Source organism: Thermobia domestica, chromosome 9, assembly GCF_964235325.1.
Source record: "Thermobia domestica chromosome 9, izTheDome1.hap1.1, whole genome shotgun sequence".
NCBI lineage: Eukaryota > Metazoa > Arthropoda > Insecta > Zygentoma > Lepismatidae > Thermobia > Thermobia domestica.
Genome location: NC_137462.1, coordinates 116,731,812 through 117,010,262, shown reverse-complemented (window position 1 = coordinate 117,010,262; position 278,451 = coordinate 116,731,812). Strand labels below are relative to the sequence as shown.

Sequence of the window (278,451 nt, the reverse complement as noted above, 5' to 3'; positions counted from 1 at the left end):
ATGAATAAATGTATGGATATGTATTCATTGTAACCTATTAGTTCAAATGTAAATTCACTCAATACTTAAAGAAATTGAATATTTAACACATACACTAAAATATTGCAAATAATGTGAATAAAATGAAAAAACACTTCAAGCAATGAATTAATTTCAACCTTTAGAAACACTTTCACCTTTGCAATTAATTGAACATAAAAAGAAAAATGAATATTGAAATAAATATAGATATATTTTCCAGTTCGAATAACAACACTTCACTGTTCATTTATAACACACTGTTTATACTTTTACAATCTGCATACGTTACACTGTCCAAATTGTCCACTATTCACAATCTACACCATGTTCCAGAACAATGTCCAGTCCATAGGCCATCCTCTTCGTTCATTCTCTTCCATTGAATGAACACTCGACGATTAAATCTTCTGCTCCTATCCTCTTCCCATTGGATAGGGCTAGGTCCATCGGTGGAAGTTCTAGAAGGTCTCTGCAGGCTATAGTCCCATTTATTTATTTATACAGGACTATTTACCAAAATTCAGCGCCAATATGAAGATGCGTGGAATATTGTAACTTATTGCGTATAAACTTACTAGCAGCGTTCACCCCGCTTCGCTGGGGTCACCCCGGAACGCAATAAACCTTGTTAATTAGATAATTTTTACTTTTTCGCTTTCAAGTGATATGATAAAAACCATAGTAGATTGCAGTAAATGTTAACATTATATCGCCTGTCATTTATGTTAACCCGCCGAGTGACACGGTCATGCGGGTTGCATATAAATACGTTTATTTTTACCTATGATGAACTAACAAAGGATTTGTACGTTATGGACACTTGAATGGTCAATTATCTCAAGACACTGGTAATTGAAAATTAAAGTGATATGATAAAAAACATCTAGGGTCCAAATCCTAATAACCCCCCAAAAATGAAAGAAATTGGTTCAGCCGTATTAGCGTGATGAGGGAACAAAGGATTTGTGCGTTCTCTTTTATATATAAGATTAACGTATAATTTGCATCTTCCTTTCTTCCCTTTTTTCTTTCTTTCTTTCTTTTTTTTTAACTTAAAATGTGCTGCATTTGCTACTGCTGCATTCGTATTAAATGGAAGTGAATAGAATGTGTGTTCTTCTTATTGTTTGGACCTACGTGTGTTCTTCCTTCTGTTGTATTCTTCGTGTATGGATATCAAGTGTATGTTTTTACGTGTTACATGTAATTACTATAATAAGGTTAAAATAACATAATTATGGTTAAAAGGAAGTTGACTTGGGATGGGTTAACAAAAGAAATGTAAGTATTTCTTCTTTCATTCTCTCTTTTTTTTTCTTCCAAATCACTTCACGAGTACAAACTACGACAAGCACGCCTCAATCCTCAACGCCTTCGTGCAACTTCATCAAATAAGTACATGGTACATGATAAATTAATATTGAAATATACCTATATAGGACATGATGCTGAATAAAATATATAGATACTATAATAAGCCTACAGATATAACCTTAATGATGACTGTTACATGAATACTATAATGAAGAGAGAAATAAACCAATATAAGCTCGAATGATGGAGAATTATATTGGGGCAATGTCAGATGTCTACAGATGCCAACCTGTATCCATCTTAGGGATGGTCTGACGACTAAATGAAGAAGAGCCAACCCACAAAAACCATATAAACCTACCCACTGTAAATACGACCACGAAGACACACAGAGATGTGGTTACAAACAAGTTATACTAAGGAAACCCCATAGAGTTTTATAGAAGACAAAAAGAAAACGATGCACATGAAATTCATGGCAAAATGTGGTCGTAGGTCTTAAGGTAAAACTTCAATGTTGTTCCAATAACAACAAAAGGAATACTGTAATAAACGTGTATATTACTCTAATATCTCCTGACATATCTCTAAATTCAAACTGACTTCTTCGAAGTACTAATGGTAATATTTCTCTAATAAATTCAACAACTTTCGCTCATCTAAATAACCATGTCGTACATACCACAAGACATTTTCGTCGACGAAACTAGAATGCACTCTCACTTCTCGATCTTCATTATTGATACTACACAATTGATCTTCTTTACTTTCCTCTTCTTCTTCCGTCATGTAATCTCCGTTGGCTTCCTTTTCGGCTCTCTCTAAAATGTCACTGAACTGCTCTTCATCCACATGCTTCTTCAGAATTTCTAGCCATTTTTTCCTAGTAGCTGGTGTTGGTCTCCACAGCTTCATTCTAGAAACATTCTGAAATCCGATATATTTGCCACTTTGCGGATCCAATACTTCAAACACATTTTCACCAACTTGTTTCCACAGTAAGTAAGGTCCACGGTACACTTCACACAGTTTGGCTATACGTTTGTCTACCAAGCTACTAATATTATACTGACGTAAGAAAACTAAGTCACCTTCACACAAAGTTCTTCGAGCTCTCTGATGAACGTTCAACTTTTCGTTACGTTGCTGAATGATTTTCTTTCGCCGTAAGTCAGCCATTATTAATTTTCCATTCCAATCTATACCTTCTTGCTCATCGATTATTTCGTTGCTTTTCACAATTCCAAAATGTGACAATGTAAATTCTTCTGGTTTGATGTTAAGATGCAACTCTGCGGGCGCTATTCCCAAACTGGCGCTAATAGTATAGTTCAACAATAAACAAGCTTGCACAATATATTCTGGCCATGAGGAATGAGAATCGCGGCACAACACACGCAAAATTCTCTCTAAATCAGCATGGAATCTTTCGATGACATTTCCTTGTGCGTGATAAGGCGTAGTATAATGTATTTTGATGTTATATGCTTCCATAGCTTGTACGAATTCCTTGCCAATAAACTGTGGTCCATTATCTACTAAGATATTCATGAAAATACCAAGATGAAGCATGTATGACTCAGTAAGACATTTTGCGACACTTGCACTTGTTGCACGACGAAGTGGATATGCTACTAAATAACGTGAGTATACATCACACACTGTTAACAGGTAAGTTTCGCCATGTCTACCTCGAGGTAGAGGACCAACTAAATCTGCCGAAACCAAATAGCGTATGTTTTTCGCTGGCACTGACTACGTTAAACATTTCACTGGGTGATGGTCTACCTTCGTCCTCATGCAGACCTCACAATATAGTATGTACGATTTAATGTCACTACGCATGGTTTTCCAATAAAACATACGGGAAATGATATTAAACACTTTCATAAATCCAAAGTGACCGTAATGATCATGGTAGCCAATTAAAATATTTCACTAAACATGGAGGTACACACAATTTTAATCTGTCTGGGAAGTGAAAATCTCTCACCATCAAAATACCATTTTCCAAAGTGTAATTTTGTTTCCAATTTCGAGCACTACTACGAAAAGAATTCTTATTTGCACTGCTTTCACTTTCACTTATATTACCTTGTAAATAACTAATAATAGGACGGTACTCGTCACATTCCCATTGTAATTTCGCAATTGTAGACGGATCTAAATCGAACACTTCTGATTGAACAGCCTGTATAGGGTTCACATTCACCATTAGATCTTCCTGTGTTGGTAACATACGAGATAAACAATCACTTAGTGTGTTAGTCTTGCCTTTGATGAATTCTATTTCATAATCGTAAGATTGAAGTTCAAGAGACCACCTCATCAGTCTTGCATTCCAATTACGCATACGTTTTAACTGCACCAAGCTTTTATGATCTGTTCGTATGTATATTTTCGCTCCTTTGAGCCAAACATGCCACTTACGAATACACCACACAAATGCAAGACACTCAAGCTCAATTATGGCATAGTTCTGTTCATGTTTATTAAGAGTACGGCTTGCATATTCTAATACACACTTCTCACCGTCAATAATTTGATAACACACACAAGCCAACCCGAGTTTGCTTGCATCACTTTCGAGATAAAACGGCTTATCGAACTGTGGATGGTGTAATTTCACATCTTTTGCTAATTCAGCCTTTAATGATTCAAATGCCTTTTGGTGTTCTTCTTCCCACTTCCATTTCTTTTTCTTCCCTAAAAGTTCGTAAAGGGGTTTAGCAATAACAGCATGACCTTTGATTGTTCGCGAATGCCACTGCACAGCACCAAGAAATGAGCGTAACATTTTTAAATTTTTAGGCACTGGTAACTTCTCGATTGCTTCAGCTGATTTCGGATCCTTTCGTATGCCTTCTGAAGATACGTAATAGCCTAAATAATTAATTTCACTTACACCAAAAATGCACTTCGATAAATTTAGCGTCATGTTCGCATCACTTAACAAACTAAGCACTTCATCTAACTGCTCTAAGAATTCTGGTACGCTTGTACAACCAAGAGCTACATCGTCCATATACCCATGGGCGGCGATTAGGGGGGGCAAGAGGGGGCAGTTGCCCCCCCCCCCACTTTTTTGAAGAGACGCCCTAATTTATATAATTTCATTTGGAAGTGTAAACAGGGTGTCTACACAATTTGGAGAAAGGATCTTTGACTTTTCCCTGACTTTCCATGACGAAAGTTCCAGATTTCCCTGACCCCTAAATAACTTAAAACTATAGAAAAAAAAAGAAAGAAACTCAAGCCTCCACACTCCCCATAGTTGGCCTTGTTCTCTTCCGCTTCTGTTTCTTTCTTTTTTTCAATTTCTTTCCAAAGGAATGTAAATTTACAAACATATGCATTAGGCCGATATTGATTAGGCCTAAATATTACACAAAATGTAAAGTTACAAACGAAAGTGTGCAGTATACAGAGTACTTAAGATATGAAAAAATACACATTATATGCTTACACATTATAATGCCAATTACACAGCATTATAATATTGCCTATAGTAATAAACAGTTCATATATGATTTTACTGATTATTAAAAAAATGCACACAGACACATATACTTTTGCTGAGACAGCTGTTAAATGCAACACATTTAGAAATTTGTTTTCATCCTTCCTAGCATAGTTTTCTTCTCATTGATCTGAATATCCTTCTTGATGTCTCCGCAGTTTAATTTTATTTTCTTCTTCCTCCAGCTCCTTTAGTTGTTGCTGAATTTTCCGTTTCTCTCTCCTCTTCTCGTCTCCAGCATTTATTTCTCTTTTCTTTTCCAGATACACATGGTATTGTCTCATTGAACTTCTCACTGAATTTATCATACCTCTTGTAATTATTAATCCCGATGATCCAGCTATTCTCATCACATATGACCCGTTGAGCCACCAGAGATTCTTCTTGTAAGTTGTCAACAATGAGAATTTTATTTATTGTGAAACCACTTTCAAAAAATGCGTTTCCGTGAAAGAAGATAAAACACAATTTCATAACTGCCCGTAAGTCAACGAAGTTCTTCCCATTTCCTAAGACTAAGTAAAAAACTCATCAAGTCTAATACAATCTCTATCATTGGCTATGAATTCATTCGAGTGTTCTTTAAATTCTTCATTCTGAGCTTTTACTGTGAGCTGGAGATAATATTTCTTCGCGTTCTCAGCCACTTGTTCAGATATCCTCTTGGCACCATGCAATTCTTCTAGAAAAGCGTCTACTCTTTTGAGCAAATATGCCAGGATGCAGTTAGATATATGTTTTTCGCAGAAAATTAGTTTCAACAACTATATCAGAGAACAATACATTTTGCATCCAGTAACAGTAAAGAAGTCAACCCTATTTCATAAATTCAGTAATTGAACATCGGACCTAAATCGATTTTTCCCTGACTTTCCTTGACCAATCTGCCATTTCCCTGACTTCACCTGACACATTTTACTTTTCTGACCTTTCACTGACTTCCACTTATTTACAAGAATGTGAACACCCTGGTAAAGGTTTTGTATGTGTTATTGGTTCATACAAAAAAATAAATAAATAAATAAAAAATAAAAAAAATAAAAAAAATGGTGCCATATGATATTTGCCGTTGTGTGAGTACGTATTGGATATTTGTCTTCCCGTGGAGTTAAGAAAGCTACAGGAATTGTGTTTTAATTGCAATTCAAAGCAGTTAATATTGCAATTGCATATTTCCTTAAATGTCATAGCATATGCTTGCAGTACTTACTGTATTTCATTTTCTAAGAGTAAAAACATTCATTTAATGGCATGTGTGGAATTAAAAGCATAAGTAGTTCATTAATTGTCAGTTTTAATATAATTTCTGCAAAACAAGCATCATTATTCATTACTATGATTAATATTATCCTTTCTATTTATTTGTTTTGCAAATTTGTTATTAAATAATCTGATCACACAATTTTCAAGACAGAATTGTAAGATATTCATGAGCAAGGAATCAAATCTCTTCTTGTACTTTCGTTGTTTAAGAGTATAAAGGGCTAGGTACCTACCTGTATTGCTCTTACGAATTTACTTAATAAAACAGAAATACGATATACGGCATTTTAAGTGAAAAAGATAGTATCCTATTAGTTATGCAACCTTTCATCAACCATTGTTAGAAACAACCAGGAAATCTAACACTGATATACAAGTGTTAAGATCATGTCTTGCCCCCCCACTTTTAACGTCCAACCGCCGCCACTGCATATACCTGATTAATTTCTCTTGTAGCGGTAAAGGGAACACTTTATTCAAGCACAACTGCAGTACAGACGATCCATTTTTCACACCGAACACCATGCGTGTGTACTCATATAACGTTCCTTCAAACAAGAAGGCTAAGTATGGCATAGAATCTTCTGTAATTCCACATTGTTGATACGAACTAGTAAAATCAAGAGTACCTAGCACACGTTTTCCACTAAATTTAGCAAAGAGGTCGGACAACTTTTCTACACGCAGAGCTGGATTCTTAATGTGCACATTCAATGCTCTACAATCTGTTACTATTCTCAACGCTCCACTCTTTTTCAATACTACGTGCAACGGTAATAGATGACATGAAGAACTAGGTCTAATTACACCCCACTTTAACAATTTTCGGATCTCTTCACGCACTCCTTCCTTATATTTGTGCGGGATATCGTAAGGACGAGCAACAATAGGTTCATCTGTATCCACTTCTAATCGGTACTGAAATTTGTTACACAGGCCAGGAAAACGGGCGAACACTTTCCTATGTTTCATTAACAACTGAAATAATTCCTCTTTCTCGTTTTCACTAAACAGCGTAGTGCGTGTAACTGCATCTCTTATTTCATCTACTGTGAAATATAGATCCGGTGGGAAGTCCTCCACTAAGTCACTAGCTTCAATTTTCTCTAAAGGCTCGGCGCACCCACTGCGGAACACATTCACCGTTCTCGCATAAAAATCATTAAGGTCCCTTATCTCGGACAACACAACAATAGGGGCTACCTTGCACTTAATTTCACTTACATTAGCTACAATGACATTTTCACTATTTCTCTGTATTAAAGGCACTTCACCACTAATTCCTTGAAATTCAACACGCAAGTTACTTCGCTTAAAATCGATGACACTGTTTAATTTCTCGAGAAAGTTTGCACCGAGTATTACGTCTTCGTGCAGTTCTGGTAACACAAGAAACTCAACTGGCACTTCCACATTTTCAATTCGTACCGGTAAGATAACCCTTCCTTTCACGTTCTTTTTCTTTCTTCCTAGAAAATCGCACAAAACGATATGCTCTCCTTTTTGCAAATGCACGTTTGCTACACACTTTGTTACTTCTCGAAAAATATTGTACCGTAATAGGCATAGTTCTGATCCACTATCTAACAGACAGATTTTGGGTTGATCGTTTAACAAAATTTTTACTCTCATTGTATTATGACCTAATTCACATTTGATTACTTCTTCTTCATTATCATTACTTATGTCATCTTCTGCTTGTAAATCATCTTCGTTGCACATATGTGGAAAAGTAATCCGGTTTACACTACTGAAATCCCTCCCCTTTTCAGCGGCCAAGTGGGAGGGCGCTACTAGTTTAAAGGCACAGAACTCTGCGGGTAAAAACCACTTTGTTGGTATGGATTAGTGCTGTCGAAATCGGTTTTTGAAAAAACCGAAAACCGGTTTTTGAAAAAAGTGAAATTTCATAAAACCGAAATGTCGGTTTTGAAAACCGCTTTTGCGGTTTCGGTTTTGAAAACCGCTTTTGCGGTTTCGGTTTTGAAAACCGCATTTGCGGTTTCGGTTTTGAAAACCGCATTTGCGGTTTCGGTTTCGAAAACCGCTTTTGCGGTTTCGGTTTCGAAAACCGCTTTTGCGGTTTCGGTTTTGAAAACCGCATTTGCGGTTTCGGTTTTGAAAACCGCATTTGCGGTTTCGGTTTTGAAAACCGCTTTTGCGGTTTCGGTTTTGAAAACCGCTTTTGCGGTTTCGGTTTTGAAAACCGCAAATGTCAAAATTTCTACAGCACTAATATCAAGTAACGACGAGAAAACAGCAAAGAATCTTTCCCCACACCGGCTCTCAGTTGCCAGATGGAGGGAAATTTCCCTCGGCGGTTTAGGGAAAAATGATCAAAATTTGCAGAAGGAAAAGAAGGTATTTTTTCTTAAAATGTCCTAAAGTGTAGGGAAATTCTATACTTTTACAATTGGCAGAATAATAATAATAAAAAAAAAAAAGTTGCAATTTCTCAAAGAGGCACGGCTATCGTTATTGGGAAGTAAAAAGATACAGAATAAAATATGATCGGTGTTTCCGTCTAGTATAAACTATTGCAGGTGTCTGGGACTTGCGATAAGAAGCCAGTCGACACATGCAAAACCACAACATTCACATTTATCGGAGTGGCAATAAATCAACAATAAAATTGTGTATTGCGATAGAGATTTTCTTTCTTTCTTTTCTCTTTCTTTATATGAAGAAAGGGAGGTGGTGCCTTTTTGTTAACAAAAGAAAGAGTGGCAGTACTATTTTTAAAAATATGGGGAGAGACAATCTCAATCGCGATTGAGTTAAATTTGGACTCGCGCTCAGGCTCAAGCTCTGGGCTATCTGAGCAGTGCGCGTGTGCAGAATCATTTGCTAATAAGAGATCTGCTCTAATGCACAATGGTTTTCTTTGTATAGTTCATGTGTTTTCTATGTAATGTATTGGAGGTTCTATACGAATGAGTATTCGTTTGTAGATGTTGTAACAAACATATTTGAATTATTCATACCTTCACAAGCTACAAGAATGCCGAACGACAATTTCAAGTGTAACTTTAAAGACTCTTATAGAAGCGAATTTACGTTTCTTAGCCAGGGCAGAACTCAGTTTGAAGCAAAATGTACACTCTGGAAAACTGTTTCGTTTGAAAAGTAGGATGCAAGGAAGCAAATTGGACCTCCCCTGATTTTTATATATTTTGTAAACTAGATCACGAGGAACACGAATCTGAAGGCGTTTTGACATTCCGACCTCCGGAACTCGAGATATTAAAACTTAAAGTTTAATATAGACGTTATATGAAAAAAACACAATATTCTTTATACGAAACATATTATGTCCTGAGAGATATATAAAGGTAACCAAGAAAGTTCTGTCGCTTTTTGTGGAATTTTGTGTAAAATTGACCCTCATACCGTGAGTTTAATGCGAATGGAGATAAGGCGAAGGTCAGTTGTTGGTGTGGGTATATCCGACATTCTACCTGGTTGTGGAAGTTCAGTTACAACGTAAACGTATGTAAGGACGGAGTGAATATGGAACCTCCACAGAGCATCATAGGGGCGTGTATGCTGTACGAGTTCCAACTTGGATCAAACGCCACTGTAGCGGGGCGGAAGATACCTCAGGGCTTTGGTGAGGGTGTCGTGATTACGCAGACAGTGCAAGGGTGGTTTAGCAAGTTTAAGGACGGCGACGGAACACTCACGAAAGACGCACCACACGTGCCGGAAGACCAACACATGTACAAAATGAGGATCTTCAGGTAGAAATTGAGCCGAACAGACATGTGAGGAACTGGTGCTAACATTCAATGTTAGTCGAGAAACCATTCGCCAGCACCTCCATCAATTTGGGAAGCACTACAAGTTGGGTCTATGTGTCCCAGATGATTTGTTTCCGGTTCCAGAAAGTCCTCCTGTGTGTTTGGTGGACTGCTCACGACATCGTGCATCGGGAACTGCTACCGGGCGGTCAGAGAAGAACATCAATGCAACTGTCTACTGTCAGCAGTTGAGCCGTGTTCAAGAAAAACTCAAAACCCTGAAGCCAACACTTCTCAATCGCTAAGGGGTTCCCCCATTACGGGACAACGCTATGCCCCACATAGCTAGAATGAGCCGGAACACCATCCTACACCTTGAATGGGAAACACTATTGCATCCGCCATACTGTCCGGACATTATACCGTCCGGTTATCACCTGTTCCTTTCCTTGGACACTCACTTTAGAGGACTCCAGTTCAACTCCGTAGTAGAGGTGCTAAATGCACTTGATACCTTCTTCGCTTCACGGCAAACCAAGTTCTACCGCGAAGGAATCCATGCCCATCCCGAACGTTGGCAGAAGGTCATTGATACTGATGGGTACTATTTTTGATCTTCCAGGTACGTCTTTGGTGAAATATCTATGCTCTAAGTGATAGGTCAAAAAGCGACAGAACTTTCTTCGTTACTTTTATACATATTACATAAAACTACTGTATAAGTTCTAGTATCTCGAGATCGGGAAATCGGAATGTCAAAATTCGTTCAGATAATTGCTAATTTTGGTCCAGTTTACAAAATATATAAAAATCAAATAGTGTCCTTTTTGCTTCCTGGTTACTTTATGTTCGAATATCTCGAGTTCCGAAATTCGGAATGTCAAAATTCCTTCAGATTCGTGTTTCTCGTGGTTTAGTTTACAAAATATATAAAAATCAGTTGGAGTCTAGTTTGCTTCCGTTTTCACTTGATGTTCGAATATCTCGAGTTCCGAAATTCGGAATGTCAAAATTCCTTCAGATACGTGTTCCTAGTGGTCTACTTTACAAAATATATAAAAATCAGGTGGGGTCCAGTTTGCTTCAATGGTCAATTTATGTTCGAATATCTCGAGTTCCGACATTCGAAATGTCAAAATTCCTTCAGATTCGTGTTCCTGGTGGTCTAATTTACAACATATATGAAAATCAGGTGGGGTCCACCGGGTTTGCTTCCCTGCAGCCGAAAGGTACATTGAAAGTGTCGTCAAAGAAATAACTAAAAAAAAAAAAAAAAGCTAAGGATCGAACGTCATTATTTGTCACCCTAATTTAGCTGTGACTTGTACAACCATCGAATTATCCCTTTCGCACTGTGCTGCACATATTACCATAATAGTCTTGGAGCAAATAAAAAAAGTTAAAACACACATATAAATCAATACATTTGTCTCGATCGATAGATGCTTTCACAATTGTTAAAAGGTGTAATTAAAAACAGCAAACATTGTTTCTGCTTTGAAAAGGACAATCCCTTATAAAACCGCAAACACGGTTTCGGGCGGCTTTTGCTTTCGAAAAGAGCTTTTTTGGTTTCAGTTTGGAAAACCGCATTTGCGGTTTCGGTTTTGAAAACCGCATCTGCGGTTTCGGTTTTGAAAACCGCATCTGCGGTTTCGGTTTCGAAAACCGCTTTTGCGGTTTCGGTTTCGAAAACCGCTTTTGTGGTTTCGGTTTTGAAAACCGCATCTGCGGTTTCGGTTTCGAAAACCGCTTTTGCGGTTTCGGTTTCGAAAACCGCTTTTGTGGTTTCGGTTTCGAAAACCGTATCTGCGGTTTCGGTTTCGAAAACCGTATCTGCGGTTTCGGTTTTGAAAACCGCTTTTGCGGTTTCGGTTTTGAAAACCGCATCTGCGGTTTCGGTTTTGAAAACCGCTTTTGCGGTTTCGGTTTTGAAAACCGCATTTGCGGTTTTCGGTTTTCAGAAAATCGGTTTTCTCAAAAACCGAAAACCGCAAATGTCACAAAAATTCAACAGCACTAGTATGGATATTGACGTTGCTGATTGTTACCGTTATTTACACCAGGACCTCTATTAAATGTCGGAAACCAATTAGTATTTTGATTCGGACTACCTTGGGAAGTCGACGCACTACTTTGATTTTCGTTTGCCCTTGCACCTTGCGTTTCGTTTCGATTTTCATTTGCACTTGTATTTTGTCGGCCATTGCCTTGCGACTGATTACCACCGCTCGTGTTGTTATTATTTCTGTTAAAATTACTTCGCCGTCCACGTCTATGAAATTTCCTTTTCCATCCCTGTTTGAAATTCGGACGCGCACTATTATCACTGCTCACCTCACTACCGTGTCCTACTTTTACATTATTCACGCTAACACCGGCACCACCTTGCTGTTTCTGCTTATTACGCTGATTATCGTACATATTAGTAATTCCTGACAATCCTTCGATGGACTGCACACTCGCAAGGAACTGATTTATGTTATCAGGCATAGAACCCATCATAGCTAATTGGTACTGCTTGGGCAGGAGAGTGATGATGTGTGACAACGTAATGGTTGGATTTTCGTATTCTTCCAGAGCTTGAATTTGACTAAAACGCTCTGTCACAAAATCAACAACACTACTATATCGTTTTGGGTCAAACGGAATAGAACGCAAGTTACGCAAACGCGTGGCTTTCACTAAGGGACTCTCAAATGCATTCTGAAACTCTATCACAAATTCTTGAAAAGTTTGACACTTCTTACCGTGTAAATCGTACCACTTAAGTGCACTGTCCTTAAGAATCAATGGCATGATCGTCAAATATTCACTTTGAGGCACTCCGGCGAACGACATTTCTCTACCAAAATTTTCTAAAAATGCACTTGCACTTTCCTTCATCATATCACCTGAAAATGTAGAGAGTTGCTTAATGTCTGCTAATCGCAATGAACAACGCCTTGCATTCACTTCACTATTTCTTGCACGTTTAATACGCGGACTTTCTTTTTCGGTTTTGATTCTTGGCACGGTTCTTCTTATTACGTCACTTTCCTCCTCTGTATCAGACACCGTTTGAGACTCACTGCTCGATTTCCTCTCGCGCTTCACACTGTGCACGGAACCTGTGTTTCTTTGTGACATATTACTTCCAGTATCATGGCGCTCATTTGCTAATTCTATACGCTGCACACGTGCTGATAGTCGTTCCACATCTTGCTTGGTTTGTTCACTTAATTCACTGGCGCGGAGACACGTTTCAAAACACTGCTGGTTAAATTTACTCTGCTCGTGGCACACTTGAATACACTCTTGCACTGCTATACCGTATTCACTTTGTTTGGTCTCGCACTTCTGAATTCTACTTTCACGGTACTTGTCGAGACTTTCGACCAAACGCAACCTTTTCTCGTAATCATCAACTTTATTGCAACATTCACTTAATTGACGTTGTTGGTCGTTTACTTGGCGCGTATTTTCTTCAACTGTGCCCCGTACATCGTGCACTGCATCTGCTAATTCACGTACACTTCTACGTATGTCTTCACTCGTATTAAAACACTTTAATTCCACTGCTTCAATTCGTTCTATCAATTCATGCCGCACTGCACTAATACACTTATTCACATTGTTAATTTCACCTGACAAATCATCTTTACATTGGGATATGTTTTCACGACACTCGCTACGTAATTCATTGATATCGTCTTGCATTTTCTGTTGGTTTACATTTATCGCCTCAACGCTTTCACTCACACGCTTTTGATTATCACTCAATTCATTTTGACTTTCATTCAACTTATTCTGATTTTCTTTAATTTCGTTAATTGATGCGCTCAGTTCTCTTTGCATTGCGAGGAGAATTGTTCTAAGATCACCCTCAGCCATGATGTTGCAAATATAATAAACTCGCTAACACAAATAATTGACTAATTTCTGCAAAAATCTAAGAATGCAAATAATAAAAATATTCTAATTTAGACAGGATTTAGGCTTCAATATAGAAGGATGAATGCACTGGACAAGGATACAATGACACGAATTTCATGTACTATTAACTCTCTGAGATGGCGGCAAAATTACGCAGCAAGTTTTGAACATCAGAAATACCTAGGCCTATGTTCGTAAACACAAAAACTGAACATTTATACAAAAAGAAAGGTTTCTGCTTCGACACATTTATCCCGGCACCATTTTATAATGTTTACTCCATAGGATGGCGATCCAGATAGAGCAAGCATTATATTTGATAGTCGTAAATAGGACGTTTGCTCGAGCGTTGACGATGAAACAAGTTATCCGAAGAAAGCTCCTTTCAACGCCAGACACACATAAGCAAAAATTCTACGTACAACTTTTAGAGACACAAAAGATTCAGCATCATAATTTCGAAAATTAACAAATTACACAAATAAATTAACAGTAAATTTTGCACCATGTACTCAATAGACAGCCACGAGGCGTGGGAGATAACATGCACAATCGCAGAAAATACTCGTCAATCGATTTGAAAATTTTAATTATATTGATACTTACATTGCTTCAAACAAGGAAATAACGATTAAGAGAATAATAATACTGGATGTGTCTTAAAATGGGAAAAATAACTCGATTTGACTAAGTGTAAAAGATGATTACATAATGTCTTGTTGCAGCAGGGTAGTAGAAGCTGTTGTACGTTCTTGTCTTCCGGCGCCGAGTAGTTTGCCTCCCGCTAAATCTCTTCGTCTCTCGCTGTACGCGTGGGTTTCAAGCGTTAAATGACGTAAGAGAGGACAGGGCTGTGATTGGCTGAAGAAGTGCTGATCAAGGTCACAACGCCCACATGCATTCGCTGCGTGAGAGAACACACACACATAGTAACATCGTCTGCTAGGATGTGCTAGTCCTTTTAAATTAAAAAGAGAATTAAACTGCTTGAACTGCATATTGCCAAAATGATGCATAAATGAGTTTATGACAATGGTTTCTCAGTTCACAGTATTTTTCTCACAAAAAACTTGAAAAATCAGTTTTTCATAGTTTATAAAGGTGCTCGGGTACCCTATGTGAGAGCATCTCCATAAAGTAAGCTCATAATTGTAATTTGTGTAATCACTAAAACACCACGTTAAATTTAAGTTACAAATATGCATAATTGCAATTATTATGAATATTTATTGAAAGTAGTTTACCTAAAGCATAGAAGAGACTTACTAAAAAATAGGTACAAAGTTGAATAACACAAATAAGCCATTACTAATACAAGTATACATTTTCTATAACTCGTAATTTTCCACCTTAAAACAAATCTGAAATCGGGTTTATTTCCTGTTGGTAACTTTTTCGTGGTAAATCATCCGCAGCGGAATGATGTCCATCGTTCAGCCAAGAAATAACTAACTCGTCTACTTTGCGATGGTCTAGCGGTGGGCCATTAACATTGATGAACAACAAGTTAGACAATGTTTGAGCACTTATTCTATTTCTAATATCAGTCATCTGTAAATTCATAAGGGGAAATCCCCGTTCACACTCTGTTGTGGAAATTAATAATACTTCTACCCGATATGTGCAACTCCTCATCGACAATCTGCTTGTTAGATTTAAGTCTGATAACGATTTTTCTTAGTCAGTTTTGAAATACTCGGCAAGAAGTATAATCTCTGCTCTCTATCACCATATAACATCTTTTCCATATCGACCATGTCAGTTGGCAAATGTCGACTCATGGAGAATAGAAACGTCATCTACCACGCCTTCGATAGGGAATCTTGTGAATAAATTTATCAATTAAAGCCTGATAAACTGATGATTTCTTATTTGTTTATAAATTTAATTTTTGCAATTACACATGAAGGTTTGATGCCATTTCCAAGTTCCCTCCTCCGTCTAGAAAGCGAAAGGGAACGAAGTTCCTGGAATGTTCAGAAGTGAATGGGAATTTCCCTCCTTCTTCCAATTCAATTACCACACTGCTGCTTGCCATGTGCCAAATTACGATGAATTTCAATTAAATTATCATAGTATAATTATTTCCTTGTTGAATTATCAATACTTTTCAGTGGAAAAAAGGATGAAATTTCAAAGTTCCAAATCAAGGTAAGTAGACCAACGTAAAGTGAAAAAAGTGTAAAATTTTCCATATAATTATGCGTACAATCCAAACTTAAAATTTCCGTATAATTAACCTTACAGTACAAATTTTATGCCTATTTTAGTCACAAGTTTTTGGGTTGATTGCCCTGTGCTGAAAGCGCTCCATATAATAAACATAAGCTTCAGCAATTATTATAGTAGAAAGCAATGGATATATGAAGCCAAGCACTGTATTTTTTGTTTCTGATTTTTTTTTTCTTAAATAACATCGATCGTTTTCGATCATTTTTACAAACCAACTCACTACCAATTTTCCATATATAGAAAGTGCCCCCTCCCTCCACACACATAAAGGAGAATTTTAAAAAATGCTAGGACACATTCTGTTTATTTTCAATAAAGAGTTAATACACTGAATTCCAGCTCCGTAAGTTTAACGGCTTGCGAGATACTCATTTTTTTTTCGCAAAAATTCGGATCCTCTCTATCTCCTTAGGATATTATGCATTATAATAAAAGCAATATAACACCCCAGTTTGGATTAAGGTCTAACTATATACCAAAAGTAATTTCATTTGACTTTTCAATTTGACCGTGATGATCAGGCACACATAGTTACATTCAATTTTTTATATAAAAATTTATATATTACAGTGATTCAAAAATGTATTTTTTCCAGTAGTTAGCTCCTCTAAAAACTCTCAGATCTCGAAAGCCAAGTAGTAGTAGAAGTCCTATTGCTATTATTATAATTAAAAATATCAATATCCAAAAGTCCTGTAGTTCTTTTTTCACTTGGTTAGATATGCTCACCTCAGGTAAGTAGACAGAAACAAGTGGAAAAGGAAAGGAAATGAAGGCCTTGAAAGTAAAACGAAGACAAATTTACCAGTCTTCAGAAGATACTGTCTACAATGCAGTGAGCAGTGGGGGTCAGTAGATCATACTATGTCGGTGGGTCGCAGTGGGTCATGGTGGGTGGTGGGTCGCAGTGGGTCATGGTGGGTGGTGGGTCACAGTGGGTCACGGTGGGTAGTGGGTCACAGTTGGTCACGGTGGGTGGTGGGTTACAGTGGGTCACATGCTGTTGACCCACGACCCACTGACCCACTCAGAAAACTTGACCCACCGACCCACTTCATCTCTGTACCCTACCAAAGAAACTAGCGGAAAGTCCGGGTGTTTCATTGACAACTCTACCACTATTGTATTTTTCGATTTGGCGAGAGTGACAAGTAGTAATGAGGTGATTGCGACGTTTTCTCTCTCTCTCTCTCTCTCTCTCTGGATGTGTGTTTATATTACACTGTATTATGAAATCCCTAACGTTCAATACTTCAAAAATTTCTATGAAGTTTGGAATCCCTTTTCAGCAACTAGTTTATAGACCTATAAAACGGAGCTACAGATTAAGGTGGAGTTTTAACCACCGTAATGCGTTGGAATTTTCAACGCTCTCCGAATGAGAATCGAACCAGGAACTATGTGTATTAATGGCCCACGTACTAGCCACTATACTAGGGGGAATAGCTGTTTCGAAACTGTTAGTTAACAGCTCATTTAAAGAAATTATTCTCACTATTGTGCGCAAGGCACTGAATGCATTTTAATAGCCTATAATAAATTCAATTTCAGCGAACTTTGATGCTTGCGATCGAGATTCTTTTCCCCTTAATTGCCTCCACATCAAAGCAAGCTGAAATAGTGTTTGAAATTAACCTTATGTTTTAGTTTTACTTCGCTATACCGCTGCAGAAAGTTATCGCTTGTGTAAAGCAGTTCAGAAAATAGAATTTGAATTTTACAACTCTATTAATTTACCTACAAGTATATCATAGGATAAATTGAAGGACAACGGGACTCACTAATACATTGAATATAGGCCTATACATCGATGGAGGGCAATGGCGGATTGCGGTCCTTCTGTGTTAAGCGACCCTAGAGAGTTTGCCTAGTCAGGGGATTCTGCATATTGACTTATTAATATTTGGTTCACAAATTACTGTAGAAGAAATTTTCATTATCTATATAAGCTAAGAATTAACTTGTAAATGCGGGTCTACTTTCATTTGATTTCTGCTCTACTATATATTTTTTTTTTTATTTTGTAATTCTGCTACCACTTTTTTTAATTGTCATTATATTGATTTGCTTCAGTATAAGTACCGTAATATAAAAATATGAATGCATAAAAACAAATTGCATTTGTTAACTGCTAGTGAAATAAAATTTAGAAATCTTATTTAGCGCGAAAAACCTTCTCGTTCACTGGAAACCGTGCTGTGTTGCAGAAGCACTGCAACGACCATACCCTTTAACTTCTGAGATAGGGGAAAGGAGACTTAACATTTGCTCCAATTCCCGCGCTGAAGTTATCTGGTCGTTGCATGCTCGCTGCAACACAATATAAATTAGAGACTCTGTGACGGATTATTTTTCGCTTTTTAAAACGGATTAACGAAACGGACAGTTAGAGAAGTAAAAAAAATATGTTATTTAAAGTATATATGGAGTATTAGAAAGTATTTTTTCTGTTCTTTACTACTATTGATAATATTTTTTTCTTGAAATACTTTGGTTGTTGCGCAACGCTGCAACACTAACATTAGCCGCCACTGTCTAAGATATCTCTTTCAGTTAGTGGCTGATGAAGATAACGTTACGTTGTTGAAACTGTTACACTGGAATTTAGTTTTTAATAAACAAGTGTATATACTCTGGTCAGAAGTGTTTATTATTTCTTTAGTGAGTTCCAGAGTCGTGATGGATAGAGTTGCATGTGAGATTCCTCTGAATCTGAAAAAGAGGATAGATAGGTGGAAGGACAGGAGAAGGAAAGAGATATCAAAGGAGTAGCAGATAGTGTTCTTAAGAAAGTGTCTACAGGAGAACACAACACCCAAAGGATTGAGATTGAACAAGAAAGGTGTGCATTGTGATTCAGTAAAATACAAGAAACTGGTTAAAAAGTTAGAAAAAGAGTTGGTGTGGGACGTGATAAGAAAAAGGACCAAAGAAAGTAAAGAGAGTGACAAAGTAACCAAGAGAATGTCGTCCGAGATAGTGGATAGACTATCAGTGTTTGTAAGAGAGTGTAGTAAAGAATTTGGAAAAATGGGAAAATAGTTTTAGGGAAAAGGAGGGACTAAGATTAAGGAGGAAAGGAGAAATATTAGGATGGGAGAAACAGGATAAGACAATTGGTAAAGAGAACAGAGTGGTAGTTATAGGAAATGTGGATCTAACGGAAGAAGAAAGAAAGTTCCTAAAACTGGGACACAAATTTAAAGTGAAAGACGAAAAAGTGGATATCAAAGAAGTAGTGTTTTCAGTAGAAGAAGCTATCATGGATGTGAAAGACAAAGAAGAGAGAGAGAGAATAAGGAGGAGAGCGGTGGCGATAGTGAGACAGAATGCTTACGTTAGAAAGGGGAACCTTAGGAAAGAAGAAAGGAAGGGCTTAAAAAGACTGAGGAAGAGGAAAGACGAGGTTATTGAACAAGCGGACAAAGGAAGTGCAGTGGTAGTGATGCAGAAAGAATGGTATGAAAGAAAATTGGATGAACTTTGTGGTGAAACGTATGAAGTCATAGGAGAGAAGAAGATTAAGGATGAGGTACTCAAGGAAGTGGTTGAGAACGGAAGAAGAAAAGGGTTTAAAAAGTGGGTGAAAGTAGAAGGAAGGATTCCCGAAGATTCACAAGGAAGAGATTAAGCTAAGGCCAGTGTTGAACTGTAGAGGAAACTGTCTAGAACCATTAGAAGAAGAGTTAAGAAAAATAGCAGAAGAGATACGGATAGGTCAAGAGAGTCATCGAGTAAAGAATACGGAGGAAGTGAAAAGAATGTTAGAATGTATAGGAAATAAGAAGGAGAAAACAATTATGTTTAGTATTGACGTTAAAGCAATGTTTCCGACTATAAAGAGGGATTACATAGTGAAAGTCATAGAAGAAGAGATGAAAGGGAAAGAAATAAGAGACTGGAAGAAAGAGAAGATAGTGAAAGCCTTGAGGTACGATAGGGAACAAACTAGTCAAGATCAAGGAAGGACTGAGTATAGGTTCAAGATTAAGTCCAGTGTTGTCAGAACTGGTGAAGAACAGATGGGAGCAGAAAGTGATAGAAGAAGGTGGAAACAACCTAATATTGTTTTGCAGATACGTGGATGACTGTTTGGGAGTATGGAGAGGAACAAAGAGACAACTGGAAAAATTCGTAAAGAAGTTGAAGATGAAGAAAAAGGAAATGGAAGTGGAGAACAACAACATTATAAACTTCCTGGATATGACTATAGAGAGAAAAGATGGACGATTTACAACAAGATGGTATAGGAAAGAATGTGCGCAAGGAGTTTACTGCCACGAAAGAAGTGATGTGGATTACAGCACCAAAAGAAACTTCATAAGGAATATGGAGAGAAGAATAGAAGAATAAATACTGAAGAGGAGAAAAAGAAGGAGGACATAGAGAAGTTCCACAGTTCACTAGAGCAGAACGGGTACAACAGACAAAAGTTAAGGAAGAACAGAATTGAAGAGGAAAGAAGGAAAGGAAGGAGAAAGGAGAGAAAGGAAGAGGAGGAGAACAAATGGCACGGGATAGAGAGCATCGGGGAGAAGACAGAAGTACTAAAGAACTTACTTAGAAGAGGTAGTGTGAAGACGTACAGAAAAGGAGGAAGAAGAATTTTGGAAATGATTTAGAAAGCGAAAAGTAGAACGAAGGAAATATGTGAGAAAGATGGTGTAGTGTATAAAGTGACGTGTAAGGATTGTGATATGATATACATAGGGGAAACAGGGAAAAAATTTAGGGAGATAATGAAACAACATAGGGATGATGTGAGACTTAAGAGAGAAAATAATGCCATATATAAACATGTTAAAGAAACGGGGCATGATATAGATTGGGAAGGTGTAAAGGGGCTAGAAAGGGAGAATAGACCAATAATAAGGAAATGGAAGGAAGCACGAAGGATAAAGAAAGAGAGAAGTGACAAATTAATGAACTGGATTAGTGGACTGTTAATACATGATCTATGGGGTGGCCGAAAGATGACGCCCGGGGAAGTCCGACCCAGGTGGCTTCCCATGCACACAAGGACTTTCACTTTTAGTATAAATAACTGCGCTCTAAGATATCTCTTTCAGTTAGTGTCTGATGAATACAACGTTACGTTGTTGAAGCTGTTACACTGGAATTTAGTTTTTAATAAACAAGTGTATATACTCTGGTCAGAAGTGTTTATTATTTCGTTGCTTTCTAGTTTAAATATATATGTATGAAGAAGACTTCATTTTGGTATAACCATTATTCGTGTATCACCTTCTGGTTCAAAAGTTCTACTATCCCAAACTCCGGGTTGCATTGTATATTGTACACCCTGTAGAAATGACTGACTCATCATCGCCCATAACTAATCGCATGAGGTCTCTGTAAGGGGGAACCAGGGAAATCGTAGTTTTCATAAATTAACACTCTGAATTGGCAACTTTGCTGATGTTTCGGTGCATCAAAGGTGTGTTAAGGATCTGTCTACATTATGCAATTCCTGAAAACAATGAAAAACAAACTTTGAAATTATCATGATAAAACGCTTACTTACATGCACCCGGCAACACTCCTACTATCAGAAATGAGTTACCAGCTCTATAGCGGATGCTGGGAGTGTCCCCTGTTTTGATTTAAACACTGGTTCACACGTTTCATCAGGTTGGCAGCAACTTTACTAAGATTAGAACTGTTAATGTTCTCAATGGCACTGCGAATGTTCGTTTCCAGGTCTTGAATAGTTCGAGAATTGTTCTTGTATGCCGCTTGGTTTAAAATCCCCATATAAATGAATAGCAGTGCTGCCAGGGTCTTTTAAAATAAAAATTTTAAATATAAATTTGTAAATAAAAATTTTACCATGATAATTTCAAAGTTTGTTTTTGATTGTTTTCAAGCATTGCATAATGTAGATAGATCCTTAACAAACCTTTTGATGCACTGAAACATCAGCAGGGTTGATAATTCAGAGTGTTAATTTATGAAAACTACGATTTCCCTAGTTCCCTTTACAGAGGCCTCATCCGATTAGTTATCGGTGGAAATGAAAAATTCTTTCTTCTGATCCATAGTTTCCAAGCTACTCCAACTAAATTAAGGACAGAACATCCATACGTATGAGTTATGAGTCAATTTACATGTTTTGCAAAATAATTGATTTACACCTTCGGTTACATCTGGCAACACTGTGTAATACTACTTCAATCGTTGCTTCCTAGTTTAAAAATATATGCATGAACAAGGCTTCATTTTGGTATAACAATTATTTGTGTATCACTTCAGGTTCAAAAGTTCTACTATCTTAAACTGCGGGTTGCATTGTATACCCTCTATAGATAGATATAAAAAAAATGCCGTAAACCTATGCATGATACGATTTAAAATACGTGACATAAATGTAGTGCGATACACACATATACATTTCATTTTTTAGAAAGCATATTATTAACATTTCATATTTCATCATATTTTATATTTTGGATTTTCATATTTTCGCATGTTTTCATCATATTTTGCCTCTCTTTATTTATACGTATTAAAACGCCTGCTTTCCCAAAATTATCATAATTGTTATTGGTTATTGACGAATTCAGCATGACATTAGAATATTTGAAAGAACCAAGAAAAATGACGCATTTTCTTGGTGTATAGTGCAAAGACATATATCAAAGCATTTTATATTATACATAATGCCAGTAGTGGAAAAATTCCCGATCTGGATCAGTGTCTGACGTTTTTGCGTTTTTTCGCCGTGATCCCTGAGAGCATGTACTCGATTTCGCAGTGTCGCACGATACGCCATGACCCAAGTACCATCCAACCATGGAAAATCGAACAACCCGAAAACTCGTTCTCTGTTATAACCACTTTTTTAAGGGGTGTATTCGTTTCGTTTTATGACCCCATTTTAGGGGTGTACTCGTTCCCTTTTATGACCCCCGATTTTAACATAGCAAAAATTACACAAGACTATGAGCCCATTTTTCAACCCTATTTAACATAGCAAAGGCTACTAGCATAATAAACAATAATGGGTGTTTATTCCTTCTCTTTTATGAACACTTTTTCAACCCCTATTTTAACATAGCAGAAATTACATAAGACTATGATCACATAGACTAGGAACGCATATTTTAGCAGCACTCCTATGTAACATAGCAAAGGCTACTAAGATAACAGACAATAATGGGGTGTATTCGTTCTCTTTTATGATTACTTTTTTCAACCCCTATTTTAACATAACAGAAATTACTTAATACAATGAACACATAATCCAATCAGATATTACACAGAGACTACGAACATAACAGAGCTATGAACATATTTTCCAACACCTATGTAACATAGCAGAACTTACATAAGACTACAAACACGTAGCAAACCTAATAAAAGAGTTTGACTTATTTTTCCACCCCTAGTTTAACATAGCAAAAATTACGTAAGACAATGAACACAGAGACTACGAACGCATATTTTAACAGCACTCCTATGTAATGTAGCAAATATTACTAACATAACAGAGAGTAATGGGGTGTACTCGTTCCCTTTTATCAACCCCTATGTAACATAGCATAGAATACATAACACTGTGAACACAGAGATTGCGAACGCATATTTTAGCAGCACTCCTATGTAACAGAGCAAAGACTATAAACTCATCTACGGCATACCGCAACCCTTATATAATATAGTAAATAATATACAAGAAAGGCCACATAGCATTAGACTATGAGTACATTTTCCAACCCTATTTAAGATAGCAGAGATTTGACCAGGTATAGTAAACTGTTTTTATGACAATTTTAGGGATGTACTCGTTCTCTTTTATGACTACTTTTTTGAACACGTATTTTAACATAGGAGAAATTACACAGAGACTACGAACACCTATTTTTGCAACCCTCTATGTATAAAAGAGTATGACCTATTTTTTTAAAAAAAAAAAAAACACTATTTAACATAGCACAGATTACAACCCCTATTTATTACAGCAGAGAATATGAACAAAAAGCAGGAATATACTCGTTCCCTTCTATCAACACCTATGTAACATAAGCATTCATCTAGTACTGCATGTCCCAAAGGTACTGAACATCGAGGCCAAAGTCAAAAATTTAAACCCGAATAACTCGTAAACAAAGCAACATATTGAGGTGCTGTTTCCACAGTAATAGGTCAACAAATGTCCCAAAAGTACTGACCATGGAGGTCAAAGGTCAAATATTTAAACCCGTATAACTCGTAAACGGAGTCACATATTGAGATGCTGTTTCCACATTTAGTAATAGGTCAACTACTACGTCTCAAAAGTACTGACCATCGAGGTCAAAGGTCAAATATTTAAACACGAATAACTCGTAGTCACATATTGAGGTGGTTTCCAGATTTAGTAATGGATCACCAACTACTGCATGTCGGAAAAGTACTGACCATCGAGGGCAATGGTCAAATATTTAAACCCAAATTACTCGTAAACGGAACAACATATTATTGCTGTTTCCACAATTACAACAGGTTATCAACTACTACATGTCCCAAAAGTACTGACCATCCAGATCAAAGGTCAAATATTTAAACCCGAATAACTCTTTAACGTAGCCACATATTGAGGTGCTGTTTCCACTTCTGTACCAGACAGGAAAAATCAAACAAATGCCATTTTAACTGAGTATTTTATACCATTTTGTGCTATTTAAACAAACGATTGGATAAATTTGAGTGACTTATTTAATTTTTTATCAACCAGAAATGCTATTATAACTAGCACAGAATTTTATATCATTTTGCACTATTCAGATAAACAAAGGAATAAATTTGTACTAACCTAAAAAGGCGAAAAAGGCCCCTTTTAACTAACTCAGACTTTTTATATCATTTTGTACTACTCCAATAAACGAAGGAATAAATTTGATTGAGTATTTAGTTTTGTACCATCTAGAAAAAAGACCGAAGAAGAACCCTTTTAACTAGCTGTGTATTTTATACCGTTTTGTACTATTTAAATAAACAAAAGAATAAATTTGTACCGCCGAGAAAAAGCAAAGAATTTTGTACCTTTTTATGCCATTCAAATAAACGAGGGAATAAATTTGGATAGAGTATTTAGTTTTGTATTAACCAGAAAAAGAAGTGAAGAATGAATAAAACTTTGGTTGACTATTTTCTTTTGTATCAACTAGAAGAGTGAAGAAGAGCCACTTTAACTAGCTTAGAATTTTATATCATTATATACTGTTTAAACAAACGAAAAATGACCATTTTAACTACCTCAGAATTTATGTACCTTTTGTACTAAAATAAACAAAAGAACAAATTTGAATTTTCTGTTGTTTTTTGTATCAACCAGAAAAAACCCAAGAAGGATCATTTTAACAAGATTATAATTTCTGTACCTTTTCGTGCTATTGAAATGAACGAAAGAAATAATTTGGGTGTTCTACTTTTTATACCAACGACAAAAAATGAACATCCAATTTAACTAGCTGAGTATTTTATATCATCTTGTACTTATTAAAATATACGAATGATTAAATTTGAGTGAATTATTCAATTTTGTACCAACGAGAAATGCCATTTTTAACTGGTTCAGAATTTTATACCTTCTGTACTATTTAAACAAACGAAGGGATAAATTTAAGTGGTCTCTTTAGTTTGCACTAACCTTAAAAAGGCGAAGAAGAGCTCTTTTAAATAGCTATTTTATACCATTTTGTACTCCTAAATAAACGAAAGAATAAAATTGTACTAACCAGAAAAAGCGAAAGGGACCATTTTAACTATCTCAGAATTTCTGTATCTTTTCATACTATTTAAACAAACAAAGGGGTAAATTTGAGTGTCCTGTTTCTTGTACTAACCAGAAAAAGCGAAAAAGGCTTTCAATAAACGAAAGAACAAATTTGGATGTTCTACATTTTATATTTGGTCTAGGAATTAATTCGTGCGGGTGGACAAGAGATGGCGCAACGAACGGAGCGTCCCACAGTTCCGTGTATCCACACATGTGTTGCAAACCCCTGTCATCGCGTATCGTTCGTAGTATAGGGCAGTGAATTAAAGCGTCAACAACACCAGTTTGTAGTTAAGTGAACATGGCGCAATTTGTGCCTGATAAAGTGTTTTTGCGGGGTGTCCTGCTGCATTACTTTAACATGCAGAAAAGTGCGACTGAAAGTCATCGTATTTTGGTGGAAGTGTATGGTGACCATGCTCTAGCTGAGCGAACGTGTCAAAAGTGGTTTGCACGGTTTAGAAGTGGTGATTTCGGCTTGGCAGACCAAGAGCGAGCTGGACAGCCAAAAAAATTTCAAGACGAAGAATTGACAGCATTGCTCGAGCAGGATTCGTGTCAAACGCAGGAACAAATTGCAGCAGCATTAGGCGTTGATCAAACAACAGTCTCCAAACGCTTGAAAGCCATGGAAATGATTCAAAAGATGTCACATTGGGTTCCACATGAATTGAAAGACAGAGACGTTGAAAGACGAAAAACCATTTGCGAATTGCTGCTTCAACGACAGAGCAGAAAGGGGTTTCTGCATCGAATTATTACGGGTGATGAGAAGTGGATCCATTACGAGAACCCTAAACGAAAAAAGGCCTGGGTGAAACCAGGTGAACCAGGTCCATCACAACCAAAACGAGATATTCACTGTGCAAAGGTTATGCTGTGCATATGGTGGGATATGAAAGGTGTGGTGTACTATGAGCTGCTGCAACCGGGTGAAACTATGAATGGAGAACGTTATCGACGACAATTAATGCGTTTGAAGCAAGCTCTGGCCAGAACACGACCAGAATGGGAGAACAGACATGATAAACTTATTGTTCAACATGATAACGCTCGCCCACATGTCACAAAACCGGTCAAAACCTATTTAGAAAATGTCGGATGGGAAGTTTTACCCCACCCGCCGTATTCACCAGACGTTGCTCCTTCGGACTACTACTTGTTCGATTGCATGAACAACGATTTGATTGGACAGCGGTTTACTTCTTCAGAAGATATCGAAACATAGGTCTCTGACTGGATCGCTTCCAAGGAAGAGGACTTCTTTCGCCACGGAATCCGTACATTGCCTGACAGATGGGCGAAAGTGGTGGCTAGCGATGGACAATATTTTTCTTAAGGTATTTATGTATTTTGTGTTTGTACTACAGCTTCAATGTGTGCGTACCAACCGCACGAATTAATTCCTAGACCAAATACCAAACAAAGAAGAACCATTTTAACTAGCTGAGTATTATATACCATTTTGTACTACTCAAATAAACGAAAGAATAAAATTGTACTAACCAGAAAAAGCGAAAGGGACCATTTTAACTATCTCAGAATTTCTGTACCTTTTCATACTATTTAAACAAACGAAGGGGTAAATTTGAGTGTCCTGTTTCTTGTACTAACCAGAAAAAGCGAAAAAGGCTTTCAATAAACGAAAGAACAAATTTGGATGTTCTACATTTTATACCAAACAAAGAAGGACCATTTTAACTAGCTGAGTATTTTATACCATTTTGTACTACTCAAATAAACGAAAGAATAAAATTGTACTAACCAGAAAAAGCGAAAGGGACCATATTAACTATCTCAGAATTTCTGTATCTTTTCATACTATTTAAACAAACGAAGGGGTAAATTTGAGTGTCCTGTTTCTTGTACTAACCAGAAAAAGCGAAAAAGGCTTTCAATAAACGAAAGAACAAATTTGGATGTTCTACATTTTATACCAAACAAAGAAGGACCATTTTAACTAGCTGAGTATTATATACCATTTTGTACTACTCAAATAAACGAAAGAATAAAATTGTACTAACCAGAAAAAGCGAAAGGGACCATTTTAACTATCTCAGAATTTCTGTACCTTTTCGTACTATTTAAACAAACGAAGGGGTAAATTTGAGTGTCCTGTTTCCTGTACTAACCAGAAAAAGCGAAAAAGGCTTTCAATAAACGAAAATACAAATTTGAATGTTCTACATTTTATACCAAACAAAGAAGGACCATTTTAACTAGCTGAGTATTATATACCATTTTGTACTACTCAAATAATCTGGCAAAACTAGTGATAAAGTTTAAAAATAAATTTGAGGATAATGGGTATATTCTAGGAGTAGGTGAAAAGATAGCAGGACATTCTTGATTTCAGTTTAGTATGTCTTACTATACAGAAGATGAACCTATTTCGATAAGAATCAATAGTTTTGTGGATAATCTTTAGGAATACTAAGAACTAGAAACCTGCACGGGCCGAATTTTTTCGGCCCGAGCCCAATCCAGCCCGAACGTACCTAGGCCCGGCCCAGCCCGGGCCCGAAAAGTTTTGGAGATTTTCGGCCCAAGCCCGGCCCGGCCCGATAAGTTTTTTAAAATTCTTGGCCCAAGACCGGCCCGGGCCCGAAACATTTTAAAAGTTTTTGGCCCGACCCCGGCCCGATAAATTTAATAAAAATAGCTCGAGCCCCAATCTTTCTCAAAATTTAGTACTAAATTTGATCTAACCTCAGAAACATTTTCTAAACTCTGGTTCACAACCTGACGCTTGCCTCCCGAATGGTACCATTGCCTCCTAGAACTTTGCCTGTCATCGAGAGAGCAAAAACTCCATTCCCTGTAACAAAAATCTAACTTAATTGATTTTTAGCATAAAGTGAAAATGGAAATATTGTTTAGCGACAGGCACACCCCTTCTTGTTATATTGTTATATTTTGAGTTCAGTGAAGGTCAAGGTCAGAGCTCAATTAACCGCATAATGACTGCAATCCCCTATAGCGAAAGTGGAGCTGCTAAGCGACACAAACTGTAAATAGCTATTGCCTTCTTTGTAACATTTTTCACGGACACACTTCTTCAACGTTTGGCTTTATACCAATTATCGTTTAACGAAAGTCAATAATTATTAAAGAATTGAAATTGATCGGCCCCAGCCCAACCCGACCTGAAGAGAAATTAGTGTCGGCCAGCCCAAGCCCAGCCCGGCCCAAAAAAAGAACAGTGTCGGCCCGCCCAAGCCCGACCCGGCCCAAAGAAAGTACAGAGTCGGCCCGCGGGCCGGGTCGGGCTTCGGGCCAGTTCCGGCCCGTGCAGGCCTCTACTAAGAACACTCGTGAGAAAACCCTTGCTAATACACGAAGATTGCGTACTCAGAGTATTCCAGCTATAGTAGAATTTTCGAGATGAGGAAATAAATGAAATATTTGATGTTTCATTCTGGTATTATAATGAAACAATTGGACAAACACACATACACAAATGAACGGTTGAACTGAATGGTAGAAACTCGCTCCGCTCGCTTCAACTACCTTTTTTGTGCCAATTTTGTTTCTTTCCTTAGGTCATATTCAAATTCTTAGAAAAAACTTACACTTAAAGTCATATAGAGTCTATTGTAACCCTACTTCGTTTCGTATTTACCATTCTTGCAGTTTGGTCAGATCAGTTACTTGTTTCCGAAATATAGGCAATAGTAGTGGAAAAATTCCCGATCTGGATCAGTGTCTGACGTTTTTGCGTTTTTTCGCAGTGATCCCTGAGAGCATGTACTCGATTTTGCAGTGTCGCACGATACGCCACAACCCACGTACCATTCAACCATGGAAAATCGAACACCCGAAAACTCGTTCTCTGTTATTACCACTTTTTTAGGTGTGTATTCGTTCTCTTTTTTGACATTTTAGGGGTGTACTCGTCCCGTTTTATGACCCCCGATTTTAACATAGCAGAAATTACAGAAGACTATGAGCCCATTTTCTAACTCTACTTAACATACAAAGGCTACTAGCATAACAGACAATAATAGGGGTGTATTCGTTCTCTTTTATGAGCACTTTTTTCCACCCTTATTTTAACATAGCAGAAATTACATAAGACTATGAGCATATAGACTACGTTCTCTTTTATGATTACTTATTTCAACCCCTATTTTAACATAACAGAAATTACTTATTACAATGAACATAATCCAATCAGCTATTACACAGAGACTACGAACATACTAGAACTATGAACACACTTTCCAACACCTATGTAACATAGCAGAACTTGCATAAGACTACGAACACGTAGCAGACCTAATAAAAGAGTTTGACTTATTTTTCTACCCCTATTTTAACATAGCAAAAATTACGTAAGACAATGAACACAGAGACTACGAACGCATATTTTAATAGCACTCCTATGTAACGTAACAAATACTACTAACATAACAGAGAGTAATGGGGGTGAGAATGCCATTTTAACTAATATTAGCTCAGAGTTTCTGTACCTTATTGTACTATTTAAACAAACGAAGGGATAAATTTAAGTGGTCTATTTAGTTTGCACTAACCTTAAAAAGGCGAAGAAGGGCTCTTTTAAATAGCTATTTTATACCATTTTGTACTCCTAAATAAACGAAAGAATAAAATTGTAATAACCAGAAAAAGCGAAAGGGATCATTTTAACTATCTCAGAATTTCTGTATCTTTTCATACTATTTAAACAAACGAAGGGGTAAATTTGAGTGTCCTGTTTCTTGTACTAACCAGAAAAAGCGAAAAAGGCTTTCAATAAACGAAAGAACAAATTTGGATGTTCTACATTTTTACCAAACAAAGAAGGACCATTTTAACTAGCTGAGTATTTTATACCATTTTGTACTACTCAAATAAACGAAAGAATAAAATTGTACTAACCAGAAAAAGCGAAAGGGACCATTTTAACTATCTCAGAATTTCTGTACCTTTTCATACTATTTAAACAAACGAAGGGGTAAATTTGAGTGTCCTGTTTCCTGTACTAACCAGTAAAAGCGAAAAAGGCTTTCAATAAACGAAAGAACAAATTTGGATGTTCTACATTTTACACCAAACAAAGGACCAATTTAACTAGCTGAGTATTTTATTCCATTTTGTACTACTCAAATAAACGAAAGAATAAAATTGTACTAACCAGAAAAAGCGAAAAGGACCATTTTAACAAGCTCAGAATTTATATACGTTTTGTTTAGGTGTACTATTTTTGTACCAACGAGAATGCCATTTTAACTAGCTCAGAGTTTCTGTACCTAATTGTACTATTTAAAGAAACGAAGGGATAAATTTGAGTGACATATTCAATTTTGTACCAACGAGAAATGCCATTTTAACTAGCTGAGTATTTTAAAACATTTTGTACTATTTAAATAAACAAACGGATGAATTTATACTAACCAGAAAAAGCAAATAAGGACTCAGAATTTATGTATAACTTTTGTACTGATCACATAAACGAAACAATATATTTAGGTGTGAATATGTCATTCAAATTTATCCCTTCGTTTGTTTAAATAGTACAATAAGGTACAGAAACTCTGAGCTAATATTAGTTAAAATGGCATTCTCACCCCCATTACTCTCTGTTATGTTAGTAGTATTTGTTACGTTACATAGGAGTGCTATTAAAATATGCGTTCGTAGTCTCTGTGTTCATTGTCTTACGTAATTTTTGCTATGTTAAAATAGGGGTAGAAAAATAAGTCAAACTCTTTTATTAGGTCTGCTATGTGTTCGTAGTCTTATGCAAGTTCTGCTATGTTACATAGGTGTTGGAAAATTTGTTCATAGTTCTAGTATGTTCGTAGTCTCTGTGTAATATCTGATTGGATTATGTTCATTGTATTAAGTAATTTCTGTTATGTTAAAATGGGGTTGAAATAAGTAATCATAAAAGAGAACGTAGTCTATATGCTCATAGTCTTATGTAATTTCTGCTATGTTAAAATAAGGGTGGAAAAAAGTGCTCATAAAAGAGAACGAATACACCCCTATTATTGTCTGTTATCCTAGTAGCCTTTGGTATGTTAAATAGAGTTGGAAATAGGGGTGTTCGGAATTGAGATTTCAATTCCGGAATTCGGAATGTCGATAATTCCGGAATTTATCGGAATTCCGGTTTTCGGAATCTCGGAATTTTCGGAATCTCGGAATTCCGGAATTTAGTATCGGGTTCTGGATTCCGGAATTCCGATCTTCCGAAATTTCAGATCTTGTTTCGAGATTCCGGAATTTCGAACTTCCGATATTTGCGATGAAGTTCCGGAATTCTGATTTTCCGAAATCAAATCTGTTAGAGGCTTTATATTTTAGTATAGATATGTGGGAAATACCAACTGAAAATGTTCGTTGTGTAACAACAGTAGTGCCAATATTGTAAAGGCCATTGTTGACTTGAGCGATTTCCAACATTTGAGTTGTTTCGGCCATACTTTGAATATTGGAGTAAACAAAGCCCTTGAGCTACAGGGACCTTTGGAAACAGACAAATTATGAGTCAAAGCAGGAAAATGAGACATGCGCTGCAAAAAGAGTAAGATGCATTAGGCCTTCTGCGTAAAATACTTCCGTCATGCACGCCAACAAGATGATTGTTTACTTTCCTTTTGATGCTTGTAGTTTTAACACGCCAAGAAGAAATAGCAAAAGTTCTGTCTCAAACAATATATAAAAATCTTATTCTTCAGAACGAAGAAACAGAATTATTAACTATGATTATTAATTAGAATTATTAACTATTATCGTCTTTACAAATGCTTTGTGACAGTATGTCAGCAGAAACATCTGTTACAGCGTCGGACATATGGCCATCATATGAACAAATTTCAAAAGATTTTCAAGTCGAAGAATCTCAACTGATAGACGATATATCATAACAAGATGAAGCAAATACGCAGGAAACACATCTTTCATTCTCTGACTTTTTGACTGAAGAGGGAGATAGTGAACAAATCTTAGAAGCAGCCTCAAAGAAGATGAAAGAAGCATGAAAATGGAAATTTTGTCTCTTCTGAAATCGCGATTCGAGAAGGATGAAAGAAGCAGAATTCTGTAGAAAATTTGTGCTTTCTTAGATCTCAGGTTTAAATAAGATAATTTGGGTAAAAATATTGAGATAACAAAAGGTAGAGTACTGTATAAGTTGAGACTTATTCCAGCAGGAAATTCTAAAAAAGATAATCGAGGGAATGTTGGTACTAAAAGATTAGACAGTTGCCTAAAACGAAGGACATTTGGTGACAGGATAAAGAAGGCAGTCACATAGAATAATTGAACCTGTACCTAAGCCTTAGGGATGCAGATTTGGAGGAAGAGCCACTACTTTGGTGGAATAATCATTCCCACCATCTTTCAAGATTAACAAAATTAGCGAGAAAATATTTGTGTACACAAATAATCTTACCGCTGAGCATGCTGGGCAGTTAATATTTCTGTCCGTGAACAAAGCTATTGTCCCAAAAACATTTTAAAATACTATTGAATATAAGCTAAATTTTCTCATTGTTTCACATCTCTGACTTAGTATAACAGGGGATTCATAAATCAACACGAAGTACAGAGTAAGACATAATTATTCTAACATAAACATGTTTACTAGATTTATCATTTCTATAGGTATGCAAAGAAAGTAGACAAAATTACAACTGCTACAAAATAAATTTGAGTCTTCTACTAAATATATAAACTCATGAAAAGCATCGGATACTTATTTCCACTACCAGAAAGGATGAAAATAGTTTGTTTACATCTGGATATCAGCATTCAACAGAGAACAGCTAGTAATTAGTTATGTTCCCCTTTCTATGGATTACTACGATAATTTTTTAACATGACTGTACTTTTTTGTGCTGACTGCAGAGTTCATATTTCTCCACTCTGAAGAAGTTCTTTCAGATGGTCCTTACTTCTAATGTGATGTTTCCTAACACGATCTTCGAGCTCGTTCCAGATGTTCTCTGTAGGATTTAAATCTGGTGATTTGGTCGGTATCTTCAAAGTGTGAGGAGTGTTATACACCATCCAAAGCCTCATAATTTCCGCAGTATACTTTGGATCATTGTCCTGATGGAAGTAATAACCATTTCCCAATTCTAGCTTCTGTGCACTCCTCTTAAGATTGTTTTCAAGAATTCTCTTGTATTCAAACTTTTCCATGATTCCATCTATGAGCACCAGTTCCCCAACGCCTGATGAAGCCATACATCCCCATATCATCACACTGTTGCCTCCATGTTTCACTGTAGCTACCATGTTCTTAGCTGTATTTGATAGCCTTCACACTGTAACACGTCCAACACCCTTGTATAAGCAGAATTTGTTTTTATCCGACCAGAGAACGTCATCCCAGAATTCTGTTGGCTTCCCCTATACAGGTTAACAAATTTTAGACTCTTTTTCTGATTCACACAATTGACATATGGTTTCCTTGTAGGAAAACTGGCATTGTAACCGGCACTATGTAAAACCCGTCCAACTGTTCCTGTGTGCATCACAGTGCCAGAATATTGTTCAAGGCTTCCTCTAATCTCAGATGCCGGATTCTGCTTGTTTGGCTCCTGTCTCTAGTAGTAAGTTTAGAAGGAGCGGCGTATCTCGGCTTATTCACAACACTATTAGTCTGTTTGAAGCGCTGAATGATGGAGAACACCATGATTTTGCTTCTGTTGACTGTACTATCAATTTCGGAGAGGGGTTTGTGTTGTTTGTACAGATTAATTACAACATTTCACTCTTCGACTGTTGTCTCCTTACCTTTACACCCCACGTCACTTGTGAATGCTTAGCTTCACACTACAATTGCGAGCTGCTGTTGCGAGGCACAGTATGAAATCAACGACTGTGTGGTGGGGGCATAAAACATGCATCCAGTCATGTGTCTACTCGTTTGGAGACGTTATGTCGTCCTGTAAGTGAGACCGCAGGAGAAATATAGTAGACTCTATATATTGTGTGCTAAATACATGCATTATGAAATTTTAAATATAGTTTCGGAGACACATAATGGTAACGTTTATATGTTTACAAATTCAACACTACTAAGCAAATATGATGTATGTTGTTTATAATTCATACATTCCAGTACTTCTGTCGGTCTCTGTATCTGTTTTTTCTTATTTTCAAAGGTACGGTAAATTTAAGCTATTGAGAAGGGCATAGTTACCAGTGTCATTATCACTGCATAGATGTATCTGTATATTATTCAAATAACATTCCCTTTGATTTCATAATGTTAATACATTATTTCAATATAATATTTAAATTAATATATTTCTTAAGTTTCATAATATTTCGTATTTAAAATGTTGTTTGTACAGCATAACATTTTCTTAGTTTTCTAGTGTTACGTATTAAATATGCGTAATATATATTGTTATTATGTTATTTGTATAACATTTCCTTATGTTTCATCATGATAAGTACTGTTTATTTTAATTTGTAGTTAATGTACATTTCCATTCTGCCTTTTACATATGTCCTAGTAAAACTAACCAGACTGAAAACGCTATGAAAGGATAAAAGAATTTTCAAAAGTAACATTTTGTAGTAGAAATAATTTACAGATACAATCAGGTTTAATGGCATCCATCAAACATATAGGACTAGCAGCGTTCACCCCGCTTCGCTGGGGTCACCCCGGAACGCAATAAACCTTGTTAATTAGATAATTTTTACTTTTTCGCTTTCAAGTGATATGATAAAAACCATAGTAGATTGCAGTAAATGTTAACATTATAGCGCCTGTCATTTATGTTAACCCGCCGAGTGACACGGTCATGCGGGTTGCATATAAATACGTTTATTTTTACCTATGATGAACTAACAAAGGATTTGTACGGTATGGACACTTGAATGGTCAATTATCTCAAGACACTGGTAATTAAAAATTAAAGTGATATGATAAAAACCATCTAGGGTCCAAATCCTAATAACCCCCCAAAAATAAAAGAAATTGGTTCAGCCGTATTAGCGTGATGAGGGAACAAAGGATTTGTACGTTCTCTTTTATAATATAGATATTATTTCTAATTTTTAAAACATTTATTCTTTTGAAAATTGTGGCGAACATAACTATCCTCTCACGAGTCAGGATCGAAGAACTGATTTTATACATCAGAGTCCGACGAAATAAAGGTTGTTCTATAACCGCGCGTACCGTGTTCAGAAAAGTATTAAAATGTTGTACAATGATAGTATTGGATTTGAGGTAATGTGTATTTTTTTAGTTTTTGTAAATTAATTGTAATAATGTATATTCTAATCTATGAAAATTTATACGAAATTTATATTGCATTAACCAACATCTTTAAACATAAGGTATTTTTTATTTGTTTATTTTATTGATCTTATGAACAGGTAGCCTAACTTATAAGAGTAAGAATCCGCTATTATGTAAAGCTCTGATAGAAAAAATTACGGTAGAAACTAAAATTATAGGTTTCCTTTAAATTAAAGAAATTTGAGAGGATTAACATTCTATTGATATGGCATTTCATTATTACTTTATGTTGAAAGCTAGATTGATTGTATATTTTTCCACTGCTTTTACAAATATTAAATACAGTTATTACAAATATATTACATTGTATTTCCAATCTTCCGCAGTTCAGATCTATCATATTTTTATTTCTTCTTTATATTAACGCAAAATACATTTGACATTAAGGAAAGTTTTCATTTTGTGTATTAAAAAAGGTATCATGGTATAATTGAATTAATTTTTGTGCCATGCTATCTACAAAAATTACATAATTATGGTATAGCATTATGCAAAACCTACGTTATGAAAAACTATTTGCTGTCAGCTAGTTACGGGACCGACTACGTGAGCTGCAAACCACATGTTTTCGTTGAAAAGTTGTTTTCCTAATACAAGAAAATAAAAACTAAGACAACTATGAGGGAGAAGAGCTAGATGCTTTGTCTTATAAAAATGGATGTATGTTTGTTCCAGCATAATTCTGGAAAACCTGAAGCAATTTCAACCAAACTTGGTACACATATGACTAAACTAACTAACTAATTCTATGGCCTATGGAACCCGGAGGTTCAATGCCGCGTTCACAAAAGCTCTCCACTGACTTCTATCCTTAGCTAACTGCATCCAGTTTCTACTTTGTATTCCAATCTCTGCGAGATCCACCTTAATATTGTCCTCCCATCTGCGCCTAGGTCTTCCTAATGGTCGTTTTCCGATTGGTCTTCCAGTCAATATTTTGACAGCGTTTCTACTTTCTACCATTCTAGCTACATGACTTGCCCACCTAAGCCTCCTAGACTTGACGACCCTAACAATGTTGGGTAGACCGTATAAATTATGTAGTTCCTCGTTATGAAGTTTCCGCCATTCCCCATTCCCATTCCTCTTGGGTCCGAATATTCGTCTCACGATCTTGTTCTCAAATACTTTCAGTCTATGTTCTTCCCTCAGTGTAAGCGGCCATGTTTCGCAACCATACAGAACAACAGGCATGATTATCGATTTATATATTTTAAGCTTCAAATTCCTCCACAGAATTCGCGAGGACAAGAGATTTTGCGCCGAATAGTAACACGAATTCCCTGCTTTTAGTCGACATTTAATGTCTTCGTGAATATGATTTTCCTCGGTTAATATTGATTCTAGATATTTGAAACTATCCACTTTATCAAAAGTATTATTTAATATTTTAACGCATCCACAATTTTCCGTATTACGGTCCCGACACACTTCCATGTATTTAGTTTTCTCTGCATTTACTTCTAAATCCATGTCCCTGTAAGCGTTTAATAAGATCTCTGCATTTCTTTCTATTGTTCTCCTATCATCCTCTATTAAATTTACATCATCAGCATATGCCATAACCTGGTGAATACCGTTCAACTGTAGGCCCTGGTTGCTATCTTTGATTTTCCTTATTGCGTATTCCAGAACAAAGTTAAATAATAATTTCGACAACGCATCTCCTTGTTTCAGGCCATTTTCGACGTGAAAGCTCTTGGACAAAAATTTTCCTACCCGGACTTTACTTTGGGATTCATTTAAACATATCTTAATTAATCTAATTAGCTTTCTCGGTATTCCAAGTTCTGTAAGAACGTTGTATAATATTTCTCTCCTAACCGAGTCGTATGCCTTTCTAAAATCTAAAATCTCTTCTTGCGCAGAACGAGCATTTCAGCTACGTATCCAGAACCTGGCTTCTAAACATTAAGGAGTACGAGGGTGAATATCGGCTCAAGTGTGGTAAATGAATAAATGTTTATTTGCACTAACTACACAACAACTGAAACACTTACAACTTACTGATATATTGTCTTTTTTTAAGAATTCCGGAGGACCATCTTGTATAGATCTCTTGGTGCTCAACTTGCTGACACTCACACACACAAACTGTTTTCTAAAAAACAAAAGAGAAACGTTATGCAAACATAATGACAATGATACAAACTCACTATAAAAGTCTCTAAGTAAATATATAGGTAATGAATACGAAACTCGCAATCTATGGCTTCACCCTGTTTCTAAGTTTTTCATTTTCTATATGTCATTTTGAAGCCACGCAGGGAAGAAACTGGTCGATACTCTATCCGTATTGCACTAGTGACCCAGCTAGCAACGATGTATAAACATGTTAGAACCTGGCCTTGGATAGAACATTAGAACAAGACAAGAACCAGTAAATGAAGTCTTTACACTTTGTTCAATGAGTCCTTCTGCTCAGCTCTTTTCGTTCTGCAGAAAGACGGAGTATTGCCGTCACTGACAATGAGTAAAAAAGAGTAAGTTTCATCATTACATTGTCTGAGTGTTGATGTCTATCTCATAATCATGTTACTTGAAGATTTCAGATGCTGACATTTCAGCATTCCGAGATTCCGATATGCTGGATCGACGTACCGTTATTGGGAATTTCGAATTTCAAAGATTCAGAAGTGCTGAACCGAAGTCCTCATATTCTGGAATTCATAAATTTCTAGCTGAAGTTTCGAGATTCCGGAATTCCGAGTTTTGGAAATTCCGAAATTTCTGACTGAAGTTTCGGAATTCCGAGATTCCTGAATTCCGATATTTCGAGGTGAACTTTCGGAATTCCGAAATTCCGGAATTTAGAGATTTCGAAATTTCGGAATGAACTTCCTGGATTCCGAAATTCCGAGATTACGGAATTCCGAGATTCCGAAATTACGGAATAACTAAATTTTTAATTCCGATTCCGGAATTAAGATTTTCATTCCGAAGTATTCCGGAATCCGGAACACCCCTAGTTGGAAAATGGGCTCATAGTCTTCTGTAATTTCTGCTATGTTAAAATCGGAGGTCATAAAACGGGACGAGTACACCCCTAAAATGGGGTCAAAAAAGAGAACGAATACACACCTAAAAAAGTGGTAATAACAGAGAACGAGTTTTCGGGTGTTCGATTTTCCATGGTTGAATGGTACGTGGGTCGTGGCATATCGTGCGACACTGCAAAATCGAGTACATGCTCTCAGGGATCAGTGCGAAGAAACGCAAAAACGTCAGACACTGATCCAGATCGGGAATTTTTCCACTACTATTGCCTATGTTTGGGAAACAAGTAACTGATCTGACCAAACTGCAAGAATGGTAAATACGAAACGAAGTAGGGTTACAATAGACTCTATATGATTTTAAGTGTACGTTTTTCTAAGAATTTGAATATGACCTAAGGAAAGAAATAAAATTGGCACAAAAAAAGGTAGTTGAAGCGAGCGGAGCGAGTTTCTACCATTCAGTTCAACCGGCATTTGTGTATGTGTGTTTGTCCAATTGTTTCATTATAATCAGGGATTTATTTGTAGCCAGGGAAGCCTGGGAATTTCCCCCCTTCTAAGTTTTGACTTCACTGTCTCTCGGTTTAATTTAGTCCTCCCATCCTGGGAAGATATTTTCCCCCTTTCTTAGGCTATACAATCTGTTTTGAAGTACGATAATTCAACTTCATGTTTTTTTATATATATAGAATTGCTTCCCGAAGAAAAAATCTTACAGCTAGTACCACTGCTTATTCTTGATTAAAAAAATAAAAATAAAAATAAAGTTTTCAATTATCAGTGAGCAGTCACTGCAGTTGGGGATTGGTAGCTTTTTCGTTGACAAAGACGTTAAAAAGAGCAGAAGGAAAAGGATATTAGATTATATTTTAATAAAAGAAAGTCTCCAGACGATAGAAAGGCAAGTAATTCCGGCACACAGAGTAAGAGGCTTTCGTCTAAAGATAGTGCAGAGTCCGAAACTATATTACAGACATCTCATCAGAAAGATGAGAATGATTCGGGGCCTAGTGTTAATAATGGTGAGGTTATTTCTGTTCCCAGTGGCTTGTTCCCTTCCATATATGATCAAGAACAATTTGCGAGCTGGAAAATTAAACGACCGTGGCTAGATACTAAACAAAATACTGATGACATTAGCGTTGTGTGTGCCATATGTGCTTCCGTTCTGGATTCATACAGAAAGAAGACTAGATGTGCAAAATGTATGGTAATTACAACGGTGTTACTGCAAAAGCAAAGAAACGTCTTGATCAAATCTATGACCACGAAAAATCTATTACACACAATGCACACAATGTTTGCAATATGTGAATAAATGGATAGGGAAGAAATAAAGGTTTCAATGTCAAATGCAGAAGACAGGTGGAAAATTCTGAATGAAATTAGTGTTAAAAAGACGCTGCAATATTTAGAACTGCTTATGTTATTGCCCAAAATCATCTGTCGTTTACCGCGCACCTACATCTTAACTAAATTGCAAGAATAAATGGAATGCACAAGTTCTCTACTCCAATGTTACGTGTGCAAATATTATTGACTTTGTAGCTACAAAAGTGAAGGGAAAACTGGCCGAGTATCTTGCAAATTCCGATGAACCTTTCGCGCTAATGATGGACGAATCCTCCACTGTGTCTAAAAATATTTTCATTGTGTATATGCATAGTGTAGTTAATGAGGTATGTAGCTATATATTTTTAGGTTTATTTGAGTTACAAGCAACAACAGGCAGAGAGATTTGTGATTCCGTGATTAAAATGTGTGAAAGTATGAATCTTTCCAAAACGATATTACGGGAAAGACTTATAACAGTTTGTACTGATGGCGTAAGTAACATGCAACTCGAAATAAATGATCCTGTCTTTTTTCATTTATGTCTTGCTGTCTTCAGATATGGTTCATTTCAAAACCTTATAGAGAGATTATATATTATTTACTGAATGTCCCAAAAGAACAGGCGAGAAATCGAATTAATATCAGAACTAGGTATTCGCTTCTATATTGTTACTAAAGTTTTTGATATTCGGCTCTTCTTACCGTTCAGTAGAAGCATTGTGGAAGTCCTACCCTGCGCTAGTGGAACATTTTCGAGAAGCTTCTAGAAATTTGAAAAAAAAAAAAAAAAAAAAAAAAAAAATTCAGCAGCATGCAATATTTCCGGGCCAGTACGTAAAACTCTCTAAGTGGAATTTTGTTTATGAAACGTCCATGATCCTAGAGGCGCTGGACTTCTACATGTCCTTAGCCTGTTTCTACAAGAGAGGTCAGCATCCCTTGTACAGCCAATAAGCAAAATTGAAACAACTGTATGTGTTCTGGAAGCGTTGAAAGAAAAAGACGGCATGTCCATGGAAGAATTACGACATCAGTTTGAAGAAACTGGTCAGTTTCGTGGGGCTCCACTTGCAAAACCCTGAGACAGTTCTCTTGAAAAGTACCAGTAAATAAGATTGCAATTCTTTCAGAGTCTAGCAGATAACATACGGTCTAGCTTCACTAACGAAACGTTCAGTCTGGTCGAGGTTTTGCTACAATCCAATTGGTCAGAAGAATTACCTGCAAGAATGTTATACGGTGACAAAGAAGTAATGGGAATATATATATATATATATAAATCCTCTGACGATTCAGCCAATAATATTGGGCTAAATCTGCAAACTCTTAACTTGAGAATCAGTGTTCTTCCAGTTTCTTCTGCAGAGTGTGAGAGACTTTTCCAACTTAAACTTACAGCTAGAAACAGTTTATCTGTAGAAACCCTTGACTCTTTTCATAAACGCTAATGGGCCAGACATTACTTCTTTCAATGCAGAAAACTTAGCCATCAGTTGGATAAAAAGTGGACATCATGCTGCTACCAATAAACCAACTGGGAAAAAGACGGTATCCAAAGTAAACCAACATCCTATTGCTTCACTACTCTAAAATCAGGTACAGTGTGAAAGTATTGTTAATTTCTAAATACAGTGTTAGATAACATGCCGTAAGTGGGTAAGTCAGCTTAACCCAAAGTGAACCTATTTATTTGGTCTAGGAATTAATTCGTGCGGGTGGACAAGAGATGGCGCAACGAACGGAGCGTCCCACAGTTCCGTGTATCCACACATGTGTTGCAAACCCCTGTCATCGCGTATCGTTCGTAGTATAGGGCAGTGAATTAAAGCGTCAACAACACCAGTTTGTAGTTAAGTGAACATGGCGCAATTTGTGCCTGATAAAGTGTTTTTGCGGGGTGTCCTGCTGCATTACTTTAACATGCAGAAAAGTGCGACTGAAAGTCATCGTATTTTGGTGGAAGTGTATGGTGACCATGCTCTAGCTGAGCGAACGTGTCAGAAGTGGTTTGCACGGTTTAGAAGTGGTGATTTCGGCTTGGCAGACCAAGAGCGAGCTGGACAGCCAAAAAAATTTCAAGACGAAGAATTGACAGCATTGCTCGAGCAGGATTCGTGTCAAACGCAGGAACAACTTGCAGCAGCATTAGGCGTTGATCAAACAACAGTCTCCAAACGCTTGAAAGCCATGGAAATGATTCAAAAGATGTCACATTGGGTTCCACATGAATTGAAAGACAGAGACGTTGAAAGACGAAAAACCATTTGCGAATTGCTGCTTCAACGACAGAGCAGAAAGGGGTTTCTGCATCGAATTATTACGGGTGATGAGAAGTGGATCCATTACGAGAACCCTAAACGAAAAAAGGCCTGGGTGAAACCAGGTGAACCAGGTCCATCACAACCAAAACGAGATATTCACTGTGCAAAGGTTATGCTGTGCATATGGTGGGATATGAAAGGTGTGGTGTACTATGAGCTGCTGCAACCGGGTGAAACTATGAATGGAGAACGTTATCGACGACAATTAATGCGTTTGAAGCAAGCTCTGGCCAGAACACGACCAGAATGGGAGAACAGACATGATAAACTTATTGTTCAACATGATAACGCTCGCCCACATGTCGCAAAACCGGTCAAAACATATTTAGAAAATGTCGGATGGGAAGTTTTACCCCACCTGCCGTATTCACCAGACGTTGCTCCTTCGGACTACTACTTGTTCGATTGCATGAACAACGATTTGATTGGACAGCGGTTTATTTCTTCAGAAGATATCGAAACATGGGTCTCTGACTGGATCGCTTCCAAGGATGAGGACTTCTTTCGCCACGGAATCCGTACATTGCCTGACAGATGGGCGAAAGTGGTGGCTAGCGATGGACAATATTTTTCTTAAGGTATTTATGTATTTTGTGTTTGTACTACAGCTTCAATGTGTGCGTACCAACCGCACGAATTAATTCCTAGACCAAATAATAAAATTAGGTTCAAGTGTATGTGCACCTATCACTGTTCTGCCCAAAGTAAATTCTTACCTTTTGTTGCATTTATTGTTCAGGCAAGGAATTTCGTCTTCAAAATCCAAATTAGAACTGACTAAAGAATTTCTTCTCATAACAAAACAGTTTTACGTAGGAGTGTGACTCTTGTTGTAACAAGTTGTACAGGTTGCAATATAACTATAGGGATTTTTCTTAATGCTGCACACTTATCCTCAACAGTAGGGCGAAAAGTAGCAAGGTAAGTAACGCATGTAATCTAATCTATTTAACCAAATCTTTTTAAACTTTATACCCGTATTTATAATAAAATTATTTTTAAAAAAGGTGAAAAAATGAAGTTGGGGACCGCCTATCAGACTAGTAACATAATTTCAAAGTAGGTAGGTTTAAAAATAACGTTGTCCCAACCTGCCTTTAAAGTTGTTCTGTTATACGGAACACAATCGTGCATAAATATTGCCCCCTTCTACAAAATCCACAAATAAATCACTGATTATAATACCAGAATGAAACATCAAATATTTCATTTATTTCCTCATCTCGAAAATTCTACTATAGCTGGAATACTCTGAGTACGCAATCTTCGTGTATTAGCAAGGGTTTTCTCACAACTATAGATTCTTATCGAAATAGGTACATCTTCTGTATAGTAAGACATACTAAACTGAAATCAGGAATGTCCTGCTATCTTTTCACCTACTCCTAGAATACATCCATTATCCTCAAATTTATTTTTAAACTTTATCACTAGTTTTGCCAGATTAATGACCTGGATTTTACCCTATCAAATACTCAGGGGCGGCTCTAGTATATTTTATACCCTAGGCGAAAAGCATGTCTGCGCCCCCATAATCTCCTCTCCAAAACCCAAACTGAAGTGACGCCTTGTCATCCCTGACATTTTCAGCACATAATCACGTTTTTAACATTTGTTTAAGTATTAAATAAAATAAAACTTACTCCGAATGCCTCTCTCTATGGTATTAATAAGTAATCTATAAGTAAGTCAATTATTTTTTAAAACATTTTATTACTGTGACATTTGGAATGAAATTTTACAAATATAACCACATGGCAATAGAAAATTAGTTTTATTGTAAACCATGTCGATGCTCCCTGTAAATATAAACAAAAGATGGTTAAGACAAAGCAAAGATGAAGTTTCTTAATTCATTTTGAGTTATTTTGAATTTGTGTAATTATTCTGTGAAAAGTTGAGTAGCTTAAAAAATGCCCACGTCAGTTGTTATCTGATAATATAAATTTGGCGCTCTGTGAAAAAAAAAAAAAGAAAAGGATTTTTGAGTAATCGACAGTCTAGGGCGGGAATGGTGGGTATTTGGAGCTACATGGGTAGGAATGTAAAGGGATAATTTTTGAAATAGAGCTTCAGAACTTAAGTTTCCATTGACTACCTTATGTAGAAGCTTTAGGTCAGTGACATTTCTGCGAGCATCCAGAGTCTGGATATTCAGATAATGCAGGACATCTTTAGCCATAGAATAAACAGTGGGAACACGATAAACTACTATAGTCATATAGACATTCCCCCACTCCATATAGGTGAACAGTAATCGATCTTGGGCAATCCCACTTTTCATTAACTTCCTCTTCCTATAGGTGTGGTGCGCTGGCGCACGTACGTTTTGGCTAATATTGATAAACCACACGTAAAAAAATACATGCTACTCCGCCCCTAAATATTTTCGCCCTAGACAACCGCCTAGGTTACCTATATGGACGAGCCAGCCCTGCAAATACTAAAATCAGTTACGAAAATTTTCGGATTTGAAAAATCTACCCTCTCTCTCTCTCTCTCTCTCTCTCCCTTTCTTTCTACTAATGTCATTTTGATAATTAATAAAAAAATCATCTAAAATTCTTAGCCCAAAATCGATAGACAAAATCGCAAGAATTTTTAAATAAGGGAATTAAACTGTTTTATACTTTTGGCCATATGGTTGATTAGTAAAGGATATCACATGAATTTTTAGTAATAAAACGTGACTTGATGTTTAAAAAAAAAAAAAAAAAAACAGACGAGTTGATGCGTGCAGCGGACTTAAAAATCCATGAAGACAAGCGTTTCATGATTTCCACGTTGTCACTGGAATTTTCACACGTTTCACGGTTGGTGCTGTACACAATCGTTTCTAAAACCTTGAAGTTCCGAAAATTATGAGCGCGATGGTTCTCAGACTTTTTACTGAGAAACACAAAGACGAAACTGGCTTGTGTTTTGACCTTCTTGACCCGATACAATGAGGAAGAAGATCAACTGTTGGACCACATTGTTACAGGTGAAGAAATAGGGTTTCCCACATGGCTCTACCATCGGAGCAGCAATCAATGGAATGGCGACACATGACATCTCTATTCCAAGTAAAAGCCACATAGACAATATCTATTCGCAAGATTATGGCTACTGTATCCTGGGATCTCCATCGTATCCTGTTAGTCGAGTTTATGCCACAAGAAACAATCATCAACTCACCTACGTACTGCGCGACCTAGAAAATGGTTTCACGTGCTATACAGAACAGGCACCGTGGACTACTGTTATCTGGTGTTTCCTTGCTATATGACAATGCATGCCCTCATTCTGCTGCTCAAACTCCAGAGTTAATCAATCTTTTTATGGAAGATCCTGGATCACCCACCGTACAGCCCAGACCTTGCGCCGAACAATTATTATTGTTCCCCTACTTGAAGCAGTTTCTCGCCAGTCAGAGGTTTTACACCGGTGAAGAAGTGAAAGCAATAGGCAAGGTTGGCACAAAAACTTGATGAACGCTTGATAAACGTTTAAACGAACATGGCATTTATATATAAAAATAGTTACCATGTGTGCATACGAAATAACAAAATAAAAACTAACTAACTAACTCTATGGCGTATGGAACCCGGAGGTTCAATGCCGCGTTCACAAAAGCTCTCCACTGACTTCTACCCTTAGCCAATTGGATCCAGTTTCTACTTTGTATTCATATCTCTGCGAGATCCATCTTAATATTATCCTCCCATCTGCGAAATAACAAAATATGTTAAAATAATTTTACCTTACTTTAAAAATAACTCTCGTACATGTATAAAAGAATGAACTTTAAATTGCAATACAAAGCAATACTCATGTTTTATTTCAGTTAAGCATCTTCCTCCACTGGAAATCAGTATTATACACGGTAATTATAATAAGAACGACGGAAATATTTTTTTCTTTCATTTCCACAAAAGTTTTGATTTTGCAATTTGAAAATGTTTAACTAGAAACGAATAAACTACTTTGTTTATTAAGGAGACCTTGCGGATTAGATTATTAATTAGAGTTCCTTTCTTCAGAGAATCTACTTGAGACCTGTAGCCACAACTCAATATGGGATCGAAGGGAGCTCCTACCGAAAATTGAATTCTGGTCTCTCGCGTTTAAGATGATAATAATAGAATAGTAAAAATACTTAATACCTTGTTTACAAACATGTTATTCATATTAACAACTCGTATATTTTTTTTAAAAATCGAACTTGAAAGAAAGAAAATTTCCAAAGGGTTGTCAAAGAAATGTTCTCAGTTTCCGGGTAGGTTACGAGCAAAACGAAAAAAAATTTCTATTCCAGGATTTGAACACATAAGCACATTGTTAATCAACTACTCGCCCAAACCGCTCGACTATTTCATACTCTGTTTGAAATGTAAATTGGTTTTCTGTTCCACTAGGATTTGTTTACAATCGGATACGACTGAGTTTGCGGTGAATAATTAGAAGTTACATTTCTTGCAGTGTTAAATGTACTTTTCGCACAAGTCACATTTTCTTTTTCGTCACATTAACTGATGTAAAACATGTTGAATGTGTGAAATTTTTGGAGTTGGAATGATCGTTAATAATAATGAAACAACAACAGCACTACAATATACCATATAATAAAGAATATTAACTCAACAAATGATTATCTCTTAACACAAGTCTTAGTGGCTCATCTTATGAAAGATTTTTAACTTGCAAATAGTTTCTGTGGAACATTAAGTAAGTAATCGGCGCAGGTATCTGGTTATCGTATTGAATTTCTGTCAAGGTATCCTGGTTTTAAATTCCTGCAGGTCCCAATTTTTTAATATGCTTCAATTTCAATTTTAATCTATACTTAATGTGATAAGTCTCCTGTGGAGAAGGAAAGAAACGTTCGCATGATGGAGAATCGGAGTAGGTCCGTGAATGGAGACAAAGATTTACAAGCTTCTTTCCATTATTTATTCCAGAATTGATATTTTAGTTAATTTAATCATTTTCTAACTCGTGTATGATCAGTGTTTTTCTTTCTTCTCACACGTAGTATGTAGTGAAATAACACATTAAACACACAACGAATTATAATGTCATTGATGTGCAGTACCCATTGGACAAAAACAAATCCAAACGATAGAGATAAATCTTAAAATGGAGAAATTTCTTCGTGCATCAACTCCACAGCAAAAACCCGTTTGTGCTCCACAGTCTTACCAACTGTCGTCTCCTGGTTGAAATGTTAGGCGTAAGTTGGGTTACATTTATCCAGGCGTTTCCAAAAGTACTGGACCCGAGCTAAAGGACTTACAGAGGGAAGATACTTATCGACAGATAATCGAATTTATCATTCTTCACCCGAGAGAATAAACATTTAAGAATGCTACCTTTATACGATCACAGTTGTAGCTCTTCGTGCCATACTTCATGCATTATTGGGAAACTTCAGCTGGGATAAACGATTGAAGATAGCGAAGCGGTGCGAGCTCAACTAGCCCTCCACCCTTTCTTTATTTCTCTTCTATGTGAAATATCAAGAAATTCAGAAACATGTGCTCAGTTATTTTAAATGAAAAGTTTATATATCAAATTTCATTTCTCTAAATCTAAGGGATTCCGGGAAAATCCAATAAAATTTGCATCTTCCATTTCACCCACTTGCATGTCGAATTTCCAATAATGAAATCTCCTTATCCCGAAATCTAATAAGTTTTGAGATATGAAATTTGTTATTTGGACTTTTCATTAAAAATAAGCAAGCACATGTTTCAACACATTTTGGTGTCTAGTCTATATTAGTGAATCACCTCAGCTATTTTTGTTCTCACTACCTTTTCTTCCCTCCTAGGTCAAATACCAAAAACGTTGAAACACATGTTTAACTACTGTAAATGAAAAGACTAAATACCGTATTTCATGTCTCTAAACTTAAGAGACTGAGATACCGATATCTTTTTATAATAAATGCAACTCCACATCCTTTCTTTAGACCTCTTTTCTTCCGTTCTAAGTGAATTATTGAAAACACGCTCATCCCCGTGTTTTATTATTTTAATCGAAAAGACCAAATACAGAATTTCATGTACATAAACCTAAAGGATTCCAATTACCCCTCTTTTTTGTTTTCTTCTAGATCAAATAACATCCCTAAATGCACGTGTCTAATTGTTTCAAATGAAATTACATATATTAATCTTATTCCGAGATATGGACAACTTATTATAATAATTGTAATCACTAACATTTTTTCTCCCTGCCTTTTTTTCTCCTGCTAGATCGATATTAAGAAAAGACGTGCTAAATTACTTTAAATGAAAACCATAATATTACATTTCATGTTTGTAATCTTAAGAGGTTCCGAATATATTGCATAATGAGCAATTTTGTCAATGCTAATTTACTGAAGGTTATCATAAGGTTTCTTGATTATCACTACAAGCCAAAAAACTATTACTGAAACCATCTTGAGTGATAAAAAGCGATATCTAGAACGGTGATACTAATACCAAATAACAATCCCCAGGGAACAGAACCTCTAATAACGGATGTGAACGACTTTCAGAAATAATAATTAAAAATTCATATTGAAAATTGACTTCCCAGAGCGGTATCATAATCAAAACAACAAATTAAACACTAATTAACCAGATATCGTTTCAGATACAAAGACAGGTAAGAAATAAGACCAGGCAAGAGTCGTGTCGTGAATTAACTTTTCGATAGTTTACAACCGTTAGAAAATATAACGGTTGTAAACTATCGGTTGTATTAGTTCACGGGCCTTGTTCTGTATTCCACGTGAAACCTTTTTCTAGATCGCGCAGTACATAGGTGAGTTGATTATTGTTTCTCGTGGCATAAACTCAACTAACAGGATACCATGGAGATCCCAGGATACAGTAGCCATAATCTTGCGAATAGATATTGTCTATGTGGCTTTTACTTGGAATAGAGATGTCATGTGTCGCCATTCCATTGATTGCCGCTCCGATGGTAGAGCCATGTGGGAAACCCTATTTCTTCACCTGTAACAATGTGGTCCAACAGTTGATCTTCTTCCTCATTGTATCGGGTCAAGAAGGTCAAAACACAAGCCAGTCTCGTCTCTTTGTGTTTCTCAGTAAGGAGTCTAAAAACCATCGCGCTCATAATTTTCGGAACTTCAAGGTTTCAGAAACGATTGTGTACAGCACCAACCGCGAAACGTGTGAAAATTCCAGTGACAACGTGGAAATTATGAAACGCTGGTCTTCATGGATTTTTAAGTCCGCTGCACGCATCAACTAGTCTGTAATTTTTAAACTTCAAGTCACGTTTTATTACTAAAAATTCATGTGATATCCTTTACTAATCAACCAATATGACTAAAAGTATAAAACAGTCTAATTCCCTTATTTAAAAATTCTCGCCATTTTGTCTATCAATTTTGGGCTAAGGATTTTAGATGATTTTTTATTAATTATCAAAATGACATTAGGAGAAAGAAAGGGAGAGAGAGCAAAGGTTTTTCAAATCCGAAATTTTTTATAATTGATTTTAGTATTTGATAGTAAAATCCACGCCATTAACCTGGCAGAACTAGTGATAAAGTTTAAAAATAAATTGATAATGGATGTATTCTAGGAGTAGGTGAAAAGATCAGTAACGTCATTTCAGATTTCGCTTGGGGGGAGGGGACGCAAGACTCCTTGATATAAGTAAAATTTCTCATTTTTCACTGACTTACTACTATTCTATTGATAAAATCTATATAAATCTCAAAATCAGGGTGGGCAATTGCCCCTCTCTGCCACCCCATAAATGACGGCCCCTTAAAAGATAGCAGGACATTCTTGATTTCAGTTTAGTGTGTATTACTATACAGAAGGTGTACATATTTTTAAGATAAGGATCTATAGTTTTGTGGATAATCCTTAAGAATACTAAGAACACTCGTGGGAAAATCCTTAATAATGCACGAAGATTGAGTACCCACAGTATTCCAGCTATAGTAGAGTTTTCGCGATGAGGACCCAGACAGAAAATGCAGGTGGTTTACAGGTGCCTGTGAAACATGCATAAACAGGCGTATTTTTACAGGCGCCTGAAAATGGAACACTTTTAAACGCATGAGACAGGTATCAATTTTTTTCACGATCATTACATGTTCATTTCATGGAAACAGGTAGTTTTCATGTTGATAGGGTAGCAACCTTGCAACGTGAAAAATGCGTGTAAACAACATGTAGAGAATTGAAAGACATGTACATAACCGGCATATTCCATGTAGTTGACATATACGTTATCTCATGAGGATCTGACAACTGCTTTTCATTTGATAAAAATGTAATTGACATTTTAAATACATGTGAAATACAGATGTTAGCGAATTAATGGGTGTGCTAGCGGAATATACATGTAAAGTAAATCGCATTAAGTACTATACATGCCTCAGGACTTTGCATATGTGCATGACAAACTGGAGACTTGGTGCCTGAATATTACATGTTTCCTACACCTGTAACATTAATGATTCACTCCAATCAATCTTATTCATTGCATGCACCTGTTTAACCCATTTATTGGCAATCATGATCATTGTATTTTCCGTGTACTTGCACATTGCCTGTACATTGCATATAGGGGGTTCACACTTCGCATGTATACGGAGATGATACAGGCAATGTATTCAGTTGTAATCCCATGTATTATACATGTGTCAGGACCTTGCATAGCGAATGTCGAACTGGAGACTTGTGCCTGAATATTGCATGTCTCCTGTGCCTATAACGTGAAGTTTAGCTCCAATCCACCTTGTTCACCACACGTATCTGTTTAATCCATTTATTGGCAATCATGATCATTGCATGTTCCCGTTCACCTGTACATTACCTATACACTACACGTAGGGGAGTTACACACTTCGCATATACACGAAAATGATAAATGTAAAATAACATATTCTACATCATGCATTTTCCATGCTATACGCTGATACATGGTATTTACATGTAATACGAATGTCACACATGTATATTACATGTTGATAAACAGGCACCTTGTTTGTACTTTTCATTCTTACTGTATTGCGAATGTTATCAGCAATCCATTCAAGGTACTCTACATGCACATATTCCCTCTATTTATTTGCATGTGAGTGACTACGTGTACATTGCATGTTCTCATTTTAATGTACAGGCTCTGTACAACGCTTGTTTCCGTGCAAAATTTCCAACAGAAGTTTAATACTTTTTCGACATGCATATCACCTGAAGACAATGTGCCCGTAATATTTTCTTTACATGTGTTTTCACCGAAACAGGTGCCTGTATAATGCCTGTCAAAATCTGTCAATAATCTATACCCTGATTATTTTAGAAAAATAAACACACTGCTGAACAAGACTGCACTTATTTAATATAAAAACACATTTACACGTGACGTTTCGATCTTCTATCCAAGATCCTCATCAGACGTACACTCTCTGATGAGGATCTTGGATAGAAGATCGAAACGTCACGTGTAAATGTGTTTTTATATTAAATAAGTGCAGTCTTGTTCAGCAGTGTGTTTATTTTTCTGATTTTATTCGCAAGACGTTGACTATGATTGTGTCAGGCTGATTATTTTTTAAACTTTCAACTCAATTTTTCCCCAAAACATATTGTTTGACTTAACATCCTATGTACAAGCACCCAAGAATTATAACAGCAGGAACAAATAAGATATGTTACTATGTAAGGTGCAGATTAACAATAGTGGAGCATTACAACCTTTACGTACTTTTGCTAATCAGTTGTGATGCTGGGTAATCTACTACTCAGTAAGCGCGGTCCGATTTCCATTGGTGAGGTAGATATTTATCAGTGTCGACCTACCATTTTGATGTAATTTTGGTAACTAGTGATAATGTTGGAAATTTTGCTCCCAGACCATACATTACCTACTTGCACGTGTGCCATCTGCCCGGCATGGATTAATTTCGTGGTTGTAGACTCGGGAAATTTCAGTTTAGGGTTTACCGAGATATGCGAAGATCAAATAAAATCGACTAAGGAATGTAAATTTTGAACTTATCTAATATATATTTTCTTCTATCTTATGTAAACTTTTACAATAGGTCCATAGATGAAATTATCCTGATAAAAAAGAAAATACTTTTAAATCTGTAATAAATGTCACAACCTGATTCTCCGTCTTCTCGAAAAAAATGTTCGAACTTTCTCTTCACATAATAAAATAAATAATTAAAACCTTTATGTACTAGCTACTTTCCTTACTATGAAGCTCCCGATTTAGAATTTTCTTCGGCATTCCATGTTTATTTTATTTTTCTATAAGTTGGAATTTATTGTTATGAAACAGTTTATATGTGAGTGATTTATGCAGTGAGTTGGTATTATTGTCAATTACATTTGCATGACGTTCGTCTTTTGTTTATTAGTGTGTGGGTAAGCAAGATGATTGCCATGAAAACGGTTAGTAATGGTCCTCCAGAATTGCACGAAAAATAATTTAATAACAAGTTGTAACGTCTTCAAGTTTTTGTGTGGTTAGTATAAATAAACGTATATCCACTCACCATAATTATTTGTTTTTGTGCATCATTCATTCATCAACATTCCAAAACAGTGGGAGTGGATAAGATTTTACTGTCAACAAACAATTCTTCTGTTTCTTATGTTTTCTACATATTTCCCGTACAATAATGAATTGTCTCCATCAAACTTATAGTTTGTATTGACTGTACGGACATTCTATTTTGTTGTTATAATTCAATGAAGTAAACAAGTTTTTTTCTTTCTTTACTATTTCTTTAATTTTGCATATTAATGCAAAGTACACAACTGTACAAGCATACAACTGTACAAAATATAAACACAGAAATCTAAGCAATAAACAAAGGAGAAAAAATTATCGACTATCTTCATGACGAAATTACTAAACAAATAAAATTTTTAGCTTTTCCTCTAGCTATAATGCACTAATTCAAAGAGTCTTTGGTAATATATTAAGTCTCAATGTCTCAATATACCAAAAATTATCTGAGACAAAAGCAGAGACTTATTAATTAACGAAATATCATCAATGATATTTCTTTTCTTTTTATTCAAAATTACCAATTGAATTATTTATCTATAAAATCAATTTCTTATTTTGAACCACTATTTTTTGCTATCACAACCTGCATCATTCCAACCTAAAAGTAAGAACAAGACTTGTCCAATAAAACAGGAAATCACATCACTGTTGAAATCGTGGCCAACTCTGTTGTTGAGGGAATTATGAAAGAATAAAACTCTTTCCCGTGGTCGCAAAACCTGAAAGAAAAGATAAAGCACGACTTATTGCCGACAAATTGCACTGCTTACAACACCAATTTCGAAACGAATTAACACTTGCATTGTATCAATACCTATTTATAATTGTAATTCGATTACAGAATAGTTTATTATCAGTAAATATTGTGTTTACAATAATAAAAAACGGGCATAAAAAGGAATTTTATATTAAAAGTAATTTTACAAAGGAACAATTACAACGGATTGCGGATGACTATATTTTCTTTTTCATATTTCCACGACTTTCTGTTTTCCCATTTAAAGATTATTATTGTCGTAAGTTACATTTTTTTTTTTTTTTTCATTTATATTTAATTCAATGTAAGTATGAAACTAATATTTGTAATGTTTGTGATATAGATATGGCAGCAGACTCCTGAAAAATCAACTCATAGTACCAGTATCTGGAAAACTTACTTAATACAGAAGTGCATATAATCTGGTAACAGTGATCAATAATCGAATAACTAACTTCTGATAACTCAAATTTACAGAAATTGTTTTCGTGTATTAAGTTAAATGATATTGTGTTTGCGAAACCGATTTAGTCCTAGATCATAGAATGCCTAAACAAAATGTTACTGATAAGCCTCGAAACAACCTGTTATATACCTCTATATGTAAGTTAAAACACGGTATGAAATAATATACGTTAATGTATTACTACAGATGTCTGAGGAATCTTGTCATACGCAAAGCATTTCAGCACCAGGAATGAAATACACTGACACTGTTACGTAAATATACATACGCTAAACCTAAAGTGAACATGTCGTAACTCGACTGACGAGATATTAATTAAATGTTATTCCACTTAATATCTAGTTTATGTCTCTGGCTGTAGAATTAAGACACTGAAAGGACTTATATATCATATGCCAATTCTATGCCCTTTATGAACTGTGAGGTTGCCTATATTAATAGGTCCATTAGAAGAGTGTTTAATCATCCTTAATAGTATTTCTTACATCAGTTATTGAATGCTGCTTAGGTTCAGCTTATTAATATCCACCTTTCATGTGCAGAGCTTCTATTTTTCCAGGAGAAGCAAGAAACGTGCTTTCTCATAATTTACATTATTATCAAATGTCTTTTCTATTTCCTTTTTACAAGAAAACTATTAAGAATTCACACATAGGAATATAAGGAAAGATGAAACACGACTTTCTGTTCGTATTGTAGTATACAACTAATGTTCGACGAAAATATCATATAGCAGTTTCTCAAGGCACAGCGACGATATATAGTACAGTAGAATAAACTGTTAAAGCATACTAACCTTGTGGCTTTTACAAGGTAACTCAAAAAGTTCTTGCTGTCCAATTAATCATGCGCTCACAAAGAAGAAACGAAATGATGCACATGCCTCCCAAGCGTTTCGGGAGTTAGTTCAGTAATACAGTTGCACGTTGCGCACACACAGCAGTCATAACTCGACCAGCGTCAAAGAGAAATGGAGGTATCGAAGCAGTTCTATGATTTTAAATTTTAAAGTGGGCTTCTCAGCTGCCGCATATGCCAGGCACTTGTGGAGAATGCCGTCAACGAACCCACCACCAGGCATTGATTCCAGAAATTCCGTTCGAAAGATGTGAACCTTTCGAATGAACCTCGCAGTGGACGACCACATATGTTAGAAGACGAGGCCCAGAAAGCAGCCATCGAGGAGGACAATAGTCTAACGTGTGATGAACTTGCAAAAAGGTTCTGTTTCCGCTGTGCCTGCACTTGCATGAGATAGGGAATTCATACAAGTTAACCAAGTGGGTACCCTACACATTGTCGGCGACCAACAAGGAACAACTAATGACAGCCTGTTTGTCCTTGCTCAGTCGGCATTGAACACACCCATTTTTGATCGTTTGCTCACTGGTGTAGAAAAGTGGATCCTCTATGACACTGCCAGTCATACCAGATGTTGGTTGTCGCCACGTGACCCTGTTTCTCACACAAAACCACTTCTGCACCCACGAAAGTTTATGTTCTCTGTATGGAGAAATTGTCGGCAAGTGGTGCATTACAAGCTCGTTCCATCTGGTCAGACCATATTGCTGACCTCTACTCTCAGTAGCTGCAAAAGGTACATCGTATATTACAGCAGAAGAAGCTAGCATTGGTTAATCGCAAGGGTGTACACGACAATGCCACGCCACAGGTGGTAAAGAGGACGCGGAAGACCCTTCAGCAACTTGGCTGGGAGACGCTCTGCCATACAACATATTCACCAGACTTTGCGCCAACAGATTACTACCTGTTTCATTTCCTCGACAACTACTTCCGTGGAAGATCCTTCGGAAAATTATCACGAACTTCTTTGCATCCACGATCGTCGAGTTTTATCACCAGGGTATTTTGCAGCAACGTTGGCAAGAAATGTTGAGTGCTGACGGAGATTACTTCGAAACTTTAAAGCACGTACCGTCTACTGTATTGTTCATTGTTTATCACTGCTCTAAAACACCAAGAACTTTTTTGGTTACCTTGTATATAGATATACACAAAAAAATAAACAGAAAATTAAAAAAACAGCAAGGACTTAGAACTCCTAGGAAACAGAATTGATGAAAAGAATAACAAAATGCAATATAAAAAATAAAAAAGACGATTTTTTTCAGTTTAGCGTCCTATGGTTATGTTTTGTAGGCTAAAGGAGGCGAATAATTAATAAAAGTGAATGACTGTGAAATTAATTAACTTTTTTGTGATTTCCTACCAGGAATCGAATCCGGAACCGCATGCACCGAAGGCACATGCGCTAGCCACTAGAAAAGTGGGGAAAGCTTAAAAAAGGGAAATAAAGCGTATCATACAAATATGGTTGCCAGGAAAACAATATCATAGCAAACAAAATAATAATGCGCAAAACATTAGTGCGAAAAGTATTAACATATGGCTCCGAAATGAGGACACTTAACAAGGAAAAGAAGAGATGTTAAGGAAGTTTGAAATAAACATATATGGTTTGGGTAAGGAAATATGGAGAATAAATTACAACGATGAATTGGATAAAGCCATGAAAGAACTAAGAAAGAAACATAAAAATGCACCCATTTGGATGTTTCGGAAATGGGAAAGAATGAAAGACAACGAAATGGCGAAACGAATTCTACATGGAAAAATATATATGTAACGACGAAGAGACGCAGGTCACGAAATAGATGGTTCGGAAACTTAATGCAGATGAGAGTGAAAGAACAGCAACGCATTCAAACAGTGAAGAATGAAGACAACATCACAGGCCAGCTGGGGCTGTAGCGTCAACTGGTGCATGCTCCCTGTGAGCTTAATCCTGGGTCCGGAAGATATTTGCCTCGGATAAAAACTCTACTTCACGTGTAAGTTCTGTCTCATATAGCCTCGGAGCTAAACAAACGTGTTAAATTCCAATCAATCTATTCATGAACTTGCGACCTAAGTAATAATAGTTAAATTTTCCATTTAATTTTCCCAAGCAGACACAAATAATGTTATACAATACGATAGTCTAGCCTGCACTACATAATGACATTTCCATTTCCTTCTTTCTTGACTCTTTTCTATAATGCAAGAAAGATCTATTGATTGAAACAGCTTCAAAGTTCCCTGTATTAAAGTTTTACCATCTGCACACTCTCTCTCTTCAACAAACAAATAAATAAAAACTTTCGTTCTACCACTGTACAAAATACGAAAAGTATGCATAATTTGCAATAATGACTTTTTGCAATGAGAGCGAATGAGTATTTCCTACACTTATATTAAGTGTTATTCCTACACCAGTATTTTATAAATGGTATTCGTGATTTTTATTTCTCCAATAACGTCTGCGATCCTACTAGAATTAGTCCATCTCGAAATTTAGATTTTACTTCCTTCATTGAATGTATATCATCTATTTGAACTATATGCAGGATGCCCAAACGTCCTGAAACACTCTTGGTCTTCCGCTAGCTATCCCGATGTCCTGAGAACAGTTTTTGGGACTTCTAAATGCAGCTTTTTTTTCTAAGCTTTTAAAAATAACTTTGCTCTAGAAGTTTAAATATATCAACGGTATAAGAACCTACACCATTGCATTAACAATATGTAATATGGTACTGTTTCTTTTATGTATTTATGGAACAAATACTCACATCTTAACTCACGAACATGTGCTAGACTGATGCAAAAGATCACCTTAATATGGAAACAATAAAAGCAGTGCTCTTTATTTTCCTCTCTCCTAACTCAAATCAGAATTTTATGATTATCTCAAGAAAAATAAGATCTTATAAATTTATATATATATATATATATATATATATATATTGAAAAAGAAGTTAATTTTTCCGTTGCATTTATATAGAATGATTTAACACCAAAGTAAATAACATCCTGGCTTAATTAAACTAATTTGAAAAAGAAGTTATTTAGCCCAGTTTAATTCTTCAACATCCAGCGCTTACTCCCAATGCGTTCCAACTCTTTTCCAAGTCCTTATCAAAATAGTAACCGCTTGTGAAAAGTTTTGCAACATTTCTAGAATAAGGTACTGTTCTGTTTATATATATATATATATATATATATACTAAATTTATACCATAGCAGGCTCAATTATGACACAAGCTTAAAGTAGCATGTTTGGTTTTCTGTTATTGACTCTCTTTATTGTTTTCAGATGATGAACTACAAAATATTCAACACGCTGGTTAAGATGTATAACATCAATACCGTTTGAGTGAAGAAAAAAATATTTATATAGAAAATTTTGTAAATTCTTAAAGATTTATATTACTATTCATACAAAGTACAATTTTGATTATTTAATTTCATATTAAAATTTCTGATGTGTTTTATCATGATGAAATAAATCATTGAATATTCTAAATTGGTTGTTTATATTGAGAAAGAACAAAAGAAAACAAAAAAAAAAAAAATCGTACTTTTCTGTTCAAAATATCTCATTGTACTAACATATGCAGCTCCTCTATGATATTACAAACTGATCACATCTCTTTATAATTATACGAAACATAACAACAAGAAAATGGCACATAAGTAGAATTATAATTCTCTTTTTATAACAGCATTGTGTTAAATTCTACGACTCTAACATCCAAGCTGTCCTATTAAATGTGTTGGTTTAACGAGCGATACTATCCACCTTTCTGTATCCCACAATTTCACGTTGTCTTTATTTTTGAATTAGAAGAAAACAGTGGCAGATATGAGGCATCGCTCTGTATGGCCATAGTATTGACTTACTTGATTCAGCCACTAAACCACACATGATGAAATTAATGACGTATGAAATATATACAAATGTGCATGCAAAACCTACAAAAAACCTACCAGACAGCACTTTAAAGTCACTTCATTACACATATCAATCGTTATGACGAGAATTACAGAAACGAAAATTCAAAACGAGACGTGTGCCATAAAAAAATATCTATATCTATCTATCTATCTATCTATCTATCTATCTATCTATATATATATATATATCCAGTTGCAAATACTTAAGGGCAGCAAGCTGATGACTCTACAAATGAGGTAGCTATTTGTTGTTTAATGCCATAAGCCAAATTCATTATATAATTAAGTCACGATTTCCATAATAATTTATGTTTAAGGGTTCAGAATTTATCCAATTTATGGATTCCTCATGTTCATAGAAATTTACAGGTTACTTCAAGTTAATAATGCTGTTGAAAGAAAAAAGACATAGAAATGGAAGTTATTCGATGTTACCATCATTGTTCTAGAAAGCTCGGACAGATCTTCGCTTAATTAAACTACTTCAGTGGAGAGACGATCAAAGAATGTTTGAGATGTGGGACGCGGTACAGAATTTTAACCTAACATGTTTATATCCATCACCTTCAACACATACATAAAATATTAAACACAGTCACTCAAGGTTACTTTGATAATGATTCTTATGATTGGTTCTAGAAATTTCGACTTTCTGATCTAAAAATTTAAGAAAATTTTTAGTTACCTGAGTTCTAGTAACTTAAGCACTGCTGATTAGCTCCCGGACTCAACAAAATTTCATTCCCATTTGGATTTGATCTTCGGTCGGATCCCGTCGTTATTAACAGTTCTCCTTGTTCCGTGATGCAATTTCAACTACGGCCGGAACAGATGTTATTCCGTGACAATTATCCACAAGAGGTTAATACAATTTAGAGCAGAGGATTATTCATCACTAAGGCCCGGATTTTTATGTAGCACAAAGTATTGAAATATGTACATAAATGTGTAACAAAAATCAATGAAATATGTAAGAAATATGTTAAAAATATGAAAATATGTAAAAATATTTTTTCGTGTTTATTTTGTCTGTGCTATTTTCTTAGCTAATAAATATACTGTAACATATTTATGTAATAAAAGCTTAACAAGTGCAAATAACTTCCTACAGATACGTACAAATTTTCAGGAGAAACAAATGAAAATATGTATCAAGAAAGTAAAAAATCACATTATTGAACATGTAAACATAAAAAAAATATTTATTTAAACAAAATGCACTTACTTTTGTTACGAACAATGAACTACTAAATAATTTTACGCAACGGAAAAACTTTGTCACTAACTTGCCACTGATACGTTCAAATTTTCACTAAGAACAAATAAAATTGTCTCGTGGAGAAATGAAAATCACATTATTGAATATCAAAAGAGAGAGAAAAAAAAAAAAACATTTAAGAGAAAGAACGCTTACCTTTGGAATTTTCAAATTTATAACTGCGCGTTTGAAAACTTCACTAACTTTCGATAGATACGTTCAAGCTTTAACAAGGAACAAACAGACTTTGTAAACACATTATTAAAAACACATTATTGTATATCAAAATAGAAAAATCTTCAAAACAAAAAGCGCTTACTTTCCACACGAAAAATAAACCACTAAATATTTTATATAATGAACTACGTATTCAAACACTTCGTGTCACTAACTTGACACAAATACGTTCAAATTATATATATATAAAAGAATGAAATTGTCTAGTAGGGAAATGAAAATCACATTATTGAATATCGAGATAAAAAAGAAATATTATTTAAAATAACGAGCGCTTACTTTCGGAGCGCACCATGAATAACTAAGTATTTTATATGATGGTATGCGAAAAATTCACTAACTTGCCACAGATACTTCAAGCTTTCACTAGTACAAATGAAATTCTCTCACAGAAAAATAAAAACCACATTATTGTATATGATGAAAAAAATCTTAGAAAAAAGAGCTTACTTTGCTGATGCACAATGAACCACTACATACTTTTCCAGGTGTTCAGGAGTTAAAGAGAGTCGTTGGTCAGTCAGGATTATTTTATAGGCTGAGAAAGACCTCTCCACGTCGCAGGAAGTGACAGGCGCGAACTTCAACAAATGACATTTTCCAGGGCTGATTTCCTCAGGGGCCTCCGTTTCTTCTCCATCCAATATCCTGCATGCAGTCCTCAATGTTAGGTGTCCTGGATTCCTCTTCAAAACTGACTGGAACTTCCGGGCGATTTTCGCACCTGTTTCTCCTCGCACAATGTTGAGTTTCTTCTCTACATCATCCATTGTTGTCATCGCTTCTTTCAAAGTAAGTCCTGAAGTTTCTAGTTTCTCGATAACGTTTGCAATCCACCCGAAATTACTTGCAATGTACGCTAGTGAACATTGAACAACAGGATTTTTGAACGCACTTTGAGAATCACGCACTGTTGCACTGGACTCTACAGGAAATGTGGTGACAACTGACTTTACAGCATCAAAATTTTCATTGTAGAAGTTAACAGCCTGTATCCAGGTGCCCCACCGTGTCAGTACAGGCTGCGGTGATAGCGACACATTTGGTAGCATATTGTTGTAGCACTGCACACGACCAGGGGCTTTCACAAAAACTTTCTTAGTAGAAGACACAAGCTCATTGACTTCAGGGAAATTGATCCGCATTTCCTCTGCTGCACGATGTAATCCATGGACCAAACAGCACATATGAATGAGGTTTCGGTAGAACACTTTAAGTGCATCGGCAGCTTTTAACAAGTACGCCGCAGCATCAGAACACATCAGAAGCACTTTTTCTGCAGGAACACTTTCTGACCACAACACTCTCAGTCCATCATTTACGAAACGTGCAACTGTGGAATGGTTTGTTTTGTCCAAAACTTTTGAACAGATCAGAAATGGTCGTGATGGAGAATCAGGGTCAAGCTTTCCTACCACCAGATTGGAAACGAAACGTCCTAATACGTCTGTAGTTTCATCTACCGCAAACCATATATGCGAATCAAAAATTTCAGCTCGAATGTGTTTGATAGTATCTTCGTAGCACACATCCAAATAATTCTTGCGGATAGTAGATTCGTTAGGAATGTCTCTCTTGCAATATTTTTCCAAAAAGGACGCGAACTGTGGGACTTGCAATTTGTACCACGGTATGTCCGCTGCTATGAACGCATTGGCAAGGTCTTTGTAAAATTCACTGCTGTTTTCAGATGCTGGTTTTGTTTGGGTTAAAAGTTTTTGCTTTGCGGCACGCTGTAACACCTTGTTTTTCATATGAATAGCTGATCCAATCGCGACTTCATTGAACAGCCCACTTTCTTATCGCATACTTGACAAAAAACAATTTTACCGTCTGTGGTATAAGCGTCATCCATAGCTATCCACGATTTCAATTTTGACGCTAAAGAAGAAGCCATCATTGAAAACAAGAAACTGACTCGGTCACAAGCGTGCACACTAACAAACCGGTCGCGAAACTGAATCCTTTTCCCTTTTGTTTGAAGGAAGAAGTGGCGGAGTAGCCATCGAGTCATACAAAAGCGATTTTTTATTCGATTTAAGAAACAAGTGATAAAGCCTAGCCGCTTCAATCACCTCCCTCTCACCACCACCCCCACCTCCACCCGTAGAGGTTGCACATAAAAAAAAAAATGGAGAGAAAGCCAGCCAACTGTCTGCGTTTTAGTTTGTTTTGTCGGCACACATCCGAGTGGTGTCTGCTTGCAAAGGCGATAAGCACGAAAATCCTTATATTGTTTTCTTTCTTTATATATATATATATATATATATATATATATATATATATAAAACATTTTTTTTCAGGATTGGAAGCGATAACTGACGACGTTTCTTTGCATGTTGTAGAGTGTACGATTTGTTTTAACCCAGCTTTCCCGCAATGCAAATCGGTTGAACAAAGTAAGAGAAAAAGAATACAGATAATTAAATAAAGTACTTTTTGAGTTATTGTTCCATATATAGGCCTATTTTTATTTGCGTATTATTTAAAGAAAATTAGCGAAAAGGAGCAAATTTATGTAAAAATATGTACAGTAGACGGAAAATATGTAATAGACTCCAAAATGTGTAAAAATATGTAATGTGATTTTGGTTTATATGGCTCCTTACTTCGTAATTTGCGAACATTTCATATTTTCACCAGAGTACATACAAAGGAAAAAATATGTAAAAACATAAAAATCCGGGCCTTATTCATCACCAAAAACGTAGTATAGGTTATTTCTAAATACAATTTTTCCACAGGTTAGCCTAAAGAAGCGATTAAGATAGATAATTTCTAAATTCCAATCACTCTGCTTCGTCACGGTAGGTTTAAGTAGACTGGTTGCTTCTTTTTCTTTACGTGTACACTTGACATGCTTACTCGCACATCACGCATAATTTATCCCATTATTAATAATAATAAATATAAACATCATTACCGGCTCAGATTTAAAAACTAATATTATTATTATTAAATATGTATATGAATCCTACAAATTTAACTTTCTGGGTCGTACAAAAATTATTTGTTTATTCTCGCTTAATCTCGTCAGGCAACTCAATTCCATCGTCATCTCGAAACAAAAGAATAGCGTAATACCTGCAATATTAAAAACAAAGACACAACGAAAAAAAAAAAAAACTGACAGTTACAGCAATGTTTTCATCGAGAGTTCAGCAGGACTCACATAATATAAAATTTCAGTTGCATCATACAATAAATTTAAAAGTATTATCCATCGCGAAGCCAAATTAACAATTGACCTGAAATAATGAAATTTTAAAATAACTACATGTAAGTGTACGTTTCGTGTAGCGGGATAACTCGTATTCATATGCACGCACATGGTGCCATGTTATGAAACTAGCATATCATGCATGCTGAGAAGACGGTCCGACTCTGAACGTTTAATTAAGTTAGGTTCTCAGTATAATTCACATACTGGTTATCTACCGGTTTTACTCTGCGCTAACAACATGGTCGGCAGATATAGAATATACGGGCCAACGAAGATAACATGTATATTGTAACTAGACAATTGTAGGGCAAAATATCTATCATGTATCATTACCGAATTGACTTAAATGAAGGCCTACCAATGTTTAATGTTTACCTAGCTTATTCGAGATTTTGAATCACAAAGTCAGCGTCGGTCATATGTATCCCTATGCGTATGGCACAGATAAAAATATGAATATTATAACAATACAACCGTAACATTATTGAATATTAAATAGAAGGGTTATCAATGATAAGTTCATACGGAACTCAATAATAAATTGAACGCAACCTAACACAAATTCAAACCACATTCAAATTAAACCTACGATGTATCGTTACCGATAGAATCGGTACGTTACAATATATACCGGGTGCACCATTTATAATGTCCCACCTTTATAACAGAGGAACTAAGAGAGTGAGAGAAGCGAAACTTTGCACAAAGCAACTATAGGAAGGGGGACATCTATCCATGTATTGGGTAACATCACTCGGTGAACAGTGTTGCCAACCCAATATAAAGTTATGATTTTTTAAATGGAATGACCTAAATTTAATACCATAATTCGAATCAGCAATGAAAACAAAGACGAAAGAGATGACACTCGCAGATCAGTGTTGCATACTTTTTGAGAAATATTGTACAACATATGTCAAATTTAAAAGCCTTTAACACACACAAGGAATGAAGTAGTAACTATTTGTGCACATTAAATAAAATACTGGAAAGAACTCTTTAAAATGACTCCAAGTTTAGAAGGATCAGTTAAACAGTGTTGCCACAACAGAAGAGAGAAAAACTGAGTTTGGAAATAGTGCAATAACTTCGAAAAGGTCCCTAGTACAGTATGGGTTTAAATGCATAGAGGAAATCAGTATGTCATAAGGAGCATTGTCACGTTTATTTGAGATCGATAAGTCAAGTACTTACTAAGATATTCAGTACTCTGTAAAAGCTGAGAATTTTGTACTGTACAAGATGGTAACGCTGTTTCAAAATTCCCTTTTTTCCCTCTGCCTTGGAGAAATATTAAAGTACTAATCTGTGACACAAGTTATATTCTGTGACATGCTGAATTAAAAAGCAAAATATTTAAAATAAGGAAACTATATTTTTTCTGTTTCATGAATTTTGTAATGTATGTTACAAATAATTGTTTCTTGATCATCATAAACATATATTTCTTTAATTTAATTTCTTTCTCCTGAATATAAGTTAGAAAAGACAATAAAACGTAGATATTAATAGTCGTAAAATTTGAATAGAAAATACATAGGCTATGTTCTGTTAAATGGTAGCAAATTTTTTAAGATCATCCAATATTTATACGTACTGACCAATTTTAGGGGACCATACACAACTTATTTTGTATTTCATTCACCACGAAATTAACTACAAATAATGTATAAATTGTTTTTAAGAAGTGAGTTGCATTTATGGATTCATAGGTGCCGACACCCTTATGAGGACCCAAACGTTACGAGTAAAAGTACAGCACGTAGAAATATGCAATAAAAGCTATAACGGAACAAATACCAAACAACCCCTTTTAGATGTCCATTAAAAACAGGAAATGTATCTGATCGGAAACGGAGAACCTGGTGGATCCATGAACGATTGGATCCGTAGTGAGTTGATGAGTAAACGAATAGAGTGTAAAAAAATCAAATCTATGCTGGATGGCTACAAAAAACAAGAAAGTATTTAACCAAGTCAGGGCTGGGCCAAAGTAGTGGAAAATCAAGGTGTCTATAGGGACCAGGCGCGTTAGCAAAGGTGGGTATGCTTGTAAACAAAATAGTGTAAACATACTGTGTAAAGAATATTACATAGTTCTTCTGCAAATTATATACGACATCGTATTACTTAGCGCAGCGTAACTTTCTGTATAATGTCCCACGTTTATGCCATTTAGGCTAAGGGAGACAATGATTAAGGCAAGTGACTGATGATAGAAGAATTAATGGGATGAGAATGTGAGAGAAAGCAAGATTACCCGACAACCCCAAGGACATGATGTTATCCACCGCAAACTTACTGCATCGGAAATCGTATCAGGGACCCCATGCACCAGAGGTAAGTGCTCTACCACTGAGCAACCGTGCCCTCACAGTTTAACTTTAAGAAGGCTTAACCACAGTATTTTCCTATTATAATTCAATCAAAATTTTTGTTTTTTGTACAATGGTTCACAATAATTGAATACAGAATTATGATATACTGCAAAATGATATGTCTGAAAAGCGGGAAAATACGTGCAAACCCATGCATGGTGGTCACTAGAAACTATCATTTCATCTATTTGAACTGAACGAAGTTGCAAACTCACACGGGCTTTTGTCCGTATGGAGGAGGCATTTCAGCGACAGTGTATATGCGCATGATGATAAGCGTTCCTATATCAACATCGAAACGCTATGTGGAAAGAATTCAACTGAAATTTACAATGTTTTGCTGGAGGTTTGTCGAAATAGTGTAGTGGATCATAGCACTGTATTTCGGTGCTCAGCTCGTTTCCGTGAAGGTCGTGTAATCATTGCGGACACCTCTAGATGTGAAAGACCATCAACTGCAACAGACTACACCCCTGAGATTATTGTGAATAACATTTTGAGAGAGGGTCGACGAAAATATGTAAGAAAATTGCATATGAGACCAAAATATCTGTCACTTCACTTTACAAAATTATTATTGAAAAGCTGAAAATGAAGACGAGATGGGTTCCGCATGATCTGAGTAAAGAGCAGAAAGCATGTTGCAAAAGAATCGCAGAAAAATTGCTTCAACGTTATCAAACAGAAGGAGATCAGCTTTTCAAACGACTGTTGCAATTGATGAAACCTGGATACGAGAGTTTGAACCAGAACTGAAGTTTCAGTCGTCACATTAAAACAGTTCATACTCTTCACGCCCGAAGAAATTCTGCTAGCAACAATCAAATGTTTTACTCACGATGATCTTAGCTTATGATACGAATGGAGAGATGGCTACAATAGAGTGACATAGGGGACGTCTATACTAGGCGTATATTACAAGCTGTTTCTGCAAAATGTTTTGCGTCCGAAAAGTATTGAAAAAAATCCCGACATTCTTGCAGCTGGTGTATTCTGAACGATAATGGAAGTCCGCATACTACTCTACAAATAAGAGTGACACTTAACAAGTATGGATGGGAAATACTTTCCTTCCCAATATAGTCCTGATTTGAGCCCACCAGACTTTGAATTGTTTCCCAAATTAAAAGAACCACTCTGTGGAAAACGTTTTGATTCGATTGATGAAGCTTTCAGTGAGGTGACCCGAGTGATCAGACACCTCAACAATGAAGGTGCCCTATCCAGAATACAGAATTTGCCAAATGTTGGGAAGTTGTCATAAACAAGTATGAAGATTGTATTGAACGCCTGTAAAGATATTTTGTACAATAAATTATTAGCTTGCATAACATCTTTCAGTGTGCAGAACTTTCGAAGTGACAGTCGTACAATATATTGCAAAAAATTTTCCGAACAGTTGCTAGGACATAATGTTGTACGTAGCGGTACATCTAAATACTAATTGCAAACATTAGAAGCTATTGGTACCATAACAAATAACAGGCTATGTGCCACGCTAAATAACAGTATATGAGTCTAATTTCGTAATAATGTTCGCAAAATTTGCGAATCGCAAACGAACGCAGAAATGATGCAATAATTATTATTATTGCATACCGATAATCGAAAAAAAGCCATATTTTAAATTTCGTTAACACAATTCACTGCAGAATGATGCCGTATAAAACATTTTAAGACATTCAGTAATTACGACCTAGCAATTGTGTATTTAAGAGAAAACTTGAACCAATGATTTTTGTGATATTAATGCAAAATTCACAAATTTTTACGTTTGCTGCAGTATCATAGAAGAAGTTTACTAAATGTATACTAAACTAAGCTAACCAAAGCCAACCTACGTATCCTAACTCATATTTTATGTTCAAGGACAAAAAGAAAGAAAAAAACACCTAAGTAAAATTTTAGTGAACCCCATCAACACTATATTACAAACATATCACGCATTGTTGTGCGTGAGCCAGTGTATAGTACATTACGTCAGTCTTACTACTTGCTAGTACTTGCATTTTGGTCAATTTATTTACCTTTGAATTTATAGTAAATATGATGCTTTTTTAACTTTTGGCGCAACAAATTTTGAAAGATTTACAGGTAAAAGTCCGTATTTTGCATGAAAAGACATAAAGAACAATTTTCTGCAAGCAATAGAGTTAAATACAAAGTAATACACCTGTATTTTATGTTTACAAGTGTAGATTACTATAGTTCGCGTCCCTCGAATTGACGTGTGGCATCAGCCAACAAGATAGTAGTGCGCTGTTACTATACCTTCAGGGAGGAACCTATTCATTCATAGAGCTCCTCCGTGGGTAAGCGGTTAGCGTACGCGCCTTTGGCGCGGGAGACCCGGGTTCGATTCCCGGCGGGAGCTCATGTGGTTCGGATTCCACGTTAATCAGTAGGTCCACGTCTCATATAGCCTCGCTGCTGAACGGGACGATAAACTCAAAATCAACTCAACTCAACCTATTCATTCATAATTGTCCACAAATACGAACAAAATTAATTATGAATGATTTGATTCCTCCCTGAAGGTTTAGTAACAGTGCACTGTGAGTTTATTGGTTGATGCCACACGCCAATTCGGGTGGCGCGGAGTATAGTGTAAAATTCTTACGAGTATTTTACTAGGGATAAAATAAGTGAGTGCATATAAATGATGGTTGTATTAGAAACTATTTTCCACCGGTGCTGTATTTGTGCACAGTGTACATAAGTTGTATTTTATGTTTACAAGTGGAACGCTACAAGTATGAAACCGTGACAAGTATTATTGAAACTCATATCATTACCAACATCCACTCATTTCACTCTCCTTATTTTTGCATATAGCAACCTTCGCTGACGCACCTGCTGACTCACCCCCTCTCTAGAGATGCCCTTCAGTTTCACCCTGCCGTGACTCGGTTAAATAGCATTCGTGCTTTTCAGTGGCCTACTAGCAAAGGTTGTTTCTTGTTTTTTGCATTGCAGTTTTTATGCATACATCCGGACGCCGTATTTACACGCAAATCCTAGAAGAATTTTAATTTTTCAACAATTGATTATGATGGTCCCCTTGAAATTTAACTATTCCATTTGACATGTTTCCATGTCGGCCAGCGCAAATCATTTAGTAAACAATAATAAGGAATTTGTAAAGAATTGTAATTTTTGAACAATTATTTCTAGTTGTACGGCAAAAGTAAAGCTGCACGAGAAATCTTCCTAAAAATGTACTTAAAACATTATGTCGAGCTTCACATGAAAAGCAGTAGCGCGTTTCAAACTTATTCGATGATTTGTAACTATACATTCAATAAATGAGCTGACAAATACAAAAGATAACGTGCAGTTTGAAAAGTTGGCGGCAAAGTAGAAATTTAAAAAAATACACGAATTTTATGGTACATATAATTAGGTATTTCCAGAAAAAAAAATGCCTATTTCATTGGTGCATATAGGCTACAACTCATACAGCTAACCTTTGTAGCGATTTATAATATGGTTGCAAAATAATAATAAATAAAAAAAATTGTCAGTTAGGGCCAATGACTTTAAAATTTTAAGTTCCTAAGTGAGAGTTCATCTGTACAAAGTATACCACACAAAGAAATTTGTTTCGTGACCTGATGGGTAATGCCAAAGACTTGGGGAACTATTCCGATATGGGTTACGTCAACGCAAAGCAATATTTAACATTTTGTTAGTGATCATCGGCATAGCAGTTATAATGACTTCTTGCATTTCTTGTATGAACAATTTCTTGAACAATGCTTCCGAATGATCCTCTTAGACCTGCAAACGAAGAAAGTGAATAATTATCTTGATTACACCACTTGGCTACACCCAACAGCTACAATACAGCCAAAGAAATTGTGCTCACAAATCATCCTTTGTATTGCTTCAATTGGAACACTCTTACTTATTTCATTCATTCGTGTTTTAAAAAGAAATAATAACAAGTCGGTAATATTTACAGATAATATTGAATTGTTTCGATATTACTCCCCTAAAGTTGCACGAGAATAAGTATATTCACTGCACGAAATAGCTATTAGGTAGGTCTCGTAAACGTATTTCTACCATCCTGTTAAAATTTGAATTGATATTACTAACTCAAGAACAATTTATATTCACATTACGTTTAATTAGTCCCTTCAAGGACTCAAATGGGTTTCATTTCATTGTATGTCCATTGGTTAATGTTTTACCTCATTTTAATCATTTCTTCACGATTTCTCCAACGCTGAGGGAATAAAGGGAATTTTGAAACAGCGTTACCATCTTGTACAGCACAAAATTCTCAGCTTTTACAGAGTACCGAATATCTTAGTAAGTACTTGACTTATCGATCTCAAATAAACGTGACAATGCTCCTTATGACATACTGATTTCCTCTATGCATTTAAACCCATACTGTACTAGGGACCTTTTCGAAGTTATTGCACTATTTCCAAACTCAATTTTTCTCTCTTCTGTTGTGGCAACACTGTTTAACTGATCCTTCTAAACTTGGAGTCATTTTAAAGAGTTCTTTCCAGTATTTCATTTAATGTGCACAAATAGTTACTACTTCATTCCTTGTGTGTGTTAAAGGCGTTTAAATTTGACATATGTTTTACAATATTTCTCAAAAAGTATGCAACACTGATCTGCGAGTGTCATCTCTTTCGTCTTTGTTTTCATTGCTGATTCGAATTATGGTATTAAATTTAGGTCATTCCATTTAAAAAATCATAACTTTATATTGGGTTGGCAACACTGTTCACCGAGTGATGTTACCCAATACATGGATAGATGTCCCCCTTCCTGTAGTTGCTTTGTGCAAAGTTTCGCTTCTCTCACTCTCTTAGTTCCTCTGTTATAAAGGTGGGACATTATAAATGGTGCACCCGGTATATATATCCTGGTATACGTCATTTATAATTTATATTTCTATTAAACTGGGAACACAGACAATTCGAATGCTGCATATTAATTCAATTTTGTGCTAAACTAACTAAATTTCTATATTTCTAGATGATATATTTTAAATAGTTAACTTTCTAAGATATGATTGTAACTGTTATAGCAATGTTGAGGGACGTAACAAATAGAAATAACACGCTAAAATCGAAATCGAACATCATATAAGGTGTCCCGGTTTTTCAGTTTGAAAATCTGGTAACACTATATTCTTTTTATAATTCATAAACAGAACTTTACCCTCAATGTAAGTTCAAACTGCCTAAAAGTGAAAAATATTGATATATTTTCTTAAAATATCAATATAAATAAGCAATATAACATAAAATGCCTGGGTTAGATATGCTGTAAATTCAAATAGTTACAGAAAGATACTGACTAAACAATTTTGTTTTGCATATCAAATAAGAACAAATAACGATCAGTACAAAAGAACAAATAAAGATCAGTTAAAGATTCTGAGAAGATAATTACCTTATATAATATAATTCCAGTGTATTATCTAATATCTGGTAACTCCAGTGCATTATCCAATACTTGGCATTTTATCAAAAGCTTCCTTTGGTATTTTGCTTTTTTTATAGTGGTACCTGAAGGCATTTACAGCCATGTTATAATTCCAATTATGTTGTGACAGGCACCTGGGGGAAAATATGTTCAGAACGTGTATTTAACCGTATATCCAGCTAATAAATAACGCTAAAGAACTAATGATAACATATTTTATATATATATATATATATATATATATATATATATATATATATATATATATATATATATACTAGTGGCAAACAAATTTGAAGACACATTCAACGAAAGATGAAGTTCATAGGGATGAAAGTCGACAAGGTAACTTACCACATCTGAGTCTTCAGTCAATATTATATCTGTTCCAATATTATTAACGTGTCTGGTGCTGCTGCTGTGGTTAAGTGAAACTACTTAACCTCGAATGAAAGAAGTATGATTAGCGGTACCTGAATGGTAGGCGCAAACATTTCCAAAAATGAGGCGGCGACAGGGTTTCAAGTGGCAGCATTTTTTTTGCATATATAACGAACAGATAAAGCAGCAGAAAATTTTCAGCAGCAAAACAATTTCTTGGTGTAAAACTAGGGTAGATGAGAGGGACCGGAGACGACTCAGTAAAGAAAAACAGGAATGCTATAACGGAATAACTAAGACCTGTTTTTGCAATCCGACACCCACCTCAGAAAACTCCAATTTTTTATTATTATTATTTTTATTTTTATTTTTATTTTTTTTAACGTTCAAGGAGAGTGCCCATGTCAACAAAAAAGCGAGAAACCTGCCTAAAGCTTGCCAAGGATGATCGAGGATGGACTGTCGAGCAGTGGAAGAGGGTCAGTGATCCGATGAATCCCATTTAACTTTCCTTCCATGTTGATGGGAGGAGTAAGGGGGTGGCGAAAACAATATGGGTGCACGAATCCCCAGTGTTCCATGTCGCACATACAGTGATAACAGAAGTGTGATTGCGGAGAGACAATTTCGTGGGGATGGCTTAGGTTCTTTGATAACCGCTGATGGACACATGAACGATAGGGACTATTTGTAATGTGTTTGTGATCATGTACGGAACTAGCAATTCCAGCTAGAAACGATTTTTCCGGCAGGACAATGATCCGTGCCACACAGCTGGTATACCAGAGTGATTCCAAAACCATGACAATTGGTTTACATTGCTTCCATGCCCTCGGAACCCTTGGTCCCAACCATATTAGGCATGTACAAGTATGAGATGTAGAGCGGACGGTCCGACTATGATATCTTTCACCAATCAATTAGTAGGAATTCGGAGACGCAATCCTGTCTGGAATAGTATATCTCAAAGACGATACCAGGACCCTGTAACTTCGCTACCACAATGAATCAAGGCAGTTCTGCGATTCGCAAGAGAACCCACAAGGTATTACGTATGTGCCTAACTTTCCCCACTCATTATATAATGGGAACACCTGTAGTTCGAAACACTTCAGATGTTTGGGTTGGCAACGATCAGGCGACGACAACAAGAGAAGACTGTTGGTGTTGTTGTGATAGGGCAAAATCAGTGTGGAGAAGTAGAACGGCAGTGTACAGTGAACTGAAACGAAGGTAATAGTTTAAAGTGGACGATCTCTTAGTTTTCCAGAGAGCAAATTGTTGGGACTCGGTTATCTCATGGCAGAATCACAATGGCGAAAAGCAACAGCGGTCGAAAAAAAAAATTGACAAATCTACTGGAACATTAAAGTAGATTGTCAATATGAACCATTATGCAATTGCAGTACAAGTAACGAAGGAACTAGTGGCGGAGCTAAAATTGGGTCAGGTTCCCCTACTCGAACACTTTGTCCCCTTCTCAATGCTAGCCATGTTGCTACTAACTTAAATATTCAAAATGTGTATAGTACAAATTGATAAATATTTTGTGCTATCAAACATTCAAAACTCATTTTAATGCAATAGTAACTACGAACAATCCCTAAAGTATCAACCTTTAAGCAGTCTACAAGAAACAAATTGTTTACTATAGTAAGTTTGGAGCATATGTTTATTATAGAAATATTTGTGATTCTTTTATTTATATAAGTTATTATTTATTTTCTGTTGCGGAGTATTTTCACTTAGTTTAAATGAAACAAAAGCAACGATCAAAAGTTAAATGTTAAATGTTAGTTGCACGGCAAATATTAAAACGGTATTCCGCCTCAATCCAAACACTTTTAAGCATCTATGAGTGACGCTGCTTATTGCAACCACGCAAGTCATCCAGTTCTTGAACCTGAGTAGAATAAATCTGATCTTTAACGTATCTCCATGAGCAAAAGTTCCACAGAAATATCTGGTGATCACGTGAAACATGTGATAAACTTTGAACCTCTTCCAATCCATCTTTTATTCAACTGATCATCGAGGAAGTCTCTGACGACGTGAGAAAAACAGCATGGAGCTCCGTCTTGCTGGAAAACGGCTTCGCCTAGGAGTTGGGAAAAGACATTTTGCTGCAACATGTCTAAATAATTGTTTGAATTTACTGTTGCCTTAGCGAAAAAGAACGAACCGATAGTTTTGTTCTTCTTGACACCTCATCTCACATTCGATTTTAGAGGATCGCGTTCTCTTTCTATCACTTCGTGAGGAGCCTCTGACTTCCAATTGTTATAGTTATGTGTATTAACATGTCCACTCACATGGAAGATCGCATCGTCTGAAAAACAAATACTGTTCAAGAATCCGTCGTCTTCATCAATTTTTAAAGCATGTCTCTTGCGAATTGTATCCTCAGTGGCTTGTCAACCAGTTTTATGCGCTTATGAAATCGAATAAACATGAAGGCGTTTGGGATTTGTAGTTGCTCGCTAGCTTGTATGCATTTGTGAGGTCTTCAGTTAAACGTAACATGAATTCTCTCCACGCATTCTTCTGAAATTTTCCTTTTTACATGTTTACCAGTCATCGGCAACAATAATCCCGCTTCTCTTAACTGCTGGTTCCATTTTTTGATGGATATGTAAGTTGGTAATACTCAAAGAGCGAAAAGGTGCATAACTGGACCGGGCTCTTCGGAGTATCATGCCGATGCGTTAGTCACTAATCACCCAGTCGCTCCCGGAACATCCATACATTCTCCCACTCTTCTGTGCTCTTTCACTCAGGCCACGTAGTTTGTACCACAAAAGAGCTGTTGTGCATGGATAAATTTATTGTCAACGTTCAGAATACCACTAACGCTTGTATTATCATCATATTAATGAAAGGAGGAAACAACTGATTTAAACTTACTTTTACACAGCAAATCCTGCGAATTCAGTAATACACAAAGAATGAAAAAGTTCCTGGCTGGACTGGGACTCGAATCTAGGATCCTCGGTGTACAGCGTCGATGCGTTAACCACTACGCTACCCAGCCCGTTCCCAAAACACCCATACACTCTTCCCACATTTCGGTGGTCTTTCATTTAGACCACGTGGCTTGTACTACAACCTAGCTACATATGCTCCAGTTATGCACTTCTTTGTTTTTGTAAATTATTGATCTTGCACTTATAGAGAATTTGGTGTGTAAAAATGTTTAAATCGGTTGTTTCCTTCTTTCATTAATATAATCATAATATAACTGTTAGCGGTGTTCTGAACATGGACAGTGGATTTGTCCAAGCACAAGAGCTACGTGATCTGAGTGAAAGAGCACCGAAGAACGTATGGTTGTTAAAAAAAAACACTAAAGAAAAAACTACTATAATAAAATTTAATTCTCACTTTCTGCACCATTCCTTCTTCATTCCTGATTTTTGAGCAAGTTCATTAACAGCCTGATCCCGAAGCACTTGTAATGCTATTATGTTATCTTCTTGACTAAACTTCTTCGAAACATACTGAAACAATAAATTGAAAAAAAAAATCAATATGAAATTAATCAATATAATGTGAGGAAAAATAAGAAAATTAGTTTCAGAAAACATAATATATATATGGATATAAATTACCAATATGATATTTATTTATTTATACTTATATACTTCTAGATACAGCTGAACGCCAGTTTACACTGGAATATCTAAAAAAAATCTAAGAGATGATAACATAGGATAATAATAATAATAATAATAATAATAATAATAATAATAATAATAATAATAATAATAATAATAATAATATCATCATCATCATCATCATCTAAGAATAACAAGAAAGGTTGACAATAATTGGCTAGAACTTATTCATTAAAATGACGTCGTAGTGCAGAGTTATATGCAGCTTCAGAATTAAATAAATTTACAGGTGTATGTGACATTTCTTTGTATAACTTAGAGAGCTTGTAGAACAGAGAGCGTTGAATTAACTGTCTATAAAATGAAATGGAATCTTTAAGGTTTACGTCCCACGATTATGCCGGCTAGGCTAAGGGAGATGGTGATAATGAGAAATGAATGAAATAGTGGAATGAAGAATGTGGGAGGAAACTGGAGAATCCCGAGAAAACCGACGCACACGGTTTGTCCACTACAAAGCTCACTTGGCACGAGCTGAGATCGAACCAAGGACCCCATGCACCAAGGTGAATGCTCTGCCACTGAGCCACCGCGGATCTATTGATAATCTAGGTCGTGCTATATGAAAAAGAAGTGCGTTACGTGTTTGTTTGAATGGAATTCGGAAATACAATTCTGAGAGTAGCGTATCGGACCTGAGTTTGTACAGATATTTGAGATCCATGATTTTATACCAGTGTCAGGTAGTTGAATACTTAGTGTTTGTAACAGTTTGTGTTTTGTCATTACACGTCTGTGAGGTACTCTGAAACCTAGTATTGCCAGGAAGAAGTTTAGAACTGAGTTTAGCCAGGATAGATTTGTAGAAGCGGCCCTTGTCCAAATAGGTGAACAATATTCCATTTGAGGAGAAATTACTGCCTTGTAGCGCGTTGTTAAGGAAGGGAGGTTCTGTATTTCTCTTAATCTGTACAGAAGTCTAGAAGAAGCATCAATTGCTTAGTAATAGTGTTATAATTTCTGTACAGTCAGTTTTGTGTAAAACGTAACTCCGAGATCCTTACTCTCGTGATAGGCGAACTATTTATGTTGTATGAGGTGTGTAAAATATTTTTCTTTAGGAAAAATGTTATGGATCTACTCTTATCGGAATTCACTTCTAGAAGCCATGTTTTACATCAAGGGAAAAAAATTATCTGTGTCGTTTTGAAATGTGTCGGAGTCTTCTGTACTAATCACTTCCCTGAAGATTTTATAGTCGTCTGCAAATAACAAGATTCTGCTGGAGGTTAGCTGAAGCGACAGCTAGGTCATCCATGTATAATATGAATAAGAGTCGTTCAAGTACATTTCCCTGATAAATCTGACTACAAGAGTTTGAACCGAAAAAAGGCGCACCGGAAGTGGGAGCTCTACTAGAGACAAAGAGTAGTCAGATTAATAATGAAAGGATGTTTTATCTAAAAGTAGAAAGAACAAAGATAGTAGAGAGTATTTCTGTTCTATTGACTTCATATTTAATGTAATTTACTCCTTATGATTCAAGATGGGGGCCTCAAGTAATTCGAATTACACTTTAAGCCGTAGGTCCGCTTTATAGTTTCGGTACTGACAAAGAGAGACTGAGCTCTAAAATAACCAACAGATCTTCATACCTGTACGGCCTTTATGTACTTTCCCTTTCACCGTGTATTTTCCTAACTTACTTTATATATTCGGTCATTCATTCTCAGTATTTTCTGATTCAAAATCTTTGGTGTTTTATCTCTGACAACTCTTTCTGCATAGTATATGTTTCGTTATGGTGAGTGATGCTTGAACTTCGATATGGGTGACGATCTAGAAACTTTCACTTTAGCGTACACATGTTTCTGGAAAAGGAACCAACCACTTAAATTCTAAGCTGGAATGGGAAGAGCTTTAATTAACGTTAGGTTACGGAATCACGGAATTTAATTTTAAGGTAATTTTACTGTACTTATGTCAAACATATTTTCTCTAAAATACAAAACCAGAACTCACAACGATTAATATACATTCCCCTGTACCACAATACACATGATTTATTAGGCGTGGGACCACTGTCAGACCGCAGGACAGCTCTCACTCGTCATGGATCAGAGTCCTATAAGTCAGAAATAGTTCCGGAGTACCATTCTTTATGCATTGTAACACTTAGTTCCGTAAGAAAGGATGGAGGATGATACCTGCTCCAGTTTCTCAGCTCTAGAACTGATTGGTTTATCCCATATTCATAAACCACGCCCCAACAATTCCAGGACTGTAAATTGGCGCAGTCATCTTGGACAATTGCATCACTGGTCATAAACAGCTAACCATACGATGTACATGGTGACATAAAACGTCCACACAATCACCGACAGTAGTGCGTTCTGTGAGCGTAATCATACGACTAACGGTATACTAACAAATTGTGGCCCCCAGCATCACTGAGCCGTCACCATATTTCACTGCAACAGAATACAGTTCGGAGTTCTTGGCGCCCGACATACATAAAGTAGGTATATCCTTAGAAGTAAGTCGAAAGAGGACAGATTTGATCATATTACGCATTTTCAACCATCGGAGATCTATTTTGCACGTATTCGGCACATTTTTAGATATTCAGGTTGCGCACCTTGCGTCGAACTGTGATAGGCGCAATAGCTTATTTCAGGTGCTAATTAAGTTCTGCAGCCACTTTCGTTGCATTCGCTCTACGACAATCCCCCTTCAATAGTCGGGGATCCTTTTTTAACTAAAGCTACGGCATTCGGTGCGAATGTGATAAATAAGCAGACATTACAATGGTAGTTTAACAAATTTAAAAACATCTATGAATTTCTTAAGGGTACTACACGTACGGGGCATTCACCAACCACAGAAAACCATATATTTAACGCAGCTACTGAGCCCGATAATGGCCTAACATGTGAAGCATTGGAAGAAATATTCAACTGTAGCGTAGAAATTCAATTGCGATTCATGCTTGCAGGTTTTCCAGAGGCCATTTAACCGTTAAATCGGTGTGATGAAGCCGTGAGACATAAAACTTTCTCTTGGTACAACTCCACACGATTGGTGCATTCGCTATACAATGCAATTTTTCATCTGTGTAAATTGGGGATAGGACATACTCTTGGTAATAAACAGCATTGATCTTGATTTTTTTCCTTACAAATCTTGAGCTTACTTGTGTAGGAAAAGCTAGTAACGATCATAAAACCTTTCGAGAAACTTTCTTTGCATTGAAGAGCAAAGTGATTTTTTTGTAACACCTTTGTTGATGATGGCCGAAACTTTTCAATAGGCACTAGGTAGTAAATCCATACTTCATCCTTTGTCAACAAATTCCCACTGGTCATCAGCTAGACAGCGCTCACAGAGCCTACTTTCCTTACTCTTTCGCTTCGCAATTAGTGGTGTTAACGCATGCATGTTAACCTTGCGGACACACTGTAGCCTCAATTTGTGATAGATTGCACTATTCACTGTTGACTGGAGCACATGTAATCGTTACGCCGTACCCATAATCCGCTGTAGTAATGGATTTTCACAGGTCGCCTTATTCCCGATTTTCTTCAGCACTAGTCTTGTGAGTTACTCACTTCCTCTTTGGAGATTGTGAAGTAGGGTGTAGTGTAAACGTTTAATTATAACAGTAACAGTGACCCGTTCAACCACAAAGCTACTGTTCTTCTATGTGGAAATGCTAAAGTTTTCATTGAAAAAGAGCTATGGCGTATCCTTCCCGAAAGGTATTTTTATCGGCGGCATTTTGCTTACTACAATACCTTCATTCTATTACACGATAGTTCAGAGTCAGATATACGTGTATATCAGATTTCGTTTTGCTCTCTGTGAAAAACGGCTTTGGCACGTGTCACTGACAAAAGTTTCTCCGATGCAAACGAATCAGCTTCTGTATATCACAATAAAGCAAATGTTATTATCTAAAGTAAGTATATATATATATATATATATATATATATATATATATATATACTGTATACAGGGTGTCCCGTAAGTTCGTTTACATAGGCTATCTCGGTAACTATTAAAGATTCGAAAAAATGATAACAGAGCAATGTTGTTGGAAAGTATGTATTTTCAATCTAAAATGTTGGAATTTTCGGAATTGGACCAACCGTTTGGACTCTACACTGGTATAGCGCCCAATGATAAAGAAAAATGCAACGTTGCCACGTCTTTGTTGGACAACAATGAAGGAAAGTGCATGTGGTTTGAAGTATCCTGGACCAAGGAGAATTGGGGCGGCCACAATGAAGGATGTGAAAAAGTATCACACGCAACATCAATCCAGGGCAGTGGCGTCACCATCAGAATGGGAGGGGGCAGGTACGAAAAAGAATTAAATTGAATTTTTTCATGGCAAACTGGTATTAATTGCTTAGTGATGTCAACGAAAGTGCCTAAGTGCCAAAACTCGAAAACCAGAGGGGGCCGCGGTGGCTCAGTAGTACAGAGTTCACCTCTGGTGCATGGAGTCCCGGTTTCAAACCCTGCTCCCGTCGAGTAAACTTTGTGGTGGACAAACACCGTGTGCGTGGGTTTCCTCGGGATTCTTCCGTTTCCTCCCACTTTCTTCATTCCGCTATTTCATTCACTTCTCATCATTACCGTCTCCTTTAGCCTAGCCGGCATAACCATGGGACGTAAAACTCAAAGATTTCATTTCATTTCCAAAAACGGAAAAAAGTCGATAAACATGAGTTATCGCTATACAAGTTAAACGGGTGCTCCCACCATTTAAGGGATTTAAAAAGGATTCCATTTATTGCAAAGGGATTTAAAAATGTAGAAGCCAGTTATTTGACATGGGGACTTTTGGTACAGATCTGTACCATGGCGTCGACCTTCGGAATTTGCTTTATAAATCTCTAGTAAAGCTTTTTACACCGGGTCTTTTGCATTTATTCAAGCGGGGAAATATCAAAGAGTACGTTTCATGGGCATTTAGCAGCCGCGCGTGAGTGGCTGCGGCCAGTGACGTCACAAACATTAATGAAGGAAGAAAGAAAAGAGTCAACTTTAGCAAAGGGCCAATTAAAAAAATCCTCACACATCGCTATTAATCCTAAGATCATGCTCTGTACCTCGTTATCTTCGTAATGAAGGAATTTTTCCAACTGTACCACTGAAATTTCCCTATTATGTACTAAAAGCGGGAATATTGCTCCTAAAATAGAAAAGAGGGGATTTTTCAGGAATGTTTTCCTTTTTCGGGAATTCCTTCCCTGAGGTACATGATAGGGCAATGTGAGTGGTACCGTTTAAAACCTAGCATCATTCTAAACAAAACAAGTTGCGAACTATAATCATAGGGTAAATAGAGATTTTTCAAATCATTTCTGAGTTTTTTTTCCCCTATTACACATTTTTAGTCAATGTTTTTAGTAGAGTGGCTACAGTGTCATCCCTATTTGACGTAGGGTCGTGGTTTGTACCTCATTTTGTTTGTAATAATGCAACATTTCTAACGGTACCACTACAGTTGCACTGTCATGTACCTGAGAAATGAATTTCCGAAAAAGGGAATTTTTGAAAATTTGAATTTTCCGCTACTTTATACATTTTGAGCGGGAATTCCTCCCCTCATGTACGTGATAGGGACATGAAAATTTTACGATTGGAAACGATGCTTCATTACGAACAAAATTAGGTATAAACCATAATCCTAGAATAAATAGTCTTGGTGATAGAGCTGATTTACTAAATTTCCCCTCCCCATTTTTGGGTAATAATTACTAATGTATTGTTATTCAATAAGCTCTAGCGTTAAGAGTGTACATTGCAGGATCATGGTTCGTACCTCATTTTGTTCGTAATGAAGCAACGTTTCAAACTGTATCGCTCACGTGGTGCTAGCATGTACCTTGAGGGTCTAATTCCCGAGAAAATTATTTTCCTGACAAAAAATCTTTTTGCTAATTTCAGTGGGATTTTTTCACTTCTGATACATAATAGAAAATTTAGTAGTACAATTGGAAACACTGCTTCATTCCGAACAAAACGAGGTATGAACCATGATCCTACGATAAATAGTCTCGATACAATAGCCGCTTGACTGAAAGTCTAAAATTTACCCAAAAAAGCGGAAATCTCAAAAGGGTTTAGAAAAAGAAAGAAAAAAAAAAAAAAAACGCTGAATTCACCTCAATGTCGCCAGACCCGAGAGTGGTTAAAAATGTACTAATGTCCTGACTGAGGTTGGAACCATGACCGCATGAATAGCCTGTATCGTAGTCAGACACGTTACTGACTGAGCTACGGCGAAGTGTATAGGAACTGGGAAATAGTCGAAATGAAATAATTGAAGCAAGGAAAAGTAAATGCCTGAATTGGAACACGGTAATTGTTCGAATGTGCGTTATTTGATGGGAAATTCCGTTGAAGGTAGACAGAAACAAGAGGGAAGGAAACCGTCAAATTTTACAGGAAGAGCTGCTTAGCGATTTTCTTAAATGAGCATAGTGCCATGATACGCCTATTTTGCCCGAATGGCAGTGTCTTACGTAATCAAGCACGACGTGTTACTTCATTCACACGCCATTCACCTTTCACTTCCCGTTTAGTTCTATTTGTGTCGTTATGTGTTGAATTGGTGTTACATTCAAGTGATGTGTTGAATTGGCGTCCGTACCTCTCCGTGTGTATGAAGAATAGTGACTATAAAGCGGAAATGATCCTTCACACATCCAGTTTGAGTATGCATGCGGCTGTGGAACAGTTTCATCACTACCATCCATCTCCTATTGTCATCACATACAATGATTGACAAGTTATTGACAAGCTTCAAGGATACTGGCATTGTCTAGGACCTATCTCGCTCTAGCAGACCACAATCCGTAACCGACGATGGCTTATTCGTTGACATTCTGGCTAAAGTTACGTGCAGTCCAGCGCGATCGATACGAAACGTGGCCCAAAAGAGTAATACTAGTCGAATGTATGTCCAAAAAATTCTGCGCAAGTATCATTTCCAGCCCTTCAAAGTAGCCTACATTTCGTGCAGGAGTTGCATGGAGATGATCCCGACTGACGACGTCAATTCTGTGAATGGTTTACACACACACACAACATAAACAACCCAACCTTTCGGCTAACATCATGTTTTCCGACAAGCCACATTTCATCTTAATGGAACTGAAATAGACATAACTACGTGTACTGGGCAGACAGCAACCCTCATGTTGCCAAAGTTTCCCATAATCAAGATGACCCTCGTATAAATGTGTGGTGTGCAATTCACAGTAATATTCTGGTGGGTTCTGTGTTCCTAGAGGGGAGATTAACAGGTGAGACCTATCTAAACCTGCTACAAGCAATACTGGAACCTTATTTGGACAACTTGCCTCTCGGAAACCGCCAGCACTTTAGCTGCCAACACAATGTTGCGCCATTACACTTTAGTGTCAATATTCGACAATGGTTGGATGTAGCAGCTCGTGGACATCGGATAGGGCGTCGAGGTCTGGTGGAATGGCCACTGAGATCTTCTAATTTAACACTGCTTGATTTTTATCTGTGAGGCTCTTAAAATCCGTTGTTTATATGGATCGCCCATGTACAATTGTTGCTCTACAACCTAATATTCGCGAGGCCTGCGCTGCTATTACCACTGAGACTCTGCACCTGGTTAGGGCCAGTTTGCGACACTGTATGGGAATTGTGCACAACAAGATGGACATCACTTCCAACATCTACGCTGAGCACAGTTACAGCATTATTTTACCTGTTCCAGGATCTTCCAACAGGTAGGTGACTTGAAGTGAATGGGTCAGGTTAGGTGCGATATCTCTTGTGTGAGTGTCGCAGTCCTTTCTCCTCACACCATTTATTTGTGAAATGAACAAGGACGGTATGCCATTGTCGCCCATCTGACGAATGCTGGGATGGTACATATCAAATAGATTTTTAATCCCTTTTCAATGACATAAGTAGTATTGCTCACAAGACCAGAGATTCTCGTGTCTTGTCTCGTTTCGAAAACTCATACACGACACTAGACAATCATTCAACGAAATGAGATGAGGCAATAAGTTTACCAGTCGATACGAGATCTGCAAATGAATAATGATGCTCACCAACCGAGAAACTTTATTTATTTACTAGTCCAAGCAAATGACACAAGGAGAGATAGGGCCTCTACTCCAAGGTCACAATAGCCCTTTAGTTGAGTCCAGGACTGGAAAAGAAAGGACATCCCTGCATGCACAAGGAGGGACTGAGGGGAACGAGGATAAACCTTAGTCAGTATGGCCCGTCGGAGTAGGTTTCCTGCCAAGTTCAACCTGCCCAAATACCGTATGGCAGGATGGAAAGCTACCTTACACCAGCGGCTGGGTACGAGATAATTAATCTGTCTCGTTTGAACTCATCTGGAAACGTGACGATACTGGCATTTCTATTTCTAGACGAGACAACAATTGAATAATGAGAAAGGATCTAAGTGCCGCAATAAATATAATTGAATTGTACCGTTCAAAGTTGTCTTAGTATCGAGCAGAATACATTTGTAAGCAGTGTATTGCTTCTGTTTTAAAGCACTTACATGGTCGCAGTACCCGTTTAATTTGTATTGCGATAACTCATGCTTATCGACTTTTCTCTGGTTTTTGAGTTTTGACACTTAGGCGCTTTCTAATTTTATTCAATTGTCCTCTTGTCTCATTTCGTTGGCATGACTAAGATTAGCTGTTCATTGTATTCTGCAATTTTCTGCATATATCTCTCATCGAATGATGACACATACTGCTTTTCATAATCGTTCATCATTACTGAAAACTTCATTTCGCGTTAGCCTTCTTTAAGCGTTGCTTCCTATTCTAATAGCGTAACATCTGTATGATTTCTAAGTATTTGATTCAAAGTTTGCGTCAGAACTGAGACAATGTATGTATCATTGAGTGCTTCGTTTCTACTAAATCTGTAAGTATTAAATAGCTGCTGATATTGGATCACTGTTAATGTCGATAATGGCTGTCCTTTACAACTGGTATCTGTAATTGTGAGCCATACTGCATGTTTGCCCGAGATTTGTATGCATACACACAGCATATCACAGCACACCAATGTACTGTTACGATATCACTAGAAACGGTAATTTTTTTTCTTTCCTTGATGCAGAAATTTATTCGGGACATTGATAACTTGATAGTTGTGAATGTTATTTAAGCTCTTTACTAAGTTTAGTTGCGATTTGGATACAAAGTGTCTATCTTTGGGGATATACCAAAATGTCATTTCTTCAAGTTATTCTAAAATTTAACAAGACGAGCAACATAACGCATTGCATCTTCTATCGTGTGGGTTTTTTCTAGCAATTCCAGATTCTAATTACAAAGAAAGCATCATTCTAGGTCACAAAGGTAACTTCTTTATATCTAGGAGTGAATTGTTTAGACAATTTTGATTAAAACATAGTTATGTTATCATTAACGCAAAATGTTACTCAATATGTAATTCAGAAATTTAACATTTATATCTCCTGAACAGAAAGTCTACACCACAGCTCTCCTAGTCAGGTATTGCGACACCCTAGGATGTCGCGTAGTAGCATCAATGTGTCGCGAATTTTTTCTATAAATACAGAACATAAAACAAATGAAGAACTTGTGATAAATGATCAAGATCTCTACAATTTTCTATGAGTAGCATTCAATGAAAGTACTCAGTATATGTATTTTTAATACTGTATATTGGCGCTATCTATCGGTTCATGTTTTAACTCTTCGAGTCTTGACATTCCAGTAAGCCGTTCGAGTGCGAGATTATAATGGTCTACAAGCGAATATGAGTCACTGAATCGTCGTTGATGACACAACAGCTCAATATTATTGTGAATGTGTAAACGTTAAGCTTTGTATCTGTGAAAAAGTGTTTATCGTATTACTATATTTCAGAAATCCTCTATATAAATCAACATTTCTTTACAATAACCTCATTTAATAAAATATAATCAATGCATTTTAATTGATATCAGTGAATGGGTGTCGTGGAAAAGTGTGTATACTAATAGGGTGTCATAAGGAAAGGATTAAAAAATACTGGCCTAGATTATTATACATTTTATTCCTCTCCTAATAAGTGGACTATTCTAAGGATGTTATTCATCACTGAATTTCATTTGTATATTAAAAATTATTTACTGGAACAAATTAACTACACACTTCCCATTTTTTGTTCATAGGTTACACTTACCATTTTTTGTTCATAGGTTAAGTCCGATAATTTTAACATATCATGAACAACTAGATATTTCTTCAGTTCCTCATCCTTTCCTTTGGAAACTGCAGTGAGCATTCGGCAGAAAGATCTTGCAGGACGATCTTCGCCCATTTCTCTGAAAATTCCTGTTACTGAGACCACAAGCAACGTTGGCTGAAAAAGACAGAAATATTACAGATAAGATAATTTACATTACTTCAATTTAATTTACATTAGGTTGAATCGTAAGTTTGGGGCATTTCGGACTATAAAGTTTATTCTTGTATCACACTTCAACAACTGAAGCTTATGCTGTACAGCTTATTAGCGCTTATGCAATTTTTTTCGAAATCTCAAAGGGCCTTCTATCACAGCAATACAGGATTACTACTCATGATTTTCCAGATTATAAACACTCATAACTCAATCTTAAATGACACTCGGATACATAAAAGTGCTACCAATGCAAAGAGAAAGTTTCAAAGGGTTGTAAAATGCCACGTAATTACATAATTTGCTGCTAGAGGTGATATGAGAGAAAATGGCTGTCACGGAAGATAGGAGAGCGTTTTCTGGACTCGATTTTTACGTTAACCAGGCTCTTAATTGTATGCAAAGTAATTTTGCAAAAAGGTGGTAAAGTTCCACCTAGTTGGGGCATAATTCATAAATATACTTTGATTTATAGAAAGAGGTTGCATCTTTATGCCAAAGTTATCCAGTCATTTACCAGAAAGAGTTGAAATGGACAAAGTGTCCATCAACCTTTACACGAGATTCATAGATGTTCACAGCATCAAAGAGTTGGGCATTTCGTACAACTGTAACAAACATTCAACGCACAAGTTACGGTTTTACACCTATCGACTGCAATTGTTTCAGGCTCGAAAACCGGTCGATAAAGTAAAGCAATTATCTTTTCTGTACGAGTATGCAAACTATAATGAAAACCGATGGTTTCATGAAATTATTATTGTTACTAATAATGCAATGTAATATTAGTAAAACCATCTTCCATCTTTCGGAAAGAGTGAATAAACGTAATGCTAGAATCTAGTGTGTTACTGCAGAGAATCATACGTGCGACTCTCCATGGAGAATATGTTTCCCGTTTAAGCCATGACAAAGTATAGCTCTTTCTTCATCGAAGAGGAACAAGCGCAGGGATTTAGAACTAGACTTGTTACAGGCGTAACTTATGTTGCAGCAGAAATATCCCAAATTCCATTTTCCATCAGGTATCTTTCTACCTCGTTTTTATAAAAAGTGAGCTCAATAGATGGCTTCAAACAGATCAACTGGCAGTGCTGGTTGTATCGATAGTTTTGTTTTCCCTTGGCCTCACATTTCTCAGATATTACGTCCTGTGACTTCTTTCCTGAGTGTCCATTAAAAGTAGGGTATAAAAGTCACACGTATAAACCACCATGCATAATCTGGGATTACGAATCACAGAAACTATTGCGTAATGATATACTACAACGTACACAGAATGAACTTGACTGCACTCTTAATGCGTGTTGAATAACAAAGAGGCATACCAATAAACATCTCTAAAGTGGAAAAGCCCTCCATGCTGATCTAATGGTTAGCGCACGCGCCATTGGTGCACACGGTCCCTGAATCGATTTCCAGTGGGAGAGATTTGAAATCTCAATGCATCATTAGTGGTTCGGGTTCCATCTTAAACTGCATGTTCGCATCTCATATTGTCTCAGTGGTGAAAAGGAACGACAAATTTCAACAAACAACAAAAATCTGCAAAGGAAAATAATTTTGATGTGAAATATAATTTTTCTGATTTTTTTCTTTTCCGCTTATACTACTTTCATTTATCATTATGAATGTCATTATGAGTATTTCTAACCGAAAAGATAACTTGCAATAACTCCTATATTAATTAAAGAGCCCAAGTGAGTACCTAAAGAAGCTTTTCACTCAGTTCTTGTATTCAGTGTTTAGTAACCTAAAACAAATTCTCAATCTACTTCTTCACTCTAAATCTGTATATTTAAGTTTTCTATGTACTTTTCTGAACTACATGGAAAGCAACACTTTACTTCTGCTTTACTGACTTCACTCATGGCCTTGTCAAGATACCACAAGTAAATGGAGTTGAGTTGAGTTGATTTTGAGTTTAACGTCCCGTTCAGCAGCGAGGCTATATGAGACGTGGACCTACTGATTAACGTGGAATCCGAACCACATGAACTTCGCAGGAAATCGAACCCGGGTCTCCCACGCCAAAGGCGCGTACGCTAACCGCTTAGCCACGAAGGAGCTCACAAGTAAATGGATTAGAACCTATCTTCGACGAAAGAAAAAACACTAAAACAAGACATATGAGTTGCGTACTCTGTGAGAACTGTGCTAGAGAAAGAAACAGGTAAAAAATTGCGTGGTGTAATGACTGAATTACAGATGCCAGATGATGTAGTATTTCAAGGCTAGCCAAGCTAAGTTCTAAGTGATCTGGCAGAATACGCATGATTTGTAACCTGAAAAATTGTCGAATTGAATAAAAGTGCTCTTCATCCAATTCATCCTAGGTAATCACAGAAAGTACATAGTGTACTTGCTATACTTTATAGCCAGCGATAGTATGATCATGTAATACAAGGCTGCCCTCCAGCACTAAACACAATATGATAATGTATCCCAATTTGCGCAAAAGTAGGCTTTGTGCTGAATAAACAGAGTGCATGTGGAGTCCCCCATTTCCTCTCACTTTCTTCATGCCACCATTTTGTTCATTATCATAACTGTCTCTCTTAGCATCGGAGTATAATCATCGGACGTTAAAAAATGTCTTCAAAAGATCTATCTAAACTACTAACTGCCTCAATCTTGTGACTTTGCCAAAGACATTAATCTGCCACCACTATAACGAAGGAAGAGCCATTTCTTCTGATTTGGGCTCAACTCCTGACGAAGTATTTCCAATTGCCTGAAAAGAAAAACAACCCGTTGGAGATGACAGATGATGAAGGTTTCAGATGTATGGACGGTCATCAACCTTTTCTATTAACGTCCAAGAGCAGGTACAGGGCTCTACATAAGTGCATAGATATGCATAGTTACAGGTATCCTACTTCTTGGCATTCGACGAGTCTTGTCTACAGGCCAAAATCTTTGAAAATATTTTTTTGCTGCTGGCACTACCACTCAGGGTGGATTGATTTAAATCAGTCTGATTTAAATCATGATTTTAATCAAGATTTAAATCACTTGATTTTTTTAATAAAAATCGTTGATTTAAATCAAATTCCGAAATAAATTAATTTAAAGTGAGGATACGTAAAATCTCGTTTCTGTTCTGTTATTTCGATTATGGAAGATAATAATGATAATACAATGAGACTCAAATGTGTGTACAGCACAGTATGAAAACGATTATCATGCAGAGGATGATTAGGGAAAATCTCGTTTTGTACGGGTAACGGGAGAATCCTGCTTTCTTCTCTTCATAACATAGGGTTTTTAAATCGTTAACTATTCCAAGGGAGAAATCACCATCGACATTTAAGACAAAAATTCTTTTATGTCCACGTCTATTTGTTTGTTTCCAGATAATAGGGGTGTATTTAGAGGGGCCCGATCCCCTTTCCGAAAAAAAACTTTAGGCGAAATTTATGTACTAAATACATAGAAGTTCCTCGGGATCGTAATACGGCAATTTTGGATGCATTAAAATATCGAATAACACTTTTGATAAAGTGGATTCTTTCAAATATCTAGGATCAATATTAACAGACTAAAACGATATTTACGAAGAAATTAAAAGTTGAATAAAAGCAGGGAATTCGTGTTATTATTCAGTTCAAAATCTCTTGTCACGAATTCTGTCCAGGAATTTGAAGATTAAAATATATATGCCTGTTGTTCTCAGGATGTCTAGCAAGCAAGCATAATCAAGTTCCCTGACTTTCTCTGACAAAATTATAATTTTCCCTGACTCTGTCATTCTTTTTTTCGTAGTAACTCATGAAAAGTAACTTATATTTAAATCATGAAAATGAAATCTTTCAGTTTTACATCCCATGTTTATGCCGGTTAGACTAAAGGAGACAGTGATGAGTGATGAATGAAATGAAGAAAGTGGGAGGAAACGGGAGAACCCCGAGAAAATCCACGACCATGCTGTTTGTCCTCCACAAAGTCCACACGGCGCGAGCTGGGATCGAACCAGGGAGCCCAAGCACCTTAGGTAAACGCTCTGCCAGTGAGCCACCGCGCCCCCAACTTATATTTAAAGTGAACTGTTAGTTTTCACCATTGTTTATATTCTTATACAATATTCTACAAAAGTACAAACGAACCAATTCATTTACCTGTAATTTATGACTATTTTAGTGGCATTCCTTCACCCCTCACAGCCTGGAAAAGATTTTTCCCTGACACAATGAAATTCCCTGACATTTTCCCTGACCCTGTAAATTCCCTGACTTTCCCTGACTGGTAGACACCCTGCTTCTGTATGGTTGCGAAACATGGTCGCTTACTCTGAGGGAAGAACATAGACTGAAAGTATTTGAAAACAAGATCCTGAGACGAATATTCAGACCCAAGAGGAGCGGGAATGGGGGAAACTTCATAACGAGGAACTACATAATTTATACGGTTTACCAAACATTGCTAGGGTCATCAAGTCTACGAGACTCAGGTGGGCAGGTCATGTAGCCAGGATGGAAGAAAATAGGAATACTTTCAAATTCTTAACTGGAAGACCAATCGGAAAACGACCGTTACGAAGATCTAGGCGCAGATAGGATGACAATATTAAGATGAATCTCGCAGAAATAGGAATACAAAATAGAAACTGGATCCAGTTGGCTAAGGATAGAAGTCAGTGGAGAGTTTCCGTGAAGGCGGCATTGAACCTCTGGGTTCCATAGGCCATAGAGTTAATTAGTTAATTTTAGGCGAAATTTATGTGCTTTACATGTATTTCGTGCCGCTGGCTAGTTTCGATTTTTTTTAAAATATATTCCTGCCAAATATCAGGAACTTTCGTGAAAAGAAAAGTGTCATGTTGATAAACGTTGCTGTACGTTTTTTCCTTAATGTTTAAGAAATATTGTTTCGGATTGAAATAGGTTAACGATTGAGGATTAATTCGAAATTAAACCAAAATACTTTCACTAAAATGGCATAATTGTCATTTAATATTAATTCCTAATGTTTTTTCTCCAGTTCGCGACTTCTATTATACGAGGAGAAAGATTTGATTTAAATCAAAAAAATCGATTTAAATAAAAAAAATCAACTAAAATGATTTTTATTAAAAAAATCATGATTTTTTTCCACCCTGCTACCACTCCTTTACCTTACATGGCGCAAACTGCTCTATGCTACTTTACTGCTTATTGCATGATAGGAGGCTCATATATCACCGTACCCAAAGTACTACGAGCTATGACACTCCTGGCGTTTAAACTTTTCTGCTAATTGAAAATTTCTATCATATAGTGCAAGAGAAAAATGGAAATTTAGTTTTCGAAAAGTAAATGTTCGAATATGATAACAATACATCAACTACGAGCAGTTTAAGTACACCATAACAAATTTTAGAAGTTGGGTTTACACGTTTTATCACATATTGCCATTTCTAGTATCTTTATTAGTAGATTTTACCCGCTTTAGACCTAAAGATGATAAATATGTATTTAATAACAACTAATTTTAAAGGGAAAAATGTGCTCTTGGCATCGAAGAAAAATATGTCACTATGTACGAGAGGAAATATTACAGATAAAAAGAATATAACTGGTTTCAGGAAAATTTTTTAAATTTATTTGTTTTACACATAATATTATTATAAGTTTCACGAATAAAATACCATGGCCCTCACTGTACAGCATTAAAAAAGTAATCGTCAATCACAATTATTTGGAAGAAAACAATTGACTTCACTCATAGATATTACAGACACGTTAATACGCTTTCTGTATTCTTACTTAATATAAAAATTAGATAAGAACAGAGATGGAATGACAAAGATATAAACAAGTTAAAAATAGTATTTTTTCTTATAAATTTTTTAAGAAGTAGATTAATAGACACTGCCAAACGGATAAATTTATGTATATAAATTAGTGTATGTATGTATTATTATCATATAACGTTATCATATAATGATCTGACTACTTCTGTACGACTCAGTATTTTTTGTCATAACTATAATATTTTTCGCTTTAAAAAAGAAGAATATATTTGATAGGATGTCCTCGAAGTTAAAGTACGCTTCTGACTGGATGGCTCATTTACAATGCGTAACAATAAAACTTTACAGAAACATACTAAAAAGTTGTTGATTTTAGTTTAGCGTCCCGTTCAGCAGCGATGCTATATGAGACGTGGACCTACTGATTAACGTGGAATCCGAACCACATGAGCTCCCGCCGGGAATCGAACCCGGGTCTCCCACGCCAAAGGCAAACATACTAAAAAGTATTCGTTTATGACACTGAAAACATTCGTCAGTAAAACAATGAGCCAATTCCATTAGCAACCTCCCAACTATAATAGGTATGCTTACATAAAGAGATTTCGTTCGCAGCCCACTGAGAAGAACGAAAGCATGAGTGAGCGAAAGAGAGAGGGTACTAGATAAAATGAATACACAGAAGGCTTTGGATGGGTACTATTTGAAGTTGCTTGCCGAAATATTTTGTAATGTATTTCTTTTATTTTTAATAAAATACTGTTTGGTCTTGGAATCACACAAACGTGGAAAATATTGCCGCATTTTAAATGCTATGGTCCATTGCCTCTCTTTTTAATATAAAGCATAAAATGATTAACTTTAAATAATCTTTGCATTTATTAACATAAAATTTACGACTCATAGAGCTACAAACACCTACTGTCACATTTGTTGTTCTACAAAATATTGCGGTTCGACAAGAGCTTCAATTATTTACGTTACTTCTAAATCTATCACTTTAGTTGGAAATGTGTCGCTCGCATAAATAAATTCATTTGGCATTAGTCTTCCTTTGTGAAGTAACATATTGTGCTCATTCAATAGTAACATCATATTAACGACATTAACGTCAAGTGTGAACAAAAAAAAAGTAAAATACTAAGAGAGGTAATGGAAGAAAACAATTAATGAAATATATGTAGAAAATCTTCAACAAAGCGAAGACACGTTTCAGACGCTATGAACACAATGAATACATACGGGAATACGATGATACATTGAAACAAAACTCACAGTTTACAGAGTAGACTGAAAAAATATAAGAGGAGGTTAGCAAGAAGAAAGAATAATAATTATTCATACTAGAACGAAAATGTTTCATAAGAAACTAACAGTGACGAAAAAAAAAAACCTGACAGAACAATCACTAAAAGAAGAAACAGGAAACTACTAGAAAGAACTATTGGAAATAGAAGACACAACACTAAAAGATGCAAAATGGATAAGAAAGGCTAGCAAACCGAAAAAAAGAAAACCAATAGAAAGAAATGGTAAAAGAAGAAACAATTAAGCAGTATAGATATGACTATTAGCAACCATACGACTCAGTACCGCACACCTAGACCCTACGCTGTTTAAAAGTGTACGGGATACACGAGAAATGGATACATTCTATACAAAACAACGTAAGCAAATGGAATACAACAATATGCCTGAACGATATAATCAGCGAGAGAAGATATATAATTCAGAAAATGAATAACTAAAGAGATAGCCTAAGCCCGCTGCTTTTCTGTTTAGGACTCGAGCCACTGTATGAACTACTAAACAACACCAGACATGGATTCAATATGAAAGTAAAGAAACAAACAGAATTAAAAAATAACGTAACTAAATGAATGATGACAGACTGTATGCCAGCACGTAAAACCAGCTGAGGAATCTATATGATCACTGATATATTATCAACAGACATAAAAATGAAGTCTGAAGTAGATAGGTCTAAAACAACACAGACTAGCCAAGGGAAATAAATATAAATTAATTAATTACAGAAGAAATAATGGAAACCATGAAGCCGACAGAAGTATAATAATACGTAAGTACTGAATTTGAACAGGATAGGATTTGAACAAGAAACCAGAACATTAACCGAGGAAGATTATTACATCCATAAGTGACTACAGAGTCACATTATCAAGAAACGGAGAGTGATGACTAATCAACATCCGAAATTAACATTTCAGTCAGATCCAAATATTAAGAAACTATAACTACGAAAAACAAGAAATTTAAAACTTCACAGACCAACAACGTGTTTTCGAAGTGTGAATGACGTAGGGAGCAGAAGCTCTTAAATATCTCAACAAAACAATTACGGTGGCATATGTGTAACTATTTCAAAATATAGAATCTTAAATAAGCTACCTATCAAACATATATCAATATGATAAATCCCTTGTTAAATTAAATGATAGCTGTGTCAATTTGACTTTTAATTTCCACGAAGGTATTAGTTATGCGTAATACGTTTCGTATAAGATAGCAGAAGTAAGTACAGGGTGTCCGAGAAGTCCTTCTCTGATTACAGAAATTGATAACTCAGGCTAGAAATAAGATAGAAATATGAAACTGGTGTTGAATTGTTTACAAACTATAAAAGTTTTGGTCACATCAGTACACTTCCACATGAGCACCCTTGGTAGCACGTAGCACATCTAGGCGATATTCAATTTCCATCCACACATTAGCCAACATCACTGGAGGGATCGATGCAACGACTGTGGTTATTCGTTGCTGCAGGGTTTCAAGATCTGGTACACGTGTACCAACACAGACAAAAACTTTTATAGTTTGTAAACAATTCAACACCAGTTTCATATTTCTATCTTATTTCTAGCCTGAGTTATCAATTTCTATAATCAGGGAAGGACTTCTCGGACACCCTGTATCACCATCGAGAAATTGTGATACCACCCCATTTCTAAGTATGTCGATTTGCCATTTATTTAGTTTGATAATCAATTCAATGACGATTTTTAAATAAAAAATTTGAGGAACTTACCGTATACGTCAATACATCGATACAAAAGGAATCGGGATCATGTTCTGTTGCCGGCAATTGCGTTAAGAGTTTCGTTATTTCCGTTTTTCCATAATGCAATCGTTCGCGCACAAGTAGATAGAAATATTTTATTATATTCAAGTTCCTGTTATTTTCGAGGTACTGCGCTGTCCTGCAAAGAATTGCAATTTTTTAGTCAGATAATAAACATCCATGGGTTCATGATATTTCCTAATTCATTTTGCAATATATATATATATACTGTATATGATATGATATTCCTATTTTCTTCCCAATATGTCTCTATCGTTCTTAAATCTGGATACCCAGAAAATAAATGCGTAAAACATAAATTGCTTTAAAATTTTATATAAAGTTTTATATATAGATCATACATTTTTTGGCAAATACAAACATTACACATCAGCATATTCAACCTTCTACTTATCAAGATGTCTAAAAAGTTGAGCCTTTGGAGGTCAAAATTAAGAGATTTATTGTGAATTCATGAAACCACATACACACGTGGTTTTTGCAGGTCTCTTTACAAATTACCTTAACACTATTCAGAGTTCTGCAGAGACCGAAACAAACGATAGTATGACAGTGCCAGATTCGAGCTATACGGTGAATGAATTACCAAGGCAAGAAATAAGTCTTGTAATATATCCAAAACCCAAACAGCAGGCCGTATACACGCCGTGATAGATCATAAGTACAAGGTCAAACTGGCCCAAGTGGTAGTATGGCAAGCGGAACATTTAACACAGAAGCTGCTATCCCGTCAGTATCTTCACCTAGTTTTCAGTGTCAGTAACGATGAGTTCTCAATAACGGCTGGTACGTGAGTAGATATTGTGTGAATTCGAACTCGGGTATAACGCTGCAGCAGCAACTCAAAACATTTATCATGAGAAAGGAGAAGGCGAAGTGAACCACGGCACAGCAACTCATTAGTTTCACAAATTTCGTGCAAGTTGCAGGTCTGGCCGCCCCGGGATAACAGATTTTGAAGTCATACGACACGCCATTGAGGAAAATCCATCCACCAGCACACGACGATTCCAAACCAACTTGGCATGTTCCAGTGTGTCACCTTCATGAGCTCGAGGAAACCATCACGAGCTGCAGTATTGTGCTACACGAGCTGACCCAGTTCAGTCTCAGAGGAGAGAGGAAGCATGCCGACAGCTGCTGCAAAATCCGCGCCATGTGTGTTTCTTGAAATGGATCGTCACATGCGACGAAAAGTGGCTATTTTTCTGAAATCCGATGTGCAAAAGCAGCGGTTGAGCAAGGGCCAACTTAAAGAACCGGTCGTCAAACAGGGCCGTTTCAAGAATAAAGTCATGTTCTGTATCTGTATGTGGTGGAACTATGAGGGGATAATTCACTTGAAGTTCGTCTTAAATGGTCGTACATCAATGTTGACCTTTATTTTGAACAGTTAGATCGGATGTATCCTGCGCTTCACAAAAAATATCCTGCATTGGTGAACTGAAAGTGCGCCCTGCTGTAACAGAATAATACAAAATCACACTCGGCTCGAAAAACGTAACAAAAATGCAGGAACTTGAAGACATCAAACTAATGCCGCTCTCGACATGTACTCCTGACCTTGCCTCTTCGGATTACTACCCGTTTCAGTCTATGGCGCATTTTCTGAAGTCTTAGTGCTTCACCAACTAGAGGAGGTGGAAGCAGCAGTGAATGACTTCTTTGCCTCCAAGAACAAGACGTAGTACCAAAGTGGTATCGAGGAACTGGAAGAAAGGTGTCTGCAGAGAGTCCAACACAAGGTGGTATACTTTGAATGTTAAACTGGTTTCATTGTACTGTAATAAACTACAGGTATGTTGTGCACCAAGATATTGCAAGATTTATGACTCACTCTTATAAACATCCCAGCAAAGTTCTCTCAATTTCTGTCGTGTAATTAAAGATGTATATGGTCCGTCGTTGTCAGCATGTTACATGACACCCTTTCTATTGATCACTTCCGGCCGTTTCTTTTAAATTATATTCATGCTAATTGTTGACAGTACAAGCTCGAGTCTATCGTTCTGCCGGCGGCAAGAGCTCGTGATGCACAATGCACTTCAATCCCACCAAACGCATATGCACCGCGTAACTTTCTCAGCGTCAGTGTAGGCTTTGGGAAAGTGAGTGAAGCTTCTTCTCGCTTCGACCACGATATATTTTCCTACAACATTGTCGTAGATTATTCATTTTTCATCACTCGTAATTAACAGTTTAAGAAACGAATCGAGTTCCTTCCGTTTCAGTAGAGATTCACAGATACAAATTCGATTGAGAAAGTTTTTGAGTCAAATCATGTGGCAACCAAACATCGAGCTTCTTTTTACAGCCAGCTTTGTCCAAATGGTTTAACACTATTTGGTGATGGATGCTTAGGTCATTAACGGTGTCATGACTGCTTACTTGCCGGTCTTGTCCGACTTTTGCCGGAATATCATTCACTTTTCCTGTGACTGGTCGCCCACTGTGAGAGGCATCTTGGTCATCGAAATTTCCAGAACGAAAACGACTGAACCACCTTTCGCCAATTGGTTTTGATAATGTATCTTGTCCATAACCAACACAATTTTTTTTTTCATGGGCTTGTGCAGCATTTGCGCTTTTATCGATATAAAACTAAACTATAGCGCAGTTTTCACTTATTTTCACGGCACAAAACGTTACATCTGATTACAAGAATCCCAACATTTTTTGCACATCTACTAGCTTCAATTATCAGCTGTCAAATGACGTTAGGCCTGATCCACTGCGATTCATATACCCTCTAAATTTTGTACACTAAAGCAATCTCGTGTGCAAAAGGCTCAATTTTCTTTAGACGACCTGATATTATCATCAACGAAGAATATATAAACAATATTCTATTATTTACTAGTATAATTTCAATGATTTACTTACTTCGTATTTTTCCCCAGTTCGTTCTCTTGAGGATCTTCATATACAAAACTGAACATAGCATTATCATCGTACAAGTTCCCAATATTTTTTCTGTTGTCTTCATCGTACGCTATATAGAAAGCTTCAAGAAAGTCTCTTACAATTTTCTTACAGTTAGGGTCGCACAGAAAACCACGTGTTGATCGCACACCACATATCAGTGTCTCTGATTTCTCTCCTACATCTTGTTTCAATTGATTGGTTGGTTTCGAGGTAGGTAATTGTTTTGAGTCTTCTGTTTTCGATCCTGCTGCTGGCTTACTGCTCGCAATTACTCGAACGATGCCATCCTGTTAAAACAGTGGGAAAATGTATTAGCCTCCATACATCGAACATTAATTGCATTACATTACATAACTACTAAAGTATAACCTTGAAATGGTAACAATATAAACTAACTTACGATACATTATGTAATCTCCTTGAAGAGCAATCTTATCAATAAACTCACAAGAATATACACACTAGACTGCATGAAAATGTAAGAAAAAAGTTGAAATAACATCAATGATACCTTCACTGTCGTCACCAACCACATAAGCGCGAATAATTAAGCTGTGTATTTCTAAATAACAGGAGAAAATTTTTTAGCTAGTATGTAAATATGAACTATGTTCAACACGGAATTTCAGATGGAGTATTGATATTCTTTGCAAAATATTTAAACGCCCTTTCCCTCCACTTGGAATACGTATTTCGGTCAAAGCATAATGACAAAAACTCAAGTAGACTCAAGTGCTATATTCAAAAATCCATTTTAAACAGGTTAAACGTTTCTTCACTTCTGCCATTTTGCAAATGTAAATTGAGAAATTAAGATAGTAAGCGAATTACCTCCACCTCTCCCTTTACAAGAAGAATTTCCAAAGACACTGATACACATGTCAACTTATTTGATTTGATTTGTGAATTTAGCGTTCCGTTCAGCAGCGAGGCTATATGAGATGTGACCTACACTTTAACGTGGAATCGAACCACATGAGCTTCCGCCGGGAATCGAATCCGGTTCTTCCGCGCCAAAGGCGCGTACGCTAACCGCTTAGCCACGAGGAAGCTCACATGTCAATTTGCCTACTTGAAGGATGATAATAAACTGGCTCAAGCCAAGAGCTATGTTCCGAAATTCATTTCAACCAGTTCAGCCATTTTTCCGTGATAATGACTCAACGTTGAAAATTTTATGGAAGTTGTCTCTTTCTTCCCTTAGAAGCAGAGTTCTTCGAAAAAGCTGAAACATGTGATCACCTACCTAATAAGGAATCTGTACATCAAGAACATCTCTAAAACATATGTGGCTCATGAGACACTATTTTTGGCGTACATTTTGAAGTCTTGCCTATCTCCTTTTACGATATGCATTTTAATGAAAAAGAAATGAGATTTTGACAGGCATTATACAGGCGCCTGTTTCGGAGAAAACACATGTAAAGAAAATATTACAGGCACACTGTCTTCAGGCGATATGCATGTCGAAAAAGTATTAAACTTCTGTTGGAAATTTTGCACGGAAACACGCGTTGTATAGAGCCTGTACATTAAAATGAGAACATGTAATGTACACGTAGTCACCCACATGCAAGTAAATGGAGGGAATATGTGCATGTAAAGTACCTTGAGTGGATTGTTGATAACATTCGCAATACAGTAAGAATGAAAAGTACACGGCAGGTGCCTGTTTATCAACATGTAATTTACATGTGTGACATTCGCATTACATGCAAGTATCATGTATTAGCGTATAGCATGGAAAACGCATGATGTAGAATATGCTATTTTACATTTATCATTTTCGTGTACATGCGAAGTGCAATGTAAAGGCAATGTACAGGTGAACGGGAACATGCAATAATCATGATTTCCAATAAATGTATTAAACAGATACGTGTGGTAAACAAGGTGGATTGGAGCTAAACATTCACGTTATAGGCATAGAAGGCATGCAATATTCAGGCACAAGTCTCCAGTTCGACATTCGCTATGCAAGGTCCTGACACATGTATAATGCATGGGATTACAACTGAATACATTGCCTGTATTATCTTCGTGTACATGCGAAGTGTGAACCCACCTATATGCAATGTGCAGGTAAACGGAAAATGCAATCACCATGATTGCCAATAATAGGTTAAACTGGTGCATGCCATGAACAAGGTTGTTTGGAGTGAATGTTACAGGTGTAGGAAACATGTAATATTCAGGCACCAAGTCTCCAGTTCGTCATGCACATATGCAAGTCCTGACACATGTATAGTACTTAATGCGATGTACTTTACATGTATATTCCGCTAACATGCTCACTAATTCCCTAACACCTGTATTTCACATGTGTTTAACATGTCAATTACATTCTTATCAAATGAAAAGAAGCTGTCGTCAGATCTGTTTCTGAATCCCTAAGATAATCTTTAACACGCACTTTTGAATTTCTTTCAACCAGAAGTACATAACCTCCCTAGCAAACAGCATTTTTTCCCGTAGACTCCTGATATTTCATGCCGATACGTATAATAGATGTTAAATTCGGTAATATTTTTGCCAAAATCTTTGAACTCATGAACCATACTATAAGAAAATGTTAATCAACAATCTCAGTCTCTAACCCATTTCTTGATCATCCTCCCGATTTCAAGTCTTCCAAGACCTAAATTATATTTTACCTGGCCGTATCTCTGTAATTAAGCAGATACGATATCCATTCAAACTACCAATCCTCAATAAATAATTAGCTTTTTCCTTAAATGTGGCTCCAACAAAGAAAGCCTTAGAGTTCGCAATAAGATTTGATGATAATGAATGTGCGGATCTACGTAATTATACACAGTGGACTGCAGTGGGGATAATTTACCGGGGGCTCCTGATTGACACTGGTAACAAACTTCTTACTATGTTGTCTAATGTTAAAATCTAAAAAGGTAAGTTATTCTCCTTATCACTCGTCCAACCGTCCATTTTAATTTAGGATAAATCTGATATAGGGGATAGCCGAAAACTTGAAAATGCAACTGCATTCAGGAATAACAATTTGAAGTATTAGGATAATACGAATGAAATTACATTTCAGGTGCGTCATTTCCGAAAGGGAAAAAATAAATAAATAAAACTATAAAATGTTAATCAAAATAGTCACTGCCTGCAACCATATACTTCCGCTTTCCCTCAGTCAACGATTTGGATTCCGTAGCGAAAGAAGTCTGAGATCTGCGATGATAATATTCCTCGACCGTAAAATGCATCACAGGTCTTCCTCGAAAGAAGTGATCAAGATGCTGGACGAGGGGCAATTAGTGAGAAAGGCATCGAGTGAATACGGTGAATGAGGAACGGTTTCAAAGTGCAACTCATGGACGGACTGCAGCGTCTTTTGTGCGATATGTGAGTGTGCGCTGTCATTCAATATGGGGACACTATGTTTGTTTATCATTGCTGGATACTTGCGGACAAGTTTATGGTGCACTTCATCTAGTTCAGCACTGCAATGATTGCAATTATAGTTTCACCTCGTCTGAGAAAGAAAATAAAGGATCATTCCTGCTATACCACCAACACCACCATTTTTGTGTGGAGAGATGGTTTAGGAAACCGTCCAACCATTGTCCCAACCGTTTACGATTCTCGTAGCACATCCGTTTTTCATCTGAAGTGACAATGCAATGCAGGAAACTTTCTAGGTTATCCCTTACACTCAGAGAACTGCACATCTCTAGACGGCGAGTCTTGTTGATGATGTCAACTTGTCTGCCACTCATAATTCTTGAAGTTTTCACTTTTAAAGATTGTAAGGAGCCGCCGAATGACAAAATATGGGCTATGAACCTGTCTGCAATGGTACAATACTTTTTCGAAACCTGCTTCTAGAAGGTTCCTAAAAAGATCACCAGAACATGACGTTGGCCATTCCCCATGAGGCGTATTCTGCGTTCATTCACCATTCCTAGCCCAAATGTCTTTTGCAGTTTACTGTGTAGAAGTCCTAATTTGAATTCGTAAAGAAAAGTCACTCGTAATTGTGTGTTCTCCATAGTGCACTTTTATACGAACCTGTTCAACAAAGCACTGCCTAATGACTGTCTCGGTACTCCAGCCTGTTTGCTGGAGATGTACTAAGGTTATGACGTTAGACAAGTGGCCTTAGTCCATCTACGTATTGTGTTGCTGAGGTGCTGCACTAGACACCAAAGCAGATACTTCATTCGCACAAACGTAATAAACAAGTTTAGATATTAACACAAATATATGCAAGATTATTACATAAATAAAACTACTTCATCTATGTCCATTAAAGAAGTAGTATTCTGTATAATGATTTTTTAAGTAAAACATAGCATTTGAGAGTGTTTTGGAAGGAGACTTACATTTCCGTGATTCTACAACAGATATTTATTAGAAAAAATCTGCACCCCTCGAACAAATTTAAAGTTACGAGGTGTACCCAAAAAGTAAGTTTCCGTAGGGCAACATACACACACACACAAGAAAAATACAGTGATCTTGAAACATTTATTGCTACAGATATAGCACAGCACAAACTAGTTTTCAATATATTTACAACCAGAATTCAGACACTTGTATTACTAGGGGATCAACTTTTGTATTACTATGTGTAAAAGTTAGCCATCTGGGAGTGGAACCAGTGCATGAATGCCGCTTGCAGTTGTTCATCACTATCAAAATGCTTATCGGACAGGTACAGAGGTTGGGCAAAAAAATCTAAAAACACTTCATACAGGACATGTAAGTTTGGCCCTCCACTGTACAACAGGTGTTGCAGTTTCCGATCGTTTTTTTTTTTTTTTTTTTTTTTTTTTTTTTTTTTTTTTTTTTTTTCAATGTGGACCTTCCTCTTCCGTCAGCGGTAACCAGTTCACCTGTGAGTGTCGTGATGTGAAAGTGGTGCGGTAAAATGGGCGACCTGACAGGCTTCCAAAAAGGCATAATCGTTGGTGCCAGTCTGATTGGAGCTTCAGTGGCAACAGTGGCGACATTATGGGGGTATCGAAAGGCACTGTGTCCAATGTCACGAGAGCATACACAATTCATGGACAAACGACGTCTGCAAAACACAACAGTGGTCGAAAGACAATCCTGTCAGATAGGGACCGGAGGGCATTGTAGCAGCTAAAAAGAAGACAACTGCAATGAAAATTACGTCTGAACTCAATTCTGGCCTACAGAACCCGGTTTAATCGAAAACGGTGCGACGGGAACTTCATAAAATGAAAATTCATGGCAGGGCCGCTATCGCCAAAGTCCTGGACACAGCAGTAAATGCGAAGAGGCGTATCCAGTGGTGCAAGGACCACAAGGCGTGGACTCATGAGCAGTGGAAACACGTAATGTGGTCGCATGAATCGACCTTCACCTTGTTCCAACAACTGGTCGTGTTTACGTATGGAGAACACCGTCGCAGGCCTATGATACAGACTGTCTGCTCCCAACTGTAAAGCATGGGGGGTGGTTCTGTTACAGTATGGGCAGTGATTTCGTAGTTTTCTGCAGGTCCCATCATAGCCCTGCATGGAATGATGAATGCTAAGGCGTATGAGGCCATTTTGGGGGACCAGCTTCTACCAATGGTCCAATAATTGTCCCCTGATGGTGATGGCATCTACCAACATGATTTGGCACCCTGTCACGCTGCAAAAACGGTGAAATCGTGGTCTGAGGAGCATGACCAGGAGCTATCACACCTCCCCTGGGTCCCACAATCACCCGATCTGAACATAATTGAGCCATTGTGGTCTGAGTTAGAAAGGCGTGTTCGGTCTCATTCCGCCAGCATCCTTTAAGGAACTGGAGCATGTTTTGGAGGAACAATGGAACAAAATTCCACATGATTCAGGAGCCGTATACGTCCATTCCACGTCGGATCCAAGTTGTTTTAGACGCAAAAGGAGGCCCCACACTATACTAGGCATGATTTTCACACTTTTGCAAACGCTTTAGATTTTTTATTGTCCAACCTCTGTATTTCTTGAGGTGTAAGAAGACACGAATGTTGCTCGGAGCAAGAGCCTGCTATATGGCGGGTGACAACCGATCATCTCAAGTCTTTCCACTGTGACGTGTTTCCCACACACTGTGCAGTCCGGATCCTGCTGCGAGTAATTTTCATGTTTTCTTACACCTCAAGAAATTCCTGCCCGATGAGCATTTTGATAGTGGTGAACAATTGCACACAGCAGTCATACATTGGTTCTACTCCCAGGTGGCTAATTTTTATGACATTATATTATACAAGTTGAAGTGTCTGAATTCTTGTGGTAATTATGTTGGAAAGTAGTTTCTGCTACGCTAAACTGTGACAATAAATGTTTCAAATGTCACTGTCTTCTTTGTGTTTACCGCCCTTTGGAAACTTACTTTCTGGATGCGCCTCGTTACAATCTATTAGGTTGTTAGGATTGAAATGTTCCATTGACGTATGTCACTAAAAAAATCAACAATAACTGGTTAGTCAAGAGGAATATACACACCCCATCGCTCACTTAATGACTGGAGTACACCATAAAAGAAGTCTAGAGTCTGCAATACGAATAAGTGCTCAACAACACGCTGCACCGCCTGGTCATAAGGGAAGATCTCTGCCAAGAAGTGATCAAGATGCAGAAAGAGGTGGCAGACGGAAGAGACGTCAGCAAAGCATGGTGGTTAAAGAAAAGTTTCATATTGCAACTGCTTCAGAGTCTGCACCAACCTTTGAGCAGCATATGGATGTACATTGTAGTGCGCCCACCAAAGGCAAAGCTATACCAGCAACAACGCCTTCTGCGGGTGGAGAGCTGGTTTGGCAAGCGGTCTTGGACATTAATCACGATTCAACTAGTGTCCTGGCCGTTTAGGATTGTCGTGGATCTATTTTACATCAGAAGTAATAATCCGATGAAGAAGACCTCCCCGGCTAATATCTACAATCAAAGAACTGCACATATCTAGATGGCGAGCTTTGTTGCCCCGTACTAACTTGTCACACCCATCAACCAAACTTATCCACTTTACCTATTGAGTAGACCCATTGAACGACAGTGGTATGGTGTATGCTTAACTTCTCTACAATTGAGAAGCAGTTTTCCAAGAATCTGCTTCTGCAGTGTTACTGAGGAACTTCATCAGAACACGTTGTCGGTCGTGACCGCGGTACTCATTTTTGAATGTTCTGTCACTGGCACGTAATGTAACAAACCAATGACGTGTGATGTCTTCATTACCACTCCTAGCTCAAATGCACTCTAAGTGTTTGCTGCTAGATGTGCAGAATGTTCCAGTTTGAACTCATAACGTAAAATCCTTCGGAGTTGTATTCTTCATGGTGTACTTTTACATGACCTTATTCAACTGCTTCCTGAGTGACTGGGTAACCCAGCCTGCTTTCTGAGCATGTACAGAGTTTGTGATATCGTTCCGTGACTTCAGTTCAATCATTGGGCTAATGGACTAAAAACGAACATTTCAATTCTAATTGTAACAACCCAAATTTTTTGTTGAGAGTGCGGGAAAGGGAGTTCAGTTCTGTTCTGTAACTTAATATTGAATTGTCAGGCTTGCAGCCTTTCACGATTCATAGTGATTTGATTAACGGAAGTGCGGAGAAGATTTACACAGTCTGTCACTTGCTTAATACCTGCTACTCTATTCTCACATTATACACCAGAATTAAATGTTTTCCATGACAAGCAATGCCTCGAAAATGGTGATTATCGTATTGTATTATTTTTACGTATTAAACTGCTATATTTTACTTATTTTTCTTTTGTTTACAATAAGAATGAAAAAAGGAAGAAAACCGGAAAACAATTTGCCCTGTGTTGTACAACATGAATTAATGTCACAAACAAAAACTTACCAACCATTCCAGCTTTGGAAAGTACTTCTTCATTTCTCTGTAACAGAAATAAAAATTATTTTAAGAAACAGGTGTCAAAGTAGTAAGACAATAAATATAAAAAGGATTTATTTGGAAATTATGGACTATAATGATTTGCTTAAATATGAATCTATTGCCAAGTAACACAACATGGTTTCTATGATGAATGCATGGATTTATAAAGAACGCACAACATTGTTTTGCTCATTCATTGTATTTTAAAGATGCTAAACAAATGGATTCATAGCCATTTATAAAGATGTGCATATTGGCAAATTTATATGATATAGATCCAATTTAGGTAGGAGAGAGTTTGATAGTCTCAGATGTTAAAATTCGGAACAAAGTAAGAAATCCGTCTCTTCTGTTTTGTCCAAAATACGAAAAACTGACCCGAGATACAGTCCATCAAGTGTTAAAATGTTCTTTCTCTGAAAAGGTTCACGATATTTTGTTGCTTTCTGTTTTATTTGAAAAATAAACTTACTGATACAAATTATATCTTTTGTTTGGAAATATATACCAAAATTTTCATGCTGCAGCCTTCTGACTTTTTTCGAATAATAATTTTAAAAATCTCACTAATACCAATACCAAACATTTTAATTTTCTTACTATTGATCAGTACTATGCAGTACAACATTCTCTGAAAAGGAAAACTTTCAGTTTTGAGTTTAACAGGTTTTAAATAGTGTTCCTGTTTTAACCTAGTTAATGTTTTGATTGCAGTTTTTTTTTTTTTTTTTAATCAGAAAAACTAATTCGAAAAATTCTGAAAATTGTACCGAAGCTGTATCTCTACGGGTGAGGGTACTACATATCACGAAAAGGAGAACACGCCACTTTGGTTACGGAATTTTCATAATGGTTGTGTAAAAGTTCCATTCTCGGACCAATGTACTCTATGTGATGGAATAAAAATGATAAATTAAATTGGAACTGGTGAAATTTTTTCATTCTTCTGGATTTTCTTTACATAAAACTTTCCAAATCATGAAAGGTCTTCTGGAACAATGTGGAACCATCTAGATTATTCTAAAATGTAACAGAACCTTCTAGAACATTTTGGAACTATCCATATAATTTCAGAATGTAACAGTACCTTCTAGAATAATTTGAAACCATCCAGATTATTTCAGAATATAAGAGAACCTTATAGAACATTCTGGAACCATCCAGATAATTACAGATGAAACAGTAACTTTTAGAATATTCGGGAACCATCCAGATAATTCCAAAACGTAACAAAACTTTTTGAACATTCTGGAACCATAGAGATAATTTTGGAATGTAACAGAACTTTCTAAATAATTCTGGAACCATCCAGATAATTCTGCGTGTTTAGCCTAGCATGGAAAAGAGAAAATGAAATGAAATTTTGAGTTTTACGTCCCACGGTTATGCCGGTTAGGCTAAAGGAGACGGTGATAATGAGTAATGAATGAAATGGTGGAATGAAGAAAGTGGGAGGAAACGGGAGAACCCCGAGAAAACCCACGCACACGGTGTTTGTCCACCACAAAGTTCACTTGGCGGCAGCAGGGTTTGAACCCGAGACCCCTAGCACCAGAGGTGAACGCTCTACCACTGAGCCACCGCGGCCCCTCGCATGGAAAAGAGAGGACACATAAATTCACAGTTCAGTTGTCAACAGATAAAGAGAGCAGTTCACCAAATTTGTGGTATAATAGTAGCTGTAAGTTTTTGAAAATCTTGCTGATTGATTGAGTTGTAGAGTGTTTTGTGGAAAGGACTGAGTTTGGAATGATGTCTTCTGACTGGGACCACAGGAATGAAGTGAGCTGGCTGTTTGCATATCCATAAAAGAGTGATATAGAAGACTGAAAAAAAGAAAAAAAGAAAAAGGAAAAAAAAGAAAGAAACAGATTTTATTCAGGTTGGGAATAAGTGTGCTCATCTCAAGACTGTTCCAAAGTCAGGATGTTTCCAAAGATGATTTTGCGTTCTAAATGCTTTGACAGAATATCAACAATAACACTAACTGAACGAGAAGTCTCCCATGGTGTGATGATGGAGATTCTGTATCTGCAGAAGAATTACATTCCCTGAATTAGTCAGTTATAGAGGTTGGTGTTGGTCCCGTTAAGAAACCATAGTCAGTCAAGTCCTAAACTGTATGCATCAAGAAAGCACAGCGAAATTACGGCTGGTGTGGGTGAGTACATCAAATAAAAGCTGACCAAACTCTTCAATGTAACAACTCCATCTTCAGAAGAAACTGAGCCCCCCCCCCCCAAAAAAAAAAAAAAGTTTGTGCAATTTGTCGGGAATTCATATCAAACATCAATTCAGCTGTTGAACTGTGTGAATGTGTGAATCCTACAATGAAAACATGCAAATCCTAACAATGATCCCAGTGTTCCTTTCAAATGTACAAATATTGCACCACATTCCATCTGCAACAAAACACACGGTAAACAATTGCAAAAGGAGTGTTTGGAAAACCAGATCCTTATTATAATTATTTTGAATGAAGCATATGTTCAAATTGCACGTCATTTTATTCGAAAGATAAATGGAACTGTTATCACTATAATAGCAGGAAGAGAAAAAGTTGTGAACGTGAAAGATACATGACTTGGAGTATTAAAGAAATTTTCGCCATATCAGGGTGTCTACTAAAATTCCAAAATGAAATTTCGTGTCTTTTTCGTGACCTTTTCTTTACCAAACCATAAAATTTCGTAACATTCACAAATTAAGAACAGTACCTATATTCTTTAGCATTTCTCTTCATCTTATTTCTACTTTCAAAGGCTGTTCCCTAGACTTGTGTCTTCTCGCATTACTTTCAGTATATTCACTGCATATAGTCTTACTTTTTTAGGTAAATAAGCAACAGCAAACACTTATAAATCCACTAATCTTAAAATTACATATCTAAAAACACATGATGTAGTACATATATTAACAAATCCTTAGCAATCCTTCAAAAATGTCACGCTGATTGCAAACAGTTATACTGATGAATTCTATCTCTTTTTTAAGGTTTTTTTTTTCTTCTGAAGTGCTTCAACTTACTCGTCGGTCTGTTTTAACACTCTTCTGTTCTTCTCCTTCAACTCTTTACGGTATTCTGCTTCCATCTTGATTTTATTTTGTCTTTCGTGTCCCTTATCTCGTTTTTGCTTCAAAGCTTCCATTCATTTCAGCGCGATATTTCCCACAGCCATGATAGTAGATTTTGTTACCGATACCATATGTAAAACTCCAATGGATAGTATGGCACAATATGAACAAGTTGGGAAATCAAAGAATGTTCAGAGAGAGTTTTCACAAAGCACTCTTTGTTGACAAAAAATCCTCTTTCTACAGCACTATTTCCAACAAACGTTGAGTGTACTTAGAAAATTATACAAGTTTTTTATCATGACTGAAAATTTTCGTAAGAAAAACACCTAAGCTGTCTTTTTTCCAATTGAACGACTTACATACTTCTTGAATATATGTTTTTTTTTTTTTTTTTTTCACACAACGATAAATAACTTTCTTTAATTTAATCTGCTCTGACGTAAGCTACATGGCTTTTCGAGGTCAGTTCTTGTAAAACACTAATAATACAGATTCTCTCAAAGAACTATTTGTCATCACATACGGAGAAAGGCACGATGATCCTCTCACCATAATCTTGCGAAATGGTGATTTCTGATTAATTAATGATGTAAACAAAGAAACGAGAAAATTTCTGCAATCTTTTCTGAAAGAAAGAACTCGAAGTTCTTGTATTCCTTTGCATGTTGCTGTTGCATCAAATCCAATATCTACTGACCTAACACTCAGAAGATTCTCTGTCTTTGTCACATCCACTCCACAGCTACCAGCTGCTTGCTGTCTTAACAGAAGACATTACACTCTTTTTTAAGAAGCGATTACCAATACTGCGAACCACAGAATACAGGTTCGTCAAACACGAATGGTAAAGAGGCTTGTCCGATTGAAAATCTGTCAGATAGTGTACTAGTTTTAATGTTACTGTTTGCAAAAATGAAAGTTTCGCTTGTAGCAGGTAGTCCGCTAAAAACTTCTATAGAACGTGGAAATTTTGTGTGTCACCGGAGGTTTTGAAGATACTTGATTGACATATTTCTTCAAGAAGGGCAAAATCTCGATCGCTCGTTTGAATTTGGGTGCGAATTACGCCAAATTTCCATGCATGAGATAGAAAAGTGCTTCGCTTGCAATTGAAGTGTTTAAAGCCGACTATAGACATTTTTAGCGGTGAATTTTGACGTTTTATAGAACAAATTTTTCTAGTCTCTACTTATATTTGTACAGATAAAAAAAAATCGTGACCCAAAAGCTAAATTTCGTGACTTTTTCTCGACTTTCATGACCGTTTTCTGATTTCGTGACTTTTTCGTGACTTTCGTGACCAATAGACACCCTGCATATCTAAGAAGAAACATTCACTATTTCACACTGGAAGATCAAAACTGTATGCACTACAATGTACATCCATCTAGAGACCTGCTTAGTTTAGGAAATACTGTGACTTCCCTGGAAGTGGAAGACTCGCCTTATAGATATTTGGTTTGGAAAGCACAGCAGATAAATCTTCTGAGGTTACATATGCATCACGGGAAAAAAAATAAACTCATTAAGAAAACAGTTACCATTAGTATCTTTATTGACGAACTTGGAAAATGGACAGTGAAAGTAATAACACACTAACATCATAAGAAATTGCAACAACAACACACTGCAGAAGTAAAACGACCTGTAGAGGCTGAACAATTATGTTCAGTGCTTCACTGTGATTTTGCAGAGAACTGGTCTGTGATTCTGCCACAAGAAAAACAAGGGTATTACTGGAGCAATGACCAAATTTCAATATTAACAGGAGTAACATATTTTCAAAACAAGACCACAAATGATGTAGTTGTAAGTGTTAAAGAAGACATGAATCAGCACATGCATTGTTGGCAATACACAATATTTTTCAACAGTTGCAATTACAGGCAGAAAAGATCATCCCTATTTCTGATGGTACCCTACCACTTCAACACTCGCTTCAATACAAAAGTTTGAATAACTGGACGTCTGAAATTATCATTTTTTAGAAATCTGAAGATATATATGAAGTACTTCTTTTTAGACATCATTATCTTATGTGAAGGCAATGTTTTCATGTTAGATTACAAACTACAGGGCTAAGATTCATTACTTGGCATTAACCTTGAGATGTGATTAATAAATAGATATTTGATTGTGCTAAAGATCACGAAATAGACAAAACCATATCAAAATAAGCATTCAAATAGATATAATAATAAGATCACATATTAACAGAAATCTACGTGACGCACCAACTTAAAAATCGCTGGAAATGAATTATGAATATCAAATTAATAATCGTCTGTAGCAACAAGTGTTTTTTGAAGTTACCGCAACTGCCCAAAATCTAGTTCCTTAAACATCGCTAAATGTCAAGCTTAGTACAATTTTCCAGTAACAAATACGTATCAATTTAATAGGATCACCTGAAAATGTGCAACTTGCCAAATTAATACGCAGTTTGACCATCTTTCGCCCTTCGAAAGCTCAGAAGTGATGTGGAATGGGGTCATTGAAGCACCAGGTGGAATATTACAGCATTCCGCATGCAAACAAAACTCACTTCCGTGAGAAACGACGGAGGCAGAAAACTTGCACCGGATTTGTGTTTCCAAAATGGACCACATGTTCAATTATGTTTAGGTCTGGGAATTGGGCGAGTCAAGGAGGTGTTCAACTTTAACCAGATGTTCCTCAAACCACGTCACAACAGCTCCAGCTATATAAATAGGTGCATGATTGTCTTAAAATATGGCGTCATTGCCCGGAAACAACATTTGGACCATAGGATACTCATGGTCTCCTAAAATGGCGACATAATCATGAACAGTGATGCTACCTGTCAGCACAGGACTCCTAACCAGAATATAGCGGCCCACAATATCACCGAGCAGCCGCCATGTTTCACAGTAGGCGGAAACACAGCAGATCATATGTTTCTTTGGGGGTCCGTTCACTCAGAAATACGGCCCGTACTTTGAATTGAGGTGAACGTTGACTCATCCGACCATATCACATGTTTTCAATGATCAGCGGTCCATATTGCACGTTCGCTACACCATTGGCGTCGTGGAATATCATTATGTTCCTTAATCAGCGGTTTCACCTGTGCAATCCGACTTTGTATGTCAATGTAATGTAACTCGCGGCGGACTGTGTTGTCAATACCGGCTGTGGGATGTACTGTTTGAGTTCCTTCGTCACTTGTGCCGCAGTTGCACGACGGCTTTCAGTGACAATCCGATTTAATATTCGGCGGGTCTTGTCACTGACGATTTTCTTCCGACCATTGTTCTTTGACGATGTGAATTTTGTAGTCCGTCATGACCTTGGACACTGTCCCTCGTGACGAACTCATTACACTTGTCACTTTCCTTACGCTCGGACCACATAACCAAGCATTAACAATTTTCCTTTTTCTGGATCAGAGTTCGCCCAGCCATCGTCTCCTCAGTTCAATGCATATGCCGTTCTACTGCTCCTCACATAATACGGGGTTTCTCGTAACAAACTACTACTAACAGCCTGGCGCTGCGGTTGCAGCCTGACAGTTGTCAATTCAGATAACTGACGTGTTTCAATTTCAGGTGTTTCCATTAAACTGATAGCTATCTATATTTAATCTAAATTTACGTAATGTCTAAAATTCAATGTAAACGGCTTTGACTGTTTTAAATAATGCTAACTCAATTGCTTTTTTAAAAAAGTATTGTTAACTTACTTGAAATAACTTTCAGGGCCATTAAATAATTTAGTCAATGGATTTCCTTTGAGTATCAGTCTTTTGATTGAGCAGCCTTTAATTGTGTTAAATGTCTCAACATCTTCTATCTACAAACGGAAAGAAAGGTACAATGAAACATATTCCACCATAAGAATGTTTTAATTTATTTTAGTTCAACCTCAAATTATATTTATCCAATTACGCACTACTTTACCACCATAGGCTTAGGTAAGTCAGCAATAAAGTATTGAAAAACATTGTACAAGACTTTTCGGAGATAATTAGTCCTACACTGTTGTTTGTGAAAACTGCAACAGCAAAGCATTACAGTAATGCATCCTAACTTACACAAAATTTTTACGGAAAGTATGATATACACAATCACGCTTTCAGCGCGATGACGCACGCGTGGACCCATCAAGACCCTCGCTCGCTTCGATGCCAGGAATAATGCCGCGAGAGCCGTTTACACAACATGGATAATGAAACAGAAAAACAGTAGGGTGGGCAACTATTACTATGCCTCGTTGTCAAAGGGTACAATACAGAGGTTTTTCCAATCTACAGTGACAATTAAACTTCACAGCGTGTCTACTAAAATTCCAAAATGAAATTCTGTGACTTTTTTGTGACCTTTTCTTTATCAAACCATAAAATTTCGTAACATTCTCAAGAGCGAATTTGGGTGCAAATTTTCATGCATGTAACAGAAGCGTGCTTTGCTTGCGATTTGGTAGGGTCTAAAGCTGACCATAGACATTTTTGGTGGTGAATTTTGATGTTTTATAGAACAAAATTTTCCAGCCTTTACTTATATTTGTACAGATTTAAAAAAAAAAATCGTAACCCAAAAGCTAAATTCCGTGACTTTTTCATGACCTTCATGCCCATTTTCTGATTTCGTTACTTTCGTAGCTGATAGACACCCTAGTGAAGTGAATGGTATCACTTCGTGAATGGTGTCGTATAGATACATTAGACCTCAATTTATTCGTGAAAGGTAAGGGTAAACTTTCCTGTTGAAGAATGAATTCGAAGATTGATTCCTACTAGGAAAGCCATATGACAACGCTTTTCGGATGCTAAATACAGAATATATTTCTATAATCAAGATGTGTTGCAAACGTGAGTTCACTATATTAGAGAATGCTAAAGCTCGTGTGTTAAAAGAGACATCTGAGGGAAACAGGTGGAAATATGTTGCCACACTGGACGAGGCATACGTATACCTGAATGGCTACAACAGGCAGCACACAGTTTTCTACAAGAGAATATGGTGTTAGACTACCAACGGCAGTGGTAAACGTTGGGAAAATTTGGCAAGAGATTCATGATAATTACTATTACATGGTTTCTGTCACAAGGGAAAGTTAAAGATACACTGTATGCCAAAAATACCAAGTTGACTTCAATTTATTATCAGTCCAACATCCTGACATCAATCTATCGTTATACAGGGTGTCCGAGAAGTCCTTCCCTGATTACAGAAATTGATAACTCAGGCTAGAAATAAGATAGAATTATGAAACTGGTGTTGAATTGTTTACAAACTATAAAAGTTTTGGTCACATCAGTACACTTCCACATGAGCACCCTTGGTAGCACATAGCACATCTAGGCGATATTCAATTTCCATCCACACATTAGCCAACATCACTGGAGGGATCGATGCAACGACTGTGGTTATTCGTTGCTGCAGGGTTTCAAGATCTGGTATACGTGTTCGGTAGACCTCATCCTTGACATAACCCCATAAAAAGAAGTCTAATGGGGTTATGTCAGGAGAGCGTGGAGGCCAAGCTGTTGGTCCATCACGACCAATCCATCGCCCAGGAAATGTCCTATCGAGATAGGCACGGACGTCCAAACCCCAATGAGGTGGTGCACCGTCTTGCTGGAAAACGACTTCGGGGCGATACTGAAGCAGCTGAGGAACAGCATACAGCTGCAACATATCCAGGTACACTGCAGATGTGATGGTATCCTCAGCGAAGAAGAATGGCCCGATAATTCGATCGTGCAATAACGCGCACCAAACATTCACCTTTGGACTGCCTCTGGTGAACTCCCTGACCTCCCTGGGGGGTTCTGAACCCCAAATGCGTATATTATGGCGATTCACTACTCCACTGACAAAGAATGTCGCTTCGTCGGAAAAGTCAATTCGTCTGAGATAACCATTATCGTCCTAAATACGTGATAGCATTTCGACCGCAAAGTCATATCGACGTGTACCGTCGTCGAGCAACAAGGCCTGAACGAGTTGCACTTTGTAAGCACGAAACAATAAACGTTTGTGTAAAATGTCATGGATAGAGCTTTTTGGCATCTGTAATTCACGTGAGGCCCTGCGCACCGATTTCTTAGGACTTCTCAGAAAAGACTGCCGCACAGCCTCCACCGTGTCTGCTGAGGTTCTTGGTCGACCAGACCTCGGAAGGTCAGCAACCGACCCTGGGTTCTTGAACTTCTCATACCAGGCTTTAATGCTCTTGACATCACGTGGAGTCCTCCCAAATGTTGTCTGGAACTGTCTCTGCACCGTGGTTGGTGATCGTGTCTCATGGTACAATCCGCGGCAAAAAACCTGCAACATGAGGATGTAAGTTTATTGTGAAACTACGCCTAACAACACAGGGAATGAACATAACGTCTAAGTGGAACGAATCACGCCAGGATAAACCTCGGCCTCCTCCCGTGCACACTTATTTTGGAGCAAAAGACTTCGTCATTTCACAGTAAACTTATATGCTCATGTTGCAGGTTTTTTGCCGCGAATTGTACCACAGGACACGCTGTGCCTTCTCCTGGTTGGTTGGCATGGCTTCTTGGGCTTCTTACTTACGTACTACAAACCTAAAACAAAACAAAAAAAAAAAAAAAAAAAAAATGAGACTTGGTAAAACAGAACAAACCTAACACAGACAAAAACTTTTATAGTTTGTAAACAATTCAACACCAGTTTCATATTTCTATTTTATTTCTAGACTGAGTTATCAATTTCTGTAATCAGGGAAGGACTTCTCGGACACCCTGTAACATTCCTCATCTTTATGGGAAGGATATAAATCGGATATGACTGAATCAACACAAGGCATCCGCCATACTTCTTATTCGGCGGTACTCTTCTTTCCATAATTGGCTGAAGAAACTGATATTCGTGCCATTCTCTTCACCCAGATTTCAGTGAAATATCGAAATGCTTCACCGATAGAGTATTGCGCCTTCGGCCTTGGCACAGTGAGACCCTGCACAATTGAGGCCTGTATTAAGTCTGTGAAGAGGAGTGGTTACAACTGGACATGTCTATACTGCGTGCTACTCCTCCAGTGGAAACTTCAATGACTGCCAATGGCCAGAATGCGGGCCAGCAAACAGAACATCATTGGTGGTAGAGTTGCTATCGACAGCGGGACGCTCGTCAAAGCAAGAAAGTTAAGACGTTCATTTTATTAGTTTTTCCACCCAACTCTGGTGAAAAGAACGTGAGTTAGCAAGAGTGAAATTACTCTTATCGTCAGTTTCGACTCAAAGACGCCAAAACTAACTTTGTCTTTATATGTGTGTGTGCGTAGAACAAAAACTCTTTGTTCGAGAAGCTGCTGAGGGATCCTTTTTGTATCGGTTCCCATGAGAATGAAAAAGTAGCAAGTCACCTAGTTGCCTAAGTGACATCTAAACTAATTCCCGATTGGACAATTTTTGGTCATCCACCAGTAGTGGACAATGTTATATTAAGAGGGTAGTTGCTAGTCATGTGAGTGACCCACGGTGACCAGAAGAAGCGCAATTCAGTCGGGCAGCGAATCTCAAATCCTCCGTCACGGAGTGAAGTCGGGCAGGAAACCTTAAAGCCTCCACCACGGGAATCGTGCGTGTAGAGCTACCCGACGGAAAGATTGAAGAAGTTATCCGCCGATGGGCCTAATGTGTAATATTTAAGTCAGAGGTCATTTCATACATTCTTGCTCGTGGATTGTACGGTTAATCACGCTTCGTGTTCGAGCAGTTTTAATTACTTACTTGTCTGAAAAAGTTTGCAACTGCCGACCGACCAGACTCAGTGTGCAATAATTTTACGCAGCATTCACGGGACTATTCCAAGGACTTACTGTCAAAGCAGTGGAAGAAGATAAGCCGTGCCATAGGTTGCAACACGGAAGGAAATTGTAAGTAGTTTGAAAATTGTATTTCTGCTACCAGAGGAAGAAAGAACCCAGTGTTAGTATCGCCAGAGGAACGTCGATTGAAAAAAAAAAAAAAAAAAAAAAGTGAAAGAATAATATAATATGTTCGATTAGCACGCCAGCTAGTAAAGTGTCATTAATATATATATATATATATATATATATATAATTAACAGCGCGCAATTGCTTATACAGAACTCATTCTTATCAAGCCACATATATATAAATTCATGTGCACAGCTTACTGTTAACAAAAAAAAAAAAAAAAAAGGAGAAAAAAAGACTAGCTAGTTAGGGTTATTAAAATTAATATTTGATATTCTTATTTTTAACGGCCATATATTGAGTAAGTGTTGTAAATATTGTCCTTATCTTACGAAGTGTTCTTATATAAATTCAGGATTATTAAGTTGTAATGATCATATTGTAATATTAGATGTAACGACAATCTTAAAGTGAAAATATTAGTAGTTAAACCTAATTGATATTCGAGTAATTATTTGTTCTGTAAATTCTACTCCTTCATTAACGCGACGTTTTAGGTTACGGGATGTACTTCGCATCCAACGTCGAAGTAGTGAGCTATCCCTCACAATATGTATAAACAGAAAGAAAGAGAAAAGGAATAATTAAACTAATTTTAATATTTTGATAGCTTGTACGTAACCAACCACGTTGCCCACCAATTTGTCATTTAAATCTTCCCAAGTTTAAATGACAATTGGCAAAGCATGATATGTGTCCTGGTGGAGGGGATGATTGGGAACTTTACATTTTTCAATACGTCTCAATTGTGAGTGCAAGGGTAAAGAGACGTGACCTCCAACACCAGCGATAACAGAGTCATGGAATTTCTTGAAATGCATCTAGAAATCAGAAACAACTTTTGTATAAAAACGTAAGTGTGTTCAGACGGGATTGTATGATTGGTTTACGGGAAGGCGATTTCTCATATTACGAAACTTGTACGTGTACAGAATACGCCGTCACGACATTGGTGCATGTGAGGAAGCAATGGACAAGCGAAAGCTACACGGAGCGATGATCGAGCAATGTACGTCACAATGTGACCACACTATGAGATGACAGACATGTCCGCATTGATGTACGTATCGTACAGTGTCATCCACAGTAGTATCTCGATGCTGGCGCACGGTAATGTTTGTGGACTTTCTTCGTCGATGTTTCGATGGTAACACGCATGACTTTGCATATTTTTCCATTGATCCAAAGCTACAAATAATTCAGACCATAACAAACGCGTGAATACAGTCGTTGGTGTGCTGAGCAGCGAATGGTCGTGTTTCTGGACGAGTTCCGCTTCAGTCTGTTCTATAGTGTTAGACGCCACAACGGTGAGTGCAACTTGCCAGGATGCATTATTGAGTGTCATACCGACCGAACAGCAAATGATGATGTAGATTGCCATTGAGTACAACACACGATTTCGGCTGCTAAGCATTGAGAGCAACCTCATCGTGAGTGCTATAGCAGGGAATTTACAGAAGTCGATGTCATAGCCTTCTTATTTAAGGTAACTTCACACGCCATATTTCAACGAACAATGCACGACCACACGCATCCGGAAACTTGTAAGAACTCTACGAGGAATGACGGGTATCGCTGATTCCTCAGGAACATATTCAACGGCTGTTAGATTCGATGCGAGGATATACAGAGGATCAGATTGCTGCACGTGAGGGCTTCACGCCATAGTATTATTAAGAGTAAATGCGTTGTACAGTTCTGAAATTGTGACACCTTTTTTATAGTCATTCAAAGAATCTGCTATAAATTTCGTTCCACTCACACGTGCCTTACTTAAAGCTGTAATTTTCATAAACAGCAGTGTATTTTTATTCATCCAGTAATACTCTCTATTTATTCATTGAAAAATAATCATGCACTTTTACAAAGCTACTTAAAGTTAATTTGATAGATGTTTTCAAGATTGAAGAAGAATTGAAGCAAGAAATAATACTGTAGTTGAAAACTTATTAAATTTTGAACAAACAACACAAACCGTTGACAAAATGACAACAACAAAACAGTAATTAGAATAATCCCTAAAAGAAATACAACAAAGGCTTCGCAGATCCTTTATGGAAGTACCCAGAATTATACGCACTTGGATTTCCTTGATGATCAAATTCAAATCCAAGGTCAATAGCACCATAAGAAAAGCTCCTGTTAAAAGGCAATGGGACTCTACTTTAACTAACTTGCACTCAAGTTTCTCATATTCGTATAATTGACCAGAATCCAAATCTACCTGCTGCCATTCATTGTAATTCTCCATACTTCGAAGCTTCTCTTTCTGAATCATTACTCGTTTAATAAAATACCTTTACCTCATTAATTTCATATGACACGCTTCTTAAATTTGTTGATAGTCCTAATAACAGATTTTCATTTTATATATCCTGAAATGCTCCTTTATGTTAACCTTTATATTTCTTTCAGTTTTCCCTTATATCTCCTTTTCCACACGGGTACGTAGCGTTATATACCTGGTATTCTGAGTATTAATGAGGTGAAATGCACTTGGTTTAAACGTTAGATTACTCTTAATATGTTATAACACTTCTTTTATTTTTTTCTTAATTCCACACTGGCTTGGTAACCCGCATCTAGGCCTTTTGTGGTATTGTATTGCATTCTTCTCTTTTTTACAAGCTACATTGTTAACACTGTTTAACCAGCCAACTAGGGTATCACTGTTAGAACTACTCCTTTTCGGTATCTTCATACTAATGAAGCAATTTTCAACATAGATGAGGTTCGGGCCTGGGAGTGCTTTTTATCATTTCACTTTGACAGTGCTCCTTACGGAAGAAGGGAGGTATTTAAAGATGACCGAAATTCACCGATATTAGTATTGAATCCATAGTTTTCGGGGTCGCTGAGATGAAAGAGTGACACTTCCGAGCCGTTTAAATTCAAATTCAGTCCATAATAGTAATATTTAATTTTTACTATCATTTTTTACCAAACATATGACATGAGGAGTTGTGCATTTATAGGTTTTATTTCAACCCAGCGAAGCGGGTAATCAACGCTAATGTATATACAGGGTGGACACTGCAACATCCGTGGTAACGGAGAAACCCAAAGAGGAAGAAAAGCGAAACTTTGCACGAAGCAACTATAAGGAGGGAGACTTCGTTCACTACGCAGTAAACAGTGTTGCCACCCCAGTATAAAGTTATATTTTCTCAAATGGCACTACGTCAGATTATTAAATATTTCAAATCAACATGTTAAACGAAAACTTAAAATACCAGATTTATTATTCAGTGTTGCAAACTAAGGATGTTATAGCATCATAAACACCCAAAATTTGGAAGCCTCTATCACACATACAACACAACGCAGATGGATAAGACAATGTACATCGATTGTACCTTAGCGTTGGATACTTTGGTCATGGTATGATTTGGTTTGAATGAATAGCAACGAAGTTACAAGGGCTTGCAAATTTGAATTTTTTTGAAAGGCTTTATTTCGAAAAGATGCTTAGGTAAGTATCATATCTGATTACTTGTGTGGTTTGCAACTGGAAAACAAATCATTTTGCCGTTTACAGCACTTCGATAGTAAAGTAAAGTCCGGGTAGGAAAATTTTTGTCCACGAGCTTTCACGTCGAAAATGGCCTGAAACAAGGAGAGCGTTGTCGCCATTATTATTTAACTTTGTTCTGGAATACGCTATAAGGAAAATCAAAGATAGCAACCAGGGCCTAGAGTTGAACGGTATTCATCAGGTTATGGCATATGCTGATGATGTACATTTAATAGGGGATGATAGGAGAACAACAGAAAGAAATGCAGAGATCTTATTAAATGCTTGCAGGGACATGAGTTTAGAAGTAAATGCAGAGAAAACTAAATACATGAAAGTGCGTCGGGACCGTAATTCAGCAAATTATGGATGCGTTAAAATATTAAATAATACTTTTGATAAAGTGGATAGTTTCAAATATCTAGAATCAGTATTAACAGAGGAAAATCATATTCACGAAGAAATTAAATGTCGACTAAAAGCAGGGAATTCGTGTTACTGTTCGGTTCAAAATATCTTGTCGTCGTGAATTCTGTCGAGGAATCTGAAGCTTAAAATATGCAAAACGATAATCATGCCTGTTGTTCTGTATGGTTGCGAAACATGGTCACTTACCCTGAGGGAAGAACATAGACTGAAAGTATTTGAGAACAAGATCCTGAAACGAATATTCGGACCCAAGAGGAACGGGAATGGGGAATGGCGGAAACTTCATAACGAGGAACTACATAATTTATACGGTTTACCCAACATTGTTAGGGTCGTCAAGTCTAGGAGGCTTCGGTGGGCAGGTCATGTAGCTAGAATGGAAGAAAGTAGAAACGCTTTCAAAGTCTTGACTGGAAGACCAATCGGAAAACGACCATTAGGAAGACCTAGGCGCAGATGGGAGGACAATATTAAGATGGATCTCGCAGAGATCGGAATACAAAGTAGAAACTGGATGCAGTTAACTAAGGATAGAAGTCAGTGGAGAGCTTTTGTGAACGCGGCATTGAACCTCCGGGTTCCATAGGTCATAGAGTTAGTTAGTTAGTTAGTTAGCACTTCGATATCTTAAACCGTTCCGGGGATATGATAAACATTGATAAAGTTCGCAACACTGCTGAAAATGGTGTACTTCTGGACAATATTTAAATTAATTCTTGTTTCTCTTCTCTGTTATAACATTGCTGGAATAACTTTCAGTAACTATAATTACAGCAAGTTCTCACAATTACATGATTTAAGCAGTATTGCAAACTTCAGCAATGTTTATCATATCTCCGGCACGATTTGAGATATCGAAGTGCTGTAAACAGCAAAATAATTTACACATCTATTGCAAAACACACAACTAAGATATGATACTTATCTAAGCATTTTTTCGAAATAAAGTCCTTGTAACTTCGTTGCTATTCATTCAAAACAAGTCATACCATGACCATAGTATCCAACGCTAAGATATTTCCGATGTGCATTGTCTTGTCTAATTCCGTTGTGCTGTATGTGTGATAGAGGCTTCCAAACTTTGGATGTTTGTTATATTATAACATCCTTAGTTTGTAACACTGAATAATAAGTGTGGTATTTTAAGTTTTCGTTTAACGTGTTGATTTGAAACATGTATAATCTGACGTAGTGCCATTTGGAAAAATATTACTGGGATGGCAATACTGTTCACTGGGTGGCGCTGTTTAAGACATAAAACGATGTGTCCCCTCCTTATAGTTGCTTCATGCGAAGTTTCGCTTTTCTCCCTCTTCTGGTTTCTCTGTTATCATGTATGTTCCAGATAAATTGTCCACGCTGTATATGTCATGAGTCAAAAAAGAATTTACAACTTTGAAAGCATATAAAAATTTACTGAAATAACTCAGAGAATCGATATAGGTGTCAATTTGTAGTAAAACACTTCAAGTTTGACTCGCGTAGTGCCGTAGTACCATATTCCGTCACCACGAGCGCCATCGTAGTGCATTCTTAAAATGACGACTTTCACTAGTGCGAAGTGTGTTCGGTGTGTGTTGTTATTTCATCAAACGAACTTTGCAACAGCTGTTCAGCGTAGATTTCGTACGGAACAAGGTAAGGAATCTCCAAGCTGGCCTACAATTTACAGTTGACACAGAGCTTTGTTGAGACTGCTTGTTCTGTTCGTCATGTGAAATCACCAGATCGCAAGCCCGTTGCTGCTGCTGTTGTCGCACAGGTTAGGGAAAGCTTTGCCCGTAGTCCCAAAAAAAATCAACGTGGCGTGCGTCTTGCGAGACAAGCATTCCACAATTGACAGTTTGGCGAGTTCTATGTAAACGTTTACAGTTGAAACCATACAGATTTACAATGATACAACAAATTACTGACGTAGATAAGGTTGGTCGGATAGAGGAAAATGAGACATTCCTTAGTCCGTGCAAGGTCCGAGAGAGGGCAACACTGAGGCATATCGAGGTTATTGTCAATTAGTAACATCTCTTGGAAGAGCACACACTAACTGGCACGCAGATCGATCTAGTGATCTGTGTTTGGCGTGCGGTTAAATTGAGCAAGTCGAAGGAGTTTTACAAACATTGACGAAAGAGAATTTCGTGTGGTGATGAAACATTATTTTCTGAAAGGCAATTCGCCTCAGAAGACTACGAAGAAGCTTGATAACATTATGGTAAATCTGCACTTTCCATGCGAACAGCGTATAAGTGGTTTGAAAATTTTCGGAGTAGCCACGAGCACAAGTGACAGTGAACGTTCTGGACATTCTATCGAGGTCACTACGCCAGAAATCCTAGATAAAATGCATGACATGATAACGGATAATAGAAGAGTGAAGGTGCGCGAGATTGCTAGTGCTGTGGACATCTCTAGTGCATCTTGATAAGAGTACATTTCATATTAGTGGCATGATGAACATTCACAACTGTTGAGCCTGTGGCAGCGATAACCCACATCAAACCATTAAACACGTCCATGACAGTCCAAAGGTAAATGTGTTGTGCCCTTAGCAAATTTAAGTGTACGGTCCTTTTCTCTTCACGGAGAACATTGTCACTGGTATCGTCTATCTTGATATGTTGGAAAATTTTTAATTCCTCAGATAGATGAAGACGAACAAGACGTGACCTGTTACTACCAGCAAGACGGCGCACCGCTTTATTTCCTCAAGAAAGTTCCAGCTTTCCTTGATATTCGTTTCCCACGACGGTGGATTGGCCGTGCAGGTCCAATTGCATGTCCACCTCGCTCCCCAGACTTGTCACCTATAGATTTCTTCCTATGTGTGTTTTTTTTTTAAAAAGATTGAGTTATGTTCCGTTCCTATCAGACAATCTTGCAGACCTGAGAAATCGCACGCCGTTACAGAAGCTACGATCAGCTGGATCGAGTGTGGGAAGAAATTGAGTTCCGGTGGGATGTTTGCCGTATCATAAACTTCGGTCACATCGAACCAAAATGATACTTTGATATTAAACTTGAAGTGTTCTGCTACAAATTGACAACTCTCTCGTTCCTGTAAGTAATTTCAATACATTTCTATATCCTTTCAAATCTGTAAAGTCCTTTTCGATTCACCCTGTACAAAATATTAGGGATGACCAATTCCGGAATTTTTACTTTCCGGAATTCGGAAAGTAAATTCGAAAAAAATCCGAATTTCAGAAAAATTTCGGGTTTTCTGAATTTCGGATTTTTTCCGAATTCCGCAAAATGAAATTCCGATCCTGGAAAATATATTTTCCAGAATCCGGATAATTTTGGCCATCCCTATATATATATATATAATATAAGCAGTGATTCTATCGTGCATTTATTTAACACTGACTTCCAAAGCTGACTTTCCTTCCTCTTTTATTGCCATCGTAGTAAGGGTGGCGAAAGAGCTTCCCATCCATTTTTTTCTGAAAAAATTCTTGGTCATTTTAGCTCTACTTTCATGGCACAAAACTGTCATTAGTGGGTGTGCGGAGGAGTGAGGAATATATTTCTCGACGGTTGTAAAGAAAACTGGCTTCTACATTCTTGGTAACTTGTGTCCTTCAGATCTTTGCTTCTTAACTGATCATTATTACTATTACGAAAAAAGTAATAGGAATTTTGACGGAGTTTAAAATGTCAAAAGTACGTATAAATATTTTAAACGGTGATGTCTCATGTCTTATTCAAGTGGAGGTGAAACATCTTTTCTTTTCATTTTCACCCTATTGCACAGCACAGAAATTGACAGAGTTCCCCCATTCTCTCTCCTCCAAAGTGACCACGACAGAGATAAGGGCAAAACTTATGAAACTAACTGTTCTCCGTTACTTTGTGTACCTGGTGTGGGCGTAACTTCAGAACATTGGGGAAGATTGTTTTTTTCTTACTACCGGAAATTCTGAAGGCTTTTGAGTTCCTGTATGTTTTTTAACAATTAGTTTCAAATGTTTCCCAATTTTAAGAGAATTCTGCATTCCACAGGTTGATGAACATTTACACTAATTATTGTCATCAACATTAGCTATTATATCTTAAATATGAGTATAATATATTAAATTATAAACTAATTTAAATATAAGTACGCGAATATTTAATTTAATCATTATTATAAATTAAAATATTAACATGACAAGTGGCTCTCTACAATATTTCACTATAAACTTTGTATAACATATGTGCTTACGAATTTTTCCATTTAAAAATATACAAAATTTTCAAGACACATTGTAAAATTTTGAAAACCTACTAAATTGATCTTTCCAGGCTCGTACTTTTTCCCGAAAGACAAGTGGCGGTTATAATTTCTAGGTTCTTATGCAATTCACCGCAGTCATAAATATGTATTTGATATAACTGTGATTTCTCCAAGAGCTACTCCTTGTTCAGTACTTCGGTATCATTCAGAATATCGGTTATTTCCAGTTTTCGGTATAGTTTGGTAGTTTCGTATATTGATACTTTTCGGTATCCAAAAATAACAAATGTGGATATCACAAGGTTTATGCCAATGGGTTCTCCGAATCAGGGGTGCCCATCCCCCCCCCAAAGCTGATGGCGCACTCCCTCCCAAAACTAATAATCTCTTCCCTCCTCAAAACTCAAGTCCTCTTTAAACAATTGCCCAGTGTAGCAGTAGTTTTTATAGTACTAGTAATTGTTATTTTTGTTGTTGTTTTTATTTCCTGTAGTAGTATTATAGAATGCTTGTAGTAGTAGTAGGGGCAGTAGTAATTATAAAAATGGCATTACTTTTATTAGTAGTCTTGGTAGTGTACAATACTAAATATGTTCTATAAGGATATTGAAGGGTATAAAAACTTCTACACACTGTGTATGGCACAGGTATTCTTTTTTTTACAATTAGTAGTATTATTTTTTTCTTTACAAAATATTGATATAATTTCCTTGTACATGAAAAGTAAGACGCAAGTTACAAGTTATTGAGTTTGATACCAAAAGAAAATGTTATCCTCGAAATTAGCCTACAAAAAGAAGTGATATCCAACAAAAAACATTCCTGTAAAAGAGCCAAGTACGAGTGGCCTTAAAAAAAAATGAAATCACAAAAATAGGCGCCAAGTTCTGGTGGACAACAGTTACAAACACTCACTGGCTCACTTCAAATTTAGATTTGAAACTTGGCTGTTGTCTGTATGGTTACCATTAGCTCACAATTATGTCAAACTACTTTTTAATTTTCAACAGACAACATAGGCAAGTTACAAATCTAAATTTGAAAGTGATTCCTTGAGTGTTTGTAACTGTTGTTCACCAGAACTTGGCGCCATCCTTTCATATAGCAACTTGCGCGGTACTTCATTCATAGAGTTTCTAAGCAGGGGGTAGGGGGATTCATTCTCGAGATTTAAAAAAAAAAAATTGCATAGTGTTCCAATGTTATTCTGACGACAGCAAAATTACTTATTCGACATTAGAGTAGAAGTCTTCCCCAATTTTTTATTCCCCCCAATTTTTTTCTCGATGGCACAACTTGTGCCATTCATCCCTCCTGTGGGCGGCCCTTCTCTCTTAAAACGAACCAACCTTTCCTTTCATACGGCTACTTGCGCGGTACTTCATTCATCGAGTATCGAAGCAGGGGGTACGGGGGCTCACCCCGGAAAATTTTTGAAAATTAGCTTCTCAAAATCGTGTTTTAATGCTATTCCGACAGTAAAATTGCTAGTTCGAAAGTAGAGTAAAATCCCCCCCAAAATTTTTCTCAATGGCGCAGCTTGCGCCATACATCCCCCCTGTGGGCGGCCCTGCTCCGAATGCTTACACAACAGCTCAAACTGTAACATTTGGATTTTTAGCTTGAGTATTTCGATTCGTTACGTTACGTGATTTGCTTTTTAATGCAAGTCATTAATGAAGATAAAACTTGTGATCATCACTTTGAAGTACGTCTAAAATCGTCTAGCTTGCAATGCCGACATGCTTCGTCGGTATGTCTGTAAAATTCCAAATATCCACAGCCAAAGTCGTGCACACTGCGTTCTTCGACTTCTGTTGACTAATATTGTTGGAGTTCGAAGACAAAGCTATCAACGAGGATCGTTGTTGCAATATCCTATAGCACGTTCGGAATACAATCAGAAACAAACATCGTGATATGTTTACAGTCACTCCAATAATGTCCACCAGTATGTTGCTCACAAGATGAAAGACTTATTGGCATAATTCAAATGGGAAGTGTAGAACCACCAACCTTGTAGATCAGACCTGTCGCCTTGCAACCTTTATGTAAATACTGTTATTAGTTCTCCAGAAAACTATATCAAACGAGATTCATTTGAACAATTTTCGCATGCTAAAGAATGAGAATATCGCTTGAAGTAACGTATGAGTTTTTGCCTGATATAAAAAGTGAAAAAATATTTATTTCGTTAAATAAACATAACTTAAGTACAATTTTATTTTATTTTATTTTATTGGTATATCAGTCTCTTCTATGCTACAGCCTGTTCAATCTTAGCTGATAATGTTCCTCGCTAAGCACGCACTCCAGTCACGTAAAATATAAGAAAATAACTTGTATGAGTTTACGATGATAGGTTTGCCTCGTGATTCAACGAAAACTCAAACAGTGTAATAGTTTGGGCTCAAGTCGCAGAGAATTAGCCAGGGTAGTACAATTAATTTACGTAAATATTAAATTAGTAAATAACTATTGTCTGGTTTCCTCTAATTTAAAGCTAGTTATAGATCAGGAAGAAATTAATCATCACAGTAACAAACGCTCATGAGAAAAAACTACCTGAAGGACAGTCTTAATTAATATACCTGATTATCTCTTGCGTCTATAATTTCCACATCCAGCATTATTTTTAACAGGTCACTTAAACATCCCAAACTCTTCAGCGAATTCCCACTTATATTTAACACTTTCAATTCAGTGATAGTTTCAACAATGGTTGAGATCAAACAGTTAATATGCTCAGAATGATACAATGGGAAAAACAGTGTATTTATCAGATCTGTGAAACAAAAATTACAAAATTAATTTTCATAGTACTTTAACATTGAAAGAATATAATGCTTGTACATATAGCTACAAATGCGACGAGAGGCCAGAAATTTCTTACCCTTACCATGATAGAGATGAGTTAGAGATTTGCAATTTGGTACACAGAAGTGACCTTCTCTTCAAATTCACCTCGTATTGCTTTAAATATCTCACATTTATAGATCTGTTCGTTATTATCGTTTGCGTAAAAGTCTGCGGAGTTAAAAGCAAATCAGGTTTCCACCACATCAATGATCTCCGCATCACCCACGAAACGCCTGTCAGGCAAATATTTGTTCATTTTTGGAATAGGAAGTAATTGGAAGGAGTCAGACAGGGCAAATAACGTGGGTGGGATAAAGGTTCGTAGCGCACAAAAGTGAGTGTATCTGTTGATCGGTATGCCAGCTCATTGACCGCTAACAGCAACACATCTTTCTATAGTAAACTCCGCCTCTGCTTTAATGGCACCCCACCACTTTTTCAGCGGGTTCCTGTAATATGTTCCTGTGATTGTAGCCTCTTTTGTAAACAGCCAAACAAAATCACATCTTTATTGTCCCAAAACACGGTCTACATGGCCTTGCTGAATGAATGCTGAAACTTAGCCTTTTAGGGGTTTTGGTGGACGAGTTATGTTTCCAAGTTTTATTAATTTCTTTAATTTCAAGGTCAAATAGACACACTCTGCATTCATCCCTGGTCACTAATCTATATGGCACACTCGGTAGTTCAACATTCGATACTTCAACATGCCAGTAGTTCAACACTTTTGAGTATTTTCCTGGCGCGCAGGGCCCGCTCTACAGTTCAACAGTTTTGCAGTCACCATGTTCAATAGTTCAACATTTGGCAAAATGGCTAGCACATTGCTCTGTACTTCAACGGTTTTGAGGTTCGGCCGCCCAGTAGTTCAGCGGACTGTTGACAAACAGAGCTGACAGAAGGCGCTATCACTGAAATGTACTGTAGACGTACACAATCCCATCTCTTCTCCCTCTGTTTCACCGCCGAGCCGGACAACGCGACGCAAGCGAGCAATTTAAAGCGTTCATTGTTGAATTTCTTTGCTTCAACTGTACTGTATATGGTTTTGATAGAAAAATGTGATTCTAAATCTGACTTAAATTTTTACCAATAAATGCGTTTCTAAGTACAGTACCTACAGTAATGCCCTTTTATTACGTATTTACACTCAATCTAACCGTCCCCACATTTTTTACAAATATATCCAGTAGTTCAACATTTCTGGTAGATCAACAGTTTCCTAGCCCCATAGGTATTCAACCACCGAGCGCGCCCTGTATTTACAAAGTATCCTTGTTTTTGTGGTGTAGGCCCAAAATGCTTTGTGTACATTGAACATGCTGCTGTTTTCAAAAGATATCAACATTCGGGGAATTTACCTTGCTAATAATTTGCTCATATGCCGAATGTTATGTAATGTATAGTGTGAATGGAAGACCTACTAATGTTCAACTCTTTAGCTAAGTAATTAATAGTTACATGCCTATCTTTAAGCATTAGCTTCTCAAATTTTGCCACCACGATTGGGTCAATTGCCGTCAAAGGACGATCTTTCCCTCGGTAATCTTGTAGACTTATGCGGCCACATATGAATTCTCAGTGTCAGAGTTTCAGTATGTCGTAAGATGGGCATTCCTCACCATACATAACTGCTATCTCTTCATGAATTATTTGTGCCGATTTTCCTTGAACCTAATCACAGTATTCAATTTTATCCAACACTGCCGCTGTCGCCTAGTTTTCTGACTAACAAATTCAACACGACTTAAAACACTTAAATTAGTACATATAATAGTGAGATACTAAACTATCAGTGTGCAAATTTTGACATTACTCCACATCTCTATCATAATGACGGTTACGAACTTTCTGGAATTTTTCTCGTATATATATATATATATATATATATATATATATATATATATATATATATATATATTGGGTATTGCAAAATAAGTGTTACAACTCTTGGGAGGTGACTCCTGCCACTGAGACAAGAAAAAAAGTTCTCTTCAACTTTCTGCTATAGGACATAGTTTCAGATCTACAAGGTGCCGAAAGCGTGGGAAAATGACTTTCGGACGCCAATAATTCGGAAACTATCCGACATAAAGAGGGCGGGTAAAAAATTCACTGAAGAAGTCATACCTGCTCTATTGAATTTTGCATGTTTCACAATTCTACCATACACGCGCAAGGGATTCCCCAAAGGAACGTCCAAATGAAACTTGGTCTAAATGGATATGAATTGATAGGCTTTCTACCAAGTAACAATAATTCGTTTGTCTTAAGTCGATATCTGGAACAAATACAAAATGGCGGACACCTCCGTGCCCGTTGTGTGTGGTTGCATAATCGCCAGGTACGGATGCTGGCCAACAGTGACGTTCTGAGTATTAATTGTAGCGAATTTGTACTCAAATGCTCTAGAAAGACATCTGGAGTGTCGTTAGAGCATAACAGATGAAGCAGGGTGATTCACATGTGTGTAAACACTTAACGAAAAATGCCCAGAAATGCACTCATACTCAGTAAACGTGAGTTCAAAGCATCGGAAATGTAAGGATTAGCGTCAAGAACATGAAAGCCATTGCCAATTCACCAATACTATTCCTTCAAACCGATGCAATATGATGTGCACGGTTGCATACCAATAAGGATGCAACAACTGAGGCCAAGTTGAAATTGTGCAATTGGACTCACAAAGAAATTGGGTAAATTAAATGAATGTCACTAGTGGGATCGCATGATCGATATTGAAATGTGGCCAATGTGTGTGTTGATATCAACATGTAGCTAATGGACAAATGTCAACATGTCGCACTACTGCTGGGACACCGTCTCACGTGTGAAAACTAGGAAAATAACGTTGTACATTCTGCTATTACATCTGGTGCACCTTTTGGTAGAACGTAACTAGAGCACGATTGTATCAATGTCCCTCTTTGTTTGGGACATTGTCCCACAGTCGACACATATGAAAAGAAATCTCTTAATGCATGGTTCAAATTCTGATAGAGCATGAAAATAACAAACTTGTATCATGTCCCACTTCTTCTGAGACATATGACGTACTCGAAATATAGGAAAATATCTCCAGAAATTCGTATCTTACACACAGTGCACATGCCAAGACAAAGACGAAAATGAACCGATTTGGCACATTTAACACTCCAGTATACATATGGAAATAAAACGACATGGGAAATAGGAAGAAACGTCTTAAAGCTCTGATTGTTGACAACTGCGCAGTAGGAGTAACAAAATGAAACACACAAGTATGTCGGGAGGCTGTACAAGAGGGCTTGCCAAACAAAGTGGGTACTCTTCAAAGAAATGAATACAGAGAAAGTGAGGCTCCTTCGAACCTCAGGGCTAGAGCGCTCGTTTTTGCTCGCATGGTCACAGTTTCCAATTCTACTGGGAGCCCATGGCCTCAGATTAAAGACCCGAGTAGTTATTTTCCTATTTTTCGCACGTGGGACGATGTCCCAGCAGTAGTGGGACATGTTGACATTTGTTCATTAGCTACATGTTGATATCAACACACACATTGGCCACATTTCAATATCGATCATGCGATCCCACTAGTGACATTCATTTAGTTTACCCAGTTTCTTTGTGAGTCCAATTGCACAATTTCAACTTGGCCTCAGTTGTTGCATCCTTATTGGTATGCAACCGTGCACATCATATTGCATCGGTTTGAAGGAATAGTATTGGTGAATTGGCAATGGCTTTCATGTTCTTGACGCTAATCCTTACATTTCCGACGCTTTGAACTCACGTTTACTGAGTATGAGTGCATTTCTGAGCATCTTTCGTTAAGTGTTTACACACATGTGAATCACCCTGCTTCATCTGTTATGCTCTAACGACACTCCAGATGTCTTTCTAGAGCATTTGAGTACAAATTCGCTACAATTAATACTCAGAACGTCACTGTTGACCAGCATCCGTACCTGGCGATTATGCAACCACACACAACGGGCACGGAGGTGTCCGCCATTTTGTATTTGTTCCAGATATCGACTTAAGACAAACGAATTATTGTTACTTGGTAGAAAGCCTATCAATTCATATCCATTTAGACCAAGTTTCATTTGGCAGATTATCCGGGACTCCCTACGTTCCATTGGGGAATCCCTTGCGCGTGTATGGTAGGATTGTGAAACATGCAAAATTCAATAGAGCAGGTATGACTTCTTCAGTGAATTTTTTACCCGCCCTCTTTATGTCGGATAGTTTCCGAATTATTGGCGTCCGAAAGTCATTTTCCCACGCTTTCGGCACCTTGTAGATCTGAAACTATGTCCTATAGCAGAAAGTTGAAGAGAACTTTTTTTCTTGCCTCAGTGGTAGGAGTCACCTCCCAAGAGTTGTAACACTTATTTTGCAATACCCGATATATATATATATATTTATATATAAAGAGAGAGAGAGAAAATGGACAATTTATCTTGAAACGCCATGCAAACATTGACAGTCTCTCACATATACTGAAATACTGCCAGATAAGTGTTGCCAACCCAACATAAACATAAACGAATGAGACAGACGGGGCAATATATATCAAAAGCACCTTAGTGTTGAATACTGTGATCATGATATGACGTACTTCTACCAAACGGGAACAAAGTTATGATAGGAAATTTGACTTTCTCCAAATGACTATTTTGAAACAGAGCTTAGATCAGGATCGCATCTAATTACATTATGGTTTTGATTAATATAAAGATTATAATGCGGTTTACAGCAATTTGATATCTTGCAACATTCTGGAAATATGGTAAAGTTTGCAACACTGCTTAAAATTATGTAATAAAATGATATAGAACTTATTGTAATTACAACCACCAAAAGCTATTGTTGCAATATTATACAAGAAAAGCAACAATTGCTTAAAAAGTTCCTACCATGCGCCATTTTAAGCAGTGTTTTTCACATCTGGAAAACCCTGAGATATTAAACTGCTGTAAACAACATTATGATCTTTATGTATACTGAAAACAATCAACGTGGTTTGGTATGGCATTTATCTAAGCACCTCTTAAAACCAAATCTTTGGAAGACATTCAAATTCTCAATTCCGTGTATCTGTTCATATAATGATCATACTATTTAACACTAAGGTACTTTGAATGTGCATTACCCCATCAGATTCACGTTACTACTGTTCTAGAAGTCTAAAATCTGGGTTGTAACACTGAATAATAAATGTGGTATTGTGAGTTTTTGTTTAACTTGTAGATTTGAAATATTGTATGTAATAATCCGACATAGTGGCCATTTTAAAAATAAAACTTTATGTTGAGTTGGCAACACTGTTAATCTGGTGGTATTGCAGAATATACCAGACAGTATTATCCTATCGATATTTGCATCGCACAAAATTTCATCGAATTTTACGTTATTAGTATAAAGATTACAGGGGAGTTTCAAGATATATGGTCCACCCTACATTATAATTTTAGTAACTTTTTGTCTATTAAACTATTTACATCTTGCGACTTTTATGTACACATAAAAACGTATAATTAAATAATATTGTACTATTATTGTATTATAAATAATATTGTAATATTAAATATGTACAAGGAAAGTCGTGTGTATACTGTAATAGATATTTTGTTGAAAATGTTACCATTTTTATATAAATATTTCATACAAGACTATGATATGAAAAAAAAAGCATACCTATGCGAAAAAACTGCATAAAGGGTTTTGAAATTAATATTTTATAAACAGAGTTGGCAACTCAAAAGGGTCAAAATGCGGCCCATACCTACTTATAATTTTTTTAAGGTTTTAGGAGGGGGAAAGATTACTAGCAAACATATTCTCAATATTTTTGTTCAATATAAGCGTAAAATAATTAAATTTCACGCACAAAAATAAGATCATAGAGGTGTAGGGTTAGTACAATAGCAGGCTGTCTTTCTTGAATTGATCTTCATACAACAAGAGGCGGGATACTCAGTTTTCAGTAATTTAAAGTATTATTATTATTAGGCTATATTCCTTTCGAATGAAACATTTATGAGAAATTTTAATAGTCACAAACTACATGCCTAGCCTATCATATAAAATTGTGATTATTCTCCGAAAGCAGCAGAAAGCACGAAGTGATGTGGAAGAGAATGTCTTTCCGAGTTGCAAATCAAAATAAGGCGTTGCAATAAAAACAATCGACAAATAACCGACACAATGGGTTTTATTAATGCTGAAAAGCAAATGATAGTGGACCGGTGAAAATTTGTATTGTATTGTGGCAGCCACTGGACTACATAAACATAAGCATACGTGCGTAGTTTTATGTTGACAAATTTGGAAGACATACTACTTGCACTTCTAAGCTATCGTCTCTTCCCTGCAGTCTTGGTCACGAAGGATAAAAGCAGGAGAAAGAAATTAAAAAAAAAAATCAACAAAATAAAAGGAATGGACTTACCACGGAACAACAGTGTTAGCGGCACTTGGTCGAAATAAAAATTATACATCAAATGTAGAAACACGGGTTGTAATTTCCCGTAGTTAATTTGCGAATTCTTTTATTCGAATTGGCTAATAAAGGTGATACTGGATTTCTCAATGTTAACCTTTGACTTGGTGGTAGATATTACTTTTAAAAGAGAAAATATTATCTACTAAGTACTTTCAAGGAGCCTGAATATTTCATCCACCTCTATGGAACGAAGATTCTTACTCTATCTGTAACAACCATTCTGTACAGCAAGAATCTTAGCCACTTCGGTACTACATCATTTGAAAATAAGATATTAAAAGAACAGATATTGAGAACAGTACGCTATTACAGATACGCTGACGACTTACTTTTTTTGTTAAAAAAAATTAAAAAGTTGATTTTATCTTTACTGAAAAAATTGAATAGTACATAGTAATTTGAGATTGACGGTAGAAAATAAACAGAAGGGCAAACTTGCCAAATTTCAATATAAGAAGACACAGCAATAAGTTCCTTACTAGTTTTCAGCAAAAGCCAATAGCCTGCACTCAATATAGTCATTATAATTCTGTTTATTCTGCAACGATTTAAGCAAATATTTGGAAGAATTTCATTCTATGTGTCATTCGACTCACTTCATTGGAATGCTTTACAGATCGAAATTGATCATTTGTTGAAGCTTGGCAATATGAATGGGTACCCAGTTCCATTATAAATAAATTGGTATAACCAAATCAGAAGAATCCACGTTTACATAGACCTGAAACCGAAAGCAATCACCCGAAATGGGTGCGACTACTCATCTTTCTCTGATCGACAACAGTACTAAAGAAGATTTTTAGTACAGTTTCCGTACAGCTTTAAAGCCTCCCAAAACCTTAAAGACCATCACCCAATTTAAGAACTATTACATAGATCCCAATAATAAATCAGGTATCCATGAAATAAAATGCAGTTGCCATGAGAGTACATTGGCGTGTCTAAAGGTCTGTGTGAAGGAGTATGTTAGGGATGATAAATCAAAAAGTTTGGTGTCAGACCCATCGAAGCATTTAGAAGAAAGTTAACGCAGGATAGAAATTTTATTGGTGCTAAAACTGAAGTAGAAAGACTTGTTTTTGAAAATTTGTTGTTGTTGAGTTGTACTTGAGTTTAACGTCCCATTCAGCAGCGAGGCTATATGAGACGTGGACCTACTGATTAACGTGGAATCCGAACCACATGAGCTCCAGCCAGGAATCGAACCCGAGTCTCCCGCGCCAAAGGCGCGCACGCTAACCGCTTAACCACGAAGGACCTTTTTGAAAATTTGTTCATTCAATTAAAAACAAAATTAAATTTAGACAGGGGATGGTTTCTGATGAATTGGAAGCAGTAATTACAAAATCTGTACAGCATTGGCACAAGACTAACAATACCAACATGAGTTTGCAACCTTCCAGCAATGAACAAAAAATGCACAAAACAACCCAGCTATATTGCAACCCGCGTTTCCATTATTTGACGTGTAATATTTTATCTCGACAAAGTATCGCCAGTTCCTCTGGTAAGTCCGTTCCTTTCATTTTCCGATGTTTTTATTTTATTTTATTTTATTTTATTTATTTATTTATTTTTTTTTTTTTTTAATTTTCCGTGAGCAAGTCGCATTTGGCGAGCACGAATTCTTAAGATTTTCCACATTTTCCGGCTCGGGCTCTAGAAATTTCGAGGTATATATACAATGTATAAAAAAGCAACTATTAAGTACGGGTAAAAATAAATACCCAAAATCGTCACTAGTTCAATGGCGTTTTACTTCGTTTATTTTTGTTCCGTATTTTAGTTTTCCCGACCAGGGGATTCTTCATCTACTACGCACATACATGTATATATTATTATGTGCGTCTGTAGGTGCAGAAGTTTGCAAAACAAATTAATCTACTTTTCTAAAAAATATTCCTACCAAATAGCCGAATAAGGTAAGGCTCTAAGAGAATGCGAAAAGAGGAATGACTACAAACAATTAAACACCAAAAGGATTTTAACCAACTGTTCTTCAAATATAAAATAATATAATATTGTTCACTGTTTTGGAATGACTGAAGAAAAAGCCAGAACTAGCTTACGTAATTTTTTGAACATAAATAGAACGGGCTTATAACGGTAATTATTTCATTCCAACAAATTGTGCTACACGATTTCCCTATTACATTTCAATATATTAAGAAATAGACGAAGCAATTCATTTTCCCTTTTAACATTCCCTATTGATGCGAATTCAATGAAATTGAAACGGTGAAATAGTGGTATACATTGTGAGCAGTGCTAATAACCATAATATCAAGTAAAAGATAATGCTTCATACTCACCGTTATAATTTAGCAAACAATAGCACTTTCGAGGAACAACGGCCTTATCTTCAGCTAATCTAAGACCGAATAAAGCTTAAAAAGGAAAACACGAGGGAAAGTGAAAGAATAAAAGTTGTTATTTGAAGTAAACGTAACTTCATGTCCACGAACAGTATGGCCAATGAACCTACGTTAAACACTATGAAGATAGCCACTATTCACTGTTATTGTTCCACATTCTTTCCAACTTACGCCAGTACGTAGTAAACAGGTTACTCTACATTGGATTAATTTCCTTTGTTCAGGTTGAGTTCATAATTAAATTTATGAAAGTAAAAAGACTCCATAATTTCACGGAAAGTCGTAGTATTTGCTTTTTTCCATTATGCAGGTTCATACGCTATAATGTTCGTGGACGTGAAGTTGTTTGTTTACTTCAAATAACATTTTCGTCTTTCACTTTCCCCACATATTTTTATTATTTTAACTTTTCTCATATTTAAGTCAGCTGATAATGAGGACTGGTCTTCGAAAGTGCAACTGTTTTTTGATTCATTGCAGTGAGTATAAAGCGTTTATTTTTTTCTTGTTAGCGTGTCAACGAGTGAAACTTTCTTTCAATTGTAGCGGATTTGAACATGGTAACTAGCTGATAAGCCTCAAAATAATTAACTATTTTACAATATAAAAGTCAACTCACCCTGGTCCATATGAAATCTCGACAAATCCAAAATTTTCTTTTCGGAATTGTATCTTCTCATTATAATTGTTTTTATTTTATTTTGAAAATGGCTGTCGGGTTTAATAATCTCTCCCACGTCCTCTACGACTTCTATCTTCAACTATGTATATAAAAACATAAATAGAAATAACCATTTCACTAATATGGAAGAGATAAACTAGTAAATAATAGAATTGAAGTTGTTCAACACAAAAAATTCCACGCTACATAGATGTTAAATTCTCCCCTAACTTTATGTTAAACAAAATGGTAGATAAATATCGAAGTGAGTGCAATATTAAAGTGAGGACATATATTGTGAAAATGAGGGACTTATTCAAATGCTTAAATAAATGTTAACATGCAAAAAAGCTGAAGTCGCTCCCGACTGTATCATAGAGTAATAATACTCAACAAAGATACCACATAATAACACTGACCATAGTTAAGGCTTTTCACTAAGCTCATCGACTTTTTTTTTTTTCATAAATTTATTTGGTTTCGTTACAACATTATATATATTTTCTTTCACTTTTTTCCGTAATCCCCAGTGCTTGAGATTAAAATCAGTCACGAATGATGGTGAATTTAATCTTTTAATACGGTACGGATTACTCGCCACTCTGATAAATAAATTAATAAATAAAATAATTAACGATATCTTTCGTGAAAATATAAGGTTATCATGGAATATGGCTTCATTCTCACTACGTCGATTTACAATCAAACAGGAACGAGAGAACGAACTGCTCCTCCCTTCTCCTACCTAGGTTTTATTTTTATTTTTATTTTATTTTATTTTTTTTATTTTTTATTTTTTTTAAGAAAAAGGAAAACTATGCTCCATGCTAACTTTCGTACATATTCGATTTTAATACAATATGACGTGTATGTTTATTGAGGTTTTCACATAATTCCCACTCTTGCAGTTGAAATCAATCAAATGTGAAGATTCACTTATCACACATACATACACACACACACACACACACACAGAGAAAGATTAAAATAGATATCCTATGATAACTTCCGTAAAAAATATAATTTCGTCAAATATAATCTATTTTATTTCAGAATTTCTAATCATCTAAACTGCTTGAACTTGAAATGGGTCAATAATAAGGGGGTCTGTTCTCCCGAATAGCATACTTCCCCAAATATTTATTAAAAAACTCAGATTTTAATAATTTTAATAGTGGTGTTTTGTAAAAGGGCTCATTCCATGCCAAATCGCCTAATTTCAAAACATAACCGTGCTTCAATGTCTCAGATTCTCTTCAAAATTTTTTCATACATAAATACCAATTAAATTATGCTAAATTATTTTTTTTTTTTCGATTTTTTGGATGAGAAATAGGCCGGGAAGAAAGTTTTAAAAAATGTGAATTTGGCGCTAATTTCACATTCCGGCACTCAACATCATGGAACTAAAGTTACCGTAAATTCCTTATTTTTTAAGTTATTGGGCTCATCCAGATGTCAAATGAAAGCTTAATTTTTGGTCTTTCAGTAGATCCTAAGAAACCTTGCAAAAGGTTACACTGTCAAACATTAATGGGATACAAAGCAAGGTTTAGAGTTTTTTACAAATTGTGTCATTGATCAAAAGTTACAACTATGAAACTTAACTTTTTTGTGTATTCATCTTAACACGTATATGGTATGGTTAAAAATAAAAAGTATTTTTTTTTTTTGTATTTTTGTAATTATTATTATTATTATTTTCGTATTTTACATATACGGAAATATACAGTTTTAGGATTTGTACGGAACTTTTAAAACTTTTTTATAGAATCATTTTAGCAGATACATAATATGATTAACAAATAAAAAGGGTGCTTTTGGTATTTTTGCAATTATTATTATTATTATTATTATTATTATTGTTATTATTATTTGTATTTTAAATGTACAGAAATATACAGCTTTAATGTCGTTAACAGATTATGCCTTTCCTCTGAAGTAGGAATGGCAAATTTCGGAATTTTTACTTTCCCAATTTCGGAAAGTAAAATAAAAAAAATTTCGGAATTCGGAAAAATTCCGCAATTTTTCCGAAATCCGGAAAGTGAAATTTCCGATTCCGGAAAATTTTGCCATTTCTACTCTGAGGTAACAACTGTCACACTTTAAAACTCTTTCGAATAATCATCTTAGTAAACATTAGGTGTGCTTAAAAAATAAAACTGGTGTAATGTGTAGTTTTGGTATTACATTAATATTATTTTTTGTACTTTAACTATTCCTTTCTTTTTTTCCCAATTGTACCATTGCTTACAACTATCAAACTTTTGTAACTTTTTATGGGATTAGTTTGCATTTAATTGTATGGTTAAATCACAAAAAGGGAGGTTTTTTGTAATAATTTTGTGGTTTTGATAATGAAAAATATTGGCCTAGCAATGTAAGGGGTTGAGTGATTATTAAAAACCTATCAACGAAAATAAGAAATAATATACTAATGTACATAGATGAAAACAATAAACATACATATCGGTAATACTTTTCAGAATTACACAGACTTACAAACAAAATGTTGTGTCCTATATTTCACAGCTCATTATTTTCATTAATGATACGATGTCTTTTATAATTTTGCTTTCAACTGCGTAAATCCGAGCTGATTGGCTTGTAAGAGATGGAACAGGAACTTCTTAGATGGTATTTTCAAAAGATAACCAACAAAAGTCTTCATTTTCTGGCCAGTAGAATATAGGAGGTCCAGAGCGATTCACAAATTGCACTCTGACGTACAAACATAATAATTACAAAAATACCAAAAGTACCCTTTTTATTTTTTAACTATATCTTGTATGTGCTAAGATGATTCTATAAAAGGATTTCAAAGGTTTCGTAGTTGTAACTTATGAGCAATGACACAATTTGTAACAAAACTTAAAACTGTATATTTCCGCACATGTAAAATAAATAAATAAATAAATAAATATATATATATAATAATAATAATAATAATAATAATAATAATAATAATAATAATAATAATAATTATTATTATTATTATTATTATTATTATTATTATTATTATTATTATTATTATTATTATTATTATTATTATTATTATTATTATTATTATTACAAAAATACAAAAAACATACTTTTTAATCATACCATGTACGTGTTAAGATGAATGTACAAAAAAAAAAGTTTCAAAAGTTTCATAGTTGTAACTCTTGATCAATGACACAATTTGTAAAAAACTCTAAACCTTGCTTTGTATCCCATTAATGTTTGACAGTGTAACCTTTTGCAAGGATTCTTAGGATCTACTGAAAGACCAAAAATTAAGCTTTCATTTGACATCTGGATGAGCCCAATAACTTGAAAAATAACGAAGTTATGGTAACTTTAGTTCCATGATACTGAGTGCCGGAATGTGAAATTAGCGCCAAATTCATATTTTTCAAAAATTTCTCCCCAGCCAATTTCTCATCCAAAAAGTCGGAAAAAATTAATTTAGCATGATTTCATTGGTATCTATGTATGAATCTATGTATGAAAAAATTTTAAAAAGAATCTGAGACCCTGAAGCACATTGCTCTAGGTGAGTTGACATGAAATGACCCAGAGATGAGAGATTTACTTCTATGGTTTGGGTTTGAAATTAGTGAGATCACCCGCTTCAACAATGTATAGCATCACTAGTTTGTCTAGACACAAATGTTACATAGACCGTTGTCTTTGAAAGAAATGTGTAGAAGCAATTTCTCATCAGGACAAAAAACTCAAGCTTGAAACTGGGCAATAGGAGGCTGAATACGCAATTGAATTTCATTATTAATAATATCTATTTTTCTACATTCAAATAAGAATCTTTACAAACTCACTATGTCACATAAAAAATACATACGGTTAAAACAATAAATAAAATTATCTATGTTAGTCCTTATGTAAGTCAAATATCCCCTCATTAAAAGCCTGAACAGGGTTTAGGAAATCGAAATTGTCAAATTTAGTTACTACCCAAAAAGTCATCGAACTGCAGGGAGGTATGAAAAACGAACTGAAAAAGAAAGAAAAAAAAAAAACTTCCGCCAATATTCAGTAAACAGAAGAAGAGTACGAGACATTTAAAACAACGGATATAATGCTACTTCGTAATAAGTTAACTTAGTATTTTACTATATTTTTATATGTTTTGAATACTACTACAGCAATTTAAAGAACCGTGTTAAGTTATTAAGTTTAATTAATGATTGACATAGATCTCAGATATTTTTACAAATTAGAACAAAATTACAGAAATATTCATAAAGATCGTCTGCATAAGGTTTTCACGGCAATACCAATTACAAAAGAAGAGGATTCTAGTGCAAGAGAAAATTCTGACAAGTGAGATGGATTGCCAGTGAGTTGCCCAGATTTGAAGAGGAAGATGTCTGGGAACACTGAAACAGTACATTAAATATTAGATGTAGTAAAAAGGTACGTTTACAAATTACTATAAACATGTGTCAACTCATCTCCTTAAATAATGTAAACAGAAATTTGTGCTGTAGTAAAGTACCAGCAAACTTACCTTAACATCATCCGATGTGCAAATTTCTGAAATAGAGCTTAAAACCTTCGCTGCTTTGTGGTCGTCAATATAGAAGACAACATCTTTGTCTACAGTGTGGTACTGTAACCCAAAAACAGATTACATACTGTAAGTATAATACTTGTATAGTCATAATTGAATTTATTGGTTGTACGAAGTACAATATACGGAGGATTTGGTTCTCAGAAGATGGCCACGAGCTGTGACTATTGTTCTTCAACGTAGTTTTATTGTAGCAGAGTGACAGTGGATCAGGAATGAAGTCGCAGACCACACTGCTTAACAGGCTTTCCATAGACCCACTAGTGTGGTTTTAGTTTAAGCAGACCAAAGGTACGGAAGTTCTCATAGGATGCCACTGAACTCTGAACAGTGTAACTGGATGTTTTATCAATGTGGATCCACATTTCTCATCATGACATACAATTGCGGATGTGAGTGTTATGACTTCCACCTGGAAGTATAAGCATTAATCTTGGCCTTGGAATGGACATGATGGATTGGCAGGTGTTCACGTGCAGAAATCTGTCACTACTATAGTTCTTTCAACATTCTCAAGCAAATTCAGAACAGACCTTCGCATTGGGTGGGCCGTCAAAAATGATCCTAGGCTATGTCGTCGAGAAAGACCAAAGCTTCATCGAGAGTAACAGCCAATTGGTATTTGTTACCTGCAAGATACTGTTCGTACAGCTTTCGTGCGTTCGTGAAGCTGATGAACATATCTGATTACTATCTTCGACCCTTTACCTTGTGACATTTCTTCAGATCTAAATTTTGCGTGATGGCACGATAACTGTGCTCTGTAATACAAAGCATGTTGTGGCAAGGTGGTGTTGGGTGGGAATTTTTTTTCCTGCGGACAGTTGTACGAATGTTGAGTAGAACAGGTGTTTCCGTCAGTTACATGTCGGTCCTTGTGTACATTTCATGCCTTTCTCTTGACACGTGGGGCCTGTATTTTTATAACGATGGATTATTCTTGCTATTGTATACTTGATGATATTGAAATTCCTTGAGGCACACAGTTTCACAATTATTACCGCACTATATTTTGCATTGTGAAGTGCACATGTGTACCCTTCCCAAACGGTATAACTTCAAAAGACAAATCTGTAGCTCACACCAGCTACTTCTACAGCATTAACGTTGCTTCACTACGGCATTCGGCAGTCACGGACATACGTTATCTTCTTACACGGTATGTCTATGAGCAACTGACAAACCGTGGCCATCTAAAGTGAATCAACCCTTCGTACGCATGTACTACTGAGGAACTATATTTTACCATAGTTGTTCAGTCACACTACTCAAATCTGTGTAAAATTAATTATTTAAATTTGTCATAGATACAACTAAAGCCGTATTTACGCATGGGCAAACACGGGCCATGACTCGGGAAAGCAAATTTTCTCGGACCAATTTTCTTACATATTCTTGTTCAGGAAATTTTAGAAATTTATTATGGATGCTCATATGAATATGACACGTAATTTTAACATTTGTAAAAATTCAAGTAAGAACTTGTTTGGTTAAGAGAAATAATTAACATTTTAATTATGAACTAGTATTTATTATTTCTCTTGTTCTATATTGTTGCTGAGACCGTATTTTGTTATTGTACTTTCAAAACCTTTCCATTGTTAACTATTTTCTACAACTATCTTCAGTTTTCACAGCTTATCACCCAGCTGCCGGCGCAAGTAATTTATGAGTGTATCGTTATTATGGCAATCATTATGGTGGATCGAAATTTATATATATAAATTTCGTTTCAGTAAGTTGTGAAAAAGTTATCCTTGGGTTAGAGTAGTTTGCATGCAAAATTGCAGATTTTTTGGTCAACTTCTTTCCTTACCTCAAGAAGGTCAAAGTTTTCAGTAGGCGAAGGCAGGCAACAAGCAAGTCACGGGCTGCACTTTTTCTATTCTTCGCGCTTGTAATTTATATTAATACGGAGGAAACTGATTTCTAAGGTGACTTGTACGTTTTAATGTTTTTAACGCGAAAATTCGTATTTCTTTACTCATTTTACGCTGCGAAACGACGAAGACTCAAACATCAGTGTTGTAGTATTCTGAAAAGTTTTCTCGTTTTATCATACGTCGTTATAAGAAGCCTTCTTTATTAATGACATCGTTTCTCCATACCTCTTTAATTCACACAACAAAAATAATTCATTGACTTTTATTCGGATCGTTCTTGCACTTCTTATCTGATTTCCGATTCACCTTGTAATACTCGGAAATTACTCAAAACTCACAACTAACTGGCTGCAATCCGAGTTCTCCCCATCTACCCTTAGCCGTTGTTACTCATTCTTTTGTTAGCAACCTTGTTCGTCTTCACATGATGTAATCATGCTTCGTTTCAAACACAGGCATATGCTGACGAAAGACCAGTTTCGTTCGGATGTGACAATCCTTGGGTCCACAAACAGTCTGAAGCCTCTGTTCACCTTCAGTATGGTACGGAAAGACGCAATGTCATAATCGTTTTTGACTGAGACGTAATGTTATAATCGTTTTTGACTGTGTTCTTGATGTTCTCCTCAAAGCTGGTCCGTCGTTATTGACTTAATAGCGGGTGGTTCCGATATCTAGGTAGAAAACCAATCGATCATGTCGTAATAATCGACTGATGTAAAGTTGATTTCGGCGATGAACTCCCGTACGTTTCCATCCGAATGTCGTAATGTCGCTGCTTTCGTTCATTATCATACGAGGTTTTCAAGATAAGAGCATTGTCTATTAATACGTACGGATGAGTGGAAAACTTGTTTCATGTCTTCTGGGAGAAAACGGGCCAACTCAACGATTTTCCATAAGTGTCGGGATCCGTCACAGCACGATGGGTGTAACTTAATTTCCAAGCACACAAGCGCGTCGATTCGAACCAGTTACTGAACCAGCCAACGTAACGCTTCTTCAAGTGCAACGGTGCTTAAGTCAAGATACAGTTATCTTACGAAGTTATTTACCAACGAGATTTTAAGATTAGTCTAGGTGTTTTCTTTGATAGGTCCGGCGAACATGTGCCACTTGAGACAGCTCGACAAACGTCTAGTTAGATATTACTGGTCAGTACTCAAAGCACTAAAATTGGTTGGACAGAAACCACAGATAATTCTTCACATGCTCTCGATCTTTTTCCATTCGGACGAGATATTGCTTGTGGGCTGGTAGATGCCCAATCGAGGTGTTTAACTAGGTGGCGAAGAGAAAGTTCGCTTGTTTACTGTAAGTAACAAACACTTATTTATTGAAAACACTAACGTCCATAAATACAATACTCGATTCGTTAATAATTTGCATGTTATCCCCCAAAATTTTTCGTTTTTTCAAAAAAGCGTATATATTAACTGTATAAAAATTTTCAATAAGTTACCTGACTTTCTAAAGCAAAACAAATCATATTCTATGTTTAAATCTGATCTTCACAAGCTCTTAGTAGATAAATGTTACTACTCGGTAAATGAGTTTTTTGAAGACAATGTATAAATGTTTTTTGTTAATTATGTTATGAATGTGTAAGCATATAAAAGCCATAGTTATTATGTATTACTCTATTTGTAAGTTTTTTACAGCATATATGTAATTATTTTGTAATTTTTGACAACTGTATGCGTACTCGAGAATGCTCTCATTTGTATGCAAAACAGGCAAATAAATAAATAAATACATAAGGTAGACACACAATCCACTGCCACTCCTTTCCTATTTTTTCTCCACGCATGCCACTACTCCAATAAATCTTCCTGCGTTCACATTAGTTCCATCGCATCCCAAAGCAAGTAGTTGTGAAGTATCTGTTTCACTTTCATCAAGACACTGGACAATCGCTTTTGCTATTTCGTCTTCATGTCCTGAAAGTGGAACATATCCGATATATTTTAAGCCGAGTTCTTCCACTAACGTATAATGCTGTTCTTGTATCTACCTTCTGTGGAATTTGTTTTCAACTTTCTCCTTTCCGTCAATCGAACTAAAGGTCGAAGTTAATATTTTATACCACTGTCTTTTCATCAAATCACACGCTAGTTTTTCCTTCCCTCTACGAATTTCCGATTTATTTATTATATATGCGGCGTCTTCCGAAGTGACAACCCCTGCATCCTAAAGAGCTATAGTCGCTATCATAGCTGCTTATCTGTCTGAGATTCCGATACGAAAAGCAGCACTAGATACGTGAGGTAATGACAAGCAATTCGTGAAGAACTGTTCTTTTTTGTGTCCTAGTCCAACTTCGAATTCGAATCTAGTAGAATTGCTTTATTCAACCTCACTTAACTTACGTGGTTAACAATGATGGGTCTGTCACGTGTTGTGTTATGTTCGCTTCGCATTCTTGGAAATTAACAAATGTAATGAAAATCAACATACAGGCAGCAAATACATGGACTTCAGAAAAATTCGATGAATATAAAACAATTCGTGCTTGTAATTATGACCTTTCATTATAATATTGACTCATAAAAATATTAAAAGAAGACGTATTCTACCTTAAAAATAATTTATTTCTGATGTTTAACAAAAAAATACGGCTCGTGATGTGCTTGTTGCCTATCTTTGGCCGCAGAAAACTGATTTTCTTGAGGCAAGGTATGGAGTTGGCCAAACGACGATCTGCAACTTTAACTACTCTGCAAACTCCTCAAACGAAACTGGATTTTTTCCCCGATGCACCCAATTATTCATGTGCTTCAAAAACCTAATCAGCATAATGTCATGATCATCCCGTGTCTCAAATTTTCTACATTGTTAGTCACTGATTTCGGGGACAGGAAATAATAAATATGGCCATATGGATACAATATATTTCGTGCTACATACAAGATATTTAGAAAGAAAAAAAGAAATGAAATTCTTGGATAGGTAAAGTCATGTACAATACAACTGCCACCTTACAAGACGTACCTGTCGGTCAATACTCTAGATATTAAAATCTACTACTTGGCTATGTCATAGATGTTATATTTGTACGAACTCTACACTTTTTGAAGAAAATGTCCGAATAACAAAATACACGGTGTTTAACTTTGTATTTTTACATTTGGTAAACTGAATTTCATGTTGTATGCTACAATATTCACTGTATCAATATCAACCCTTAACTGAATTGGTCATTATAAAAACAAGTTTTGTGGAAGTTGAGTAAGTTTAAGTGCCGAAACGTATCTACATTTTATAGTGGAAAATATTTATGTACAGCACGAACTAAGACCGAGATCGCTTCCACGAGAAAAGTTACTTTCTTAAAATCTTATCCCTTAATAATTCTCAATATAGAAGCCGTTTTTGAACCTACATTCCGAAAATGTTTTTTCAATTGTTTTATTGCAGATTTCATTGGTAACGAGAAGATAATTCTTTTATTATAAAAATATAGCTTTTATACGTTGAGAATTATTAAGAAATGTAATAAGATTCTGTTTTATTGTTCATCTGTGAACTTCACAGAGAATGTCACGTATCTTGTTTTAACAACACATTCAATTAATAATACAGCCTAATATAAGTATTGAAAATGAGCTTATTTATATCAATATACACTCCTATATATGATTCTCTCAATATGCTGTACACGCCAGTAAAAAGTTAAATATGCATATACTTACAAGAACTTCAAGAATTTACCTTAAATCCGTTTTAGCTCATGGTAACAGTAATACTACTCAAATTATATGACCATTTACAAAGACTTTATACTCACACCAATCGCAACGAAAGGGGATATTTCATGAAGTTCCGATAAAATATAGTCCCTGCTGAATATCTTGCCTTTGAACACCTACAAATGAATAGTGATTGAAGTAAAATCAGTATGAGCTAACTTCTACCATAAAAACTAATATCTACTTTATAATCCTCTATCATGAAATAACGTAGAACTTAAAAAATACAGTAAGTGCTATTTAATCCGACACGTTCGAAACCACCGAACCAGATTAGCGTATCCCGTACCAGATTAGCGATTTTGGCCCATCATTGAACATCAATACAGTTTCAACGGGAAAACCAAAGATAAATTATTCTAGATAATACAAATAACTAAAACACGTTTTGTGTGTTTATGTACATTCGAAACCCTTCGTGATTCTGGCAGCTGTGATGTTTAAAATATTCTTCTTATTAATAATTCAATAGCATACAGAAGTAAATTCAAATCTTGAATATTTATTAATTGAATATTATTGCAGCTCGATTCCTGTCGGACTATAGAATGTGCCGAATCACAGAATGCCGGATTGAAGAGCACTTACTGTAGTACACATCAATACACATTCACATAAAATATTACTATAAACAACATCGCTTTCCAAATATTTAATTACCTTAGTTCACACATTTCAGCGCATGCTATGAAAAGTTCAGTGCATACAATGAATTTTATAGATAAAAACGAAAAATATCAGAAGTTTCATTATTATAATGTGTTTGGTACAAGGAACTTAAGCTTCAAACAATAACCATTCGTGTTTTAATTTCCGCTTATAGACAACCATACAACAGCTCTTAAATGACGTCAACACTCAACCCTCCCATCTGTGCAATCTATCAGTCAATGTGCCCTTCGACGTCGCCTTATGTCTGATACTTTCGGAAGCAACCAAAATTCCTTTAAAAATAAATAAATAAATAAAAAGTTACGTAAGTTTCAAAAGTAACGCAAATGTAAACAGGACCTTTTTTTTATCTTGTTAAATTTTCAAAATTCTAGCGGTCAACCGAACTGAACCAAGTTGAGAATTTTTTCTTTTTTCGTTTTCTCTTTTTTAAATCCACTATCTGCACAACACATACACAAAAGCGGTAGAAGTGTCCCCAAAATATAGCAACACAAAAAACTCAGTCTCACTGACTGTCCTGTAACCAATTACAAATAAGCCCTATATTCAGTTTGGGTACATTCTGTGCCCCTACGGTGCGGCAACATTAAACAACAAACTCTAAACAACGAAAGAGCACAGACTAAATTGTAATATTATTTCCTCAGTATGCTGTAAACGTTATACCGTTGCTATATATATATATATAAAAGATTCCGTCCCAATAATCTCATCTTGCTCATTCTATGTAATACAAATGAAGAGTATAATCTTCAATTAACACTAAAATTTTATATTGTAAAGCAAATAAATTTTGCGTAACAGTTTAGTTCTAAATTTTACCCTGCAAATGACTCGAATGATTTCCCTGAAATTTGATGAAAACTCGTTTATTTGAAGTGATTTAGCTTTAATTTTGGGAAGACACATACTCTTTAAAACTATTACGATATCAAAGTAATCGCTAACTTTGCTTTTAAATAATTTTCTAAACTAATTTTTAAACACAAAAAGCTTTTCTTTAAATCATTTTAAATAAATAACATGTTTTATTTTGTTTCAAACACATGCTTTCTAGAGATGAGTTTTAAACAATTGTTTACGTTTAAAGAGAATGAGTTTGGAAACTAAATACCTTGAATTCAAATTCACAAGTTAACTCCCATTTTAAACAGAAATACGCGTATGGGTGTAACCATATATCGCACAGGTTTATTATAACGAACAACTGAACCATCAACAGCCTACCAACTGGGCATCTCAAAACTCGCTCATTCTCACTCTACTTGCATTACAATAAATTGCATTGTCAATAATTATTGAAAGCAGTTTCACGCTACCTAGGATTATTGCATGCATGTTTTTGTTTCCTTCAGGTTATCATTTGGTGGGTGATTCTGGGTTACCGCAACTTTTGACCGATCTTTCTCTTCCTATTCTTGATTGAGCCTCGATTCTTAACTTTACAAGAGAATAAGATCATGTCAGTTTGAAATTTTGGTCTTGTTAAATATGGGCTTTCGCCTCGACCGACTTCAACCAAATTTGACAAGTCAACTACAGAAGCCAATAATAATTTTCATGCAATTTTGGTCTAAATCGATTAAGCTTTCCCTGATAAATAAAACTGCAGGTCGACTAGTGCTTTCGGCATGACCAGATTTAGTCTTGGCATATCTCAACTATATTTTACAGGCCTGCTAAGTATGCTACAATAGCATTTTGCCCATTGCAACATAAAGACTGACAACGTAAATTTTGTTTGTACCCGAATTTTATACAAGGATATTAATTAATTAATATTTAATGTAAGGATAATAGTTGCCTAGAAGAAGAAGTTATAGCTGGACAGAAAGTGATTTTGTAAATGGGACTGAATAATGTATTGAGTATTCTGTTTTATTTCATAAAGTCTTTGACTGAATTCTTTTATTTTCCCTCAACACAAATTCCAACGCTGGAGAATTTCCGCAACTCCTGTTCTCTCGTTTTCCTCCAATAGTAGGTTCAGTAAAAGGAATAAACGTCTCGTCGAGCAAGTATGCTCCTACATTACTGACCATAATTTCTCATTAATTTTATATATATTCTAAAGTTCCAGGATATTCGCTTTTACGGGGATCAACGACAAATGAAAGATACTTAAAACCATTTCAGTAATAAATAGTGGAAGAATGCCACTGTAGTATGGCGAAACTCATTGGAGACACTGAGATAAGTTTTCATTTAGTAACACTTATGATAGTTATTGTTTAATTAAATGGCGTTTTTATCTTTTATCACAATGAATATGATGGGTTTGACAGTACCTCTGTCTGACTGCTAAATCAGTCCTTTTATTTATATATCTTTCAATGTTATCAACTACAATGATATCTCAATAATATCTTTTGGATTATCTTTTATTTAATTTTAGTTTTGTGTTACAATATTTTGTCTTAATCCAGTATAAAACACGAAACATACCATCGAACGATAATAACTTGTAAATTGATATAGGAATGTAGAGATTTCTACTCAAAGCAGATTCTAGCCAATGCTTCGATAGGCTAATATTCGATTATGAACTTCACACGACATAAAATACTACTGGACTTTTGAGAACAAGTAACCTTCAAGTCCAGAGAACACTCAGTACCTCATTCATCAGACCACAAGAGATGACCCTAAGTTGACCGAAAGAAAAATAATTATCAATAATCATGTTTTCTTCAGAATTCATTTAATCTTTATTTTTCACTTATGGTTTCATTTTTCCGCCTAATGTGACTGCGAATCTGGCAAAATGCAACAATCACCACCTTAACAAGGGTTAGATTACCTTTTTAGCACTGGTGCAGGACAAGGATTTCATGTTCTGAAAAGCTAATTCTGAATTTGCGACTTAAAGTTCTAAAGCTGGAGGATCTTTCACTAACTATATTGAATGACGTAATAGCATGAATAATTTTAATAATAGAAGTCAAAATGTACTTACTGAAGCATCCAAAGTGTCAACACGGACGTTTCTCACCTTATTCATGCATGTATTGTTAAACAAGTAGCTTTACAAAACGAATGGGTAGGGATGGATAGGGATCCATAAAGTAGTCCTTGAGATTTTTTTGTCTCCCGGAGAGATGTATACACAAGAATTTTGGTTGGTAAATCAAACTCTAAAAATTATTGTTCGCAGAACTACATATTTCTATTCTTATTCTCACATTAACATTTTGATCTATAATTAAGAGTACGAATACAAATATGTAGTTCTACTAGCAACATATTTTATTATTAAAACACACGTATGAATATAAAGTGACAATCAGCCATTGAAATGTAGCTTCAGTTTACCGTGTTCGCATTTTGAATGTTTCAATAAGTACATTTTCAATTTTATTATTGATTTTTCACTAAGTTTCCAACGCTCTCTCTTCTAAGAAATTCTGATTTTAAGAAGTTACATATACAGCGACAAACATAATATATTTAGAAAATTCTATTAAATAAAATTGGTGAAAATTTAACACTAGTACTTACGGTAATTTTGTAAAATTTTGCTGTTGAAACTTCTTTTTTTCTGCTCTTATCCAATTTTCTTTTCCTATGTTGTTCTTTCTTCTCTTCTTCAGATACCAACTTTCTTTTGTGACTGTTTTCTCGTGAGGAAGAGACATCCATTTTACCACGTCGTTCTTCTGACATTGAACGCTTTGATCGTCCATGACGTTCAGCAGACTTCGAACTTCTTTTCTTCGAACTCCTTTCAGACGACAAGGAATCCCTGTCACCAATGCTGCGACGCACATGTTTTCGCCGATCACTAGAGTCTGCAGGACTCCGTGAATAGTGGTCTCTCGAGCCCCAAGACTTGGAACGACTACGAGATTTTGTTCTCCTGTCTCGTATTCGATGTGGTCTTTCTCTCTCAGGTGAACTTAGAGAACTACGATACGAGAGGCTTCTACTTCTTCTTCTGTCTCTGGAGTGACTAGTGGACACGCTTCTCTCTCTGGACCTCCTCCTTCCTCTGCTTCGGCGGGAGCTCCTAATCACAGTAAAAGAACTCAAATGAGAAGCACCTACTATTTATTCCCTTATCTCATTAAAAGGAATTGTGTACTTCTAAAAATGATTTCCTTTCTTTAGGAATTTATCAATATTCTTTACCCAAAATCTGCACATTACGTACTCAAATAGTGGCATACCTGCCTTTACCGTGTATTGTCTTCAGTTCGACTACATATAGCGTAACGAATTTCTGGTGTTCATCAAGCGTTGTAAGATTATTAAGGAGATATTTTAATTAGAGAGATAATGAACTTCTAACAAACATCTACACTAATGACTTATTTATTTGTTTGTTTATTTATTTGTCTGTCTGTCTTTTATGCAGGTTAATTACTAACAAAAGATTATCGCAATGTTGACCAAAATGTTCGCTGAAAATCGTGCGAATATTTCAAAATACTCTATCTTGTTAATATTTTTTGAATAATTGCTCCACTACTTAATAATGCCTCCTATGTTTAAGATAACGTGTTCTCATTGGGCTGTAGAAAACTTAACCTCCATTGTAACTAATTTCAAATAAATTAAGTAATTTTGTGTTTTAATATAGTATTTATTCAATTATTTTCAACCCCAATGATCACTTCGTTGACATTTTAACCAGCTTGACCGGGAACATGTGAACTTTACAATTACCAATAATATTCGTGATTGTTATCGTGATTTAAAACTAACGAACAATCACAGTTCCTTCAATAAAAATTAAATAACATACGTTCGAGGATAAAATTTACTCTTCAATTAGAAAATGAAAATACCTTAAAATATTTAAACATATACAGAAAACACCTTATTTTTATTTTTATTCTTCCTTTACTTTCCAGCATCGAATGAGAGAAGAAAATATGGTGAAATAATAGTACTAATGATAACCTACCCATGTAAAGATACATCACTTAATGCAGAACTAAGGTCTGAAGCGACGCTGTTTTTATCATCATCAGAATCTGTAAAGGAAATATAAAATAAACAAATATTAATCATCGATAATACGAGAGTAAGCGATTATCATCGATAAATTCAGACTTTTTTCAGATAGTTCTATAAATTCTATAAGCTGTAAGCAAATCAACAGTAGTGACGTATCTCGAAACTCTGAAACGTGTTTTCTGCACCTTATACAGTATAGGATAAAATGTTTAAAATGCAATAGCATTTCTCGATAGCTACATATTATATTTTAATATTTTATAACGCATGCATAAATACTGTTTTTTGCAATTCACATGTATCTATCAGAAGTTGTAAATTAAGCATTTTGCCTGAAGTTATTAAGGCTGAACTCAGGAAATAAATTCCAAAGGAATATATCTCATTTATTTAAAAAGGAAAAATGAAAAACTTGTGTAAATTTGAGATATTCTTTGTAGGATTTTTCTCGCAATATTCTTCCTAATAGACCTTGGATAGCACTGGTCGACAGTTTTTCAAAAGTTGAGCGATGTTTTGAAATGAATAGGTAACTTCGAATGGATTTTTAATGCTGATTTCAAAAATAAAATCAGTTTCTCTCTATCACGTCACACTTTTTCACAAATCGTTAAAACATATTACCATCAGCAGGTGTATTGTTTTATTAATAAGCCTATAAGGGACTTAACGAAACGTATTACATATTTGTTCAGGCATTTCTCACAATTTTTGTACAGTTCTTAAATGTATGCGACATGCCACAAGATTGTAAAATTAATGTTAATGTTAATGTAAAAGTACATTTTCATTTACACCTACATACAAAATCACAAATACATTACGTCACTTAGCATCAACTTCATTCGCTTCGATTTCCTGACATCGCTGACGCTCGACACGGGAACATTCCTTTTCAACATCCAACAATAATCTGCCATCATGTTAACGTTCCATCTTCCCTGGTATCTCGTTTCCATCTCCTATGTCTTTATGAAATCTCTTCCCATGCTCCTCACTGTAGTCTCCGAGATTACGTGGAAAGAAATCAAGATGGGAGTTGAGGAAATGTAACTTTAGGCTCATTTTGCTTCCAAGTTTATATAAATTTTCCAAAAGGTTTTTCACGTAATGCTCATAGTTCTTATGTTTTTCGTTTCCCAGAAAATGGGCAACTACCAATTTGAAACTAACCCAGGCCTCCCTTTCAGTTTCTGTCATTATTTGCTCAAATTCACGGTCAAGCATCAACTTTCTTATTTGAGAGCCAACAAAAATGCCTTCTTTCAGTTTCCCATCACTGATTGCTGGAAATTTACTTGTAATGTATTTAAAACATTCCCCATCCGTGTTTAATGGTTTAACGAACTGTTTCATGATTCCTAACTTAATGTGCAATAAAGGGAGTAGTATTTTAGACGATGGCACCAATTGCTGTTGTGTCACATTCTTCTTTCCTGGAGACAGAGACTTTCTACGTGGCCACATTTTCACTTTCCAATGATTCTCCCTATCCCGACTGTCCCATTCACACAAAAAGCAGGGAAATTTTGTGTTCCCGGTTTGGAGACCTAAAAACAATGCTATCACTTTAAAATCGCCACATACTGACCAACCATGTTCTTCATATTTCACTTTTACGAGCGTAAGTCTCAACGTTTCATACATTTCCTTTAAGAACACAGAATATGCTATGGGAATCGATGGTAATACATTACCGTTGCTCAACAAAACACCTTTCAAGCTGGCCTTCGATGCATCAATAAAGAATCTTCATTCTGTTGCATTGTATGCAATACCATAGAATTCTATCACTTTTCTTATGTTGTTGCAATACACTAAATTTTCTTCTTCAGTGAAGTATGGTTATAGTTCTTTCTCTCGGTGCCTGTACCATGAAAAATGTGTTTCAGGAGACAAGAGACAATGTTTCTTCAACCGGGAACCAAGAAGTTGGGCACTCTCTTTTGGTAAATTTAAATCTCTCACAAGATCATAAGTTCATGTTGTGTAAATGCCTTTGGAGTGCTAGTACTCGTACTAGGATACAATGCATCATCATCATGCTGTTCTAATTCTACCTCAACTTCACTGTCACTAGAACAACTTTCGACAATAGTAGGTACACATGGTACAGGTATATCTGGCCCATGAGCTACAGGTCTGATAGCTGATTGTATGTTGTTTGGATAGTTCACCTTACTTTTGTTCTTAGCACTAAAACCACTAACGTTAACAGCACAGAAATAGCAGTCTTCAACATGATATTTGGTTCACGCCATACCATTGGGATTCCAAACGGCAGGGCTTTCTTCTTGCTACATGTCCACAATCGCAAAGCCTCCACACAAGTCTTGCAAACTGTATGTGGGGCCCACTTTTTGTCCTGGTCACCTAATTTCATTCCAAAATATGTATTGTATGCATCCTTCACAAATTTTGTTACACGTTGTCTTTGTCTCTTCACTACATAAGATCCGCAAATGTAACAAAAAATGTCTGGAGAGTTCACACACTTTCTAGATGACATTGTTTCACTGTTTCAAAGCAACAAACCACAGAGAAATTTGATCAAAACAGCGTATCCTAGAGCTGTGTATACATAAATTGTTTACGTGACACTTACCGTGATTTCTTACATTAAGTAATATGATACATGAAAAAATTGCACTTTATTACATCGGGACTAGCTATAACAGCAAAAAATTACGTATTTCTTTCGGTTACTTTTAAGAATTTACGACAAAACTTTGAATGTCTAAATTATCCATTATTGTAATATTATGCGCCCTGCCATCTACCGGGTAAAAATAGAAAAACTGTGGGTGATGGGAACAAAAGAAACATAGTTTTGGGATCAGTATCAAAATAGTTGTTCAAAATAGCAATTAGTATCCAGACATCAAAACCCATGTCGACCAGTGTAGTCTGAACCCTCTGTTATCCTATCTTCTGAATAACATTTCAGAATTAATGTTTACATTTTGACAGGGTGGAAAAAATCATGATTTTTTGAGATTTTTTTTTTTTTTTTTTAATTCTGCTTTAAATTGATACAGCAGGTTTTGTTTCGCTTCTCTACAATACAAAAACTCATTTAAGTAGTAGTTGATGCAGATAATAATATAAAAATTTGAAAATAAACATGAATTTCGAAAATATAGTTCAAACAAATTTAATTCTTAACACATTTCGTCGCATGAGAACCAGAAGAACGTAACTCAATTTTTGTAGGTTTACAGGCGAGAAGACAAAAATATTATTTTCTTAGAAAGATGTGTTTTTAATAAGATGGTAATTGAGTTACATTATAAGAGATGATTGACAAGGAGAACAGATAGCGTTCCGTTCCATTTACACCAAGTGGGGCTTTCAAAATTAAGTGCAAACATGAAGAAAACGAAAAACCGCATTTTTGGAGTTAGGTTCCTCTGGTTTTCATGCGACGATTTATAATATGAATCCCAAAGAATTAACCCATGTAGATAATAAGTTGCAGTTAAGTTTTAACTTTCGTATGCGTTAAAGCAATATATTTTATTATGAATTAAAAATACTGTACGTACAAAAACAAGGGAAAAACTGTTACATGATATACAGAATTTATTATACTATGTGTGTGAGTTCAAAAAAATAACACATCGGGAAGATATTGCTGAACAAACACACTAAACAAATTTAAGTTTCGACACCGTAGCCCTCTCAAAAATAACATTATGTTCTTGTCTTTGTTCATTACATATATCATTCCCTCGTCAATATGTTATAGCCTATAAGTTGATTATGTCTGACTTCTGAGACTTTCATAAACATTCGTACTAGAGTAACAATCATTGTTTTATTACAATACAACGTATTACTTTAAAAGACCGAAAAAAATGCAATCTTGTATGGGACCTTAAAAACCACCTAAATTGTTAATGCACCTCTTGCTTCCACCTTTGCTACTCCTACAGGAACTTCTTTGAAATAGAATAGCAATGTTGAAAATGTATTTTCTATTCATTTATTACATACTTAATAATCTGTTACCACTTATCAGGTGCTTCGGACCTGCAAAATCGGCAAAGTCCCGAATTCTGTAATGCACTGACTGTTCCTTACGCTTGTTTAGAGTTAGAAAAATACTGAATTTTCTGTTCAAGGATCATATGCGTAATACTGTTCATCTGAGCGTTTGGTTTCCAAAGCTCTGGAATATATAACCACCATTACGGTTTACCCAGTCCTGAAGGTTTTTGAATTTTTAACAAGAATTCAACAGTCATTACGAAACTCCTTTAAAAAAAACGAAATACATTTAAGTCAAGCACAACTAACATGAGTGAGTGGTTAGCTTTTCCGCTTCTATCGGGAAGTTCGGGATTCAATCCCGCATTCGACCATTCTGCCAAAAGTTCTTCCTAATTCCATCTGTGAATGTAGAGATAGTGCGTGTACTGTGAATCCTGTCCGATTTTATTTCTTATGTTTTAAACCGCTGTTGTTACTAATTACCAGCAGTGATGGATTTGCAAAAAGGGTTAGGGTGGGGGTGTCTTTCGGACTGAAGCCTGTTCTCCGAAATTAGGGAATTTCTAAAACAAACGAAATTTTAGTTATGTCTTTACTCCTAAACTTGAAGCTCCTCTTAAATGAAAATCAGGAATTTTTAGAAAAAGCTAACCACTAATAAGAAAAATACCCTCCCAAAACACTTTTCTAAATCCGTACTGATTATTTGTATAAAATGGTATTCAATGTTGTATCCGGAAGATTATTGCTGCATCATAACACAGTTACAGTATAACAGAAATGTGGAAGTATCCTCTGACGATATTGAAAAGCACAAGTTTAACTTATGCGCTAGAAGCTAGAGTACTAAGCACTAATACATGAAACACGGATAACTAAAAATGAAATGATCTAAAGAAGAAAAACTGTCGATAACTCAGAAGTTAAAGTTATATAGCCTCTAAAATTGCCCTCAAATACATACTATGTACTTTATGTTTAATTCATAAAACATGTGCTCCATCCATCATGATGGTGAATTCTAGAGGGAAATATGGCATTTAGGTCATGAAATGTTTAACTATAGAGTATACTACAAGAAAGCTATTTTGATAGAAAAATCATGAAAATGAAAAAAGTCAAAATTTCCGTTTTTCGCTAAAAAGCCGGCTTTTTATGTGAAAAAAACCATTGTATCAAAACAGCCGCTTATTTTGCGTCTCTAATCCCAAACAATGTTTTTTAAACATTAAGGAAAAAGTACAGCAACGTTTATCAACATGATACTTTTTCGCACAAAATTTACTCAAATTTGGCTGGGCATATCTTAAAAAAAAGAAAAAAGCTTGCGGCACGAAATACATATAAAATAGGCAAATTTCGCCTAAAATTATATATATATTAATTTAAGTTTCGGAGAGGGAATCGAGCCCCTTTATAAATACACCCCTATTATCTGGGAACAACCAAACAGACGCGCACAATAAAAAATTTCTATCTTAAATGTCCATGGTGATTTCCACGTTGGAATAGTTAACGATTTAGAAACCCTATGTTACAAAGAAAGCAGGATTGTCGTTACCCGTTCAAAATGGGATTTTCTCTAATCATTTTGATCTTATTCTCTGCATGAAACACTCGTTTTCATACTGTGCTGTACATACTTTTGCATCGTGATTTAAATCAATCCACCCTGCATTCACGCTGACGCAGAAAGATTTGAATTCGACATTGAAATTTGAACATATTAATAAAAATATTCTGGGCACCAAAGTAAAGAACCTCTAACCTAGTAGGCATTTTCGAGGAAAAGTTGGCATACAGCATTTTCGAAAATCTCAATGTCTACATAATACAGATCCATCGTATGCCACCGTGTTTAGGTCTCCGTTGTTTTGTAATATTCGTCATTAAAAAATTTAGGCACTACGTAATCTTTTGTGTATCGAGATTGCATAGTTATATAAAAGTCAATAGATGGCAGGAGATCTAGAACTTAAGTTCACTGCAACTACGAGTTTTTTATTAACAATAAGGACGGAATATGATACAAAATTAGAAATTTTAATACAATAAACTTTGAAATCTCATTCTGTTAACATTGTTTGTATCTAGTTAAGATAAATATCAAGCCTTGCAGGCAATGTGTTAAACTTCCATGCTAATAGTTTACTTTATGTCATTGTTTCCAATGTCAGTGTTGACTTTATTTTTCAGAAACTAAATCACCTCAAAAATACATTGTAATGACGAAAGACATATTAGTTTTGATATTAAAATTATATATGTATTTCGTCATCACAACGTATTTTTGAGATGAGTTAGTTTACGAAAACTAAAGTCAACGCTATCATTAGTCTCCAGTTCTTTCATTCATAAGCGCTGGTCTCATGACGATAGTTTCGAATTTTGTTATATTTCTGAAATGAGGACATTATTCAGATTCCAACATGGAAGCTGTTTGCAGCCTCACAACGAATTAAGTCCGATATTGAATAGTGCCTTATCTATCAACAAAAATGTGAGAGAAATATGTGGCACTGGACGAGATCTAGGGACGTTAAGTCAACCTTCCGAGACAAAAACTAAATTGCTTGACACGGACAACAAGTCTGCAATCAAATCGGATCCAAGCAGTGGTATCATCAGGAGTCAATGTACTGTGGTGGCATAAATCTTGTTTTTGATCTTTCACAAGCAAGAGTAAGATTCAGCGACTACAAAAGAGAGCTAGCAGCTCAGGATTTGAAAGTTGCATATCACCCGAGAAGATGAGAAGCTCAACATCAGTTAACTGGGAGCTTTGTGTCTTCTGCTAGAACTCTAATATTAAAGGGACATTATGTTCTGTGACCACATTCAATATGAGTAACCACATACTGAATTTGTCCCAATATAATCTACACGTCCGTACACGGCTAGCTGGAGTTACTGATCGCAGCGGAAGAAAAATACCATGCAAACTGCTTCAGCGAAGTGCATCAAGAAGTAAACAAAATTCAGCTGAAACAGATATTGCTACGGAATGGTTAATCAGAGTGATCAGAGAATCTGCAAGCAATGGGCACGTTATTCAACTAAATGGAGTGTGGAATAAACTTAGCACTAAAAGCAGATGCTGAGGTACCATAATCATATAAGAGCAGAAGAGCCACATTCAAAGAAAAGCTTCAAATCTATGTTATGCCTTCGTTGCAGTGTCAAACCGAGATGTATTGCTTGTTCCCAGGAAATTTGGACATGTGCTCATTTCAGAGGAGGGAGAGGAGGAGAAAGAACAAGATCGGTCGGATGTCTTTGTAGCTTCTGACAACTGAGGAAAGAACGATAAATTTTAGGGACAAGCTGCCTCAAAACAAGTATCTGATCTTTGCCTCTCTGTATGAAGTGAAACAGTCAGATGAAAAAACTGGAAAGATAAACACAGCAAAAAAGGATAGAAACATTCTTCTGCGATTCATTGCTGCATATGAAGCGGACGTCCAGTCAATCTTAACAACATTATGGCGCATGAACTCTTCGTTGTTTCTCTATCTCTGACAGAAGCAAATGAGCAGTTCGCTCAGTCTGAAAAACAATTCTTCCGGGAATACTGACTGATAGTATTCTTTTTCCCAACAAACTTGACGCTAAAGACTTTGACAGCGAATCACAGCTAATCATTAATGGACAGGCCCTTGTAATAGCAATTGGAAAGTCACCGGCAGCACATACTTTCGGTGACCTTGGAGATATTTTTGTTCAAAATGTTTTCGAAAGTGGGGGACATTTCCAGGGCATTGATATCATTATTGATCGTTACTGCCACCACTCAATCAAGAGTGGCACACGGAAACGTCTGAGAAAGGCTCTGTGGGAATTAGGAAACTAACAGACAGTAGAGATATGCCTCTTCCTGCAAAGTGGAAGAACTTTATTATTGACGATAACAACAAAAGCAGATCTCGCTAAATTTCTCTGACACCAGCTGATTCTGCAAGCATCTTCCAATAAGACCATAGTTCTGGCAGGTGACTTCAGTGGTGATGAAAGTTTCGAAGCTTCTGATGCAAATCCTTGACACTAATAACTTGCAGGCTAAAAACGAAGATGCTGACACCAGGATTATGATGCACTGCGTTAAAAGTAGAGCTAGAAGCATTGTTGTCTCGACACTGAAATCTTAGTCCTTCTAGTTGGTTACTTTCACATGATGTCACACCAGAAACTAGTGATGAGCAAATGCAAGACCAAAACCAAGACTAGAGTGGTCCTGGTCTTGCTGGAAGAGTCTTGCAAGTCTTGCTTTTAAGAAATCTTATGCTTTTCATACGTAAATTTTACTCTGGATAAATTCTACAATGCGCCAATAGTAAACGGAAATACAATATATGTTTCTAAATGAAATATAGTTTACCTTCGTGAAGTATGATGATAGTATACAACATAGGTGGTAACCTTCATTTTTTCTCAATGGGTCCCCACGCTTCACTACTTGTAAGATAAATTACAACGTTTCGTAATATTTTTATATTTTTTTAACAGACTCAATACTCTACTGGTTCTCAAATTGGGGAGACGTATGAAAGAAAATCAATACAGCACCGATTACTGAAATACCATAAATTGCTAAATTACTTTACACTCTAAAGGTGTCAGATATACATATATATATATATATATTTTCAACTAAGATTAGCTAATCTTTGTATTGAAAAAACTTCCAGTTAAATATTGAGATTTTATTTTACTGATTCCAATATGTACTCTATGGGACAGAAACATGGACATTATGTAAAAGCGCTGAAAAAAATATTGGAGGCTTTCGATAAAACGAGAGAATTAGCTGGGTTGAACGGAAAACGAATGAGAAGGTATTAGAAATAGTAGCAGTAGGGGAGAAAAGAAGAATTTTAGATGTAATTAAGAGGAGGAAAAGGAACTGGTTGGGACATTGGCTGAGGAGGAACTTTATTATGAGGGACATGCTAGAGAATATGGTGGAAGGAAAGAGAAGGAGGGGGCAAAGGAGAATAGTTGGAAGGTATTAAAACAGAAAATTGCTACGCCAAGATGAAGAGACTAGTTGAGGACCACCGTATATCGAAGCTTCTGAGTTGCAACAAATGACCTACCAATAATGGCAGAATAGCTATGATGATGATATCTTAGCAATATTGGCCAAAAAAGAGAGAGAAAAATTAAAATAATAACGATTATAATCAAACCTCTTAATATTTTAGTATAACTTGAATAAAAACTGAAAACGACTTTGTGTAACTCAACTTATACAAATACTTTTGACCTATATTAGCAATACAAAAGTACAGCATCAAACTTCAAGTTATTTGAAATAACTGTACAAAATCACTCTCACTTGTGAATATGGATTATTTACTGCTGTATAATGTTATATCGCTCAATGCTAGTGTGCCATATACCTGAAGAGCCTAAAAGTTATATTGATAAACAATTATTCAACGTACAAGCACCCGCCCATGAAATCAAACTTGCGGTCACATACACAAGTTTTTGTCAATGTTATGAAAATGTTATTTCGATACCGGTATTAACTTTTTGAGCAAAATTAAAAATTTCTAACGGATGCTTGATTCTTGGAGCCAAGGCCATACCCATGTAGTCGGCACCTATGGTGTACGGAAGTACCGATGTTCAATACTACATTTCTCTTTAGTTTTAGAACACCACTAATATGTTTTGAAATTATGTAATATCTAGTTTTACGTGCCACAATTATGCACCGAGGCTAAGAGAGATGATGATGATGAGAAATGAATGAAATGGTCGAATGAAGAAAGTAGGAGGAAACGGGAAAACCCCGAGAAAACCTACGCACCCGGTCTCTATCCACCAAAAAAGCACACATGGTGCAAGCTGGGATCGAACCAGGGACCCCAGAACCAAAGGTGAACGTTCTACCACTGAACCGGTACTTGTGCAAGACTCTTGGTCTTGGTCTTGCATGCAAGACTTGCGAAAACTGCAAGACCAAGATCTTGCGCTCATCATTATTAGAAACTGTGGATGAAAACAGGGAGAGCAAAGAGCAGAAAGTACATCCCAGTTTACACCATTGTTGAAATGCTGCAGATAGTACCACAAGTTCCCCAGCTTCTTCTCGCTTTCCATGCTATCACTAGATGTGACTTAAGTTCGTATATTACTGGACATACGAAGAAGACTTTCTGGAATGTGTTTGCACAGCATAACCATCTGTTGAGAGGATTAGGAGTTCATACAGTCCTTAGTGACCACACCATTAAGAATGCTGAAATCGTCTTCTGCAAAGTATATGGCGCGCTGAATACTGACATCATCAATGAAGTTCGGTTTAGTATGTTCGTCAACGGCATTACAATAGAGAAACTGCCACCAACCATAGATGCTCTTTACTTTCACATACAATGTTCTCATTACCAGACATTAGTATGGAAACCAGCCCATTTGCAGCACTCAGTTCTGCCTTCCCCTTTAACAATATGATGGAAAATGGAGAATAATTCGATTATCCCTCATCTATTAACATTGCCGCCAATTCCAGACGCTTGTGAGTTGTTGATTACCTGTACCTGTAGCAATGGCTACCAGACAGTTCGGTGCAACTGTAAGCCAAACCCACGCACGGCGTCTTGCACATGTCGGCAGTTGAGTGACACTTGCATGAATAAATAACTGAAATTTGATCGGAATTTTAATGTTCGATCTGATATAAAATCAACAGTTTGGTACAATACATCATGTACTTCACATATGTGTAATACCATTAGAAAGTGCCAAATATCCTACAAACCGAAGTAGTGTCATTTCAAGAAAATAATGATCCTAGGATATCGAATAACATTCATACTGTTTGGTGCAGATACGTTGAACGGCCGCGGAAAAAAAAACATTTAATAGGTTGGTAACACTGACAAGGGTGTGCTTGAAGGTTTTTGAGTCCAGCAATCGCTTTTCTAGAGCATCGAAGAATATTCATGCCAACTTTAATAGAAATTTTGTTGAGTGGTGTGCAAACTTTTGTCGAACAAACACATATTTTGAGTTCTGTATGTTACAAAAAAAAAAAAAAAAAAAAAAACTTTCGACCGCCATTTTGTTTTTAGTTAATTTCTAACAAACAGTGAACTTTACAGCGTGGCATACGGTAGATATGAATTCAGCAACAACAAATCATACTGAAATAGCACTTGAAGTGCTTTTCCTCACAAATGCCTACCCAACTTTATCCTTGAAGATTTCTCCATATGCGCACTTGAGGAGCTCTAAAACCACAATGCATAATCAACATAAGGTTACAGCTACTTTTTTTTTTTTTTTTTTTTTTTTTTAATAGTTTAGTTTACTCCTTAATTTAGTGGCCGGAGTGCGTACTGTTGGTTTATCACGTCCTGAATCAAACGCACTATAGTTGTTAAATCCCATTTTAAACATAGTCTTGTATTATATACCTTCGTTGCTAATGTAGAACGTAAATACAAATTACTTAATCATTTGTTTGGTTTCGCCTCACTGTACCTCATCTGTTCTATTTTGGAAGGTAATATCTAAAAGGGACCAAAGTAGTACGAAAACATGTGAAAAAAGTAAAATATTGCAATTTAATTATTATATTTTCTTTTCCATTTTTAATACAGATACTAGAAAACTCTAACTAGTGAATATGATAAAATATACAATTTTGGGTGACGGAAACAATAGGTTTTACGTCGTTGTGTTGACACAAAATTTACGAAATGGGGCCCAAAATGTTTCCTAAGCGATCACCGAAACCTCTTCCCCTCTACAAGAAACGAAGCTCTTCTCCCCTTCCCTCTACATGATTGAGTAGAAAACTTGGAAGTTCTCGTGCACACACTTAACGGACTATTTAAGGCGTGTTGCTTCTCCTCAATGCTCTTCCGCGACTCGTGTATTGATATGTATAGAAAGTTGCTTACCCTGCTGTAGTGATATACTTGATTATTATTATTATTTTTTTTTTTTTAATTCCCTTGATGGTGGTGTTTCCTGTCTCGAACTGAAGCAAAGAGGTCACCGTGAAAGCAAGGGAGATATTTTTAAGCTGTATTATGAGGAATTTCTATAATTCAAAGTACACTATGCTTTAATTGTTTGTTTACAGGCAGTGAATGCGGCAATATAAAGAAATCGCCACTGATCACTAGCAATATATTAAGAGTGCAATACTCTTCATAGAAAAATATATTCAAAATGATAAACTTAAAATAGAAATTTTTATTATTTATACCTTAACTCGGGTTAATTCAGACATTAATAATAATATCTATAAAGATAAATCTAATAAAACTTTTAAATTATATTTAAGTCATATTTATGTGCGTATTTTTTGTCTCTCGAAACAGTGCTATTATTTACCCATATAAGTGCTATTTCCTATTTACATGAAAATAATTCGTTACTCATGCTTAATTTTTAATCCTGTGACCCTGTTACACGACATTTATGCTATTTTCAAGATTCAATGTCGCATTCACTAAAGCTCTCCATTGACTTCTATTCTTAGGCAACTGGATCCAGTTTCTACTTTGTATTTCCATTTCTGCGAGACCCATCGTATTATTGTCCTCCCATTTGCGCCTAAGTCTTCCTAATGGTCTTTCCCGATTTGGTTTCCAGTTGAAATTTTGAAAGCGTTCCGACTTTCCTTCATTCTGACTACATGACTTGCCTACCAGAGTCTTCTAGACTTAATGACTCCAACAATGTTAGGTAAACTGTATAAAATGCAGTTTCTCGTTATCAAGTTTCCGTCATTTCACATTCCCGTCCCTTTTGGATCCGAATATTCGCCTCAGGATTTTATTTATTTATTTTTTAAATATTTTCGGTCTGTGTTCTTTACTCAAAGTAACCGACCAGGTTTTACAACTACACAGCTAAACAGCCATTAGTATCGTCTTATACATTTTGAGCTTCAAATTCTTCGACAGAATTCAAGAAGACAAAAAGAGTTTGGACTTAATAATATGAATTTTATGCTTTCAGTTGATATGTATTTTATTCGTGGATATGGTTTTGGTCTGTTAATGTTAATCGTATTACTTGATATTTTAAAAATCAATAATTTGTAGTGTTACCGTATGACCGATAGGGTTCGTGTCTTGTTCGGTACGCCTGTGTTGTGATCTCACTAAGTATAGTTATTTCATTCAGACGCTGAGTGTTTCCATTTGTAATGAGTCTGACGGATGGAACGGAGTATAAGATTCTTTTCTGTGCAGTAGTGGTTAGAGATTGTGGGAAGAATTGCACAAGATCATCGATTAAGATGGGTTCGATCCAAGTCAATCTATGCGCGTACCCACGCTCAGTGACACGCCCGATACACATCCGTACAATTTCTACACCAAATAAATATTCTTAACGTTCCAGTAGTGATTTGCGTATGAAACTGGTATGAAGCAACTGAAACATAATACATGTATGATATTGATTTACTTAAACACAAGCATTATACATACAGCATACATACTTACTTCAATGTTTTAGTTCGATACCTCTGTAAGTTTTATATTTTACAGTTTTGTCATTTACCATATTAAATACAAGCCCATGAATTTTATTGGAGAATAAAAAAATAAAAAAAGGATTTTGAAAACTTGAATTTGAGTTTTTGAACAGTAACGACGAAGCCGGCAGATTACTTAACAAAACACCAATTCACACACGCACTTGGGTTTTGGAGATTTCAGAAAAAAGGGGGGGGTCAGTAGAGGTATTAGAGGGCAATTCTTTGGAATCTTCTTCCCATTTTTCTTCGAAGGGATGTCCTGTTTTTCAGGTTAGTTTCAATTTTCATTATCCGGCTGCATAGTTGGCCATGTACTTACTTATGGTTCCACTGTTTACCAATCTATAAAATAAATTGATCTCTCGTCTCACCTACGTTTCTTTATCGTAAACACGAGTGAAATTCAACATTAGATTTATTATTTGGATTTGAACAACAACGTTAGCACGAAACTGAAACGGTGTGCTCGTACTTAGTTTGAGCTAAGTTAAAGCGTTTTGTATCATTTTCGTAGAACTTCACTGTAACTTGCGTGAATAACAAAATAGCATAACTTCTGCAGTTCGCTCATATTTATATTAATACAATTTTGCAAAAGATTGTTAAATTAACGTTGGATTTTGGTGCTGTGTCGTATACCTCTTCACTTCACTACAACGTCCATTTTCACACACACCGTGGTCTCCCGCGCTGTCCTTCTGGCGTCAGTGAGATTGCGCCAGTCACGCCAGAGAAAATATTTAAAAAAAAAAAAAATATGTGAGTGTTTTTGACAACGAATATATATATCAGAAAGGATTAAATGTGTTCTTCATTAAAATAAAATAATTAAAATACTAAAAATAATAAAAGTATTTCTAGATTGTTTCCGATTCTGTGGTACTATTTCTTTGTAGCATCGCGGCCACATCACATTCCTTTTGTTCGGTGAACAGAAAGCACAAGTCACCACTCACAGGACTGCCAACTCATAGAAAAAGATAAAACTAACACAAAGTTTGCGTCGACGTATAATCCATGCAGCCTTATTCCAATTCAGCCAAGAGAAACTGGGAAAATTTAAAATGGAATGAGGGTGAGGGGGGGCCACACGCTCACAACCGTCACGCAAATTTTCATTTATTTTCTCTTCTATTCACTTCCAAATCCATGTCTCTGCAGGCGTTTAATAAATGCATTTCTTTATATTGTCCTCATATAAACTATTCTGGAATTTCAAAATCTAAACTCACCTTAGTAAATACCGTAACGGATTATTGTAGATTTATATAATAAACCAAGACTTCGTAGACCAACTCAAAAATAAAAATTATTTTGAAACACGAAAACGATAAGTTTACTAATTTCCTACACTTAATGTTCTATTGGTACTATCATTATTATATCATGGCGAAAGAAGTCTTTGTGCAAATCCTTTAGAAGAGTCGTTCGAGTACGGGAGATTTACATTAACAGGAGTGTAAAAGTTATCGTTTTTCAACTAAACACACGAAAAAATTAATTAATTTAACTTAATAAATTGAATGATATAAAGCAGTTATTACGGAATCGTTTATTTACAAACCATGAACAAAATTATAATACGTGCTTTCGAAAAACTATCGAAGAAAACATCTCTCTAGAGTAAACTATACCTTAAGGATATTTTCATATGAAATATGAACAAAATGTGCTTGGGAAGATACTCTGTAAAGTGCAACCCCAAGAGTAAACTACAACTTATGGACTTTTCCATGTAAAATGATTTACGTCTATTATAGAATAATAAATTAAGTATTTATTATTGAAACAAGACCAAATCAACTGAAGAGTTCTTGAAAACATTCTCTGAGAATAACACCCTCGAGAGTAACCTATCTCTTGTGAATTTTTAAATAAGAAAAAATCATTGATACCATAATGTAGTTATATTAATAAAACATTTATTTATAAAATATGAAGAAATTGCCTGAGTTCTTTTAAGAAAATTATCCGGGAAACCTCACTCCCTAGAGCAAACCATTCCTTGTGCATTTTTGAGTTGAGTTGATTTTGAGTTTAACGTCCCGTTCAGCAGCGAGGCTATATGAGACGTGGACCTACTGATTAACGTGGAATCCGAACCACATGATTCAATGAAAAATGTCTTATACCATATTCTGGGAGGGGAGAAAATAGAATAGGTTACTACTTTCCGATACCTGGGTATTATTAGCGAGATATGACGTGTGAACATGAAATAAAAACAAGGATATGTATGGCGGAAGAAGCATTTAAGAGGAAGGAAATTCTATTTTGTGGGTCCTTGAACAAAGTACTGAGAAAAAAGATACCTAAATGTTGGTGCGGAGTATTGTAGTGTATAGGGGAGAAATATGGACATTACGAAAAAGCGATGAAAAAAGTTTAGAAGCTTTGGAAATGTGGATGTGGAGAAGAATGGAGAAAATTAAGTGGTTCGGGCGGAAAACAAATAAGGTATTTCAAATGGTGGAGGAGAAAAGAACAAATTTAGATGTAACTGAAAAGAAGAAGAGAAATTGGTTGGGACAATGGCTGAGAAGAATTTGTATCATGAGAGACGTACTAGAGTAATATGGTGGCAGGAATGAGAGGGAAGGGACAAATAAAGACTACAGCTGATGGATGATATTAAAACAGAAAAATTGTACGTGTGAAGACGAAGAGGTTTGCTGAAGATCATGGAGAATGGAACCTTCTCAGTTGCGACAAGTGACCTGCCAATAATGACAGAATATGTATGATGATAAAGAAGATATGGCGATATTGTAGGTTTCTTAATGAAACACTTATTTATGAGATATGAACAAAATTGCCTGGATTGTTTTTGAGAAAATTGTCCGGGAACAACTCACCCCAAGAGTGAACTATAAATTGTGATTTTTTTTTAATGAAAAACGATTTGTGAAACATACAATATAAACATTTATATATGAAATATAAACAAAATTGCCTGAGTAGTTTTTGACAAAATTACTCATAGTAGTCCGGAAAAATCTCACCCACAATAGTAAACTACCGTTTATGGATCTTTCCCAGCGAAAGAATTTACAATAACATAGGGTTGTTATTGATTTATGAAATATTGATTTATGGAAAATTAATTAAATCGTTAGAGCCTTTTCGAGGATTTTTTTTTTTTTTTTTTTTAGTGTAATTACCCTTACTTTTGGTGTTGGTAAGAAACGTCGACTATATCCTCTGTGGAATCATATAAAAATGTTAAGTTTAAAATTTGGTTGAGATACGTCGAACGATATGGCCTCTACGCGAGTGTACACCAGGACGAATAGGCGAACAAACATCAAAAAATAACTTTTTCAGCGTGTAGCTAGGCTATGAAATGTGTGAATCTGTTAACATCTGTTAACATCTCACATGCTTTCTTATCTCCTATAGTCACTCAAGTAAAAAGTGCGAAATTAAATTCTGATAAGTGAAAATAACATTCTTGTGAGTTCCATGGATCTGGTGATGAAGGCATCAGAGACTACTGAAAAATTTTATGACAATCAAAGTGCATCTGGAGCTGGACCCGGTAGAAGCGAAAGCATAATGCTTATGACACGTAAGTTTGCACGCATTTAATAATTTTATACACAGTTGGTGGGTAGGTGCCAAGAAAAACGAATCGTAAAGGAATTAGGAGATAATTAGTGAAATAATTGTAATTTTTGAAAAGCTATTTCTGGTGCGATGCTCAACTTTAACTGTTCTTAAGTGCAGTATCGGAATATAAAAAAAGAAGAACAGTATAAAAGAAACGAGAATTCTATTTTCCACGAAGAAATGTGAGATTCACTGTTATATAAAATGTCCCCATATTCGTAATCTGTATAGTATTTTTATTGCATTTCCTTCTTTATCGTTAATTAAGTATTTCAACTCCTGCTTTGGTCTAAGATAATCAATAAACTTGGGAAATGATGTTATAGCGCAACCATAATACTTTTAGTCTTTTCAAACCGAAATAATTTCACATGCATTACGATTAGGAATTAGACTTCTGGGCTTTCAGCAGCTATGGCCATGTTAACCCATCAAGTACAAGGATGACGTCCCTCAGTGATCACATTAATCGGGGAATCAAGGAGGAAGGAAGAGGCCTCATTTTGCTAGGTATTATTCCGGCATTTGCCTAGTGTGAATGAGGGAAACCCAGGAAAACCTCACTCTGGATGGCTGTCCGGAAAAAGCATTTTTACGTTTTGGACCACGTATCCCACCGGGAATCGACTACGCTACGCAGCACCACAATCTGATATACGTGTCTCTCTATTCCTATTCACCTTTGCCTGTTGTTGATAGATTTTGGGAGCTCATAATCACCCTCAGAGCACCTGTTATGCGTCCATAGTCACTATCTTTGCTGCATCTGGTAACAATTTACAATAGAGGTCTCAGTGTTGAAAACTTCGTACTGCCCTGGTTTAGATCCGCACACTCACTTTTTCGCATCGGGAAACTTAGTACCTTAGCAAGTCTTTCTTACGGAAAGAATTACTTTACTGTGCGCAAATTCACCTTAGGAGGACTTACTTGCTTCGGTATAAATACGTTTTCAGAGGTTCCATTAAAACGACTGAGTGAAAACACGAACCACTGCACTAGGTGGCCACTAGAAAGGCATGAAGGGTACATACGAGTGAAAAGCGTAGCAGACCAGGGACGGCAGTGACAGTAATCTACGTAAATCTAACATATGACAGTACCGGAAAATTTACAGGAGCAATGTATTATATCACAACGAAATATCATTGCGAAAGTTGTTCACGTCTCATATAGCGTAGTGCTGAAAATGAAAGCTGAACTTCCACAAACGGCGTGTAGAATGCAAACCTTCACACAAAAGGAATAAGCTGTATTTAACTTCTTTAATAAAAGTAACATTAAAAGACTTTTTTTATGCAGGTGGGAAACATGTAAGTCATCTGTAAACATAGGAATAACGTGGAATATTGCAATCATATTCCAAAACTAGTCAGTACTTACTATCGTTTAAACGCACACCCATCGACGCTTCATGTCTGGTATCTACGAATGCACCCACGATTGTCCCACCAGCATTGTCCTACCCTTAACTAGAAGAATATAAATTTTGGCTATAGTATCCAGTTATCAAAAGCTAGAGTACACACGATATAGCACGGGTTAGTGTCTATTTTAGCAGGTTTTTAGAACACTGCCCTGCATCCCCATTGAGTTGTAATAAAGAAAGTAATCAACCTGGTTACTAACCCGCCTTCACTCACTCGTTATTAGTATGTAAATTCAATGATAAAGAAAGGAACCTGGATACTAACTCCGTCACCTATGTATGGGGACCAGCATTCTATAATGTTCCCAGATCTTTCTCGCACGAATGATTCTTATTTCGGAAGAAAATGTTTTATTTAACCATAACGGTTTCGCCCTAAAGTTTACCTGTCCTGAGGAATGCAACATCACATATAAAGTAGAACTTTGAAAGGTGTTAAGATTTTATTAGGTCACAAATACAGGGTGTATGGATTAAATTTCCAGAGAGACCCTTGGTAGATCTCTAAAAGCATGAATGATGTCTCCACAAAGGAAATTACGGGCTCTTTAACTACATATCAGTTTATATGTGTTAAGTGCTGTATCGCCGGACCAACTTTAGGAAATTTACCATGTGAGTTGTACAATTTATTCTGGTGTTTGAGAAAGAACGAGTGAAAGTCAGATGAGGGGAATAGTTGAAGTCAGGAAGGTGTTTACTGTTGTTTATTTAAATTTGTAAGCGGCACTGTATGTGAAGGCGGAAGGAACTATTCGGCAGAGAGGTACACTTGATATGATTTAGTGGCGGGAAACTGTGGAAATGGCGCATAAGTGTCAAGATAATGACATATCGGGTTTGAGTATCACCGAATCAACGTCCTAGATGGCCATTATAGCCGTGTATTTCTGCACAGTGTACAGAAACTGTATTTTATATAACGTTACCAGCATAAAACCATTACAATGCTATTGACACTCGTATTATTGGCAAAACTCACCTGTTTTCACTACCTTCGCTTACGCGGCTGTTTTTTCGGATCTACCTCGCGCTATCACGCGGGCCCACCAGCTTCGCCCTGCCCTGACTCGCTTAGAAAGCATTAGTGCATTTTAGTGGTCACCTAGCAGATGTTGATTTATGCACTGTAGTCTTCATGCAATACATCCGTATGCCGTATTTATACGCAAAGTTTACATGCCTCTGTTTTGATAGCAACTGACTTGTAACTCAATGTATCTAACCAAATGTAGTAACTAATTTTCCTGTGATACAGTACAAATGCCGTTTTTACATATTCATGTTTACATTTGCAGTATCAAGTTTGGAACGCAAATCATCTAACTACTGCCAGTCTAAAGTCAGCTTTTACCGAATAATAGTTAACTGGCGTAAATGAGAACTTGTATAACATTTGTAAGCCGCCAAAATAGAGTCATACATGGTAGTCAATTGCCGGGAACGAAAGGTGACAAACCTAATTACCGTCGCGAAATACCTGAATGAGAATGAATTTCTGTAATTACATATTTCCCTATGCTTTATCGTCTATTAAATGCATGAACGTTTACCGTTTTGCTAGCAATTGATAACGCAATATTTTTTTTAAGGAAAAAAGGGTTCTAGTAATCTTTAAATTACGTGTTACCTCTTAGCTGAGACCTCAATGGAACTTCTTTCACGTTTTTCTTTATAAATTCTAATGTTATTTGGTCCCAGTTGACATTACTCATTTTTATAAATATTTAAATAGAACAATTTCTATATTGTTTTGAAGTGTACTCGGATTAAGATTATTTATATTCCATTCTTCTGCTTTTTCTTCTCGAGTTAATTTTCGTGCTCCACTGTGGAAACTTTCCATTGAGCAGTACTTAGTTTTCTTCTTCTTCTTCTTCGGAAAACATGCATTAGCAAAGATCACTCTCCCGGCAACTGCGTTCTCTCTTGCAAGTCTGTTGTGATAGATCGTTGACGTTGTATTATTTTTATATAAAAATAGGGAGAAAACAAATTTGTTTTCACTTTCTCTCATATCGAAATCTTACAAATTTTCTTTCCGAAATAGAGCATACACTAAACAAGATAAATCTCATAGGATCAGAGGTGGATCTAGCCCGGGGACGAGGGAGAACTAGTCCCCAGTTTTGAGTGACAAAAATAATTGGAGCTCTTACTTATATATTTTTGAAAGCTTATAATAAACTCATGATATATTTATCATAGTCTCGGTTCTGGTTGCCCCCAGTTTTTACCTTCTAGATCCGCCTCTACGTAGGATCGTTCAGAACATATGAAATGACGTTCGATCTGATGCCACTCATGTCGTGATTTTAACTAGAAACATCATAAGATATTTCCTAGGATTTATTTCAAAGTGTATAGCTGGGCTGAGCCCGACGGGTATTTCACACACCCTGTCCGGCACTTTTTAGGGGTATTTTTAAAATTTCATATCTCCACAGATTTTAAACCAATTTCTTAGAAACTAACATAATATACAGTAAATATATCAAATGTTCAAAATTAGGAACACGAACCGTTTACCTTCTTTGGAATGTATGCGATGGTCCTGAAAAAAAAATGTTGCCTTTTGTCAGTTTTTTCACTTATTGCATACACTAGAAAATACACTTGCACACAATCTTATCTGATGTGTAATATTGAATTCATACTTCATAGAAAATGTCTTTTCTGATCTGAAAGTCCCAGTACTTCTCTTTAGTGTGAAACATTTCGAAACACTTTCCCACGCAAAGCCCAAAGTTACATATCGGACAATAAAAGCTAGTATTTTACTTCCCCTTCCCGTGCGGATGCTGCACACTTTGCATCTCATTTGTCCTATTCTATTAGGATTGGTGGATGTTGGGGGAACTCTGTATGGGTAATGGCCCCTTGCTACCAGCCTTCAACAGGACGAAGACTGGGATGGTCCCTGTACTTCTACGTGAGCAGCTTGTCCGACTTGTCTATCCCTATCTTGTATTTGCTGTAGTCGACCACAGTTGAAGGTTTCATTTTTTGATGCCTTCCTTTGAACATTGGCTGCTCAATCATGTCATCGGTGTGAACAGTGCTTAGAATATATAGATCTTTTCTTACATCTTTCCACTTGATTGCTAAAAGATGCTTCCTTTGCATGGCAATATGTTCACCCCTTTTGTAGTTTTCTTTTGAAAGCTTCCTTTGGCATTTGTTGTCTATTCTGCATAACATTGTCTACGGCTTTCGTATTATTTTTCCACAGATGATCGAAAAGAATAGGACTGGAGAACCATCTATCCATATAATGTATACCCTTTGTTTTTTATGTCATCACAAAGTGTTTCTACAACATTCAATGCCGAATTATGCTGTGCGTCACCAGAATATGAGCCCGCATATACTTATAAATTACTTAAATACCCACTTTTTGCTTCGCACAACTCGAAAATTTTCATGACGTATTTTCGGAGTTTTCCTTTCATATAGACGCGAAACGACACCCGTCCACGAAATCCACAAATAGCCTCATCTATTGCAACAAATTCTTCATTGGCATTTCGCTGCGTCTCTGCCGCTGGTGGTATAATTCTCAAAACGGAATTGGGGCCACCGCAGATCGTTGCTGCGGGCCCGCCAATTCTTTGCGAGATGTCACTATTGCCCATCGGTGTTCCACCGATGCTTAGGGCATGGGGTTGTTAGGATTATCAAGTCTAGGAGGATTAGGTGGGCAGGTCCTGTAGCTAGGATGGAAGAAAGAAGAAACATTTTCAGGGTCTTGACTGGAAGACCAACGGAAAACGACCATTAGGAAGACCTAGGGGCAGATGGGAGGACAATATTAAGGTGGATGTCGCAATAAATAGGAATACAAAGAAGAAACTGGATCCAGTTGGCTAAGGATAGAAGTCAGTGGAGAGCTTTTGTGAACGCGGCATTGAACCTCCGGGTTCCATAGGTCATTAGTTGGTTATTGTTTATAGACTGACACCCCAAACAATAAGGTTATTTCTGCAAGTGGAAGAAATGCACATACCAAATGTAATCAAAATCAGGTAAGTTTTACGAGAGTTATCGTAGAACAGACGGACACACAAATGCCAATAGATTCGAATAGTAGAAGCTTCGCTAACGCTCGCTTCAATAGGAATGCTCAAAATGCGGTATGATAAACTTTTCATATGACACTGTAAAGTTTTAAATTGGACGAAACACTTGAATATACACATACTGCTACTGGTACTTCACTAGTATATAGGGAATGTTTCGAGTTAGAGAAATGGTAACCTTAATGAATATAAAAAAAGAATATCGTTACTCCTAACTCGGCGCTCTTATTTGCGTGAAAGTATTTTTGTAATACAGAGATTCGAAATCGCCTGTTACTTTTAAATTTTTGTTTTAAGACAATGATTGATTTCAAAAACCGAAAATCTACTTGATTATAAAATCAAGAAATTAATTTCGGTTTCTGAAACGGAACTCGAAAATCGACTTTAAAAAAAAACCGAAACTGTGTTTCAGTACTAGTTGAAACAGTCCACCATTGGCTGCATTTCACAAGTGGCAGCGACCAATACGAGGTTATTAGGCTGTATTTGTCTAGTAAGGACAAATGCATCGGGTGTATGTGAGATGAGCGTGCAGCTGCAGGAATAAGGGCTGTTGCAATAGGCGTTTCATAGACGAGAGGTTTTATCACAACTGCAGAAAAAAAAAATCCAGTGGTGGGAGATCGGGCAAGAGATGTATCCATAATAATGAACGACCCATACCAATCCAACGATTACCAAACATTTCATTAAGGAAGATCAGTACATCTTGGTCAAAATGAGCATGAGCACCGTCATGTTGGTACTAGTCCCTGTCTAATTGATCCAAAAGTTCAGATAAGACCATATGCAGAAAGACAAGATAGTTGCCACCGCAAAGTCAAGTTTCAACCAGGTGTAATTATTTTCTATACCACTACATCAAGCATTAACAGCAAATCTGTACTGATGGTGTTGCACAAGGTTTTCATGAGAATTGTTCACAACCTACATATGAGTATTGTGGCAGTTGAACATGCCCTCTCTCGTGAATATGACTTCATCGGTCTATAAAATAACTGTTGAGAACTCTGGGGTAACAACAGTGCGCTGCAGAAACTACTGGCAAAATTCCTAAAGGCGGGAAAGGCCGAGGGGATAAGTCATGCATCTTTGCAAACATAAGAAAGTGCATTTCTGAATCGTGCAGAACTCACCACATGAAAATTGTTACGCGTCTGGCCTGTGGAACATGTGCTGGATTGAAGAGAGGCCACAAGTACTTCTACAATGTCCTCCTCAAATTGAACAGTTCATACTTTACGATCTCTTTCAATTTCTTATCGGGGTAATAGTAGAAAAATGAAATGAAATCTTTAAGTTTTACGGTTAAGTCGGCTAGGCTGAGATGATGATAAGAAATGAATTACGTGGTGGAATGAAGAGTGGGAGGAAACAGGAAAAACCCGAGGAAACCCACGCACACGGTATTTGTCCACCACAAAGCTCACCTGGCGCGAGCTGGAATCGAACCAAAAATCCCATACACCAGAGGTGAACGCTCTACCACTGAGCCACCGCAGCCCCGTTGTAATAGTACGGATCCTGTTTTCCGAAGTCGGCGATAGTAGTAATGGCGTTACTTTACCGCACTCTTAATAATCCAATTTGGGTCCCCATGCACCATAGTGAATGAATTAGGGATGCTTTGACCCGGGATTACGTCACCTATTGAAATTTTGCTTATGCTTATTCAGGGGCCATGCACGCTGGTACGAATGAATCAGAGGTACCTTGGCCAGGCTATGACGTCATTGAATTGGGAATATTGGATCAGAGGTCATGATGATTCTTTAAAATTACTAAAAATATGATCTTGATGATTCATTATGTTATGAAATAATACAGGTTTACGAATGCTTTCGTTCCCTTTTATGGCATAAAATTTGGAGATTGTTATATCTTTGATGAGATGGACTAACACGGGTGCAAATGAAATCTTTAGTTTTACGTCCCACGATTATGCCGGTTAGGCTAAAGGCCCATACAGCAGAGGTGAACGCTCTACCACTGAGCCACCGCACCTCTACTGGTATGAATGAATTAGAGGTAGTTGGTTCGAGCTAATATGTTCGTTTGACGTCACTGAACTGTGATTTTTAGCTTGGAGCTTATGATGGCTTGTTTCGTTCCCTTTTATGGGTATAAAATTACCAAAACAAGGTTTGATCTCTTTCTTGATGACCTATTACATTATGAATTAGTAGACCCCAGTAATAGTATAAATTAGTATTAATATGAAACTCGAAAACTTTGGAGTTCCTTTGTGGCTAACCGGTTAGCGTATGCGCCTTTAACGTGGGAGACCAGGGTTCGATTCCCGGAAGGAGCTCATGCGGTTCGGATTGTTATCCCTTTGATGAGATGGACTAACACTGGTGCAAATGGAAATCTTTAGTTTTACGTCCCACGATTAGGCTAAAGGAGACGGTGACGATGAGAAAGGAATGAAAGTGTGGGAGAAAATTGGAGCATAATGTTGTCCACCACAAAACTATTTTTCGCGGTGTTTGAACCAGGGACCCCATACAGCAAAGGTGAACGCTCTACCATTGAGCCACCACGTCCCTTACTGGTGCGAATGAAGTAGAGGTATTTGGTTTGAGGTAATGTGATTGTTTGACGTCGGGTGACCCTATTTCACTTTTGGGACCCCCCCACATGGACCATAGTGAATGAGTTAGAGATGTTTTGGCCCGGGATTGCATTACCTATTGAAATTTTGGCTTATGTTTACTCAGGGGGCAGGGATCACTCAGGACACATAAGATCACATTGATTTACATCAGGAGTTGGGGGAGGGAGGGGAGTATCGCACCTCGTACTCTTTGATGAGTATAAAAAATATTAAAATTTGGACGTTTTTAACTTATCCTATTATCTTTCACGAGACATTTTCGTTGTATAATAGAGTACAATGATTTATTTTTTTGGGAGTTATCGTTCCCTTTGGAGCCTTATTACGTTATATGGAGGCATATTTAAAATGATTTCCTTAAATTTGATAAGCACTTTGTGATCCATTTTGTTCCGCTTCAGGTGTGAACATGGATACCTTGCAATTGTCCCGAGTTTGATTCTTGGAAATTTTGAATTTAACGTCCCCGCGAAAGGATGAGAAATGATAGGACGAAACAGGGGAAAACATGTTCCCTTTTAGGGGTACAAAATTGCCAAAATATAAACGTAAGCAATACGTTGTACCACATGTTTGGTCTTTTGGCCCAATTTATCCTCTTGGATGAGGTCCTATTACCTTATATAGTTATATGGGCGTATACAGGGGTTCATTATCTTTCATAAGATATGGGTATATTTGTGCACCCCTTTAAAATTTGGGTGGAGTACTTTGGCCCACACCCTTCAATTTTGGAAATTGCCCAATTTAAACATTTGGTATAATTGTATAGGGCTCTAATATATGTTATTATAAATTTGGGTGGTCCACCTCGTTCCTTTTAGGGACAAAATTACCAAATTTTACTGCAACCACGTGTTTGGTATTTTGGCTCATTTTATCACCTTGGATGAGGTCCTATTACCTTATATAGTTATATGGACATATACAGATGTACATTTCCTATTATAAGACATAGGTACGTTTGTGCACCCCTTTAAAATTTGGGAGGAGTACCATAGCCCACCCCTTAAATTTTGGAAATTTTCCAGTTTAAGCATTCGGTATTATACTACTGGACTCTAATATGTATCATGATAAATTTGGGTGGTTCACTTCGTTCCGTTTTAGGGGTAAAAAATTGCCAAATATAAACATAAGCAATATGATGTACCACGTGTTTGGTTTTTGATCCAATTTATCCTCTTGGATGAGGACCTATTTCCTTATATGGTTATATGGTCATGTATAGGGGTCTATTCCCTATCATAAGACATAGGTACATTTGTGCATCCCTTGAAATTTTTGGGAATGGTACCTTGGCCCACCCCTTAAATTTTATAAATTGCCCAACCACGTGTTTGGTCTTTTGGCCTAATTTATTCTCTTGGATGATGTCCTATTACATTATATGGTTATATGGTTATATATAGGGGTCTATGTCCTATCATAAGACATAGGTACATTTGTGCACCCCTTTAAAAATTTGGGAGTGGTACCCTGGCCCACCCCTTAAATTTTGGAAATCGCCCAATTTAAACATTTGGTATAATAGTATAGAACCCTAATATAGATCACTATAATACCCCTATGCACTCCTCTTAAGCTTTTTGATAAGAGAGAACCACGATATTTTAAGGTTACCTTCTTGGTCTTGGTGTTAGTTCGTGTAATTTATATCTTAAATAACATTGACGGTTTAGTTAAAATTATCTCAAAATATTTTAGCCAAAATTTTTCAGTGAGTGCAAAGAGGGAATTGTTTCGCGGTTAACCGCCAAACGTTATCCGGTTTTTAACTATTCGATTAAAAATTTATCGGTTTTTAACTATTCGATTAACAAATAAACGGTTTTTAACTATTCGATTAAATTTTGAGTCCACTAATTTCCAGTTATTACAAAAGTTCAAGTGAAAATTTGAAACTAAATTTTTTCGAACTCAAATTTTTCAAATCAAAAATATTCAAACTGAAATTTTCGAATTAAAAACATCAAACTAAACTTTTCGAACAAAAAAGTTGAAATCAATATTTTCGAATTCAAATTTTCAAACAAAAGAAAAACTGAAATTTTCGAATTATAAACATCGAACTAAAATTTGAAATAAAACTTTTCGAATTCAACTTTTTAAACCAAACCATTTCACACTGAAATATTTAAACTAGAAATTCTAAACCAAAATTTTCGAATCAAAACATTTCAAACCAATTTTAGAACTAGAAAGTTGAAACTAAAATTTTCGAACAAAAAAAATTGAAATAAAACTTTTCGAATTCAAATCTTTTCAAACCACACAATTTCACACTGAAATTTTTGAACTAGAAATTTTAAACTAAAATTTTCGAAAAATGAAATCAAAATTTTCGAACCAAAATATTTCAGTCCAAATTTTTGAACTAGAAAGTTGAAACTAAAATTTTCGAATTCAAATTTTTGAAACCAATCAGTTTCACACTGAAATTTTTGAACTAGAAATTTTAAGCTAAAATTTTTCGAAAAATGGAATCAAAATTTTCGAACCAAAACATTTCAATCCAAATGTTAGAGCTTCGAATTAAAAGTTTCAACCTGTTTTCGAACTAAAAAATTTTTATAACGAAATTTTCAAATCAAATTTTTGGACCTAAAATTTCAAACCAAAATTGTCGAACTGAAAGTTAAAGTTTCGAACAAAAGAAATAATTCGAAATTTTCAAACTTCTTGAAAATATTTAACCATAGCCGTTTACTGATTTTAAAATTTTAATTGTCTTGAAGAAATATTTGGGACTAAGTTTTGAGAAATGAACCGTTTGGTAAGCCATAGCCAGACCGAGACATTGATATTGCTTGAAATGAAGTTTAATCAAGCTTTATTTCATCAGACAGTACTAACTTACGATCCGTTTTAGTGCATTTTTTGTTTCAGATCAACGGCCAGTCATAATTGGACTTTTTTTTCGTATCATCATGAAAGCACGCCAACCTTCTTCTGGTCATAGCCGCTACGCTACGTAAAACTCTGAATCCCTACCACAGAACAACCATAAACGCATATTTCAAGACCTTGAATCGAACCTGGGACCATTTTAAGAAAAGGTTACTTACCACAACGATTCCCATCTGATGAGATCAATCGACCCAGCCAATCTCTTGAAACAATATTATACTGTAAACTAATCAACTTTCAATTTAAAGAAATCTTGATTTTGCATTTGAAATCACTCAGTTTTGTCACCGGTAAAGAATGCAGCATTTGCAGATTTGTTTTGCGACATCATTCAAAGCTCAGATTGCTTCGTGTTCTGCAATAGGATTTCTTGAAAACGTGTTTGTGATGTTAGTTTGATTTCTTCCCTGAGATACGATACCAGTGTTGTGCCGTTCTACTATTAAGGATCGCTGTTTCACAACAGTGCGTAAACTTCATTCGTCAGTCTTTCCATGAAACGTTATCGTACAGCTGATGCTGACACTTGCAGAAATCATTTTAACCGACCTTGCCACAGGAAGTCGCATTTGTTTTCATTACGAAATCCAACCATTCAGCCTATCTTGAGTTGTACTTTGTTATTACAGGAGAGGGAGAGAGGGAGAGAGAGAGCGGTAGATGTTTAATGTCAACCTGTTGAACATCTTAGCATTTTGTTTTGTTTTGTTCTAAGGAGTACCAAGCATGATTGATTTTAAGCTTTCTTGATCTCATCAGATGGGAATCGTTGTGGTAAGTAACCTTTTCTTAAAATGGTCCCAGGTTCGATTCAAGGTCTTGAAATATGCGTTTATGGTTGTTCTGTGGTAGGGATTCAGAGTTTTACGTAGCGTAGCGGCTATGACCAGAAGAAGGTTGGCGTGCTTTCATGATGATACGAAAAAAAAAGTCCAATTATGACTGGCCGTTGATCTGAAACAAAAAATGCACTAAAACGGATCGTAAGTTAGTACTGTCTGATGAAATAAAGCTTGATTAAACTTCATTTCAAGCAATATCAATGTCTCGGTCTGGCTATGGCTTACCAAACGGTTCATTTCTCAAAACTTAGTCCCAAATATTTCTTCAAGACAATTAAAATTTTAAAATCAGTAAACGGCTATGGTTAAATATTTTCAAGAAGTCTGAAAATTTCGAATTATTTCTTTTGTTCGAAACTTTAACTTTCAGTTCGACAATTTTGGTTTGAAATTTTAGGTCCAAAAATTTGATTTGAAAATTTCGTTATAAAAATTTTTAGTTCGAAAACAGGTTGAAACTTTTAATTCGAAGTTCTAACATTTGGATTGAAATGTTTTGGTTCGAAAATTTTGATTCCATTTTTCGAAAAATTTTAGCTTAAAATTTCTAGTTCAAAAATTTCAGTGTGAAACTGATTGGTTTCAAAAATTTGAATTCGAAAATTTTAGTTTCAACTTTCTATTTCAAAAATTTGGACTGAAATATTTTGGTTCGAAAATTTTGATTTCATTTTTCGAAAATTTTAGTTTAAAATTTCTAGTTCAAAAATTTCAGTGTGAAATTGTGTGGCTTGAAAAGATTTGAATTCGAAAAGTTTTATTTCAATTTTTTTTTTGTTCGAAAATTTTAGTTTCAACTTTCTAGTTCTAAAATTGGTTTGAAATGTTTTGATTCGAAAATTTTGGTTTAGAATTTCTAGTTTAAATATTTCAGTGTGAAATTGTTTGGTTTAAAAAGTTGAATTCGAAAAGTTTTATTTCAAATTTTAGTTCGATGTTTATAATTCGAAAATTTCAGTTTTTCTTTTGTTTGAAAATTTGAATTCGAAAATATTGATTTCAACTTTTTTGTTCGAAAAGTTTAGTTTGATGTTTTTAATTCGAAAATTTCAGTTTGAATATTTTTGATTTGAAAAATTTGAGTTCGAAAAAATTTAGTTTCAAATTTTCACTTGAACTTTTGTAATAACTGGAAATTAGTGGACTCAAAATTTAATCGAATAGTTAAAAACCGTTTATTTGTTAATCGAATAGTTAAAAACCGATAAATTTTTAATCGAATAGTTAAAAACCGGATAACGTTTGGCGGTTAACCGCGAAACAATTCCCTCTTTGCACTCACTGAAAAATTTTGGCTAAAATATTTTGAGATAATTTTAACTAAACCGTCAATGTTATTTAAGATATAAATTACACGAACTAACACCAAGACCAAGAAGGTAACCTTAAAATATCGTGGTTCTCTCTTATCAAAAAGCTTAAGAGGAGTGCATAGGGGTATTATAGTGATCTATATTAGGGTTCTATACTATTATACCAAATGTTTAAATTGGGCGATTTCCAAAATTTAAGGGGTGGGCCAGGGTACCCCTCCCAAATTTTTAAAGGGTTGCACAAATGTACCTATGTCTTATGATAGGACATAGACCCCTATATATAACCATATAACCATATAATGTAATAGGACATCATCCAAGAGAATAAATTAGGCCAAAAGACCAAACACGTGGTTGGGCAATTTATAAAATTTAAGGGGTGGGCCAAGGTACCATTCCCAAAAATTTCAAGGGATGCACAAATGTACCTATGTCTTATGATAGGGAATAGACCCCTATACATGACCATATAACCATATAAGGAAATAGGTCCTCATCCAAGAGGATAAATTGGATCAAAAACCAAACACGTGGTACATCATATTGCTTATGTTTATATTTGGCAATTTTTTACCCCTAAAACGGAACGAAGTGAACCACCCAAATTTATCATGATACATATTAGAGTCCAGTAGTATAATACCGAATGCTTAAACTGGAAAATTTCCAAAATTTAAGGGGTGGGCTATGGTACTCCTCCCAAATTTTAAAGGGGTGCACAAACGTACCTATGTCTTATAATAGGAAATGTACATCTGTATATGTCCATATAACTATATAAGGTAATAGGACCTCATCCAAGGTGATAAAATGAGCCAAAATACCAAACACGTGGTTGCAGTAAAATTTGGTAATTTTGTCCCTAAAAGGAACGAGGTGGACCACCCAAATTTATAATAACATATATTAGAGCCCTATACAATTATACCAAATGTTTAAATTGGGCAATTTCCAAAATTGAAGGGTGTGGGCCAAAGTACTCCACCCAAATTTTAAAGGGGTGCACAAATATACCCATATCTTATGAAAGATAATGAACCCCTGTATACGCCCATATAACTATATAAGGTAATAGGACCTCATCCAAGAGGATAAATTGGGCCAAAAGACCAAACATGTGGTACAACGTATTGCTTACGTTTATATTTTGGCAATTTTGTACCCCTAAAAGGGAACATGTTTTCCCCTGTTTCGTCCTATCATTTCTCATCCTTTCGCGGGGACGTTAAATTCAAAATTTCCAAGAATCAAACTCGGGACAATTGCAAGGTATCCATGTTCACACCTGAAGCGGAACAAAATGGATCACAAAGTGCTTATCAAATTTAAGGAAATCATTTTAAATATGCCTCCATATAACGTAATAAGGCTCCAAAGGGAACGATAACTCCCAAAAAAATAAATCATTGTACTCTATTATACAACGAAAATGTCTCGTGAAAGATAATAGGATAAGTTAAAAACGTCCAAATTTTAATATTTTTTATACTCATCAAAGAGTACGAGGTGCGATACTCCCCTCCCTCCCCCAACTCCTGATGTAAATCAATGTGATCTTATGTGTCCTGAGTGATCCCTGCCCCCTGAGTAAACATAAGCCAAAATTTCAATAGGTAATGCAATCCCGGGCCAAAACATCTCTAACTCATTCACTATGGTCCATGTGGGGGGGTCCCAAAAGTGAAATAGGGTCACCCGACGTCAAACAATCACATTACCTCAAACCAAATACCTCTACTTCATTCGCACCAGTAAGGGACGTGGTGGCTCAATGGTAGAGCGTTCACCTTTGCTGTATGGGGTCCCTGGTTCAAACACCGCGAAAAATAGTTTTGTGGTGGACAACATTATGCTCCAATTTTCTCCCACACTTTCATTCCTTTCTCATCGTCACCGTCTCCTTTAGCCTAATCGTGGGACGTAAAACTAAAGATTTCCATTTGCACCAGTGTTAGTCCATCTCATCAAAGGGATAACAATCCGAACCGCATGAGCTCCTTCCGGGAATCGAACCCTGGTCTCCCACGTTAAAGGCGCATACGCTAACCGGTTAGCCACAAAGGAACTCCAAAGTTTTCGAGTTTCATATTAATACTAATTTATACTATTACTGGGGTCTACTAATTCATAATGTAATAGGTCATCAAGAAAGAGATCAAACCTTGTTTTGGTAATTTTATACCCATAAAAGGGAACGAAACAAGCCATCATAAGCTCCAAGCTAAAAATCACAGTTCAGTGACGTCAAACGAACATATTAGCTCGAACCAACTACCTCTAATTCATTCATACCAGTAGAGGTGCGGTGGCTCAGTGGTAGAGCGTTCACCTCTGCTCTATGGGCCTTTAGCCTAACCGGCATAATCGTGGGACGTAAAACTAAAGATTTCATTTGCACCCGTGTTAGTCCATCTCATCAAAGATATAACAATCTCCAAATTTTATGCCATAAAAGGGAACGAAAGCATTCGTAAACCTGTATTATTTCGTAACATAATGAATCATCAAGATCATATTTTTAGCAATTTTAAAGAATCATCATGACCTCTGATCCAATATTCCCAATTCAATGACGCCATAGCCTGGCCAAGGTACCTCTGATTCATTCATACCAGCGTGCATGGCCCCTGAATAAGCATAAGCAAAATTTCAATAGGTGACGTAATCCCGGGTCAAAGCATCCCTAATTCATTCACTATGGTGCATGGGGACCCAAATTGGATTATTAAGAGTGCGGTAAAGTAACGCCATTACTACTGCGATAGTGTATTTGAAAGAAGACGTGAGGATAACCTCCTACTCGAGAACTATTCTCCATACACACACCTTTCTTCCCGGACGTTACCTCATGCCTCCTCATAAATTAAACGCATACAAGCGAGCTCAGGCAGAGACTATTCCTCCATCCTGCATTATTTGCACTGTCACTCCAAGGTTATACGAATACCACAATAAACACCGTCAAAAATATGTAAATAAGTAAACTGTACTTCACACATTCCGGCACTTACGGGCTGCCACTTGTTCAATTCTACCCTCTGAGGCTCTTAGACACTATTTATCCCAATGATTTGGAACGCAGAGCCTATGGGTGCAGCTCAATTAGCGCTGTGTATTGAAGGCGCTCCCTAGTGGAAAACAATGGACTACATAGTACGTTGTTTCATAGCGAAAGAAAGTACGTCACTAGCAGCTAAGGCCCAATTTCTCGTTTATAAATAGAGAACGAAGCGTAATGGAAGGTCGTCATTACGTTATAATGTACGCTACATACATAAATAAACCGGTGTTCTTTGCATTCAATCCTTTATTTACTTGGTTAGGCATATTTACTTCTGTATTGATTTATCAAATTTTCATTTTTGGGCGGACTGGCAACTATGGGGTCTAAGCCCGTCACAAGTCGGAGGGGTGATTCAACTCAGCAAGCACACGATTCGTGGGAAAAGGATGGAACAAGTAGTCTCCAGAGCCTCTTTACCACGATATTCGCCACGTGAGAACGAGGCAACCCTTGGAAAACCTGAAGCAAATTGTCCTAGAGTGTGTTTTCGTCTTAGGACATCACAAGGCACGGCTGCCTTTATCATCATCATTGAATATCCTCATCGCTAACACTTTCGCCTTCATGTAAACGATCACAGATTGGATCTTAGATGGGTTACCAGTTTTCGGTTTGTCTCAGCATCTTACAATCATTTGGGAATTGCTTTAACTCACTCTGAAACCTGTGACTAGGCCTACAAAGCGCGGTAAGCGGTCATGTCTTCGTGGTCTCCATGGGACACACACTATACCTACAAGCCTTTTGGTACTCCAAAGACCTATGTATGTTCCTCGCAGTTTATTACTCTTATTATTGTAGTAGCAGTAATCAGCTGTAGTTCTTTTTACAAGGTATGTATGTCAGAAGCATCAGCTGTGCATATTTCGGGTATTCTACGTTAAAAAGATGTAGCACCACCTCATTGGCGATATCTGGCAAGGGCATTCTTTTCTCTGTATCTTTGGGGGGCCAATTCAAATGTATGTTTGGTTGTAGACAGGGGTCTAAGGCGTATATGATATTAAAACAAATTGAATTCAAATTATGCCAAATATTGTATATTCATATACATATGTAAATACATAGGGATCCACATGAGCATTGGAGGTGTTGAGTTCCTCCAGCATCGGCGCCCTTGATATCTGGGTATATCATCACCCCCGTCCGACTTACGTTTCTGATGTTTCGAAAAAAATCTCTACTACATCTTGTCTTACACGTACAATAGCATCTCTTCCTTTTTGTAACATTATACACTCACGCACAGTTCTTCTGCTGTCTTGAATGACCTTACATGGCTCCGCATAGCGCAGTCGTTAACACTCTAGACTTTGGTACGAGTGGTCTCGACTCGGTCGAAAAAGTGTAACAGCTTTTTCAGGCCAGCCATTCTGAATGAGGTTTTTCCTCATGCGCACCTGACGAATGCCGGTAGGGTATCTAACATACAGGCTAGGGATGGTACCGAGACCGAGACGGAGCTCTATAAATCGAGACGAGACCGAGACGAGACTTAGGTCAGAGTCTCGAAAGTCTCGGTCTCGTCTTGAACATTGATATAGACAACTATTAAGATTGACTTTTACTCAAAATTTCTTTCGTTGCTGTATTAGATAATATGGGAACAGCTGACTAATGTTCAGTGGCGTATTTAGGGGATGGCTATCGGACTGAAGCCCATCCCGAAATAGATTTGTGATCATTTTCTCGCATTGCACGTACAACACAAATATTTCTTACTCGTTCTCAAGCCTCTCCCGAAACAAAATCCACTACTGATGTCATCTGTCTCTCTCTCCCTCTCTCAATATATATATATATATATATATATATATATATATATATATATATATATATATATATACCAGCGGATCCAGGATATGATCGAGGGAGGGGCTTAACCATAGTTTGACATTTTATCCAGTGTAAAGAAAGAAGTAGGATTGAAGCCCATTTTATACAGTGTATAGCTGAGCGTCAAGGGGAGGTATAACCCATTTAACACTCCCCTTGGATCCTCGCCCGTATATCATATAAAATATAAGTAAAAGGAAGAGTTTGTTTGTCTGTGTGTCTGCGAGCCTGTCTTTCTGATTGCTTGTGTGCGGCCTGGGGACCAGACGAGAGTCCAAGAGTTACGAAATTTGGGTGACAAGTATCATATCCTAGTACTCAGACCAAGAAGAAGCGTTTTTTTTATATTTTGAATCAGGAGGGGCGTTTACCGGGACAGGTAAAAGTAGTAGAAAATGACCGATATTAGTGTCGAATACATAGTTTTCGCAGTCGCTGAGATCATACTTCCATTAGCGATGACTTTCAAAGTCAGCTACCAGTGCATGTGGGCCGTGGTTCGCTTGCGGGGGAGGGGAGTACCGAGACGTAAAAATAATACAAAATGACCGATATTTGTGTCAAATAGTTTTCGCGTTTTCTGGGATCAATGGTGAAACTCCGATCGCATTAACCTCCAAATTCACCCCATTCAGCTGCGGGCCGGAGTTCACAGGAGGGATACCGAGACATGTAAAAGTAATCCAAAATGGCCGATATTAGTGTCAAATGTATAGTTTTTGCGGTCGCTGAGATCAATGGTGTCACTTCCATTAGCGATGACTTTCATTTAGATATTAAATTAAACCTCAAAAGCACATATATTATTCAGTGTAACAAAGGACACTATATATCACTAACATCAAGATTTTAGAGATCTCTAATAACTCAAATGGCAGGAACATTATAACATTAGTGTTCAGTAGTTTTAATTACAACAAGTCGCAGTTACATTATTTTAAGCAGTGTTGCGAACTTAAATAAATTGCTAAATATTATTATAAATATAGTGCAAATAACGTAGCTAAACTGCCAAATATTTTAAAATTACTCGTAATATGTTTTATGGTGCAAGAATGTTTTCAAAACACGATGTTTTTCATAGTCTTTGGGCTACTTATAATGTTAATGTCAAAGTTTTCGTTCCAGCAATACATGTAAAAGCAAATTGTAACTGAAATTAAACGTAACTGACAACTTTTCAGTAGCACTAGTTGTTCTCCCTAAGCCTTAGGCCTGGTTTATTTTTTAGATTAAAACACTGCTTTATTAAAATTTTAATTACATCCTAACTGCATTTCATTTGTTATAGTTTGACCACCGACCACCTCAAACTCGATCCATACCATATAGCTATATGCAATTATTCAAAGACTTACAGTTAGTAATACACATTGTGTTGATTTTTGGTTTGTTTTGTTTTAGTTTAACGTCTCACGATTATGTTAGGGCGGCTAAAGGAGACGTGGAGTTACTGATCATAGTGGAATCCGAAAAACTTCGGTCGTTGAACATTACCGGCACCGGGAATCGAACTCGGGACCATGCGAACCAAAATCAAGCGTACTAGCCATTACAGCAAATGGGGGTTCTTACATTGTGTTGATTTAAATAATTGAGTCAGTGTTGCCAGATCCGAAGATCAAAAAGTAGCGTGTCTGTGCTCCAAAGTAGAGGATATGAACTATTTGTAGCCCAAATATATAGAAATGAATTATTTGGCAACTAATGACTGGTACTAATGAAATAATGTTTAAAATAGAACGGAAAATGTGATGGACATATTGCTAGACGAAATTATGATCGATATACGAAAACAATTTTAGATTGGATACCACGTGACAAAAACAGCATAGGAAATGTCCGCATACAAGAAATTGAGACAAAATCAGGGATCACTGGGGAGTAACCTGGAAAAGAGTTACCCAAGATAGATAGTTGTAGAGAAAACTTGGGAAGACTTCATCAAGCAGTGGATTGATAATGCTAGATTATGATGATGGTGATGATTTTATATCGAGACCTCAGAGGTAAACTAAACCAAGTCATAATTTCGTAGTTTTACAGGACAAGCGAAAAAACCGGTTCCTTAACTAAGATCTATAATACTGTTTTTCAAACTATACTAAGTAGTTACGAAGTATAAGATGGCTTTAGACTTACATTATTACACCACTAGAAAGAACATAGTCTATTAAAGAAAGTATTCTAACTCAATTTGACCAAAAAGTGACTTAACATAGTCTACCACTAATGTTCATATATATATATATATATATATATATATATATATATATATATATATATTACGGTACAGCATTGCGCTGCCCGGTACGCACCATCCTTAACCGGCCACCGCGGAGAACTCTCTACTCTTTGCCCCCGAATACTATAGCTTTGCACTATTTCATTAAGGGGTTCGGAAAGTTCGTCCCCGCGACAATCGTTCAAGGAAGGCACGATTAACACGAAAAATGTCAGAACAAGTCAATTCTTCAACAGAAATTGTAACATAATGCTGTCATCACGTTTGTCTGGAAATACTGTTTATTAAATTCCTTGAATTGGAAGAAAGGACAATTTCTACGAGTGGATTCGTCGGATACTTAGTGTTTCTATTTAAAAACGTGATCACGAATATAGGCGCGCCATGGTGAACTAAAACCGTTCTTGTGAGTAATAGTAAAGCATATTTACGAATTCGCTACGTAACTGGGGCAACATAATGTAAGAAACATATTTGTTACAGGTACGTTTATTCATTTCTAATAAATGTCACTATAATATGTAGTTTGTCAGTTCATTCTTTTCGCAGATTGCATGACGAGACGAGAACGTGGTTGTTGAATTACTTGTGATCAATCCATGAAAGTAGGTGATGCTCTCATCTATTTTCCATAACACGCCTTAGGTCTCCTCCCAGGTGATTCCGTCCGAATCTGGACCATTACGGTAAGGTGTATCGTGCCTTCCTTGAACGATACACCTTACCGTAACGGTCCAAGTTTCGAGTCCCTGTTCGGGCGCCATTCTATTACGGTACAGCATTGCGCTGCCCGGTACGCACCATCCTTAACCGCCCACCGCGGAGAACTCTCTACTCTTTGCCCCCGAATACTATAGCTTTGCACTATTTCATTAAGGGGTTCAGAAAGTTCGTCCCCGCGACAATCGTTCAAGGAAGGCATGATACACCTTACCGTAATGGTCCAGATGTGTTGCGTTATCCGTTAGAATGTATTGAACAATTCTTATTCTAAGGAAGGAAATAAACTACTGTATAGTACTGAAGTTAATTTAATAGAGTTTAATTGTATAGGCAGTACTGAGGCCATATGAGAAAGTCTTTTGCTGAAAGTGAAATATGGGTTACTATTAGAATTTTATCCCAGATATGATATACCCACTGATAATTGAAACTGGAACACACGCATGATAGTAGTTGCCACGAGATAAGTTTTCTTTCACTTGTTAGCAGGGTTGATTGATTTAAATCAGTCTGATTTAAATCACTTGATTTTTTAAATAAAAATCGTTGATTTAAGTCGAATTCCGAAATAAATTAATTTAAAGTGAAAATAAGTAAAATCCCGTTTCTGTTCTGTTATTTCGATTATGAAAGTTAGTAATCATAATACAATGAGACTCAAATGTACAGTATAGTATGAAAAGTGTCATGCAGAGGATGATTAGGGAAAATCCCGTTTTGAACAGGTAACGGATCAATCCTGCTTTATTCCTTTCGTAACATTGGGTTTGGGTTTCAAAATCATTAACTATTCCAACGGGCAAATCACCATCAACATTTAAGACGAAAATTCTTTTTTGTGTGTATCTGTTTGTTTGTTGCCAGATAATAGTGCGTATTTAGAGGGGTGCTATCCCCTCTCCAGATTTTTTTTGTTAATTTTATAACTTTAGGCGAAATTTATGTAATTCATGCCGTAAGCTAGTTGAGTTTTTAAAAATAGGCCCCTGCCAAATATCAGTAACTTTTGTGAAAAAAAAGTGTCACTTTGATAAACGTTGCTGTACTTTTTCCTTAGTGCTTATCCTTTTAAATTATATCAACTATTTTTAGGTGATAGGGTTGAATCTTCATTATTCAATTAAAAAAGTACCAATAAGGCTTTTTAATTCGTTTTCCTCAAGACTGGAGGCATTTTAGAACACGTTACATATGCTTTCACGCCTTTCTGCATTGAGACATAGTGTGATGACGTCATAAATTTGAAAAGATATTTTTTGTTATGCGTATTATTATTACTTTGTGGCGAGTTACATTTTGCATTCAGAAGACTGAAATTTTGCACACCCTTACTACTCAAGATAGAAGCTTGAAATTTTGTACACACATTTAGTACACCCCTTAGTATTTCCCAGTCGATTTTGAGATCGCACAGTGGGAGATTTCATTGATCTAATGCAACTTTATTCAATTTTGCGACCATGCAATATAGCAAAGAATACCTGCGATGTAGGTAGCTAAATATACCGTCGGTATGAAATTGACATGAATTCGGGCGATGGTCGCGTGCAACGTTTGCAAATATGGCCTGAAAGGAGGCAGCGAAGTGCACACGCGTAGAGCCTGCGACAGGTACGCTATAAAGTACGGAACAAGAATAAACGACCAAAAATGTCATTAAAACTAATAACTTTTTTGGTCGTTTATTCTTGTCCCGTACTTTATACTAGCAGTTCACTTGACTTGTGTCCTGCTGTGCTTACACAGAGTGATCAGTGCATTGTTGTAATAGTATTGAGGGTGTCCAAAGGGAAGATCGAGCACTTGAACTTTGCATTGCATTTTAGGGTTCCTGAGGGATAGCGTGGGGAAAAAAGTGTGTGTGAACGTGTGGAAAAACTGTTATGTGTGAATTACAAACAAGGTTTCAAGTAGGTGTTCTGTCGTGTTCAGCCTGCGTATTAAGTTCACCTGAAAGCTTATTGAGGTTAGAAGTGGAAACAATCGAGAAACCTTGCGCAAGTTTGCGCAAAAACGTGAAGACGTGGTGTAAAAATGGCTCCCGTGTTTACATAGCGTGCTATATTAGATGTGTGGGAACAACATGCGTCAACAAAGCGGTTGGAAGGTTTAACAGATTGCATAATGGAAGAAACCTGGGTAGTAGAACTGACCACTAGTTCGCGAGCAAGAATAAGAAAATGTATTAATGATATACGTACTGGTTAAACGGGACAAAGCCAATCGGCACCAGGAGAGGTTGATAAAAGACAATGCAATGTGGTTGGAAAATGAAGTGGACTACAACATAGCGCCTGTTCTGCCAACGGATACTCCTGCTGCAAATAAACGTAGTAGACCGAAAATATACCTCAAAAGTGTAAAGTGGAAAATTTAAAGAACTTATAGAATCAACCAGCAACAAGAAACTGTTGAAGGCTACTGAATTAAAACTACGGAGGGCAGGAAAACGCGATTCGACACCGATCGTCAAGGAGTGTTGTTGTACTTGCCCAGACAGGGTACGAAAATCAAGAAATCTCCAAGCGCTGCACTTCCAGTTCGGACGAAATTATCAGAAATGAAGCTTTGACGTTACTAATTGATGCGAATCTTTCGAAAAACCTGTAAAATGTCGTGCGGAATGAGGTAAAATAAGCAGGCTGTAAAATGTATCCATCCTATGATAAGGTTAGAGATGCTAAGCAACATTGTTGTCCAGATGAAATAAAAATCACAGAAACATCCGTTGACATACTGGTGCAATCCCTTCTGATGATACCATATAAAGTTCAGTAAAACAAGATGTGTTTCGAAATTTGTCCGATGTTCGCAACATTAATATTGTTGTTAAGGGTGACTGTGATGGTGCGCTACAAAGTTTGTATCGCCAATCTTTTTTAGAAGAGCGTTCAACTGACAAGAATTTGTTTGGTGCATCTATGGGCCCTATTCAACTGTATAGTGTCACTAACAATCGTAACTGTGTCATTTGGCAAAATCCCGCTCCATCCTCTACCAGATATTGTCATCCCATAAGTTTTGTGTTTGCAAAAGAAACGGTTGAGGTTGTACAAAACGAAGTCCAGAAAGTAGAAGACCAAATCAAGAAACTCACTCCGATTATAATAACTGTAGGTGACAAGGAATTTATCGTTCGGCCTAAGATGATTTTTTGTATAATTGATGGAAAAGTGTGTAATTCTGTATCCTCATGCGTCTACGCAGACGTGTTATTTATGTGGAGCAAACGGAGAGAGATAAATAATCTTGGTATTCTTTCTCATAAAATTCTAGATCCGAACTTTTTGACTTTTGGACTCTCTCCGGTTTATTATTGGATACGTCTTATGGAATGTATTCTCCACATTGCCTACCGCCTAGATATTAAAAGATGGAATGTACGAGGCAAAGAAAATCGGATGAAAATGGAATTTAAAAAAAAAAACGTGTCCAAGCAAAATTTCGTAGTGAGCTCGGACTATTTGTAGATATACCGAAACACCAATGGTGGCAATTGCAAGTTTTTTCGGGATACTGAAAAACCGTCAGAAAGAACTGGGATAAATGTCGACTTAATTAAGTGATTTCACATTATTTTAGAATGCTTAAATTGTGTTTTTCCGACTGACTGAAACAAATTTTAGTGAGTACACTCGTTGCACTTTAGAACTTTATTTACAAGAGTATTCTTGGTATTATATGTCTGTAAGCGTACTCAAAGTCATATTTCGCGGGAGAAATATTGCCGCGAGTATTCTACCGATAGGCCAAGTTTCCGAAGAAGCACAGGAGGCTCAAAATAAATACTGGGAACTCTTCACAAGAAAATTATCCAGAGTGAATACCAACACGGATTTAATTCATAGATAACTGATCACCTCTGATCCACATATTGCTAGTTAAACATGCTCCTGCCAAAACCAAACGTTCAGACATAATGTCCGAACTACTACGATTGCTAAAAGCGCCTTATGTGAATGATTCCTCTGATCGTTCCGAACAGAGCAGTAACTAAGACTAATGAACTTATTTTTGCCGTCAGTTTTGGGTACTCGCTGACTCTTGTTTAATGTCCTGACTACCTAGTGTAATGTACTCATTATCACTAAACGTGTATTTAGATATAAGCTGATCACATTAATCCTATTGTTGTCCTTTCACCAATTGTGTGTAACGGTGTTTACCTTCCTCACACATGTGTTACTTCTTTGGTAAATAATACACAACGGCGGGAGCACATGTGGTCCGGATTCCACGTTAATCAGTAGGTCCACGTCTCATATAACCTCGCTGCTGAACGGGACGTTCAACTCAATTCAATAATACACAAACAACATTCTTTATCAAAGAAATCGCATATTTCAATCGAATAGCACGTCAAAACCTGCACCATTCAAATGTGCATCACACACTGAATAAAGTTCCCCTAGATCTTTGAAATCTCCCACTGTGGATCGGTGCGTTAACACAGGAGAATCCAGAGGGGATCGAACTTGAAAAAAAAAAAGTACAAAAAAAAAAATGCCGATTACTCTCAAAATTTCCCGCTTCAGGGATATGATAGAGAAATGTGAATGTTACAGTTTCAAAAGCTGTTCTATTCTAAAGAAAGTGATATAGGTACCATGATCCTAGGATAAATAGGGATGATGCTGACCTGCTTGACTGAAAGTCTATAATTTACTTTTAAATAGAGCCATAATTTAAAAGGGTTAAAAAAAACATTGTTTGGGATTAATATAGGTTAACGATTGGGGATAATTCAAAATTCAACCCCAATACTTTCACTTAAATGGCATAATTAGCATTTAATACTAATTCCTAATGCTTTCTCTTCAGTTCGCGACTTGTATTATACGAGGAGAAAGATTTGATTTAAATCAAAAAAATCAACAAAAACTATTTTTTTAAAAAAAATCATGATTTTTTTCCACCCTGCTTGTTAGATGTTTCAAGTACGCCATTATCAATACCAAGCACTTACTATAGGGAATTGTAGTTGCCAGCTTGCCACTAAGCCAGTTTTATAACCGTTAGCACATCTAGCTACCATGATTCAATTTTATATTATATATATATTAGTAATATTTTTTCGCCTACCCTCAGATGCACACCTACCCGAAGTTGGGAACCACTATACCAACATTATAGGTTGCGCTCAGATGTCAAAGAAAACATAAAATGGTATTAAAAATAATTTATTTTTATGGCGTGAAATTGTCACTCCTTTACACTTAACAAATACTTATTGTGGAATAACTACCAATGTAAACTACATTCGCTTAAAACAAATTTTGGAACGAATCAACTAAATTAGCTAAGAAATATAAACTATCTTACACATATATTTTTCGTCTAATACAAATGAATTTTTTTTTTCAATTGCATACACCGAAATAAACATAATACCAGGAAGTTGTACTGTCTTTTACAATTAAAGTGATTTTTCTTAACATAACGTAGCAGTATAATATGCGTACTCTCTTCTACTATATATATATATATATATATATATATATATATATATATATTTATTATTATTATTATTCTTTGAACTTGTAGTGATTACATACTTTATATTTATTTTCTTCTTTCTTTCCAATGATTTAACATTTACTCATATCTAACATTAAAAAAAGTGTTCATAGAACACAAACGACTTTGGTAGTAGTCAATGTGAAACACGGAAACATATGAAAGGAAAAAAGAGCAAAATAGTGTTCTCATCATAATTGAAAACCAATCACAGCAAATATTCAATTGCAGATATTAATATACAGCTATTACTGATACCAAATGTACAACACGTATCAAGGCAGAAAAGTCTTTAAGATTTAGTTTAATTTAATACAACATAATCAGTCTTTACGAATACACACCGGGAACGAGGATAAAAATGAGAACAATGAGCTACGCTGTTTTCAACGTCAAAATACAAAACGGTCGGTTTGTCTACTTTAACGAGAAAGAGACTAATTATCATTTTGTCGCAAGTGAACAGAAAAAAAGTATACAGAAAGTTGTTAATCATTTACCAGCGTAGCTCAAATTAGGCATCATAATACAGCTAAAGACATACTAATACTCAGAATTCCGTGAAATACAAGACATACCACTATTTAGCTCTTTTGAGGTACCTTACATACTTAACCACTATGTATAAAGGACACGCGGTCAAATTTATATATATACATACATCATGTACAGAACGTAGTTAGACCTTCAGAAAATTAGAAAACCAACTGACATATAATGACTTCAGCACGAAATTTAAGTGGTTTTACAAGTTCTTTATATTTTCTAGAAAACATGTATATGGATGAATTACATTTTCCACATATATACATGACTGGAAACTACATACAGATTATTATCAATTGTACTTACAGCATTTTATATCTGTATTTCTGTTTTTTCTTTCTTTTTACAATCAACACTAGCACCTGTACCACATTGCAATTTAGACTTATTATCACACTAACTCACTGACTGCATGGTGTTATTTCGCATTACATTATTTCGGACTTCCGAAATTCTATTTTTAATTACAATTTACTATGGTAGTCAATTTATTCATGAACATACCTGTCCCGAGTTAGAAAGTAAATACATAGTGCATAATGAAGACAATGATCACTTCTGACGTCTTGCACACTTACTATATCATTATCTAATATGAAGTACGACTTACGCATTCATAAGAAAGAATAATTTGCATTTTTTTAACTGATGTTTACAAAAAAAATATATATATATAACAGTATATTATATATATATATATATACTGTTATACATGCATACAGACAATTTTGAAAAATCGTTTACATCATTATAATTTCACAATTTCAATTTCAAGTGTCATATTATGGCTAATATATTTTGAATGTACGTTTGCGTAAAGGCAAACAAGTGAAAAGTTAAAAGAAAAATAATAATAATAATCACAGCATTGTTGTAAAGTGATTCAAACTGAACTTGTCGAACATAATAAAAAGAAACACACACACACACACACAAACACAAACACATTCACACAAAAACACATATACAAACACACGTATAAATACAATTACTGATAAAACATAGATACAAAAATGAATCTAATGGTTAGTACTTCCATATATCAAAGTGACATTTTTTCATGGTTTGTATAGCCTGATAACTGATTCTATATAATAAATAAAAATTGTAATGACCCCCTATTCCTTTTTTCCCGCTATACATCACCAAGCAATATTTTCATGTATCAAATTGCATCATCTTCCCTAGAGAATCTAAATTTTCACCTCTGCAGAACTTTCTGAAATGACATGGTTACGCCAACAACAAGAAATCAATCACCACTTGTATCTTCATACTTCTGTCCAATATGGATTACTTATGCAATATGGATCCGTCGACAAGTTCATCACATAAATTTGTATTCATAAAACACTGCGCCATGACGTTCTTAATTAGAAGGCAAGGTTCAACAACAGAACTGAGGTCCGAAATAATTGTTCCATTAACACACACATACGCATACTCACCTGTCCACTTGGAACACAAACATTTTATTTCGAAAGCACATTACATATAATTTTAAGTAAGTTGTTCATTCATCAGAATGAGACACAGTGTTAATTTAAGTAACTTCACTGCAGAATACACATGTTCGTCTTCAGTTATTCAGTCTTCGGAGTTCCAACAAGCACAACCAACACATTTCAACTGGTAAGTTGATTCCAGATCATCAGCTAAACATTATGTGCACACGATGCTCTAGAACTACGTGATATATGTGCAAGAATCAGTGTTACATCAGTCTGAACACAAACCATACAAAAATGTCACAAAAAAAGAAAAAGAAAAAGAAAAGAAAGGAAAATGAACATAAAAATACCATTTGTCTACATACATTAAAAATTTAAAAAAAGAAAATGCATACTACTTATATATACACACGCAAACACACATTCAATGTTCGACAAGAGATAAATTTTCATACAGTACAGCTACTTAAACATTAAGAAAGAGACACGTATAAATTTCCTTAACTAATATTATATATATATATATATATATATATATATATATATATATATATATATATATATATAGTATATGTGAGACAAACTTCATAGTAATTTTAGATAAAAAAAAAAAAACGTTACCAATTATGAAATTTTAACGTGTAACTTCCTTTTTCATTACTTGTATTAATATTATGCCAAAAAAAAAAAGAAAAAACATTTAAAATCTTTCTCATGTTTTTAAATGCTGCTAATTGCCAATTAAAAGTAAAAAATATATTCATACAATGATTTAACATCTTTATCATGTCAATAAATCGAACTAAGTATATGAAAAATGAATGTTACGGTTCTTTTCTAATCTGTTTCTTTGTCTACAAATAAGACTAGTTCTTACTTGTACTACTGAATATTTCCCTCATATATTACAGTATTTTTTCGATAGGGTTTTTTTGGTTGGAATATTACACAAAATTGTATGGTATTGAATGGAGTAACCACTACATACAAAATTTATTTTAGATTTACAATGCACGACAGTCGCGTAATTTGTAACTGAAAATCAGCCATCAACAAAAATGTTCATCAACAAAATAACACATTTTGAAGTTACTTAACAAATGCCTCAGAAGGTATTCTTCCTTGTTTATTCAGTTCAGAGAATACTGCAATTGCATTCTCAAAATTCCAATTAGTTTCCGTTAGACATCTGAAATGAAATATAACATTTATGTAATTTTCAAATTTTACTATTCGAAACAAAGCACACTAAGAACACAATAAATATTTAAAACTAAAGAAAAATAACTATGACAACTGCGAACTATAAAAAATTGTCATTTTATTTTTTCCCTTTCTTTGGTAAACAGCATAGACAAATGTAAATGTTGTATGTAGAAAATGGAGGAAATAAATTAGTATCATATCAATCCTCTTAGCGTGATTTCAATGGTATACTGGACCGGAAATCGACTGCGTCTTTGGCTTACTGTGCCCATGTATGAATTCATTTACACTTTGTGTATCAAATATCAATTTTCCTCTGACAAATTAGGTAAGGTAACCAATAAACTGTATATACGTATTATTCTTAAAAATACCAAACTTAAATCTAAAGCACTATCCTTGAACTTAATTCACTCGAGAAAAGCAGCCATTGTCTATCGAACATACGAGAAAAAACGCTGAAAATGTAACGAAATTTTCAGTTTGATGTCCCCTTGGTATTTTTGATAGACTAGAGGACACGACTGCTTGAAAGTGAATGAATATGGAACAATAAGTGAAAAAAAATATGAAATTAAATTAAATTAAATCTTTCATTATTACATTCCACAGTTTGTCGTGTGCGCTAAAGGACACGGTAATGATGAGAAATGAATGAAATGGCGGAATGAAGAAAGTGACAGGGAATGGAAGAACCTCAAGAAAACCCAGGCACACGGCGTTTGTCCACGACAAAGCCCACTTGGCGCGAACTGGAATGGAACCAGGGATCCTACGCACCAGAGGTGAACGCTTTACCATTGAGCCACCGCGGCCCCAAGAAGTGGAATGTAAAGAATTGGAGGAAACGGTGAAACACGCACACAGGCACAAAAATAAAGACAAGATGTACACTATAAACTTTCACGATGGAATAAACCTAGCTACGCTAAGTGCTCAGCCATCGTGCTCCTGGAAATCATAACTTTCAGTTTTACGTTCCATGGTTAAGTCGTATAGGCTGAAGAAAGTGATATGAAAATTAACTAAGTAGTGTAAATAAAAAGACACGCACACGCCGTTTGTTCACTACAAAAGCCCACATGGCGCAAGCTGGGATTGAATCCCGGACTCCATGCATCAAAGGTGAACGCTCTACATTGATTGAGTCACCGGCTCCATCGTGAATATAGAAGAAAATTTATAGTGCAAGAAGTGTTTTTTTTTTTTTAGTGCTTATAGTGCAAAAGACAAACAATATACACACTAGCTTCAGTAAAACAACATAAGCGCATATCAAATGAGTTTTATCTTTCTATATTGTCTTACTTCACTTACACAAAAATTTGTCTCAGGAAATATATTTTGCAGATTACTTTTGTAAGTTGTGCTGTTATAAAATAACTTCTTTCCGCGAATACGTAAAATGTATAATTATTTCATTATGTGAATATTTTTTTTAAAAAAAGGTTCTCTCATTCATAACCACATAAATCAGTACTTATTTCTGAGTTGTAATGTAAAGCCCATGCCTTTGCTCTTCTTCAAACTACTGCTATAGATATTGTTTAAAATGCTTCTGATGCCTTTGTTATAATTATTACGATGAAACACCGAGACAAGATCCCGTGAAGGTTTTTGGCAAAAATGAAATTTGGAATTAGTTCGAACATTAGGTGCAGTCATTTAAGTTTAGGGGACAACTTCTTACGGGAAAAAGTAGGAACTTCCGGATTGCAAAATGCACCACGGTGAAGAGTACAAAAACATTGCAAATTTTATGAAGAAGTATATATGAGAAGCCCTTACTCACTGCCAAAATTTTTTAGGTGCTTTATGTACATACCAGAGGACTGATTCCAACATATGATGCACACTAATCTCCTCTGCAACTGCAAACCTGAATGGCTGAACGTTAGATATGTTATCTAACATTTTCCCTCTTACTCTTCAAATTTCCCTAGATGAAGTTTCAAAGCCGCGTTTCTTTCACGGTGCCCTTGTACTTTTTATGCCTTAATGTTTCCAATGCTTTGAAATAAAGTTGTTAAATGATCCCAATATTCAGTATTCGAATATTTTTTCTGATGTTATTCCTATATTTGAATATCCGAATATTCGTTTTCAATATTCAAACAACTGTTCATTATCCGAATAATTTTTGAACAATTGTTAGAGTAATATATTGTTCGAATATTACAATAACGAATATTTGAATGTTCGAATAATGAATTATTTTAACAGCACTACTCTGAATTCTGTGAAAGTTTATAATCAGTGACAACCTCATACAGGGGACAGAACGGCAAGTATCCGTCCCGGCGACGATGGTTTTCTCTTCCCCGGACCTGTTATTGTAATGCAGATTAAGCAATATAAAACTTCCGTTTCTGCTATATAAATACACTGGTGCCCCGAAAATTTGTGTACCCCTCCGCTAGCCCTCTCTCCAAGAAATTAAAACTAGCGTCATCGCTGTTAGGAATTCTTTAGTGAATTCCTGAATCAGTTCTTCTGAATCTAAAGTAGTTTTTACTGAATGTTTTACAGGTTAAAAAATAGTTGACTCAACGAAGCAGTCTATACAACTTTGTTTACTATTGTTGACTACGTAGATCTTGTAGAATTGATCTTAAAATGCTTGCTAAATGTTGTACATCGCAATGTGAAGGACGCTAATATGAAATGGGCCGAGTAAGTATTCTCACATATCAATGTCTAGACCATATCAGATAAGCTGAAGTTACCTGTACATTTCTCGACATAGTTCAAATTCCCTTGTGCCTAAGCAGTTAACGTACGCGCCTTTGGTGTGTGAGACCCGTGTTTGATTCCCGGCGGAAGCTCATGTGGTTCGGATTCCACGTTAATCGGTAGGTCCATGTCTCATACAGCCTTGCTGCTGAACGGGATGTTCAACTCAATTCTCGACACAATCCCTCCCACTACCACATGTTTTGTCATCTGTCTGTGCGCTTCTTTACTTCAGCATTGTTAGCCCTCTCGCGGCTATATGGTTAGCGTACATTCCTTCGGTGAGGGAAACACGGGTTCGATTCTCGAAGCTCATGTGATTCGGGTCCCACGTTAAGCTGTAAGTTTACGTCTCATATATGGAAGAGACGCTACCTACTTCTGCATGGTAGAAATCTATTCCCCCGTCTCTCCGCCATTAGAAAACTATGTGAAACACTTTGTTATCTGATTAATAATGCTTAAGACACCATAAATCGGATCTACTTGATGTCTTTATACACTATTCATGCAATTTCCGTCTTACGATTAACCTAGAACAGTAGTTCTCAGCCTTTTGAACAGTACTATTCCCTTTTTGGTAGCCCTGTATGACCCCTATAATTTATAAAAACAACCTTAACGGTGATATACCGACAATCTATCCGCGACCTACGGATGAATGTAGACCATCAATTGAAAATAACTGCTCTAGGAAAACGTATTTACCGTTTTTAAATATAGGAAAAAACTACAAGTTCCACATCTTCAGATACAGTACTTTTTTGTACTTTGGTTTATCGCACGTAGTATTTACTCGAACGATACATCTATCAGAATTACAGTTTTTGTTCGAAAGTGGGGGTACATTGGCTCTGCGATAGAGCGCTCTTCTTGTTCAAGGAGTCCCTCGTTCGTTCCTAGACGATACAAAATTATGGTGAATAAGATCGTGTCCGTTAGTTTTCTCGAGTTTTGCTGTTTTCTCCTTCACTATCATTCCATGAATTCTTTCGAAATAATTAACTTCTATTTATCATCTGTCTACATTAGTCTAAAAGACATAATCGCGAGACGTTAAAAATTCTATTGAGACAAAGTAGATCAATCAAACGTGGGTATCTCCAATTTATTATTTCAAACTTACTTTTAATCATTTAGTAGTTATTATCTCAAGAATCTTATTTTTCAATTGTCGTTTCAAAGTTACAATGTACGTTTGCCACATACTGTAAATGCTTAGAAACTTAAGATCGCTTGAGCTTGATATGGAACCATTTTAGGGGGGTGAGAAAAAAAATCGAAAAATAAGAATTACCCCAATATATATACAGTGAGAGAGGAAAATTTCATATCCGAAAATTTTACTGCACTTATCACAGTCAACTAATTAATGAAAAACAATTCTTACTTCGTCGTCCAAGGAATATTCATTCCGGACTGCTCAGCTAAAGCGACAACCATTTGCTGTTTGACGTTATCATCCACAGGTACGCTTGGCATCCCAATTGGAGCTGGACTTACTGAAGGCATTCCCGTTGCTGAATTATTTGCAGAGCCAGATGGGGCAGCTGCTGTTGGTGGTGGTGGTGGAGGCAACTTAAATGACTCCTGAAATTAAATTTTAGGAGCACAAATTATAAAATGAAATAAACCTTACACAATTCACTGGTTCAGGAATTTTCCCCGTAATTTAATGAAGTACGAAATACTTATATATGTATATTTTTTAAAATAGTTAACTATTTCATCAATTTTAAGTTTTGTTCTCTTTTAGCTATAAATATATTCAATTTCCATTTGTATTCATTGAACGGATTTTATGTGTACTTTTTCCAGGTTAAATTAATATTACCTATAAAGATTACAACTTCTTATACAGAATGTCCGAAAAAGATTATACCTTTTCTTTATTTTTTCCGAGGTGCTCAGTGTGCGGACAGAGGTGTCAGTGACACGGATTACTATTAGATATTCTAAGTTTAGATTGAAATATCAGCCGTTTCCAAGATCACAATTCTTTCAAGATGGCGCCCACACACCAACAGAAAGCATTTTGTGCTGTGGAATACGAACAGATAACATCCATCATCACAGTTCACCGCAACTTTCGGCGACAGTTAGGGGTCGATCTACCTGACAAGAACTCCATTAAGCGTTGGCATACATAACTCATGCAGAAAAGTTGCCTATGCAACGGCAAAATCAATACTCATCCTTCGCATTCAGTGGAGACAGTGGATAGAGTTCGGTAATCCTTCCAACGCAGTCCCACAGTCAGTTCGGAAAGTGGGTCGTGAGTTAGCATTGCTCCGCTCAACAGTCTGGTTGTTCTTCGTGAGAGTTTGAAATTCAAGGCTTACAAGCTGCAACTTGTGCATGCACTCAGTGGAGATGACAAAAAACTTCCCACTGTCTTTAGTATAGACATGTTAGGATTCCTGGAAAATGATTTTAGGGACAGGGTAGTTTTCAGTGATGAGGGGACTTTCAATATCAACAGCACAGTCAACAGGCATAATGTTTGAATCTGGAGTTCAGAACACCCTTGATGGATCATTGAGCATGTCAGAGATTTTCCAAAGTTGAACGACTTTGCTGCCATATGCAGAACGGAGGTTTCTTTATGGGCTTTTTTTTTTTTTTTTTTTTTTTTCAGAAAGAACTCTAACGGGACACTCGTATCTTGACATGCTCCAGACGTGGATGATACCACAACTTGAAGAGGACTCCTGAGATTTCATTTTCGAACAGGATGGAGCTCCACCCCACTCCCATAATCACGTGAGAGAGTATCTGAATGAATATCTTCCCCAGCATTGGATAGGTCGCACTGGTCCTTTGAAGCACTGTTGAAATGGATCTCCGGTCTCCTGACGACATCATGCGACTTCTTTTTATGGGGCTTTGTCAAAGACCGCGTCTTTGTCCCACCACTGCTTTGCGACTGACAGAGCTACGAGAGCGGATCACAAAAGCCTTTGTTGCCGTTACAAGGGACATGTTCATTCGAGCATGGGAGGAAATGGATTATCGACTAGATATATGCCATGTCACGAAGGGTACCCATATTTAACCTTAGTAACGTAGGTTAAAAAAAAAATATATATATATATATTACCTTGCCTTTGGTATATAAAGGATTCTAATATTACATTAAGAGCCCCGAGAATATTTTTTGAAAAGGGCATATTCTTTCTCAGACACACTGCACTTACTGCGTTAATTTTGATACAGTGTCAAAAATGCATTACTGGATAGTGATTCAAACCCGGGTTTCCGGCCTACCATGCCAATACAGTAACCATTACGCTACCTGTTTGTTCTCTGACAAGCCATACACTCGACCATTCTTGAAGTTGGAATTACTTCATTAAATTAGAAAATCAGGAATCAAGAAAAAAATAGACCAAATTAACGGTATAGATTGTTATCGTTCAATCAGATCCATTTCCGGAAATCGTTATTTATTATTAGCAACATGTCCTCACGTTAGAATGCTTAGATAAGCACAATATATAACACAAAACACAGGAAAGCTACAATAGGCCATCCAATATTTAATTTACCTTACACAATACCTAAATTAATTTCCAAGATACATGAACTAATGATTGACACTTACTTTTATTTGCTGATTTGTTGCATTAGTAATGAACAGTTCTTCATTTGCTATACAGAATCCACTTTGAAATGGAACAATTACGAAAACACGACAAAAAGATCGTTTGTGAGATTTATTATCTCTTTCCTGGAAGATGCCACTAACACACAAGTTCATTAATTGAGGCTAAAAAGAAAATACAAACTTATTAATAGTTATTCTATCAAATACTACAAACAAATTTATCACATCATCTTACTCAATACACCTACTTAGGATTGGTTCAAGTATATGGTAATATTACACTAGTGTTCAAAAATTAAGGGTAACTACAATATGAGATAATATTAGGTTAGAATTGCTCAAAACACAGTAAAAATAAAGAGGTTTCTCATATGCGGTAGCATTATAATACATGATTTTTTTTTAAAGGTCAGATATATGAAAATACAAAATTTAAAGATATTTATTACAAAAAAAAAAAAAAAAAAAAAAAAAAGCCTTTAACGGCCACACCCAGAAATGACGTGCCATGTTCTCTGCGAGGTTGATCAAGAGTTCGACGGGCAGATGGTTCAATTCCTCTTGAAGCGTTGCGTGCAGCTCTACAATTGTCTTTGGTGAAGGGTAGCGTCAACTCCCTCATGAATCCTTAACATGTTCTATGAGATTCATGTCTGGATTTCCCGCGGTGCATTTCTTCACTTTAAAGAAATTCATTCAACAGGTCTGCTCGATCCCCACGTGCATTTTCATTTATGAAGTCTGAATAAACTGTGCCTTGAAAAGTCGCGTATGCTACAGCAATTCTCTGCAGCACCAGACTCTGTATCTCTGGGGGTTCATTGAACCTTAAGGATGTTGACACCAGTATTCCGCTACCACAAAGCTGCTCTCTTTTCGCTATCTTCCTAGTAGCGGCGGCCCGTGGGGGAAGGCTGCAGGACTCCAGCCCCCCAACGTAATTCCATATTTCCGATTCGAGACTTAATAATCAACCTTTATATTTATGCCTTTTTTACACGCGTTTTGTTGTTCAATTTTTCACCTCCTTGAAGCAAATTTGTTGTTCCACTTCACCCCCTGGGACTGTCAGTACAATATCGCCTGGCCTTTCTTCCGATGCTGTGGTTCCACTTCCTCCACTTTTTTGCACTGGTAACGTGTGGACTGCTTTACATGCAGTCCTTTCGGATGCTTGACAGTTTGCGCAAGCGCGCTCTTCTCATTTTGTGTTCATCTGCTTTGATCAGCGATGAGTACGTATATTCAGGCTTGCAACTCCAGGGAAATATTCCCTAGCCAATGCTATATAAAACGTTAGTTTCTGATTTTAGCTTTAAGTGGCATAATCTCCCTTTCTTTGATTAGCAACGCTGAGTATACTTATGTTGTTTGGGGTTGGTTTGTTTGTTTGCTGGAGGGGTGTTTCTAGCAGGCAAGTGATTTATTCTGTGCAATATTAGATTATATTTAATTCTTTCAAAATGCGATTATAGTATTTAATTCTTTCAGTATTTGCGTGATGTCGTGCGAGTGATCTGGTGTTACTTGTGATCTTCTGTACCAGTGTTCCCAAAAGACAAGTGAAAAAATCTATGAAATATGAAAGTACACAATTAGATTTTTTGCAATTCTTTCAGAGTGGTCTATTTCGTTCTTATGAGTGGACTTCTTATTGGTCAAAGCTATGATGGCGCACCTGTAGTGAGTGGGGCTATAAATGGAGTCGAGGCCAAGTGTATCCTAATGTTTATTTTGTGCACTGTTTGCTCATCAATTAAACTTTGTAATGGAAAGAGCCACCAGACAAAACACTAAAGCCAGAATATTATTTTCTAATATTTCTGCTATCCCGTTTTTTTTTGTTTTTTTTTTTTTTTTTTTTTTCGCTCTAATAACAGAACAACAGTTTTAGATTCCTGTTTTGCAAAGAGGATACCCATTGTTCGATCAACCAGATGAAATTTTAAATCTAGGACTGTAAATGTGGTGCCGGAACTAAATACTTCCAAATATTGTCAGAATCCGAGACCTCAAGCACTACAAAAATAAATGAAGCGTCTGCCTTGTAGTTAGAGAGATATACCCTAATTCTTATTGAATGAAGAATTTTGTTTCTGGCTAATTTTTTTCACTTAGTTACTCAACATCTAGATATGCTATATAACCAACAACTTAATCATCAAATAGATGCAGCAAAAGTTCAGTCATATTTATCTGCCTTCACTACTGAAATTAATAAAATCAGGGAATCAATAGGACTAGTTGATACCGAAACGTAAAATCAAAACCAAAAGAAAATTGTTTCAAATACACAGTTAAAAGCGGACACAGTCAACGAAGTGTGGTGTTATTCTAAACCAGGTAAATTTGTGCTTCCATTGTACAGACCACTTATCTATATCTTCACTTCTGCAGAAATCTAATTTTGATCAATTTAGTGCTTCCTTTCTTGAAAAGACCTTCAATAAATGAACAGAGCTATTTCCTGTTTTTGATAAAGATTAACTTCATACTGAACTTAGTATAGTTTGTGCAAGAGAAGAGATCAGGAAACTTGGAGGTGCTGTAAATTTCCTCCAGTATATTGTAAGCAACAGTCTTGCTTCCACTTTTTCTGAAGTGCTAAACCTTTTGAAAATATTCATAACGCTGCCCCTAACTACGAGTGAACCTGAATGATGCTCTTCTACCCTTAAAAGAGTGAAAACTTTTCTAAGAAATACAATGGGAGAAGAATGATTAACGGTACTTGCCATGTTATCAATAGAAAAGGAAATGGTTGAAAAGATCCTTAACTTCAATGATAGAGTTATCGAAAAGTTTACTACAAGGAAGGACCATCATATGGAATTAATGTCTAAATAAGGTATTTTATTTTATGCAGCCCTCCTAAGTATAAGTAGCATGAGCCGCCATTGGTTCCTAAGATTCCAGATCCCCTCCAGATGAATGTGGACATCAACAATTTTCCAAACAAAACCTGGAGAGCGCATTTCTCAATTTGTGCAGGGTTTAATTTTGATAGTGCAGAATACTCTGTAAACGGACTCTTCTGTGTATTCGTTCAAGCGGGACATCGAGTATCTGGTACACAGTTGACGAGAAACTAACTCCTCAGGTGTGAGTCAGGCAGTTAAAGGCAGATATCGGTCAAGTTGTGGAGTTATTATTTTTGGATAACCATAAAGATAAACCTCTTTTGTCTCTAAATCATCGTCAAAGCCTGGAGACGATGCTTTGTGGCATATTCAGGAGTTGGTAAGACTGGTTTGTGTCTAATCTGTTTCCGGGTGTTCGATGATTCTTTCCATTCGAACAGAGTCCAACTGACGTCTGTATTACTTTCTTAACGTACAGGGCACACTTTACCAAAAAACTCACTCCAATCACAAGAGAGACAGAATGAAAGACTCTTTGTCTGAAAAACTGTATATTTCGTTTATCTTTCGATTACGAGCTTATTTGACGCTAACAAAAAACTTGCCTACGCACTTAAGTTGAAATTTACTTCTTGATAAATATTTACAGTGACTGCGCAACTCTCTTCCTCTGATTATTCTAGCTTTCTAATAATGCTTAATTTTTGGACACTAGTATAAACGATCTATTAGAACAAGTACGTTGTCCACTATAGTTTTGTTTCAAGTTGTACAAATCATCTTTTAATATTATAACGAACATAAATAAAAAGGTAAACAAAACTATACAGAAAATTACTCTAACCTGGTCCCGCGTCCAATTTACATTTGCTTATGGCCGCAATATTTAAAATCAGAGTAATCAATTTTGATCCGATAGCAGGCTTCTATAGTCGAAAACAAATCTACTATTATGATCCTGTTTTGTCTACATGTATTCGAGGATCTTTTAGTTTTTACGAAGGACGATTCATTATCCTTTACACAATGTTATCTGACGTCTGTGTAACGTAATTTCGTTAATACCATTAGGGTTACTAAACTTTATATGTTGTTAGCACCAAGGCTGTAGGTAGAAAGAAGAAAAGGAAGTAAATTACGGCTCTGAAATCGCAAGTTCATTTTTTGTATCCCTGATACGTTCTCCAACTCTCATTACGTTCCTTTTAGTAGTGTTTATATAAGCTTCTTGGAGGGACAATAAATTAAACAAGTTGTTTTGTAAGTTTCGGAAAAAAAAAATTTTTGTCGATTAAATGTTCTTTCGCGGTTTAACAATTTTCTAAAGAAATTATATACAGGTAAATTTTTAGTTTCAGAAAGGTAAGTGATGTTTTAATTTTCATTCCTTATTGGGTTCTATAGAAGAAATTTAGCATGAAGACAGGCCCCTTGGAGACTAATATATATAAAACTTGTTGTTTTGTGCAAATTTTTGAACAGAATTTATTTTTTTCCCTCACATAGTAATAACGAAATATTTATTCAACAATAATCCTAGCTTACGATGTGTTATAAGGATTTTCTAGGAAGGATGCTGATTTTCATTTTTTTTTAAAAAAAATACATGGCGCTCATACTCTTGTAACACATGTAAATTCTAAAATTGGTTGTCTCAGGAATTATTTTTCGAACTGGTAAAGCATATTATTGGCAACGAGATTAGCGAGAATGGATTGCCAGTTTGCTACCCGCTCCGCTTAAAATTAATCCTGTCTTAAAATTTGAAAAACCTATATTTTACGTGCTTCTACCAACACCGATTTGCTTTATTTCAAAGATTAAATAACTTTCTATCATAGTAGACATTCTATCGTGGTTTCTACGAATAAACTATTTCTCACTAAGTATTTCTTCAAATTTTAAAATTAGCTGACTCAGCAGGATAATGTTTAGCAAAGATTATCAAACTTGAAGGAACTCTGTACTTGCGTGTCTCAGAATATCAGTATATTACTGAATTTGCTCCTGGCTACGTAGATAGCATCAGGATATCAAAATTGGCTTTCCAGTGGTTTGGATCTCAAGTTAAGCAGTGTGTAGGTCGAGATGTCATATAACCTCGCTGTTAAAAAGGGATGTTAACTACTACTTTCAGAGAAGCGGATTGTGCAGTCCAAAATCAATCAGGAAGTTTTTGCGTAATGTTCTGTTCCATGCTTATGCTATTAGTATTATACTTCTTTGCAAAACATAATGTTACATTTAAAACTGGTAAGGAAAAATGATTTTAGTAGGTATCGAAAATTTTGTGAGTTTGGCTTTGGTTTAGTTTGATATTTTATTTGAGAGTTCTGCTTGTTGATAGATGTGTATATGGTGGTGGTAATTGTGAGGGAATAATATCTCGAGTTCCTAATGGCTTCTAATTTCCTTAACAATTAAGTTAGGATGTTCTTGAAGACAATGACAGAAACACACCAAGGAGGTGACACGTCGAACACGAGTGGGATGTAGAGTTCCCTCGTGATTAAATAGTTAGTATTCGTGGCTTCGGCGTGAAATCCCGGGTTCGATTTCCGGTGGTAGCTCACGCGGTTTGAATCGTATATTCACTCTAAGAGTACCTGCAGATTTTGAAATATGTTCAATTACAGATAAAACAAGCTATGATTCGTATTGTTTGTGTAATGTAAATTCTGAGAGGCACTGCAATAAGAGAAACTAAGATTCTACAGTATGAAAGGGAAAAAAATATTTTGTCCGATATTCACATTTTTTCTTCTCAAGTAATAATTTTAGATACATAAATCAAAATTTGTTTCGAGCATATATGCCAGTATACTTCGAAATAAAATCTTTCAGTTTAACGTCCCACGTTATATCCTTTAGGCCAAGAGAGACGGACGCTTAAGGCAAGTGAATGATAATGGAATTAGTGGAATGTGAATATACTGAGAAAATTCACGGACACGATGTTGTTCACCACAAACTTATTTGGCCGGGGATTGAACCAAGGACCCCACGCACCAAAAGTAAGTGCTTTACCACTGAGCCACCGTGCTACCCCTCAGTCTACTTTGGAGATTTCTTTTATTTTTTTCTACATGAACAAGGACAGGAAGACTTTAAGAAGTGCTTCACGTAGAAATCTCTCGAAAAATAAATAAATTAATTAATAAAATAAAAACCGCTATTCCCTAACAGGTACGAGATACCGATATGCAGGGACATTTGGAAATTTATTCGATTAGAAAAGATTAAAAGTTACATTATTAATCTGTGTTAGAGTGCGAGCAACAGCTGTTTAAATAAAATAAAAATCGCGTACACTTTCAAATTTCGAATTGTATCAAAACCCTCCATATACAGAATAATGTTCTGTAGTTAGGTGTCAATGCTCACTCTCCAACTATATTATTTCGCATGATACTGGACTTTGCGATTCAACGAAAATTTGAATATTCTGTCTACTTTTCATTAGTTACAAACAATGTTTATGAAATCGGAATCCATCAGAAGGCAAGGTAAATAAAAAATGCTTCACACAAAATGTAATAAAATGTTCTCACCGTGCATATTGTAAGATCCACAGAGAAGGACATTGGATCATGTTCAGTCATCGGAAGCTGTGACAAAAAAGATACAATTGCTAATTTTCCTTGTCGTAATAATTTATGTCTTCTTGTTGTATCTGAAACTCTGAGCAAATTGCGACTTTCGATTTGATAATTCGTTAATCTGAAAATAAAACAAACATCACTATGAAATAGTATGATGACATACAGCGTGGTTATATTAAAGTGAATAGAAGATTAAAATTATAAAGTAGAGGCAAACATTTCAAACTATAGAAGTTTTATAACCGTCATTCAAATACAATTACATTCACAGTGCTAGAAGCTGCTTTTCTTATTTGCAATGAATCCGAACAATACTACGATTGTCTTTAAGATAATACAATATTAACCAGTGCGCTGCGTTACGAGTCACCGGTGGCTCGTGCGATATTTCATTTCTGTGCGGTGCCGTTTTATGCATTGTATTACCACTATGCGTTTGTGGTATTCTCGTTTGTACAGATTTTTAACATTACTAGCATCACGTGCTAACCTTCAACGAGACACACGGTGATCTTTATAGCACTGAGATCCAAACTCAGTTTTACACTGCCGCAGCGAACGTGTTAAGATTGTCTTTTTTACTTGCACTTCACACGCATTTTATGACAAGATAATTCAAGTGCATATAGCTGATTCCAATAATAATAAAAATCGCGTATTTCGCATAGGGACGAGAGTATTTTTCATACTCAGTTACAGTGATTTCCCCGACATTCAATTGATATGTTTCATTACAAAAAATACATCTTAATTCTCCATTACAGAAATTTCAGGAAAAACTTTCATTTAAATTTGTGCTTTTTAACATTACAAATTAACGTACTTTCCAGTATTAACTGATCCTGGCAGATATGCTGCAGAGAGAGAAAACAAAGCGGAATCATGATATGCATCTAACAGCGGCTGTCGATCTTCTGAGTCATAGATTTTATAATATTGCTCTAGGAATGTTCTTGCAATTGCAGCTCCTTCGTCTGCGCAAAAGAAACTACTTCGTGATGGCGGGATTTTTGACACATCTTCAACATCAAACCCAATAGCTGGTGGTAGTTCTACACTATCCTGGAAGTAAATAACAGCAACGTCATAATCGTATCTTACCACTAAATATCTATATTCAATTGTTTTCAACTTTATACACAACACATTAATCTTATTTTTTGAGAAACAGTACCAGGCACACTTCATACATGTACATACACAATTTTTCCAAGCGGTTTTCTGCATTCTGTTGATTGTTCATAATTTAATTTATATGTTTATATATATATATATATATATATATATATATCACCAACGTTTTGAGAAGGACTGAACCAAGAAATGGTGAACTACATTTAATAAAAGCACATAACTAGCTTACATAGTGAGAAATGGTTTTATAATATGGATACTGGGTCCCAATAACAGACTCCATTTTCACCTCTATTACAACTATAAATAGTAGAAACATACGAATTCCGGTTGTAATACTGATTGTCATACAACGAAAACGGTAAGAGAGAGCGAGAAACAACTGACTGATACGGATTCAGCATTCTAAGGAAATATTCCATCTCTCTCCTTATCTCTATCTTGAAACCAAAAATGGTAGATTGAACTACTAATGCTTTTAAACCGTCTCCATACAGCAAAATGGTACAATGTAGCAAGTTTCTAATGGATTCAACTTTCCAAAACTAAACTACACATTCGGCCATATATCTCTATTCAAACCGGAAGTGGACCGGTTTCAATACTGGGTCCTCATAGAGCGAGAACGATACGAGATACCGAAAAATATTGTTTTGTGTCGATTCAACGTCCCAAGACTTCACTTTTGACCTTAAGAAAACAATCCAAAAAAATTAGCAACTTATTTTTTTCCAAACCGACGTGAACTTAACCGTCAATCAGTTTTATGGCGATTTGAAAAACATACTGAAAGTGATCCTCTGTTTCAAAAAGAACAAATTCATGTCCACTATATATAGGCAACCCACTGCAAGTAATGTACTTTCTCAAAAGATCGGACGAATTTAAATCTAATAAAAGCCAATGTACGGATTAATAGATTCTTAGTGCCTATTATCTACCGATTGTTCTCCATTCAGGAAGATGTACATAAGGAAACTGAATTCATTTGCAACTTACGCAAGAACACTGGTGTATATATAGGGTGAGCACAAAAACAGTCCATGATTTCAAGATGTTATAAATTAATAGCATGGACTTCAAAAGTAAAGATGGGAACCAATAATTTAATTGTATCGAAATCTTCACGTTTATTTCATGCACATGAATTTGTTACTTCTGTTTTCTATCTGCTTGTTAAATCGTCCAGACAAACCGGAAATGAATAACGTTATGTCCACAAATGTGAATTATGTTGTTTGTTTCCACTATGTAACTTCTGACGCATCCAATAATTTGTATGCAGCAAATTGTTACTAATTACAAGTACTGCCTAGTTAGATAATGCCGATGAACATATTTCTCTTAAACTGACACTTTTCTGCACACTTCGAGATTCTGGATTTGAGATACCGCAGGTAGTACTTTTTCACGTTTCAGTATTACCTCTTCCGTGGTATATAAACTAAGAACTTTCTAGTTTCATTTATTCAGTCTAGTATAGTCACCCGTTTCTAGCAAACCAACACCTTCAGAGATAAACAGCCAGTTAAGCAACCTTCAGATAAACAGCCGAGTCCACAACGCTAACTCTGAACTTAAGCTATCCTATGAGAAGTAACACTCTCAATTATCATATACATTGATTCTAAGTTCTATTGAATAAGTAGTGAATGCAGTGAACTTCGCATTTAAACTTAATCATTGATATACAAGAACGAACATTTTTCAAGGTTCATAAGAGAGAAGTCATCTACGTTATCAACAGCAAGTGTGTGTATTCCTTGCATACACGAATTCATTACACTACACAAAAAGCTCTCTATTTCCTAATGTTCACTTAAAGGCTATTAAACTTAAGATATAAAACATACTTTGTGCAAGTATTTCCTTTCTGAGAAAATACTAAGATAACAAACACGAGACTGGTAAAGTATGTGTATTTTTATGGCACTTAATATTGTAGTATTTAAGCTCTATCCTCATTCTTATAACAGTGCCATTACGGCATATCTGCAATAGTTATAGGAACATTACATTTTGAAGAAATTTTGTCCGAAACTAATTTAACTCAATATATTTTATCTTCGTTTCTTTTCAGAATCGCTAGTTTAGATTTAGGCAACTAAAGGGCAGTAATGTCGAAAATTGCGTTTACCCCGCAGCGTGCTACCAAAACAAGTAGTGTTATGACAGTGCAGCGTGCATTTAAACCGAAATCCATTGTGAACTGGCATAAAATATTTGTCGAGACAGGATGCATTTGTGATAAGGACATTCGGCCGACGTTCGTCTCTGAGGACATTCTGGATCGTGTGAGAGAACCCTTTGTATGCAGCCCAAGAAAATCAACATGCCACGCTAGCAAACAGTTACAGGTCCCACAAACAACCGCCAGCAAGATTTTTTTTCTGTGCGGTGTCAGAGCGTCGAGTGTACGATCCGCTCTTCTTTTGAGGAAAAATCAATCACAGGTGAAAGCTACTTAAGAATGCTACGTGACTGGTTAATTCCTCAACTTGCTACACAGGGAGGTAGCACATTCTACAACATAATGGAGCATCTCCACACTGGAATTAATCTGTACGTAGCTTTCTGAACGACAATTTGCCAAACCGATAGATAGAACGAGTTGAACCTGATGATCAGCACTTTTCAAGTGTGCTCCACGATCACCGTCTCACCGTGTGACTTTTACCTTTGACAGTGATCTTTTTGCCGACCGCTATTTTATGGATAGTAAAAAGATCTTTATCGAAAAGCACAGGTAGCGGAGCACATAGAACAAGAAGATATTCGGTAAATGGACGAGCCTGCCTGTTCTTCCGATTTTAATCTCATCGAGCACGTATTGGATGCTACAGGGAGACATCTTACAGCACATCCGGATGTACACTCATGTCCAAAATTATTGTCGCATGTCTATAAATGTTGTTGTAGGAATATAATTTGATTTCGCCTGGTATTTCTTATAATGTTAGTGTGTGTATAATCGGCAAACACATGTATGTGGCAAATTTCATGTCAAAAGAGCAGTAAATAAGAACAATAAAACGAAAATCAAACTTTCTTGTTCATTTAGCAACATTTTGTTTCACTCATTCTAATTTTTGTACTTATAATTCTTTTCCCATGAAATTAACCACAAATATACATTTCCAGATTATACACATAGTACCAGTATTAAAAGTACCCTGCAAAATCATTATCAAATTATATTCTTACAAGAAGACAGTTATAGATATTCGACAATCATTTTGGACATGTGTACCAAGCGTTATCCAGCAGCTATCAAAAGGGCTGATGGACAACATATACTCCATACCACAAAACCTAATTACCAACCTTGTGAGTAGCATGAGAGTACATTGTAGAACATGTATTGTTGTCTGTGATCTCACAATCTTTTAAGGACCATTCCACATTATCTGTAATATCAGGGAACCATCCTGACACGCGGTGATTTCAGTATAAGTTATTGTTTCCGTATTAAAATGCCATTTTTGTTCTTGTTTTCTGCGTCATACTATAGCATTACTTTCTATGTATGCAGGAATGAAAAAAACATTTTTAAAAAAAGAACGTTTTTTATGTTTAAAACATGTTTTTCTTGTTTAAAACGTTTAAACGTTTAAAACAAAGTACTTTGTTTTAAACAAAAAAAAAAACATGTTTAAAATGTTTATTTTATTTAAAACAATAATCTAAATAGGCATATGTATTACATTTTTATACTCTTAGGTATTGCTTGCCATCTGTATTCAACCGTTAGATCAAATTTCGGGAACTTCCCTAATCTCGATCCGCCCAAATGTTCAATTCCGCAGAAAGAAATCGGGATTTTTCCCGATCTCCGTTCACAGAATATGTAGTTTAGTTTCTTTGTGTTACGTTCTACTGGTCGTCTGCATTCTTAATCTTTAAACGCCCATTGACGCAACTGCTGTGTCAGGGCTTTAAACCTCAATGGCACATTCTTAAACCTCAAATTAAGGCTGGAAGATGGTTTTGGTACCAATTTATTCCTGAAAGATGCAGCTTTGCTGGTGTGCATTTCATGTATGTGGAAGGAGGGTAAATATTTTTTTTTTTACAACAGTTTTATTGGGGACCATTCCCCCTCCTGGAAGATAAATTCATAAAAATTGTTACGTGAAGCAATGAAGTAGGCCACTACATGGTAATATCGTGTATTTGTACTTCTTGCTTATATGGGGGAGCAGGGAGGGGGCAAAGTTAGCCAATTTTTGGAGTTTCAGTTTTTGACGTAAATAACATTTATTTTTACAACAAACATCAATAACCCAGTCCTTAATTAAGCTAGAAACATGATTTGATACCAAAATATTTTTGAGGGATGAAGCTTTCCGTCAGTTGCATTTTATGTATATAAGGGGTACGTATGTACGGCCGAGAGGGGGAGGATGTTGTTTCTTTTAATTTTTCATCAAATTTTTTTCATCAGGTTTTGGCGGGTATTCCTCCCCCTTTGTGGTACATCCATAAAAATTGGTATGTGAAGCAATGAAGTAGTCCCCTACATGATGTGTACATCTGTATGTGTACTTGTTGTTTATAGAGGAAGAGAGGGTCAAATTTGGTTAATTTACATTTATTTTCGGGACGGTCCCATATAACACAAGATATATTTCACTGAAGTGGTCTAGAAACATAATTCTTGTTCGTATACATGATGTGTGCAGCAAAAATAATTTGCATATGGACGTGGTACTATAGTCGGGGAGGGGAGAGAATGTCTAATTCAATGAATGTTTTTCTGCGCATATTTTTTAAAAAATATTTCCTACATAAAACGAATTTATTACGCAATGGCAGCGATGTCTACCATTTCTTATATTATTGTCACAAGTATGTGGCCTACACATTAGCAATTATTTTGTCAGCGTAGGGTGACTACAAGGGTTGCCAAGGCCCCGCAAAGTCAATATTTTCATATTTTTAATGATTTTTTATGTCTGTTCTTTTTCTACGAATACGGCGGGAATTTCACGAATATTACCTCGTTGGAATTTGTGTCTATAAGCTTTCCAATGGTGTATAACTCATGACTCTGTGATAATTAGGGGGGTCACCAGAGCCCCGAATGTGAGAGTCTACCATAAAATCCCTGGCGGGTGTCTAGAGTTAATTGTGTTGTTATGCTCTAGACACTAATCATTATTAGCTACCCATGTTGCAGATAGACATGTATCTTGAAAACTGTTTAGTTAAAATATGTAATTTGCTCCTTGTAGGCTAGTCACTGCTCTTTTCTATGAGTTGTATTTGTCAGAGCATTTATTCTAGCTTATGATGTGAGAACTGTTCATTATTATGGAAATGATAGTGATAAAAAAATACACAAGTTTTGAATTTGTGAATTTGGATCTTAGAATAGTGTATAGTGTGTTTAATCTCCGTTATTCTTGAAAAGAAGGAAATTTTCAAATACTTCACTTGAATTTCTGATGGTTTAGTTATACGCATAGTGATGTGCAGAATTTCGTTCAGTAATTGCTGTTATAATAAGAATATAACTCTGCTTGTAATTTACTTCATGCACAAATCCTGCGGAGGATTGGTTGTTTGTTAGAAAATTAAATTAGCTTCTTCAATCTGATATTTTAGTTGTTTTAAACATGTCCAACCAGCATCGACAAAAAACACGTTTAAAACAATTTGTTTAAAACGTTTAAAACAAACTGAATAAAACAACAGCCCTCGTTTTAAACATGTTTTAAACACTTGTTTTAAACATATCAACCCTGTATGTATGGTTAAAATTTCACCGATTTATGTCACTTAGGACTGACACAGCATACGAAACTTACTTTTGTTCTGAAGTTTTGCACACTACTATAATTGCAATACGCAAAATACACAAAAAAAGTATACTATTCCCGCTGGGATCTCATGTGGTTTGGATCCATTAAGCCCTAAGTCTTCGTTTCATAAAGCCTCGCTACTGGAAAAGACGCTGAACTCCACAATCAACCACATATATTACATAAATCTTAAACTATAAACTTTGCATCTCTTAACAGTCCCATGTATGTTCAAAATATCCTTGCTGGACATACTGAAATTCACAAGCACTTGGAGTTCTGTTTTTATTAGTTCACAGTAACTTCTATTCCTGATATGAATATATCGCCATCGATCGAAATTGCAATACGGTCAAGACTGTGTTGACAGACGAAGGCTAAGATGCTAAAACCAAATTATTCTCAAACGTAAGGTTGGGATGCCGGTTGGATAGGAGAGAGGAACGCAACCCGTTCTATTTTCTTTCTGAATATTAAGTTATATTGCTGGATTGAGTTGTTAACTATTAACTGTGCATGAAAAATCAGTTCCTCTAATAAAAAAACATTGTGTAAGTCTCGAGGACTATCATTCCATTATTCATTAAGAAACGGAAGCTATAGTTTTACGGGAAAAATATAAACGTATGCCGTAAAACGTACCAACAACAACAACAACAAAAAAAAAAAAAAAAAAAAAAAAAAAAAAACTTATGGTGAAAATTTAAGTGTCGATCCTATTTCTGAGACACTTTTTCAAATTGCTGTGAAAAATCAACCAATCGGTTTAAATAAAGAATCAAAGATAATTTAAACGTAGGAACGTCTATTATTGACAATTTTATAATAGTTGAATACTAGTACCACTGTTAGTAGTAGTTTGCAGAAACGTTTTTCAGCAGCCGTCCTCAAAAGACTTTTAGATCTTGGAACGAAAATTTAAATGAAAAAATAAAATACTGATTCAAAATAAGTTTGTTTTTTCCTATTTTCATGTTTATCCTACACGTTGTCAACAAAACTTTCCGAAAATATAATTTCAGATTTAGCTGGACTTAGGGGCCGCGATGGCTCAGTTGCAGAGCGTTCACCTCTGGTGCTTGGGGTCCCGGGTTCGATCCCAGCCCCCGCAAACTGAACTTCGTGATGGACAAACACCGTGTGCGTGGGTTTCCTCGGGGTTTTCCCGTTTCCTCCCACTTTCTTCATTCCACCATTTCATTCATTACTCATTATCACAGTCTCCTTTAGCCTAACTGGCATAATCGTGGGACGTAAAACTCAAAGATTTCACTTCATTTTAGCTGGAATTACCCTATTAACACAAAAAAATATTTTATTTCATACTATAATAGTGTTGACAATAGCTATCTATGTAGTATAAGTGAAGTGAAGTGAAATGTTGCTGTGATCAATTATACATCGTGACTAAGAAGAATATTGGAATCAAGAAGCATACCAGGAACGCTGCAACGCCAGTACGTTACGACTCAAACCACTTATAAACTTTTCAAAGCGTAACATTCAGGACGTCCAGGTTTCACACAAGTCTGAATCGAATCTGAGACGAATTTGATTTGATTTTGGGTTTTGCGTCGCTTTCAGCAGTGAGGTTACCTATGTATATGAGACGTGGACCTACATGTTAACATGGGATCCCAACCACATAAGCTCCCGCCTGGAATCGAATCCGGGTTTCCTACGCCGAAAGCGCGTATGCTAACCACGTCACGTGTAACTTATCCACGAAATCTAGACAAAAAAGAGAGAACAATATTTACGGACGATATTCACACATTAAAGAAAACACATTCTTAAGTTCAATTCCTTTACAAATTACATTTTTTACTGTAATAAAAATTGTCAGCATATAAAATCACATAGGGAGTTGCCACGTCTGTTCAAGGAAATATCCAGTTGTATTTGAACATGAAGAGAACATGGTGTTCAAGCAGAAATACTGTATAATGATCTAAATTACCCAAGTATTAATATCTTTCTTCCTAATTAACTTCTTTTTCTTTACTCGGTGTTCATTATACATTGTTAGTATTAGTGTGTTATAAGAAATATTAACAACTAACAAAATAAGTATAGGCGTTTTCATTAAGGTTTGAAAGATACACTTGCTAGCAGATATTTTTATAATCCCAAGCAAATAAATTACGAATGGGGTAACTACGAAATTTAATTTTCCTTTTTTTTTCAATTCTATTAAGTCTTGTGTCATCAAATTTTAGTTAATTACGCATTTTTTTATTCAAATAGAAAAGAATTCGAGGAGTTAATTTCGTACTTTCAATGATCCGCATGATGAACAATACTACGAAATATCTGAAAGAATAATTACTTCTTCGAAACACCTCTGTAAGTAGTAAAATTATTTTATAAGGATTCCGTAGGTCCATTTCTAGTTACAATGAAAATAATTTGAAGTGTCAGTGTTCAGGTTCTTGTTTACTTAGTGAGCATCAACACACTTTTACATCTACTGCCTTTATCAATGGATAAAATACATGAAAAATTGATCGGTTTTTTCAACGTTTAACGTTTTAATACATTAAGGACAATATCATAATTCCTTTCCTTATTATTTTCCTTTTAGTTGACTGAGAAGAAGTAAAGTTTGCTACGAAGAGCAGAAATATATTTTAATTAATAAGTTGACAGTATCATCTACGGAAATATACTACTCACCAGTTTCACTACTTTGGGAAACCTCTTCCTGACTTCACTGCAGAGAAAAAAGGAGTTACAAACGTTAAGTTGAATAATTCTATAAAATCTGGATATGTTATTGTCGTCTAATTATACATGCATGTGAAAATTTTAATATCTGACCTGTATCTAGTCAATTGGAAACCTAAGAATTACAACTGTTGTCTGCAGTAGATGCTCATTTTATTTACTAACGACCTACAAGAACCTTTTTCTTTCTTTCTCCACACCACTATTGTATGTAATTACCATTATTACAATCAAGACTTTTAATAAAGAAAACATTCACGAAGCACTGTCTCTAATTCAGCTATATTAGCAAACAAAAATGACATTGCTATTTCAAATTAACATACTACATATATCTTAAAGAAATCAACATCTACTCAATTGTGTATTAAAGGAGACAAAAATTTATGTATCATCCAATCTAGAGTTATATCAATAAGATTAGTTCCTTTGATTTAGGCACATCTACTTATCTCCTTTCCTGAATCAGTGTCTCACAGCTGCAAAAGCAAAAACATGCTCATGAAATAAAACTTAACTGTTGCTAAGATATACCTGCAGATAAGATTTCATCCATATCACCATTATATGTGTTAACTAAATTAAAATTATGAAGCTATTGCTTTCGTTCATTCAAATCTTTTCATCAACCATCATAGAAATTTATTTGAATCTATCAAGTCACAAATCATTAATATTTTTGTTAAGTTTTTCATGTTAGCAATTAGTAGTTATTAATAATAGGCTTCCTTTCCTGGGCTTGTATGCAGCCGGAATAACATAAAGAGAGAAATTTTTCGAGATCAGTAAGATAAGATATTACTACTATAATTTTAGAGAATTAACCTGAAAAAACTTGAATGTTTGAAATGCCTATTTCAAAATACTGTAATGTCCATACACAATTGTTAAGACATTGGATACTTCTATGATCAAATTAATTAGATATTATCACTGGCACTTTATAATAAAACTAAAATGAAGACTGGATGAAGCAATTAATTTTACCAAATCAAAATCATCTAACTTCTATTTATTTTCAAGTCTTCCGATGACAATTAAATTATCAAATAACATTAAAAAAAAATATCTGAACCTTTACTGATAATTTGACTATTTTATTTGAAGTTTTTAAAACTATTTCATCACAATTCTACGTGCGAAACAATTTTGTACTCCTTTCGCAGCAATAAAAGATAGCTTCCGAACTATTTAATAACAAGTAATCGATCTATCTCCATCCATTTTGACATCCCCTAAAATCATACTTCTGATTCCTTTCTGGCCATAGCGTCTCCACAACTCCGTATCTGGCAACCATTTCATAAGAAATGGCACCTTCATCTTACCAGTCAATATTCAAGGACATCCAGCCCTACCTCACGTATCTACTTTGTTCTTGATATTTGTCACATAATGGGTTGCCATCCAAGACGATTTCAACTAGAGGCAGATCTTGTATTAGGTCAAGGTGGTCTATACTACAAATCTGAAACGAAGAAACAGTGTGTTTTTTCTTAATTTCTTTACTAACATTTTAGTTAAATAGTATTACAATGCTAAATAATATCAGTAATGCTAAAGAGTATCGCTGAATAATACCAATAATATTAATACTGAAAAATCTACAACCATCCTTCCTAAACACGCTTAAAAATTATCATGTTTCGCCTAATACGATCTGCTTTTCTCAAGTGAACTGAAGTAAATGTCTTACGTTACACAAATGTGGAACTAAAGAGTACACACATTTTTAATATATCTAAATAAATTATTTTTAGGTTAATGAAGGGAACAAGCATGTATGCAGAACGGTTTACCTTTTTAAATCCACTTTGAAAGAGAAGAACAGAGTTCCTATTTTTGAGCAGTTTTAAGCCTCCATCTATAATCTACAAAATCCATATTACAGTGCACTATATTTTGCAAAGGCAACACAGATTTTTCAGATGATCTTAGGGGAAAATCACTCTTTACGAACACGACACGAATTTACTCAACTCGTTATTCACTAACGTTAAACATAAAAAATAAATAAGTACATGAATAAACATATAAATAAATAAAATAAAATATTTTGGAAGCTCCTACTGGTATCTATGAAAAGTATAATCTGATACATTAACATGCACAAAAACTCAGAGAAATAATCTTCGCTTCTTAAACCAATTGCAACTACTGATAAACTTCGTACAGAATCTGTTTTTTAGAAAAATAATTAGCTAAATATTCGGTCATGCGTGTAGTTTTATAGATATATAGTTAGTTCTGTTTCTAAAAATCAACTAAGGTTCTTTTTATACATACACTTAGCATTTAAAAGCCGTATGTTTATGGAAATGTTACTTGCGTTTAATATATTGTAATTATACAGGTCCACAGATACGTGTACTGACACAAAATAAACTATGTGTAATACACGTATTTTAATGCAAAACAGCGGTTATATGATAGATTTATAAGAATCCTATGTTAATGATTAATTTTACTCCGTCTCCATTCTTATTCGTACTGGTTAAAATGCAAATTCCCTGACTTTTTCAGAAATTTTCCCGGTTTTCCAGAAAATTTCTAGAGAGATCTAAAATTGGTATATCATTGTTTTTCAAAGCTTAAACAGAAGCTACAAATGAAATGCAATGTGGACTAGAGGATCATTATTAAAAAAAGAATCACAAAAAACACTAGCGAAGATAAATAGTCTAATTTTAATCACTTACTTGCCTAATTTTCAATTCTCCTGTGTGTTTCTACTCCACTGTAACCAACTGCTGCACAGAACGAGAAGAGGAATGTCTATCCCTATCGCTTTCCAACCTTAAGCTTAATACTAGTCACAAAAGTACACACACTTACAGTCCACTACTAAAACACAAATTACTGGAACGAACACTACTTTACTGAAATGTTTTAAAACCTCAAATCACAGACTTGCAGTTCACTAAAATCAAACTGAAGTTAACACCACATCCACTTAAATGTTTTAAGACCTCAAACCAATAATCTCATCATCAATTGCAGACAGTTTCCCCTTGACATCATTCAACAACTTCATTTTCTTCGCCTCGAGTTCAATAACTTTATCCTTAATGGCATTTCTCTTCTGTTTCTTCTCTTCCTCTTCTTGATTCCTCAGAGACTCAACATATACTCCATGAGCATTGCGGGCAGCATGGACAACCCTCTTTGTAATTGGAAACTTATCAATACCCCCACAGCTGAAATTTTATCATGTACCTGCCTGAGTGCAATTAGACTCAACTCGCTTCTTTGATTTTCAATTAAACATTCTTTGTTGATTGAAAATCCCCTCTCCACACTAGCATTTCCATGAGATAAAATGAGGAGAAATTTCACAAAATCAGTCATATGTATTGAACATGCACCTAAATGCAGCATCTCCATCCAATGGTCATCTAATCTCTTACTTTTCCTGTCATAAGTTCTCATTGCTTCCAATACAAGAAGACTTTTTAGCAAAAACTTTCAATTCACCTTGGATTTCATCAGCTAATGTTCTTGGATACTACAATTTCTAGGCAATTGGACAATCTCTTTGCAGCTACAGTGTCATCCATAACACAAACACTTGGATCCAGGAAAGAAATTGCTCTTGTCAGGTTGAATTTTAGAGGTGACCTGTCCATTATTTTCAGTATGAATTTCTGACATCCTGCGCGACAGTCTTGTCGAAATTCAAGAGTCTGTCTATCCGATACGGTATTGGCTTTTCGTATAGCATCCTTTGATGTGTACCCAATGTTTACAAACTTGGCTGGCTTTAAGTTTTCGCTATTATTGAAATCAATCTTAACCAATGGCCGACCTTCCAAAACACTATCTTTCACAAAACGACCTGCAACAGACAATACTATGGCCTGGAGCGAGTTGTAAAGGAAAGGAGCTAATGGAGCTTCTCCCTGAAATTCACGCAGGAAAGGTTCAACAGTTTTTGCTAATGTTGTGAAAAAGCCAAGTTTTGCACCAAGCAGGTTATCATTTGTGAAATGTCTTACAGTACCAAAGCTTTTGCATTGTGGTACTTTCTTCTCATCAACAGCCCACTGTACATATTTCTTTACGTTCGGTAATATTTCCATCGCCCGGGAAGCAACGTCTAAATTTTCTGTCCATCTAGTGCTGCAAAATTTTTCGAAAACACAGAAGACCCTGTGCATCTTATGTACTCTGCACGACGAGCTGGAACGTCTTTGAATAAATTATAAGACGCCCTTAGGAATTCTTCTAATTTCCAACCTGTTGCTTGCATGCAGCTTTAAAAGCACAATTCATAGTATGCAGCCCACAACTTCCAATATCAAAAAGAATTGGATCTGAAGGTGAACTTGCAAGATCTTTCTGCAGGTCACTTAAAAATTTGCAGTTAACATGTGGGCCATCTATCGAAACTTGAACAATTTTCTTGAGGTCCAAACCTAAGATACCATTCCTGAAATTAACTTGAATGTCTGCTGACGTTAAATGTCCGAGGAACACTGAATTAAATATCTTGATGACACTTGGTTTCTTTCATTGTCCCAAAACCGAATCGTAAGGTACATTTGCTGCTTTTGCGAGACTTTGTTAAGGCTTTCATCAAACCCAATAACATAATGCTTGCAAGCTTCCATTTCTTTGAGAAGATCACCTTCAAAAAGTCGTCCAAGACCATGAACGATAGTATAAGCTAACTTGGTACGTTGTAATTGCATCTTACTACAAATTTCGCTATCAGGGAACATGAGCTTGAAATTTGTTGCCAGTCGGGAAGCAGATCGGAATGACAAGTGTTCCATTACTGCCTGCAAACACCACAGAACTTCAGCTTTAGTTACTGACTCAGACACTAGAAACGACTTCATAACATTAGCATGTTTATTTTTAATAGATTCTTCGGAAGCCACCAGCATCTCTTTACTTACAACCAGTTCTTCAGCGGGACAAGAAGGATCTGGATTCTGACCACTGCATTCTTTTGCTGACAAAAAGTTGTTATCGGCCGAGTTACTAGAGAATTCTTCACAGCTGCAGTGTGTTTTTTGCCTTCCATGTGGCTAATAATAGCCCGTTTCCCCTTGTTGCTGAGGCTAGAAGTATTTCTGCATATCTTACAGAATGCAGCACTCCTGTTGTCCTTCACAGCAGAAAGCCACAAGGAGAAATTTGGGTTGGACAGCCAGTCGTTTGAAAAAGTAGCTTTTTTAGACATGATTGAGACGCAAACTGAAATGAAAAATAATAATAATATGAATATGAGTGTACAATTCATTCACATCAGAAATTAATATATATAACAACATCAATAAAATAAGTACACTGTCTATTGTTTCTCATTGCTCAACGTTGTTACTGAATTTGGTATACCGAAAAAGTTGGTTAGATTAATAAGATGTGTTTAAGCGAATCCCAAAGCAAAGTCCGCGTAGGAAAATACTTGTCCGCAAGCTTTCACGTTGAGAATGGGCTGAAGCAAGGAGACGCTTTGTCGCCATTATTATTCAACTTTGTCCTGGAGTATGCTATAAGGAAATTAAAGGATAGCAACCAGGGCCTAGAGCTAAAAGGTATTCACCGGGCCTATGATGTAAATCTGAAAGAGGAAGATAAAGGAACAATAGAACGAAATGCAGATTTTATTAAACGCTTTCAGGGAAATTGGGTTAGAAGTAAATGCAGATAAAACTAAATGCATGGAAGTTCGCCGGAATCGTGATAATGCAAATTGCGAATGCGTCAAGATTTGGTACCCGTAGCCCCTTTAGCTTTTAGTCTGTGAATATTTTGGGTACAGATAGACAGACAGACACGCGCATTAAATATATAGATGAGGCTTGTTTTGCAAAAGTTATTTTGAAACTGGGAATTAATTAACAACTTATACTTTTAATTCCACGCATGCTATTATATGTTATTACTGTTAGAAAGACAGTAAATACTACAAGCTTTTGATGCGACATTTAAAGAAATACTTTTGCAGCTTCCCGAAACATGTTCATTGCCATTAGGTACAATTTTCACTTTCTTGGAATACATCAAAACTCAACAATACTTAGAATCACTCCCACTTCAGTTTGTAAAATAACTCTAAAACCTAGAATTATGTTGAATTCACTAATTTAATTGTATATACAAAATTGTACCCCTAAACCAGTGGCGTATGCTGGGATTGTGACTTGGGCTATCACTAGACCTAGCAGATCCGGACAATAAGGCTAGTTGATTAAATGTTAACTTCACTAACAGTGCAATCTTTTCTGTAGTTGTTTTATTACACATTTCAAAGAATTAGCACTAGCAACTGTCTAGTTCACTTTAGATATGGGCTTCAGTAATAGTTTTTCAACACTGCTCACACGGGTTTTTCGCAGACCGTCAACCCGGCGGCGCAAAACGGGGGGAGGGGGCGCGGAAGCGTAAAATCGCATTTTTCTCTTTAGGAAATTTTCACGAATTTTTTGCGACCTTAGTTTTCAAGGTATCATATTGAAATTTTGCATACGTATTCTGTGGACCTTTGACTATTTTTCATGGAAATATGAAATTTCCATGCTACGAACCCGTCATCACTAGCTCAGCATATATTTCACTATGTTGTAATTGAACAGTACTATACATCAGTCACGAACAATGGCGTCCACAGAAAATTTCGCAGGGAGGGTGAAGAATACAAGCTTCCTTAATAAGTATAAACTTCTAATTTGAAAGCATAACTTCCTATTATAGAAATTATTATTAATCTAGACCAGAGTGGTCGACTGACCCTTCGACCCCCTCTGTGGACGCCCATGGTCATAAATATCGTGAGGAATTATGTATTTTATTAATACCCAACCCCCTTGCACGTAACTAAAAGATACCGTCTTTAATGGTCACACAGGCCTACATGAAAGAATAGTTAGGCCTATCTACATCCTTATTGCAAACAGTGTATCACAAAAATTCAGTAGGCACACCTCTATGGCTCTATAAAGTTACGTGTTTTCATTACTAACAATTCAAAGTACTCACAAAGCTGAACACAAACAAAAAAATAAATAAAAATAAATAAATAAAAATAAAAGATAAATAAAAATAGATAAATTTATAATTTCGCTGTTTTTACAAGCCACACGACGCGTGATCCCCCTCTCACACGCAAACATAAAAAAGCACAATCGTGATTCGTATGTATTCTGAAATAACTCTTAATGCTTAATATATTTTTTAATAACTGCATATGCATAATCTATCTTTACTTACCTCCTTAATCCTCAACCTCTTAAATCCAGCTGCCGGAACACAAGGTCCAAAATACACGTGTAGCACGTTTAGATACCACACAATTTCACACAAGCACACATCGATGCGGCGTAGCTAACGTACATATATATATATATATATATATATATATATATACTGAACCGGATGGTTAGCGCGTGTGCGTACGATGCACGTAGTCCCAGGTTCGATTTCCTGTGGACACTCAAAAGTTTTGGTGCTGGCCCAGAGAGTATGGAGAGGACAATTATGGAGCTACCTGTATTAAGAAGTAGCGGACTTCGGTCTAGAAAGCCGGCATTAACAACTTTAGGTAGGCCCGGGTCCCAAAGGTTTTGTCGTGCCAGCAGTGGCGTGCGGTGGTTATTCAACCGGGGAACAGGTCGATATAGATAGGAAATATTGTGTAACAACGGAACTGAAGTAAATGAGCACTAATAAAATGTGCTTTTAAGGAATCAGAAAATTTTGTTTGTAGCTGATTTTTTTATTTATTTTTATTTTTTTTATTTTAGAACAGTAGTACATGCAGTAGCGGAATTGGGTGTAAAAACTAGAGGGAGGGGAATGCCATTACTTCAAATTGGTGGTCAAAAGGTCAAATATCTGTAAAAAGCATAGCAAAAAGTGTGTCGCAAAAAGTACTGCCGCCACTGAGTACAAATGCATGTGGAATCCACACAGTTTTTGATTCCACATAGAAATACACGCATTAACCAAAATTCCACACATTTTGTGGAATTCGACACACATTCGGAACTCTTCCGGCAGAAATACTCAACTACCGTTCAGCCTTTATATTAATCACGTGATTACCAAATTGGGATGCAGGGGCACAGCCCCGAGCGAACTCTGGAAATCGAGCAGCCATTGAACAAAACAAGTGTGTTAATTACAAAATGGTCCCGATTTCGCTCCAGCTCAATTCATGGGCAGCACTAAATGACAAAAGAATATGAAGAAAGTATGTGCAGCCCAAACCAGCAGAGCTAAATAAACGAAACCTGGAACGAAGGAGAGATCTGGGGGCTAAGCCCCTAGCGACCAAAGCTATTTTGTATATAAATAAACCGGCTAAATGGCTAGGAATACAGCAGAACGTAAATTTTCCCCCGAGTAAAAATTCCCGGCTTTTCATCAAAATTCCCTGACTTTTCCAGAATTAAAAATTTTCCTGACTTTTCCAGGTTTTCCAGGTGAGTGGCCACCCTGAAATGGAGACGTTTTGTTTTTACTACTGTTGAATGCACTGAAACACATAACTGCAGTTGAATTGTTAATATTTATTCAAATAATAATTTTTAACAACAATAAAATAATGTGTGTGTCTGTGGACAGGATTTTGCGTACAAAGTAGTTTTATTTTCTGTTATTTTAGACATTATCTTTATTTTAGTCAAGTGAACTTATTGAAACATTGTGCGGTGCAATGAAAAACTTGTTATTTCTCTATTCATATAATACAATAATGCATTTAAGACCGGAGGATAGTTCCGGGAATGAGTATCTCAGGCAGCTCGCTGAGAATAATTGAACTGTAATAGCCAATGAGAGCCCGCTTGCAGACGACGAGAAAATACAAACTGTTAGCACTTGAAGCAGAGTAGAGTACGATTTGTAATGATAATGCTCTCAGTCCGAGACTCAGTGCATCACGCTCGTCGCCATGCACGAGCTGTAGCACGTACTGTAACATGTATAAAAGCAAAGATTCACTTCTGCACAGAAACCGTGCAAATTCTTATTGCATAGCCGCAACAGTATATTTTTTTTAATAATGATATTTTCTTTGTGTGCCTCATACCCTGCTGTAAATGTGCATTATATATAAAGCAGTTATTTTAAATAGTTTATAAGTATAATTTGCCCGAGTTTGATTCTTACGTACGATTTTCCCATAATAACAATAAATGTACACGCAAAATTCACAGGTTACTTTTCTACGATGTTTGATGTTCGGAATCTGGTTTTCGTCTTTAGAAATCACATAATTTCAATTTTCTATAAATCACTGACGAAAGTGTTGGAAGAACCAAGTAGATTTTATACATATTGTCTATTTCCGGAACTTCCCCGATACATTCTCATGTCAAATGGTGCCTGTTCTTGGGAAGAATCCGTCATCCGTAAAATACGTTCCACGAGTTCTATCGTTGAAGGAAATCACGTTTTACATGGTGCCTTTTGCTGGAATTTTCCATGATATTTTTCACGTCCGCATTTATATCTTAGTAGAGGGTAATCTTCATGAGGGGCATTTTTTCGATATACCCGAAGATATTCACTGTAACTAGAGCCAAAAATTAGGTAGACGGGCAGATCTGCAAATTGAATTGCAACAAATGGAAAATGAAGGTCAACTAAAGCAGTAGTAGTTCCCTGTCGCGTTGTTACGACATTCAAAATTTTCATATTCAATATGCTTTAAAACGATCACAAAAATAAAGAATAAACTAAAACGAGTAGTCTTAAAATTACATATAGTAGAATGCTGCTAGTCAACACAATAAAACAATCAGTTAAATCATGTAAAAGAATTAGTCACCTATCTTAAAATTTCACATTTCCAGTGTAGCGGGACTAGAATTGTCTACTTCTTATATTGTGGTTTGGAACTTCGAAGCCAATGTTGTGTGAACAATATTCACTATAATATATAATTTCAAGTAACTTACCTGTGAAAACATCATCAAGAATTTTTCTGCTTGTAAGTTCCTGTAAACCCCAACAGTTATTCTAGTGTTCATAAGTGTTAGAATAATAATTCATTTTCATTTTAGAACAATAAACTAATAAAACATTTTAGTACAGATTCAATTATTTTTGGCAAAGTTTTAGAAATACTGTTCCATATGACAGATCCAAATTCTAGTTGAGGCTTAACAGGTAATTTGTATAAATACACATCCGGCGGGAACCCACGTGGTTCGCATTCCATGTAACCTCGCTGCTGAAAGGGACGTTAAACTCAAAATCAACTCAATCAACTCAGATACATATATTCTACCGTTTTGCAAAGCAAACCATTGTTTAAAAATAAAACCTATTGTTTCATTAACCCATGTATATTAACATTTACAGCAATCAATTTTTATTATTTATTACTACAAGAGTACAAGCTTTCCGATACCCTCTGCATAAAAGGTGCTTTCCGACAATCATCTCTGCGTTTATTACGAACTGCTGCTTCAACTTGCTTACCAGCATATCACTGTACATTTTAACGTTTATTGTTGACCTCTTTTCCATGTAATGTTCCAGGATTGGCTTTTGTAAGTCACAAAACATTGTGAGCATCAGTGCAGAAGTTGACTACTGAATTTCTTGCCGAGAGATCCGGGGTGTTTTCATTCCATGCTCTGGCATTTGCTCTCTGGTTCACAGTGATGAATCCATGTTTCATCTCTAGTGATGATTCACCTGAGAAACGCTTTACTGTCGTTAGCATAACGGCTCAATAGGAGTTAACTGATTCTCACACAGTTTCGCTTGCGCTCTTCATCGTTTCGAGTTTTTTCGGAACCCATCTCGCACAGACTTTGTGAAAGCTGAGCATGTTATGCATAAAGTCATATGCAGAATCATGACTAATCTGCATATGGGTTGCCACTTCATCAAATCACTCATCTATTATTCAGAATCAAGGCACGGGCTCATTCAATAATGTCATCAGTTGTTGCAGTAGCTGGACGCCCTGCTTTTTCCTCATCCTTCACGCTCGTTCGACCACTTTTGGACTGTTCAATCCCCTGGTAAACACTTCGCTGTGGCAATACATTGTGCCTATATTGTACTGAAAATATTCTGAGTTTCCGTTCCGGTCACAAATTACAAAAAAACGGATGACAGAACGCTGTTCTCCATTGGTGCACACAGAGTGGCATGGCCATCTTTACTTTGCAACAGCGCAAAGCGGACTGATGCGCTAACGCTGCAACCTACTACACAGGAAGCCAACAGTCACATCTAGCGTCTGGTGAGTACACAGTACTGTAGAGACAAACCGAAAAGAAACAGAAAAATATTGCAGTTACTTATTGACTTACCCTCGTACATGGTGACAAAATTTTAACTATCTGTCTAAGAATTAGGAATTAGATTTCTAGGCTTTGGACATCTATAGCCATGTTAGCCGTCATGTATGAGGGATGACATCCCTCGGCGATCACACTATTTGAGGAAAGGTAAGGAAGAAAGGATTGGGACCTGTATATTAAGACCATTCCTGCGTTTGCTGGTATGAATGAGGAAAACTCACGAAAACCTCATTCAGAATGAATGGCCTGAAAAAGCTTTTACACTTTTCCAACCGAGTGTCTCCATCAGGAATCGAACCTGAGATTGCTCTTTAACTACATGTCAAATGAAATTCCCAGATTCTTAATAATGTTTGTTTGCTCTATTTTCACACCATTAACCTCGTACTTATTAACATAATATTGTGTGTTGTTTTTATACGTCATAAATATTGGGTGATATCAATAAAAATAAATAACTACTCCTGAGAAGTCCTGCCCGAGAATCGGAGTAACTACAACTGGAGTAATCTCCTCCCTCAATTTCGTATCAATAAAACAAGCCACTACTCAGGTCTAGACTGCTCCAGAACGTTCACTCGCGTTTCCTCTGCGCATAGCAGTGAGTCGTATCAATAAAATACGTGATTACTCATTTCTCCCATCCGTCGCGCGGTCATTTCGTTGTTTTTAGCCTATGGCGTAGTATCCTAAACGCCATGAAACGGGCAAGTAGCAACGACAGTTTCAATCAAAGTGCATTTGTGGATATTATAAAAGAATTTCCAATGGTACTTTCAAAGTCACAGCTACTAGAAAGTAAACGAAGGAAAGCCAAAGCTTTGAAAGTAATTACAGTGAAATGCAACGAAATATCAAATACATCTACGACTGAGACACAAATGCAAAAGGAAATCTTTAATATTCAAGCGAGAATAAAACAAAAATGAAAACGAAGAAAAAAATAAAAAACGGGAACCAAGAAAGTAATACTGAAACCATGGGAATGAACCTATTGGAGTTGATGGATATTGATTCGAATCCAGCAATATCAAGATTTAACACGACAAGGGCACATCACGTGTTGTCTAAGGTCTTTGTAGATTTGTTTGGCTTTAAGAACGAAATCAGACACTTGGTTCCTTTGTTTCCTTTGTCCAGCCACTCACGTCATAAAGCACGTCTATCTAATTGCGTTTTCCACACCATACGTGTCCCCTTTCGCCTTGACATAAACAAAATACATCCTCACGTATACATCCTTCCTATCAACGTTAAGTTGAGTTGATTATTAGTTTAACGCCCTTTCCAGTAGTGTGGTTATATGAGACGAGACCCACTGATTAACGTGGAATCCGAACCACATGAGCTCCCACCGGAATCGAACGCGGGTCTCCCATGCCAAAAGCATGTACGCTAACCGCTTAGCCACGAAGGAGTTCTTCCTATTAACGTATTTATCTCCAAAATAATAGATTTCTTTATCGCCACATGTGTATAGTCAAGTGTTTCGATAGCACCCGGAAATGTATATTGTTCTTGCCACTCTGGCTTTGCTGTTTGCATATTACGCACACTTCCGGAAACAATCCATTTTCAGATTTCGCAATAATCGCATCCATTACACTTGTAGTAGTCATAGACACAGTATTTTGAGCCACACCAGAATCCCCTGACATTCCGACCTGTAATCCCGGATCACTCACGTAACGCAAGAAAATCCGCATCTTTTCGTCATTACGTAGTGCACCACCCCGAATTTCGGTTGATTCTCCTAAAAAATGTTGTGTTAACCACTCTACATGATCTTTCATGAACCTATAATGTTTTTGTAATCTCCATTTCCAACATTTCTATGCAGTTTATAAGTTTTTCTACGCTGCAAAACAATCATATACTCTTCCATGTTTCGCACGGAGTCACCTACTGAGCTTGCTCCACAAATTTGGAGAAGTTATTTGTATCACAGAGGAGTCTCTGATCTTTATTGATATCAAACGCGTAGTAGTTACTCGGCTCGAGAACAGAGGTGTCATTTCTCCAAAGAGGCGCGGCTTCTCCGAGGTCAGCCAAGACGAGTAGTGCTCAGTTCTCTTTTTACTGATACCAATGCAAGTAACTACTACAAAATTGGGAATAATGAGTAACTTCTCCGTTCTATTCATATCACCCATTGTTTCAATACTATTGACTTGAAGTAAAATATTTTTACACTATGTATTTATTGTATTCAAGTCTTGCAGCAAGTAGTTATCGTATTCATTATTAATTACGCTAAACAATTTCACCAGCATACAACAATATTTTTGAATACATGATTTTATTTGGGAAATCATTTATGAATAAAGAAAATAGGGGTGACCTTTGTGGTATCCTATTTCTTACATCACCTGCACTAGACTGTATAGGTTCGATTTTAAATATATATGTTCTATTTAATAATAATAATAATAATAATAATAATAATAATAATAATAATAATAATAAAACAGAGACGTATCTACTTCATTTTTTCTATCAAACTTGTGACATATTTGTAAAATAGATGAACGGAAGAAATATCAATTTGTTTTAATATAGTTCTCTATGAATGAAAATGTGTTGCTGCTCTGGGGATACGATCCGTATTTCCGGCTTTGCTTGATGTCAACTATTATGCTATCTAGTTCTTCCCCGGATCATCCTCATTCAACGTTCAGTCAACTGCACGTCCCTGGACTGCCCTATAGCATATTGTTAAACCAGTATCATTATTGTTAAGCCAATATAGTAACCGTATATTGTTAAGTACCTATGACAGCTGAAAAATACATGAGTAAAAAGAAAGAAACGAAAGAGGCAAACTGAGTCTGATCCCTAATCCAGTAATTCGATGAATTACACAGCAACCATACCATAAAGAATAAAGTACTACATCAAATCGTGTTTCTCATCTCTGCTCTTCGTCCAAGCATAATGGTAAATGCCAAAGGATCAAAATTGGCAAACATCGACCCCAAGAGGATGTATAGCTGGTCTGGAGGAGAACTGGGTAACATAATGGGTAGCGGACTGGAATGATACAACCAAGACCAGGAATTGCATACTTAGAAACATTTTCTGTTTCAGTTTATTATTTCTTGAGTTTGCTTATTAATATTCAAAGCATTTTTGTCCGTTAACTATTTGCAAAAATCATACTCAAATAACTTACTTTATTATTCCCTAGATGTAGGACGTTGAGATTCGGTGCCTTCTTAGAAAGTGATGACAAATGTTCCAGTGTGTGAAGTCCATTGTCTGTCAGACTAAGTGCCATTAACTCTGGAATGTTTTCTCCAATGATATCCAGAACACCACCCATAGCATTAGGACGAGATAATGAGAAGAAAACATCCTGGACGAGATCTACAAAATAATATAAAAAATAATTGTATGAACTTAACATAAATCTGAACTTAAACAATATTACTCTTAATTAGGTTTTAAACCAGGGTTGACAAAAACCATGTTTTTTATTTAAAAAAAGTTTTTTTCCCCGTTTAAACCAGTTTTATTTTTGGGGGGAGAGGGGTTAAATAACTTGTTCTATGTATTTATATCACATATGGACAGAAATACTTGTTTCGTCTTGGTGTTATTATGCAACAACCGGATTATTCTGGAAGGGATCACATAAGCTTAAAGCGGAATCCAAACCGCTTCTCGCCTTACATCCGAGAGAAATTATCCTCCATTTGAACTTGAAACCGGGACTAATTGGCCACAAATCCGATACGTCTGTCGACTCACTCACGAAGGACTCCTGATAAAAATACGTTGTAGTGATCTTTACACACTTGTTAATATAATTGTCAATAGTCATTTCAGAAGGACAAAAAGATAAATTGCACAAGTGAAACCATTATACAGAATTACATATGGACAATTTCAAAGTACTGCAGAGTACAGAAGAACTAATTTAGTCCAAGTTAGTTCACTACAACTTTTATTAGTCAAAGTTAAAGAAATAAAACGACTTAATTTGCATATCAGTAAGAAAAATGAATAAAGATACGAATTATCTCAGTTCACTTTGGCTCTGACACATTTATACATAAATAGATACCAAAGATACTTCTAATTTCAATAAATGCCTCTCGTGGGGTTTGTATGATCCCCGCCCAAAAGTACGGCATTTCGATGTATTTTATCAATAGTAAACATATCAAAACGAAACAATATTTAGAATTTTCTTTTGATTGCAACTGCGTAACAATAATAACAAACTATAAAAACATTCATAAACTTATTTTTAAAAAAGTTGATTTTGTAGTATAATCTCTCTGTGTAATGAATGGGGAATTTAGGTCTGAAAATAATACGAAAATATACAGGAGTGAAACGTGATAACCCACAAATGCGTGTTCATCAAGTCTTTTACGAACAATTACACTGTTACGAACATTTTTCGTTTTTTGGTTTAAACGTTTTTTTTTAACACCAGCTGATTTAAACTTTTTTTTTTTTTTTTTTTTTTTTTTTTTAAACACCAGCATATTTAAACGAAGGTTTAAACCATACATCGTTTATTATTTCTGTTTCTTTATTCTACTTCCCACGATACACTATAAGGTAATGAAGACTATGGTACTTCGGATACTAATACATGGCCACGCACTCACAAGAACGCGTTGTTAAATTATATTAACACGGAAGTCATTCACCAACAATTCAATCAGTGGAATAAAATGATAGAATTTATCAAGATATTTGATCTTAATTGTTATAAAATCTTTTCATCACAGGTGTACCTATTGGGGCGCCAGATGTGGCCATAATAAAATGATCTAGTTCTTTTTAAAATGTTAACTGTAATTCTTCAATTCATTGAAATAACATGTTATCAGATTTTTAATACATTTAAAATACAATAAAATGAGCATGTGAGAAAATTAGTGACAGGGTAGGTGGATTTTAATTATTTCTATGCAAACTCATATGAAAAGTGCTGAATTTATCAACGCTGTATATGAAATCTTTCTACTTATACATGTAGCTATTATTTGTTGACGCGCTGGCTTACAAGACAGCCTACAGCGGGCTGCACTACATACGCCTATTAATACATGAAAGACTTCCCATATTTATCTTTGAATTTTCAATTTTACTTAAATTTTCATTCACTTTTTGTAGTAGTAAGAATTGTATTTTTTTTTTTGGGGGGGGGAGTAAAATAATGTAACAAAACTCATGAGAACACATTCATATACCAAAATTGGATCTAATAAAATATTTGAAAAAAAAAATCAGTACTATTCTTGGGTTTATTATATGCTGGATCTTCCTAGGGTGAATAGGGAAGTCTGACTGCGGATTATACGTTTCCAAATTTCCAGTATGTTCCTTTGTTCTGAGGAGTGAAACTTAAGATTGGAAGGCGAACATGAAGTTCTTACATATTAATGCAAATGTTTTCGTGAGCACAAATGACAAAAAATGTCACAGGGTGTACTTGCAGTTATCTTACGTAGATCATCACAAAATTATCTATGTGAGTAGAATTGAGGAGCTTGTTTACAAACACTACCTAAGTCACTTTCTTTCAATTTTCGTTTTTTGCGCTTTATTTGTGTATTAGGAGTAGATACACATGCCTGACTATATAACCTCTCAAAACTCACGTAAGTCGTCTTAAAATTAAATGTAAAAAATCACATTTTTTTTTCTAAAATGCGCCTAAGTCCTTAAAAATATTAATTCCAAACTCCGCGTAAGTCAAGTCGGTATTATTTATCTGCTTTGAAAGTTTTGTATTCATTGTTACCATTTCTCTAATTGATGTTTATTTTTAGATTTGAAGCGAAAATTAATCTATTATTTAGAATTTGCTTAAAAACGGCTAGTTATTGTAAGATTTAACCAGTAGGAAGGTATTTAAAGAAAAATGTGTATCGTGTATACAAGAGACTACTACGTTGTTATTAGGACTGGCTGAAAACAATACACCTGTACTGCAAAATGGAAATTGGATTACTAGAGTCTGTGAAGGAAGAGAAGGGAAGGAAGCGATCAAGATATTCCGGAAACTGGGTAAAGAAATAATAAAATATAATCAATATAAAAGTACAGGTTAAGAAATGAAAGTTTAAAATATAAATCTTAGAACTAAAATAAATAAAAATTCATTAAAAACACACAAATCATGTTAATCTTACATGTTAGTGTAAATAAGCACATAGTATAATCAAATTATTATTATTATTATTATTATTATTATTATTATTATTATTATTATTATTATTATTATTATTAGTTTATATGTTTTACAAAATATAATGATAATATAGTGTAAGGAGAAAATACCGGTGTAGTAAAAAGTAATCATTATTTTGGCATGACATTGAAGGCTTGACTTACCATAGTTAGAATTATCCGATTTAGGTCACATATGCACCGTTTTGTTCGATAACGTGTTGCCATTTGGAAGGTAATATCATGATGCCTCTCTCATAGGAGCCCTTGTCCCTAGTGGCAAAAAAATTGAGACAGTCGATTTTCACAAGCCTCTCTTGAAGTGACTTTTTCACCAGCAAACGTGTTCGCCATGGACAGGAACAGATGGTAATCACTCGGTGCCAGGTCCGGACTATAAGGTGGATGTATAAGAACCTCCCAACCAAGCTCCCGGAGCTTTTAGCAATCACTATCGATGTGTATGGCCTGGCGTTGTCCTGATGGAACACAATGCCTCTTCTATTGGCCAAAGCTGGCCGCTTCTGGGCGATTGCTGCATTCAGACGGTCCAATTGTTGACAGTACAGTTCCGAGTTAAGGGTTTGGCCGTAGGGGTGCAGCTCATAGTAGATAATTCCCTGCCAATCCTACCAAACACACAGCAAAACCTTCCTGGCCGTCAATCCTGGTTTGGGCACCGTTTGCGTCGGCTCACCGCGCTTCGACCACGACCGTTTTCGCGTGACGTTGTCGTTAGTGATCCACTTTTCATCACCAGTCCCCAACCGCTTCAGAAATGGGTCGATTTTGTTGCGATTCAGCAGCGATTCGCAGATGGAAATTCGGTCCATGATGTTTTTTTGCGTTAACTCGTGTGGCACCCATACATCAAGCTTCTTTTTGTATCCAGCCTTATGCAAATGGTTTCACACGGTTTTTTGCGCAATGTTTAGCTCTTGGGCAATCAACACAGTGCTTCCATGACGGTCGGACGCGACAATGTCCATGATTTTATCGACATTTTCGACACTTGGCCTTCCAGTGCGTGGTTCATCTTTGACGTCAAAATTACCGGAACGGAATCGACGAAACCAAAATTGCGCGTGATTGGCTATTACAGTGTCAGGACCATAAACACTATTCACATTTGCAGTCGCCTGGCTTGCGTTTTCGCCTTTATCGAAGAACTGTAAAATATAGCGTATTTTCTCTTTGCTAGTGTCCATTTTGACTCGCGCTCTCACAACACTGAGTCAACTCATCAAAACTATCTGAACAGTGTTTGTAGTACGTAATCTCATCGTTTGAACGCCATCTCGTTGAACCCGATCGGACTTATACAACGCGAGATACAGATCACTGAAGCCATCTATTGGCAAAATAATGGTTTACTTCTTACTACACCAGATACATGATTTAAGTGGTTTTTGGACGGAAATGAAACATTTTCCCGCCATTTAGGCCTAAACCTAAAATCACACATTTCTTAAAATTTAGCATGTTGTTATGTATCACTAGACATAAAAGATATCGTTCAAATATTTTTCATTAAATGTAGAACAAGAGCGATACACGTTTTTCGCTTCTCCTGTAAAATTACAAAAAATGACTTAGGTGGAGTGTGGAAACAAGCTTTTCAATTATACTTTATCTAAAAAATTTTTTGTAATAAAACTTTTTCAATAAAATAAAATTATCAATCCCTTTTAATGATGTTCTTACAAATATGTCATATCACATCGCATTCGACACTAAGGTACTCTCAAAGTGCATTGTCACGTTTGTCTCACTTGCGTCTTTACTGTTATACGGACTTACAAAATTTGGATGTTTGTGATATTGTAGATTCTTAGTTACAAACACTGAATAGTAAATGTGGTATTGTACGTTTCTGTTTAACACGTAGATTTAAAATATGTAATATCCTGACGTAGTGCCATTTGAGAAAAAGAAAAAAAAAAAACTATGTTAAACTGACAGCACTGTGATGATATTGGATACTATATCGCACAATATCGCCAAGTCGATGCACACATGGTAATTAAAACATTATAAGGACGTTTCAAGATAAATGATCTACTTTGTATGTACAAGGTCTACTCGAAAAGTTTCTGCAAATTACTATTAACAGTGGCGCTAGTGTTCCGCTATTATAAAATTCGGAAAAATAATCATTTCTATATTTAAATTATCTTTGATTGTTAGTTTAAACTTTTTTTTTTTTTTTTATATATACAGCGGCTTTAATCGCAACAAATTGTTCACTACGCATCTTATTTTCCATGTTTAGGGATAAAAAGAAGTCATCTGGTGTTAAATCAGGTGAGTAAGGATAATACGTCATTAATTCGAAATGTTTACTGAAAAAAAAAAAGTTTGGTTGCTGTATAGGATTTGGCGTTGTGGTGGTGATGAATGCTATGACGATTTGAATTTGTATTACGCAATTTATTCTTCTGGCAAACAACTTGTATACTCCTCAGCATTTACAGTCCTCCGATCTTTTAAAGGTATGGTTGCCCCTCATGCCTGGTATAATCGAAGAAACAAGCAATCATTTACTTGGCATTGCTCCTCGAACGAATAACTTTTGTTGGTTTCGGCTCACTTTAAGAGATTGAAATAGTGGATTGCTGTTTACTCTCTGCTTTGTATGAATAGATCCAAGTTTTGTTCCCTATAACGATGTAATACACCAAATATGACTTACTCGGTTGTATTTTTTTTTAACAGCATTTCTTCACAGCAATTAACATAAGCCTGTATTTGAACTTCGGTCAAGTGGTGTGAGATCGAACGGCTTGGAAGTTTCAACATGTTCATATGATTATGCAAAATCGTATGTATATTCAAGGATGTTTGAATCTCACGGTATGTCATAAGCCGATCTTTCGCAATCATTTCACGCACAACATCGACATTACTGACAAAAACAGGCGTGGATGGATGACCTTGAGAAATGTGCCACCATGCTAGAATTCAGGAAGCTAATTACATACAAGCCTATTGGATGCACTGCTTCACGCTCAAAAGCCAAATGAAGTTGCTGATGCATTGTTTCGTGTTAAAAAATTGAAACTATAGATCACTGTCAGGAAGTGTTCACGAGAAATTTCCATTTCTCACACAATACTACCACTTCAAACTGCTGTAAAAAATAAACGAATTAACTTAAACAATGAATAATAATAATTTAAACATAGAAAGATATATTCTTCCGAATTTTATAATAGCCACCGTCACTAATGGTCTGTAGAAACTTTTCTAGCAGCCCTCCTATAATCTGGGAGCTCTCTTCGAGCTTATGTTAAGCCACAGCAAGTTCTTAAAATTGCAGTTCTACTCTACTTACCTTAGAATTTTGTTGTGCTTTCTCCAACTACAAATCAGAACAAAGAACTTCGTGGCAATGACCAATTCAAATATAAAAACATAATAGAAATAAATTACAATAAGAACCTTTCTGATCTATAAACAGTATTCAACAATGGTCAAAATTAAAAGTATACCAATTACCTGGATCCATGTAAAGCTTCGTTAAATTCAGTGCCCTTGTGACAGAGTTGTACCTTTTCCCCATCACTCTCTTCACTCTTTCTTTTAGTGCTGGATCAAGTTCAACAACTGGGGCTCTACACGGAGTTACCTTGACACTTATCTATACACGAAGTAAAAATAAATAAATAGAAGTACAAAAATTAGAGAGTTAGCAAGACACCACACTAAGTCTTAAAATGTAGTCAGTTTATACAGGAAAGGATAATGATGAGTTCCCACACTTCAGACATCTGTCTAATCTACCTTTTATTCAATCTGATATATGGAAATTGAAAGCGAAGCAGTTTTATCTGCCATCACTTCTGAAGGAAACAGGATTGAGATATATTTTATTTTTAATTTTAACATCCTATAAGTATGCACCGAGACTAAGGGAGATGGTGGTAATGAGATTGATGATAATGGTGGAATGAAAAAAGTAGAAGGAAACAGGAAAACTACGAGAAAACACGCAGACACGGTATTTGTCCACCACAAAGTCCTCTAAAGGGGGAAATTAGATCGAACTAGCGACTACACACGCCAGAGGTGAGCTCTATACCACTGAGCCATTGCGGCTCCGAGATATGAAAAAAATCACAAAAGCTCTTCTTTTAATCTTTCCTTCTTCATTAAGAACGATGGAATTTTGGGACCGATAATAGGGATCCAAAATTTTTGCGATTTCATTATAATTTATTTCTGAAAAAGCATAGATTTCAACGTTTTCTTTCCACATTAATATTTCTTTTCTGAAGTTAAGACTCGTTTCTAGAAGTGGATTATTGCGTCATTAGTTGGCCAGTTGTGCGATATTTAGACAAAGACCTTACTGTTCTTTTATATTCACTTCCACCGGAAGCTAGGAATCTCAAGAGTTCCCGGAGAGGTTGCAAAATATCATGTGATTACGACAGCCAATCTAATTGCTTAGTTCAGTGCCACTGTGCAGCACTGAAGGTAAGCTGTCCGCCAACCTACACCAGTTCATGAATGAAACCGCAAGTGACTAGGCATCGCCTGCTTTTTAAAAGTAGAATTTGTGCATTTGGTTTTTGTGCCAACAAGTATAAGTTTCGTGTTGCGAGAACAGTGGACAATGGTTAATATGTTTTCTTATGTAACAGTTAAAATTTTAAAATAAAAAGGCTGGCCCAGGCTGGTTTACCAAAGAAGTGCCTAGCCACAGGACAATCCGCAGGTTATTATGTGTAAACTGTTGAACAATGGTAATGAGTTGTGTTTTCGATTGAGATCCAAGTATCGCAATTTTATGCCTTTTGTAGACACATACGATGGACTTCCAACGCTACATCATTCCCACCGAAAAAAAAAAAAAAAAAAAAAATGTACAAATCATGGTTTGGAGTGCCATTTATGTTAATGGAAGATGTGGATTGTGGTTAATGCCTGAAGGGACATCAATGAATAGAACTGTCTACCTCAATGTGCTTAAAGTGAAGTTACCAGTGTACTCAATTCAAAAACCACCAGACAAAATTGTTAAGGAATGGCTTGGAACCAGCGGGTTTCAAATTCTTGAACCTTGACCCTGAAATTCTCCTGATTTGAACCCCATCGAGAACTGTTGGGTAATTTCAAAGCGAAAAGTGGCTGAACGTAAGCCCAATTCAGTTTTTCATTTAAGAGAAGCTATAAAACATGTCTGGAATACAAAAATTACACCAAAATATTGCGAAAAATTGTGTCTATCCATGCCCTCTCGTATCCAAGCTGTGTCAAAAAACAAAGATTTGCACACCAAATATTGAACTCGCTCTCAAGCGTGTATACTTAACTGTGTTTCTATCACTGAAATGTATCCTTTGTATGTGTTTTTAAACTGAAATGTACCATTTATATCAATGTACATCCGTATTTAAATGAGAATATTCTTGCGAACATGTCTTCTCGGGTTAGCACCCAGGTAAATACTGTTGTATCTTGCAACGTTTCGAGGGCTGACATTGTCCTCATCTTCATGCAAATATTGTCTCATATTTGCCTGAAGATGAGGACAATGTCAACCCTCGAAACGTTGCAAGATACAACAGTATTTACCTGGCTGCTCACCCAAGAAGACCTGTTTGCGATAAGTCGCCAGAAAAGCTTCAATGGATATTTGAGAATGTTCTTGTGTATTCATAAGCATGACACTTATTTGTGGTCAGTCATCCATTCTGGTCAATACTATATACGCGTGCGTTGGGAAAATTGCTCAGCATCTAAATCTATATATTCGTCTTTCTGAATGAACATTAAAGAAAAATATTTGAACAACTGAAATAGAATTCAGTAAAACGATAGGCATAAACTAAAATTTCCCAAATGAAAAATAACTACTGATATATAAAAGCAAGGCAAAGTTGAATCGACAATCTCTTTAATAAAAAAGGAAATTTCCAATCAGCTCAGGGGATATATTTCTTTAAATACCTTTGTCTTCTGTCCACTTCCAAATTGGAAGCACGCAATGTTAATTCTATATTAGGCTCTACTAGTGTTTTTTGGCTCAGGTAAGTTAACTCCATATTACGCTCTACTAGAGTTTATCTGTGAATTGTATATAGTTATCTGGTAGTACCTAATTAATCCTTTCATCCTCAGTAATTAATTAAATTATTAACAAATTTGTGAATTTCTGAGGACAATTTCTACAGATTCTGGTAAACCTGGCTCCGAACCAAAGAGTTAAAATTAGGGTCGCTACGAGGTTTGAACGAAGGATCACTCTCAGTATAAAAGAGCGCTAGAACTATTTACTTCAGATAACCTACAGCCCCTCCCCGTTGTTTCAACGTTATTTCTTTATGTATATCAGGTACAGTCACACGAACTGTAACTTCCCAATAAATGGATACATTGAATTAAGATTTGAAAAAGTTTCTCTCTAATTACTTTCATTGTGGAGCAACCGCGTAACCCTGAGGCCTTAATGAAAAAACTGAACTCTAATCAGATTTATAGCTACCAAACTTTAATCGATAATTAAGGTCATTGAACCCAAATCTGGAAACAGTAATGTGCTAAGATGAATTCTTAAAATAGGGAAAACTAACAAAACGAAAAGACCTGCTAGTTTCAGAGTGATCATATTAAAAGTGGACTCATAAATTAAGGCAGTCATATCTCATGCTAAACCAAAACACAGAAGAAACCAGCTATATTGTTCCTCATTATTCATTTTCCAAAGGGTGTCGGGTTCAATATCCGGTAGAGACAAAAGTGCTTTCACGTTAAACTGATGATCTCAACTAAAAACCTCAAACTTCCTCTGGATAGAACACCCCTCATTATTCAATTATTCGCACAATAAATGTGTGTGCTAAGCATTGTGCTGTTTTGCTGTCTAATGAAAATTTACAAGCATCAGTATTAGATAACTGGCTACTTTTCCTTACACACTAGAAATGCTTTTCTTTCAGTAATTATCAACCGGAGTGCTGAGACACATCAGTGAGTCTGGATAACTGACCAGAATAACGGAACTAAGGAAATTAAGTCAGTAGTCTGCTGATCTAACATGACAACACCACTGAGAATTATCGTAGTGCAGTTAGCTTTTCTACCATGGAAGAAGTTCTGAAGACTACTGGCACAAACTAGCTGAAATTTCTTGAATATACTCTTTCATGGATACTGCTTTCGAGACTACTCTATGAGAAGTTGTGATGATTCCTCAATACTACCTGGAAGCCTGAAGACAAAGGTAAGGGCGTTAAGCGTGCCGCAAAACAAAACAGGGTCAGAACCACTGCTCGCTTTTACAGTAAATCTTGGATATTCTGTGCTGTGTGTGTAGTTAAAATATTCTAGAAAACTTTAGTCACGGTGACGTGTAGCAGCTCATAATTCCAAGACGTTAACCACTAGACTACAGGATCAGGATAGTACGATTTGACTTTTTGATGTATATACATTTTATCCAAGTTTCAACATTTCGGTAACTCTGAGGATTTTCTAGTGATTAACCGGGCGCTATAAGTGTGTTGCATGGTGTATCGTTACACTCGTGACGACGATGGGATCTGATTTGGAATAAATTATAATCAATAAATTATTTAGATCGGTAACACTGAATTTTATGTATAGCATACTTTGATCTTTAGTCTATAAGAAGGTAGTAGTTTACACATGTATGTATATATTTAGTTCTTAATTCCTGCTTCCTGACATTACAAAACATTGCGACTTCTAAAGTTAAAAGATTAACGCATAACGGCAACTTGACTTCTATTTATTATCCAAGTCCCACTTCCATCTAACATTTATTATTATAGTTTCTATTATACTATTTACTCTAATTAATTCTCATATACTTATTTTAATTTTTACTTTTTCTTAAACCTAATTCTGCATGTATGAAGACCGTAAACGGATGCTTAACAAACCGAAATCAGACTTTGTAATTAAGTTAAAAACAGATTAAGCTTCTTCTCATATAAAACGCGCTATTGTATATCAAACTAATAATAGATATATTCGCGAATCTCGAATTCAAGTTTAACTTGCAATTACATTATTAATAAGTATTTTTTGGTAGATATTAATGCTATTACATTATCTATTTCTTATTACATTGTAAATGTCCTTTGTTTACTCATCACAAACAGGTATATATATGGAGAGAGAGAAAAATGAAAGGATTTACTTTTACATGAAGGACCATTCACAGTTATCTTCCAAGAAAGGAAGAATGTGAAGGAAAGTGAAAATCAATTGATTAACCATGGAACAATTTCATTGATGTACTATGATAACACACATACATATTAGTCTCTCGGCTGCCCAATGATTTGTATTTCGTACCCAGGACATGATTCTGATAAAAGTATGATTTGGAAAAGAAAGAAAGAAAAAGAAAAATCAGAGCTTAGCTGAGATCGAATCTCGATCAATAGATTCAAAATCCAACACGTTAACTGTTATACTACATTGAATATAATTCTTTCTTTGCCAAGATCGTGTTATAACTGAATTCGTCAGCATTAAAAGAAAAGAATTTCATACCAGGTGTCTGAAAGTTTTCTTTAGTGGTTCTAATTCTTCAGTACTTTGTATGTCTTTTTAGAAGCTATCCCAATGTCATGCTCAGTTTAAAGACATTATGTAAAACAGCTTGGTTGCTTGCTTGCAAATTCTATACTTTTGTCATTTGATGAAGAGCAGTTACTATTGTCTCATTGACTAGCAGGACAAAATACTTAACTGGACAGGGCTCGAAACTGGTGACGCTGTGGTACTATTTAGAATACAAAAGCTTTAACGATGAGCTACTTTTACAACCAAAGAAATATGGCCAAGATTTGTCTTTTTAAAACCAGTAGATTGAGTCACGCTAAGTGGAATATTTTTTTATACATTAGTGATAAGGAAGATTAGATTTGTTAAGGTTAGTAATAATAAGATCAATTTACTGCTTGTGTAAGGAATGATATTGATTTCAGTCTGCTATTTTCGTAACAGAACAAGCCTGTAGATGCTTTTCAGAGGTTTAAATCCAGAATGTATATTTTAATGTGTGTCAAGGTAGTATAATTATTCAATTTATTAAAACAGTTTTTCTTATTTATGAAACTTCACTTATAAAAACTATTAATGTTATTATTATTATATTCCTAGCGCTATTTTAAGATTCCTTGCGCGAATGTTGACCAAATCGTTCCCCACTAGGGGCGTGCCCAGTAAGTAACCAACTGCATGCCAGTTACCAGTTGTTACTTCTTTCTTTGTTCCTCACAGCTCAGAGCACTGACGATCGGTGAAAGGCGTTCAGCTGTAATAAACTTATGGAAGTTGGAGGGCTATACTGTAACTGCAACTGGAAGACGAATGGGTATCTCGACTGCTACAGCCAGGCGATGGATTCGGTAATATGGTACTACAGGTCAGACTGGTAATTTACGATCTCCTAGTCGTCCTCATGTGTCTACCGAGGCGGAAGATGCGAGATTAGTCCCATTGAAGACATTCAGACAGTTATTTGGTTTTGTTATTTTATTGCTGGCTCAAATATAATTTAATGTTTTCCATTGCAAAAATATACCACTTGTAATAGTTTGATTTTGCAGAAGTCCAATAATTATTGCATTTAAATTCAAAGTCATTTTGTTTTCTTCACAAAGATTGCCATCGAATTAGTTTTAAGGTAATCGCTGTAAGGTAATAACACCGTCATTTATCGGTTATCGAAAGTTTATGTGGTATTCAATGGATGTTAAGAAAAGCATTTCCGATCTTTACTTGACATTCGCTCTTTGTCTGGAACGGATCGTGGATGGAAGAAGTCGGGAGAATGATTGACTAACAGTGAAACGAAAAATTTATTTCTATGAGACGAAAATTCAGCAATTTGTGGGTAATGTAACTAGGTTTCTGCCCGATAGCAACTTCATAAAAATTACTAGTTTTTCTGCTGCAGCAGAACTTGAACTTCTAATCATTAGATTTATTGTCCTGAGGGTGCTTACTTGCTCGATTTCATTGTAACAACCGACATCAGTATGAAAATAGAATTTACGAAATTACTGAATCAAAATTTTGCGCAAAAGATAAATATATTACAAATACAGGAAAATGTCTGAATGTCTCTCTGAGCAAGATTCGAAGCGCATTTGCACTCCAAACGGACACGACATTGGGTGCCAATGAATGACAGATTTAGTGTTTTGCCGCCCCTTGGCCAAAAGGTGTTTTCCGTCCCTCACCCGCAGTACAAACTTGTAACAAAACAGAAAATAAAGAAATAAACTTATATTATGAATACTTCTGATTCAACGTTTTATACAAATTTTAATGAATTTTCACTTTGATTGAATGTGCTGCAAACATAAATTATTAGAAATTTAAGTTTTTAAAACAACGTTACAGAGGATGATTAATTTCATTTCTACAACATGCGCTAGTGCAACAATAAAATAAATTCGTTTTGAATTTTTGTTCATAATAATGTGAATATTCAATCACTAGAAGTATCACTAAAACGAATAGAATAATTGTTTTGATTGTTGAAATTTATGTTTCTACTGTAATACAAAATGATTGTTTGGATTACTAGGAACAAAGCTACGTTTTTCAATACTACTTTTTTTTATTCACAATAAAGTCATTAAACTAAATAAAACAGGATAAAAGAGCATTACGAAAGAGTATAATACAATCTCTTTATTTCAGTCATGTTTATTATTATTTAACTTTCGTAAATTGTTTTCGCTTTCTTATTAATTTTTTGTCCAACATGTACCTCTAAGGCTTACGTCTCTACTCCCAAGTTTACTAGTAAATCCACCCTTGGTACCAGTAATGTCCCAACATCCTCACATAAATCACTGAAGATACCAAGATGCAGCACATAGATGTTATTTATGAAGTTTACTTATTTATAAAATCTGTCAGAAGTAGCATTTACTTCCATTAGTCTATTTCAAGTCTACTTCTTATCAGTCAAATTCTTACAATTTTATACCACTCTATACTACCATATGAACACGGAGATGAATAGCCACTGTGTGTTGTTTCACAATTGTCTCCCACACTTCTACTGTGATTCTATGACAGTTTGTAGTAAACGAAATCTATCTCCTTTTATCTTTGCCAAAAATCACTTTATAGAAACAAACTCTGATCTATTTTGTTACAGTTTTTTATGCAATTCTAGAAGACAATATTATAACAAGTTAAATAATAGTAACACACTATGTAATAACGAATTACTTTTCTTTGCTTTTACAAACAAAACATTTTTGACGTCACTTATAAGTCAATGTATAACCACAAGAAAGATCATTAACAAGCTCCAAAATGAAACTGTCACTCAATTCATACAACTAAAGACAATCTTTAGTGCAATAATATATCGTAACTTAATTATTTTGATTTCCACGAGGTAGCTAACAGAAAAGATTGAAACGAGAAAATTATCTTACCTTGAAGCCTGCTTCTGATGTCATTTTGCGATCAGCTGCACGGAGGGCATTCGCTGATTCTCTGTTATCCACATAGAAGATTGAATCATTATCTCGGACTTGATACTGAAAACAAAAAGTACTGGTAATTGTTATGTAACGTTTACGTTGCAAGAACACAATGGTTAACTAATACACTTCAATCAGTTATTCAGAAGTTTCATCTTACTGGAAATGAGAGGCCATCAAAAAAACTTTATTATGCCTGTATATTTATCTTTTGAAAATTTCCAGAACTTTTTTTTCCTTCTTTATTCACGATATACAGCAAAAAAAAATTGCAAGATAAATATGAAAGCATAGTAGTTTATTATTATTACTATTATTATTATTATTAAGTTATTAATGATGTGTCACACATTCTCCTTATTTCATCTCTATCTCAAAAGCCACTCACTAGCTTTGAAATACATTTAATAAAAGCAGCAATTTCCATTATTCTGTACTTTTAGGAAACTGACTCTCTACTGATGCCTGCATTTCCCTCTCCTTTTTTAAGACGATAAAATTTTAATACGAACGGAAAGAAAAGGGTGGAAGGATACTTTAAAGCAAATAACATACACACACTATATAGAAGCATGAGGAAGCACATTGTTACAAAATAAGTCAACATCATGTCAATGAAATAATAATAATAATAATAATAATAATAATAATAATAATAATAATAATAATAATAATAATAATAATAATAATAATAATAATAAAAACAATTCATCATTGCACATATTACAGATACTGAACATTTAATTTGTAATACACTGAAATACTCCTTTCCTTCCCGAGAACATTATGTAAACAAATTAAACAGGTCATAAAATGAAAGAACGTTCACGAAATAAAATGAAAAGAACATTTTACCAGTCACTACTCTGAGAAATCGATGTTAGCATCTGCATTATAGTCTCTCTTAAAACTTATATTCAAATGGATCTCTACGTGAATCAAAATTGAAATCGTCAAAATTGAACACACCATTGCTTGATTGTCTTAAATGATAGTAGAGCATTCTTGAATGCAGATCGGAAGTTTCGTTGGACCTGAATGACCGACTTCACTTCTGCATACTAACTACTTGTTCTCGCTCACTCGAAGTCTCCACTTTGGTCAACGCTGATACAGCGCCAAGACGGCGCGAACTACCAACTAAATTACCAATACCAAACCTGAGTCTCTGTTTTCATTCCGCCTAGAATGAAAGCTGCAAAATATACATAAGAAACGAAGTTTTAAACGTTGGGAGTCTCTTCCTCTACTTTCTAAAGGCTTAATATGCTATTTCTTTAAACTTTCCAGTTAGAAGACCTTCATTTCTCCTTGTTTCAAATTTTAGTATTGCCAATCAATCTGATTTATGCGTACGAACTTTTATAATGGCCTACGCAATACTTCTGATACAAACGAATCAACGACAAAATATGATTATTTAAAAGCCTGTAACTTACAACATGTGTGTATTGTATGTGACTGTGTCTACTGTTGTTCTCAGATGTTCGCTTTCTCGGGACCAAGGTGCGTTTGAGTATATAACCAGTTTAACCAGCTACAAGTCTATGTGTCCATCACAGAAGAATAGCTCGCAACCAGAGATGCACTCATTTGCTCCATAGTCTTGGGAGAAGGAATCGGAGCTCAGAAGACCTGCCCTACAAGTGTACTATCTGAATAAAGTTTTGCGCAACGAAAAAAATAATAATAATAATAATAATAATAATAATAATAATAATAATAATAAATAATTTTTTTTTAAAAAAAATCGAAATTTTGAAATTAAAATAAATTTAGGATTCATGACATCCAACGATGGGTTCCCCGTAAAATTTCCTTTACGTCATTTCCCTTCAGATTTATTAGCACGACGGATAGGAAGACGAACTATTATGCACTTACTGATCAAGCTGTACTATACCAAACCAAATAAATTTTATTCTACTGTACATTTTTTCAAGTACGAAATAAACAGGTTTATACTCTCTAAACCTTTACTTGATTCCAGAAAACTGTATAGTATTCTTACAAAGTCATTTTTACATACGATAGGGAGCAACGATGCGTTCTCTTTACGCTACTATGGCTAATCTGTTTCCAAATACATGTCCCTACTCGTGACTACGCATTTTTCTTTAAATTCGACATACACACATGACATTCTTGATTTATTTTCACAAACATCACATTAACTTTCACATTATATAATTTTTAAATCATTTGTTTTGCTTACATGCGTACGCCTTCTTCGTTTTGTATTAGTATTCTCATCCATAAATTCTAAATTCTATGGCTATATACTACAGCTCACATTTATAGGCACCACATCACAAGAAAACCTTAACCTAGCATGCACAACAATAATAATAATAATAATAAAAATACACAAAATTATGAAATCTTAACCTAATCTAACCTACAACGCATTCACACCTCACACAAAAATGAAAATTATTCCGTAAAGACTTTTTGTCGGCACTCAAGGCCAATGTTAATATTGTGAAGCGATTTTCCACTTACTGTATCTCTGCATCTATATGAATAAACGCACGATACGGAAAACCAGTTGCCCCTATCGAAATCTTAATATATATATATATAAATTATCAGCTTCAGCCAAAGTACAGCTTTGGAATGAACTTTCATACGAATACGTTTTAACAAAATCTATGTATATTATATCGATTCGACACCAGAGAACGTCACTCGTATCTACTATCCCATTTGTTTACATAAAGGTCGAAACAATACATGGCCAAACAAGTAAAATCATAAAAATGAGAAAACGAATACGACTGCATATCTGAGATTTGGCTTATTTTAATTTTGTTGTTGTAGGATGGTCGTTCTTAAACGAAATTACGTCAAAGGAATCTAACCTTACATTATATCCATAATTTATTCTGTTTTCCCCCCTTTTCTAAATAAACTCAAGCCGTCACATATTGTCTGAGTAATTAGGCAGATCCTTTGGGAACGGAAGGGATTACGAATGCATGCTTACACTGCTATATTTTACGAAACACACCATTGTGACACTTTGTCTAACTCGATTAATTTGAAGGTTAAAAGTAAATATTTCCAATGCAGGTTTCGAGTTTCTGACACTGTTTCACTCAAGATTAAAACCAGAACATTACTTACAGTTATCCAGACGGAAGAAAATCACACTCTTTGAAATCTGAAGTACTGTCCTGAATCAGCATATGACATTCTACACAAACCAGAACTTTCATCTTCATTTTTCCCAGATTAAACTTTCAGTCATTCCAAAAAGGTTTCACAGGACGCAGAATAAAGTATATTTTAATATTGAACGGTTTATCTACTAATAAACAGGGTGGAAAAAAATCATGATTTTTTTTTTTAAATCATTTTTGTTGATATTTTTGATTTAAATAGTTTTTTTTTTTTTTAATTTAAATCAAATCTTTCTTCTCGTAAATTACAAGTGGCGAACTGAAGAAAAAGCATTAGGAATTAGTATTAAATGCTAATTATGCCATTTAAGTGAAAATATTAGGGTTGAATTTTGAATTAATCCCCAATTGTTAACCACTGTTAATCCCAAACAATGTTTCTTAACACTTCTGAATTTTGGCTTTTTTTAAAAAGAAAATTATGGACTTTCAGTCAAGCATCTACATCATCATCCCTATTTATCCTAGGATCATGGTTCATACCTCATTCTCTTCAGAATAGAACAGCCTTTGAAACGGTAACATTCACATTTCCCTATCATGTCTCTGAAGCGAGAAATTTTGAGAGAAAAAGGGATTTTTCTGATTTTTTTTTTTTTCAAATTTTGATCCCCTCTGGACTCCCTTGTGTTAGCGCACATATCTCAAAATCAACTGGGAAATACTAAGGGGTTTACTAAATGTGTGTATAAAATTTCAAGCTATCTTGAATAGTAAGGGCGGGGAAAATATTTAACAATGAGCTAAGAACATCCCCACAATGCCCCAGATAACCCGCATGTAATAAAAAAATTTCCTCAGACATCTCTATTTATCCTAGGGTCGTGATTTGTAATAAAAAAGATTTTCAATCGTACCATTCAAATGTCTCCATCGTGTATCTGGGGCGGAAAAATCACGAAAAAAGGGATTTTCTGTTAAAAATATCCTTTTTTACTTTTTACCCCTCTGGACCAACCCCCTGTTTTAAGGTACAGATCTGAAACACTGAAAAATACTAAGGGGTACATTGAATAAATGTGCAAAATTTCAATCTTCTAGGTGCAAAAGTAAGCCCGCGAAAAATAATATCCCCCAAATACCCTAGATTTCCGTATAAAACAGGATCTCAGGTAACAGTTTCCTGAAACATCCCTATTTATCCTAAGATCATGGTTCGTACGTTCTCTTCAGAATAGAACAGCTTTTCAAACGGTACCATTCATATGTCTCCATCTGAATAACGGAGAAAGCTATTTTGTTAAATATATATATATATATTTTTTTACATTTTTCCCTCTGGACCCCCCTGTTTTCATGCAGAGATCTGAAAACATCTGAAAAATACTAAGGGGTGCACTGAACGAGTGTGCAAAATTTCAGTCTTTTGAATGCAAAATGTAAGCCCGCCAAAAAATAAGAATAATAGGCAAAACGAAAAATTTTTAAATTTATGATATCACACACTATGTCTCGACGCTGAAAGGCGTGAAAGCATATGTAACATGTTCTACAATGCCTTCAGTCTTGAAGAAAGAAAGAAAAAAAAACGAAGTAAAAAGATTTATTGGTACTTTTTTAATCGAGCAATGAAGATTCGATTTTTAATAGAATAAAAATAGGTAATATAATTTAAAAGGTTAAGCATTAAGGAAAAAGTATAGCAACGTTTATCAAAATGTCACTTTTTTTTCACAAAAGTTACTGATATGAAGTTTGTTTGGTAGGGGCATATTAAAAAAAAAAAAAGAAAAATTGAACTAGTTTAAGGCACGAAATACATAAATTTCGCCTAAAGTTATAAATCTTAAAAAAAAAAAAAAAAAAAAAATCGGAGAGGGGATAGGACCCCTCTAAATGCGCCCTATTATCTTGGAACAAACAAGCAGACGCGCACGCGAAAGAATTTCCGTCTTAAATGTCGATGATGACTTCCCCGTTGGAATAGTTAACGATTTAAAAACCCAAACCTATTGTTACGAAGAGAAGAAAGCAGCATTGCTCCGTTACCCGTTCAAAACCGGATTTTCCCTAATCATCCTGTGCATGACACTTGTTTTCATACTATGGTGTACATACTGTACATTTGAGTCTCATTGTATTATGATTATTAATTTCCGTAACCGAATTAACAGAGCAGAAACGGAATTTTACTTATTTTCACTTTAAATTATTTTATTTCGGAATTTGATTTAAATCAACGATTTTTATTTAAAAAATCAAGGGATTTAAATCTTGATTTAAATCAATCCACCCTGCTGATAAACATTCATCGTTCCTTAAAAAATTAAAATTTCTTAACTTCAACACTTCAAATCATATCAGCATTCGCCATGTTGGCGAAATCAACAAGCAGCTGCGTCACCAAAACTTTACACTGTTTGTTCCGTTCCGTCCAAACTGCAAACTTGTAAATAGCAAAATTTTCGGCTGAATAACTTTTAAAACAAATTTCGCATAACTCGGTTCTGCAGCAACGTTTTAACCACTTTATTTTCTTTAAAGAACCGACGGGCAGTATATAGCTACTGCTCTCCTGGAACTGACGCCATTCAAGACAAAAACAATGTAACGTAATAATACGAAGATCGGTTAAAGAGCAAATAACAAGATACTTCAAAGAAAAGCGACCAATTATTGATAATTTCGTAAATCTGTGCTACTGACGTCATACTAGACAAGATTGAAGATGATGAACTAAAAATTGAGTAATTTGGACGAATTTCTATCAAGATGGCTGAAAATTAAAGAATTTTTACGAATGATATTTTAAATGAAAATTTGATAGGATGATTTGAGATAGGAAAAGCGTTCTACTGATGAAAATGAGAAATATGTTAAAATCTTTAAGAAATACAAGAAATCAAGGCAGAAATGAGCAAAATATATAGAATAAATGCAAAATAAATCCTAACCTATTCTAAACACTTCCTAACCTAATCCTACCTCTATAAGTCGTCAACAGTTTAAATTTAAATTCTCTCGAATTCTTTCTCTCTCTGCATTGTTTGTCTTTTGAGAGTGTTTAAATTGAGTTGTATATCGTTTTAAATCCGTAGAAACTTATGCTCATAAGAATATAGACATATAAAAGGAACTTACCCCAATTGGAATAAACGTGGTTGGAGATATTGTATTTGCTAGAGACCTTAGTAAGAAGTCTTTGCCATGTTTCTTTCCATAAGGAATCTGTAACAAAAACACACAATATATATTATCGACAGATTTAAACAATACCCAATTATAATTTTTCACATTTCAAATTACAAAATGTAATAATAATAAACACTTGTAATAACAAAATTCAACGTGATTCTTAACCCGTTTTATCCCCGTGATGCCATATGGCAACGGAAAACAACGTTCAGAAAACCAACGCTAAATATCTGCTCATTTGCCTTGTACTAGTAAAATCTAATTCCTTAACTAGTAAATGAACAAGGTAACAAATGAAAAACGTTATTCTTTTATGTTTTTATGTTGTTAGAAAATTAGTAAACACAATTCACGAAAAAAATTAAAAGAAATAATTCGGGATAATAAGGGTTAAATAAGAATTTTTTCAACATATAAAACAGTAAAAAATATATGTACAATGTGAAGTGAAGAAGTTATTATGTGTGTGTATAAAAAGAATTGTGTTTATTTAAATTGAACGGGCTACATTCACTATTTTCTTTGGAACTCACGAAATAACACTTGAATCAAATAAAAATTCAAAATAATTAACTGTTTTCACCTTAAACACAACAAAGAAAATATTTCTATTGCTAAAGCTTTAAATAACAGTTTCGAACAGACTAACATTATATATATAGATAAATCCCACTATATATTAAGATAAATTTCACTCCTCTCTTGTTTTATAAATATATATAAAACAATAGAGAGGGAGTGAGATTTATCTTAAAACGCTCTTGTAAATTTTGAATTAATTAATGGTTTAAAAAAAATCCGAAATTTTGCTCAATGCAAATATCGACAGGGGAAAACAGTTTGACATATTCTGCGACCAGATTAATATTATTTCTACACTACAATCTAATGACGCTAAAATATCACAAAATATACATTTTGGAGATCTCTACAACAGTAATAACGCAGTTCGCAGTAGTAACCGAAGTGGTAATGCATATCCGACGTACATTCGAGTCCAACACTATGATCACAATACAGTACAACTAATTTCGAAGACATACGAATGAAGTTACAAAGGATTGAAAGTTTGACTATTTTCAAAAGGATTTATGCTTGGATAAAGTATTATACCTAATCATGTAAATGGTCTTCAGTAGATGTAAAAATCATAATGCAGTTTACAGTAATTTGATAACTCAAATATATTGAGAACTTGCAGTATTTTTCGAGGTACCTCAACAGGTCGTCTTAAAAGAGACACCAAAATACTTTAAAACTTTTTAGAGAAAACTTGAGAGATAATTTACCGATTTACTCAATGGCACAGGACGAGTAGAAGCTTCCTAAGTGATTATTATTATTTATTTTTCAAACTATTACGACGTGATTCGAAAATATTTTTTAATTTTCATAGCTACAAACCGAAGGAGGTACTTGAACCTGGTGCCCCAGTACAAGCGCCCATGGGAAAATCCTGAATTTATGGATTGTGATACCTACGTATGGTGCTATTCGAAAGCTTGATTCATTTTAAGGACATTGACCTACGAACCATGAATTCGAGGTAATTAGTGTACCAGCAATAGTTTCTTATGTAAAAGTCTACAATTTCTATAAAAAAAACCTCATGATTTTGAAATGTTAATACCGTTTATCAATTTTTATGTTCTCCTATTTTCCTTATCTTCATGTTTTTTTTTATTACATCCCTGATAATACAAACTCTTTTTAAAATATAATCTGTGACAAAGTTTGTTTACATATTATCTACTGATGGAAAGAACCAAAACACTTTCATCCAATATGGTCACATGAAAAATACACTATTCATCATTTTCTCGGATACATTTACGCTGTAACACTGATATAATGGATCCTAGCTTTGCAAAATATCCATGACTAAAATAATGTATATTCTTTAACGAATGCATCGCTTTTCAGATAACACAAACATTGTGTTTTGTGTGCGGTTCCATTCCTCTTATGGCTGGCGTTATTAACTTTTTTTGTAATCCACGTAGTGTGTGGTAACTAATTTGTGATTTATCAGTATAAGTTCCAAATGTCCTCTATATTAGTCAGATTACGAGGAAATAACGATGAATAAGGTAACAGGATACAACTTTTTAGTTGGGTTTCACAATACTAGCACAAAGAATTTATTTCGGAATACAGTATAGAATTAACGTTATCATACTAAATTTAATGAATAATAATGTTTCATGACCGAAGTTTTGATTTTATTAATGAAAAACTTACTACATCATAACTTGCAGACTTATTTTAAGTTTTTTGAATGTTTCTCGTTTCTGGATTTATCACGGTAAAGATAATCGAATCCTTCATACAAGTATCCGGCATCATCTGCTCTTACCACTCATACTTTTTCGCACGGTTTAACCCCCACACCATGATTTGTCCGTGTAATAAGTTGTCCATCTATTATTGCGCAAAAACGTAATTTCTCGCAAGAAGGAATCCCTTTGCCCTCCTACCTTGGAACTCTCCATTAAAACCAGCTTTTTATTAAAATTTTCTGTATCTAAAACCCGATTTTCTTAATATGCCGCCAAAGAGACATCTTGCTCATATCCGGAAAATCCATTTACATCGGTTTTCATTTTTTTCCAAAACACGCCTTACCGTAGGGAATTCTAGAACAGCATAAAAATCATGCACTTTTCGCCTAATCACTCCTTGCATATACTCATCCAATATATATTGTTCTAGCCTACCAGAACTTTTCCTTGGAGAAGAAATCCTCCTCACTTTTCGCACTGTTCTTTTGTAACGCGTTTCAGAGTTCGCTCACCAACACATTCGGTCATACGCTTCATTGGTTGAGATATACAATTACTTACACCCTGCTCTTTCTCTGCATCAAAATAAGCTCGCGCTTTAACAATCATTGATTTCACAGAACTTCGAAAATGATGCATGATAATGATATGTAAAAAAGAAACGAATTACTCACACCAACAGTTGAATCAAACGATGGGCACATTTTCAGCAACACACCTCTCTCGCGCGATCTAGCTACCACGATTAAATACGCGTCAGGCAAGGTAGCAATGTAACGTTCACTATAAACTGCGATAGCGAAGGGCGCAGAGCAGAGAAAACTATAATGTCATATTTGTCATTAACTTTTAAAACAAATCGAAACAGTTTGGTTGGAAAATGTACTTTAAGATCTTTCTACTATTTTTCAGATTAGTAACTCACTGCAGCAATTCAGAGATAATGATGTCTTACTTTTTTTACTGAATAACACGAAAATTATTAAGTGTTGAGTAATGGAATTTTCAAAACTTACAGGTAATAGATGCACCTACATATCGAGCACAGGAATTATTTCATGTGATCTCGTTTCCAAGATATAATCCTATAAACATTGATCTGCCCAAAATGTACGATAAGATAAAATACGCACTTTTTCGTCAATTTCTATTTTTTTCTCACTATACACTACACAAAAAATTTTTGTCTTAAGTATTGAGAAGACAACATTCCAACAATTCTAATGACGTACGGTAATGCAATATAAGTTTTGAGTGAACATCAGGGCAGCACCGTAATGAAGATCGGACTGCATGGTGTTTGACCTTCGTAAGAAAGAATGATTAAATGGGAACCTCGATCTGTCTATTAAAAATGAGATTGCACATGTGGAGCCAGTTCTAGGACTATCAAGGCAGAGAGGACGTCCCTCTAGTGTTTTCCGAGTTAAGCGATCAGTAAAAACGAGCAAAGTACCTGATCACGTATTGAACAATAGCAAGGAACAGCTGCTGATCGAGACACGCAGCGCAAATATTGCAACGCGCAGACAGGTCTCCAAGAAGGGCACCTAAAATGAAAAGGGACACTCTCTTATCCTCCTTAAGTATCAATTGCAAGTACAAGAAGCATTAGCACTTTAAGTTAACAGGAAATACACAAAAGTGCCGTATTGTACACTTACGCAATCGAGTATAAAAAACCGCCAAACAAACATATACTCGCCGTACAATGCGTTAAGAGAGGCTAAACAAAGGTGCTATTCTGGTGAATCGTCAGTATCAGTTCGAAATCAAGCTACAAAGTCTAGTTGATCACACTATACAAAGAAGTCAGAAGTTCAAAAAGAAGTGATCGGGAAAGCAGTTCATGAATCATCAGGAAATGTCAACATGGCATATAAATGTGAGGACTCTACATATGCACTGTATGAGAAGCTTTCATCAGACCGCACCGTCTCCCCCCCCCCTTTTTTTTTTTAAATCAACAAACAACACGAAGAAAAGCGATACATATTTGTATGCAATTTGCACTGTTCCATTGCAGCTTAAAGTAGCCGAGACCATAACATGACAAAAATCCTTGTTCATCATCTACGAGGTTTAACGGCCAATCAAACTTCTGTTCAATAAATAAATAAATAAAAATAAAAAAATGTTCAGCTCATAAGAAATGAAGTAGATAGTATTAAGGAACAAATTTAAAACACTAACACCATACAAATGAAGATTTGTATTTGGACGTGCATTACACGTCCTCTTTAACAATGATCTACAGAAAAATATTTAGAGCCACCTTAGAATCACTCCAGGGGCGTCATTTAGGGGGGGCAGGGAGGGGCAATTGCCCCCCCTGAGTTTGAGGTTTATATAGATTTTATCAATAACATAGTAGAAAATCAGTGAAAAACGCGAAATTTTACTTATATTAAGGGGTCTTGCTCCCCCCAAGCAAAATCTGAAATGACGCTCCTGAATCACACATGCAATAATGTAGGCTTTTCGAAGCTACATCCAAAGTCATGAATAACCCAAGCAAACTTGAGACACTATGATTGAACTCATCAAATAATTTATTTTAAGTCCCAAGATTCTTTGTACAGAATCAAGGTATCATTGGCATACCGAAAATATCTGATACTACGAAAATTTGGAAGAATGTTGGATTCAAACATTGCCAGTACCAAATTAGAAAATACTGGAGAAAGAGTATTATCCATAGCCAATTCATTATCCTATCGAAATATGGTGCCTTCAAATTGAAAAACATTATTTCTCAGGCAAAAAACCCTATTAGTTGAATTTCATATGAGTTTACTTTTAATTTGAGTAAAGCAAGTTCCACTGCCTGCAAAGCCATGTCCACTGATATTGATGGATACATCTCCATAACATCAAAAGATGCCAGATGGATGAAATCTGCCGCAACAAAAGGACTTACGCATGCTTTTAATTCTAAGCTGTTTTTAACAGTATATTTAACTGGAATATTGAAAGAACACAAGTATATTATACAATCATTTTGAACGTAAATACGTAGGGTGATGAAAACCAGTTATCATAGGTCTCAATGGAACATTTGGTTTACGAGTTTTTGGAAGACCATACATAATGGGTACGGCTGTATCATGGACTTTTAATTTTGTTTCAATTTCATCAGGAATTATGGGTGAACTGATTGGTTGTTGTTATCAAGGAATTTTGTGGATTGCCTTAACATATGGAAAATGACACTTATGGATAGATTTTGTTATTGTATTGTTGCTTTGGTATTATTACGTATTTGTTGCCTTGTCGGCTCTGAAACATAAAAGTTCATGTTTACGTTAAAAAAAATCTAAATTGAATTGTTAGCCTTCTTATGTATCTGGTAGAATCATTATGTTCATAGCGCTGAGACAGTACAAGGGCACATTCTTTTCTCACCTCAGTAGCATCCTCTTGGTCCGGAATGAAATCTATAGCTTTCTCAACAGAGTACACTAAGTCATGAATTGGTAAGTGTATAGGCTGAAAACTACATTTGACCCCCAAGGTAAGGATCTGATTGAATTCTTTTTGGAATGGCCACATCTGTAAGATTCACTAACGATTGTTCCATACGGGTTTGTCTATTGTCACGGTACTTTTTTTTTTCCTTTTTGTTTGGCACCAGGATCCACTTAATGTTTGAATTTTTTTCTTGTGTCTGTGCAGTTTAAAATAAAAATCCTTTTGCAATCTAGTGAAAACAGTACGCAAACAGATGTCTAAGGAGCAAGAGTAAACTTGTGAGTGCAAGGTAATAAGTTGTTTATACAGTTTTTTTTTTTTTTTTTTTTTTTTTTTTTTTTTTTTTTTTTTATAGCTACAACTTAAAAGGTTAATTTCTTTGTGTTTGGATCTGATGGCTGTTCGTAATAGTTGATGTTATTTTTTATTTTTTTTAATCGTGAAATTCTTTCCCAAATATGGTAGTTTGATCGAGTGTTTTATATAATTATGAACATCTCCGTGAAAATTACATGGAATACATAATTTTCTTTACATATATTTCTCCAGTCTTTCTGGAAGCCACAAATTCTCTTGCGGTAGAACTCCGTTTCATGCTGCCCACATGCAGAGACGCGCTCTGTTTTTCTTCCGTCGTCTGTTAACGTTCGTCTCGTGACTGGTTTTTCACAAAAGAAAATCATATAGTCAGACGTAAAAGGGAAAGACCGTTGGGAGAGTAAGGTAGAATTTCCCACCCAATTTCTCCTTGGTGAACTGAGCAGCAGACTGTGCTCGTGTATTGCTCTGTACAACGATTTGTTTTCAAGGACGTATGGTGGAGTATGTGAAGTATCTAATGTAACGGCGAGCATGTATGATTTCCACAGGTTCAAGAAATTTTACCTGGATTTACTTCTCTGCATCCCAAGAATCGAACTTCATCAGCAGACGATCCTCTCCTTGCTCTCTTTCTTGGCGATGACGTAGAATGGTGACATTCTATGCGTGCCACTTTTTTTCTGGTCAATAATAACTGAATCAGTTTGCATCATCAATCATAGTATTCAATAAAAACATCTCTTTCCCTTCGATATCTCTACCGAACTTTTTCAGCGGTGCTTTTCCGTTGCACTTTGTGTTTAGGAGTCACTACAAGCACCAGAGAGTGGTAAAGAAATTCTGACAGTCCAACTTTACATTTATTTCTTGCACAATATTCTTTAATGATGCTGTCAACTTTTTCCATGATAGTTCCGTCTAGGCAGTTCGTGGGCGACCACTTCGAGGATGGCCTTCGTTGCTCATGATTTTGCATCTTTAAAATGTTTTACTCACTTTTTAATATTGCTAGTACATACGAGCTCGTATATATATGTCATATGCACACTGAAGTCTACCTTGAGCATCTGTAGCAAGAATTAAAACGTTATCGAAGAATTCAGTCTCAGCATGTTTCAAACTGAAATAACACTGTCAGCCACTTTGAAATAATTTCTTGTGCTCACACAATCGAAATTAGTAAGATCACACTACCTCGAACGTATATGCGATGATTTACTTCTTTGCGTGTTGTGATGGATTTTGATTTTATTCATTTATTTTTGTAACTGTTGCTCATTATTTTCAATATTCCCATTGTAGTTACTATCACGTTTCTTAACAGAAGACGAACGTTACGCACTAAGTTCTCAAAACATAACTCTGAAAAAATACTTTTTTTCTCTCACTCTCAGCTGCATGGGTTTCTTTTACTGATTACAGTATTATGTTTTGAGGTGCTGTATCCGAAAATGACCTTCATTTTTTCCCCATCACGTACGGTTTACCTGCAAAATACGGAAGTATAATACACTGATTTAAGGTATCATTAACACCTAAAACAGAATTACCTTCATCATTCATGACGCATGCATGATTGATAAATGTTCAGTAGTCACTCTGTTGACCTGTAAAACCTTTTCTTCTCATTTTTCACATTTCTCTTGGTTCTCTTTCGCTTTGCGGTGTTTTCAGTTTCCCGCTAAAGCATCCAACAGTAGTCCAAAATTTCCCTTCCCCATGGCATCCATATTTCCTCATTCCCTCCCCTTCACTGCCACACATTTTATTTGTTTGCTTATGAACATTTTTGATTACGAGAACGTATAAGAATTTACTGATAACTCGCAAGATGTTTATTCAATGGCAGATGTCGAAATTGTACACCTTAGATTTGCAAGAAAACCTGACGTTATTTATTCCTTTTTATTATTTATTTATTTTTATTTTATTTATTTAGTTTTCTTCATGTTTAGAATGAAAATATTTATAAGAATCAGAACAAAACTCCGATTCAATTTTTGGGTCGTAGATTGTGTAATCGCACGAATACCTTTTTTTCTTTCTTTCTTTCTTTCTTTGAGGGATTCTCAGTCATCCTAATTTGCTTCCTTGACACCAGCTTTATATATCCAACTCTGTCGAAAGTTGCATTAACCGATAAAACTGGTAACTACACTGATTAAAGGGATAAAGTAAGGAAGACAAAGATGAGCAATCGTCGAAAGTGTCGTAATAGTAATAATATCTTACACTTGGTTCTCCTTTCTGGACAACCACTTGGCTTCACCTCCCCCTCTTCCCCATGAACCATCTTCTATTTTATTCACGGAAGTCTTGTTAATTATATACGGCTGCAACGCAATGAAGTTGTGAGAAAGAAAGAAAGAAGAGAGGTAAAAAAAAAAAGGAACAATTAGTAGATTAACAAAAACTTAAATTATTCATATCTAGAAACTTACCACAACTTTATAGATTGCAGAATCCAAATTGGGATTGTAGACCTCGCTAGTTCTTACACCACCGCCTTTCCCTTTTCTTCTACCACTACCTTCTCTTGATCTATATGGTGTACTGAAATTAAACATAGAAGCAACTGATAAGGAGGAAAGTAATAATCGTACTTATCGGCTACAGAAGAAAACGCTGACATTATGAAAAGGTGACGGAAAAAAATAATGTTGGGAAGAGTGGACTAGCCAGATGGAACGAAAAACTAATTACTGTAATTGCAATAAAAGAAAGAAAGAAAAAAAACATAAATGCAGAGAAAAAAGAAGTTAGGACATTGTTCTAGAAGAAACTGTATTTTGAGTGTTGTAGTAGAAGGTACGGCGAAAAAAAAAAAAAAAAAAAAAAAGGAAGGAAGGAAGGAATACTGCAATTAATGGACGTAGTGGATAAAGTAAGGCTAAGTCTTATGTCAAGATGAAAAGGTTAGTTGAGGCCCATATAAACTTCAAAATTAGAGGCAAGTATTCTACCATTGAAAGGGTGTCACAAAATTATAATCATAAATTTCATTGGGAAAGATGAAAACCAAAATTTATCTTCAGTCAAGCAGCACCCCAATTATTTCAGGATTTTGACATAAATTTAACTATGCCTACAAGCATACTTTGTTCTCGTATTTTTCCTTAATTTCAACATAAAAGACTATTTTCCGTATAGATTCATGTAAGAACTAATATCTCAACATAGTTCTCGATCTCACAAGGGATGCTCGCCAACTGCAAAATGGGCCTAGAATATTTACAAATTTAATTTCGGGGACCCCTTGCAAATTGCACCCTGGCTTTCCAAGTTGTTACTGGCTATGACCAAACACCGGACTTTTGAATATTTGCAATATTGTGTATGTGTTTTTTTCTCTAATGTAATACTGATATGCTGGCTTAATAGATATCCGTTCCAGCTGGTTTGGAATTGAACCAAATTTTATACTGTATATAACGCATGTTCGGGAGATTAGTGCATAACTTCTACCGTCAATGCATATAAATGCATAATTTACAAAATTAATTATTAATTTTTAAAACTTTAATTTTCTAAAATTATTTCCTTGAAGGAAGAACTGAGAGTTCATAGGCATTTTATCCAAAACTAATACATGTAACTTGTATTTGGTCAGTCTCATTTTGTATCCCTTATAGAAAGCCAATTTCCTAAAGAATACAGATAGAAGCTTCCAAAGTTCTTTTCTTCATACTGGTCAAAATATAGTCTTACTTGAATGAACTTTCTCTAGTGCTATTTTCAATTCTGTCATTATTAAAATTCCCATCAGTAACAACGACAATTTCTCCAGTGGCAGTTGAATTTACTGCGGGAGATAAGGTCACGTGTTGCAGATAATCTGGAACTCAACTTGTATTAGATGTAAATCACATCCTTCAAGGAACAATGAAACACGAAATTCCGACTGCTCAGCAAGAGACATGCTCATCTGCATTAGAAGATGTAATAAGCTTGCTCAATAGAAAGCAGGATACAATTACTGAATATTTACCTCTGTACTGCATATTTTAGTTCAGATGTATCTTTTTACTGCTTTTTTTTTTTTAACATTAACTCACGTGTGACGCTGTTTTCAAGTCTGTTCCAGCAAGTTAATTAGCAGAAATATACCATTTTGCGAACATTCTAATCAAATGGGTCCAATCTAAGAATTTCTGTCTATTATCTTACGGAAGACAGTGTCCTACTTTTCAGATCTCAATTAATCTAATTTCCTGCCTCTTAAAACACCCTGTACATATAATAAAGCAGCAAGCACATCCAACTCTACTAATGTAAGTCAGCATTCCATCAGAGGACAGGTAATAACTTCCATCCTATGCTGATGGATTAGATAATAAGGCAAAGCTCCACGCGTCTATATTAAATTATTCATCACAACAGCCCTTTCTATTTCTGCACATTTCTTTATGTGGTTCAACATTGATTCATCGACAAAACAGGTTCCATACACCCACCATACCATCATCAGATACAAGTCGCTTTGCATGTGGTGTAGATTCTCTGTCCCCTTTCGAGATATTCTACCAAAGGTATCTTACCTAAGTACACAGAAGAATACCACGACACTACTTTGTAATTCATTGAAGTGTTCAACTTCTATTGTTGAGTTTTAATCTCCAATGAAACATCAGCAACGACAATGGCTGTTAACGAAGAGGTCAACATGGCCTTGTGGAGGTTGTAAGTATATACTACTATACAAATACAACCAACTAGCAAAAATGAGTATTGTTACAATCAGTCTTTGAAAGAAATTACGAAAAGCTTACAAATTACATCAATATAGGATTAAAACAGAAGTAGTAAAAGCATATTTAAAAATGTAAAGGCGTTCAAAATGACTGCTCGGCGGTTCTAGTTTTAAAACTATAAAGCACCTATACAATTAGCACGTTATTTTGGAATGTAAAATAAATCCTACAAATGTAAGTTTCATAACAAACAATTTGGGCATGACTGTGTAAAACGAATAGTACTTACTATCTTCCTCCGCCTCTGCCACTATAGCTTGCTGCAGAATTCATATCAACATCATCATCATCTAATCGGGACCGTGAACGAATGAATGAAGCACGAGACTTGTTCCACTTTCTATGATTGTTCGATGGTTTAAATGTGACTTTCCTACCACCACCGCTTCCGCGATCATCATGTTCTGTAAAGAAAGTAAAATTACCACATATGTCTTACCTTACCTTTTGCGAAATAAGTGTCAGTTACACAGTTTCTTATACAAGTAACCAAAGACTTTTTTTCTCAATGATAATTCTGATTTCAGGAAAGAATAAGGTGCTTTTCTGAATGAGAGCAACGTTAATATTTCCTTTAACGTAATTTACAGCACTCCTCCAAATGAAAATTTTTCCTCCTTAAGATGGTATAAGAACAATAGTTTCAACTGCTGACTGAAAAAAAAAGTTATGGAAAACTGACGAAGAAACAAGTATATCTATGTATCATATTCTGATCCACACTTACCTGACAAAACAACGTAAATAATGCTTAAAACAATTAGTATTCACACATGCAATATCCCCATCCCCAATATAATAAAGAAAGGAAACTCCTTTATACCATATTAGATGGATAAAGCAGCAGAGTCAGCTGCTTTGTTCAGTATATTGTACTTCCACAATTAAATAATTGAAAAACAACGTAGGTTTTCACGAGATTTTTTTAAAGTTTGTCCCACGATTATGCACCGAGGTTAAGGGATATGATGATGACATAAATAATAATGCTGAAATGAAGAAAGTGGAATGAAACTGGAGACTCCATACACACACACACACACACACACACACATGGTGTCTGTCCACCAGGAAACTGACTTAGAGCGGGATGGGATCAAATTAAGAGCCTTACACATCAGAGGTGTGTAGTCTACCACTGAGCTATTATGGCCTCACGTAAAAATGATATGTTACAGGCATAAACATCAGTAAAAAATTCATTATCACTGCATACTAGAGATGCAAGGGCTCGGAAAGAAACAGGCTTTTTTGAAAAAAAAAAGTTTTTTCTGCTTCGCTTTTTTGCTTGGGAAATTTTGAGCTTTTTCCAAATTTTGCTTTAAATTGATAAAGCATACTTTGTTTCGCTTCTCTACAGCACAAGAACTCATTTGATTAGTGGTTGATGTAGATACTAATATAGAACCTCTAAAATAAACCACGAATTTCGAAAATATTTTTTTAAAATTTTTAACATATTCACATTATGAATTCCAAAGGATTAACCAATATATATATATAATAATTTTTTAATTTCTTATACACAAAAATAGGTACTTTTTTAAAAAAAGATACACAAATAACTAGCAAAATTGTATGTAGTATTTTTATTTCAAAATATCACACACCCTCTTTTTAAAACAAAATAAAATAAAACATGAAAGAAATACATTTATATGAAAATCTTAAAAGCTGCACATCAAGAGCTTGGTTTCGGGTGGTTCTGTACATTCTTGAAATTTTTAAGTTTTTAACTTTCATATACATTGTATGAGTATTTTGAACAAATTTTTCATTCACTGATCACATACGTAATAATGTTACCACCTATCAGGTGCTTGGAATCTGGAAAATCGGTAAAAATTCCGAATTCTATAATGCACTGACTGTTCCTTAAGCTTGTTCAGAATCGGGAAAGTACCAAATTTTTTGTCAATGGATCATATGCGTAATAGACTGTTCATCTGAAGGTTTTTGAATTTTTAACAACAGGAATTCAACATATCATTACGAAACTTAAAAAAGAAAATATGGAATACATTTAAGAAGAGTGGAAAGAATCAATCACTGTTCCAATTCACAAGAAAGGCGACAAAACTGAATGTAATAATTATTGAGACATTTCTCTTAACATTCTATTAACAAGATTGATTCCATACGCAGATGAAATTATTGGAGATTATCAGTGTGGATTTAGGAAAATCAATCAACTATCGACCAGATATTTACTATTCGATAAATACTCGAAAAGAAATGGGAATACATTACCCAGTACATAAGCTGTTTATTGGTTTTAAAAAGGCTTACGACTCGGATAGGAGGGAAACATTGTACAACATTCTTACCGAATTCGGAACACCGAAAAAGCTAGTTAGATTAATTGGAATGTGTTTAAATTAACCCCAAAGTAAAGTCCGAGCAGAAAAATTCTTGTCCATGAGCTTCCACGTCGAGAATGGCCTGAAACAAGAAGACGCGTTATCGCCATTATTGTTCAGCTTTGTTCTGGAGTACGCTATAAGGAAAATTAAAGATAGCAACCAGGCCCTAGAGCTGAATTGTGTTCATCAGGTTATGGCGTATGCTGGTGTTACATTTAATAGAGGATGATAGGAGAACAATAGAAAGAAATGCAGAGTCCTTATTAAACGCTTGCAGCGACATTGGTTTAGAAGTAAATGCAGAGAAAACTAAATACATGGAAGTTCACCGGGATCGTCATATGGTAAATTATGGATGCGTTAAAATATCAAATAATACTTTCGACAAAGTGGATACTTTCAAACATCTGAGATCAATATCACCAGACCAAAATCATATCCACAAAGAATTTAAATGTCGATTGAAACATAGAAATTCGTGTTATTATTCAGTTCAAAGTACTTTGTCGTCGCGAATTCTGTCGAGGAATTTAAAGCTTAAAATATATAAAACGATAATCACGCCTGTTGTTTTATGGTTGTGAAACATGGACGCTTGAGGGAAGAACGCAGACTGGAAGTATTTGAAAATAAAATCCTGAGACGAATATTCGAACCCAACAGAAACGGGAATGAGGGAAACTGGATAACGAAGAACTGCGAATTTATACGGTTTACCAAACATCGTTACGGTCATCAAGTCTAATTAGGAGGCTCAGGTGGGCAGGTCATGCAGCCAGAATGGAAGAAGGTAGGAACGCTTTCAAAGTTTTATCTGAAAATCCAATCGGAAAACGTCCATTACGAAGACTTAGGTGCAGATGGGAGGACAATATTAAAATGGATCTCGCAGAAATAGGAATACAAAGTAAAAACTGGATCCAGTTGGCTACGGATTGAAGTCAGTGGAGAGCTTTCGTGAACGCGGCATTGAACCTTCGGAAGTAACATTTGTTACAAGTTTTTTTTTTTTTTTTTCATATCAGATTAAAATACCGAGAAAACGATTAAGTGAAAAGGAAAAGCTAGAAAGAAAGGGAGAAGCCGAAAAGAAACGGCGGTTTGTAATCAGGAATGATCCTATTAAGTATGAAGTGTTTAAGAGGAGAAAACGAGAAAGGTGGAGAGAGGGAAGGAGGGAAAATAAAAGGCATATTGTCATTATCCGAAAGAGAGCAAAGAATAAAGAGAAAAAGATGGCGACTATCATCAAGAGAACATTACGAAAGGAAAAGATCCGCACAAGTTGCTGAAAAAATTTGCTACTTACCTGTCAACATCAATTATAAAATGCAAGAATATTACATGGAACTATTCTGAAACTGGACATGGGAAAGGTGCTCCCGATGGGGTCGGAGCAACTCTTGAAAGAACCGCAGAATGCCATATTACTCAAGGATATGATGTAGAAATTAATCAAACAAATGAGAAAATATTGCGGAGATGTCAAGATATACACTGTTTCAAAGGACGAAATTTTGTCTGTCGAACAGCAGCTTCCTCCCACCACGAAACGTTTTGTGGGAACATCAAAAGTACATCAGGTAACATGGTGTAGCACCAACACCACAAGCAGAGGAAAATATATCATGATTTTTTTTATTTAAATCGATTTTTTTATTTAAATAAAATCTTTCTCCTCGTATAATACAAGTCGCGAACTTAAGAAAAAGCATTACGAATTAGTATTAAATGCCAATTATGCCATTTAAGTGAAAGTATTGGGGTTGAATTTTAAATTAATCCCCAATCGTTAACCTATATCAATCCCAAACAGTGTTTCTTAACAATTTTTTTTTTTTTTTTTTAATTATAGACTTTCAGTCAAGCATCATCCCTATTTATCCTAGGATCATGGTTCATAGCTCATACTCTTCAGAAAAGAACAGCCTTTAAAACGGTAACATTCACATTTTCCCTATCATATCCCTGAGATGGAAAATTTTGAGAGAAGTCGGGATGTTTTCTTATTTTTTTTTTTTTTTATTTTTTTTTTTTTTTTTAATTTTGACTCCCTCTGGACTCCCCTGTGTTAACGCACAGATCTCAAAATCAACTGGGAAATACTAAAGGTGTACTAAATGTGTGTACAAAATTTCAAACTTCTATCTTGAATAGTAAGGGCGGGAAAAATATTTAACAATGAGCTACGAATATCCCCACAATACCCCAGATGACCCGGATGTAATATAAAAATTTCCTGACCTCCCTATTTATCCTGGAATCATGGTTCGTACATCATTCTCTTCAGACTAGAACAGCCTTTCAGATGGTACCACTCATATGTCTCCATCTAAGGCGGGTAAATCGCGAAGAAAGCTAATTTTTGTTAAAAATATCTATTTTTTATTTTATTTATGTATTTATTTATTTATTACATTTTTGCGCCTCTGGACTCCCCTGTTTTCACGCAGAGATCTGAAATCTTCTGAAAAATACTAAGGGTGCACTGAACGAGTGTGCAGAATTTCAGAATGCAAAATGTAGGCCCGCCATAAAATAATAAAAATAGGCACAACAAAAAATATCTTTTTTAAATTTATGACGTCACCACATCCTATGTCTCGACGCAGTTTAAATTTTGCCTAAAGTTATAAAATCTAAAAAAAAATTTGGAGAGGGGATAGGACACTTCTAAATACGCCCTACTATCTGAGAACAAATATATAGACACGCACACAAAAGAACCTTCGTCTTAAATGTCGATGGTGATTTCCCCGTTGGAACAGTTAACGATTTACGATATAAACCCTATGTTACGAAGAAAAGAAAACAAGACTGCCCTGTTACCCGTTCAAAACGGGATTTTCCCTAATCATCCTCTGCATGACACTTGTTTTCATACTATGCTATACATAATGTACATTTGAGTTTCATTGTATTATGATTATCATCTTTCATAATCGAAATAACAGAACACAAACGGGACATTACTTATTTCCACTTTAAATTAATTCGGAATTTGATTTAAATCAATCCACCCTGACCACAAGTAACTAATTTCCGCTCTCTTTCGTATTTTACGTGTCTAGCAGGAGATATCTGCATTCATTTCCATCTCGGGCAACTTAACTACTATTCTCCACCATCAGTGGCAACAATTTCTTCAGATGTCAACATTTCTTGTGAAGTTGGTTTAACAGATGACAATCCACCAAAAACTGAAGACTGAGTTGCAGTTATATACTTTGATGAGTGGTACCCCAGTAAAATTCAAATTATTTTTTAACTTTTAAAAGCACTATAAAAACTCTCGCTTCTATTATTATTTGGCCAAAACTTCCAATTACAAGAGCTTACTAAATCTTACCTTATGATCAGCTAATTGTTTTCTTTTCAAGGATTGTCGAAGAGTCTGAGGGCAATGTACGGACAGAATTTTATGACGCGGATCGGGAGGAATTTCTCCTGGCCCACTAAACCTGACGTTCAAAAAGTGTTGGCAGCTGACATTCTGTGTAGACTAGAACAGCCCTCCCCTGGTTCCTAAAGACATTTCCTTCATTGGAGTGGAAAATGTGGGCTACTTAACAAAGAAATCGAATTATCCAAACAAAACTGAGAAATGATGAGTGCCTTACACTGTCATTTAGTATCCATTATACAGGGTGTTTCAAAACACCGACAACGTTTGGGAGGTGATTCCTAACACCTCCAACATAAGACAAAAAGTATAGACCAATCTGGGTGCACAAATGCTTCCTTTTGGAGTTATAGGCTGCCGAAAACATTAAAAAAAAAAAAAAAAAAAAAATGAAATTTTAAGGTTCATAGCTCTAAAACTATAGGACCTACCGTAGTCGGGTCAAGACTTCACTTAGGAACTAGTATGTACGCTATCCAAATATCCATGCTTCAGAGTCCTGCGGTACTTCCACAATTTTTATAGAAGTAGTTGGTGAGTACTTCAGGTTATATGCCCGTTGCCAAACTCTTTCTATAAAAATTGCTTCCTGAGTACCTCAGGATTCTGAAACATATTTTGGATAGCACATATATTAGTTCCTAAATAAAGTCGTGACCCGACTGCGGCAGGTCTGTTTTGGTAAGTCTTTACTTTGACTCCAACTGTGACTTTAATCGGTTCTTATAGGTTCAGTTACTTCCTGGAACTGTTTGTGCGTGAGTCACTTGTTAGAACTGTTCGTGCCTTTGGTGTGACGTCTTAGTTCATATTTTCCCCACTAGGTGTTTGTGTAGTCATATGGTAGTTGGTTAGTAGTCACATGTTCTGTGTGCATGTATGTGTGTGCTGCTGTTTGTGGCATGCGGGAGCGCGTAATTGAATTGGTTGAATTGAGTTAGAGAAAACCTATCATAGTTGTGGTCTAAACTGAAGATATTTTCGACGTATTCTAAAAGTGGACGTTTATTGGTTTCTTGTTTGTAATAATAGCAAGTGTGCTCGGTTTAATAAAACGACGTGTGTGCGGAAAGGAACATTTTTCAGTAATGTTGAGTATTGTGCATGTGTTTTTGGTATCTTATTTTTTCGTGTGTGGAATCAGCAGTTATGAGTTCATTATTCATGAGATTTCTCCTATGGCGAAATGGTGAGTGTTTTCTTTTTTTAATTCATATTATTTTTATTCTTGATTTGTTTTGCATTTGAGTATTAGGCAAAGTATTTGGTTTGCTGCTGCTTGTCCTATTGTCTTGTTGAGATGTAATTTTTTTTTCTTTGTCATGCACTGATTTATGATTAGAGACGAGTGTTTTTTTTTAATTTTTCCCTTCTTATCTTAGCTTTATAGTAGTGGTGTGATTATTTATTATTATTTTGGATGTTTTTATGGTACTTGAGCGGGGGGTTGGGGGCGGTAGCCCCCCATTTAGATCTCAAAATTCATAGTCACCGCTTCACCTGAATTGATGTTTAGTAACATTGTGGCCCTTGTACTTATAGTATAATTCTTAACTTCGTATAGTAACATTGTGTCCCTTGTACTTATAGTATAATTCTTAACATCGTATAGTAACATTGTGGCCCTTGTACTTATAGTATAATTCTTAACATCGTACATTACTTTCACTGTGTTAGTAATTGTAATCGATTCATGTGATCCGGTTCCGGGAGCAGTTTAGGAATGATTCCTAAACTGCTCCGGGAACCGGATCACATGAATCGGTTGAAGTCACAGTTGGAGTCAAAGTAAAAATTTGCCTCTGTTTTGGAGCTAGGGACCTTTAAAGTTCATTTTTTTTTCATGTTTTCGGCAGCCTTTAACTCCGAAAGAAAGCATTTGTACACCCAGGTTGTCTATACTTTTCGTCATACCTTGGTGTCAGGAATCAGCTCCCAAACGATGTCTGTATTGTTTTGAAACACTTTGTATATATACCAAATATACAAACACACTTACCAACTGTTTATAAAGGCATTGCACTTTCGAAGTGTTGACTTGATCACGCAGAGAAGATAGACGGTTTACATACGCTTAGAAAACAAATTAAATAGACAATAAACAGGTTTAGTGACTACTTCATTTGTTTCGTAAGCTTATGTGAAACGTCTGTCCTCTTCATATGATAGTCAACATATTGAAAGCGCAATAACTTTTCAGTATTTGATAAGTGTATGTGTATTTCTTTTTTTCTTATTGTACGTCACATATTCATATATATATATATGATGTACTCAATTTTGGAACCTTCATTAGATATATTTTCATATGTTTGCAGCATTTTCTGGAGTATTTTTGTATAACAAATTACGCGTCATCTAGTTTGTTAGAATTTTATTCAGCATAAGGAGAATAATTCTAACTTACAAAAATTATTGGAAAATTATTTTATATAAATTATAAGCTTAATCTTTTATAAACCATAACTTATCACCCAGATGTATCACGTTTCTCAACTCCACAGCAATTTTCAACTCCTTGTTAACTAATCTCAACTTCGTGGGTGCTGAAAAGTTTATTATTTTTTATTTATTACACCAATAACGAATAAGCTCTGATGAACACCTAATTAACATGTACTTCGTGGTAGTAAGTGCATCTGATATTTTTTTCGAAAAATTTTCGAAGTGAAAGTTTCCCTTTTTCGTGGAATCACCCGTATACACAATTCCGAAATACCACATCGTTATGTATTTCAATGAACAGCACTCGAACAATGAACCATTTCTAACTCGTTTGTTTATTGAAGTTTAGCGTCCATTTTCAGCATTAACGATGTATAAAGAGTGGTCCTATAAAGTTGAATCTGAACCACCATGCTTTCAATGATCTCCCATCAGGAATCGAACCCGGGACCACGTGTATCAAAGGAACGGAAACGCGCTATCCACTAACCTAGCACAGAGGGCTAAGGGAAACGTTACGACTCCATTACAATTACGTCTCGAAACATAAAAATATACACTCTCTCTAATTGTAAGTCTAGGAATATTTTCGGTATCAAAATACATATTCTACGCCATACTTACATTTTAAAATTTCCTAGTAACGTAATATGTGAAGTTATTTACAATATATTTCTATAACTTATAATATAGTTTACAAATTCTTTGGCTGAATATACCGAAAATAACAAAATACATTTTCTCCTACCATAAAAATTACGATCTCCTTCGCGATCTCGCTGAACTACAAATGTCTTCCTCGTGTCTTTGAATTTTCTGGGCATTATGACCACAATCAGTAAAATATGATTTGTTTTCAATTCACCCACACACACACACTGGTTTCAAGTAAACAAAAATAAGGTGAATTAAAACAATACCAACAACACACTTCCTTTTACTTATTGCATAATTGTCTTGTCTTGTCGTAGGCCATTACAGGTCAAATAAGTAGGTGCACCAGCTCTCTAGTCATGTGCGCTAAGATTGCAAAATTGTCAATTGTGTACCTCACACGAAGGATTTATGATTCAAGAAAAAAATTAAATAAAATTGAGGAAACAATTGGGAAGAAAGGACACAATCGGGAAGAAGGTCAAAGTCAGGAATAGGTCAAAATCAGGAAAGAAGTTCAGACAGTGAAAAAGGGCAGAAAGCCAAGTTGAGCAAGGCAAAATGTTAGAGGAAAGTGGGAAGAGTAATATAAAAAGAAAGAATGAAGAGTAGAAAAAAGAAGGGGATGATGTACGTGTAAATATAAAATTAAGTGAGAGTGTAGCATAGGTGTATAGGGGATCCCACTCAACTCTCTTCCTCACAGAGCACCGCCGCACACGAGGCACTCGCCGTAACGGTCACTGCCGAACTCTACTTTTACAATACCAACACACCGACATTACACTTTCTGGGAGATCTAAGATTGACAAAACCAGAGCACCACACCGAGGCTGGTT

General features: G+C 35.9%; 2 protein-coding genes across 5 annotated transcripts; both read right to left on the bottom strand.

The window, feature by feature from the left end:
- Positions 1 to 53,563: 53,563 nt before the first annotated feature.
- On the bottom strand, positions 53,564 to 173,679 carry LOC145694962 (nuclear RNA export factor 1-like). 3 transcript variants are annotated; one of them, XM_081771774.1, is made up of 16 exons: positions 173,456 to 173,678; positions 153,231 to 153,300; positions 151,823 to 152,330; positions 147,688 to 147,765; positions 141,955 to 142,056; positions 137,397 to 137,538; positions 127,648 to 127,841; positions 112,660 to 112,769; positions 105,843 to 105,879; positions 97,964 to 98,292; positions 95,027 to 95,198; positions 86,031 to 86,210; positions 75,574 to 75,689; positions 71,779 to 71,945; positions 59,944 to 60,074; positions 53,564 to 53,960 (listed from the first exon to the last, which is right to left on the bottom strand). In XM_081771774.1, the coding sequence occupies exons 1-14, from the start codon at positions 173,538 to 173,540 to the stop codon at positions 71,831 to 71,833; spliced, it is 2,238 nt and encodes a 745-aa protein (XP_081627900.1). In that variant the 5' UTR covers positions 173,541 to 173,678; the 3' UTR covers positions 53,564 to 53,960; positions 59,944 to 60,074; positions 71,779 to 71,830. The 3 variants fall into 3 exon arrangements, with proteins under 3 accessions (XP_081627900.1, XP_081627899.1, XP_081627901.1); XM_081771773.1 differs by lacking the exon at positions 59,944 to 60,074 and having other exon boundaries at positions 173,456 to 173,677; XM_081771775.1 differs by lacking the exons at positions 59,944 to 60,074; positions 71,779 to 71,945 and having other exon boundaries at positions 173,456 to 173,679.
- Positions 173,680 to 196,624: 22,945 nt separating this feature from the next.
- Positions 196,625 to 277,942, bottom strand: LOC145694960 (nuclear RNA export factor 1-like). Of its 2 annotated transcripts, none has more exons than XM_081771771.1 (14): positions 277,707 to 277,942; positions 268,977 to 269,151; positions 266,438 to 266,549; positions 257,869 to 257,955; positions 251,558 to 251,662; positions 243,612 to 243,753; positions 237,094 to 237,287; positions 224,007 to 224,116; positions 222,598 to 222,634; positions 213,807 to 214,045; positions 212,933 to 213,101; positions 206,518 to 206,682; positions 204,304 to 204,503; positions 196,625 to 200,163 (listed from the first exon to the last, which is right to left on the bottom strand). In XM_081771771.1, the coding sequence occupies exons 1-14, from the start codon at positions 277,780 to 277,782 to the stop codon at positions 200,064 to 200,066; spliced, it is 1,911 nt and encodes a 636-aa protein (XP_081627897.1). In that variant the 5' UTR covers positions 277,783 to 277,942; the 3' UTR covers positions 196,625 to 200,063. The 2 variants fall into 2 exon arrangements, with proteins under 2 accessions (XP_081627897.1, XP_081627898.1); XM_081771772.1 differs by lacking the exon at positions 277,707 to 277,942 and adding an exon at positions 277,583 to 277,600.
- Positions 277,943 to 278,451: the final 509 nt, after the last annotated feature.

Bases quoted from the DNA above. Each gene is read 5' to 3' on its own strand.
- LOC145694962 (XM_081771774.1), bottom strand. From the start codon at position 173,540: ATGAGTAATGTCAACTGGGACCAAATAACATTAGAATTTATAAAGAAA. The intron at 147,766-151,822 runs GTAAGTACTAGT...ATTCATTTGTAG, and splicing joins CAAAATTTTACAAAATTACC to GTGTTCAAAGGCAAGATATT. The intron at 137,539-141,954 runs GTAAGTTTGCTG...TTATATACATAG, and splicing joins GCACATCGGATGATGTTAAG to TTGAAGATAGAAGTCGTAGA.
- LOC145694960 (XM_081771771.1), bottom strand. From the start codon at position 277,782: ATGCCCAGAAAATTCAAAGACACGAGGAAGACATTTGTAGTTCAGCGA. The intron at 243,754-251,557 runs GTAAGATAATTT...CTTCGTGTATAG, and splicing joins CATCAGAAGCAGGCTTCAAG to ATAAGTGTCAAGGTAACTCC. The intron at 206,683-212,932 runs GTGAGAACATTT...TTTTCTTTTTAG, and splicing joins TGGATCTTACAATATGCACG to CCTCAATTAATGAACTTGTG.